This window comes from Rhipicephalus sanguineus, chromosome 5 (genome assembly GCF_013339695.2).
Source record: "Rhipicephalus sanguineus isolate Rsan-2018 chromosome 5, BIME_Rsan_1.4, whole genome shotgun sequence".
Taxonomy (NCBI): Eukaryota; Metazoa; Arthropoda; class Arachnida; order Ixodida; family Ixodidae; genus Rhipicephalus; species Rhipicephalus sanguineus.
This window is the reverse complement of record NC_051180.1, coordinates 78,213,466-78,492,101: the sequence shown is the minus strand read 5'-3', so window position 1 is coordinate 78,492,101 and position 278,636 is coordinate 78,213,466. Positions and strand designations below refer to the sequence as shown.

The 278,636-nt window shown below is 46.3% G+C and overlaps 4 protein-coding genes across 4 annotated transcripts; all 4 read right to left on the bottom strand.

Moving 5' to 3' along the window:
- Window positions 1–1,595: 1,595 nt before the first annotated feature.
- On the bottom strand, window positions 1,596–4,604 carry LOC125758612 (aminopeptidase N-like). Its single transcript, XM_049415970.1, has 3 exons — window positions 3,756–4,604; window positions 2,834–3,069; window positions 1,596–1,815 (listed from the first exon to the last, which is right to left on the bottom strand). The coding sequence occupies exons 1-3, from the start codon at window positions 4,602–4,604 to the stop codon at window positions 1,596–1,598; spliced, it is 1,305 nt and encodes a 434-aa protein (XP_049271927.1).
- Window positions 4,605–12,063: 7,459 nt separating this feature from the next.
- On the bottom strand, window positions 12,064–37,999 carry LOC119393818 (major facilitator superfamily domain-containing protein 6-like). The gene is given in 9 exon segments (XM_037660997.2): window positions 12,064–13,237; window positions 14,622–14,794; window positions 16,031–16,381; window positions 17,120–17,221; window positions 17,224–17,280; window positions 30,231–30,327; window positions 33,276–33,545; window positions 34,468–35,932; window positions 37,833–37,999. Coding segments are annotated over 8 exon segments (2,514 nt in total). The 5' UTR covers window positions 35,788–35,932; window positions 37,833–37,999; the 3' UTR covers window positions 12,064–13,093.
- Window positions 38,000–45,724: 7,725 nt separating this feature from the next.
- On the bottom strand, window positions 45,725–235,851 carry LOC119393817 (unconventional myosin-Ia). Its single transcript, XM_037660996.2, has 32 exons — window positions 235,479–235,851; window positions 152,724–152,968; window positions 105,415–105,564; window positions 102,352–102,467; window positions 100,533–100,627; window positions 99,643–99,747; window positions 97,603–97,649; window positions 97,455–97,518; window positions 96,970–96,983; window positions 96,633–96,717; window positions 95,253–95,359; window positions 92,842–92,989; window positions 90,624–90,742; window positions 89,956–90,042; window positions 89,811–89,876; window positions 87,545–87,649; window positions 87,383–87,445; window positions 82,874–83,074; window positions 82,662–82,776; window positions 81,990–82,111; window positions 81,472–81,539; window positions 80,163–80,379; window positions 68,664–68,813; window positions 68,386–68,454; window positions 67,707–67,742; window positions 63,937–64,023; window positions 61,395–61,526; window positions 58,149–58,255; window positions 56,875–57,010; window positions 55,490–55,642; window positions 54,523–54,650; window positions 45,725–52,600 (listed from the first exon to the last, which is right to left on the bottom strand). The coding sequence occupies exons 2-32, from the start codon at window positions 152,913–152,915 to the stop codon at window positions 52,477–52,479; spliced, it is 3,408 nt and encodes a 1,135-aa protein (XP_037516924.1). The 5' UTR covers window positions 152,916–152,968; window positions 235,479–235,851; the 3' UTR covers window positions 45,725–52,476.
- Window positions 158,090–159,439, bottom strand: LOC125758611 (uncharacterized). Its single transcript, XM_049415969.1, has one exon. The coding sequence runs from the start codon at window positions 159,437–159,439 to the stop codon at window positions 158,090–158,092; it is 1,350 nt and encodes a 449-aa protein (XP_049271926.1).
- Window positions 235,852–278,636: the final 42,785 nt, after the last annotated feature.

Genomic DNA, 278,636 nt, shown 5'->3' with positions numbered 1-278,636 from the left:
CGATCAGCGCTGGCTAACACTCCTAGCTAGGTTTAAATGCACATATGTACACCCTAAAAATGTGGTCGGGAGGATGACCGCCGCCGTAGCTCAGTGGTAGAGCATCGGACGCGTTATTCGAAGGTCGCAGGTTCGGTTCCTGCCGGCGGCAAGTTACCTTTTTGTCCACTTTACTTTCTTCACATTTGTATCCTAATTACTACAAATAACATCCCCTACACTTTTCTTGGCATTATTGTCTGTTAGTTCTCACAAATAAAGGTGGTATGTTTCGTTTGCTGGTACAAAATGAGGCTGCTTGCTTGCGCCACTGTAGTTTCCGTACCTAGTTTAGGAAGTGGATAGCGCATCCGAAAATACTTCTCGTAAAGCTGGAGGCATGTGTTGGCCGTCTGAAGGACAACCTCCGCGCGAGTGTGAGAAGATGGCTCGGACCACACTTTCACCTAAAAAGAAAAAAAAGAGTGCACCCGTTAGCATCTATATAGGACCTGTAACGTACGCTGTCGTGACGTCCGGCATCATCACAAACAAAAACATATCAAGAGATGACAGACTGTAAAGTAGTGAAATTCTTGATAGTAACATTTTTGTGTAACATGTTAGAGGTTTTGCGGGACGTACGGTGCGGTCCACTGCTAAAGGGAACACTCCAATGAGCACCTTTCATTTTGCTGGCCTTCTAACAGCAAGTGGACAGGGAAACATTAATAATGCACTGCACGAGTCGTTCAAAAGGAGGCAGAACTGTCAATCACCAGTAGTTTTAGGCAATTCTAAGCCACTGTGTTTTGCAAGAGAGCGAAATCCAAACATGCTCTGCACGCAAGTGTTGCCTTTAACAGTGGACCCGTCTGTACTAGAACGTTTCGTAAGTAACGCAGCATGCAGTAGCAGCGACAGAAACTGCAAATACGACACGTTCGAGAAAAAGGCAAGTGGCTGTGACATTTCGTCATGAAACAGCGAAATTTATATATCAGCTCCATTTGCATAAGAAACAACTCTAACCTCTCAGATTAAACGTCTCGCTCGAGACTGGCAAAGAATACAAACTAGTATACAATTCTACGCGAACACTCACTTCTCAGATATAGCAAGAAAATCCTCCTTAACGACTGTATTGAATAAAAACTAAGTCTAAAGAAAGAGTTGGGCTCACGGTGAGTGTTGTGTTTGCACGATTTCGCAATCACTAACATTTATTTCAGTATTAGCAATTGTACCGCAATGCGACGTTCACCTGCATGCAGAAATTTACAACTCGCCCAGCTGAGCAAACTGCGGTGTTCTTGCCGCAGCCGCTTCCTCCGAACTCTTTGCGATGCTGACTGGGACATCTCCTAACCTTTACTTCCCTCACGTTTGCACAGGGCATATAGGAAGCGGCTTACGATTCCGGTTCCGATGTGCGTGAAGTCGGTGACGGCGAACCCCAGCATATATGTCGGAATCGGAGGCGTGCGAACAAAGACGTCGTTCACGTAGTCGTTGTGGTTGGTACTGCAGTGAGAGAGAAACAGTGCTCAACAAGCTGACGCATTCAGGGGTATCGGCGCTCTCGCGTGCGCGCGTGGGTGGCCGTCGGAGCGTACTCACATGCGAATGATGTAGCGAAGCAAATAAGCAAGATCGATAATACTATATTCATTGACGTACCTCATTTCAATCTTCAATATGGGCATGCTGGAGATGGAGTTGAAGTCCTTACGCCTCAAGACCTCCACATCGAAGGTCGCTCGGTAAGAAGGTTCGTCGAAGCACGGGAACACGCGGCGGGCGTACCTCGGCCTCATGCGGGTGAAAGCCATCCACCTAAACGAAAGTGATGAAAAGGAGAGAGCGAAATAGGTAACAGGTTAAGGTCTCGCCAGATGCGAGAGAAAGATCGCGTTTTATCAGAATAAAAAAGCGCCATGATGAAGGCGATGAATACGACCGCTACGATACCACTTTTTTATGGCGAAATAAGGAAGTTCTCGCATTGCTGATATTATTTTCAGACGATGAACATTTAATATAATATAATCAGTGCCCTGATACACATTAACGCTGCAATTTTAGCCACAGAAAACTGACATACGACCGGCAAGCTTCTGTTCATGCCAGAAACACAGATAAACTTACGAATGTTTTGGGTGTACTATGCTGCGTTATATATTGTTTTATATTAGTCCTCACGGTAAAGTGAAGTTATTCAAAAGGCTATAAATGAATAGTGAAGTCTTTAAAGGCTTGTAAAGTCTAACTTGTTGCTGGGCGCGTTGGTACATCTTGATAACAGGTAAAAGGCTGAAATCAGATGCATATAAAGTGAAAAAAACAACACACGAATGAAGAAATTAGGAAAAGTGGCAATCTAAATTTCTTTTTAACTTATCTCACTGCACGTACATGTGTTCGCACCCTTTTACCCGTTATTGACTTGCGTAGTCAACGTTTCCAACCCATTTTGTTGTATCGATAGCTTGCACGCGACGTCGTTGACGTGGGCTCTTAACGAATTGGTACTCCAACATGGCGGCTTTGATGACGTGAAGGTAGCATAACCACGTGGCACCTGCTTCAACGTGATAACAACGCCACTGGAATGTTTTTTGGCATCTGTGCATGAATAACAATGAACCTGCATGCGATGTACTGATGAAATTAACGTGGCATCACAAACTTCGCGTCCCACTGTGTTGTTGCTCCAACATGGAGGTTTCAGTGACGTCACTGGAAGCCATTTATACAGTGTTTTGTTAAGTTGCTACCGTATTATACAAAACAATGTGATGCAGCTTGAGGAAAAAAAATAACAATCAAACAACGCATGATCATGCAAACGCACCCTTCCGAACCGTTCTTGAGCTTGTAGGAAGCCTTGTAGAGCCCTTTAGGCCAGCGGCTCACAGCTCCAACGTAACTGATGGATACGTCGTAGGTGACTTGTGCGTGCAGAAAACTCGCCAGATCGAGCGTCACCTGCTGCGTGCTGTTGTTGATGTCGACGCGCCGCACTAGTATTTCGTGAACGGCGCTCCTGTTAGCTGCCGCGGCGATGAACGACACCTTCGCGTTGTTCACCTGCGCAGACCATTTACCAAGGAGCTTCGCTACGTGCCACAGCCACCTGACTCACCAATGGCGGGCTGAATCGCGTTTAGCGTAAGCTAAATGCACTAGATCAGTGAGACATTATCTCGGGATAGTTGGTCGGGTCTGTTAAGCGCTGTTTATGGGCTCAGACTAAGACGTACAAAAGAAGAAAAACACATACACGACGTATGTATGTGCGTTGTCCTTCGTGTGAAAGGCTGTGTTTCTTTCGTACGTATTAGCTTGTGCGTATTAGCTTGTATTAGGGTTGCCTCTCGAGCAGCAACTGTGAACTTTGATTCTAAAGGCGCGGTCGCGATCGCTGGTGCGCGCACTATCTCGGCAGGCATCAGCGGACAGCTCGTATACCGTTCTGCGTGCCGCGTTCTCAACACGAAGAGGCTGTGCGAAAAGCGCATCTCTCCCTGAAGTGGCCAGTATTCTCTAACACCAGTGTTTTATAGAGTTAGGCGAGATCGGATCCAAAGGAGTTAGCTGCCAACCTTACTTGGTATAACATTACAATTTGTTGCTATCGCATTCATTGCTTCGCCCTTGCGGTGAAACTGATTTTTTTTTCATGGATGTAACATGTAAAAACTGGCCCTTCAAGATATCCTCGTAGCAACTATAAAGCCGCGAGAAGCTGCACGAATCGTCCGAGCAGCCCTCACCTGAATTCCAGCAGCATGCAGCACAACCTGGCGGGTGCTCTCGACGCACTTGACGTTGATCTTGACCACGCCAGTGAAGACGAATCGCGAGCCGTCGTTGTGCGGATGGAGCAGCACGCTGTAGTGTCGCGGGACCAGGTGCTTAGGTAGGGGCGTCGACGCCGCGACCTTGTCTTCCGCTTCCGTATCGTCCTCGTCTTCAGCAAGGCGAGGCGGCGACCGCGTTTGCTGTTGCAGCCGTTGCTGCTGCTTCGTTCGCTGTTCCTCCGTGCTCGCGGTTACCGTTTCTTCTTGCTCCGTGACAGTGGTCCTCGTCGCGCGTCCGGCTCCCGCCATCGTGACCCTCTGGCGCCTTCGAGGATGTGCGGTGCCAGGAGCGGCGATGCCTCGCCCTCTTAGCTGTTTCTTCGGAGCCCGTCTCGGCGAGCGTCGGTCCGCACGGGCAACTGGGCGGTGCCGCCGCGTCGAAGGCTTCTTGGTGACCAGGAAGGGCGCCGCGGCCGGCTCGGTTGGAGAAGGCGACGTCCGCCGGCGTACCGGGACGTCGCGCACAACGGCGATCAAGGCGGACGTCTGGGCGGTGGTGGTGGCGTCGTAGTCGTTCACGAGAGGCTCGTAGGCTCCGTGACCCGCACCGTGCACGTAAGCTAACGCGCAGGTGACAGCCAAGATGGCACCGACGAAGCCGACGAGCGCGATGGTGACGTTACGGTTCCCGACGCAGGGGTTGTTGCGAAAGGCGCTAAAGCGGCTCTTTTGCTCCCAGCTCGACGTGTCGATGGTGTAGCTGCACTGGGGGCGACCGCGCCGCAGCAGCAGTACCCTATCCGTCGAGGAGGACTGCCGCATGCTTTTCTTTGTTTCTTGGGGTTACGGGAGCGAAGCTATGCCTGCGGATGAGCAGGCTGGGTATTCACGAGCGTACGTTAAGGGCACGCTTGTGTGGCGATGTCGCGATGACCACGTTAACCTTAAAGACGTGGTCCATGCCCACGCTGGAGGAGTGACCATGAGTGTAAAGTATTTGGTAAATGTATTAAGGGTGTCAATTTCGGTATGTGTAGTTGTTATAGATAAATGAAAGACAGAGAAGAAAGATGTTCTCTTCCGCACAGTCCTTCTGAATTAGCAATATAAATATCTCCAAGGAGAGGCGAGCGAAGTAGCAGATGACTTTTGAGATTAAGTTAAGCGAAGCACTGGGTCTTGCTGGTTTTCGTTCCGTGTGCAGCGCGGAGTAAAACTGGGTACGAATTTGGGACACGGAGAATCGCATATTTGCAAACATGCGTTCGTGATAGTAGCAATTTTCATTTAGGTCACGTGACCTATATCGACGCTCTTTCTCACCAACTATGAGTACTATAAGCGGTGCGGCTACAGCATAGCTTGGCCGAGTATTTTTTTTCTTTATTCTTCTGTTCGTGAATATGTCACCTATACGCAACTATGTTGCTGCCATGCATTAAGACATCCTAAGCACAGTCTGCCACCTCCCCATCCCCTTGCACGACAAAAGTTAACACAAAAAACAAGAAAGCAGATGACAGTATGAGATTGGCAGTAATACTGAATGAAGAGGGGCGATATGTAAGGAACGCTTATGTACAGTCAACCACACAAGTTTACGGACCACTCTAGCGCATTCCAAACTAGAGGCACTGGAAAATCAGAGTACCGCAAAGGTAGGCTGCACGCGGGCAAATTGGGTGGCGGCGGCCATGCCTTCCAGACCGTCCGGCGCGTGCTAGCGTGTGTTGAGAAGTGGCAATCTTTTAGCTAGTGCCGTGTTACGCCAGAACGGCATTATGTGTGTGTGTTTCCTCAAGAGGATATTAGAAGTGATTTCGAGTCATCGACAGGTATGGATCGACTGCGCAGTTAGCAGTGGAACTAATGAAACGTACGGCGAATGTTGCCATGTGCTCGCGAACTCTCTTCATGGCTTCATCGGTCTCTCTTCGTGTCACGCCTGGGCGTGTTCGCTAGGACCGGATCTGTAAACATAGTTGCATTAGCGCAGTGACATCGTGCAAGATGCCATTTACTTCGACATTTGGTGAATCTTGACTGTTTGCGCTAGCTTTGCAGTCGGTGTTCAGGTTCACTGCTCTCGAGAACGTCATCGAACGACATCGAGAACATTCAACATTGCGTCCTTCGACTGATCGCTGATGCATAGCTTGCTTGCGCACCGTGCTTGTTGTTCAACTGTTGATATGTGTAATAGAAATTGTGTGTGTACGGTAATTGGATGTTCGCGATGTCTTGATTCGGAACGCCAGAAGCCGAACGCACGAGCAAATCGGCGTGCGGTAGGTAAGGTGCATCTTATCTTACGAAACGTAGTAAAGAGGCCATCAAAAATTCTGCGCCACCTAGTGGTGCGCCATCTACCGCTGACCGCAGCGCTGGGCCGGAAACAGGTACGCGTAGCATATTGTTAGATCGTTTTTTTTTTCTCGCGCAAAGCGTGTATCTGCGGTATATGCGCCCCACTTACATTTTGATAGCAGAATCGAAGCTATCACGGCCTGCTTCGAAGTTCGAACGGTGTGCCATTGGGTAGGTATCACTTTGTGAGCAAGATTGCGACGGATAACATTTATGCTGATAGACGGCTCTCGACACAGAAGCACGCAGCCAAAGCTGCCGATGAGCGCATCGCGTTAAAAAGCGGAAAGTGGAAAATATATGTGCCCAGTGGGAAAATAGTCAGGCCATCGATTTAGGGATGGATGCGTGTTTGGCGTAGCGCTGTTGTCGATCGCCGCTGACGTAGCGGGAATCTCGCGAAGAGGCTCTTGTGCGCGTGCTCGCGTGGTCCGTAAAGTTTTGTGGTTGACTGTACTTAGACTTAAGTGCACGCTAAAGAGCCCCGGGTAAATAAATTATTCCGGACGTTTACGAGCTTATTCTGCAGACCACGCTGCTGCTGTAAGCTTATTACGCCGTGCGTTTTGTGACGGTCTCTAAAATAGGCATTATGGTTAGAAACGTTTCCGTTTTCGAGAAGCTCGGACGGATTCTCTCCACCATTCGAAGCTTAAAAAGTGTTCGTGAGTCTGAATTTGGACGGATGCATAACAACAACGCTAGACAAGAAATCACGGGCTGTTTCACTCCATGCCCGGGCACCGCTCGAAGCGATTGAAAAGAAAAACAACATAAATACAGGCCGTTTGGCGTAATGCGAAGGACATTCTACATCAGTTTAGTGCAATCCCGTGTACCACTGAGTCTACAAAAAGGAAATAATGAAAAAAATGATATAATTTATACTTACGGTTCGCGATGGCCGCCTCGCTCTGCAACCTTCTTTTCTTCTTCTGCTGCCTAACGTGCACGCTTGCACGCAGTAAAAAAAAAATGATTTGGGCTTAGCTGCCTTGCTATGGCGCGGTGCGAAATTGTATCAAAAACGCAATATACTTTCTTGTTTCGTATCTTATTTCGTAACAGTAGCGTTTAATCTAATTTTGCGAGGAAAGTGCTGCTTGTGTCCGTACGTGTGTGCATTGTTCCAACACCAAACTTATCGAAGAAACTAGACACTCTAGTTGTCACCGTCACAGCATGTCTCGCGGTGTCAAACCAGTCATCACGTTTGTTTGCGTTTGGAGTACTTGGTTGTCAATTTGTTGCCGACTGTTCAACAGGGTTAGCTAAACGCGCAGCCTGAAGCTCTAATGTATTCTTTCGGTTTAAAGATTTTCTAAGTGCAAGCTTTGCGCTTCAAAGTGACAGTCCACACTGGCTTGTTCAACTTTAACAAAAAAGCGGTAGAAGAGGGGACAGCTGCGAGTGCGGCCCAGAAGGCATGTTGAAAGCCACATTGACAACGAACAGCGACTCCGCCAACTACCACTAAAGGAGACGAAGATGAAATGATCCTAGCGTGCAATCGAAAACGTTGTTTGCAAAACAAAGAAAAAGGAGGTCGAATGAAATTTAAAAAAAAAAGACTGAAAGCAGTCTTAAACTGCTGCACTTGCAGACGTACCGATTAAGAAGAGTCCATGCTGATCAGAGTTCAATTTGTCCGGCTCTTTTTCACCATCATCATCAGCGTCACCACCACCAAACGCTCTTAGATGTTTTCTTTTTTTTGCTAAGAGCGCTTTAAGGAACAGGAAACTCACACAGAGGTACTGCTTTCGCGGTTAATTTATTTCTATGACACACCAAAAAATATACAGCATACTTTAACGAAGCAAGAGCGGCAGTACCATCGCTCAAGGTTGAGGAGCGCGTTGAACATACGGCCAAGACGAGCATAGTACAGCGGCGAGGAAATACCGAGCGTTGAAGGACATTCCGCTTATCTTTTAGAGACAGCCTAACTGCATCTCTCACTACGCGTTATCTCGTTTCCGCAGGGTACGATTGATTGTCATCGCAGGGGTTAGGGTAACCGAGCTCACTCCAGGCTCCAAAGGCATCGTGTCGGGAGTACACACTTCAGACGCTTGGCAACTCACGGCACAGACTGCCCAGCGGCAAAGCATGAAACCATTCACAGAGATAAAGCTCTTCAATGCATTGCAAACAGAACAAGTTCACGCGTTTGTATGGCACAAGTCACAAAACGTCACACGCAGAGCATAATGACCTTCACACAAGCGCTTATTTTGAAGAAAAATATCTGCAACCACTAAAAAGTATAAAATGAATGCATGCATTCATGCGTGTCCGTATGTTTTACAGAACTTTATGGCTCACGCCTCAAGCGTTGCTTCATACGCGAGATCAGCGATACCAACAAGAGTTCGCATGCTTTGATAGACTTTCAAAGCGGTACCTCAGGGTCAAAAGCTAAGCAGAAAAAAATTATAAATGTTTAAAATAAATCTTTAGGAAACGGCTGTGCACATAGAATTCTATAGGCGCATTACATTGGTAGAACAAGCAGACGGAAGCTGTTTCACTATGCTTTCGGGTTCATCTACCCGGGCTCCGGTTTCTAGGTTTCCGCTAGCAACTGCATACATCTTCCGCAAGCAACGGTGATAGACGCAAGAAACATATTTCATAAAAATGAAGCAAGAGAAGCTCTTCGTTCAGTCAACTTCGAAGCACAGGCATCTTTCGAGTGCAAGTTTCACGTGGTTCTGTGCGAAGGAATAACACAACATACGACACATGACAGTTATTCACGATAGCTCGTATATATAACAGTGAGACGTCCTGTCAGAGAATGCACAGTCAAGTGTTTAATCATGTGTCCACTATTCAAATAACGGGAACGCAGACCACGATACTTCATATTTAGATTACTTTCGCACAGCCCGAGTGAAAACGGTAGCTTGTAGCATTCGTTTGGTAACAGGTCTACATAAAGATCTTTTTTTTCCGATATGTGAAACAAGCCTGGATGAATTTTCTTGGGTCGCAAGGAACACTGGTGTGGCAGAAATATCGTCTCCGTAACAAAGTTGGGCTTATAACTAGGGGTAAGGTTTACTAACACTATGTTCACGTCCACTCGATATTGTTCAGTTCTCTCAGTTCCAGACAAAGAAACAAGTCACTGAACGGCACACTACAAACTGTCACCCGCACAACGTTAGATAGGAGACACCAACGCATCGTATACTGAATACGCTATAACAAAAAGTGACAACAATAAAAATGTATTCTCTTAATGACAGTGCTTATGTAACAAAGTCGATAATAATATCAACACGCACGCACTTTTTTTTGGGGGGGGGGGAGGGGAGCTCTTGTTTGCGAGAGCACTATTCATAACATTTATTTTCTTATTGCAAACAGCTGAGCGGTCGTCGTCGCGTTATACCCGAAGACACTTGCTGCGCCCCCACACACAATAGAACGAGTCTTCACCGGCTGGGATAAGCATTCAGTACACAATGAACTCACTCACATATATATAGTACTCATAACTACAGGTAATACCTACGAATAGCGTTTTTTTTAACAGCACAGTAACGAGTATATTGCGCGTGCTTTAGCACAAAACAAGAACCTCAAACGGCAGTAGTATAATCACCCACGCTGTTCTCACTGCAGAGAGGTAACAACGCTACGGAAAATAACAAGGTACTGTGCTTGATGTCTTGAGCTATCTATGGAAACCAACATTCACACGATGAGCTACGCGTGCTCTCTCAGACGCAAGCACAATTTACACGCGCACTGCTCTAGCCGTGTTGGGGCCGGAGCTACAAGCACTACCTGCCGTAACGACCGGCAGGACCTGTGCTAGCTTCTTGAACAAGCTAGGGAAGGGCGTGTGATACTTCGTAACGCCACGAGGCGTTCGTATCAGTCATGTTTCGGTATAGCGTAGCTTTTCGTCGATTCTATTACGTCAGCACGGCCTTTTCTGATGCAACAAAAGTAACGTAAATGCATGAAAAGCAAGAAGGCGACGTCGGCTGCTAATAAAGGTATCCGAGGGCCCTTAACAAGACTCTGCACGACAAAAATAGCTTTCGAGCGCTATTGAACGTCGTCGGAAAAAAAATCACAGTTTTGCTCGACGTGTTTTACCACCTGAACTGCAAAATGAACTAGGACCGGTAACAGTCATACCACGTACCTAATCTCTGATATGCCTAGCTTGTTCGAGAGAGGCAACCTTGTGTCGTGACTAGAACCATTTCAGGTACAACAGACGCCTTGTGACAAAGAGCCGAAGAAAAAAAAAACGATATGCACAGATGAACTGTTGATATGTGAAGCCTACTTGATGATCTATACTGACAGGTCGGGGATATGTCGGCAAGATAAAATCGCCCATTACACCAACAGCGTAGTTCTAGTCAAGTGTTTCGCAAAGCAAACATACAACATTGCTTCGGATACACTGACCTCACAGAAACCATACTAACGAAGCAGGTAACATGACCATGAAAGAAATGATGCAAACCACGACTTATATCTAATATTCTTCGAATATATATTTTTTTCTGCGAATATGTCACCTGGAAGGCTGTAGAATATTGTGAATTAAGTCATTTCAGATTACGCAAGCTCTCTTACTAATGGACGCATGTCATTTAAGATATGCTGTATCGAACAAATGCTATCGCAAGGATATGTGTTTGAAAAGGCGCTTCGATGTGATATTTAAAATGTAATATATAGTATATTTCATAAAGTGTCCGAACAATGTAACACGCAGAGCACTCATGCTTTTAAGTTCGTCAGCGTGAACACTGTTGCCTTCCGTACAATGTGTGCAAGCACAGTAAACTTCATTTAGCGTAACGCACGCACGGGCATGTCTAAATAGATGTTAGTACTGTATTTTCATCGAAGTCGCTTTAACTCTTTCTGAGGAGTAAACCGGTAAGTATGACTGAGGCGGTTAGCGAACTTAACTTTTCCAAGCAGTATTAGCGTCTTTCAGAAAATCCACTGTATGAAGACACAATTACAACCGTAACACATGACAGCTTAATGCCACTCTTTCGAGCTATGTCTACGTTGAAATTGTTCAACTGTCGACCAGGAAAGAACAAAGAAATACCTACGTGAACCATACAAAACATCTGGTCACTAATAAACAGGGCACACCGATATGTTTACACCATATAAAACAACATCTTGGCCGCTGTGCAACTTTCATTTCTACCATTTTTATCATTTGGACTTTTGGACAGCTAATGCGCAAGATAACTTCAGGAACATGTGATAATTTAGATGAATCATACTGTTTACGGGCTCAGTGGCAGACCTAATCAAAATTTATAGTTTATCGGGAAGAACACGGCAGTCAGTGCCACGTTGTCAACAATGAATAGTGACTCCGGCTGCTTCGAAATATTTGCCCGTTGCCTAATCTGTCCCAGATACCTCCAATGAGCTCAATAATAAGTACGAGGCAAGAAATGCGATACAGTAGTCTTCAAGTTCCTAAACGTGGGGGCGTCAGTTCAAGCAGCTCGTCATTTAAGGGCCTGTCACTGAAAATCGCCTCAGACCGATCCGCGTAAGCTCAACTACTTTATATGAAGCTGGCTGCGTGGCTCACGAACAAAAAGAATGTATGTGGTGTATCATGGAAGATACTCGACATGGGCGTTGAAAAAATAATGCATTCATTCAGAAAAAAAAAAGGCAAAGCTTGCGCTAAGCCGCACAAGGCTTGAAACAGCGAAACTGGACGATTCTGAAGACTAATCTTGTTCCTTCTTCTAGGTTGTTTTCCTTTTTTGTTTAATCTAGTTCCTTCTAGGTTCTAGGTTCTAGGCTTTAGCTATAGGTGATGAGGGTTCTTTTTAGGCTGCTTCTCGGTCGTTGCTAGGCTTTAGCGAGGCGACGCTAGGTTGTTTGTATACGTTGATTCTCAACGCAGAGAGGTTCGAGTTAAAACACAGACAGTCAGAGACACGACACGGATGCCCAAACTCCAGAGACAGAAACTCGCGCTGAAATCGAGCCTTCGCACCTCTCAGACAGTCACAGTCACGACTCGGACGTACAAACTCCAGAGCCATTAACTCGCGCTGAAAACCAGCGTTCGCAGCTCTCATAGGTCGACCGGCATGTCGTCGTTGGTGTAGGCCTTCCATCGCTTCGGGGTCTTCTCGCAGCCGCCGTTGCCTTTCCCGTTCCCTCGAGTTGTGCTAACTGTTGCCTTCTTCCTCTTTAGTGTACCAGTGGTGAGTAGTGGAATTTAGCCAGTTCCTGTGGCACATATCTGATAGGCCACACAGGGCAGGCCACGCAGGATAGGTCGCACAAATTACGGCTGTCTTAAACAGCTTAGCTGTTAAAATGTTAAGCGGTTGTGTCAGTAAATGGGCTTCTTTTGTAAAATAGTCCTTCAATATTTCATCTTATGTGCGTGCTTCCAACACCGTGATAATAAACTAATTAGAATGAATGAATAAACTTTATTTAGGCTTAGTCTGGCAGTTTCCTCGGGCGGGGCGGGGGGAAGAGGGGATTAACCCCTGTCCCGCCCCACCCTTCGTCGAGGAAGATGGCGGTGCCTCAGGAGCATTGAAACCACACACTCGCGGCCTCTTAGCCGCTGCATGTGAATGCTCTGTCGAAGCGTCCAAATAACATAAGTGTAGGATTAAAACTTGCGTAGCGGCCGTGTTGTTTTACTAAGCTTGCGAGGGATATTACACGAAATAAAGCACCCTGTACGCTGTAGTACATTGTCTTCAAGTGCGAAATACGCACCTCTTTGCGGTCTTGCAGAGTTCCCCAATCCTCACGTTTTCTATTTCGCACTTAAAGACTCGGTAGACTAAGTGCAAAACTAAAGCCCGACAACTTGTACAGTAAAGAACAAGTAAAAAACAGCAAAGAACATTTTCTTTCAATGACGTCACTATTGCCGATGCCTGGCGTGGCCTCTACCATGCGTAGGCGTCGGCGACATGTCTCCTACTCGGCTGCGGTGCGAACGAAGATGTCTTCACCAGAGATGACGCGAACGGGTTAGTTTCTTTTATCGAATCCAGGTCGTATTCCCTCAGCGCCGTGACGTCCTTGTAGGCCTTGAAGAAAAGGCGAAACAAATAATGGATCATTGCACTGGCGTCGCCAGAGGGGGATGGTGTTGGGGTGTTCAACTCGCCCCCCCCCCCTCTGAAAATTTTCAATTTTGCATACATATATATATATATATATATTATATATATATATATATATATATATATATATATATATATATATATATATATATATATATATATATATATATATATATACATATATATATCGGTATAATACAACGGAGGCGTTGTCAACAGTGATATAAATATTTAATTCCCAACAGTTTCGGGAGGGGTCCTCCCTTCTTCGGGGGATGAGAAAACTCATCCCCCGAAGAAGGGAGGACCACTCCCGAAACTGTTGGGAATTAAATATTTATATCACTGTTGACAACGCCTCCGTTGTATTATACCCATTACCCGAGAAGAACTGGCCCATTGAACCATATCTACACTTATATATATATATATATATATATATATATATATATATATATATATATAGATATATATATATATATATATATATATATATATATATATGCCCACATACAAACACACGCACGGGCATAAAAAAGTGAACACCCCCTTCCCCCGCACCCCCCCCTCCCACGATGAAAATATTTGTGGCTACGCTACTGGATCATTGCACCTTCCGGTTTAATACCTGAACTGTCATATTAGTGCATATTGCTTAACAGCTATAGGGAAACTCTAAGCGTAATGTTGCCGTCGCCGTTATGTTCTTCTAAAAGTACGCTGCGATGGGATACTATCGCCTCCCGCGTATGGTACGCTGTGTGATGAAAGAAAAGCGTGCCTGGCAATTAGGTGAATGCGCCATTAGAGGTGAGGGAGAAGGTAAGCATTGCAGATGAAGGGATGGGAAGGTGGGGGGGGGGGGGCAGGTGTAGGTTGATCAGAGGTGTGCGCTCCATAGAAGAGGGGTACTCAAGCGCGCCCGATAGGAGGGGAAATGCAGGTGAAGCCTCCAGTCGGTTCGGTCCGATTGGGAGCGGCGGCGCGGCGACGGCCGTAAAAGGCGGCACGAGCCCTATCTTGCGATCGGCGGTGGTTCTAAATGCTGAACGAGCCGTTATGGCTGGTTCCGTGATAGCGAGCCGCGATAGCAATGAGTTGAAGTATTATTTTTCCTCTGTTTTCGGCAAGATGCCTGCCTGAACATATTGTCGCTTTCAAATTTTCTTTCGATTGTCACCTCTGGAATTGTTGCTGAGCCGTACTGCCCGCGTGTTACAAGAATAAAAATCACTTAGTGTTCGGCACCAGTCGTCTTCTCGTGTTTTAGTCTTTTCAGCGCTGTAATTCTGTTGAATTTGTAGAAGGTGATATTAGGAGACAAAGATTGAATATAGAATCGACTCACCTCGAAGTCCTTTCTGATGTGATCAAACTGATATGTGCTGTCGGGACTGACTGCCTGGGCCATGATTCCTTTAGGATTAAAGGCAGCCGCCAGAGAAGCCCGGCCGTAGCTTCTTCCCAGTTCCTCAGGTGAGTGCGCTTGGTTTAGAACATTCGTCCTGTATCCCCACTGATCTGAAAAGCAAGTAACATTGTTGAAAGGATCCTACCCTCAGTGTTCCGCGCAGCGTCGTAGAAGGGAGTGCGCCGTCTTGCGCGGCCTCTCCGAACACCCCCCACCCCTTCTTTTTTCTTTTTTTCACGTTGTTTCATAGATGAGCAAAATCCAACTGCTGCAGTGAGGGAAGCCCCAAGTTTAACGAGGAGGTCGGCTTTTCAGCAGCTCCTATTATCCAATTCAAGAAAGCCATTTATTCAAGCTATACCAAGCATAGGGTAAATCATGGCATCAGAAATTATTGCTTGGGTTGATCTTCAGGACCCGAATAAAGTTCATCATACCATACCCAGCCAGTTTTGAACGATAGATCTGAAGCTGCTTTCTAAACAGCTGCTCGGCTCCATTCAGGCCGGTCTTTTTCAATGCTGCTGAGTCCTTATTCAATCATTGGCTGTATCTTACGCTATGCTAAGCTCAGAACACTAGCGTGTCTGAAGCAGGCTGAAGAATGCTGTTCTCGCAGTCTAAAGTTTCATTTTCCTGTTTGCTTATTTCTAACCATTAAGATGCTTGGAAAATAGGAGGAGGAGGAGGAGGAGGAAATAGATAGATAGATAGATAGATAGATAGATAGATAGATAGATAGATAGATAGATAGATAGATAGATAGATAGATAGATAGATAGATAGATAGATAGATAGATAGATAGATAGATAGATAGATAGATAGATAGATAGATAGATAGATAGATAGATAGATAGATAGATAGGTGAACCTGACGGTCCGCGCAAATGATCGGCTCGCATTACAAACTACAAATTTGGAATGTCGTCCTGGAATGTCGGGTTAAAGCGACGAAAGCAGTGCTCAAGTTCTTGAAGACATCAGACTTGCACCGGCTGTTAAAGACCGATGGCGTTATCACGACTGCGAGGTGTGTGACTTTGTGCATGCTCGCTCTCCCTCTCTCCCTCTTTCTCTCTATCTTTAAAACTCCCGCATCGTTTTCCCCAGTGTAGTGTAGCATACTAGTCCTTCTAGACTGGTTAACATCACCTGCCTTTCCTTTGTGTGCTGTTCCTTCCTTCCTGTCTTGCGAACACACGTATCGCACACTGACAGCTGGGCCCCCCAAGTTATGAACTTTGATAACACTCCTAGTGTCCTCAAATCAGAGAGAGATCCACGCTATGTCGGAGTAAAAGTCAAGGATAAACATTATTTGAGTGCGCATGGAGTGCCTGCTTACCTGGTTGACTGCTATTTCGGGATCCCTGGTTTCCTCCTCCACTTCCGGGTACGCCGAGGAAGCCACCAGGACCTTGTGCTACGCTGGCATCCGGCTGTTGTGGTTGCTGCTGGCCACCACCCTGCTGCTGGCCGTCGCCGAGGTTTTGCTTGGACAGCGATCGCGCCATTGGGTTGGCCGGAACGCCGTGGGGCGCCAGGTGCGAGGTCTCCTCGACCACGAGGTGCGGCTCGTCTTCGTCCTCCCGGAAGGCAACGAAGCCCTTGTCCTTGCGGTAGTAGTTGACGAACACGAACCCGACGAGCACTAGCAGGCATGCGAACCCGTAGCCACGGAACGTGATCTGCGTGCCTGCAATATTCAGAGGTGGTACTGCACTCAATATAGCTTTAGCATTCCAATTTATTTCTCCTATAGCTCATGGTCTCATATATTATTACGACGATATATGATTCGCTGCTGCGGTGTACGAAGCTGCATCGTGGCTGAGGAAAGGGCTTACATCTCCAGGGGTCTACCGAGGCCCAGCGACACAGGAACGGATTTTCGTTTTTGGTTTTAAGCGCAATACAAAAGCATCGCAGCTTTTGCTATGCACCAAATGATGCCGCTGATTCACTGCATACGCAATGTACATTTTTTTTATTAGTACCATGCCGCATACACATAAATGCGAGAACCACAGTTACGTGCAGTAAACCACAATTGGTTGCAGAAATAATTGCACGTTGAGGTGGAGGAGACGTTGAGGTGAGAAGCATTGTGCAATCTAGCGCCGTTGCACACCCGTGCGAACGCAGCTGCTCCTCCTGTCCCGTGCCTCTCTGCGTCACATCGCTCCTTTGCGTCTGCAGTCACATACCCAAATTCCACGGGTATGACAGCGGCGCCAAGCGCTCTCGAGATGACATAACTCCCTACATCACAACAAATTTCTTGATTCTAATTCAAAATCACCAAAAACACTTGCAAAGAGCATTTAAGTGGACATAAACTTAGTGCGTCGCCTTTAAGGTTTCCACATAAAGAAAAAAAAGAGGTTTCCACAAGGCTTTAATGCTTCCACAAGATAATAAAAGAATTGCGCACCGAAGTAGTTAACGAATATTCCTCCGATAACGGCTCCGCAGCCGCGGCCGAGTCCGTGATGGAGACCCTGAAGGACACCCTGTGCCGATGACCTGAGGTTCGAGGGGTCGCTTGTGTGATGTAGGAGCAGCAGGCAGCCCACACAGCCGCATGCGTTACTCCTGAAAGTAGAGAGACGACACACGGGGCTGGTCACTAATCAAAAGTAAAAGCAGTCCACCATGAATGCATGACGAGACAAGCGTAAAGCGCGCACGCACGCACGCACGCACGCACGCACGCACGCACACACACACACACACACACACACACAACACACACACACACACGCAACACACACACACACACACACACACACACACACACACACACACACACACACACACACACACTTCTATTTCTAAGTCTAATTAAGAAACATTACACAAATATGTTGGTAGCGAGCAAACAGCTACATCATAGATGCACTGGTTTATAAATACTGGAGATCGTTTTCCGGTTAGGACATGTCAAGCGATAACACAAAACGTAGAAAGACAGGCATACACACACAGCCGCCATATATATCACTTCGGTGTAACTACAATGAGCCTGAGTAAAAAGCAGAATGGTTCAAATATGAAATCAAAAAGTTATCTCGTGGTATGGTGAATGAAGTGTTTCTACAGCATCGGTATAATTATTTTTTCCGCGATTGCTTTATTAATAGTAATTGCTGGAGTTTCACGTCCCAAAGCCACGATATGATTAAGAGGCATACCGAGGGCTCCGGAAATTTTGACGATCTGGTGTTCTTTAACGTGCACCTAAATCTAAGTATACGGCGCTCTAGCAGTCCTCCTCCATCGAAACGGGGCCGCCGGGACCTGGATTCGATCCCGCGACCTTCCAGCCAGCAGTCGAGCACCATAACCACTAGGCCACCGTGGCGGGTGCTACTGCTTTATTCAGACTAAATGAAGGAATAAGGAGGAAAACTGGTTTATGCGCAATTTTTCATGTACGCTTGTCAGGCGTGCACGCATCGGCACAAAACAATAATACATCTACGAAAGGCGCCACCGACCACCAGAGTATGCAGTGGACCAACCTTTTTTTTTTTCCCTTAGCTCTTGAGGTCCTAGATTATCCGGTGCTGGCAAGGTTATTGCCTTTCAAATCCGCGATAATCTGCGGCACTTTCAAATCTGCTGTCGGTAATCACCGCACTATATAAAGGCCCGTCTCGGTCTCTGTCCCAGACGGTTGCCTGTATCCCTGGTGTCGTAAACCATAAAGAGCGACGGCCATACAAACATCTCTTCCGGTGCCATCGCTTGGAGTGCCGCTCGGCTTTCTCGTTTCACTTTCTTTCTTTTTTCTTTCGGAAAGCACTAAAAGCAGGCATCAGAAAAATCAGGAACCAAGGGGAGAATCCCGGACCTCCGGCACGCAGCCAGACATCTACCTTTATTCCTGCGCATCAAGCACCTTTACCCACCTTCCCTACCTTCCCAGTCTTTCCCTCAGCCGCTCATTTCCTTCCTTCTTCCCCTCTCCTCTGAGAGTGCACTTAGGTCGCTTTGCTTGGTTCGGACCTGTTCTTCAGGAATCCCAATTTCCCCGCAAAGCAGTAAAGTTAAATGCATGTTAGAAAAAAAGAAAAGGGGGAAGGGGGTACATACGGAGAAAAAGAAGCCTTGTAAACGGTACCAAGTGCATTTAATCGCTTTGTGTGTGTGTGTTTTTTTAATTCTCTCACCGAAGGTCGGGCGGTTTTCGCAGGAGTGCCATCGCCGTTGCCTAGCAACCAAAGCGCATGAGAAGGAAAAGAAAATATGAGAAAGACCGGCGATCCTGCAATCCAGAACATCACCTCCTCTATATGCCATGTTTAATTTTTTAATTTTTACAGCGAAAGCTGTTATGAGATCATTTCAACGGCCGTTTTTGGCGTCGCAGTTGTCCGCCACCGCCGCCGCCGGTGTCCGTAACCACTATCGCTCGAAATAAGAAAAAATGCCCAGGATGGAACGGGGTTCGAACCTGGGCCCTCTGCGTGGGAGCCCAGTGTTGTACCTCAGAGCCATGCCGGATTTTTTTTTTCCTTTATTTCCGGTTGTACATCACATAAATGGTGCTTGAAACTGCGTTGCAAAAAGACGCTATACAGGCTTCATGTCCTGAAGGAACCACATTAACATATGTAATTTAGTGTGGTAGAAGAGTGAAATAACAACCACGCACACACAACGCGAATTCTGTAACCAGGCGTCACACAATGCGAATTGCGCAACGAGTGGGCTGTTGGATGCTTCTAACCCATTACAAGGGGCTCTACAATAATTCTTCATCGTCATCAGGCACAACACCAACAAAGTGCGCATAATGCCTTACATGTTTTTAGCGGGTACCACAGTTCTCCGTTGAATGACGAAAAGGGCATAGTGGCTATTTCCTCACTTCACAGAAATTATGATGAGTTATAGCGTAGTGGGTTCCTCGCAAGTGCACTTGCATTGGTTGCCACGGAAGCCCATAAGCCCATCATCCATTTCCTCAGGGTCTCAATAAAGTTATTCCCCCCTCTCTCTGTCTCTCTTCCTCACGTCAACGTATGTTATATTGCATGGTGGGAGAGTGAAATAGCGACCGGCGTCACACAATGCGAACTACGTAACTGGTGAGCCGTTAAAAAGCTTTCAACTCATCACAAAGGGCTAAGCCACAATTCTTCATCGTCATCAGTCGTCACGTAAACAAAGTGCGCATAATGCCTTACATATGTATAGCTGTAACCTCGCTTCTGCACACAATGACGAATAATTGCGTTGTAGGTGCTTCCCAACCTCACAAATATTGTGATTTATGGCGTAGTGGGTACCTTGCTAGTGTACTTGTATTAGTAGACCTCCTTGTAGTAGCCCCAAGAGAGTTTACAACGGGCTCTAGAAGTGCCGCTCTTCCAGCTTTCGCTGTGACTGCGCTGCGCTCTCCGTGCAGGCCTGGCGTTTTCTTCGTCTTTATATATATATATATATATATATATATATATATATATATATATATATATATATATATATATATATATATATATATATATATATATATATATATAGTAGTGGGAAAAGAATCACGCGGACCCGATAGAATAAGGAATGAAGAAAGAAACTACGACTTTCGTTGGTTTGGCACTGTATATGTTCACTAACGTTTCGTCTGGTGGACCAGACTTTGTCAAAGTCGTATATATATATATATATATATATATATATATATATATATATATATATATATATATATATATATATATATATATATATATATATATATATATATATATATATATATATATATATATATATATATCTGTCCTTCACGGTGAGCATCAGGGGCCCAAGAAACCTTTTCATCAGGCCACCCGTCAGTGTCATTCATGCTCCTATTTGTCAAAGCCTCCAAGCTCGCTTTGAGAGATAAAAAAAAAGCAATACGGTGGGGATATGAACGAAACGGAGGGATGATGACAACAAAAAAATTTTAAAAAAAGGGAAGATGGAAGTAAAACTGGCGACTTGCAAAGCAGCTCCGAGGCTCGGCAGATGGCAGTTGGTGTGCCACTGTTTTGCTCGTGCCCCCACTATATATATAAGAGATCCTCGAGCCACTTTCTGGGCAGTTCGCGGTTCCCAGGCACGCGGCTCGTTATGAAAGCTTTCAGCGAAGTTTTATTTCGACCGTGCTCGCTTCGGTTACTCGCGGGGGCGTTCTACTCGACCGAGTGACGCTCCCTTTTTATGGAGACAGAAGCCAGTTTCGCTTGGCGCAACTACGCAGGAAGCTAACTTCAGTTTTTTAAGTAGCACCTTTTTCGCGCATTTTTGTCGCCGTTATTGGTATTCTTGCGTTTTCTTTCGGCATTATGATTGCACTGTGTACAGCTACGTGCAAGTTGATAAAGGCACGCTAGGCATAATATGTTTTAGATGCGTTGGAAATGCCCATCATTCCTTTTTTTCTTTGTGAAGGAGGAGGGGTGTGAGCGGGCGGGGGCACGGGCTGCCTTACATACAAATGCTTATGGCTTCAAGTTTTTTTGGGGGGTAATTGTTGCAGACGTATGAATAAAATAAGATATTGAATATTATTTAACAGAAGTGTGCACTAAACAAATCCAGGTAGCCCTACGTGGCTTAGATGCTACAACGAATAGTTATGATTTTTTTATTTTTGTAAAGAGATTAGTATAGCAATTATAGTCTTTTGGAACATTACACTCCAGCTTGGTCGCTCTTTGCATTTTATGTTTCGCATTGCCAACTGACAGGACAGTACCACAACGGGTAATTGTTAACAACCGTTGACGCGGAAGCAGGGCTCTTTGGGTGCGCGTTGTGGTTATCAGCAGAACACGTGAAAAACCCTGGTGATAGCAGTAATTATGGTTACCTCAGCCCGATACCTCTGAAGACATTCAGGATAGTTACTTACGTGTAGAAATCAGCGCGGCCTGCATATACTCAATACATTTTTGTCAGGCTATCTGCATTTTCGTATACTTCTTCTTAGGCTATGCTAAATCTACGTCATATCCAAAGAAAGACTTCCTTAACCCTACTCTCTATGGTCCACTGCGGTGCATAAGCATTCGAGAGGGTTAATAGCAAAGTATTCGTAGACATTTGTACGTCTCTATTCAGGTCACTGATTGTCTCCATGAAATGTAGTTCGTGGAACAGCGTCAGTACACTTCCTGTATAAACAAGTCAATCAAAAAGAGAGAAAAGAAACAGGAAAGGTATGCTGAGCAGCCATCTTCCTCAATGAATGGCTAATTATGTTTACTAGCGAGTACTTCATTTCAAAGTTTATTTGCCGATGGAGGCGAAAATGCTTGAGGCCCATGTACTTAGACGTAGGTGCACGTTAAAGAACCCCAGTTGGTATAAATTTCCGGAGACCTCCACTACGGCGTGCCTCATAATCATATCATGGTTTTGGGACGTTAAACCCCAATAATAGTTAATATAAAGTTTAGTTGCCTTGTAGCCATACGCGCCTTCCGAAGGGTTTTCTTTTTTTCCTCTGCAAGGACTCTTGCATATTGAAATGCATGTGGTGTTTGCGTCAGGAATGACAACGGCGAAAACGAACAGAAAGAAACAAAAGCTGCCGTCGGGGCGAGAGTTTTTATATTTACATGCGAAAACATTACGCTCCAACATATAGGCCTTGGGATGAAACCAGAATCGCGAAGGCCTGCCTGAGTCGTGCGCTTAAGAAGCGTAATTCGACGCCTTGCACACAAGCGAGCGGCGAACTAACGAAGTAGAGCTGCCACTGCTGTCACGTATGAATGAAAGTAACAAATTTATATAAAATATACTAAAAATTCTGGCTCAATATGAATTTTGAGCAAATCACGACTCGAGCTTACTCTGGTTTCACATAATTTGTAAGCGTCTACAAAGGGGCGGGTGTACGGTAGTTCGAAAGTAGTAATTCACGATGCACCAAAAAAAAAAAAGTAAGTGATCTAAAATGGCAGAGTTGAGCACACTGGCTACGGATGCTTTCGCTTGTTCAGCAAGAAATATGAGTATAGAGGTCTGTGATACGAGTTTTTATTGAATAAACACAAAAACTAAGCTACGATGTATTAGCCCCCGTATTTAAAAAGAAAAGAAAACACATTTGGATGCAATTCCAAGACACCAACGCGGTGTATACGATGTCCGAACCGTCGGAGAGACAACACTACATCAATTTGAAACAGCACTACGCCCACAGGTGCAGACATTAAACTGCGCTATAGGGTGCCCAGATAACGTTTGCCAAGCCGTTTTTTGTTCGTTTTATAAATATTTTTCTTGAATTAAGAAAGTACTTCGTACATACACATTATGTTGTGGGCGGAATAGGTCAGATGATCGAACACTGTGTAGGTCTAATGACCACATATTTGATCGTTTAGTGTTCATCTTTTTTTTAATGCGAAACATTTCTTAGCGAACCTCAGGCACTTCGAGCGTTTCTATCTATCTATCTATCTATCTATCTATCTATCTATCTATCTATCTATCTATCTATCTATCTATCTATCTATCTATCTATCTATCTATCTATCTATCTATCTATCTATCTAGCCGCCTACGTCTGAGTGCTCTCGTGGTCGCATCCTTAGCTGGGCGTAGACCAAAATTGGCATGGGAGGGTAAGAGGGTTTGACGAATATGACTGTCTGGTCATGACATGATTAACGTGTAAATCCAGTCGCGTACGTCGTCATATCCTCTCCTCCAGACACATGTGGCGCATACCCCTATACCACCGGCCACGGTAAGCGGGTATGCACCACAGGTGATTGACGGTTTATATCTTCGCAGGAATAGCGAGAACATAGGAGGTTGGCAGGGATCCCTTGGTATACCGCAGCCTCTGCTGCGCGCTCTAAGCCAGTGCAACCAGCCTCCGCCATCGCGCAACCAGTACACCACCAGCGCACACATCGGAAATTTAAATGCGAGAGCGTTACGAAAAATAGGCATCGGCAGTGCTGACCCGACGAATACAAAGAATAAAGATCAGGATTCCAGCAGGAATCGAACCCACGTATTGTGAGTGGCAGTCAGGTATTCTACCACAGAGCCACGCCGTGCCTTGAAACTGCTTTAAAAAAAGACCCTATGCAGGTCCAATGGTGCAACGTCAATTGTGGTTGCTGTGCTGCTATTTAATTTTATAACAAAGGAATAAACATTACATATCCTATATTAACGCGATCGCGTTAAAGAGCTCGTATCGCAGAAATTCCGCCGTCGGCGTCGGCGCCGTTGGTTGTGAGCGAAAAATCATCATCTTGTCCGTGACCGAAAAATCGAAAAAGCTGCAAATAAAATAAATAATAAAAATGTTGGGTCCGAGTGAGAATCGAACCCACGCCGTCTGCGTGGCAAGCAACCACACAGCCACGCCTCTGCTTGGAGCTGCACTGAAAGTAAGTTTCATGCTTCCCAAAAATACGCGTCCTGTATACAGGTGTCACAGTACGAGATGTAATATCGCAGTAATATTGCGTGGTACAAGCGTACATTGCCATCGGGCGTCACACCATGTCAATATCATAAAGACTTGGTGGTTTAAAGACATCCACCCATTACAAAAGGCACAGACATTACTGCGCGTATTCCCTTAAGGCCACGTAGTGGATGCATCGCAACTTCGAAAAAGTTTCTGGTTTAAAGCATGCTACCCATTACATAAATCACACACCTTAGTGCGCGCTTTCTGTTAAACACTCTTAGTCTTCGAAGTGCGCACTAGGGGCAGGATATCGCTATCGCGTTCAACTCTTAAAGGCGAAGCTTAAGCGTCCCCCAATTTTTGATACAGGCGTCATGCCGGGTTAACGTCAGTTGTGGTTCCATTGTTGGATCCGCTTTTATAGAAGTCTAATAAACGTAACATTTGTATTTCTATGGTTCAGCAAGCTATTTTCAATCGTTGATCGACTCCTGAGGAATACGCTAACGAAAGTTGCCTATGATATTCACATCATCGCACCGTAATGTGCACTTCGTTTCGATAGTATCATAAGTTACTTTTTAAACGCCAGTGTATTGGACGTGCCTGGTAAAGCCACGATTGGCACACAACTACGCTTAGAAAAGCACGTCGATCCACCTCGTAACGTTTCCGCTCAAAGACAAAAAAAAATGCAGCATAAAGAACTACTCACTGATTGCTTCGCATGAAACCGATTCCCACAAGGCATGGGATCTGCCGAATTTTTTTTTTTTTTTCGTTAGCATTGGCTGGGGGCAAACGACCAAAGCATCTGGCCGAGTGTGCAGTGCAGTCTCTTAAAAATGCGGCAGGGCAGCGACGATGCTGGTTTCTGTGCGATAACGCATCGGTCGCTTGCAGGTCGCACAAGCAATAACTATCGCTGTGATGAACCGCCGCGAGTGAAGCATATTGTTTGTATATATGTATACATGGTACGTGAGGGAAAACTACAACCACGGTGCGCAAAAGGGCATGTCATGTAGTACTTTCTTTTTGTACTACGGGGGCATCTGTAGTAAGCAGAAAAACACTAATACTTAACAGACAGAATGTTAGAAACAGTCTAATCGGAGGCTTTGCAAACCGATCTACAACTTTCTCATTGTAATCTTCGTCCCAGCTTTGTTGCCTTCAAACGTTGGTTAATTAATCTTGCCTAATTAAGCAACTAAGCGAAACACACAAAAAAAACGGCTTACTCCATGCAACATGCATTTGGTCGCGTCGTCATTGAGTGCGTTGACATATTATTAAGCTAAAGTTAGCCGGAGCACCCTGTATAAAACTGTGCCAGAAGCATTAAAAAAACAAACCTGTAGTCTTGTTTGAGCCTTCGCACACGTTCTACACCTGTCATTCATTCATTTGTTGGTTTAATCGTTCTTCAAACACTTTCAATGCATGCGAAGATTTTATAGTTTAGGTGAACTGGTCGCGTCACACGACAGAGAAACAACACTTATAAATCGACACGTCATCGTTTCTCAAAATTTCTCAGTTTTCAGCGCACAGCTTGCCATACTATCATATTATCTGTCGAACAAAACAAAAAGAAAAAAAATTACAAGAAATATCAAAAGAAGTTCATGCGGCGACCACCAGAATACGATGCCGCCCCTTTGAAGAAGCTGCACTTCTAGATTCTGCGCGAAACCCAAGGTACAAACGACCAGAAAAACACAACGCACTGTGAACAAAAGCAAAAACACCCAGTCGTCTCCATTTCCCAAAACGCTTTAGTCTACTTCGAACACAAAAGAGAGCGCCTGAAAAGAGGCGAAGTGGAGAGCCCCTGATGGATCTCTCCCTATAGATGGTCGGATTTCGGTGCCGCCGACCGCAAACACCGAATAAATACATGGTCCAAACGTGATCGCCATAAAAGGGCCCAGCTGGTCTCTCTTCAAAAGACATTATCATCCTCGGCGTGCAATAAAATTACTATGAATCACGCGGTATTGATAAGCCGCGGGTGGTCTTCTCACGATAGCGCGCTTCTCCTTCGAAATTCTTGCGAAATGCCGAGATTCAAATGAACGAGAAGGCGATATCAAAGTTGTACTTTGAGACTAATCGAACGCTCCGCAAACGCACGGCAGCTTTCTTTCCTTTTTTATATATACCAGTGCACTTTCAATCCTGTCGTTGAGCAGTGGTACAATGTGACAGAATCCAGAAAGAAGAACAATCAATAGACAACACCCTTGTCCAGGCATCAGAGGGCTTCCTTGGTCCCAGTAGCTTCCTTTTCTCTAACAATGTGTTATGTCAAAGAAATATCGATCCTAAATCGTCTGCGTGCTTCAGGCTTCCTTCTAAGACGTCTAAAAATAACTTGCGTTGTATCTGCTCTTCCATAACGAACTCTGAATACAAAGGATCAAGGACAAAAAGAAGGAGAAAGCTGCGTGTTCATCCTTTAAGGAAAATTGAAATTGAAAGCAGGAGCACAAGCGAAAAAGCAATAAAAAGGATGAACTCCGATTGCGATGTGGCCGAGTTCGTTGCCTTGGTTACGGTGCAGGAAGTCTTACCGCTGGGTACTGGAGTCTTTCTTTGCCAGCGCGTTCCTTTCTTTTAAATTTGTCTTTTATTTTCTTGCACAGAAAAAAGGAAAATGGGTAGTAGGATGAGAAGAACGTCAAGCGTTTCTATATTTCGCGAAGGGACCGAATGAGCAAGTGTCAAGATTTTTATGAAGAAATCTGCGACTAGCATCAGCGAAATCTCATTACCCGCGCTTGTCGAAGAGAACGCAAAGGGCAGGAGGTAAAAAAGTAGCGAGGTGGGCAAAGTATGTGTAACTTCTGGGAACGGAATTATCGCAAAATCAATTCGTGCGGGAAGAACGAGTTCATTTCCACGCAATGATTGCCCAATATGCTCCCAAGCCCGTTAGCACGGTAAGAAGCAATGGTGCTCAAGAAATTTTCAAGTAAAGATCAGACACATTTCCTACTTAAAAAAAAAAAAAACACTGTCCTTATTTCGCTTTTCCACCCGCATTCTGAAAAGGACAGCCCGAAAAAGCGTCGTCCTGACTGTTTGTGTGTACACTCTAATGACTACAGTACTCTCGCACAACATATATTTTTAAAGAATTAACAAAACAGCATAAAGAAACCAATTGAACGACAATGTTATGCTTCATGGCCGGGGAACTGAGGCGGCCGTCTCAGCAATAGACATCCTGTACAGGCAATCCTTATGGTAGCAATGGCTCTTGACTTGGGCGAGTTGGTTCATAATTAGTTGCATGCAGCGCGAGTGAGACGATGGTGAAAGACACGTAGACATAACCGAGCTCTCGTGTGACTATGTGTTTTTTCTCTTAGTCATCAGTGGCACTGCATGTAGCCAAACTACTGTCGGCTTCCCTGGGAATGTGCTATTGCACTGGGACATCCAATATCTTGGCCTTGAACGTTTTATTGCTTTTATTCCTTTAACCAAACAGGCTATTGAGAAACGTACTGCGCACTTAAGCAAGCCTAGCGATCAACCGTTGCTTGAAAATGGCGTAATTTAAAGTGGAACGATTGGGCGACATAGCTCTTTACCTAGGCGCCGAGAAGTTCACCTGTGTAGAACCATTCGATTACATGCTGAGATGCAATAGATAAAAAGAAAAGAAATGTTTTGATTGCGGGATATACGCATATTTGTAAGTTGACTGAATTATCTGGCTTTAAATCTCAAAATGCACGATATATTTTTTAATCATTTCCAGTTTTCTCTGGGAAACACTCTGTGCGCTACTCTTTCCAGCGAGATGTCTGCTGCTTAAAAAAATACAGAACAACAAAACCGCGAACACTTGAGTAAGACGCATTCATAGTTTGGAAGGCTAAGCGCACAAAATACGGTCAAAAGAGCGACAAGGTTCATTCTGTTGTAATTTTCTTTTCCCTAGTGCTTCGAGCACCTGGTCTTTAGAATCAACTTAATTCTAGGGATGGGCGAATATTCGGGCGTTTCGAATATTCGAACGAATATTACAGTATTCCAATTCGCTTCGAATTTAGATTATTCAAAATTTCGAAGTATTCGGAATGAACGAATATATGTGTACATTTGACCGCACATAACCTTTGTAAAGGTAATTTCACTGCAGCGTCTGATTGTTGTGCAGTGAAACAACCCAGTCAAGGGAAATCTGGACTGTCGCGAAGCCACACTTTAAGGCTAAATGTATATATCAGTAAACACACTTGTACGAACGTCGATTTAACGAATATTTCAGAATAACGTACTTTTAGAAAATCCCCGGCGATTTTCTTATGCATTCTATGCAAAAATCTTTCAGTTAAACGAATTTCAGAATAGCGAATTTTTCAGTTGAACGAACTTGATCCGCGGACCCAGGCTCATTTTTTAATTTAATTCAACGAAGTTTTGTGCACTGCAGCACTGGCATAGCCGATGCGAGCCGCCACTAAATCGCCCATCCAACGGCGGCAGGTTCAAATCCTGTAACTCTAGCCAAGGCGGTAGAGTATGTTAGAAAGTTGCGAGACTTCGTGTCTCAGCAACAAGCTGTGCCAGAGGCAGTGCACAGAAACGTAGACTCTCTGGAAAGCTTTGTCTTTTCTTGCGCTTTAAGGGCACCAGTCCAAATGAAAAATTACAGATTTCTTTTCAAAATAAATTGCATTTCACACTTTTGACTCTAATGTCTGCTGTGCCCAATGCTGTTCCATATTTTAGTGAATATTCAGTTTAGTGAACTTTCAGTTAAGTAAACTATTTCCTTGGGTCCCTTGAAGTTCACTCAATTGAGAGTTCACTGTATATATATATATATATATATATATATATATTTAAGTTTAAAAGCGTGTTATATGGGCTTATATGCGCTAAGTATAGTAATTTTTTAAAATGTAACGTCCACTTATAACTTGCACCCTATTCAAATCTTGATACTATACAAGGCTGCCTTCATTTCAAACCAAAAAAGTGACATTCACTCATATCTAGTTCCAATCCATTAAAAATATTGTGCAAGGTTCATGACAAAAATGCTTATTTTTCTTAATAATATGTGGTAAATACTATTCGAACTATTCGATTCGAAATTATTCGACCAAACCACTATTCGCTTCGGATTCGCTTCGAACCTCAAATTCACTATTCGCCCATCCCTACTTAATACAAGAGCTTCACATTTTCTGCTACTAGTGGCCCGAGCAGTGAGAGACACTTTTGTTTCTTTTCGAAGCACTTCCGGTCTAGTATACTTGCGGCTTTCCGAACATTCAGAAAATGTGTTTTAAAAAATAAAGCTGGCACGAAATCGAAGGTTGGGGTCCAATTTAAGAGCTATATTGGATACATGCAATATGGGAGCACAAGTTTACTTAGAATAACGGCCAATTAACTGTCAGGATAATTAATGAAAAATAATTGAACGATTTCACTGAAAGTGCAGACGCTATTCTTGTGAGCAGCTGCGATCACTGCGGCACCTGGCGGAGCACATCTCAACCACGCGCTTCTTTCTACGTGGCCTCGGAGATCTGCTTCGGCAGTGCGCGAATCACGAGGTTAACCCACGGAATACACCAGGGCACACGAGCGCCGGCGTGCGAGTGCTACTAACGGACACCTAAGTCAAGGATTGGGGTTCCCTTCAGATTTTTTTCCTCAGAACTTACTTCAGCAACAACAACAACAACAACAACAACAACAACAGCAGCAGCAGCAGCAGCAGCAGCAGCAGCAGCAGCAGCAGCAGCAGCAGCAGCAGCAGCAGCAGCAGCAACAACAACCACAACAACAACGACGACGACGACGACGACGTCAACGACGACAACAACAGGAATACATCATTGCGACTAAAAGAATATTTTGCTAAATTCCATGACCATTAAAATTTTTCATTACTCATAATTGGCACTTTAATTCAAAACAAATAGCGTAATAAGGAGTCAAAACATACGGAAAATATAGGACGAATTCACCATCTACTCGGCCGATCCCCTCCATTGGGTATGTGCCATGATGAGAGGTCAACAACAACAACAACAACAACAACAGCAGCTGCAAAATGACCTACTACACTGACCTTGAATGAATTCGAAGGGCAGCACCCACCAGGGGTTCTTCAACCAGGAGATGTAGAGGAATCGACATACGTTGCCGACGAGGCCGACACAAAGCACCTGTCGGAAATTGGTAATGCGATATGCAGGTTCATATTTTGTACTTGTAAAAACTGATGCACAGACACATATATATGCAGACACACGAAACCCCGCCCAAGATTACTGAAACATCTCTGCAACGCATTCCTCAATGTCTTCTTATGGTGTGGTGAATATCCTGACAGTGCACAAAATATCGCATTGACCATTTGACAGTTATTAAATAATGCTACTTTTAAATGCACACGCAGTACCCAGTTTGTCAGGTCATCATTCAAGTGACCTAAACTATCTGCGAGCAATTACTGTGTTAATAAAAATCACGAGTGGACAATAGTGGCAGCGAATAGTGCATATCTCGACGGACACAGCGCCGAAAGAACACTAAGTATACGAAGACCCTCGTCTTCAGGGACATTGACACAAAACTAGAAGTGCTACATACACAACCACATACAACAGCGACGGAGTTCGAGAGCTCAAAAGTTCAGCTTGCAAGATTGTATCTGAACACAAGAAAACTGAAGAAAATGTCCCTGAAAAAATGGCAGCAGGGACTAGATAAAATAAAAATTTAGTTAATCAAACAACTTTGTCTCAAGAGCAAAGCGCAGGTAACCAGTGCCACAGAGAAAGTTATTAAAACAGCTAGAATTCCGAGAGAATGGCGTGAAAGCAAGATGAACCTTATTAAAATGGTAAAGGAGATAACGATAAGGCAAACTCAATGTAAGGACACTAGTTACAGTAACGTCATTGATAAATGGAATGACATTGCAGGCCATAAAGTTAGAGCTGTTGAAGTGCGTGCAAAAGACACACGATATACTGGGAAAAGTACAAAATAGTTTAAGGCCAGGCCGCTGTTTAGAGGATAATACTCACTGCACAGGAAATTTAGTAACTCGGAATAGATGTTGGTGGATAGCACTCCTAGACATTAAGAAAGCTTACGACAATGTAGACAGATAAATACCGTAATATGTTATCTATCACGGGCGCCTAACTGCTGTGGGAGATATACAGGGTTAACAGAGTACAGATTGTTTTAGAAGGTCGTAAATGCAAATAGTTTAAACGATTCGTCGAGGTCACGAGAATCAATGTCCAGTAACTCCGTTATTGTTGATGCCCTATGTGGAGGACGTGGAGCGACGACTGAAGGATTTGGCTTATCTTCAATAAGTAATGGTCAAATAGTTAAATAAGGGACCTCGGGGCTGATGTATGTGGGCGACATAGCTTTACTAGTGGACAGTACAAGTCTTACAGGAACAGGCAAATCAGTGTGACAATGAAGCGACTCATCTGGACCTTAATTCTAGCCGAGGGAAGCCAGCAATTATCATTTTTAATAAAGAAATGCGTAATGATGTCATACGGATTAATCAACAGGTCATGCCTATAGTAAAGAGTTACTTATAGTTATTGTGGTGCACACATAAATTAAGTAAATACTTATGTAAGCAACAACCAAGATTATGGGAGAATATATACGAAGCAAAATTCACTGCTAACGAGACACAACACTTTGGGCTTATGATATATATGAAGTGGTGCGCGGAAATTTCAAAGGAGAAGTGACACCCGCTATCGCTAATATTCGGGAATGCTGATATGTGTTTGAAATTTGAGATTTGTTCAGTGTCGAAAGTTAGTCAAAAGTCACTGGACTGATTAGCATTGAATTTCCACAGAAAAGCCGCAAATTAGACAATACCATGTGATAGGGGCTGGGCTTTTTCGTTTGGATTGGGAGCAACGGCGATCCACGTTAATTTTTTTTTTGTTTTGATGAAAGACTTGGGAATAGGGCTTATAAGAAATGGGCAGCTAAAGAGCACAAATACCTGCAAGTAAAAAGCATGAACGCGCAGTTGACGAGAAGGTCAAGTCGGTAACAACGTACATGGTCATTGAAAGCGTAAATGTACAACTAGAAGTCATCACAAAGAAAGTGAGAGAAACGGAGGCTGCGTGTTGATGCGATGGATATAAAGACAAAAACAAAAACTACAATGGAGATTAGTCATCATGGGTGGCGGCCGACCTGCAGACAGCTTCGCCTTTTTAAAATGCCCACATCTTTGCTAAACCACTCGCTGCTTGCGTCCTTCCAAATCCTTACATTACATTTCATTCTATGAAGAACTCATATAGGAGCCGTTCTTCCGTCATAACGCGGCCCGGAGTGTTTTATTTCTTCGTGGAAAGCCAAGTAAAAATTTAATCTCCAGAACCGTATCGCACGCAGTTTACCCCCAGATTAGGCATCGGTGGAAAACAGGCCCGCGAGAATGCAATTTTTTTCCCCAGTTGCTATGATTAAAAGCCGCTTTCAGCGTTTCATATCAGGACTTACAGCTATAAATACAGAACGTGTCACAAAGCTGTTTTCCCCGAGAACATTTGTTTTTTTGTTTTCTTCTTGGGTTCATACTGAAGCGCTGATAGGATAAATATAGCTTTTTCCAAGGGCTATCAAACTACAACAAGAAGAAAGAATGGCAACTGCATATGAAAACGAATAAAACCTAAGTCGGGTTTTAAAAAAGGCCTAAAGAGTAGGCCCAGGTGAGAAGAATTTATAAAGAAAGGACAACTTCAACCTTTTTCTTCCAACTGTTCCATGAGGATGAAATGAAAGCCCTAGCTGACAAGCACGGACGTGCAGAACGTATATTCACACGGGCGACCTGTGTGAAACGCTTGCAATGACATGTACCGTACTTACTGACATATCACCAGCACCGGTAGACTGACTGTTGGCTAGTCTTGGCTGGCGAATATTGGCTAGCGAATATTGGCTGGCGAATATTGGCTGGCGAATATTGGCTAGCGTAGTTTAACCACTGGCGAATATTGGCTAGCGTAGTTTAACCTTACTTATTCGATAGTTTCCCATCAGGATGAAGTTTAAGCACCGAAAAGCAGAGACGTACACAGTGTATGTGTACCCTGCTTACCTTGACGTGTCCAATCTGGCGGATGAATCGGAAGCTGAAGAAGTAGGCGAATATCTCCGACACGTGGTTGATCACTGACGCCACACCGAAGAGCGTGGGCGTGCCGCCCAGGTCTTGCAGGTGCCAGAAGAGGAAGGTGAACACGAGGCCGATGCCAAAGCCCATGAACCACGTGACCACGAGGAAGGCGCCGTATCGCACCGTCGCGAACGATCGGAGCACGGCGAACCACTCCGGGAGCTTGCGTGTGGTCTGAGCAAACACCGTGCTCTGGAAGGAGACACGAAACAGATGGAAAAGATGTTTGTTATTGATTCGTTGTAGTTCAGTGTTGGACAGTGCTGCGAAATTTCGCGCACAATATTGACCCACTCAAAATTTTCAAAGATGGAAATGCAGCGGTGCCTTGTCACATGCAGAACGTACATGTGCAACAAATTATCTCGTTCACTGTAATTATATTGTTGTCACTCGTGCTGATGGTACAAACATAATTATCGAGGCTTATTGGGGCATCAGGCGATCGCGTGGCCATAGGACGCGTAAGCATTTATTTAAGAAATCAAAGAACAAAAAAAAGTGCAAAAAAGCAGAAGACCTCACAAACTGAAAACGCAGAGTAGACGCCTTGCTTACGCGCAATAAAACTTAAAACTAGTTGCGCGTTTTTTCTCGTACGCATAGTCAATAGCAACCGAATCATGACCATTGCGGGACAAAGACTGCTTATTTTTTTGCACAGAGGTGGTGTCGTTCAGATTGAAATAATAATAATAATAATAATAATAATAATAATAATAATAATAATAATAATAATAATAATAATAATAATAATAATAATAATAATAATAATAATAATAAATAGTCTTTGTTCAGGTTTAGCTGCCGTTATACGGATAATTTTTCTGACAAAGTGATTTGGTTCAGCCTGTCGCCAAACACCTTTTACACATTCGGTATGAATTTCTTTAGAACACTTAAAAAAAAGACGAAAGGAAGAAAACAGCTGTTCCAGTGATCGCATACTCCGCAAAAACCCCATTTTAGGAACAAGAATAATTAACAGAGTGAAATAAAGTGTATAATTTGCCACTCTCAATCGCCAATCGCCAGCCGACACCCTCCTGTTACTACAACCCGTCGCTAACACCGACACTATACCTCAGTGGAATCGACGTAAGCGATGACTCACCTTAGTCGTCTCCGGCTGTTTTTCTTCCTGCTTGGGCCTCGCCTGTGGTATGCCCGGCGCAATGTCCTCGATGGTGATGGGCTTGCTCGCGTCGCTGTTCATCACCACCTGCTTCATGACGATGTTGTCGTCCGGCCCGGGCAGGTCGGGCTCGTAGTCGAACTTGAGCTGCGTGGCCGATATGAAGGCGCAGCCCATGAGCACCGAGAAGGTGGCGAAGCAGATGGTGTAGTTGCGCTCCTTCTCGTACGGACCGCACGGGTGGTTCGGAAACGAGGTCGAGTGGTCGAGCGCGATGCCCACGAAGAACATGGCCACGCCCCAACCGAGCGATCCGAACATGCGTTGGCGACCGTAGTTGTCAGTGTTTTCCCCGAGGTGTGAGAGGGTCGCCGCGTCGGCGAGCGTGATGGCCGGGGCGCTGAAGTACTCGCCGAGCACAATTAGCAGCAGGAGGAGGAAGAAGACCTCCTGCACGTCTTCGTACTTGTACACGATCGAGCTGAAGGGAGGCGAGATGTAGGACGTGTGCCGCTCCTGGTTATAGTTAAGCGTGTACTCGACCGTATTGGGCGACTTGCCGACGACGTAGTTCGGAGGAAGCTGCTTGGCTTTGCTCCGCCCCCTCTCCACCTGAGGCAGAGAGGGTGCCTCGGTACTCGAGTGGACCCTCTTGTCCCGTGTCTCCGGTAAGGAATCGGGAGGCTGCGGCAGTAGTTCTTCTTCGGCCGCGACGTCCATCCAGAGGTTCTCCTGGACCGCAGACACGCTGCGGCGGTAGCGGTCGTTGCCGCCTGTGTCGGGAGAGTACAGGACGTGGTGCGTGTCGTTGTAGTCGATGCACGACGCGGCGGGAGGCTGCACGAAGGCCAGCGAGAGCGTGAACACGATCCAGCAGGCAAGCGAGCCGAGAAGGATCGCCTTGCCCTTCTTGAAGCGGTCGGCCACTCCTCCCCACATTGGGGCGCTGATGAATTCGACCAAGGGCCGAATGCCGATGAGCAAACCACTCTGCGTGGCGTTCATGCCCATCTGCTTGAAATAGACGGCTAACAGCGGAAAGAGCGAGCCGAACGCTGAGAAGAAAAAGAAGTAGAACGTCTTGGAAACGAGGAGGTCCTGGTTTATGCTTGTGAGAAAGCCCTCGACGAAGTTCTGTGGTGGGTGGAACGGCGGCACGGGTTGTTCTGACGGTGGCTGTTGGCGTTGGTAACTTTGGGTGTTCGACACAGTTCTTTCAGAATTCCCGGGTGCCCCCGATGGTGGGCCTCTGTTGGCACCACCGCCGTCTTCATCGTCGAAGCTTTTCATTCGAACCATTGTGGCACGCACTGTTAAAACGTAACTCGCAGCTGAGTTTCTATTGCTTGAACAACACAGTAGAGCGCTAGTGTTAGACACGTACCAACATAGTTGCGCTATGAGCACGGAAGACAGTTGACATTTTGGTCGAAGGTAGAGTTTCCTGGAGAAGAAAAGTGTGAAAAAGCAGCATTATTACAGAAACGCCAAATTCCTGTCGTAAAATGTCGACAACGCACTCTGTAATCAGCGTCTACAAACGTGCTGTATATAGTATTAGGTGTGTGGTGTATTGCTCGACAAACCCACGCAGTTCGGCACATTTCAAGGTCGTCCTGCACTTTGCCGGATTTTGATAACCAGGCTGCTGCATCTTGATTCCTTAAAACGGCGATGTGCAGAATGGAAGCGCTACAGACGGACTTTCGATTGAACGGTTCAACACATATCGCTTTAAAGACACACAATTACCACTAACGGTAATTGTGTGACCCCCCCCCCCTTGCCCTACACACACATCCCTCATTAATCTCAACCGACTTGTCCCTCTCGCTGCTCTTATTTTCTTCACTGGGGCTCGATTCGGTGTTTCCTTCTATGTTACACATACATCGGCTCGCGCATTTAACTACGGCTCTATGAGCGTCAGGTTGTTACCACCTTTCGCGCATAGTGCCCAAATCACGCGACCTATAATGGCTCTCTCTCGCGCCTCTGCTGCCGCGAAAAATGTGTTTTCCGGACCTAGACGCAGCAACGCGCGAACAAGCGTGCTCACACGGCGTCATTGGCTGTTCGGAGAGGGGGGCGTGGAGACGGCAATGGCGCTCGCCTGAGCGCTGCCGAGGGAAGGGAAGACAGGCGCCCTCGCAGAGAGCTCACGATCGAACCTCGGGTTGTCAATTATTTATCGAGAAATGAAAGTATGCCAGACGGAGTGGCCGCCGTCAGCTGATCGGACTTCTTTCTATCACTTCCAACTGGCACATGCCATGACGTGAGTGTCCATGCCAGTAATAAAGGGAGATCGAGATGCAGCGACATGCGGGGGGAAAAATATAAAAAGAGGAGGAGGGGAAGATGAGCGCCCGGCAATGGCGCGCGCGAGGCGGGTTTTCAGATCAAGGCATGTGGCTGCAATTTCAGATTCTTTTGAAACACTTCTATTCCGACGCATGGATACTGTACACTAGTTGAGGAAAAGCAAAGGAAATCGCTGATACTAATACAAAGTTGTTGTGTTCCTGTACTAAGTAACGTAGGTTGGACCAGGATAATCTTGCGTAGCTGTTAATTACGACAGTGACCACTTTGTCTACTACCTCTGGTTCTATCCATACGTGGTTATCAACTTATCATACCGAGAAATTAGCAAAAAAATATTGTGTATGTTTCCAAATGCTGTGGTATGTTGCACGTTAACGAATAGTTACTGCCAGACGCGAGAATGAATTTATCGCGCATTACTCCACGTACGGCCGATCGCTTTCAAGCAGATTGCTCGCATTCGCCGTCATAGCTGAACTTCGCACCTAGCTTTTTGCCCACTCGCCTTTGTTTCCCCACTTCTTGTTAAAAAAAAAGGAAAACACATTTTCCCAATCCAAGGTCGCGCGCACACCATGCAGTTTGTGTTGTTGCGTGTTCGCGCAATGCCTCAGACTCGGGCTGCGCGATAATCAACAACTTCTTGTTGCGAGCGCTCGGATCAAGGACGTTACTTTAATTCTCCTACACTATAGGTAATGAAGTGCGATGGCAAGTAGTATAAGTGTTTCAACCACCGGCGAGGCGTCCTCGAAACCTGAAATGTCCCTAACGTGGAACGAAGTAATCGTTTAGTCCGAGATGATAGGAGTGTTTCGGCCATCATTGAAGAATATTAAGACGTTATCTCTTACACTATAGGAGCACAATGTCGGCGACAATTAAAGAGAAAAAACAAAGGGGGGAAAATTAGTGGAGAGGAGAACCGAAAGAGAGCGGGAGGACAGGTAGCCGTACTTGCGCCCTTTCGAGAGAAGCCCATTACCGGCCGGACAAACGACGAAGCGAAACCTTACCAGCGCAGCGGGCGGCGGGCCCGTCCGTGCGACTCGCCGCAATATCCTCTCGATCTCGAAAGAAGACGTACCCCAGGAGAGATTGGTCGAGGCCAGCAGCAGCACCGGGGGGTGCCTGAGAGGAAACGGCGGCGGCTGGGGCTCGCGGTGCGCTCGGACCGCAAACCCTGGGAACGAGAATCGCGCTCTGCGCATGCGTCGGCTCTACTTTTTCCGCGGTGGGGCATCGCGTTCGACTGCGTGGCGCGGTCGAAGACGAGCGCCCGTGCGAGCACCGCCCGACGAGAGCCGATATAGGGCGATTTTACCTTGCCTCGTGTGAGTCGGGACGGCTGTCAGTTTCGGCGTTTGGCATATGCGAAATGGGTCTGCGTGGCTGACGCGTCGGATATCACGCGGGAAGCCACTGATGACGGAAGTACTAATGATTTGTGGGGTTTTACGTCCCGAAATCACGTTCTGATTATGAGAGACGTCGTAGTGGAGAGCTCCGGAAAATTTTGAACATCTAGTGTTCCTTAACGTGCACCTAAACCTAAGTACAGGGGCCTCTTGCATTTCGCCTCCATCGAAATGCAGCCGCCAGGGCCGGGATTCGATACCAAAACCTTCAGGTCAGCAGTAGAGCGCCATAACCACTAGACCACCGTGGCGGGTACATCCAGGAAAAGTCGATGTGTGGTACTACGTAGACAAGATGGCGATTTTTTTTTTATCATTACCGCGGAGATGTCAGCCTGGTTTATCACTTGGTTTGCTACTCCAGGTGTAAGGTGTTTGCTATGGTATATACGATAAATTACACACCCAGTCACGCACACATATATACAGAAAAGGGACTTTTAACTTGTACGTATACTTTTTAACGTTACTGTGTTACCGAAATACCGGATCGCGTTTACCGTGTTACCGCAACGCATGTTTTAAAAAATTTAGCTCCCCGCACGTAAGCGTATACCTTCACTTTCGCGCAAACCACTAAATGGTGATGATCACTGCGTTTACACTATATTTAATTTAGATAATATTGAATTACCGCTGCGGCAAAAACATGAGAGGTTTTTAGCGCGTGCAGTATTTCGGTATACGCAAAGGAGTGTAGGAATACCGGTTTACCGGACGATGGTGTCGACATCTTGTGACGCTTCGTGCAAGCACAGTCGTTTGTTTTCGCCTAGTGTTTTTGAGGGGGAAAATGATTAAAAAGGCAACTCATTCGTCATTATGCCACTGCAAGGCATTTACAGTGGAAGTAGAATGCACGATGCTTCTGCAATAACAATTTTGTGCTTGCCTGGTTCATCTTGGTCCCCCTAGATGGCGCCACCTATGCAGCCTGTCAGGTGCCTTAGGCCTCTGACGTTTACGGATTCCGTATTCTAGGTCGCTTAAACTTCGGTAATCAGGTGAAACAAGGGGATCGCAATTGGCGCTCGCACTTCAGCTTATTTTGACTTGGCGGCTGGAGTCTCCGCAAAGCGGATATCGTGAGTGGCCACGAACTAAGGTGGATTTGCGAGATAGGGCCGTAAACGTAAAGCCTATCGGACGAGTAGTTTACGTTCCGTAAAGGCCCGCGCATGAGCAGTTTATTTCCGGTATCTGGTAACACGGTAACGTAAAGAAGTATACGTACAAGCCAAAATCCCCTAGTTATTCATAAAATTTCATTAAGGCGTGTAGCCCATGGGAAAGCAGCGCCTGTGCGATGCTCCATACGAAAGCGCTGTAGGTCTTTTTGAGGTATGGATACCGAGCATACTTACTGTTTGGGACCCGAGCTTAGCTTCTAAGGTGTTGCGCTTCGATTCCTCACCGTGGTGGCCGCAGTTTCATCATCGCTAAATGTAATACACACGTACAGGGTCGACCACATCTAGCTGAACACCTCATTAGTATTCAAACCGGTAAAACTGGAACGTTTCTTATACTTCACAGGTGCAATGCCCGTTATAGAACGTTTACTCATGGTGTTGACAAACACAGTAATGATTTTCCGAATTATGTATTAAACAACAGCTTCAATGAGGTCTTGAATACTAATGAGGTGTTCAGCTTAAATGTGGACGACTCTGTACATTTAGGTGCCCGTTAAAGAACCCGGGCTGGTCAAACTCAATCTGGGGTACCCCGCTACGACTTGCTTCGTGTCGTATCGCGGTTTCGCACATAAAACACCAGAATGTTTGTTTGTTTGTTTGCTTTTTTGTTTGTTTGCCTATGTTGAGCCCTAGGGGAATAATGCTCTAACTAGCAACTGGACTGGTCTGACAGGCTTGACTATTACAAATCCGAGGCTTTGTGGGTTAAGAAAATTGACAGTCAGCCGTACCCGAAGCAGTATATAATGATATTTGGATTGTATACGTGCCAAAACCACGATATGATTATGAGGCACGCCGGAGTGGAGGGCTCCGGAAATTTCTACCATCTGGTGTTCATTAACGTGCACTGACATCGCACAGTACACGGGGCTCTAAAATTTCGCTTCCATGAAACCGAAGCGCAACACCCCGCGCAACGACAACAAAAACAACAAGCGCATAACAGGCACAGGTCGGCAAACTCACTCATGAGTCGACTCACTCACACTCAGATCGAGCCGTGAATGTGAGCCTGTGTCAGTCCGGATGAGTAATACCTTGGTGAGTCTTAGTCGGAGGGAGTCGGGTTGAGGAAACGTTTGGCGAGACCGAGTGAGCCCTAAGCGCAAAATGGCTTTCTTGAGTGAATCTTAGTGTGCTCCAGTTTCTTCTCTTTTTCTTTCCTAGCTATGATCACAGTGAATCTTAGTGTGCTCCAGTTTTCTTTCTTTTTTTTCCTAGCTATGATCACAGGAGTCGTGAACTAAAAAAAAACAACAACTATAGCGCTATTTTCATGTGGAAACTGCGCAGAAACGATAGAAAGACGTCGCGCACTTACAAAACGCGATTCTCTTGGCCTGCGAGGTCGCAAGAGTACGCTGGACTCATTCGTGAGAGTCTGTGCGGCTGTCAGTTGGGGTTGGCATTCGCGAAATGGGCTTTGCGTGCTGAGGTATCGGGTATCACGCGGGAGGCCATTCGGGATGAAATGGAAGCGGCGTGGGAAGCTCCCTTCCTTCCGGAAAGGTCGGCGCGTGGTATAGCGAACGTCCAGTCTATCTGGCACGCGAGGATTCGTTATCCGAGTGGGAGGCGCGTGGTCATCTTCGGAAGAAGGGATGCGCAGCGGAAGTAATGGGCGGAAATGGGCAGCTGCAAGAAAGAACGAAGCGGTCCGAATGCACCTGCGTGTTTATTCTTCTTGTTTTTCCGCTTGCTTTTAATCTCCATTACTTTTTTTTATTCGACAGACTGCCCTTCGGCAGTATTTACATGTGTCACAAGAGCCGCGTCACACGTAAACAAGCAAGTTGTATTGATGCATGAAGTCGAATAAGAAACGGTGGAAGGGTCCTTGTACCCAACCTTGCAAGTCCGGAGGGTGACCGGGAGGGTGACCAGTTACTCTGAGGTAACGAAGACGCGCTTGCTCTAGGCCTGGGCGTGACCGCAGCAAGTGTGTTCCTATGCGCATCATTTCACCTATCTTTCTTTCTTTCTTTGCTATGCTAAGTTACAATAATATCTGTTATGCTTATATTTATGTCCAGCATTTCCGTTCGTGTGTTCTGCTTTGATGCCCTTTCGGAGGTACACGTGCTGATCCAGCATGAAAGGAAACACCGCGTTTGCGTTTAGAGCCTATATTTTCTCTCACTGCTGCGCTAAAAGTGGAAAAATTTCAACAAGAAACGTTCGACCTGTCGAGAATGGCGTAGCAGGTAGCATAATGTCCTGCGCAAATTTAAATGTCAGTATAGAGTTACTGCTAGTTCAACAAATATTGAGCCATGATAAACTGTGGCGGCTGCATGATTGGTTGTGTCACAAATTATTTCTTTTGTAGTGAAAAGAGGACGACGAAGAAACACACGAGCAAGCTGGCAAGCAAGCAAGCCGCAGTGTCAAGAGTAGCAGGGGACTCCAGCTCGCGTTTGCCCGGATTTTGGCTGCTTGACGCCCGCCGCTCTCCGACGCCCTACTCTAGACGTTTGTTGATATTCCCTGAAGACGCGTCAATAAACCACGTCACACTTTTTTTTAAATGTCGACAGGTTAAAAATTTTCGCCGAGATATGGATTCCGAACACATATAGGGCGCTCTTGCAATGCTGGGTATCTTATTTCACGTTTAACAAGTGCTGACAATTATTTAAAACATTCGGTTTAAGCCCGAAGATCGAGAATATCGTCACATCGGAGCAACCGCTTTCGTGCATCGCTTTGTATCAGCATTTTATTAAAATATATTCGGCGCGGTGCGCGGTCCTATGTCGGCCTAATAATTCTTAGACAAGAGCGGTAACTACGTAGATTGTCTCGCACTAACTCAAGAACGCGCAGATGAGATGATAAGCAAGCAATACTTAATTGTGAGAACTCGCATAGGGTGGTTCGTATTTCCTGTAAATTCGTTATATATTATGACTTAAGGTGCGGCGCGCATTGAAGTATCCCGATATCAGTATCTCTGAACAGAATTTTCGGCTAACCTACATAAATGGAGGCACATTTTTTTGCTTCTTTTACTTTTTATTTTGTTGTCTGTTTTATTATTATTATTATTATTATTATTATTATTATTATTATTATTATTATTATTATTATTATTATTACTTGGCGGCAATATAGTTTGCTTATCAACCATCTCTTGCAGGTTTCTCGCACGAACACGGCCAATAATAATAATAATTGTTGGGGTTTTACGTCACAAAACCAGGATATCATTATGAGAGACGCTGTAGTGGAGGGCTCCGGAAAATCTGACCACCAGGTGCTCTCTAACGTGCACCTAAATCTAAGCACACGGGTCTCTCGCATTTCGCCTCCGTCGAAATGCGGCCGCCGCGGCCGGGATTCGATCCCGCGTCCTTCGGGTCGGTGGTTGAGCACCATACCGACTAGACCACAGTGGCGGGTTAACACGGCCAATAGACAGCTTGTAACATAGTTAGCGCCCTCTTCCGGTAAGCGGCCGTACTGCAACATTTGTTTGAAATGTTGAACCAGCAGACAGGAAGTAGCCACGAAAATAAAAAAAAAAAGATATAGGACAGATACAAAGACAGGAAGAGTTCTGGAAAAGTGCTGCCTCATTGCTGTTTTGTGGTTTACCGTCTGAAGTGCCATGTTGCAAGCTCGTCCAATATTACACCCTTAAAAAATTTGGTTGGAAAAAAAGAGGTAGCCTGCTACCAGTACCCATATCTGACCACTTCGCGAACCCTCCTTCCCCGAAATTTTGCATGTGTACATATATACGCACACATACAATCACAGAAACGAACGTACACAAAGGGTGGGTGAACCCCCACACTCCTCTGAAAAAAAAATTCCGGATATGCCACTGGTTGCCTACAGAATTTTTCTTTTGTACTTCGTGTCATGCTGGGAGTTATAGGAGTTATTTCAGCCAAAGAGGAGGAATGAGATTAAGGTTTTGCGGTATGTGCCCGTGTCGCCTCTTCCCCATCGTGAGAGCGTTCAAAACGCGTCGGCTATTCATTTTAACGAACATTTCCTCCCTGATAATTCTACCCTCCGCTACGGGAAATGGGATGTGTTATATTTCTCAAATGAACTGCTTCGGACTGTCAATCAACGCTGAGACGCGCTGACGACTAAGGCTGCAGAGGTAGCGTCTTTTCCTCTCCTCCTCAGAGCGTCATTACAATTCAATTATTGCAACTGTTACACAAAATTTGCGACATCCTCGTTTATGTTCGAAGGGCTTCCGGTTTGTAGCTTTTACGACTCTAGCTTCACAAGTGACACGTCCTCAACGAGAGCCTGAGGTTAATAAACAAAGACCAAACTTTAGCACGAACGTCTCCGTATTTTCTATAGTAATGTCCTTGCAATCTCGCCTCAGTTTAACGAAAGCTTTGACACTACGTCTGCACAATTCACTTACCCTTAGTCATGGCACTCCTCGGCTTTTCCGATGTTGAGCACAGTGCTTGCCGGCATCAGAAGATATCAACAATTCGCGTACTTCCTATATACAGTTTGCATATTTGGTCAACCTCTGACCACCCGACATCAAGTTAGTAGTGTCTGCTCGCAACTGTGCACTCATTTCAACTTCAGAGGGAGGGTGGCGATCATGTTGCGACAGGCGAAGTTAGCTTGGCAGATCTAGCCGGCAGTTGTTCCACCTGAGCGTATCTATGTGTGTAGCAGAATTTCACCGCGTGTCACTTAATCCACTCTCTCACAGAGAATTCGGAAGAATGCGAGATGCTTACGTGAGCACTAATCGCCGTCCTTATGGAAGGACGCGCTCTTGGTAAAACCCCCATTTAGAGCGAAAGCTCTACTATTCCTTGTCTCCCAAGGTCGTTCATCGCGTCGGTATCACCTTGAGCCGCCGGGCCACAGGAGAACAAGTGTGGCAGACGTGTCGTCACGCTACGTGATCCGCTGCGGAGAGGCGTCGCAGCTGCTTCATTGTTTTTCTAGGTGGCGTCGGCTGCGCTCGCTCGGAGCCTCGCCGCTGCAGTATACCACGTGACCGAGCGACGGTTTAAAGGCCCCGTAAACCATCCAGAGGTCCGAATTTAGTTGTGGTGTTGCAGTTGTGCGTGAGTCTACAGCGAACGTTAGCGGAGGAACATGCGTTGGATAATCGAAACGCGACCCTTGCTCGTTTCGCTCTTTCCTTCGCTACGCTGCGTTCGTCGGACTCTCTCTCCACATCTCTGAGTGCCCCTCCTCGCCGTGCGAGTAGAAGGAGCAGATAGCGCACGCACTTTTCGCGCTTTACAAGAGTTAAATCTCAGCCAATTTTTTCTCAAGCTTTCCAGTTAGCGGCTTCGTTCCGTTTCTTTTCGATTTCTTATCGATTGTTCTCTTGCTTGACCTTATTTATCAAACCTCGAAGTGTGCATTCATAAAATGTGTGATAGTTCGTCGATTTACTATTATTAAGCAAGAAATGGCGACAGCTGCTGTGTTGCCGGTTTCTCCACATACCAAAAGATTCTTATTCAAATTTTGTGATGGCATTCGTCCGAACTTTGTAAATTGAGGGTAAGTGGGGCACGAATGGATGGATGGATGGATGAATGCTATGAGCGTCCCCTTAAAAACGGGGCGGTGACAAGTGTGCCACCAGGCTCGACAAAAAAATTCCTTTTACTCTTCTTTTTCTTAGTGTTGGCTTAGTATCTCTACTTCAATTAAATCTGTCTTACTACAGAAAAAAAAAACTTAAATTCTAAGCCCAGTTCTCTGCCCTTTCCGGCAGAATGTCCTTATTTTCTTTCAATATTTTTGTCCTTTCTTTCTAATTTTCTGCCACCAATTACTCTAACCATCTCTTACTTATTTCAGTCGCGGGCATGTTCAGCTTTCCATTGTCGTCTCTAAAACCCAAGGCTTCATGTAGGCTCGTGCCCAAACGTACACCTGGGTGGATATCTCCACATTCAATCAGAACATGCTCCGCCGTTTCCTTATCACTTACGCGATGATTATCCTTATGCGATGGTTGAACAGCGCCCCCCAGCGAGTGCTTTGTCAACGTGAAAGTGACATGCGGAAATTAACAAGGACGCTTTTAAATCACACCGAAAGTGCAATCATTCGTTGAGCGAGAACGCATTGTTCGTTTTCATTAGACATTTGATTAGCAGAGTATGGCGGTGTTTTAGGATAGTTTTAGTACATGAATGAAAGACGTCGCTGTACATCTTCTAATAGTACGTTCCAATGCCTCAGCCATGTTTCCAAATACGAAAGTAGTTTGTTTTACGCAACACTCGTATCCTAATAACCGGTCAACTTAATAAGAAACACACTTCGTCAACGTTTCGTATTTCGTTTTATTATAAAAATCAGTATGAAAAACAGTTCAGCATATATAAACGTTCAGTGCCATATATCGTGATGAGTTGTTTATCTTCTTCTTCCTTCTTATTACTTTCTATGGCTCAACGAACGCAGGCAGCATTGTCTGTAGTATGTCAACTACACCTGTACAGAACACCTTGCGCCACTGCGCTGACTGTAGTGCGTAATGTACACGTCTTATTGTAGCACACAGATTTATTCCGCGCACTAAGCAAAGGGCGTCGGTACCGCCCTGTGTGCGTCTTGCTTCCTCTAACAGAAACCTATTTGAGACATGAAAACAGACAAAGTTGATCACTTTTTTTTTTATCTTCTAAACGCACTCTCAATCATACAAAGCAAACACACAGAGGCTGCGAACGATCAGTGCTAGCACTGTAACAAAACAAGAAAGGAAAGTGGTCATTTTTGACACAAAGTACTGAACATACCGTACGTAACCGGCACAGTGCTCAGATTTCACCACTATACGGTGGCAGCTGTGAAATGAACAAAAAAAAAAACACTCACGTGTGGGAACGAACGTAAAAGCACGTAACTCAACAGCCTTAATGTAAGGCTGTTTTCCGCGAAAACTCGTGGAGTCTACTTTACTGTACAGTTTGAAAGACTAATTACACATGAACGAAGTTTCGGGTGCCGTAGTTTTCTCTTTTAATTTGTAGAGAACACCTAAACTGTTAAAGGAAACAAAAACAAAAAACATGACGACGAGCATTCCAGTGTTTCTTTTTTTTTCTTCGCTGGACGACCGAAAATCCATTCATTCAAGTACACATGCCTAAGACTTGAGACGAAGTGAGAGGTGCGTTTATGCGTATATATATATAAATATTTATAGAGGCTTCTCAGAGACTATTTCGCTGTACAAATCACTATTTATCGTATAATATCTAACCTCCAACAACTGCCCTGTCACGAGAAGAAACAACAACTAGAAGACTGCCTGTATCCTAGCCAAACTCACGAAGCAATTCCTCTTAAAAGGCGCCTGGTGTATTTACCTAGAGCTCCTACGACAAACAAGGACTACCTCGCACTTGTGACGATGAAATCTCCGCCTCGGTAACGAATCAAGGGCACCTAATAAACCGAGTTGTAGTTACAGGCTTGTTCATTGCCTCTTATGTAATAACGCGCGTGGTTTCGATTTCCGGCGAGTTTCTAATGAGGCCTTCATGATGCGGATACCGCCAAGCCCGTAACGCTGATAGCTATTCTCTCGAAAATTTGTTCCTTAACAAATAGTGTCCTCAGTCTCTGACATAGGCGTGCGCACGGGGGCAGATGGGGGGGAGGGGAGGGCGCCATGTCTGCCCCATACCTTTATTCAGTCGGACACGTCCTGTAGTTGTTTAAAGGTGGGGGTTATGGCCATGCAGGTTTTTGACGATAATGATGGCCGAACACCCCTGATGGTGCATTCTAAGAACTCACCACTTTCTCTCTTTACCCCCGGAGAGCCGGTGACCAAAGGCAGGCCGTTGCGAGAAGGGCGTCATTGTTACGTTTTAATTTTTGCATTCATTGCGTAGCAAGTAATCTTTAGAATGGTTTGGTTTCTTTCAGACTTTACCAACGGGTAAGGAAGGGAGTGGGGGGGGGGGGAGGGGACGTGGAGAACTCTCCCCCACCCACAGCGCCCTCCAATGGCGAAGCCTGCGCACGCCTATGATCTCTGACGTAATAAATTGTCGCAGTAATGCAAAAGGCGTCATAGAACTAAGGCACGCAAAGTATATCGTATTCTGGTACACATTCAGAGTTCGACAGTCTGATGAAAACGTACCTTTCAATGAAAACGCTTTAGTCACAGAAATAAGCAATCAGTTTCGCATCGTATACAACAGTGCATCTGGCAGTGAAAGTTGGCACCATTTAACACCTGCGTTAGATAAGATTGTCAACACACAGTATCCGTTGGATGTTGACTAATCTGAGAAAACGAACACCGATGTGCGTGAGAGCTTGCACCACAAAAAAAAAAAAAAACTAAGACAGAAGACCTATTAGTTCCAAGAAAGCATCCACATTCAGGCCATGAGAACAGAATAAGTGTTTCTAGAGTTCCGTCGCATCTGAATGCGAGTTCCGAATGAACTGCCAAATGATGTACATATCTAAAAAATGCAGTTAATATTGTATTTGCATTAACCTATGTGTCACACCAAATACGACCATCCTTCTTTTAGAGTTGGGATGTACTCATTTAATGCAGCACTTGTGTCATCGATGAGCGTGAAGCGTTAAAAAAAAAACATAAAAATTTAGACATATATAATGTAAAACCGCTGATTACAAAACCGTGCATATCATTTTGCACCTGTGCGCTTGTCTTATTTATGATAAAGTCACGCATATGCACAAAAAAGTGTCATGGTAATACTCTTATCCCGCTACACATTTCATGGCCAATCACCACTGAAAAGCAAATGTCGTTAAAGTTTGCAACTGCGACACATCGTTATCAAATGCTGCTAAGTCAACACTTTGTCATGACCTGTGCGAACCAACGAGGTAGTGGAGAAGAAAAACGTGTTTTAATACCATTTGCAAAAAAAAGCGAATTCTTTTGCTCTTTCATTTTGTTCAGGCTAGGCCTCGTAGAACTGTCCTCGGCTGAAAATGTAGGGTCATTTCCCTTACTGCTTATGAACAAACAACTCATACGACGAGAACTAATCGAAATGACACCACACGCCAACATGGCTGCCTAAAACGTCTAAATATTTGAACGCGCCACAAAAAAAAAACTTCTCAACTACTACTTGCGGGTATACGATTATTTTTTTTTTCCTCTCTCACTTCATGAAACGAATGACCGTCTAGTTTAATATGTTCAACATTTTTATTGACTCTCACTGTTATGTTTGTGTGAAATATTTACAATGGTTTAGTGAAAAACGCACTTTTATTTATGACGATTGTTTTTTTTTTTAAGAAAAGAATACTCGCAACAGAGTTGCTGCGAGCACGGCGATGTGTTTGAGAAAGAAACTTTCTTTTTCTATCTCTTTTCCTCTCACAAATTCGAGCACACATGAATGTTTATAAATGGCGCAAGGTCTACCTAAAGTGAAATGCTGTATTTACAGATAAAGTGGAAAAATTGTTAAATACACGCTTTGTTAGGCTACGCACATGTTATTTATTTTCTCCATTTTGAGCAATGAATGCGTTTTCTAGTACATCTCTTTACATTCCCACTTTTCCGCAATACACGCGGTATGCGTGAAACGTCCTGTCAAAATGAGGCAGGCAACACTGCCCGGGTCGCGACCGCCCTCGCAAATTACAGCAGTGTTTCTCAAACACTGAGCCGCGGATACGAAGGGGTTTCTGGAAAACACTGTCAAATAATCAGAAACCGGTCTAAAGAAAGACGTCTTCAAGATGTGTTCAATACTTTCTAGGCAAGAAAACGCATCGAAAAGAGCTGCAGTAAGTAAACTGCGTACTTCTTCATCACTAGCCCCAGTAAAGCTTAAAACGTGGCAAAGGAGTGTCATTTACCAGGATTTGCGACTATGCCTCCATTAAATTGAGCATGACGGCTGCATCGTTATTACAATAATCTTTTTTTCGGAAGTTATTGGCACGCTGCACTCGTATTTGGTATTATCTCCAAAAATCCACGTAAACGCTGGTTTGTAAATTCCCGGTTCATTCTTGCGTGTTTACCTGTTTATAAAACTGCAATTCAATGCAAGTTTCTTGACTTCAGTACTAGACAGCGCCGCGGCACTTCTACATTGACGCTATTTTTAGGGTGCCAATTTGGGGTCTCTGCTGCAATCTCTTGTTCCTAGGCAACTGCACTCTCGGTAACGCTGCTCGGATGGTACACTTTGCCTGGTCAATGTAGCAAAAAAAAAAAAAAGAGGTTACAACTACAAGTCTACAGCATCGCAGGACCGAACAGTAAGTTTTACTATATGAATAGTACTGTGCCACCTCTTGAGCACTATTGAAACACAGAGCAACCGCGCTGTGCTTATGTTCAAGAACTGTCACCAACTGTTCCAGCCTTTCAGTTCTTCTACAGTACTGTGGCACCTTCTGTAGAAGGCGAAATGCATGCCACAAAGAATATGGTGTTCATCGCTGTTTCCACCTCCGACAACACCCGGCTGCTTTTCGCCTGCATATATCTCCTTTTTCTTTATAAAAAAATGGCTTCTTGCGCATTCCGCCCACATTTTGTAGTGCTGTATGGTGATATCTTTAATATCGCCGACGTTAATTTTAGACCGAATTCAACTTGGTTCTGGCAGAGGCTCTCCTCAGCTAGGCTCTAACCTGATGTGAAATGTAAACCTGAAGCACACCAAGTAAACACCGGAAGTGAGAAATGTATGATCGAAAGCTGTCAACGAGAGGTGCTTAAAAGCGTACATGGAAACTTTAAGGAAATGTAATGCTGGAAATTTGTACCCGGAAGTCACGTGATCGAAGCTGGAAGTGACGTCAATGAGGAGTGGGAGGATTGACGTAAATGCAACATTGTTTTCGTTCGATTTCAGTCCAATGACTGATTTGCGTAGCTATTTTTTCTCCTCCGCAGCCTCACGATGCCGGGTGTGTGCTTTTTAATTGACAATTTTAAGAAACCAGTTCTGAACTGCAGCATTGTAGTAAATGAAATGCATTGTGAAAGGAAGAGTGTGAGTGATATCCGAGGGCAAGCAAGCCAGAGGGTTAGGAGGAAGGACACTTCACGCCAGGACTATGCGCCTTATTGATATTACATTCTGCACATTTACTTTACAGATCCTGGTTCTCACTTTACATGCATTCTTGAGCGTGTTTGCGCGTCGAAAAATAAAAATAAAACGTTTTCCAGAAGGTGCGGACGCGAGTTGTCAGCAGGCCTAACCATCCGCGATGTTCATAAATGTTTGAGAATCACTGCAATAGACTGTTCGCTTAACGCCGCTCGATTTTTTTTTTCACTCCTGAGTACGAGCTTGCTGTACTTTGTATCCATGTGTTAAAAAAAAAAATCAAGCGCGCCTTCCCAACTTATGTAATGTGCCTTGGAAAGCATTTGCTATGATGCATAGAGTAAGTTGGCGACTAGAAGCAAGGTGAATCTTCTACAAAAAAAAGAAAACGAAAATAAAATATAATTGGTGTGTCCAGAACCTTACGCTCGAAAGATGTCGACGTAAATCTGCACTACACCCGTTCCTCATGCAAGAAATTAGATGCCCTAGTAGCTATGGCCTATGAAATAAGCAATGTACCGTGGAAGGAAATATGGGGATGAATAAAAGCATACACAGATCAATAGTTCAGAAGAAATGGTCGTCAAGGAAGCGAAATGGTTTTAAAAGGCGTTGCCCGAGACACCACTCGTATTTCAGACACCGAAACTTTGGCACCGCTTGCAAATTGCACATACGTTCATGACAATAACCGTTGCTATCCAATGAGTCAAAGACACAACACCAAAGGGTCTCAGGAATGGCAACTCTTTGCAAGCTGACGTATCTTACAACCGGGCTTGCTAAAGCTGCGTGAATGCTTCAATTAAACGCTCAAGAAAGAGCGCATCTATGTTATCGTCATCAACCCCCCCTCGGTTTATGTGAGACTCCTTCGGCACCACCGCCACAACTTTCGGCGTCACGTGACTTTGACGACACCGAAGCTACTTTGACGTCACTGCCGACCAGTGTTGAAGCCCGTGCACACATAGTGCTGCCGTTGAGAACAAACGTCGTTGTTTACGAGTGGCACGGTATCATGTATTAATTTGGAAGATGCCGAATACTTAAGTTAAGCGCGCTTATTTAGGCGCAAGCACCAATGTACACGATGAGATGAATATTTTTGAACGGGGCGGGTCGCTGAAGCCAACGTTGCGACAAGTGGTCTTGTCTGCTGCAAGGCCTCCACCTCTTCAAACCTCCACCTTCTACTAAACAACTCTCTTGTTTGAATGCACAGGATGGCCCCTTCACGCTTACTTAGGCGTACGCACCAATGACCACAGGGTGGTCATTTATGACTGGAAAAACGCCAATTCATGGCCTGTGCCCTTTAAGTTCAGACAAAATCCTTCTTTAAGTACAGACATCCATCTTGAGATCCAGAAAAATGCCTCTAAGTTCAGTCAACTTCAGCAAGCCTGATTATAAGAAACATCGTATCTAGTGCCAGCGTTCTAGAGTATTCACCCATTCTTCATGAATGTGTCACGGTCTCACTTAAAACGGCGCTTTCGAAACCATTATCCCGAAGGTACCAACCACCATAGTTACACCTCTTCCATCTCTCGCTCTCATTTCATAAACAAACAAAAAATGCGTGTCTCGTTCACTCAACTTCTTCGATGACACGACAAACTCAAGTCCCACCACCGACGGCCAAAGGACGCACCTATGTACACATCTCGAATCCCGTTAAAAGGGAGTAAAACTGCGTGTGGCAGCCGTATAGGAATATTTGGCAGCTCTCGAAAGGCAGTAGTTCATCTTCTTCCGTGGCCGCGCGCACGTGGAACGGCGGAGCCGCGCCGGAACGAAAGGCATCGACCCTCTGCTTACGAACGCGCAGGCAGATAAGCAGAACAGCGGCGTTCTTTCTGTGCATGGCGAGTTCTACGCATCCTCCGCCCTCCCTCTCCGATACTTGTCGAGAGAACCCTCGTCCTCCGCCTCGAAGTGCAATTGGAAAAAAGTGCCCTAAGAAAGTCATCCTCATAACAACACTTCCATCCGGTTTCCCTTGCGGTAGATCCTGATCTGCCCCGGGTGGTGATCGCCCATCGAAGTGCACCGGAAAGCGAGCACCCCTGTGTCCTTGCCGAAGTTCACCTCGAACCTGCAAGAAGCGGTAAAACGAATATACGCGCGGCAGTTATTAAGGCGAGAGCCTTAGATGGCCTCACCAAACGCGAAAAAGTGACCATCGGCGTCGGCTTCAACAAGAAGTGATGCAGAGAATCATCACGTGATGACGTCATCGTGACGTCACAGACGACCGAAACTTGTGACGTCACTATCATATATTAATGGCGTCATATAACGTGACGTCACATAATGACGACAACTCCTTCTGTTGTCGTGTTGCTTTTTGCGCTTGTCCTTGGAATAATGTGGAGCTTAAATGCAAAAATAGTCATCACGTGATGATGTCATCATGACATCACAGATCGCCAGCACTTGTAACGTCATGAAGTCATAATTCATCGTCGCTGGTATCGTCGCTTGGTCAAAGGTGTGCCGATCCCGGTGGCAGCGCGAAACCGCGTTAGGTGCAGAAAGCTTTCAGGGGAAAGGGGGAGGAGGGACGTAGAAGGATCAGTACAATCTACGAAGAAGAAGAAGATGGCTTTCACCTTCGAGTCGTCTTAGGCGAATGCATGAGGAGCCGTATGACTTTTCACGCATTACATAAAAACAAAAATGAACTACGTTAACCCCGGATTAAGGTAACGATTCTAGGTACTCTGGTGCTACTCTTTTATCGCACTTCAACTATCGTATCAACAGAATCGGCTGATCGAGAAGCGCAGATGATAAGGAAGAAATCATCGCGTCATGCCGGCTCGTACTTCTTTGCAATCAATGTGACAGCACATGTGAGCGGGAATGTGGAACTTCAATTTGAACTGGGCAAATTGCTCCAAACTGTAATGTGGCCATGTGCGGTCACGAACTTTTGAAGTTAGGCACACAGTACGCAGTACACGTTGACTATAACACAAACGACAAATACATATTGTTATATCCGGCGTATTCGTTGCAGATATGAGCGCTCGATACTGCTGGACGGAAATTTTCTCCTCATACTCCGTTCTTGTTGCAGTGAAAAAAAAAATAAACAAAGACTTGTAAATATTTACTTAGCAGGTATAAGCGCTTTTCATTGCGGTATGGTGCACTGAAATAGGGTCCATAATCTAATTTCACCGAAACATTCCCCTTTGCACTTGCGAAAGGAAAGCTCGTGCGAAGCTGTTAACTACCTAAAAAAAGGGAGCTTAATCCTCAATAGACATGGCTCATAGACCTTGTCACGTTTATAACTGGCTGCGGCTCCTATGGTTGTATAAGGGCAATCTTTAGTAGAGAATATACTTAGTGATAGCGGATATAGCAGAGAAAGGTGCAGAGAATAATGGTACTGTACTCGGTTACAATCTAAGAAAAAAAAGTCTCAGTTCCTCCAACAGTTGATTTCTGCCCGAACCACAAATACTTTTTCTCGGCTAATGTAAATACTACTGCATATTAAGAGTTAAATGTTCGTTTTTACTACCTAAAAGCATTATGTTTGAGTGAGGAGCGATGGTCAGAATTCCTGCCAAAATTCACGAGGACATTCAAGTTTCCTAAAATAAAGCCCGCGAAACAAACGCGTGCCTCTATGGGAAAGTCGACTATCTGAAACTCTGGAGAAGTGCTTGAAATCACGAAAACAAGTAAGCGATATTGGAATAGAGCGTTTATGCAAATTCTCTCTGGAAGAGACAGCAATCGCTGTGGGTGGAGTAGACATTTTTTCATGGGTTGTAACTGACTAAATTGCAGAGAAAGGCATTCCTGATTTGTGCATGCATAATGAAAGAAGCACGGCCGATAACAGCGCCTTTGCAAGGGCGTATGCTATAATTCCTTACAATGCTAATGACATCACTAGCTGCGGCGGTGGCAATGCCTGCGGAGGTGTAGATAAGTTGTAAAAGCTCAAAAAATGCTTAGTCATGAATGATGTTCGTGGTGTATGTTGACGGCACTTACTCTGTCGAGAAGTTGACTTCCGGCGTCTTCCCAGTGGCGTTTTGAATGACTAGAAAGAGCTTGGTCACGATCTCGATGACGTGGCCAGTTTCGAAGATGAAATCTCCTTTCTTTCTTGTCGCTTCAGTCTGTTCAAACAAAGAACATAAATGTCATATAAACAGTCGTGTATATTGAGCTCCTGAAACGTCAAATGTTTAAATGTCATGTTATGGAGCAACGTTGTAGAGTTAAGAAATTCGTTTTCCTATTTTATTTTATTTTTCTGCAGAAGCCGGTACAGGGTAGTGACCTGCAAGTGGTTTGCGTGTGACGGCAAAACAGCTGGATGTAACCTTTTTTGGGGAAAAAGTCTTTCCTCGGAGTAGTGGTCTTGTTCTTTTTTTTTTACATCCCAATATATTGTAAACTTCAACAAAAATACTAAATGATAACATAGTGCAATGCTATAAATGTGATTTCCCTGCAGGCCCCAAGCTATTCAAACGATATACCGAACATCTTTGCCCCATTATGTTCCCGATGTGTAGTCGGATGCTGAACCTAAGACGTCGAAGTCAACGACGAAGCGCCTTAGATGACGATCCTGTGCTGGCTATAGATAGGTGCGACGGACCACTTCAGTAATAATAAATTAGTGGGCGTGACATTTCCAAAATTTGAACAGCGTTTATCTTCATATGAACATGAAGTATTGTGCTTGGTGAGCATAAAAAATTTCACATTCTATATCTTCGCTATGTTCTGCCACTCGTACAGCCATGACAAAAGACAGTTTGTCAAGACCCTGTCGATTGCTATCTCGCGCACTTTCGTCGAAAAACACTAATGATTCACATGCTCACATTTAATACGAACAAACACAAGTAGTCGTGGATTGCATTCCAGGCGGTGAAGGACATCTCAACAGAAACGCACAAAAAGCAATGAAGGTACGAAACGAGAGGCCTCGCTCGTACTGAATTACCGTGCGTATGTGAAAGACAGCGATGTCGTCCAGGAAAGGACTGAGCGATATCCTGTAGATGTCGGTCACTGGAATGCGGTACTTGATCTGCAAGGTCCGCTGGTCCATGATCAGCATCGCGTTGGTGCTCACCACGAACAGAGTCTGTACGCACTGCACGCACGGGTAACAGGTCAACGAAGAACGCCAGGAAGTAGCAGTAAATAAAAGCGTCAACGAATTTTACACGAAGGCAACCTCACTGCGATGCTGTTCAAGAACAGTGACACAAGTTTGTCCGTGTCTAGCACATAACATCTGTACACCAGTGGCACTAAAATGCTGTGTGCGCAGCTGTTAGGATATCGATACCGTCGTGAAGAGGAGTGAGTGCCTCTGAGATTGGGCTGCGCGCAAGGGAGGCAACAGCGAGTCACCGGATTTCGGAGGTCACACACCGTAGCTGTTAACGAGCGAGTCAACAGGGACAAGGCGCTCGTGCGCATCGTTTAAAGGAGTACTGACACGATTTTGAAGTGCAGCAAAACGGACGTTTTTGGTTTCCTTGGCATGTAGTGTTAACGCTCTCCCCACACCGCATCCGGGAAACACGCATAAATATTTAAGTTTGATTTTAAAGTTTTCATCTCCCAGCATCTGCAAGGCAGCTTCACCGCATGGAAAGCCCTATGACGTTTCAAGTCAGCTCACTTGGTTTGCGAAATCTGGGTTCTGCATGCAGCCTAAATCACAGAAATCGCTGTCGGAGGCACTGGACGACAGTTCACTCATCATGAACCACGTTCGACTGACAGCAAAGGACAGCAGGTGCATATTTCGTGGGTTGCAGTCTGCCCGTGACGTCTTCATAGTGACGTGTCAAGTCTGCCCGTGACGTCACGGGCAGACTTGACACGTCACTATGAAGCCGCCCTCTCGAAACCAAAACCGAAACTGCTGGTTGAAAGAAGCGGTATTAAAAATATATGCAATGCATCCCCAGGCACCACGACACTCTTTTTAGGGTTCTCGACACCAGTGCTTTCATTTAGAGCAACAACCCGAAAAATTTTAAAATTCATGTCAGTACTCCTTTAACAGCGGCTACCGAAACGTTTTCCGTAGTAACACCGCGGAAAATGCCCAACGTTCTTATGCAATCTACAAATGCCCTCGTTTTCATCGCGGCTTCTGTATTAGAAAGAACTTGGCAAGCAACTGTAAGAAGTACTTATACATTATTAACTGAATTACGTAAAAGGCGGAGAAATCGACGCAAAATGTGTGCGTGTGTAATTATTTTCAGTCGTGTTCATCTTATCAATGTCTGCTGCTGACGTGAGACAGCGACAGTAAGGAGGGCAGGGCCGAGTATGTTTTTCTCGCGTGGTCGCTGCGTAACTCACCTTGCCGCTAGACCTCGTTATCTTGCTGATGATGTCCGCGAAGACGATGTACTGGTCCCCCGTTTCGTCCGATAGCCGTTTCCACTTCACGTTCTGGCGCAGCCGTACATAGTCACCCCGGAACGGATGGGACACGCTGCAACGAACAACAAAAACGACCACTCTTGCTTATGTGCGTAGTGTTCGATAAGCGTAGTGTTCCTATATGACGCCCCACATGCATTCCTTGGCTTCATAATCTGTTGGTTTCATAACCTTTTGTGTCTAACAAAAAAACTGGCTTCTCGATCGAGCTATTCCCTTTTTTTTTTCGTTCAATATATTTGTAGGGCGTTCGCGTGTACACTCTTCTGGCACGACGACCATGAAACTTTTTGTAATTTTGACATGCAAAAAAAAAAAAGACGGGAGGTGTTATGCAATAAATAACACAAGAATAATACTACTCAAAATCAGAATGCAAAAATGTCTCAAAAGCAGGGTGAGTTCATGATTCTAAAAGATTTACTCCCACTTAACATATCGCTACAGTATTAACAAAATTACGTAGACGTTTGGCCACCTATGCGGGTGGCATCCTCAGTATACACTGGCACAGTAAATCTATTACTTTACGTAAAGATTTACTTTGCCAGTATACACTGGCAAAGTAAATCTTTTAGAATCACAAAATCAGAATTAGCTAATCGGGTTTACAGAGATACAACGACCAGTATTACCATCCACGAATGTATTTATTAAGCAGCTGTATCAAGGTTTACGCTTATGAAATAGTTGTTGCCGAGCGCTTCATGGAAATTTTCACCAATTAATGATGAAAATTGTTTTGCTCACTAGCAAAACGTAGGTACTGGGGTGGTCAAAAGTTGCCAGGCCACGCTGCCTTATGAATACATAGCACAGTGTTCTGGGAACTTTCGAACACCCCTGTAGATGTTTTCGTCAGCGACCGACCTACACCAATTACTTTCCAACATGCAAAGCGTAAAGCTGGCGTTCGCTGAAGCGATGCTCAGACTATGACTGGAAGCCTATATACACTTCCAGAAGACAAGTTCATGGAAATAATGAACAGAGAGATGTGGCTATTCACTACTCCTAATGCACCGCACTGAGCTGTCGATTCATCACATTATCTCGTTGTACCATGCTGTTTTACCACTGGCGCCCTCGTATTGGAGTTCGCTTCATTCGGGGTCATATGCAACGACGTCAGACTCAAGGACATGGAGTGTGAGAGGAGTTGGAAGTGAAACGCACAAAGCACCGCTTACCTTTTCGGATAGGAGGCCTTGTTGTCTTTGAAGATGATGCTGGCAGTCATTTTCTCGCGCATGCGGTTTCGAGCAGTTTGATCGAGTTTCTGCTTGTACCGCGTACACTGAAACAAAGCGTGGAAACACCAACAGCTGTACTTTAATGATGTCAGGAATGAACAGCCGTGCTGCAATTATGGAACTCACAAGCCACGAGCATGCACGAGCCACGAGCAGAGCACGCATAAATGCAAACAACACAATCCTAATACGGGAAAGAAACAGGAGACGTGAAAATAGCTTGAGTAGTCACTCAAGACAGTTGTTATATATGTGGTTACAAAAAAACTCACAGGGTCCCTTATGCATTCACCTAAGATGGCTCGAAGGCTAAAGCCATCTTCTTTTTCTTCTCACTTGATGTATTGATCCTGCCCCGCCGCCCTCCGAAAGCTTTCTGTACCTAAAGGTTTTGCACTGGCTCCAAGATCGGAGGCACCTCATCTAGTTTTGCACTGCCTCCGTGATCGCTCCCCCTTTGACCAAGGTACGATGTTATGCGATGACGTCATCACGTGACGTTACGTCACATGACGTCAGTGGCGTCATGATGACGTCATAATGACTTCACACATTTCGGCGGTCTGTGATGTCACGATGACGTCGTATGGTGACGTCATCACGTTAGGATAGATGTTTTGCATCACTCGAACCTGACGCCGCTGGACGCCGACGATCAATTTTCGCGTTTGATGAGCGATCTGAGGCTTTCGCCTTAATAATTCAGAGCCCCTACATTGGTGTCAAGAGGCACGGCCACTGGATGGAAAAGCGGCTGAGGAAGAGGGATGCCACTGAAGCCAGTCGCTGCGGCTGCACGTTCTGCGGCAGCGGATTTTCGCTCAAGTTCGCGCTTCTGTGCGCGTTGGCGCTCCTTCAACTCCCGCTATTCTTTCTCCGAACGAGCGGCACGCGTCCGTACCATAGCGAGTCCATAGGGCAACTGCTGATAACAGCACTAGCGCGATCTGGACGTCACGAGACAAAGGGGCACAACGATTGGCGGGAAGTGCCGCCGCCGAGTATCACGACACTTGTGAAAGAGGCATTGGCGGTTGCAAGGGGGCGAGGGGCGCCGAAATTTGTTGTTCTACACTTCGTTTCGTCCGCGGACGCGATCCGCCAGAACCTACTCACATACAGCTTCGCTGTAATAAATTCGCAATTTTTTTTACTAGCATTTGACTTCGTGAAGTTTAGTAACGCTGGCCTTCGTGTCTATAGCTGATTTCAAGCTATCTTAATGCTTTGTATTGAGTTCGCTATTAGAAGATGTTATTTAAGGATTAGCACAAAATGATTCAGTACCTCACTGCGTTATTGCTATTTACACCTTCGTTACTGTGAATATCTTTCATATTGTAGCCAAGAGTCAATCAATTAATTCGAACGACTGTTACATTATGCGCCAGTTACCGATCGCCTTGTGCGTCTTAGGGAAACTCTGCATACGCACCACAACTGTACAGGCCGGATACCCCTCGCAATTGGAGTACAGTAAATGGTTATTAAGGCGAAAGTCTTCAATGCCTCATCAAACGCGAAAATTGACCGGCGTACCGCGTCGGCGGCTCAACACGAGTGATGCAAAAGATCATCACATAATGACGTCACCTTAGGTGTCACCATGACGTCACAGGTCGCCAACATTTGCGAAGTCATTATGACGTCACATAACGTGACGTTATCCCATGACATCATTGCTTGGTCAAAGGTGAGCCGATGCCGGAGGCAGTGCAACACAATGTGAGGTGCAAAAAGCTTACCATGCCTCCGATCCCGGAGGCAATGCGAAGTTGCGTTAGATGCTGAAAGCTTTCGGAGGGGGGCGCGGGAGCTTCATCACATCGACATAGAAAAAAAAGATAAAAAGATGACGGCTTTCGCCTTCGAGTCGGCTGATGCGGATGCATTAGGGACCCTGTGGCTTATTCGTATTTTTTATGATTAACTAACTTTGTTCACGGAGCATGTTGGTGTAACTGTGTAGGGAAATTCCGACGCCTTGGAACTATGGAACTAGAACACTGCTCTCTTTTATTAACGCGATAGCGTTAGAGAGCTCGTGTCGCAGAAATTGCGTTGTCGGTGTCGGCACCGTTGGTTGTGAGCGAAAAATCGACCGTGAGCGAAAAATCGAGAAAGCAGCAAATAAAATAAAGAATAACAATTTCGGTTTCATTGAGGATCGAACCCGGGCCGTTCGCGTGGCAAGCAGGTGTCCTACCACGAAGCCACGAGGTTACTTGCAGCTACTTCGGAAAAAAACACTACATAAATGCTATGTAGTGGAAGGAGTCTCGTTAACGCATTTTGTTCGACAGGTGTCACGACGAAAACGAGCCCATTCGGCGATTTGTAGGCGCATTTGGGAGACCATCAAACTACGTCGAAAAAGGCCGGGATAGTGCAGCCATCGCCGCTAAAAACACACACGAACTTTCAAACAGCTCTAAAAATGGACAACTATGTCCATCTAGCGGAAAACATATCAACAAGCAGACAGCAAACGCTAGATAATGTGCTGCCATCTGTGAGGCATTGTGAGACTCTTCATGGCCTCCGAGATGGCAAGCGCGCGGCGTGTATCTTAGAGGCCATGCTACTCTTGCTTTAGATCGAAAACATGTGCCATTCGCGCGCGCGCGCGCGCGCGCGCGCGCGTGTGTGTGTGTGTGTGTGTGTGTGTGTGTGTGTGTGTGTGTGTGTGTGTGTGTGTGTGTGTGTGTGTGTGTGTGTGTGTGTGCGCGCGCGTGTGTGTAACAAAACACATTAATAAGTATGCACTTAGTGGTTGAAGTGCGCACTAGGGGCCGGATTTCGCTATTGCGTTCAACTCTTAAAGGCGAAGCTTTTATTGATTTAAACATATAAAGCACCAGAATTTGAAATAAGGAATCAGGGTAGTTATTGTCTCTTATAAGATGCAGCACGGGCACCTGCTTCAAAATGAGAGAGAGGCAAAACGATCCACCGTTTAACGAGAATGTAGGCAAGGACGCTTGTATTTTGTGGACTGCTTCAGCACATAATCTTTTTTTGTGTTAAACTTTGGAACTTCTCTCTCTGTATATTTTTATAATCCTTACTTGTATCTTTCGAATTTTTATTGCAGAGTAACGCTGAAGGAAAGAAGACAGTGGGTGTATACAGATGCCGACACCTCCATAAAAAAGTCAATAAAAAAAGTCGCGCGTAGCGTACCCTCCATTTGTGGTGCAACTTCCTCAGCAGGTGGCTGGTCTGCAACAGGAACCGAGGCGCCGGAGGCCACGAGCGATCCGCCGGCGAGTCCGATGGCAAGTTGCGCGCCAGCCACAGCAGGTACCGCCGGCGCTGCGAACGCCAAAGGGGGGACGAGCAACATCGCCAGCGGGAGCCGCCAGTAAGAGCTCGGTCGGTAAGCCTCACACGGGCACCGCGCGCGTGCGCTGTCAACACCCTCTTGCTAGTTTCGTTTACCCCAACTTCGTTGCAAAAGGGAAGGTCGGGCCAGTTGGTTTGGGTTCATTTTTATACAGGGCAAAATACAGAGACACACATCAGAGGGCTGAACAACACGAGCGCTGAATGACAACTGTTGTCAGTCAACTGTGATTGTCAGTCAACGGTGAGTGCCAACTGTTCCCTGTTGTCCCTCACCAGAGTCACCCCCTCCCCTCCCCAAGAAAAAATATGTATACTCCAATTTTAATAGCCCACACTCACTGATTGATATCACATAAGAGTTTCTAGAAAGCGCTGCATAAACAGACGTCATCTGGACGTGTTTCCTCCAATGTGTATGCATTTCTTTTTTCTGAAGACAAAACAAAAAATTATTTCTTTTTCGTGCTTTACAGCTTCGCAAGTATTTCTTTTTATCGCGAAAGCACGGGTACTTAACGTTCTAAAAGGGGCACTATGTAAATCTCTACATTGATCAACTTTCGGTGCCACTGGAGGGGAAACCAATAAAAGAAACTCAAAATGGAGGGAGAATACCTTAAGACAGCATGAAACGCATGCAAAACGTCATACATAAAAACACATTTAACATTTCGCGGACGGGCGTAATTACCACAGCTAGCAGCTAGTGATAGAAAAAAAAAGCGAAGCAAGTACTCCACAATAATAACTGCGGGAAACTATTTCACCGGCTCACATATAAATCAAGGCTCCTGCTTATGTTGAACTTGTCTTATTGCATCGAGCGCTGTGAATGTATTGTTCGAAAATGCCAATCTCGTGACACTGAAAGTAATCCCTGCAGTAACACCGATAAATAATTGGAAGGAGCAATGCAAATGGTTCTGACGTGTGCGCCGACGCCATCATTGTCACGACACCTCTAGCTCCTGCTTTTAGTAGACAGCATGTTTGTTTCGTTCTTTTTGCGTCTAAAGCTGCGATACGTAAGTTGCATGCGTCTTAACATCAGCAAGTGTATAGGCCTGAACATGTCCAAAGCAATATAACCACCTATAAATACGGAATTTGCTTTCGAAGAAGTACTAGAAGATGTGGAGCTTGTTATTGCATGCTGTTTACGAAAGCCATGCGGCCGAGAATAATGGGGGAAAAAAATGGAACCTTCACGCAGAGTGGAGGCATCGTTTAAAACACGAATGGCCGTTTCTCTAGCAGGTTAGCGAACACATCTGAATAAAGTCACTTCGGTTCACTCTTAATTCATAGCTATGATGCTTATGTGTAATAAAAACATAAGAAAAAACTGAGGGCGGCGTGTTAACGTTGTTCTACACATGGACGAATAGTTAAGAGGTAGCAATGTAACTGGTTGCGTTAGACATCCGCTCGTAAAACAGGCTGATGTTACAATGCAAACCGCATGCACTCGATGTAATTTTATGGTTATATCCAACACTATACCTCTGATTATTCAGTCAGAAGAAATTTTGAAGGCACTGTTGCTGCATTATAAGCGTGTTATTTCATTCCTACAGTTGGATCATTGATGTTTGTTTCGGGGCTGTCGCATGAAAGCGTGGCTACAAGGAAGTCTCAACAGCGTGGAGGCGTTGCTATAAGAAAATTACAACAGCGAAAACGATGTTCCGGCTCGGAGCTTTCAGTCAAGGGTTTGTATAAATGCGAGTTCGCAATCCCGAAGTTTGCAGGGATCTACAAAGGTTGAACGAGCACGAGTGCTCACTGAGGAGCACACAACATGACACGTCTACAAAGGCAGTAGTTCACATGCGCTACGCACGTGAGCAGTTTGGGTGACAGCTTGCCGCTGCTGGCGCTAGCAAGGCGAACCACAACACTCGACTTCCGAGTCTCTCCAAAAATATCAAACAAATGCTCTGAACATCCTTACCGAAGTAAGGATGAATGAAGCTGTCAGAGCTATGGTTGCGCATAGCCTCAAACACTTCGCTGACGTTTTTTTTCTTTTCCTCTTACTATTGATGAACGAGCCCACAAGCTATGTTTTCGAATACACATATTAGACAGCACTCGCAATATACTGCTTGTACTCCTTCACGTTCAAACGCGAAAAAAAATTACTTTTACGGTTGCACGCATGGCGGCTACGGGATGCATCGAAGCAATGGCAGGCAAGCGATAATCATCTAGATCTAGTCAGCCAGTAGCGAGCGAGTAATCATGCAAAGCGACATGCCGGGCCCAGCCTTCGTGGCTTTTGGAGGACAGCACGATTGGAAAAAGCGGACTCTACAGGGAGGTTTCACAGTCGCGCAGGTGGCGGTTTTTTTTTCTTTCTTTTGTGGCCGCTCACCTTATAGAGGCGGTAGGATCTGCCCAGGACACGCGCCGCACACTCCCGCTTCCTCGCCTGCCTGACGCCGTGGAACTCCTCCCTCGTCTTCAAACGTCCATCATGCACACACATACACACAGAACAGAACCCCACCTCACTGCTGATTCACGACGATATACACTTACGCGGCAGTCGCGACCACGCGCACAAAACCAAGCAATAACGAAACCATGCACCCACTATTCCTTTCTCGCTTTCCTCGTGATCCCGCTGCCACTCGTGCAAATCAGCTGCTGCAAGCAGGCGCGTGCTACAGCGGCTCCGGAAAGTATGAGAGATATGTGTATTATACATTTAAGTGCGGCCGTCAAGAGTGCAGTGTGCTTCGAAGCAGGGCAAGTGCGTCAGAAAACAAAAAAGTTCGAGCAGCAAGGCAAAGCAGAACGCAAGGACCAAGGTGACTGAGCGCGAAGTGAGCAGTGTCGCACGGTGCACACTGAAACCTGTGCATTACGTCGCCGTCGATTGCGCGGTAGACATTAAAGAAAAGTTATGCGTAACGATTATGCTGAAAATGTGCAATAGAACAAGTCATACTTCGACGTGTATGTGATGACGTTTAGTATCCGTATGGTGGCTAGAGGGGGAAGTGTGACGGGCGAGAGCGGAGGGCTGTACGAATTCCCAGTGAAAGATGGCGGTAACACCAGGTGGCGCTACCTGCGCCGTAGGTGCTTGCGGCGGCATTTGCCTGCTTTGCGTATGGCCGCTAGACGTTAGTTTCACTTGTTTATACTAATCGCTTATACCCCGCGCCAGTGCTGTTAAAGGCACTACGTGTTTGTTTCGCTAAGAAGCATGTGTTCAGGTTCATAGCGGTGTTAAGCAAGAGGAAAAAAAAAAAGAAAACCAAGAATGCTTCTAAATCAGACCGAAGTGGCGTGCCTCCAGGTTTTCATATTTAAATGTTCTTAATATCGGTTTGCTTTGACATGCTTAATCTGCAACAGTGTGGAAAAACTGGACTAGTTGGTTGATTTTCATGGTAAAAGCAGCGCAAAACGACGGCAACACGAGAAGAAGAACGACACAGGACAGGCGCTGAACTGTTCAGCGCTGGTCCTGTGTCGTTCCTATTATCGTGTTCCTTTTGCACTGCTTTTACCATATTTATAGGCTGCTTCAGTTGAACTAAACCCCTTGCTCAGCTACATAGCTCAGCTGACTTTAAAGTGTTTTTTCCTCTTGGTGAAATGTAAACTGTTTACAATCGTTCATAGCGAGTATATTGGCTGCAGTGCAGTGCGTTTTTTTTTTTCTCTCTTAGTCCGCACCCGCCTCTCCCCTTCATTTCCTCTGCATTGTGGGGGGTTCTCTTGAGCGCGAAATGTTCAAAGCATCTACATTTTCCGGCTCCTTTCCTTGAGAAAACTGAAGTGGGGATCGGAATGCTGCAGCTGGAGGCTCTTTGATACTGAACATTTTATCTTAATATTTTAGCGATAGTTCTGTCTATACAAGGACCAATGATTTCTGTTAACTTACGGCTTTAGATGCATACTAAGTACACGCAAGGGAAATGGTAAAACATGTATATTTATCACACATTTGTCATCCCATACTTATGTCAGACATTTGTTATCACATACTTCCCCATCACGTCAAGAGGTCAAATTACTTGACCCTCCTCAACTTCAAGTGGTTTCGGCGCTGCGTTTAGACACTCCTGTCTGCTTTTCTTTTTTCTTTTTTTGGTAAAGTACTTCGGTGCGTCCCGGAACACTGTAGGCACAGCGTCTTCTGACAAACGCGGGGTATCTCAACAACATCATCGTTTATAATGTGTTGGTATATCCTTTCGATGAAACTCACGTTGAAGTGCCGCTCGCAAACAACGCTGTCCCTCGTCAGCTCTTTGTCAGTCCGCTTAATATTTCGAGCTCATTGCTCTCGCCTTGAGAGATCCTACGGGGCTTTAAAGACCGAAAGCTTTTCCGAGCACGATCTACACCCGCCTTTACAGCCGCCAGGGACGAAGCATGTACTTGCGCGATTTGACGGCATGGTTCGCAGAACACGTGGGTAAACAAACGGCGAAGGCGAGGCATCCGAACAAGGTAACGGCACAGCACAGAGATAACGGACGAGTCTAAGCAAGCGCGGCGAGCACCTACTACTACACCAGCGCCCCTTGCGGCGGCCAGAACTTTCATTGCATTCCGCGCATCCCTCTCCCACGGCGGGGATGCAGCGCCCGTCACACTTCCCCCTCTAGCCACCATAGTATCCGCAATATGCTGCTGTCACACGAAACAGCACAGTGTCGAAGAGCAACTGCACACTTGTAATAACACACAGCTGCCTCGTTACCGTCCTTATTAAAGTTGCCATCATCGGTACACTGCAGGACGAACTCGCCTCGCAGCTGTGCGCGTGGCCAGGGAATACCGCATTATATATCGTATAAGCGTCGATAAGACAAACAAAGCTTGAAGCGAACGTTCTAATAAGCTAAGTTTCGTCATGATTTGTTCGAATTGGTTCGTCATGCAGTCTTACCGAAAAAAAAATAACAACTACAAATAGCTTATACTACATGAAATGGCTCAGAATCGACTTTGTGTTCTTTGAGTGAGTAGGTTAATACAGTGCGCGCAAGATATCAACCAGTGCGCATTTTTAGTAACACATAAAATTGACCACATCAGCCAAAGCACACAACGCAGCGTCAATCAACACTTTGAAAATTCGTTTTGCAAAAGCAAATGCGTCAAAATTTACATTGACTATAGTTTAGAACGAGAATAAAGTAGCCTTGAACAACCAATGAACGTCGTCATAGTAAGACAAAATCGTAATAAGTTATGTTGAGTGTTACAAACATCGCAATAAGCGTAGATAAGCTCTGAAGGACATTCTGTTAGTCACAACGAAAATATCACGGCTATACTCGTTAGCTAAATTAATTTCATATTATCTGATCAACTTGAACAGTACGCCCATTAATATCACAATCTCAAATTCACAGCTTGGAAAATAAAGTGTCCAGATTTTAGCCATTTCTTATCGTAATATAACAAATGATGTTTATTATGCGTACGGAATATAGGAAAGATATATCAGTTTTATGATGACGAGAAGAAAGGACATGACCATAACTGCGCAGTAAAGAAATACCTTTTAATAAGAGACTTTAAAGCTATTCTGCGATTTCTTAGCGTTTTTCTTTATAGAACGGTCTTTTGAGAAGCACCAATCAAAAAAAGGCTAGCGCCAAGAAAACAAAACTTATCAAGCTTTATGCTGTGTATTGTACAACCACGTGACGTATCTGTCAATCGATTACAACATTTTAACACAAGGCATTGTCAAGTTAGACTACGCAAAAGTGTATGAGTTGTAATTCTTGTAGCAATTCATTTTTTTCCATGAATTTATAGCACTTCGAGTCAAAAGCTAGTTTTGCATTTCTTCGAGTGACCAACCTGACACGAGCACAGAGCGCGGGCCACTTTATTGCAGTTTTCTTATGCTGTGAACATATGCCGCTCTTTTGAAAAGAGTGAATTTAAGGGCATAGGCGTGCGCACGGAGGGCCCCCCCCCCCCCATGATGTGGAACCCGGTGCACGCCTATGCTTAAGGGCTTATAAGGTTAGCCTATTCTGAAGCAAAGTAGTGTTACTATGACAAAATAGTATTACTGCTTAATAACGAAAACCAAACAACCAAAGTACTGCAAACCAGCAAAACTGAGAACGAAGAAGAAGCAAAAAATTAAAAAATTACCACAAGATTTTTCCGGCGCTCGAACTCTTGTCTTGCCTAGAACAAAATAAGCGTCAAAAGAATTGAAGAAATTCGAAAATAAACAGGCGTCATATGATTGCAAGCATGTGCAAAGCAAGACAACAATCATGCACTAGTTTTAGCAGAAAGACTCACGAGCATTGCACCGAGCTGTACATTACTCAGGCTAAATTTTATTTACACTTCGACTAGGTTTTGCTACCTATAATTGTGCTTAGACAACTAGACTTCAGATGTTGTAAAATGACTATGCGCATTGCATCTTATAGTGCCTATTATACGAAAAGTAATGACAACATAAGTTTAAAAAAACATGAACAGCAATGTTTAAGCGTTTTCAGTGACAGCTATGTAACCAAAAAAGCTGATAAGATCAAGTCGAAACTTTATTTTACCTTGTCCAGTGCTAGGAAATTTACAAGAAGAGTGAACTACGAAATTACGTAGCAAAAAAATTACGCAGTTTAAGGAATTTATAGCGAAATATTTCGATAATCATGACAAAGATATGCAAATTGTAGCATCAGTTCTTGCACGTGAATTTCCCGTCATTTGCAAGTGAACAAATTATTGCGTGATTACGCAATAAGTGCACACACAACAACAAAAGTGGCACGACATAAAGCGAACAAGGTGAAACTGGTCATTAGCATACAACCTTCCATCCTCTATAATAGGCAGCAATGGTGGTCGCCGCTTGCCGCTTACGCAAGAACTCACGACGAGCCTATCGACAGAGAGGAAACAAAACAAAACAAGGAAATAAATCAGAAATAACATAAAGCGTAAGAACACAAAAACAAAACGTAAGGCCTTGTGCCTCTGTGTTTCTGCTTTTTGCTTTGCAGCAGAGTTAAGTCTCGCCCGTTCATGTCGCAAAGCACAGTGCCGTGCTGCAGAGTGCGTGCCTGGGGATGGAGTGACTCAAAAACTCACCTTCCAGCACTTGTAGTTGCTTGACAGAATGACTTGACTTTCGCGCATGCGCAGGAACCTCTCCCTCATGACGTATCCTCTCCAGGTCTTCTGGATGAGGACAGCCAGTTCGTTCAACCGTTCGCGCCGAAATTCCTCCAGTTCACAAACCTGGAAAAGCGAACACGTGTTGTTCTAGAATTCTCGCCAAGTGGTTAATGTGGGCAACGAGTAAGATTGTGCGGGTTCTAAGTTGATGCGTGTGTTACGAAAGAGCCCGATTATTAAATGTAACGCTACGCGTTGCTTACAGGATGAAGATAGGACCAATTAAACGCTTACTACAACAGGAGAAGTACCCGAAAAGGAAGCTCAAGAAGCAAGGCTCAAAAAATTGTCCGCCGATTGACGTTTCTCTCTCCTCAGCTTTAAGATTTCTTCGCGCATCGCACTTGTCCAAGAACATTTAAGAATTATTACTTTATTATCAGTATTCACTCCTATAGGATGTAAAATGTTATATAAGACGTACATAAAATGATGCCAGATCTCCGCGAAAGCGCATCGTCCTGTAAATCGGGCTTTCTCTCACAATGTTAAAAGGTGCGGCAAAGCACGCTTTACAGGCAATGCTGCAGTTGAAGGATGAGGCGATGGAGAGAGAGAAGAGGAACAGAAGAGGTTACGAGGTCAACCAAGACGTCCGTCCGATTTGCTACCCTACAGAGGGTTAAGGAATAAAAAGATGGAAAGAAGATGATACGATGAGCGCCGCTTTATCCGAAAGCGCATATTGACACCACAATGCTGTGGTAGATCTCTGAGCTTCAAATATTGCATTCGTGGCAAGAGGCATGACATCGCATAGGGGATGCACGATAAGCACGCGAAGACATGTTAACACTTTTGCAGATGTAACTAAATACTTTTCGGTGGTCGCCGCTCCCTAAACGAATGATTTCTTTTAAGGGTGGATACCTGTTATGTGGATCGGTTGCTGCAAAATAGATGTTCTAGATGTTCTAGTGGTAGTCTGAATAAGCATGATAGGCTAGGATGGGTAACCAGTTTGCCAAAACGTAATAAGGTGAAAGAAGGAAAGGGATATACAGGCAGAAACATAACACCTGTTGCTGTCCGCATCACAGAATAGTTTAATCTCAAGTCTACAGCGCAGATTCTGGAAATATGCCAACCCAACAGCAAAACTGAGGTTTCGGTGATAAAAATCGCAGTATCTAAATATCTAATCTTTTAAACTAAAGGCATTCTAGGCTGAGACGTGCATGGCAACAGCAAAGAGGGGGCAAGACGAAGCACAACTGTCTCAATAACTCTCATCCGAGGTTCCGGAATAAAACTGGGTTACCACTGCCAGTGGCATATGCCGTCAGTTCTCTTACGCGCGACGTCAACATTCGTGATGGTCAGTAGTCTCCCCCCAAATGGAACATCCGATGCGACACTTTCTTGAAATGTAACTCTATTAATATAGACTATTATAACGCTCTTATTATTATTATTATTATTATTATTATTATTATTATTATATTATTATTATTATTATTATTATTATTATTATTATTATTATTATTATTATTATTATTATTATTATTATTATATAGACTATATATAACGCTATTAATATAGACTAATTCGCTAGCGAGATAGCGCATAGTACACACCATGCTCCACAGGACACTCCCTTTCCACTGCACTCCGAAACATATATGCTTAACAATAAAGTACCTTATCAACATATGGGAGCACATTTAGCTAAGTGAAGACGGTCGGAATTTGACAGAAATGCGATGCTGGGATTAAACAGAAAAGATCCCAACATTGTCTTTGCTCTATTTCATATTGTACCTATTTGAGCTCGGTCTTGTTTTAGCTCGTAGCAACAAGTAGGGCGCCACGAGAACAACATAAAAAAGAGAGAGAGAGACGGAAGAAATGTCTTCCGGGTCATGGCTTAGCTGGTCATGGCCAAGCACGTTGCGATAGTTTACAGAAAGCACCGTCCCCAAAACAAGCACTCACCATCGCGCAGTCGGACGAAGCGACCCGTGGTGGCGAGTAAACCATCACGGCCGAGAGGTTCTGTTTCGCAACAACGCGTTTGGAGTTTACCCTTTTTATCTCGCGCTACCTTGAGCCTCGCGTTCCGTGGAGCTACATGCGGAGATCCCCGTTCTCGCCAGCCACCCTTCCGCTCCAAACGGCGTTCGCGCCACCTCTCTACAATCGAAGAAAGAGCCGCTAGCACGATCTACATTCGCGAGATGGCGCCAGGGGTTCTTCGCAGCTTGCAAGTTTTGCCGACCGTGGATCTCCTGTGCCTGAAAGCTACGATGAGCCCGCTACGGTCGCGAGATGGCGCCAAGGGCTCGAGCACACTGCTGCATTCTGGAATGTTACTTCGGAGGTACTTTTTTTTTATTCATTTATTTAAATGTGCAATGATAACGGAGCGAAACGTGTCAGTTAAGGGCTAATTAATGTGACATGCTTTCGTCTGCAATTAGTGTCACATCTATGTATTATTGGCTCATACACTTCCATCATAGCCAACATCGACTTTAATGACCAGATCAGCAGCGCCGCGGTTTGCTTATACTGATATGTTTTCATGTCGCATTTTATTACATCATCACTGTACCTGGCATGGCCCCTGTATTGGACATTGAGGAAGGGGGACTTAATGTAGGTTACACAGACAAACGTACGAACATTACATAGAACAATAAGATAAAATGAACACCATGAAGAAAAACCAGAAGCAACACCAGCGAAATTGGAACTAAGGAGCTGTATAACTACATCAGTGACAAGAAAAAAAGAAACGATATATAACGCGAAAAAGCGCATATAAGAAAGTGATGTTTTAAACAGTAGAAACAAGATACAGGTTACACCAGTGAAAATTACCACATGAACGTCATATGCATACATAACTGCCACACAACCTAGGACAAGCAAACGAAACAAAAAAAAGAACATAATTTATTACATATGAGATGGAGAAAAATGCCACGCAAGAACCGTACCATATTGCCGAGTGCTACATCTAAGATAATAATTATTATTATCAGTACCAAGCAGATAATTAAAACTTCTATTGCTAGTCTTAATTGCTAGTGATGGACGACGACGAAGTGTGCGTCTTGCACAGCGCTTTGTTTATGCCAAAGCTAAATTTAAGAGAATTGTTTCCGAAGCTAAAGCTAAACATGACGATAATCGTTATACTTTTCTATCTAAAAGCAAGAATAAACAAGCTCTTTTTAGATTTCTTAGATCTCGTAAGGCTATTCCTTCTCCTATTAACGTAGAATCAGTTGTTCCAACTTCAAAAGAATTGGCTGATTTATTAGATGAAATTGCATTGGGACTAAAACAGCGATTTGCCTCTCAATTACAAACAAAATTCCAAAAACCTTTATATGTGAATGATTTCGTTGACGTAACCATAGAAGAACTGGCGCATGCTGTTCAGTTACTCCCGAATTCAACCCCCGGTCCTGACGGTATTACGTCAGGCATGTTAAAAATATTATTTGATGTGTCTCCTCAGAACCTTCTTAATCTTGTAAATCACTCACTCGGAAATGATTGGATCCCTCCAGACTGGAGACTTGCAAAAATAATTCTCTTGCTTAAGAAACAAGGAGCAGGTATGCATATTGATAATATAAGACCTATAGAATTAACGTCGCATGCCATTAAATTAATTGAAAGAGTGTTATACATTAGAATTATTAAATTTATTGCAGATAACTCGTTATTGAGCCCATGTCAGATAGGATATAGACCTGGATACTCCATATGGCATGCACATGTAGATTTAGAGGGACGTATTAAGCTTGCTCGTCACAAGTGGCAATTGGCAGCATTAGTCACTCTAGATTTGGCTAAGGCGTACGACAGTGTCGAACATGTCATCTTGCTCAATGCCTTAAAAAACTTGAATTTTCCGGGATACATTATCAATTGGTTGTATGAGTTCCTAAAGGATAGGAAATTTTACTGTTCCCAACGTGGCTTATCATCCTCGAAATATGATCAATCTAGAGGGGTCCCTCAAGGTTCAGTTCTTTCTCCTGTTTTATTCAATATTCTATTAAGCTCAATTCCGTTGAACAATAACGTTACAGTTTATGTATATGCAGACGACATTGCATTCTTCGCTTCGGCAGGTAATATTCATTCACTGTATGCAGTATTACAATCATACTTGGGAAGTTTAGAATTCTGGTTTGAACATATTCGAATGACTCTAAACGTTAGCAAAAGTTCCTTTATTGTTTTTCCATTGAATGCTCCAGTTAGCTTTCCCTTCAGTATCGTCAAGAAGTAATCCCCCAAAATGACTGTGTCAAATATTTAGGAGTTTTTTATGATGAAAAACTCAGCTGGCGCAAACACATTGAGCACGTCAAATATAAGGCAACACGCGCTGTTGGGATGTTACGTAAGCTTGGTCACCATCCTTCTGGGCTACGCAGAGACAAGCTACTTATGATTTATCGGATGTATGTTCGACCAATTTTAGAGTTTGGTTGCATACTATACTCAGGGGGGCCTGCATACAAGTTTCATCCCCTGGTTCTCATAGAGCGAGAGGCCCTTCGAAGTTGTCTAGGGGTACCAAAATTTACAGCAAGGAGTATTCTATACTTAGAAGCCCGAATCCCCACTCTAGTTTGCAGATTCCGCATTCTCACCGTCAAAACATATTTAAAAATTTTTGCGTCCTCACAAAGTAGAGTGCAGTTCGTATTCGTCGCTGAATTGTCCACGTTTTTTAATGAGCCTTGGTCTCGAATATATAAACCACAAGTTTTGTTCGTACAGGACCAACTAGAATCATTAAATGTTAACATACGCGACATCGTAGCAACTGATAAATCATCGGCCATAGCAAAAATTGAATTTGATAATATCTTCCCATCTAATGTCAAACTCTTGCCTTCTAGATATTAAGAGGATTGTTAGAGGATCATTTACTTCGATTGGGCATAGATAACATAATTGCCACTGATGCATAAATGTGCGAAGAGAAAGCGGGAGTGGGCATATTTTGAGAGGCTTTATCATGGTCGTACTCCTTGCGCCTCCCAGATTACACTCCCATATTCGAAGCTGAGCTTCTCGCAATTATATTAGCCCTTCGAAAACTACCAGTAAATGAGTCATCAGTTGTTATAGTTACTGATTCGCTGACAGTATGTACATCTTTATCTTCTACTGCTTCTGAATCTCCCGTTCTGAATGCATTCACTTCCTTAATCCCAAAAAATTTGAGTACCGTGCGGTTGGTATGGGTCCCAGGTCATTGTGGCATACTAATAAACGAGATGGCAAACACTCTCGCGCGGTGGTCTCTCGGTGGTCCTATTTTGTCCATTGTACGTGACACAGCTTTTGTTACTGATTCGAGATTTCGGAAGTATTCTTTAATTCAAGATGCCAAGAGTATGAAATTACCAGTTCCCGATTATGGTCATCTTTCATTCGGCTGAAATAATAAATGGTGTCCCACTCGAAGACTGGAAGTGGCTATTAAGAAATTGCGATGCCGTATACCCCCACTTATGTTTTATTTATACAGGTCTGGTCTGGTGCCATCTCCTATGTGCTATTTTTGTCAGGAATCTGAAAACATTGATCATTTCTTGCTTACCTGCCGTCGATTCATTAGGCATAGAAAAAAGCATTTCGAAATGTTATTCAAAAACTTAAGAATTAATCTGGATTCTCAAAATATTCTTTCCCTTGGGGCGTCTTCTCTTGGCTTCAGCAACAGGAACGTCTGCTCAGCCCTATGCGAATTTCTCGGTGAGACACGAAGAATTCCCTGTCAACTTATTCCTTAACAAAATTTGGTACTCCAGACTTCCTTTCATTCATTCGTTCATTGTTTCTCATATTGTGGTACTATCCTGCTCCTTATTCCACATCGACTAGTCATTCTTAAAATTTCATTTATTCCTTCGGCAATTGATTTACTCCTCATTCTTTATATATATAAAAAAATATTAAATTAACCGCCGGTTTCATGGCCGATCGCCCGTAGTGGGTAAGAGCCAACAAACGGGAACAAGCAAGCAAGCAAGCGCACTTTGTTTACCGGGTGACAGTTTTTCATGTTTACCGGGTGGTGTTTTTTCATGTTCCTCGCCTAGCCATCGGTATTTTATTTGGCTACACTGGAAGTAAACTGGCCTTCCCACCCTCCAGGCATGCCTCCGCCGTCGGCGGGCCCCTCGAGGAAACGGAACAGCGAACTCAGCGACGCCGACAGTGAGTCCACTGAACTGCATTCGGCGAGCAGTGACGATTCCAACGATGAATTCACGCCTGTTTACAGTCGTAAACCAAAACGAAGATCTATGGGTGCTTCACCAGCTTCAACCGCATCTACTGTGAAGCCGAAGGAGGCTTCAATGAACTACACCGTCTTATTTGTGCCTGTTACGTCATCGGATAATCTGAGACACCTGAATCGGCAGACCATCTCGAGGAAACTCGAGTCTCTCTGGCTCCAAACGAAATCAAGGATGTTCGAGTCAACCCCCGCAAGAATGTCTTGGCTATCGACGTTATACACCAGGCATCTCTGCTTGCTCTGACCAGGGTCACAGACTTCGACGGTATCAAGGTTCGAGCTCACCTTCCACTTAACAAGGACATGGTGGTAGGTGTAATATGCGATGTCGACATCTCCATTCCTTGTGGCGACCTTGCAATGCTCATCAAGGAAGTTAGTGACCATAGCAAGATCGCCCAAGTCTCACGTCTGGGCAACTCGCTTTGCGTAAAGATTGTCCTCAAGGGTGCCATATTGCCATCCCACGTGAAGGTGGGACACTTTCGTCACGTGGTCCGTCCGTTTACACCACGACCACTCCAGTGCCGTAAATGTCAAAAAATGGGCCATGTCAGCGGAGTTTGCAGGAACGTGGCGATTTGCCCCCGCTGTGCAGAGCCACACAATGCGGAATCCTGCCGAGCAACTGCCCTGAAGTGTACCAACTGCCATGGATCACACGAAGCCTCATCAAGGGACTGCCCATTAGTGAAAAAAGAATGGAGTGTCATGAAACAGATGGTGCGGGACGGCTCGACGCACAAAGAGGCTGCTGATGTAGTGAGAAATAGACAACGACGCTCGCGTCGGCGACGAAGGTCTAAAACTACTGCTACCCAATCTGGACGGACAACGCGATCTCCTACTCCGACAGATCGTCAGACTTCCCTTAAGCGACAGCTACCACCACTGCCGCCACCACCACCGCCCAATGCATCACAATTGGAGAGCCGGAAAGAAGCAGAAGCTTTGAAAGCGGCGGCGGATGTCGCGTGGCCCTCGCTGCCACCACTGCGCACTCATAAAGAGCCGATGCAGAATGCCCCGCAGTATGCTTCATCGTCCACAGATGACTGCCACGACAAGAACCTACAAGTCCTCGCTGTGTTGAGGTCTCTCATGACCACGATGCGCACTCTCCTCAACGGAATGACAACTCCGTCAGCTCAATGCGCTCTGCAAGTTCTCGATTCCTTGGAGCCAGTCCTTGCAAGCCTTTTTTAACATCTCGCAGAGGAACCGATGTCAAATATTTCTCCATTGTGTCTGTCTGTGTGTGCGGTGAACACTGATGTGTGTGCGCGTATTACTTGCTCCCTCTTTCCCCCTCGCTCTCCCTATTCTTTTTTCTCCCCTTCCCCCTCCCCCGCGTACGGTAGCAAACCGGGTACAACCTGGTTAACCTCCCTGCCTTTCCTTCGCTTGTATCTCTCTCTCTCTATCGTTAGTCAAATAGCCCGTGAATTCAGATTCTTATTCAATTTAAATTTTAAATTTCAATTTATCAAATACTGTTGCCGGTCGAATACTATAAAAAACGACAAATCTTGTTGCAGTATTCACGGAGAAAAAAACTAGATATATTGGAAACTTTCGCCAATGAACTTGCTGCTTAAGACTGGTGCCTTTCCCCCTCCCACTCTCCACTTCCCCTCTCCCCGTTCCCTCTCTCCCTCTCCCCTTTTCCTCTCTCTCCTCCCCCTCTCCGCTCCCCCTCTGAAACGCGGGCTCTACATGCCGAAACGCTGCTTCGCATCGCCTCATCGTCCCCTTTAGCGGGAGATTGCGTGATTTTGTAATAAAATACGTTGTTCTGGAAGTTTCGGACCAGAACTACGGCGCAGAGATAAACGCACTGTCAGTAAAAACGAAATGTGCTTGTTGACGAAATGCGCAGCAGCCTGGGATCAGGTGCTGTCCAGGCTGCTTTAGAGACACGAACAAAGGTGGAAGCTTGGGTGATAATTTCTTTACTTTTGCTTGCTGAAACCACGATATGATTATGAAAAACTCCGCAATGAATGACTACGGAATAATTTTGACTACCTGGGGTTCTGTAATATGCACCTACGTCTAAGTACACGAGCGCTTTCACATTTAGCCCCATTGAAATGCGGCCACCATGGCCGAGATTCGAACCCGCCACCTCGAGCTCAGCAGCGCGACACCTTACCTGTTAGGCTACCACGGCGGGGGTAAGCTTGAGTGAGTATGTAGTGGTTCATATCGGTGTTCTGCGCTGCGCACATTTTTTTTTTCAAGCGAAAAAGGTGAAGAGCAGAAAGCACTGACATCTATCTAATTTTTGTTATGACGTTGCAAATAATTTCAGCTGCCTAGCATTGACCGTTTACGTATGGCTATTCCGGTTAGGGTATACACACGCACCTGCTGCCTCCGTAAAAGAGAAGCACGATGCACAACATTAGCTTATTTCCTTCAGACAAGGCTAAGCACTGTTCACGGTACGTGACAGTGGCGTAGCCAGGGGGTGGCACACCGAGCACGTGCCCCCCCTCCCTCCCTCTGATATTTTAGATGCAAGCAGCTTTGTTCGGGGCTGTCCGCTTTCTACCCCCTAGCATAGCCATCTGTAACATACTGAGCGCGCGCTCGCGCCAAGGAGAAGTGTTCTTCATCTTGTTCTTCGACCACCTTGATGATGATACGTGCTGAGCACTTTAGGGACCCGGGCTACCGTATGCTGTCCTAGCTTGGCGTAATGCAGGCAAAACCATGTGTGCTGGGCCTGTGTAAGGGGCTGGGTAAGACGCTGTGGCCTCTCCCCATTACACTCTCTCAGCAATCATTTGATGGCATCGGGGAACGAGATTCTGCAGACGCGCGATAAACCAACGCGTTGTATCTTCGTCAGAACGCGCTGGCACGCGCTAGTGCGTTCGGGCCTGTGTAAGAGGCTGAGTAAAGCGCTGTGGCCTCTCTCCCTTACACTCTCTCAGCAATCACGTGATGGCCTAGGGGAACGAGATTCTGCAGACGCGCGATGAACCAGCGTGGCATGCTCCAATAAGAGTTCGGGACGAGTAAAGGCAACAGCAACTACAGTGAATTCATGGTGTGCTCCACTTGCAAGGGCGCATTAACATCGGGCAAGGTGCCCGTGATGAACGGAACTTTAAGTCGACCCATGCGCTGCTTCGCATCCCCATATGGTTTCCTTTAGTGGGAGATGGTGTAATTTTTTTTACCATGGCATACAAAGCCGAAAATGACACTCGACCACATCTGCCTGCCCGGTCCCCACTTCAGATCAAGGAGGTGCCCCCCCCCCCCCCCACGGAAAAAAATTTCTGCCTACGCCCCTGGTACGTGATAGGCTAAGACCACAAATGCCAATGACACAGTGTTATTCGCAGAACATATCAGACAAAGAAGCAAGGCCCTTTTTCTTTTAGCAACCAACGCGAAGGACCAGCGAAGCCGCAGACAGCCTTGGATGTAACGGCCGGTGCCTCTAATTCCACCGAGGATTATCTGCGCTCCGAACCCTACGTCCGCCGCCCTGTCTGCCGCGTCGTTCCTAATCGCTGATCTCTCGGATGGTACCACGGCGCGTCAGATATATCCCGATAAATCCACGTCAGCTCGTGATTCCAGCTTCGGTGGTCTCTCCTCTCTTCAGCTTCTCACCACGGCCTCCCTAATATCCACGCCAACGAACACTAGACACTTCTCACATTGTGACAACTAAGCTAGTATACACTGTAAGGGGTGAAGACACTATTTCACCTCCGACTGCTTGGTGGAAGAAGCTTCCTTCCGTTAGTTGTATATGTTCGGGAATGTTATGCGAAAAAAACGAAGATATGATTGACGGATGTGGCAGTAGACGGCTTCGAATTAATCCTAACCTGCAGATCCTTAACCTGCTCCTAAATCTAAGTACACAGATGTTTTTCGCATTTCGCCCCCATTGAAACGCTGCCGCCATGGCCGTGCTTTGAACGTGCGTCCCTATATTTTGCCGCGCAATGCTCTAGCCGCTAAGCATATTAAGCATGTTGGGCATATTAAGGGCGGAACACTTTAGACGCCCGGGCTGTCGCCTCATGTCTCATGTCACCTGTCATCCCTTGTCACCTCATGTCGTCGCTTGGCGTCACGCAAGCAGAACGATGTATAGCATAGCAATGCATAGCATATCCATGTGTAGTTTATCAAGGGGGCGAGAAAGGGAAGTGATGTTGAGGAGGAGTGATGTGAAAGTGAGGAGGAGAGAAAACAGAAAGGGAGAGGGTAAAACATAGCATAGTCATGTGTAGTATAACACAGACCTGTGTAGTATAGTAGAGCAAGGGGTGGGAAAGGGACGTGAGGCTGAGGATTGATGTGATGGTCATGAGGATGGAAAGGAGGAGGGTAAAGCAAAGTATGGCCGTGTATAGTATAGTGCAGCCATGTGTAGTATAGTATAGTAATGGGTGTCAGAGGAAAGTGAGGGTAAGGGGAGGGAAAGAAGGAGGAGGGTAAATGATACCATAGCCGTGCGTAGCAAGGGGTAGCCAAGGGAAGTGACTGTGAGGACGAGTGATGTGAGGGTGAGGGGGAGTGAAAGGAGGAGGGGATAGGGGGCCACTGCATCACAAAGGAAGGTTCTTTTTTTTAGCCATCCTTCATCGCATATTCTCCTGGAATGTTCTTGTTCTCCATCCCATTTCCTGTAGAGTAGAATGCAAGCAACTAAATTCTCTCACATAAGTTACATTGTTTGTCTATAAATAATTTTCTCGCTCTCTCTTCTCGCTGTTTTCGTCTCCTTTTTCCCTTTCTTAGAGCAGGGCAGCCAATGGGCGAGCCTGGTTGATTAATTTGTGGCGTTTCACGTGCCAAAACCACGATATGATTATGAGGCATGCCGTAGTGGGGGGCTCCGAAAATTTCGACCATCTGGTGTTCTTTAACGTGCATTGACATCGCACAGCACACGGGTCTCTAGCATTTCGCCTCCATCGAAATGCGGCCGACGGGGCCAAGATCAAACCCCCGACTTTCGGGGTTAGCAGACGAGCACCGTAACAACTATACTAACACGGAGGACAATGGCGGATCTGCTTAACCTCCTCGTCTTTTCTCTTTCGTTCCCTCTCCCCCATTCTCTAAAAAGTAAAATTCGCAACTGCACGTACCGTCCGGTGGCTCTTGATGAATATCTTTGTCCTACCGAAGACGTACTCCGACGGGTGGATTGGCAGATCTCGGAGCAGGAGCGTGACTCCTTCGATGGGCAAGCCCGTCCACTGAGGCCAGGTGCGAACGCTGAGCAGCTTGTAGCGCTCCAGAAATTCCACGTAGTCCTGCCTGAAGGCGAACCCCGCGCGACGCACCCTCAGGTTCTCCAACAGTCTGCATGAGGGGCAAAGAAAAGGCGCGCAAGAAGCGTGAAGCGTGAGCTTAGAAGGTGCCACACTACGAGACTTTGCTTGCACATGTTAAGTGTACCGCGGGTCCTCTGTCGATGCCCTCGCTACAGTTACCAGAGGCAGTTCGTCTCGGCAGTGTTAGCATGCATCGACCACCGACCAGCTGCTTTCAGCACTGGCGTAGCCAGGGGGGAAAGGGGGGGGGGGTGTTACACCACCCCGAAATTTTTCACTTGTGCATCACATGCAAACACACGCACGAACATGCATAAGGGGTGACTGAACCCTTCCCCCGCCCCTCCCGAGAAACATTTCTGGCTACGCTACTGGCTTTCAGGGCAATCAATCTTTGAGCTCCGGAAAATGCTATCTTTACATAAGAAAGCGAAGACGCTACTGAACTTCTCGCGTTGAAACAGCCTCGTTCAACAACAGTGGCATTCCCGAAATTTTTTTTAAGTGCGGGTATTTTAAACCTCTCTTTCATTATCATTTTTACTTTTCTTCCCATTTTTTTTTTTCTTTTAATTGAGTAGCCTGCAATACTTTGGTGCAGCAGGCAGGGCATGTTTATTTATTCACTTATGATTAATGTTCTGCCCACACAACTCTTCCCGCCTTTCATTACCCCTTCCTCAGTGCAGTATGGAGAACGGCGTATATATCCTTCAGTTGAGCTCCCAGCCTTTAGCATCTTCCCATTTTATCTCTCGCTGTCTCTCTCGTCCTCTCTCCGTTTTGCAACGCAAGATAAGGGTGGAGAAATAGTCGTGTTGATTACATTGGTCGGTCAATGTCTTTATTTAGCAATGATTTAAGCTGCGTCTAAGAACTCGCCGAGGGAGCAACGGCAACCCTTTCCCAAGGTTATCACAACTAAATACACAACGGAATGTTGTTAGGTGACAAGGCGAAGATAAGTTTGACGTAAACCCCTTCAGCCCACTAATTATGTTTCTCCTTCACGTGAAAGAGAATATCTGCGAATTCAGTTTCTCTGCTCCTCAAGTCTCTATTGCGTCGCATAAATAAGCGCATTAAATACGCCGCAGGATCACAGGAAATGAAACTTTACCCGAGATACCGGACTTGATGCTGAACCAGTGCCATCTCGAAGATCATCGGCTGCTTGAGTTCATTTGGCTGAAAGAGATATTCAAGAAATAGAGCCAATTGCAACAAAATGCGTTTTAACGCTTTGCTGTCCGCGGGAAAATACGTAGCCCAATTTTGGTTACATGTTCCTCACTGGAGCCGTGCTTTAAGCAAACATTTTAAAAATAGCGCTATTATTGCTCTCCCTTCCGAAGGAAATTTGCCCGAAATGGCAAACGTGGCACGTGGTGTAAACTCAGGATACCTGTCAAAACAACCACATGATTATGAGGCACGCCATATTATTCTGACCGCCTGGGTTTCCTGAGTGTGCATCTAAATCTAAGCACGCGGGCGTTTTTACATATCGCCGCCATCTAAATGCGGCTGCCGTGGCCTGAAAGCGATTCCGCGCTGTCTTGCTTAGCAGAGCAATGCAATAGCCACTGAACAAGCACGGCTGGTTCGGTTGGCGAGCGAAATCGCGTGGGCACTTGCCTTGATGCAGCGTACGTAGTTTGGCGTTTTCGCTTGCAAATTTTTTACAAGTGCTCCAATGGAAATCTTGAACTGTGTGGCAGTCGTTGTTGGACGCTTTAGCGTCGTGCGCTTTGGGTTCCCTGCAAGTGCGAAGGCGAAAGCAAAATCACGTCAAATGCAAATGCTGCACGACGACACGCTGTTCGTCAAGAGTAAGAGTTCACGAGAAGAAACTTTAGCCGTTGCGTTTATAGAGGCGTCACCTTGAGACACCTAAAAATGTCAGATATTTCAATTACGTGTCTGTATTTACATGCGGCTACTCGACGTTAGACATTTCTTAGCCAACTCTAGCCAGAATTAGTCAGTGCTAAATAATGCTTGTAGCAGGCCCAGAGACAGGGGGGGGGGGGGGGTCTAGGCCCCGCCCCTCTTCTCTGAAATATCGGTCAAGTAGGTGTTTTTACCAAAAATAAATAATGAACATAGGTGTTTTTCTCAAATAGACAAGGTTTTCAGCAAGTGCCCCCCCCCCCCCCCGAAAAAAATTCCTGCCTATGGGCCTGGTTTGTAGTCTGCAAGTAAATACAGTAACCGAACCGATAGCGCAGGTTACCGTCCATCGTTTCAAGCTACCCGAGGTCAAGCAAACCATGCGGGAAATCTCGTGTGGCTACAGATAAAGCTTACCTTCAGGAAACAGAACCTTCGTCAGGGGATGATCGCAGCTGTACATGGCTTGAGACAGGTCACGGTAGAGATGATCATTGTTTTTATCAATAAAACCAACAACAGAATAGGTAACCTGCAGCACGGTGGAACAAAAAAAGAAAGGATGCACCGTGTAAGCGCTGCCTTTCAGCTACGCGGATGTATTAGTAAGCTAAAACAGATGAACTCACAGCACCGGCGTAATGCCTAAGACGGAAGCACTGTGGCGGCAGCGAGACGTCGGCGGCCCCCGTGAGGTTCTTGCATCCCTTGCTCTCGAAGTAGGGGCTGTCCTGGCACACCTTGGTCAGCTTGTACAGAAAGCTCTCGTCAGTGGCGGGCCCCGGTCGAAGGCACTCTTCATCCAGCATCGCCAGGATGCCGTGGTTATTCTGAACAAGAAAAAAAGAAACTAAATGAATCCCACGGACAATAAAGCAAAGGAAAGCGTAGGAGACGCTAATCGTTGTCCTTAACTGTAGTGCACTGATTATGACGCAAGTTGAAAGAAATTAAAGTCGACGAAAAATCGCCCTTTACGTCGGCAGGATCCGAACCCACAACTTTCGAATGGCTGTGGGACATTTGGTTGTATCTAGCAAAGATATGAGCCCCCTCGAAAAATTAAAGCACCTTCGCACTAGTGGTGCTAAGCCTCAAGGAAGTGCGGAGTTGGGCAGGCTTCTTTCTTTATCTCCTGCTTTCTCTTTCTTTCCTCCTCTCTTTGTTGCTTTTTCTGTTTTTCCGGTTTTTCCCGTATTTTTTCTCTCTTTATTTCTATTTACTTCTTTTTTTTCTCTTTCTTTCTCTCTCTTTCTATTTCTCGCTTGCTTCCTCTTTTCTTCTATTTTTATACGTGGATTTTGCCTGCGTTACGCCAAGCGACGACAGCGTACGACAGCATACGACAGCATAGGCCACTAATGTGTCGACACCTAATATGCTCATCAAGCCGCTCGAAGAACAAGGGGACGAATACTTCTCCCTGGCGCAAGCGCCCGCTCAAAATATGCTACAGGTGGCTACGCTATACGTGGTTTTTCCTGCGTGACGCCAAGCGACGACAGCGTACGACAGCATACGACGACATACGACAGCCCGGGCCCCTAAAGTGCCCCGCACTTAAAAATTCCCCTTCTTTCGTTAAAACAAAAAAGCTTGCAATAGTTATCAATGATGAATTACTAACTGCTGAATCAATGAAAGCAACAAACGCTTAAGCATTGGAAAGCATAAGGAATATTATTTGTTGCTTCTTTTTAACTGTAGTGTAATGATTGTGACCCTTGTTGAAAGGAATGAAAGTGGACTAAAAGGCGCCATTCCGTCGGTAGGATCCGAACCTACAACTTTCTAATAGAGAGTTTTAGTTTAGCGCGCGCAACGGCCTTGCGCACGCAACGGGTGAGAGAGAGCAAGACTGCGCATGCGCTGAACCTAAGAGAGATGCGTGCGTTTGCGCGCGCAAGAGATGCGCACGCTAGATCTCGGCGCTTGCGTTGCGCCCGCTACGGCCGTTGCGTACCTTACGGGTTCTCTCGCGAGATCTCGACCGGTCGAGACAAGCAAAATGGCTGCGTCCGACAGCAGCACAAGCGGCACGGCGGTCATGGCAGCGAATAAATCCCGCGTCCATTTCGGAATTGCCCTCGATTTGGAGCTCTTTGTCTACGTGAGTAGCTTGAATCCGTTCGCGGAGCCAGTGCAGTGGACAGTGATCGCTGCAAAGATGCAGGAGATATTCCATGTCGTCGAGACTGCAGTCGCCCTTCAAAAGCCACCGCTCTCGGTTTGTGAGCATCAAATCGTCTATCTCTTCCAATGAAAGAGTGGCCAAAAGGCGCTGATTCGAAAGGATGCTGGAAGGCATTTTTCCTCCCTCGCTGCTGCTCGCCTCGTAGAAGTCGTACCAACCGTCACCGTTCACCACAGATCACCTCAACAAAATTTGTGCCATCGTAAAATCTTGGCTTGTCTGGTGCCTTGACTTGTGTCAGCTATGATCGGCTATTGTAGTTTATTTCTTAGCCGCTAGATGGCGCAGAAAAACACGCCGAGACGAAGGTGCTGACGCTTAGACGCTGTTTACGTTTCGGTTGTTGCGTACGGTAAACTAAAAATGTAGGAGACAGCCTCAACTCTAACGTACGCAGCGCGCAGGCCGTTGCGTACGTACAGGTTTGCGCGCGCTAAACTAAAACTCTTTAATAACTAACTGCTTGTGACATGCGCTAAAACAACTTTAGTAACTGCCGTTACTGACGGTAGCGCAAGCAACAGTTGGTAATTGTAAATGTTAATAATAATATCTGTGGTTTAACGTCCCAAAAGTTGTAAATGTTAGTAACATTTACGAAACTGTGCCGCCTTTAAGACCTTGCAAGCAGAATGAATGTACTTGAATTCGCTTCATAGAAAAGTGAATGGTGTCAGTCTCTGGGCCCCAATTAAGCGGATTCCGCTTAAGAGCATGACGAGGCAAAAAAATACGCGCTTATTTCCATGTTCGCTTTTCATTGTATTCATTAATTAATGACTCATAAACTTCGTACAAGGCACCAAAGGGCTCAGTGAATAACTGGTTATGCATTATACACAAGGGGCACAATATACATGATGTATCATACAATACAGTTAACGGCTAACTATAGTTTGACGGCGGAATTAACGGCGGAACCATAGTTTGTGCTTATGTATACTTACGTATTTTTAATAATAACTAAATACATAGTTGTAAATTTGTGTAACCTAATGCATCCATGCGGGTGCGCAACAAGTTCGCACAAAAATGTTTACTCAAAACAGTGACAGCAGGGACAGCTCACTTAATGTTGCACAGAAATTTTCGCCGACTCGTATTGCCATCATGAGGCAAAAGCCATTAATAACTTGCCTCGATTTAACTGTAAGGCTCCAGCGTTACTGAGAACATCGTAAAAAGTTATTGACCATCCGTGAGGCGTAGTGACTGCTGCCGTTACTAATTTTCTGCATGCGGTTGCGAGCCTTTTACTTAGTTTATTTGTTTTTATTGGAGAGCAGTTTAGGGGCATGAGCTGTCGTATGCTGTCGTCACTTGGCGTAACGTAGGCAAGACCACGTATAAATATAGAAAAAAAAAAGAAAGGCTAGCAAGAGAAAAAATTAAAGAGAGAAAGAAAGGGAAAAAAAAGTATGAATGAAAAATAGAAAGCGCAAGAAATAGATAAAGAGTGACGAAGAAATAAATAGAAATAGAGAGAGACAGAAAAAAAGACACAGAAGAACGGGAAAAGAGAAAAAGAAAGAAAGAGGGGAGGAGAGAAAGAAAGAGGGCTGTCCAGCTCCGCATTTGCTTCAGGCTTCGCACTCTAGTGCCAAGTTGCCTTAATTTTTTTTTTTTAAGATTGTACTTCCAAATACTGCTCCCACGCCTTCCGGTGGAACTTTTATGATTTGAAGATCGATACTTCCTGTCTTTTCTTACTTCATGAAAGCCGGAAAGTTCGAACACAACTGCTTCCGGAGCCAGAATCCGTACTCGAACTATCAATGTATTAGCGGCGTCCTTTCATGCGCGGGGAAGAACGGGTCAACAACACCGCCCACATGCGTTCGGAGCCCGAAATCTTATTATTCTGAAGTAACAACATCCGGTCCATTACAGTTTGGTAAGGGGAGAGAGTTAAGTACACAAGAGGCCAGAATTGAAAGGAGTCGCAGGTTCTCGTACGGAACCACTCCTAATTTAGCAGCAGTCCTTCCCGCAGAAAATGGACGGGTCAGTGACACCGGCCGCATGTTTGTGTGGAAACCCATTAAAAAAACAACCATTAACACAGTCTTTTTGTTTTGTCTCGGAGCGGAAACCTGGTGCGCAGTCAATATTTAAAGCAGTAGCTATTCCAGCTTCATATGGTAGAGCTACTACCACCGTCACATTGATCGAGAAGCGCTCATTCGTTTTTGCACAATTCCACGTGTATACGCCCGGTGTACTTAATTGCAGTGTTTGTCTGCGAAATATTTGAGCATCTTATATTATTAGTGTACCTCGCATTCATTACGCACGGGACACTGCTGATCAAGGAATATAGACTGAGCGGATGCAAGCGTGCGACCGTTTGCGATTACATCTTTCCGATGGGGCGTGCTGCTCGACGTGACCAGACATATCAAGCTCTGCTGACTTTTCCGAACCAAACGGATCTGGCCACCCGTTTATAGGCGTTTTTTTTTTCGTGTTTTACTTATTTCGTCCAAGTATTCGTCATTTCTTTTTGCTTTACTTTCCTATCTCTTCCCTCCTGCCGAAACAGTAAGAAGGCGTTGTGCGTCTCTAGGTGGCAGTTGTCAGCCCGCTCTTTCCCTATTTCCTCTGTGTACTTTTGTATTAATGTATGCAATGAAACAACAACACCAACAACAACAACGACAACAACAACAACAACAACAACAACAACAACAACAACAACAATAATAATAATAATAATAATAATAATAATAATAATAATAATAATAATAATAATAATAATAATAATAATAATAATAATGTGATTGTCTGTGCTAATATAGTGTAGAGCTCAAGCTATTGTCTAATGTCACTCTTGCTCCGGGAATCGTGATAATCATGCATAGTTAAGCGGAAAAAAAGCAAATAGAAATAAATACATGAATATAAGTAATAAAATGCGGCTGCGAGGTAGCGCTTGCTGACGTACCTTTTCAATGAGGTCACAAATTATTGCATTGTTAAAGTAGTCTATGTGCTCCCATTGAATACCCTGGAACGAAAGAAAGGATACATTACTATGACGTGGCGCTCCACAGCATTATGGATGTATGGCAGAGAGTGGGGATGAGGCACCGATAGACCTACTTACCTCACGTATGTACTCCTCCTGCTCTTGTTTCAGCGTAAGAACTATGAAGAGTTGCTCAAGCTTCTCGTTGCAATAATTTATAACGAACTGTTCAAAGCAGTTTTTCTGCGTAAGAGAGGTATAAAGTATTAGACTCTAATTAAAACTGGACACGTTTGCTTGGCGCCAGGCCTATATAGCGAGCCAGCTACTCCGTGTGATTGGTATGACAGATGAAATTACACACGCAGGGCATGCAAAATACACGTGACACATGCAAAATGGTCCACACACAAGATACAGAAACTGGAGTACAGCCGAGCCTCATTAACACGGAGTCGCGCCTAGCACGAGAATACTTTCAATATTTGAAGTACTTGTTGCATGTATCTGTTACAAGCTGGTATTGGCAAGACACATTTTACATTAAACAAAACGCTTACGCAAAGAGCGCAAGCCACAAATTTGGTGGCACCACCCCTTTAAAAAATCAGGAAATGCGATATTTCATTGCTGCCTTCAGAATTGGTTTTTCAGTGGGAGGGATTTTAAGATGGTTAAAAATATTATTTGAGTCGAATTAAAAAAGAATACTTTTTAATTAGTTGAGTTAGGTGGTTGTGTCAATATTTGAAGTCTTCACCAGAAACCCAACCCAACTTGTTGAAAAAGTGGCATGTATAATTACTTAATTAAATTCAACCAAATCAATGGCGAAACCTAAACAGAAACATAAGAACAAGCTGGTATTGGCAATCTTAAGATGGTTAGAGACACAGACAGTTTTAGAAAGTTAAATTGATTAACTTTTTATTAGTGGAAGGTGACTGTGTCAATGGGGAATTGAAGTTCTGCCAGAAACCCATCCCAACATTGAGATTTCGAAAAAGCAGCCTCTGTAATAATTACGAAGTAATGAAATTCAACCGAATTCGATGGCTTTCGCTGTTGAAAGCCGTTGCATTTGTTGAATTTCATTACGCTACAACAATTACTAGAGGACGCTTTTTCGAATTCTCAAAGCTCGGATGGGTTCCTCGCATGAAGAACTTCAATTCTCCCATTTGACACAATCACCTAACTCCACTAATTAAAAAGTTAATTAATGTAACTTTCTTAATTACTATCCTAAATGATGTCCTTACCTACCTTAAGATTCCTGCCACTACAGAAAAAGCAAATATCGCATTTTCCTAATTTTTTGGGAAGGTTGGACACATTTCTTGAAACACCCTGTATAGCGTGCCAGCTACTCCGTGTGAATGGTATGACAGATGAAATGACACACGCAGGGCATGCGGCATACACGTAACACATGCAAAATGGTCCACACAGAAGATACAGAAACTGGAGTACAGCCGAGCCTCATTAACACGGAGTCGCGCCTAGCACGAGAATACTTTCAATATTTGAAGTACTTGTTGCATGTATCTGTTACACGCTGGTATTGGCAAGACACATTTTACATTAAACAATGCTGCTTCTCTGGCGAGTTGGTAATTCACACTGTGTTGTCTCTTAAAGGGGTACTGACCCGAATATTTTCAGTTGTCGTTTTTTTTTTTTTCTTGCGTCAAACGAAAGGTCAAGCCCTCAAAAGCCTAGAAAAGGTAGTGCTACGCACGAGTGCGTGCTGAAAAAAGTAATTACAGTCAGTTTTTAAAAGCTAGTTTCGGTTCCTACTGTACCCTGACAGTCAGAGCACGGTATGAGCTTCTCGTCACGTGCTCGCACAATATATAGTGACGTTTCCACGGCCGCTCCTCACCGTAGGCTTCGTTGGTGACGCACAAGCGGCTATTTTGCAAGTTTTGATGACGCACAAGCGGCCATTTTGCAAGTTTTGGTACCTAACGTGCATCACAACTAGCCAGACTGATGCGTGAAGTCACCGAGAATTTGTACTGTAGCCTGACGTCAAGCTAGTGTCGATGTCAGTAGGTGCGCATGGAAAAATTGACTTTAATATCAAAATAAAATATCTTATCAGCATTTGCGGAGCTTCACACCTCCTAAGAGCCGTCTCTGCATACAGGAGATTTGCATGGCAGAGTAAAATCGCCTTCGAAAAAAGGTGTCAGTACCCCTTTAAGCGCAGCCCAGCACACTATTTCACGCTTGCTTCGTTATATCAGAGAATACGGTATGACCGTGTTCGTTATGTCGAGATTCGGCTGTATCTTTAGTTTACGGACACGGATGGAAGAAAATGCAGGCAAGATAGCGTGTAAAGCGGAAACGAAAACACGGCTTTAGGCAAAGATGTCAAGGAAGTGACGCGTGTTACCTCTAGAACTTCAAATCCATAAATGTCCAGGATCCCCAGACATTTTCTTTTTCCGAGGCGCTTCGCCTGGTGAACGAATGGAAAGGCGAGATGTTTGGCTTGCTCTACAGGCGATTACAAGGAACATCAAAAGTCTGCTACTTACCCGTATGCTATCATTTATTCGGCTTACTAACCACGTGAATAGGCGGCTGTACAAAGCTTTGCATAAGGCATTCTTGGAATATGTGGCCTGAAAGAAGATGGAAAAATAAACGCGCAGAATTAATGATTCCTGTTCGAGGCAGCGTGGATGCTTTTCCTTCTTACGATTATTCCAAATGCGTTGCAAAGTAAATACGTGCCTTAACTAGTCCAGAAATGAGTTGGTGTTGCACTGTGCCGGTATACTTCTTTCATTAAATTTATCAGAAGGAAAGTTTAAGGCTGCGAGCATCACACTCGCGCGTCAGTTATCGATAAGAAACTACGCACACCGGTGTAGCCAGGCTTTAAAATGTATACTGCAGCGTACTTAAGCAAGATCCGATATGAAGTTCAAGCAACATCACAGCACAAGGCATATAATACACGCCATCGCGAGGTTTAACTAGTCATAACTGCTTCTCTTCTAGTTGCCGAGCAGGTAAAACAAGTGACGATAAAGAAAACTAAGATAACGCCTAAGGTCGTACGAGACAAACTAGGCTTACGTGCTTATCGAGCTTATTATGGTCACGTTTCGCACAATTATAAATGGACCTTGTTCGTCGCAGGACAAGAACGTGAAGGCTAGCAAAAGGCAACAAGAATAGAAGCTAGGTTAGCGCTCACTTCATTGGCTGAGAGGTCGGTGACGGCCACGTCGTGCCTCGTCTCCACCATCTTCTGGGTCAAGGCAGAATGGAGGAATGCAAAGTCCACTCGGAGCAACTCGCAAATTTCATATAACTCTGCAACAGAGAACATCGAAAGAGCGAGCTATACGCGTTACGGGATACTTCTAGCTTGTTTCTAAACGCGCAACAGCAACCGTTCTGTTTGTCCACGTTCAAGGTCAAGATATGAAGCAGCCATGTTGTGAGGACATGGAGCATTTCGTCATGTGTCGACTAGGTGTTAACGCGATAGCGTTAGAGAGCTCGTGTCGCAGAAATTCCGCCGTCGGCGTCGGTGTCGGCACCGTTGGTTGTGAGCGAAAAATCGTCCGTTAGCGAAAAATCGAGAAAGAAGCAAATAAAATAAAGAATAAAACTTTCGGTCCCATTGAGGATCTAACCCGGGCCGTTCGGCGTGGCAAGCAGGTGTCCTACCACAAAGCCACGATGTTACTTGCAGCTGCTTCGAAAAAAAAAACACTTCATAAATGCCATGTAGTGGAAGGAGTCTCCTTAACGCATTTTGTTCGACAGGTGTCACGACGAAAACGAGCCCATTCGGCGATTTGTAGGCGCATTTGGGAGGCCATCAAACTACGTCGAAAAAGGCCGGGGATAGTGCAGCCATCGCCACTAAAAACACACACGAACTTTCAAACAGCTCTAAAAATAGACAACTATGTCCATCTAGCGGAAAACATATCAAGCCAACGCCGGCTTTCCAGGGGCGTTGATCAAGCAAACAGCAAACGCTAGATAATGTGCTGCCATCTGTGAGGCATTGTGAGACTCTTTATGGCCTCCGAGATGGCGAGCGCGCGGCGTCTATCTTGGCGGCCATGCGACTCTTGCTTTAGATCAAAAACCTGTATGTACCACTTGCGCGCGCGCGCGTGTGTGTGTGTTTTGTCTGTGTGCGTGTGTGTGTAGCAATACACATTAATAAGTATGCACTTAGTGGTTGAAGTGCGCATATAGGGGCCGGATTTCGCTATTGCGTTCAACTCTTAAAGGCGAAGCTTAAAGGTCCCCCAAATTTTGTTTCGCTTGGCACCGCTACATAATTCATCCTTTGTTAAGGCGAATGCCTTAGGTGGCTCATCAAACGCGAAAAGTGATCACCGGCGTCAAGGCGAGTGGTGCCGGAAAATCATCATAATCTGATGACGTCACCCTATAACGCCATCATGACGTCGCAGGTCGCAAAAATTTTGTGACGTCCTCGTGGCGTCGCTACGGCGACACATAACGTCATCACATGATCGCTTGGTCAAATTTGAGCCGATCCCGGAGGCACTGCAATACCACGTGAGGTGCAGAAAGCTTCCAATGCCTCCGATCCCGGAGGCAATGCAAAACCACGTTGGGTGCTCGGAAGAAAGTGGGGAGGCGGCTCAGTACAATCGACTGAGAAAAAAAAAAGAAGACAGCTTTCGCCTTCGAGTCGTCTCAAGTCAAACGCATAAGGGCCCATGTGGGTTTTTAAATCAAGTTAGTCTGTTGTTCGACGCTTGCAACGTTAGCTTCACGCTTTATCTTCGTCAGCTTCACGGAGTTTGCTCTGTTTACTGCCTTAGTCCACCTTAAAATGTTACTCTAGGTATATTCTCAATTGGCTTTAGGAAGGAACCGGTTGTGTCACATCATTATTATCAAGCACTTTCGACAACTACCGCATAGAACCCGCTAATATGATTATTGTCCTCTAGTACAATGCTGGCTTGCATCGACGCGACTTGAATCTACGCGCAGTGTTACCCGAAGAAAAAAAAACTTTACGTGCATGTAGATTCATGATTAAGGAAGGAAAACAACAGTGAGGGGAATGGCAACGAGGTTAACAATTTTATGAAACCTGGTGTGGTAATCACCAGGGACGTAGCCAGAAGTCTATTTCAGGGGGGAGTTGGTGATTCAATCAACCTGTATGTATGTTCATGCCTGCGTTTGTATGTATGCGTGTATATACACACATGCAGAATTGAAAGTTTTCGGAGGGGAAGGCGGGTTGAACTTCCAGTACTGCCTCCCCCCACCCCACCCTCTGGTTATGCCGATGGAACAAGCACGCAACATCACAGTCCATCAGCATCACTATCAGTCTACAGCCGCTCAAGGATAACTTACTTAATGATTAAGATGACGTAAAAAAAAGTAAGGACGCCATCGCTCACCATACTCGTTGAGGAGGGCGCAGCTTTCCGTGTCGTCGATGTTCGCCCGCGGTTGAAACTCTACGTTTCCCAACTTGAGCACGACGGCAACCACTTGGAACACGGCGTGCACTTCAGACTGGCTCAATCCCAGCGCCTCCATCGACCTCTGGAACGATCGAATCGCGTGCGAGCGGGCAATGAAAGAAGAAAAAAGCAATTACAGTCACGACAGTCGTATCGACTCCATGTTGAACAAACCACGCTTGATAAACGTGTAGTAACACCCGCTGAAATATGAACAATTTAACGCGTTTCACGCGTTAGATTGAACGTTTAAATGAACCTTTAGAGGAACCTTTAAATGAACGTTAACTTTAACTTAACGTTAAAATATGAAGATTTTAAACCGATTCTAATTAACTTTGCCCTAAGCTCAAGTGAGTGTGTACACTGAAAAACATCACGTAGGTTTTTTGGTGGTAGTAGATTAAGTAGGCAACGCTCTAAGTCGTCCATTTTTTTTTTTCCTGAACATAGCCTAAGACAAGATTCTGAATACGGTGTGCGTCGGGCCAGCTGTATACAGCTCTTCTACGGTAGGGCCCATACTACTATAAATAGTTTTTTTTTTTTTAACAGAGGTGGGTGCCTATTAGTGGGCCTGAAAAGATTTAGCGCACTCTACCTAGGCAACACTGCAGCTCTAACGTTATGTTATGGTTACTTTTTTTCGGCTAAATTTTCTCGTAAATTTTATCACGCTTAGTGCTAGTACAGTGCAGTCAACGTTTTAACGCGATAGCGTTAGAGAGCTCGTGTCGCAGAAATTCCGTCGTCGGTGTCGGGACCGCGGGGACCGTTGGTTGTGAGCGAAAAATCATCCGTGAGCGAAAAATCGAGAAAGGAAATGGACAACTATGTCCATCTAGCGGAAAACATATCAAGCCAATGCCGCCTTTTCCGGAGGAGGCGTTGATTAAGCAAACAGCGAACGCTAGATAATGTGCTGCCATCTGTGAGGCATTGTGAGACTCTTCATGGCCTCCGAGATGGCAAGCGCGCGGCGTACATCTTGGAGGCCATGCGACTCTTGCTTTAGATCAAAAACCTGTATGTACCATTGTCGCGCGCGCGCGCGTGTGTGTCTGTGTGCGTGTGTGTGTAACAATACACATTAATAAGTATGCACTTAGTGGTTGAAGTGCGCACCAGGGGCCGGATTTCGCTATTGCGTTCAACTCTTAAAGGGGCCCTGCAACACTTTTCGAGCATGCTCAAAAAGCGCTGCCGATCGGTAGTCGAGGCTCCCGAGAACACGCGAGCCAAATATTACAGCAATGCGCACGGCCTGGAATTTACAATAAATTCTCAAAGTCAGCTGAAAATCGCTCCTTCTTCTCTCGACAAATGATGTATTAGTCCGCAAAATATGACGCGATTGTCGGCAGTTCCACCATTGGCTGATGTTATAATCACGATAACACCCTCATTATTACTTTCGTTGTTAATTTTGAGTTCAATAAGTAGATAATATGTATGTGTATATTCTGTTATCGCGTTAAAAACACCGAACAAACATTAATATTAGCACTTTCGGTCTCACCGACAGCTCGTCTGCTCGTAGTTGCGTGGTTCCGTTTTCTTCGCCATGCGCAGTGCCGAAAACGTGAATATTTCTGTGCTTTTGACCATCGCCGGTTGCCGTTGAGAGTGGCAGCCGTTCGAGTGTTGCCTCGTCAGCTGAGAACTGCATCGTCGGCACGTTCTCACGACCGACCGAGGCACGGGCACAGCGTGTCTCCGATAACAATGCTGGCGTCCGGTAATGGCGGCGCTTCGGGGTCTTCTGCCAGTGCCGTCTTACGAGGCGGTGTATCGGAGTATGGGCCGAAACCGATCTCAGCTGTCATTCGTTCCAAACGAGCGCGCAGGTTTGCTTCCATGGTTGGCAGAGCGATGAAAACACTACGGCGTTCGAGGTGCACACCCAACATTACCAAACCGACGCGCAGTTTTCAAGCACGCGCGATATCGGCTCCGCTCGACGAGAACGACGCAAGCCGACCGGAAGTGGCGGCACAGACCACGTGGTTGCGCCCAGACGTCAGAGAGAAAAAAATGAAGAAAAAATTTCCGCCGGCGCTCTTGGGCGGAGCCTCGCTCGTCTGCGCTCCCTCCCTCGACTCGCTGCCTAGCTCTCCGCGCGCTCGCGGCGTTGAGTTGAGGGAGAAAGCTGCGGAACGTGATCTCTATAATTTGGTAACACCACTTAGACTTGACGGATTCGAAAAATTTTTGCGGCATATGACTCGTGAAGAGTCATACGTCAATAGTGAGACTATTCCAATATAACTAAGAAAGGTGTTGCAGGGCCCCTTTAAAGGCGAAGCTTAAGGGTCCCCCAATTTTTATTTACGCATCATGCTCACCTTTGTCAACACAAAATAACTTCTGTCATCCATGCTTTCCAATTGAGAACATCTGCTGTGCTTGAGAATGGAATAGTTTTCGGTGTTCCTTTGCAGCTTTAGGCTTTCTATAAGAAAGTGCAGGAAAGAGTGTGTGAGACAGCTGAACTGTTACGTAATGGGTACTTATATCCGAAGCTTACGAATGACAATAATGAATTTGTTTCCTTCTGTACAGCCTGTAAATTATTACGACATCACTGGCAGCTTGACGGACGTAATAGGTACGTATACGCGTGTTTTGGATCACCACTCACCACCACAACATGACGGCGAGTCATTTCGAAAGAATGCGATTTCGAACGTTACATTCTCTGAAGGAATTCTATTCATCGGTGTTGTGGTTATCGCGTTTCATTTTTTCTCAGTTTTCATCATTAGTCGGCGATCAATGCTGTTGACTCTCAGCCCCGTTGCTTGCTACTTAGACAAAGACAACGTGAGAATGTAGGAGCTATAACAAGCGGCTAGACCATGCGCTCCCCCATGTTAAGTATGCTACAGCGGTTACACACCACACAGAAATGTAATGCCAACTGTAACTCGCTGCGTTCACTTTTTGGCAATCTGTGCAACTTGCTGAATATAGTAGCGCTCAGAAAACTGCACACGGAGAGGAAGGCAAGAAAGGGAAACGGACAGCCACCCGTTCGTCGATAAAATGTTGTGGACGAGTTGTCGATGAATTCGCACTTGCCCTCGCAATTGCCAGCTTCCTGGTTAGCTGAATTGGTAGAGCGGCCGCCGCGGCAAGGCGTTGGTCCCGGGTTCGATCCCCTGACCAGGACGAATTTTTCAGCAACTGAGAAGCACTTCCTCCTCAAAAATCCGAATGGCTTTCCTTGTGACTTCGCGCTACAAACGGGCGGTTGTCAATTATTTCTCCTCCTTAAACTCTGTCACCACTTTGCCGGATATCGCAGAACTCATTGGCAAGAGAAGAAGACACGGCACAGGCGTTGCGTTCAGCGCCTTTCCCATGTGTACTCTGGGTCCAGTTTTCTTAGCGGGACGTATCGCCACGAAATTTTGCCAGCTGGTCCAGTACAGCACTTTACTTCAATTTGCTGAATACGGTGTCGGGAACCGTACGATAGCCGAACACGGTCAGAAAGACGACACATTGACGTGTTTCCTAATTTTGATGCCGTGTGCGCCGTCGGAAATCTCATATTTTGTTAGACACACCGGCTGGATTTGTTAATATTGCCGATGCCATTGGTACATGATCGCTGTGGAAGGTTGCCGTCGTGCGGCCTAGTTCTTCAACGTTCAGCATTACTGCATCGCTCTATACAGTTTATCGCGGGGTTATTTTCGGGGGCAAAATGTTATACTTACTTAAGAGGTGAACTTCGGCTCCACTCAATAACTGATAGAAAAAATGGAAGTTGCGCTCTCCCTGCGTGTGGCTGATTACCCTGGACTGTCGTTAAGGAAGAGATGGACAACCAGAGTGACACTGATTAATAACAGTTCATTTTGTTTTTAAGAACAAACATCCAAGAGAAAGCGCGATATAGTTACACAAAAGCAAAAACACGAGATCCGAATGATGTTTCCTGAGAGCCGTGCAATATGGGGCTCGTATATTTTGTTGTAGATTTACTACATATTTAGTGTGTAACAATACATAGTCATTTTATGATTTTAACGAAGAAATAACAGCATATCTCACCTTTTCAAGAAGATCTGCAAAATATATAACAAAAGAACAGAGTGTTAGTTGCTTAAGCACGTGCATCAATCATTCCGAGCTTTCCGAAGGCTACGTCTACATCTCATGCATAAGCTCTAACGAACGCACAGAGGTACTGCAGTAATGTTCCTTGAAAAAAAAAAATGTATATGAAAGTTCAAAGGCCGACAGAGAGAAAATGCTGAATCATAGATCAAGTCCTGCAGCTTTTCCTCTTTACTTTTTTAGAACTCACAATGTTCTAATTGTCTCAAGTAGTCGTATTTATTTATTTATTTATTTATTTATTTATTTATTTATTTATTTATTTATTTATTTATTTATTTATTTATTTATTTATTTATTTATTTATTTATTTATTTAACAGCACCAAATATTTCTCTCAGTGTGCCAAAAGAAAACAAAAGTCAATAAGCACAAGCGCATTTTAACTTATCGGTAAAGACGTGCACACGTTTACCCACAATTTGTAATCACTCCGCCGACCGGATCCCCTTTGAAGTCGAATTCTATATCAATGTATTTGCCCTGTAAAGAATAAGAACGTGAACAGTTACTGCATTCATAAAAAAGAGAGTCGAGCTAGCCAAGTAGAAATTAACGGCCGCTTACAAATCTTGAGGAGTTGTCGTTCCGGTGCGTCTTGGCATTCCCGAAGGCTGCACCAACAAAAGTACGGTGAAAAGTCGATTATCCATCATTGCTTTCAGTAAGTTGCTGAAGTCACACAGAGAGCACCATTCAAGCGGGCTGATAAAGCGTACGCGAGGGGCTACGTTAATAATAATAATAATAATAATAATAATAATAATAATAATAATAATAATAATAATAATATAATAATAATAATAATAATAATAATAATTGCTGGGGTTTAACGTCCCAAAACCACGATATGATTATGAGAGACGCCGTAGTGGAGGGCTACGTTTATTTTCGGCTCATCGAGCATAGACCCATTGGCGTACACAGGGTTTTCCATCAGAGGGGGCGACGTTTCGCGGTATAGCACCCCCGCCTAATAATATTATCTGGGGTATTACGTCCCCAAACTAAGATATGATTATGAGGGCCGACGTAGCGGAGGGCTCCGGAAATTTCGACCACTTGGTGTTCTTTAACGTGCACTGACATCGCACAGTGCACGGGCCTCTACCATTTCGCCACCGCCGAAGTGCCACTGCCGCGGCGGGTATCACACCCGCGACCTTCGGGTCAGCAGCCGAGCACCGTAACCGCTACATCACCGCGGCGGAATACTAAGAGCACCCTTCCACCCCCCCCCCCCCCCGGTAGAGTCCGAAAGAAAACAAGCTTCGCAACGGGTGCGCAAATGAAAATTAAGCGATGATGTGCTTCTAACAACAGCCTGGCATTGGTCCCTGACTTTCCGGGAGCAAACGTTTAAAGTAAACAGTTCTTGGTATGCAACGTCAGGAGCCCGTGGCCGCCATTATAGTCAAACATATACGAGACATGACGGCGACGGCAAAAACCAGCCGAGAGTGTCCATATAATTGCTATCGCAATAAAAAACCTGCATGGTCATGAACCTGCACTTCAAACAATGAAGGAAAGGTCTGAATGAGTTGTACAAGGGAAAGGTCTGAATGAATGAGGGAATGAATGAATGAACGAGGGAAAGGTCTGAATGAATTGTATGGGGCAGTCTTGGTGGCCACCGCTAGATTCGCAGGCTTAGGTTGGCCTTCTTCTGCCCCCCATGGGCGCACGCCTATGCGCAGAACTAACGCCCGTATTTTAGAACGTTCCTCCATATCGCGTCGACTCGAAAAAGTGATTGGTAGCGCCGCTTCTCGACAGAATTCGTCACTGCAGTGCACTGACAATTTCAGTCAGTTTCTGAGAAGTGTAAGCTCTTGCTCAGCCATGAGGCGGCGCTGTGCTTAATTTGGCGGTGTGAAGAAATATCTCCCAGTCGTGGATCGTTCTAGAGTACGGAGGTAATACAGTGTGTTGAACAGATTGAAAAAGGCGCTATTATTTTCAAGTGCTGCGCTGCACTGACACGTGTTGATATCAGTTTAGTTTAAACCAGCAAGGTGGTCAGCCGGCAAGTTGGTTTCGATAAATATTCATTGCAGCGCCCACCATTCCATCGGCGCAAGGAAAGTTTCTTTCTCGGTGAACGAAAAGTTGGTGTTATCCATGACACAAGATATACCCTTCCTAGACTATTCAAGTTCTGCGTACCAGAATTGAGCTGGGTTTTACAGCGAATGTGTATCACCCAAGTGAAACCTAATGTACCGTTTCGCACAGTCCGCGAGCAAAAGTATTAGCTATTATATTACGTGGAAGTCAGTTAAATGCGCTCGATCTCGAAGCCATCACATCTAATATGTGTTCACCTTAATGAAGGACAGCTTTGTCCCCGTCTTTTTAAGACGACCGTAGAATAACGCGTACAGGGGTGTTCAAAAGTCCCCAGGCCGCCATCTCATGTTGCTATGGCAGCGCGGCCTGGGAGCTTTTGACCACCTCTGTACAGACCGAGGAAGCAAACACAATCTGTGCAAGCAGTCGATGCAAAGAAATGACGCCCATAGAATTTGCATGTTTCACGAACACTTTCTGTCATCGTGACACTTCAGGTGGAATGCCGATCGTATAAGCAAACGTATTACTCACCTTCGAGGACGGGCGTGCTTCTCAAGATGTGCTCTTTGATGGCGCCCACCTCTTCGTCCCGGCCAGACACGGCCGCCACGTACTGCATCACCAGCTTGCTTGCCTCTGCACAGCGACAGCATTTGCTATACAGCAGGACAAACACCACTCTATAAATATGTACTTATTTATACTACGCATATAAGAAATTATACAAAACCTTCGGTTGTGTCTATCGCCCCTCCCCCTCCCTTTCTTTTTGGCTGGGGAAAAGGCGTGCAAGGGGAGTGGACCGCCATTTTTACTCGCCGATCATCTCTATCGCGAAGTATACATGGCTGCGAAACGCTACATTGTACACGGGGTTAACAAAATGTTAATAAAACTATCTAAATGGGCGTAGTTACTATTCATTAGGCCTTGAATGAAGCACCACTGTACATCATAACTAGTCTCAGTTCTTATTTTGACATTCAATAAGACGTAGCGAGCCTTCGGAATGCCGGCATGTATCAGCAACGTAGCTCAAGCAAATAACTTTGTCGGGTAGGATATTATTTTCTAGGGCCCGAAATCAAAATACTTGCTGTACTACGCAACCAACTGTGATATTGATGAACTCTGCTTTACTGTGAACAAATCCCTTTCGGTTTCGTCGTTTATTCAAGGTCCGTTGTAGTAAATTAGTATATTGAACGAGATGTGTAAGGATTGCATGGTCGGAAGCTTCAATCGCAGACAAAACAGGGCGAACTTTCTCAAAGCCGTTTCAACAGCTAGTATTTAGAAGCGTGACGATCTGCCCGGTGAACTTCTATTAAACGAAAATGCTTAGTCATACGATAATGTGTTAACGCAGCAAAAAAACAACACGAATTCATTGTTCGTGAAAAGGTAAAGGGCACGCTTGCCTGTTTTTCCTGCGCCACTCTCCCCGGTGATGATGACGCACTGGTCTTGATTCCGATCTTTTAAGGACGTGTATGCGTTGTCCGCTAGTGCATAGCTGCGAAGAAAAATATAATGCATTAGAATAACAGAGACCTGCGCTAGTTTGCACATATTCATGTTAAAAGACTGGGCTCTAAACAAGGGCACAAGAGAGAAGTCAAGGCGCTACAAACTTTCTCGAGCTGTCTGGACTTCTCTCTTTCGTCCGTGTTTGCACACCCAGGCTTTTAGGAATGCATATTGTCTGTACATGCAAGTCAAAAACATTGACAAAATATAGACCTATTTATTCACTGTTGCTTTACCGTGTAGGCACTGACCTGCGATTAGGAGAACGCGGTAATCGCCTGAAGATTGTGCTATACCTTCTATTATTTTTTTTTCTTACTTTACATTTCTAAACTATTCATTTCAGTGCCCCGTTACCAAGCGTTCCACAAAATTGTGGCTTATGTTAACAGTATGTATGATGGTCACTCAGCATGGCAACGTGCCCTTTCGAGTTTCTATAGTTAGATTTATCGCTTTAGGAGACACTGAGAGGCTATTGTAATACGTTAACCGATTGTGGCAATACTCCGATATCAAGTCACTTATTTTAATTCCTGTTGAAGTGACTTAACCTTGTATTATGTGTTATTTATTTCTTTTTTTGGCACATTTATTGTATACTGCTTTGAATAACTTATGTTGTCAATCTGCTGTGGCTATTGTTTTGTTGTTACCGTTTTCCACGCTTTATGTATGACAAATACTGAACTGTTCAGACTGATTGTAAACCCCTTCCCCACGCCTCTGGCGCTGTGGGTACCGAATAAATAAATAAATAAATAAATAAATAAATAAATAAATAAATAAATAAATAAATAAATAAATAAATAAATAAATAAATAAATAAATAAATAAATAAATAAATAAATAAATTGCAAACATTTGGCGGCAGTTTTCTGCAAGGACGTTCACTTAATTACCGCGCACCGCGGTTAATTATTCTATATTATTCTATGCGTTGACCGGGTAAAGAATACCAAGAAGAAACAAAAGAATCGTCTACAATCAGGCGCTGAAGCAAGAATACAGATAACGACGTAAGAATAACCATGCACATTGGGTTCAAGAAATTTTACCACGTGGATATTCGCTATTCACTGAACTCTGATCGAGACACATCTCCATACGAATAAAACAATACAATTTTTACTAATAATCGTATAGTTCACGGCCAACATGGAAAAACACGGCACAAACATTCATTTGCGAATCAAGCGGAAAGATACTTCAAACGTCAAGCATCTCGCACAAAACGTCAAATGTTTTGTGCGATGTGCTAGAGTTAGCCGAACAGAATAGCGCCCTTTTTGACACCTGCAAGTGCGCCTGACGTTGTATTTATATTGTTATGCTTTCTATTAGTTTTTTTTTCTGTGTCATACTGAACATGGGAGCCGAGGCCTTCGTCAGGCATTTCAGCCTTAAGGCCCGTCCTCCTCTTTTGTAAAAGAAAGGAAAATGAAGCTTCAATTCCCTTTCAAGCTTCAGGCGATAGTTACTACATAAACCAGTATCAAAGGCCGCTTGACATTGCAGCGTAGCAGCTATGTCGCGCCTCGCCGGAATACCTTCATGACCTTCCTTGAAACAAGAGCCCTTTGTAAATTGTTTGGTTGTTATGGCAATAGAAGAAAAATTACAAGCAAATGAAAGAGCGTATATGGTAGATGTACAAATATTAGCTACGTCGGGACCACTGGACTGCGTCACTCAATAACCTGCCCTCACATGTGCGGAGGCAGCTCGAACATGCTGCACTTCTCGTAGGCCTGAATCACGTCCGGGCAGTAGAGGGCCAGCTTCTTGTACGGGTTCACAGAGACCACCACGGTGCCGATGTAGGTCTGCAAGGGGCAAAAATCACGCAACAATGAATACCGTCTCTAAGATTAAGCAATGGTAAAAGAGGTTAAATCGTGATAACAGACCAGTTAGGTCAACTTTCTGTCGTTCCAAGGTTAAATCAGCACGCCTTTGGACGTCCATGTGAAATTCTTGCTGGTCAGGCGCAACTCCGCAGATGAGGGAAGCAATAAAGCTGTTCACTCGCTATATTTATTTTGTTTATTTATTCGATATCTGTGTCGCCCTTGCAGGCATTACAGCATTACGCAAATTTCTATTCAATTCTAACATACAAAGCGTGGTAAAATTCACCATTTCACTATAAACATATACTGTCTGACGGAAGAGCATTGCGATCCATTGTGGTTCGACAAACAAATGAATATCACAAGACATGCCCTCTAAAACGAAGTTTGAAGGTATGGCCCTTTCCGAGTGAGATACACGATTGGTGGCTTCATATACCTTTCTATGTCAATGTCCATTTTAGGATAATCTATAGTATGGAAAAATGTTAGCCTGAGACTCTTTCTTCTGTCCCTTCAGTTCTGCCTTTGAAGTTTATAAGAGCTTTCAGTGACGCTTTCGTGCTTTCAATGAGCCCATCAACGAGCTCTCATAACGAAAGAGAAGATATATTATCCTGTCACTATTTCCTTCTGAATGCTCATGCGGAACTGACTGATCATTAAGGTTGAGGAAGGGCTAACGATTAAGCCTGTGAGGGATAAGGCTCGTGGTCATTAGCGGAAAAAAAAAAAGAATCGTTACGTATTGTGGGAAGTTCGGAAAACTAAATACGGGCGCTAGGGAAAAAGCAGCGAAAACGGGCGATGAGAGAGTCGATTCAGAGAGAGCGCAACAAAGACGTCCTAAAAGGAGCATGCACTTCGTTGTTGTTAGGTCAAGCGGAAGGAAGCGCGGTTGCCCAGTGCGGAAGTGGCAAGAAACGTATCCGGTCTCTGCAGCTACAGTTACTGCACCGTACATCCAGCTTCCTCGGGCAGAGGAAGACCAAAAGCGAACGTGAAGGCAGCCGCGTCATAAACCAGCCTGACATCGCATACGCTGCGATAAGCGCCGCTGCAAGATGCGAGCAAGCACTGGGCGAGGAGAGAAACAACGACCTTGTATGCACGCTTTTTTCGCGCGGCATTATTCTCTCACCGAGCATTCCCTTGGCCGTTTCGGAAGGATTCCGGGTAAGTTCGGTGCACTACGCGTATAGGTCATTACATCCAAAATTTGGATCTACGTCCTGTCCGTAGAAAAAACGCGAAGTGCTGAATTCGAATAGTATAGCGCCGTACAGCACTGATTCGGTGTTTGTGCATATCTACGATATCTCCTTGATGCGAACGGTTACGCAGTTGTGTCCGACGCATTGCGTGACGCTTTTAATTCTAGCACAACATAATTGTTGTAGGCGATGTCCGTACACAGACCTAAGCAAACTCCTATAGTCGCACTGCCGCCACACAAAGAATACGTACTATTGTGAAGTACTCGGGGGAGTATAAGGTGAAGGCCTGCACGGATCGTAGGAACCAGCAAGCACCACTTCCAAGGTGATGTCTTCTTCCGCGTCTTTCATCTACATTATGTTACTTCTTAACAAATACAGCTACCGCATTTCCTCGCGTACAATCACGATTGCTCAGCACTTGCTAATGCCGGCTAATGTTGGCAGATTTCCTTTCAAGATGACTAAACGATTGCTAATTTTGACTAACTGTAGGCATTTGTCGACCAATGTTGCTAACTAATGATTAGTATATGCAAAAGAATGGCACGTGTTAGCTAGTGTCCCTAATGTTGGCTATTCACTGTCATAACAACATCTTTTTTTCATTCGATCTCATCCAAAATCCCGACTCGTCTCCCCGTTTTCTTTCTCTATTTACGTGTGTTCCAATACTCGCCGCAGACGGCAAAATAGACAGCTAAGAGGACAGCGGCCACCTTAAAGGAGTACTGACACGATTTTGAAGTGCAGCAAAACGGACGTTTTTGGTTTCCTTGGCGTGTAGTGTTAACGCTCTCCCCACACCACATCCGGGAAACACGTATAAATATTTAAGTTTGATTTTAAAGTTTTCATCTCCCAGCATCTGCGAGGCGGCTTCACCGCATGGAGAGCCCTATGACGTTTCAAGTCAGCTCACCTGGTTTGCGAAGTCTGGGTTCTGCATGTAGCCTAAATCACAGAAATCGCTGTCGTAGGCACTAGACGACAGTTCACTCATCATGAACCACGTTCGACTGACAGCAAAGGACAGCAGGTGCATATTTCGTGGGTTGCAGTCTGCCCGTGACGTCACGGGCAGACTTGACACGTCACTATGAAGCCGCCCTCTCGAAACCGAAACCGAAACTTCTGGTTGAAAGAGGCGGTATTAAAAATATATGCAATGCATCCCCAGGCACCACGACACTCTTTTTAGGGTTCTCGACACCCGAGCTTTCATTTAGAGCAACAACCCGAAAAATTTTAAAATTCATGTCAGTACTCCTTTAAGTCCCATTCAAATTCTTACGTAGCCGGCAGAGTGGACAGCTTCGCGAACACAGCGTCGTAGACAAATGCGATGCAGGCTACATTGCTGTCCAAACAAGATGGCGGCTGGGCGGAATGCTCTGATAGCGCGGATCTCGCCGGTATGGTCGTCTGCCCACAGGCACGCGACGCGCTTAATTAAGTCACGTTAAGTTTTGCATATATTAGAACAGGAATGGAGTTCAAAAAAATAACCTTTTTGTTTGTTTCTCTCCGCTTTCTTTTGTCAATGAGAGGTGGTGTCTCGTCGCACAGACGCTATCGCAACGCGCTCCATTACTCGGCCAACTGGGAGTCTGCGCTGTCTTCGAAGTTGTCAGCGTAGACTGCCTACGATACCGTCTAGGACTGGAACACAGCCTCTGTCGTCACTGTGCTTATCGACTTACGTATATGAGGTCCCTCTTGAATCGCTGGTGCAGGTTGGCAATGAAGGCCTCTTCGGTGGGCGGCTCGAGGAGCAGCGCGTCGCTCAAGCCAACCTCCTGGTCCAGGCTCAGCACGCCACGGGCGCTGGCCGACGACGAAGGCCGCTGCTGCTGCTCCACAACGAAAGAGAGATAGAGAGCGGAGGGGGGGGGGGGGGGATCACAGTTAAGCCTCACATTCGCCTCCTCCCCTAAACGTGAACTGAGACAGTAGGCTATTTACAGATCTCCCGTAGATTACTATGGCCTTGCAGGTTATAGCATTGTTCCATTTCATCTGTATTACACGTATCTTACTGGCACCATAGAAAAACGTTGAATGAAGCTGTAAGACTGCAAGCTTGTGGAAACTTCATTAATGTCATTAATGTCTTCATTAGTGTCTATAATTCTGCTGGTTGCGACGATGCCTCAAAATAGGAATAATGAAGCAATATAAATACTTTTGAAAAGGCATAAGGAACGGCTCATTAGACATGGACTGCGAAGAAGAGGCAGTGTGCTGAAAATGGGGCACCTTCACCATTGCTGAAGAATTCAGTACGTGCTTACACAGCCGGTCCTCATTTTTGTTTGATCTTGACAGTACAATACATCAAATTAATTTTGTTATGGCGAAGTATTTCAGAGTACGTTGCACCCTCAAGATTCTCTACCACAGAGCTTAATACTTTTTTGAGTTCAGGTGTCACACGTTTTTAGACGTAGAGCGAATCATTTGACCATTTATAACGTAACTTCCTGAAGAACATAAGCAATGGACATAATTGAAGTGATGAATGCTTTCTCAGTTCCAGCGGGACAAAGTCGTAATTTACAGGAAGGAGTTCCTGAAAGCAGCGTTTCCGAGAAGCTTGCATCGACCTGTATTCCGGCGACAAACACAAGGTGGCTAAGGGAGCCTGTCCACGCCAGCGCGGTATTGACAAACCACACGGGAATGATTGATCACCCGTATTGATTCCAGGCGTAGAAAAGCTTGTGCTCAGTGAGCAGATGGAAACTTGATGTCATTCGGTACACTCTAACATGACAAAGAACAAACGCAGTGCAATAAAATACAGCAAGTCTTACGTCAATTCTGCGGTATGAGGAAATATTTCTTTGCAGATAAAGAAACGAGAAGTAAAAAAAAAGAACCTTTGTAGTAAAATAGAAGAACTATACCACACACACACACACACACACACACACACACACACACACACACACACACACACACACACACACACACACACACACCACACACACACACACACACACACACACACACACACACACACCACACACACACACCACACACACACACACACACACACACACACACACACACACACACACAAAGAATCATAACAGAAAGCGTAGTCGAAATCTGTTGCTTCTCAAAGTCCCAACATAAACGACCGGCAAAAACATCTTATACAAACAATCAGTGATGTCATGCTGACGTCACTAACTTTAAGGTACTACTTATCATATCTGAGCCGTTGTGGCTTCGTAAGTATTGTTAGAACTTTTTGCCTTCAGTCATTGGTACTATTAGCAAATGATGCAATTTTTGTCGATAAAAGTATAGACAAACCCGAGCAGACGCTGTCAAAATCTGTCCAGTCACTGCACCTTGGTGCGGGAAATTCAAGATGGCGTCGCCACCTCCAGGATGCCTGTATCTTTTATTTCCTTTTGTTTTTTCTTTGGTTAATCAAGCGTCTTATCAAGATAAGGAAAGAAAACAAGAGTTAGAGCAGTGCTGGGCAGTATCGAAGATACATGTATCTTAGATACTAGCTTAGATACTCGTTGGTTATCTTGTATCTGTATCGCGATACGTCTCACAAAACGAGTATCTGTATCTGTATTTCCGATACATTCGATAATGTATCGTGTATCTAAAGATACAAGATACTGCTATGGAAACACCACCGTGCGAAACAATAAACGTTGGCTGAGCTCCGCTTCTGAAGATGATACTGCTGCCACTATGCCACCTGAATAAAACTAACGACAGTGACATCCTTTTGTCTTTCTGCCAGAGTGCTCCAGCGAGCACAGCCGATTAGGCATACGCGTCGCTATTCGTGGAGCAGACTCACGTGATGGCACCCGAGCCACCTCGACAAGAAAAGGCGCGAGAACGTCTACGCGCAGCCGACGTTTTTTGCACAATGCTTTCTTTCTTTTTAATTGTGTCGGTGCCATGACACTTGTTCGTAGCCACTGTACTGTGCTGAGTACTCCAATGCGTGCGGCGTCTTTCGCTCAAATTCATCGAAGTTCGTCTTGCGTGGGTGCTTTATTGCAAAGTCTCAATAATGCAATATTGGGGTTGATTTACGTCTCGCGGCTATCACACATCAGCGATTAGAATAATCTCGTGCATGTCACCTTGATGATGAGATTGATTGGCAAATGAGATTCTAACAACCGTGACACCACCGATGCCGATGCTAGATGCAGTAGAACAAGCATTTGCGTAACAGAAGATATTTTGGCGTACTGTATCGTTGTTCTTCCTGCTAAATTATTCAAGGAGTTATTTAATGATAATTTGATTTATAGCACAATTGCTCTCTTTGCTGTACCCCCTTAGCATTACATGCATTACGTAGGCCTCGGTATAGTCCTTGCCCGTCTGTTTACTGTTATACGTCTTTTGTAACCAGCCGCTAAAATACGTTCTTTGCTATAGTCGTATTTTTTTAGGTGTCTGCCTGAAAGGATGTAAAATAATGTGAGCCTGCGTAGAGTAGGCTGTAACAAAAATTCTGCTTACGATTTAGTAAAATAGCGAAATTGAGTTTGCATTATAATAATGCAAAATATAAAAAAATCTTAAAAATAATAGGAAGGGGGATTGAGAAGTATAGTGCAAAGTACTCCGTTTTTCTCATGAGCGTCCCCACGAGCCCCTTTATACTATTTTCCATCGGTACTGTTTTTTTTTTTCAATTTTCTGTCCTTAACATCTAAATTGAGGCAATCAGTTTTCTATTGTCTGACCGTAACATCTAAGTGGACGGTACGTCATGCTCTATTGTCATAGCTTCTAGAGGTGCCACCTGTATCGTATTTATACAGGGTGTTTCGCGGAACTGGAACCGAATATTTACAAAGAAGTGGTTGACCTCTAGCGAATAAAACCAACTACATGGTTTAGCGTCATGTGGCTCTCGTTGGTGTATTTTTATATTGCGCTTTATTCCTTAATTAACTACGATGAAATATACAACACTTCAGATATTCAACTTAGGGCCAAGGGCACTTTGTTAGGTTGTAGAGGGCATTCAAAAATGACCAAACCGGCGCGTGGACCATGGTGAAATGAGCGGCCGCTGCTTTAGGTATCGGCTCCACAGTGCGTCATTAAGGCACACGGCATAGCAAACGCCAGCGTCCCTGAGAAGCGACAGCTTGGCGGTCCGCGCGCCGGTTGTTTCGCTCGAAGCACGTTTTTGAGCGCTGCAGTACGGTAGCGCATGAGCACAGTCACGTGATTTCATTTCACATTTCGAGGGTTTCCTTTAAAAAGCCGGAACATATTCACCACGCACCGTGTACGACGGAAAAAAATGTATCGGTCGTTTTTAAATGCGCTCTATTCGTGACGAAACGCAATCGGCCTAAAAATGAATATTTAAAATGTTCCATGATTGAGCTTATTTAATTAACTATTTAGGCGCAATATAAAAAATGCCATAACGAGTGCCATGTGACGGCAAACCATATGCCATTGGTTTCATTCAGTCGCAGTTAACCACTTGTCTTTTAAATATTTGGTTCTACTTACGTGAAACACACTGCATACTTAATGACTGTGATTGTTCAATACGGAACCATCTTGCTATTGACTCGGGTATGTTCGTTTTCCTTTGTAGGTCTCCTTAATGCTTTTTTTTTCACTTTTTTAAATCAGCAGGGAAGAACAGCTTGAAGTGGCAATAGTGCGAATAGCAGTGATATCGTGCGACGCTTTGTACTGATAGAATACGTCCGAGACGTTTCTGTGCGCCACAAGATCTCTTGGAGGAGAAATGGTAAAAACAGAGTCCATCAACAATTCCAGTGTGATCAAAGCACTCTGGTAAAAGATAGCCCGTTAGTGAATATGTTGCTAGCGAATCCTTTACGCCAGAAGATAAGTAGGATATGAAAAATTATTGCACTTTTATGTCTTCAATGGACTGTGAGTGCTGACTCTAGCTATCGTCTTCGCACCATGGGTCGCAAAAAATATCCCTACCAGTGTTTTTGCTGCTCTACACCTGTAGGGTTATGCAGGGGCGTAGCCAGAAATTTTTTTCGGCGGAGGGGGGGGGGGGGGTTCAACCATACTTTATGTATGTTCGTGCGTGCGTTTGTAAAAGTACGTGTATGTATATATACGCAAGCAAAAGTGAAAAATCTCGGCGGGGGGGGGGGGGTTCAACCCCCCCCCCCCCTTGGCTACGCCCCTGGGGTGATGCGCTATTACGAAAACGGTAATACGCTTACGGACAAGGTAAGACTGTACAGCGGTATTTGCGCCATCATGCGGAGGCTTCTTAATGACGCTATTGCAAGTAGATGGCAACCAGCTAGCTGGTCGCCAAGAAGAGCAGCGATACGCATCAATTGCGAAAGTGTCAAGCAAAAGCAGCTGACCTCGCCGCATATAAAGAGCTGTCATGTTAAGCAGCCAAACAAATCCCAGTAAGTTCTTTCGGAATGAAACTGGTATGCTTTGAGCACGGTGTGAGAAGTGGCTTTGAGGAAGAATGACAGAAATTTCGGGATGCAATCAGATATTTTATTACAATTAAGCAAAGTTGGTGGCAGTTGCGAAATATTCAAGTAAATGCTTTTGTACATACGCCTTTACCGCTTTGATCTCATTGTAGAGATCTATAGTAGCAAATTTGCAAATGTATCGAAGTATCTTAAGATACAATTGGGAGGTATCGTATCGGATACATTTTTTCGGGGAGTATCTTGTATCTGTATCTCAAATACTTCTTGCCAGAGTATCTTGTATCGTATCGCGATACAATTTCAAAGTATCTTTGCCCAGCCCTGAGTTAGAGTAATGGTAGGAATGTCAACCGGTTTATAATAACTGGTATGCTGATCCACGCTGTGGAAAGGGATGGGTGAGTTCTAAAGTTAAAAGAGTAGCGAAAGTGAGAAGGAGACAGAGAGAGAGAAAGAGAACGCACACACAACTTCACAGTCCGTCAGTCTTGTGGGGTATACTGCATCGCTATTAGTCTACAGCCGCTTGTTCAAGTCCGTTGTCCCGAAAAACTCCAGTAATGCCTTTATCGCCTTCATCCTCGATGACTTTTCAGGATGACATTCCAGGTAGAAGGGCAATTTACTAATGCAGCTTTAATATGCATTGCGCTTACCTGCTTGCCGCTAAGCGCTGAAAGAAAAGTGACTCTGAGAAAGATTTTAGCGATGCGCGTAGAGGTTGGGGTTGGGAGAGGGGCGCGTTAGATTGATGCTTCCCGTCACAAGCTGCCTTCGATAACTTGCATTCCTCCCCGCTTCGATAAGTAAGATACCTTTTTTCCCCTTTTACTTCTTTTTACCAAGCACTGGCGTGTAAATACTGCGGGAAACGCCCCGTCGGCATCACGCCACAAGTACAGACTGATGCGACCGCTTTCGATGCTGTACGCCGATATCACGCGAGTAAAGGCAAGCTTCGGGGCTTTCCACCCTGTGATAGCGTATCTAAACAAATGGCCCGTCAATAGGGACGACCAGCGTTCACTCTTCCTTGCCCTAGCTAAGCCCGACCTGCCTGTGAGCACTGCAATGCATCGAGTGGGTGTATATATTTAAAAAGAAGTTACTTGTAATTTCTGGCCTTTACAACCAAGCTATGCTTGCTTGCTTGCTTGCTTGCTTGCTAGCTTGTTTGATCCTTAATTCTTGGCTCTTACCCAGTTCGGGGGATTGGCCATGAAACCGGCTGTTAATATAAGTGGGGAAATTTAGAACTTAGACGAACGAAAAGGAACTAATCGGCCGTCTACGGTATATAAAAAAATTGAAAAATTATTAGTTTATGTACCAATAAAAATAGGAATAGACCAATCATATGGAATACAATGAATTAGCGCGAGGAAGTCCGATGTAGCAAATTTTGATTGGGTCTAGTCTACCCTGTGCTATTGTCGTCGTATACTAGTAGTGGTAGTGGTAGTAGTAGTAGTAGTAGTAGTAGTAGTAGTAGTAGTAGTAGTAGGTGGCACGCAGGTCACGTGACTAGAGCGGGGGGGAGAGTCAATAACGAAATAAATGAAACGAAATGATGACGATGGTGATGCTTTTCTTCAAACAAATAACACGAAATTATGACAATGACTTTTTTTGTACCGAAAGTCATCGTCATGATTGCAGTTTCGCCGTCCGACGGCTTGCATGGCGTGCAACTGGCTGAGTTTTCTTTAAAATAAAGATTTGCCATCAGGACTCTAGTACGTTTCAAATAGTGTTCCCAATTAAGACACGCTTATAAAGAACACTCGTGCCGTATGCTCTTTCTAAGTTTCTTCCACAACACCGAACTTTGTTTACGTTCCAACTACGTGACTTTATCGGTGGCTAACTGGTAGATAACGTTACGATCCTATTTCACGCTGTTGATCATTAGCCCGACTCGCTTGTTTGCGAGTGAGTGAGTGAGTGAGTGAGTGAGTGAGTGAGTGAGTGAGTGAGTGAGTGAGTGAGTGAGTGAGTGAGTGAGTGAGTGAGTGAGTGAGTGAGTGAGTGAGTGAGTGAGTGAGTGAGTGAGTGAGTGAGTGAGTGAGTGAGTGAGTGAGTGAGTGAGTGAGTGAGTGAGTGAGTGAGTGAGTGAGTGAGTGAGTGAGTGAGTGAGTGAGTGAGTGAGTGAGTGAGTGAGCGAGTGAGCGAGTGAGCGAGTGAGTGAGTGAGTGAGTGAGTGAGTGAGTGAGTGAGTGAGTGAGTGAGTGAGTGAGTGAGTGAGTGAGTGAGTGAGTGAGTGAGTGAGTGAGTGAGCGAGCGAGTTGAAAACTTTACTGAATTCCTGTAGGATAATGTGCACAGGTGTACAAAGAAAGTTCCAATTCCGAAAGATTATGCTGCGGTTGACGGAGAGTACGAACATCTCAGGGTCATCAGATGCCGGTCCGAACAACGTTTATAAGTATCTATAAACGTTGGGTCCGAAAGGGCATATCGACGGAGCGGAAGTTTAGAAGCATACAAAAATGCTCAGAACATGCACTACGCAGTGCGCAGACGACTAGAAAATTTACGTAAACTGCACTGGCCTGGATTCTGCGGCACGCTCTCTTCCCACACACTCGTTCCGAGAATTTGGCTAGTAACACGTGCGTTTAGCGGCCCATTAACAAAGAGCTTCCCATTTCGTGCTCTTGCTGTAGCCTTGGACATACGGGAGATGGTGGCTGCAGATAAATTTTGTGAACTTATCACTAGGCCCGGTTCTCCATCAAAATGTGCACTTATTTGATGATTCTGTTGCGTTAGCCAACCAGAAAATTAACGCTTGCTACTGGGCACAACGTCCTCAACTAGATCCTGCATTCACATTAAGTTAGCTGTAATGTGCACTAGCGTGATGCCGTCAAAAATCGGCTTCTGGACCGGACGGCATTACGTATGATATGCTAAAAAAACCTCGGACCAACTGGCATAACTATTCTCACAATATTTATAACACACAAGAAATTGTGCCCGAGTCTTGGAAAGTCGATCGAATCATCCCGATCTTAGACCGGGTAAGACGCCCTCGAGCCTTGAATCTTTCCGCCCAGTTAGTCTGACAAGTTTTTTATGTATACATAAAAAACTTGTCAGACTAATTGGGCGGAAAGATTTCTGTTTCATGCAAGAAAACAACTCTTGAAGTTTCCCATTGACGGCAATGGGGAACGTCGACGAGGGAGCTGCCGTATGACCAAATGGGAAGATAGCCGTCAATGGGAAACTTCAAAAATTAGTTTCTTCCTTAAAACTAATATTGTAGCGATAAAACTTGCCATATAAGAAGAACCTTTTATTTCCTTTCGATTAAGATATAACGCTGATTTTTAATTGGAGCACCACGTGGTGTAAACAGCGTCTCAATGTACACTAAAACGATCATTTTCTCAAATTTGTGATTTTTTATCGTAAAATTAAGAAACGTCACTGGTCTGAAAATATTCTGACTGAAATTACACCTTCTGTAAAGTAAGTATTCATTACTCAGGTATTCGTACATCGAGCAACATTATAAGGGGAAAAAATGCAGGCATGGAACATCTTGGAAAATTTTCTGGAGGTGTGTATGACTGAAAAATTGCAGTAATGTTGTTCAGCTTCGAACAGCTTACACAAATGCATTTGCTTAAAATCTAGGCCAAATTTGGTATTGAAGCAAGAAACGGTACTCTAAGAATAAATTTTCTGATAAACATCGCTCAGACGACACTCTGCGAAATTCAAAATGCTACAACGTAAAAAAAAAATATTTTTCTCTCTGAAATATTCTAGTAATTCGCTGTTTTCAATGCAATGAATCAGCACGATTTTTTTCTCAAATACATTTGAAATGGTCCCCAAAACGGCTGGGACTTTTGGAGTGGAATGGCCCTGCTTTCAGTGAGTTGCAGTTTAACAACGCTTTTCGGATATGCCAAATCTCAAACCGGAACCGAAAATTTCGGTAGGTATTCTGAGCTTTTTCTGGTTTTTCTTTTATCCTATTAAACAGGCGGCGATGCCATCGTTTCCTTCTTGCAACAATTCCGGCATTTCAGACTACTTTTCATTATGTGAAGAAAACCAAACAGTTTCTTCATGTGAAAAAAAAAAGAGTTTATTGCTCTGTCTATAGCCATGGTATATATGAGGTTGCATCAATAAACAATTGGAATAAAATATAAAATAAACTAAAATACGCTAGACACTTCACGTTCCCGCCCCGACTCGGGCGTCGCCTACGGTAGCGGCTGCTAGGGTGTCCCCCCTGGATCCCCCGGCGGCCTGAACTCCTCAGGACCGATGAATAAAGTTCTTGACTGACTGACTGACTCCACATCCCACTTGGATAGAGCTAGTCTTTTTTTTTTTTTCAAATGTAAGCGGCATTGATGAAATGAAGTAGTTATATCGAGGAATCTATTGCTTAACCTTGGTTACATTCTTTTAATTCACACACAATGGGTGACACATCTCGAAAATACACATAAAAACTTACGCTTTACAATCACATGTTTTTTTTTTTTTTCGGGAACAAGTTCTGTTTGAATGAACAGACGAAGGTCTCGGTTCAAACTCGCCGTCGCATCTACTGCTCAAAAGGTTGTACCGTTGAATGCCATGGTTAATCTTGTTTATCGGTTTAAATTCAGCGTGCCCAATGTCATCGAACCTCAACACTTCAGAGCTAATATGACTGTCACATCGCTAGCAGAAATATCGTTCATTACCCTCACACTGTTATTTCACATGAGTTACGGGTTGTTTCCACAATAAAACTATAGAAAAACAAGTTATTGAAAAATTCTGCGACCACGCTTCATTATAGGCGCTTGAATGTCGGCGGGACGGCTTCCATTTACCGGCGTTCCACGAAATTTTCGCGATCAGCGCCAGCTATTCGAACATATTGCACCAGCCCCGGGGTGCTCTTCGGGACAGTCTCAAACTCCCAGTGTCAAATTTTGTAATGGCGGCCTTTTAAGCCAATCAGAGAGGCCGTAGCAACCCTCTAGGCCAATCAGAATTGACCAATGGCGAAATTTGACAACATTGCGGAATCTGACGAAGTCCAATATAGCACCTCCGTAGTCGCATTGGTGATACGTGCCGCCCCCGACAGACACCAACTATGCAAACAAACAACACTGACGAGCGCAGCAAACTGTTAAACCACACTGTCGAATTAAGGTCCGATGCTATTCCCTGCAAACGGAGCAAGGCGCCGCACGCCGCAACAAAGGTCACGACTATAAGCCGCGCGATCGGTCGGTCGTCAGACTCCGTTCCCGTACTTCGTCGCCCACACTCAGAGGCGGGACACCTTTTCGTGTTTCCGCGCACCGTCGCGGACGTATACGATCCCGCTAAAGCGGAGCACAACACCGCCTCCTTGCTCGCTCTTCCCCTACAGGAACCCGCCGAGCATGGAAGCGATCTCCCTCACACACATACACAACACAAACGAAGCACCCACGCAGCATTTTCTCTTTCCCGAACAACATCTCGCGCCTAATGAAACGCGGCGCCGCTATTCGGCAGCGAGCACGCCCACGTAGTGCGTGTGCGATACATTGCCGTCGGCGCGTCGTTCGAAAGGGAACGGGCAGTTACGAGTCCATAGCTGCGTCGCCGCATCGTTGGCCAGACCGGACGGCGGTGGCTGGACCGGGCGTGCAAGAGTAATGCGCCCGCAGAACAAAGGCCGGCGACAAAGGACGCCTCCGCAAACGCACGCCAGAGGAAACGGGTTGACATTGGCTCCGGGCATCCCTTATATGCCGTACTAGAGGGCAAGAGGGGAGAAGGAGTGGTTCTTCGACGTCTTCGCTTCATCGAGCCACGCCGACGGCCGAATTCTGTTTCTTCCGCGCTCTGCCGCCCACCCTGCTCCCGCCCCGGCAGTAGTGGTGCCCGATAAATGCTTATCGGTTGCTGACCAGAGCGCGGGTCTAGCTCTGATAAATGGCGCTCCGTCACACCGGCTGCTGCACGCACCCCGAGACGCCCCTTTGGGTCGCTCGAGGCAGCTCGAAAAGGCGCGTCGCCTCTGCCGCCTCAACCGGCCCGCCTTTTGGCTCTTTTGTTCGTCTCGCCGTCACGACGGCCATTCATCTATTCGTCTCGGCTCTGAATAAGACGCCGGCGCGAGTGTTGCTTGTTTCTGTATTCGTTTACGTTTTTTACTTGCATTTTTGTTCGATTCTTTTATCTATTCGCCTCAGTAATGAGGCCAAGGGCGCTCAATGAACTGACGGATTCTTTCTTACTCGGTGCCAGCCGTGGTTCCCCTGTTCTTGTTTGATTCCCTTCTGCACTGCCTGCCATCGGCAGGGTACGCAGTGACCAATACGTTGACCACTTTGTTAGGTTGCGGTATGGTTATAGATGCGCTCCTGGACGCGTAGTCACAAAAACCTTCTTTCACAAAGTCACAAATCCGACATGAAGGACTGCACACCCCATCAAAGTTTAGACTTTACGAAAATTTAATGCCAAACTCGTATTTCGGTGGCCGTGACATGCGCCTTTTGGAGCAAGCCGTTCCAGACGCTGATGAACGCTAGAAAGATGAAAGACGGCATGCCGATGCCACCAGAGAGCAGAGTCTAGTGACGGCCGCAACCTACAATGTACTCTGCGCTTAAGCGCATTTTTTTTACTGCGATATAGACTTGCTATTAAGGCCATATTGATATGTGTGTATATTTGTATTAGATGAGTGCCGTAAGACCGGTGTTGCGTATGAAGTGAAGAAGCGTCCTGTGGAATGTGTGATCATGTATCCAGTGGCAACTCCTAAAGGAGATTTTTTTTCTCTTGCATATCGTTAGTATTACCCTGGAAAAGCATGCAGGGTGAAGTGCGTGAGAATCCTCCCTAGATTTCAAGGAGTTATAGGACAAGCGTCGTGATAAGTGTTATGGCAGTACTTGTCGGGTAACAAAGTACATTCGCGTCACATGCGAGTGTATTTGAATAGTCCACATTGTCTACTGTTCCTGTACTTCTTCGTGCGCGTAGGCGTATGGTGATGCATAGTGTGGTCGGAGTCAGCACCGATAGGAGTGCGCCATTGTCCGTAGCGTCTTCTTTGAACCTAAAATAGGCTCTCCTAAGGCGTATGCCTGGCAGGAAGATACAAGAAAGTAAGAACAAAGCCCCTTGTTTTCCCCAGTTACCACGTGGGAGCTGTTATCGCCGATCGATTTGTACAGGGGACCGCGTTCTTCTGTAAAATATTTTCTTTTGTGGGGAAGAGGTGTGCGTGAACGACAGAAAAAAACATACGAGGGAAGGAGAGAGAGCAGCGAGATAACAACGAACGGTGAAGCGTTCGGTCTACTGACACCACTAGAGGGTCAGTGCTTCGATCCTTGCGACGCGCATGTTAAAGAACCGCTACAGTCCGTTGACTACGAATAACGAGGGGATTGTGACGCATTCACCGTAAGTTCCACGGACGATGCGCACAAAAGGGCGGTTTCCTGTAGAGCTTCTATCTCGTTTCAACACTCATGCACTTATAGAGCCCGTCCGAAAAAATAAGGGTCCGAGAGTCTCTTCGAAGCGCGCGTCGTTTCTGACTGTCACGAGCGAAAACTTGATTTAAAAGAAAAGAGAAAATCGTAGTCAAAGGGCGCGAAACAAAATCGAAACTCGGGCCAGCAAAAGGAGAAGGACAAGGAAACAGCGTGTATTGTGCACCTCCCCTTCGCCGAAGCGAACGGAGCATCGAAGGCAGAACGCGTGCAACCGACGCGGGGCATGAGGGGCGACGGCGATGCGACATCAACCGCGAGCGCAAGGATGACGGTATGAACAGCAGGATGAGAAGGGATGCAAAGACGGCGGCGGCGGAGGCGGCATCGTTGCGGCAGCGGGGCGGGTGCTTTTATTGGGCCAAATAACGGGCCTTGAGGCTTCCGCTCACGTCATCGAGGCATCACTCGCGAAGTGCGGAGAGAAAGAGGGGGAGAGAAAGCCGGCCCGCTGGCTGCCTCTGCGTGCCCGCCCGCCGCGGCCACGCATCTATTGTCGGCGTGCCTGCACTTCAGATTACGTGCGTCAAATATTTATAAGCACCGCCGCAAGCGCTGCTGCCTTCGAGAAACCGCTACCACACCCCTTCGCCTCCATCCTTTCACCGCGAGCTTGATGCGGCCCTTCCGACCCGCCGCAGCTCCTGCCGCAATGGCGTTCGCATCATCTCACCCTCACCCTCTCCCCCCCCCCCCCCCCCGCCCCTCGTCCAGCGCTCCAATTCGTGTAGCGCCCTCACATTCTCCACCGCCCCCCCCCCCTACTTTTATATTGCTGGTGGAGGCGTGTTTTTAGCTCGCAGCGCTCTTTCCAAATGTGCGGCCTTTACACACGCCTCCCGTACCACCAGGACCTTTTGAGGCCTGGCATATATATCCGCCAAGAACAAGAAGGCTTCGGCACAACCCTTTCCTTTTATCTGCGTTCCTATTTCGCGGTCATCTTTCTCTCTCTTTCAATGTGCGCCTCAGTTTCACGGTGGCAAAACAAAGAGAACAATGTGTTTGCCTCAGTACCCGCTGGCTGACTCAGCACTGTTACTAGCTTATTCAAACCAAGGCTACGTGCGATCCGTGTCCTTCTCAGCTTCGACTCCATGCATCTGCGTTTCGACCATGAACGCGTCTGTTCTAATCCCTATTAGGGCGCATTCGCACCGGTGATTGACAGAGCTAGGTCGCACGAACAAGTTTAGGAAGCCTACATGATCGCGCGGACATGAAGGCACACTAACAAGTTGGTTGGTCTCAAAGCGAGATTCGCGTAGGGTCGCCTTGGTCGAAAAGTGGCCGTTTCGGCAGATTTCCTGACTGGCCGATTCTTCTGCTCCGTGCCCGCAAAGCCATAATGAGCCGATACAATTATCTTCCTACAGTACAATTACCCTCTTCTTTACTGAATCTCGCTTCATGACTACACGTTCTAAGGCAACCCAAACTCGCCCTAAACAGTGAAGCACTTCCCTTTGGTTTCACAATGCAGTCGACTGAGATCATCGAAGCAATTATATGAGCGTCTCGCGACAGCGTAGGCTTTCGCCCGTGCTCTCATTGGAGTTCCCTAAAAAGACTTACGTTTTCTTAATAAGGGTGCAGTGTATCGTACTGTGACTCATTATTCACTCACTCGTAATCCAGTTTTCTGTTGACGTCTTGAGTCTTTGAAGCGCAGTAAAATTCACTAAATTAAGAGAGAACATTTATGTCAGGACGCTTGGATTTTCATCCATGTGATACTCGTCACCGGCATTGTCTCAACAACCGATATTTTCCTTGATCGTCCAAGCAATGCAGCATAAATTTCCCGTTATGTAAATATGTTTCTATTTAATATATTTAATAAAGATGTTTCTATTTAAACAAGATTATGTGCTGCACTGCGAAATAAAGAACATGTCGTAATCCTTATGATTCGCTACAAATTGCTGCTTTTCTTACAAGGCCTTCTGGGCTTTCATAATAATAATAATATCTGGGGTTTAACGTCCCAAAACCACGATATGATTATGAGAGACGTCGTAGTGGAGGGCTCCGGAAATTTCGACCACCTGGGGTTCTTTAACGTGCACCTAAATCTAAGTGCACGGGGCTCAAACATTTTCGCCTCCATCGAAAATGCAGCCGCCACGGCCGGGATTCGATCCCGCGACCTTCGGGTCAGCAGTCGAGCGCCATAACCACTAGACCACCGTGGCGGGGCGGCCTTCTGGGATTTTCCCGTTCAGTTCAAACGCGCGCACACACACACACACACACACACACACACACACACACACACACACACACACACACACACACACACACACACACACACACACACACACACACATGCGCGCACGCACGAAAAGCCAAAAAATTAAATGAAACCGCTCTTGCGCTATACGAATGCCATTTACACTTCCTTTGCGGCCTCTTATGTCGCGGTAACAGCGGCGAATTGCTTGCATAACCGACAGAAAGGCTCCCCACAATACGTCCAACGCGCGAAAACAGGGCCGAATAATACATATTACAAAAAAAAAAACAGTCCCGTCTGCCGTTCTTTACTACATCAGCCGGCTTCATTCATCGCGGCTATACGATGTGTTAAAATAAGGAGAGGGCCACACGCAAACGCCCTTCCCAGAAAACGTGCATTCAAGCCGATGGCGCTGTAATTCCCGTGCCGAAATATTGTTATCCATCTCCTTGAAGCCGGGCTGTTGCAAGGAAAGAGCTTGCGAATCAACCGCGCCAGAGCTCAAGAACGGGAACAAGAAAGAATTCCACACTCTTAGGAAACGAGAGTAAAAAGAAAAAGGAAACGGAGAAAAAAAAATGAAAGAATCCACGAGAGGCCAAGCGTTTTGAATGAATGCCGCCATCCCATAAAAGACGTGTCGTTGGTGGAGAGAGGAGGTAGCGGGAGGAAACGGAGGAGTGGGTAAGGGTGCTGGTTTTTCCTGCTCCTTGCCTTTCTTGATCTGTTTTTTTTTGTTTTTTTCTGGGTTCTCTTCCGTTCCACAAACAACAATCGGAGCATAAACTCAAAAAGACACAGTCGAATAAGAAGGCCCGAGAAAAGGAATGCACTGGGGAGCAGGACAATCGTCTCAGAAAGTCGAGATAGAAAGAGAGAGAGAGAGAACTACTTGGCACGGCACGATGTAAGAGAAGGAGAATGAGTCGCGCACGGAGAGAGAGAAAAGTGAAGGATCATGCCTCATGTACAGTAGGGCACAGCCGAAGGCACTGAGACTTTCGCCTCCGCACCCCTTCGAAACCCTTCCAGTCGTCGAGACAATCGAGCGCACAACAGCCGACGACTGCCACACACAAACACACACACACACACACTAGGAGCCTATGATGTTTTCTTATGTTTCGGGAGGTCGGCAGCTGAGTAGTAGTAAACGAAAATGACGACATAAAAAGGAGAAAGAAATACGGATGAAGCGGAGGAGTTGAGAGAAAAGAGGAACTTGAGGAAGAGATGATCCGAGAGAAAGGGAACAGAGGCGAAGTTGCTTTATTATCTAACGAACAGGGCAGGGAAGGAGGGAGAAGGAAAGAAGGGGGGGGGGAGTGTCTCCATTTCCAGGCGCCATCTATTAGCCCTGTTCTTTATACACATCTGCGGCGGCGGCGGCCGTCCGCTACTGCACCACACGGCGCTGTCGTTGCTCGCGCACGCTAGTGCTGCCGGAGGTCGTCTCGCGAATGAGCCGCGCGATGAGGAAGCCGCGGGCTTCATAGAAAAACGAGAAAAAAGTGTAGTAGGTAAGATAGGAAGGCGCACCCGGCGCAACAAATAATGTTCACAGGAAACAAAGAATGTGAGGAGTGAGTGAATGGGCGTAAGATACGGACTCAGTCTTGAGCCGAAGTTCTCGCTCCGTTCCTTTCTTTTTCTCATTCTTTTCTTCTACTTCTTCTTCGGAGAAATGTGCTATTTTTGTATGTCCAAGAAAAGAAGCGGGGCTATAGGCAATAAGCACGGACCTCAAGAAGTCATGACTCATTTCGTACGTTATGCTCGGCACTGCGTGTGAGTGTGTGTTCATTTTCTGTCGGGCTTTCTTTTTCTTTGTCACGTTTTCCCCTTTAACCCCTCTCCACGTGTCTTGGCAAAAAAAAAAGAAAAACAAAGAAAAGGATATGCGGACACATTTGAGTGTGTGACTTGAAGTAAGTACACACTGAGGGCAGGGAGTAGCTTGTGAGCGACTATGGAGAGCTACAAAAAAAAAACAAAAAAACGTGGAGGCTTTAAAAAAATAGTACGCTAAGACAGAGAGAGAGAGAAAAAAAAGAGCATGTTCTAGGGAGCTAAACTCATCAATGGAAAATATGAAATCATAACGCCCGCCTTACAAGGGGTGCCAAGATGCGCGCAGCCGCAAATGAGGAAGAATTTTTCGCAGGCACTAACGGTGAATTTCACAAAGAGACGGCAACCATATAAACGCGCAAACGAAGTTAAAGAGTGATAGAATGTCTATAGAAAAGGCAACACGAGGCGCCACGGCCCTTGCAGTCACAATGATAGCGCACTCCTCCGCTTACTGTTCTAATGACTTAGCCCAGATGTAAATTGGATACCACTCTCATATTACTGAGGAAAAGGATTGCAGATAGCGAAGGGGCTGAAAAGTCCATCACTTCGTCGGTAGTTAAAATTGGTCATTTCGAAGCGCATATCAGCACAATCTTTAAGAAAAGATTATGCTTGCCAGCCAAGTAGAATGACGAAGCGATTGAACGTTACTCTATAATATCGTGTCTCATGCGTTAACTGGCCGCGGTGTCCTATCTCAAAAAAGCGACAAAAATGGAAGTGAAGTGAAGTGAAGTGAAGTGAGTGAGTGAGTGAGTGAGTGAGTGAGTGAGTGAGTGAGTGAGTGAGTGAGTGAGTGAGTGAGTGAGTGAGTGAGTGAGTGAGTGAGTGAGTGAGTGAGTGAGTGAGTGAGTGAGTGAGTGAGTGAGTGAGTGAGTGAGTGAGTGAGAGGAGTGTTCGCGGACGCGAAAGAAATGAAATGCACGAACAGATGCTTCCATCGTCCATACCTCGGCATTACTCTGCATAAGCCGTGCGTGCGAGTTTCTACAAAAGGAAACACAAGGAGGAGGAGGAAGAAGAAACAGGAAAGCGCAGTATAAAACTGAAATTCGCTAAAAAAAAAGTACAGAATCGGGAATTCGTGGCACTCGCACGCGCGGCTGTTTACGGGGAGGGATGCGAGCGATTAGAAACACGCGACCGAAGCGCGCATGACGTCGACGGAGCATGGTCTTCCCCTCTACTTCCTCCCGGTCTTGTTTCGCAGCAGTGTGGGGGGAGAGGGGGGGGGGGGGGCGGGTAGCGCAGAGCGACAGAGCTCGCCGCTTGTTACAGGCTTCCCCGAACTCCGAGACTATCGTGCACAGCGGGCGAGAGGAGAAGCAAAGGGCACACACAGTATGCAGTGGAGGGAGAGCGTACGCGAGAACTGTGTGTCGTGGACTCCTCCGGGCGGCCAGCGCAAGAATTGAGAAACCGTGCGCGCCCTGGCTTCCTCGTTAGTGAGACTCGGCGGAGCAAGACAAAACAGATTCGCACACCCTGATACAAAAGAAAGAATGCACCGCTCGCTGTTGTTGATCGCGCGACGGGACCTCTCGTTCGGCGCACAAGACGCGGGTGCCTGGCTTATTTCTTTCTTTCTCTGGGCCTCCTTGCCTGCTTACACGTGCGTTAACGCGGGCTTCTGCTGTATGCGCTGTTTCCTCGAATATGATAAGGACCACGGTGCAAGTTGTATCGTTGACAAGCAGTCGTTTTCCATTCCAGCAAATTTTGGTCTAACATTTCTCCGGTGGAAAAGATATCCCTGTCACTCTTCCTCGTCTATTAGATGCAACGCGCCTGTTCGTATTTACTCGGCGGAGCATTTTCGACAAAACAGTTTGCCTGCCGATTCTGCGAAATGCACCGCTAAGAAAATGCATGTTTCGATCCTACAAGGACTGTGCAAGTGTGAAGCTAACTGTGCTGCAGGACACACAAAAGATTCAGTGCGTATGTTCTGTGTGCGCGTGTCCGAAATATTTGTTATGTGTAAGTGTGTGACAATGTGCAGAAATATGTGGTAACACAGAAATGTGTGTGACGTGTGTGTGTGTGTGTGTGGTGTGTGCGTGGTGTGTGTGTGTGTGTGTGTGTGTGTGTGTGTGTGTGTGTGTGTGTGTGTGCGTGTGTGTGTGTGTGTGTGTGTGTGTGTGTGTGTGCGTGTGTGTGTGTGTGTGTGTGTGTGGAGCGAGTAAGGAGAACTCGCGGAGTGGTCCACGCAACCAAACGGGGGGGGGGGCATAGTTTTGTTTGGCATCGTTGGCGTGGTGCCAGCACTTTAACAGCGCTTCTAAAGAGTGCTTTACGTGACGATGTCGATCTTCATTCTCGGGCGTTACACTTGCTTTCAAGAAATGACGACGTAATTGCTTACACTACTCTGAAGGCCGGCACCGTACGCGGCGCCACAGCGCTTTCCCGGCCGCAGTTCATGGTGTATATCAAAGATGTTTTAACGTTACCCGCTCAATTACGCAACTGCAGGCAAAAGCAGCCATATAAAACATGCTCGGGGGTTAGGGGGAGGGGGGATGAATCGGCAACATGAGGGAGGCATAGCAGTAGTCCATCAGGACGTAACGAGGCGCAATATCTATGCAGTTACGTGTGCAGGAGAGAGCGGGTAGGGCCGAGCATGTAAAGCTCCATTGCTACAGTTGCCAGTGTTTTGCTTATCGGGCGAGACAAAGCTAACATTTCAGAAAAACTCTTTGCTTACGTACCCTGTAAGGGAACGCTCTTCCGCATGAATTTATCTTCCTCGGTGTTATAATAGCTGCACTTCAGTTAAAAAGTACAGATAATAGGGAGTTTTAGCTTGAACTTATACTTCTTGACGCTACCGTTACCGGATTACGTTTACCGTTTTACCGGAACTCGAGTTTTAGTAAAGTTTTTTCTAGCTGCCCAAACGTAAACCTTTACGTTTGCGCAAACCACTAAATGGTGATGATAACTGCATTTAACCTACATTTAATTTAGATAATATTCAATTACGCTGCGGCAAAATCATAAGAGAGGTTTTTAGCGTGTGCAGTATCCCGTTATAAGCGAAGGGGTGTAGCAATACCGGGTTACCGGGTGATGGTGTCGACATCTTGTGACGCTTCGCGCAAGCACAATCATGGACACGTTTGTTTTCGCTTAGTGTTCTTGAGGAGAAATAAAAAGGCAACTCATTCGTAATTATGCCACTGCAAGGCATTTACATTGGAAGTAGAAAGCCCGATGTTTCTGCAATAACAATTTTGTGCTTTCCTCGTACACCTTGGCCCCGCTAGATGGCGCCACCTATCTAGCCTGTCGGCGTCTTTAGGCCTCTCACGTTTGCGCATTCGGTATTCTAGGTCTCTCTAGCCTCGGTAATCCGGCTGAAACAAGGTGATCGTAAGTGGCGCTCGCACTTCGGCTTATTTTGACTCGGCGGCTGGAGTCTCCGCGAAGCGGATATCGCGAGTAGCCACGAACGAAGGTGGATTTGCGAGATAGGGCCGTAAACGTAAAGCCTATCCGGCGAGTAGTTTATGTTCCGCAAAAGTTTACGTTCTGTAAAGGTTCGCGCATGCGCAGGTTCCATCCGGTATCCGGTAACACGGTAACGTAAAGAAGTATACGTTCAAGCTAAAACTCCCTAATGGCTATGGTTTCCTCGGCTTTGTTATCGGTTGGTTTCATTTAGGTATATATGTATACTATTGAAGTACCCGCATTAACGTCATCCGCAAGGAGCGCTAGCGTCGTTCCAGGATGCCGCCATTTTGGCGGTCTCGGTGGTTCGAGGCGCTCACGGTGGTACTGTGGAACTATCTGTTTTTTTTTGGCTTTTCTTGGTGCATCTGTGGACTGCAATTGACTTAAGCGCATACGCACGTGGGTTAGATAAACCTGCGCGATTGCCCTACCTGGAGAAAGTGCGTCTGTGCGGCGGCGCAGACCCACTCGAACTCGAAGATGCTGAACTTCAACCGGATGTCGCACTGCATGCTGCCGCGGGTCGACTTCACCGACATAAAGGACTACCTTGTTCACGAGACAGGTTTTGTGTCGCGTGAGCAACTGAAAGCTTATAAATCAATGCGCCGTCACAACTATCTCACGAGCGGATGGGTGCAGCAGCCGGGTGTCAAGGTTCTCCAAGACAGCACGATAGTTGTAGTTGGAAAGGTAAACAGACTTCCCTCGTCCACTTGTAATCGCGTTTATTGTGCTGTGCGAGCGCTCTGACGATACTGTAAACCCAGTAACGGGATGTAGGCAGGGAAGAGATCACAGCGATTGCTGCAGTGCTGTTTTCAAATGGTTTTTGCTTCTCAACAACCGCTGCGTGCGGTGCTAATGTGTAGCCGATTTATCGCAGCTTTTTAGGGCAGGCGTCGCAGTTCTGCTGTACAGCACAATCGCTGTTGTCAGAAAAGTAAGCCGACTTCCCCGTTTATTTCTAATCGCGTTTGTTCTATCGTGCTAGCGCCGTGTGAAACCCGTAAACATGGTAACGGGACGTCAGGGCAGGAAGGGATTACAGCACTTGCCAGTGGCTGTTTCTAAATGGATTTCGCATTTCAACAACCGCTGATTGCCTTGCTCGTGTGTAGCTGAGTTATCGCAAGCGTTAAGCGACAGTTCTAGCTAAGGCGACGCGCAGCTTCCTGAAGGATTAAGTATGATCTAACTCCATTCCGCGTTAAACGCGATCGCCAGAATTTAAGAATCCGCGTTGCGTCGATCACTTACGTCGTGCAAATCAGCGTTGACGTCGCTTTATTCAGACATAACTTTGCAGCTACGATAGCTTTCTAATTTATTTCAAATGTTTAGGTCACATCACTGAGGTTGTCTGTACTCCCAGGTTCGTCATTCACAGTCATTTAATGAAAAGCTCCTTACGCCGTGGCTTCTCATCAAAGAAGACTGTGAGGCACAAGCTGCTCACTGCACCTGCAAAGCTGGCCTTTGGTATGAAAAAGAAACCAAAAGAGGCAGCATTCTGATCCACAGGCTTCTTTTTCGCGTGGTTGTTACAACCAAACACGGCGCAGTTCACCATTGTCGCAGCTGGCTGACGTGCAACCACGGCACGTACCGTCTCTCCGCGCACGCAAATAAATTCGTTCAAAGATTTTCACGTAATAAATACGCACCGCGCACGAGATACTGCTGTGCGTGGGCTAAGCAGAACGCATACAGAACGTAGCCCATACTGCCGGTACTGCTACCTGCTACTGCGCTCACGAACGGCCGGACCGCCAAAATGGCGTCGCTGCCCGGCGATGCTATCGCCACCTCGCGGATCAAGGTACAGTGCATACCCCCTATACGTTCCCTGTGATTAGGCAGAACTTAAGTTTGTTTTGCTCCTCAAGTTAGCAGAGGAGGAGTTACAAAGCAGGCGCCCATGATCCCACACGCAAGAAAGAATTACGCTGCAATTCTTCTTCAGAGAAAAAAAATATATATATATATATATATATATATATATATATATATATATATATATATATATATATATATATATATATATATATATATATATATATATATATATATATATATTGATGGTATGCGTTTAACGTTGAGGCAGTAACGCGTTTATTAGAAGATTGCAGCAGCTGAAGCGATCAGCGGTCCAAGCCGAGCAAGCGCGAGCACCAACAACAACCGTCTTCGTCTTCTTCTTTCGCTGGCGTTCTTGTCTGCGCCCTACCATGTTACAAACCACTCCCCCGCGGAAAAGGAGCCATCCTGGCGACCTAAGGAACAGGTACAACTGGTGGGTCATAGTGCGGCTTCAGTCGATCGACGTGAACAGTCTCGCGGCCGTGACGACGGCGGTCCGTAGATGATTGAACAGGCTCAATAATATAGTTGACTGGGGATGTTTGACGTAGGACGCGGTAGGGGCCTTCGTACTTAGGCAGTAGCTTTGTGGAAAGGCCAGGAGCAGAGGAGGGAACGCGAAGCCACACCAACGTTCCAGGCGAATATGACGGAGTAGGCAGGTTTAGGTCGTGACGGTCCTTCTGGCGCGCTTGGTCTTGGGCGGTTAAAGAACGCGCGAGTTGTCTGCATTCCTCGGCATAATTTGCGACTTCAGATAAAGTCGTGGATTCTGAAGCGTCCGGGCGGTACAGAAGAATGGTATCTATAAACGAGGAAGGTTCACGGCCGTAAAGAAGGAAGAATGGAGAGAATCCTAATCCTGTCGTAGACTGAGTGGCGCTATTGTAGGCGTACGTAACAAAGGGTAGTATGCGGTCCCAGTTGGTGTGGTCAGCGGACACGTACATGGACAGCATGTCACCCAGTGTGCGGTTAAAGCGCTCAGTCATTCCGTTGGTTTGGGGATGCGCTGGTTGTCCGATGCACAACGTTGCAATATATATATATATATATATATATATATATATATATATATATATATATATATATATATATATATATATATATATTATATATATATATATATATATATATATAGGGTGTTTCAAGAAATGTGTCCAACCTTGTCAAAAAATCAGGAAAATGCAAATGCGATATTTGCACAGAGCTTTCAGAATTGCTTTTTCTGTAGCGCAGGAATCTTAAGGTAGTTAAGGAGATCATTTAGGACAGTAATTAAGAAAGTTATATTAATTAACTTTTTAATTAGTGGAATTAGGTGACTGTGTCGAATGGGAGAATCGAAGTTCTTCATGCGAGGAACCCATCTGAGCTTAGAGATTTCGAAAAAAGCGTCCTCTAGTAATTGTTGTGGCATAATGAAATTCAACGAAATGCAACGGCTTTCAACAGCGAAAGCCATCGAATTCGGTTGAATTTCATTATTTCGTAATTATTACTAGAGGCCGCTTTTTCGAAATCTCAATGTTGTGATGAGTTTCTGGCACGAAGAACTTCAATTCCCCAATTTGACACAGTCACCTAACTCCACTAATTAAAAAAGCTTATTAATTTTACTTTCTTAATTACTGTCTCAAGTCATGTCTGTAACCATCTTAAGATGCCTAGCGCTACAAAAAAACTCATTCACTCATTTTGGACGTCTCAGAAGAATATGGAAATTGCATTCTCCCATGTTTCTGTTTAGGTTTTGCCATTGAATTTGGTTGAATTTCATTACTTCGTAATTATTACTAGATGCCACTTTTTCGAAATCTCAAAGTTGGGTTGGGTTTCTGGCATGAAGAACTTCAATTCTCCCGTTTGACACAACCACCTAACTCCACTAATTAAAAAGTTAATTAATTTAACCTTTTTAATTACAGTCCCAAATAATTTCTTTAGCTTAAAATCTCTGCCACCACAGAAAAACCAATTCTGAAGGCAGCAATGAAACATCGCATTTTCCTGATTTTTTGAGAAGGTTGGACACATTTCTTCAAACACCTTGTATGTATATATATATATATATATATATATATATATATATATATATATATATATATATATATATATATATATATATATATATATATTAAAAATGCCGATCTCAGAGGCCATTATGTAGTTATAGCTAAAATTACACGGCCCCCGAGACCACTTTTGTTCGTGTGATTGTCTCGGAGGTCATATATATATATATATATATATATATATATATATATATATATATATATATATATATATATATATATATATATATATATATGGGTCGTCATTCCACGACAAGTGTCCCAGACGTGGCGCTCGCACATCGCAGATATTGCTGATAAAATTTGTGCCTTTTTCCTGTGCCACATGGAGTACTGTGGCGAAAAATTTTTGCTGGGAAATAATTTTGACGATCATGGCGTCCCCTCGAAGATCGCTTGTATTTGTTAAACTGTGCCTAATAGAAAAATGTGTATAAACTCTATTTTTGTGTGTTGAGCTTCGAAACCGCGTTTGCGCTATCGCAGAGGTTCTGTTTAGTTGTCCTATTCACTAATTCCGAAATTTTTTTGTTTCACTACCAGCTACGTATCTTCGAAAACTGCAAGAAACTTCAAAGTTCGTGATTTTTCTTAAGCTATCTGGAACTCTCCCTAACTAATCTTAATAATAGTATGATTTTCAGGAATGTGTATATTAGTACAAAAATGTTTAGGGGTAAAACCGACTTCAAAACTTCCCAAAAGAAATTGTGAAATTAGAAAAAATATGCGATTTGTCGCATGTTTGACCGTATTTTTCATACTGATGCGCTCCAAGTAAAAATCCTCGTCATGCGGCATTTGATAGAAATCTTCATCGTTAAGTAATGAAGAAAGTCTAATCAAATCATTTTTTGTTTCAAGGAAGAAAATAACCTTTTAATTTGAGCTCCGAACGCGCCCTGCATTTCATTTTGTTGCCACTTCGTCGCAAAGCACGTGGTCGCCCTTACAGCTGACGCTCGTCACAGGCAGCGACAAGAAGCGAGATGTATGTCAGTGGCTCGTCAGTGGTCGAAACTCTTGTCGCGTTGACGTCAGGGCGACGAGTAATGAATTCACGTTACAATGTGAGCTTGCTTCTCGGGTCCAATGGGAAGTATGGGCACCCGAGAGCAGCCTATGATGTCGTTGGCACAAGGCGCTTGAAGGCCGTCTGCACAACTAGCATGCACATACTGAAAGAAATAATGCACATTGTATACACTTGTTTCTCTGGGTATACGTGTTGCACAGACGGCCCTCTGGCACAGCTACAGTGTGACGCTGTTGATTACGAGAACGTGGGTTCGAATCCTAGCAGCGAAGGCCCTGTTCCGCGCTTGGGTATCACGCCACGACACACCAGCCGCACTGGTTGCACGTTTGTGTCATCTGTACGCGCCTGAACGCGAGAGGGGCTGCGCGCGCATTTCTGAGGCAACTGCACAAAGGCTACTTCGTGCGCATTGCGAATTAGCCATCGTTCCTGCAGCAGAAGCCGGTGCCGCTGTAGACGAATGCGGAGCGGAATCACCCGCTAGAATCTGCGGATTTCTTTGAAGCGACGTGTCGCTACGTCAATGAACTTCGTGAGCATGTGATAACTTTTATGACGACTTACAGGAGCTCTCCCTAGGTGTTCTTTTATATAATTTCTGTGATTTTCACGAATTCTGTTATCTGTAAAATAGAGTAGCCGGTGCTATATAAAATCGCTCACATCTCCTAAACAACATACATTTGAAAAAAAAACTTGCCCTCAAATGAAGCAACAAGTCCCGTGAGTATACCGTTTTCAAGCTCTTACGCAACGTGGACACAAGCCTTTCTCGTATATTCGATTATAAAAGCAGGCAGCCAATCATAATACAACTGTGCACGTCCTCTATCTCTCTCTCTCTCTTGCATTTTTCTGTTTACATCTGAACGTCAAATCAAAAGGCGTATTTCTGCGTTCAATGAACGCTCTGTTCAAACCAGTAGCGCGACCTCTATCCCACGACATTTCGCTCCCTGCCCGCGGGGCAAATGCCGGCTGGCGAAATTCATCTGCAAGAGACGAAGGAAACAAAGGTACCGGCAATCTGTTACGATGCACTGAAATAAAACACCGTAAAAAATTGCCAAAACAAAGGCGAGTACACCGATGCACGCATTCTTTCCAAGCTCGTCATTTTCCCGCCGAGAACGAAGCTCCGCGAGTGTCCTTTTTTTTTTCGCTAATGCATCCAGCGATAACGACAGCGACGCAGCTTTAAGGTCGATGAAAGCAAAGGAGGAAAAGCTCACAAGCAAGAAATTCGGGATTCCTTGCCCTATCGGAAAAATGGGAGCAAGCGAAGCATGGCGTGTGCGTGCCTTACCTACTACTTTTCTTTCTTTCTTTCTTTCTTTCTTTCTTTCTTTCTTTCTTTCTTTCTTTCTTTCTTTCTTTCTTTCTTTCTTTCTTTCTTTCTTTCTTTCTTTCTTCTTTCTTTCTCTCTTTCTTTCTTTTTTTTCTTTCTTTCTTTTTTATCTTTCTTTCTTTCTCTTTCTTTCTTTCTTTCTTTCTTTCTTTCTTCCTTTCTTTCTTTCTTCCTTTCTTTCTTTCTTCCTTTCTTTCTTCCTTTCTTTCTTTTCCGTCATTCTTTCTTTTCTTTTTCTGTTTCTTTGCATTGCGCAATTCTCCCGCCTAGCTGTTCGTCGATGCCGGGAATCGGACCTTCATCCACGTGCTTACCAGCGCAACACTTCAGTTTCTACAGGCAGCAACGACGCTCACGCGTTCGTATCCAGGCAACAATGAAATGTGACAACGTGAACTGACAAGTGACCTCGATAAAGTATGAGATTGCCGTATCAGGGACGGCTGATCGCCAACAAGCCCACGATCTAGAGAGGATCAGTTATTGGCAAACGGTGCATACAAATACGCATCTCAAGCGCCGGGTTTTTTCGTGTACAACACCGCCCAGCGCACAGCGCGCGCGTCCCGCTGCGCACAGATAAAGCACCCAAATAAAGTTTTTCGACTAACCAACCAACCAACACCGCCGCCGCTACAAACATCTGCAACTCATAACAACTTTCGCTTGAAAAACTCTGAAGAAAGTCGAATATCACGGAAATTTTTACAGTTCAAGATTAAAGCCACTTCCTTTTTTGAAAGCTTGCTTTGTCTGTTAAAGATTACAGTAACACGGTGAAACAAACTACTGTTGATCATTGGTTTCATATATGTACTTCTTTTCCTGCAGAGCGTGTTTTGCCTGTTAAGCAGCACAGCATGATTGTGAAACAAACTACTACTTCAAGCACGTCAAGACGGACATGTGTGAAAAGTGAAAATTGGTTTTTCGTTTACGACGACGCCGCCGCCGCCACCACCGCCGAAATCTGTAACCCATAACAAGCTTCACTCGAATAAACAACAGCAGACCCAAGGAGCGCCAGGCTAGAAGCTCTGCAGTGACTGTCGCGACCATTCGGTATCGATCGTACGGCGCTGCTGCCCCTTTCGATGCTTTTATTATTATCCACAGCCACCACCTGCAATGCCTCCGCTCAAGGTACCCCGAGCGCCTGGGCGTGTATTTTTGGACGCCGGAGCGGCTGTTACTTCGGGAAAGAGTCGTGTCCCTTTCTTCTTAAATTTTCTTAATATAGACCCCGCCTTTGTTCGCGTAACTGAAACATGACCGAGGAGCTCTTTACAAATAGCTCTACTGTTATTGGATGAAACGAAGGCTCCATAAACTGGCAAGAACACAAGAATACGCAGTGTCGAATCCAATAATAGTAATAGTAGAACAACTGACATTTGGGCGAGTTTGATTCTGTTAAACATATTGAGTGGATTCAGCGCGATAGAACGAGGACAGAGGTGAAGAAGGGACATGGACACCAGCGTTGTTCTCACAACTAACTTCATTAGCGCAGAAACACATATTTTAAAGCACAACCTATAACCACGTGACCACACACCGATGACGCCAAACAGAGAATAAATGCGAAAGATTGTTTTTTTTTTTTTTTTGCTCCTTGTGATACATTACACCTGTGCTTCAAGTTTCTAAACACGCTTTGAAAAAATACGCGATTTTGAACACTATGGATACAATGCAAGACAATCCGTATTTGTCTTCGGAGCGTGCCTTTGATTCTTTACACATAGTATACATTCACTGGAACAGAGTCACTTTTTTCGTGCTTCGATTAAAGTACAACGCTTATACTCACTGATATTGAACTTTTTTTTCCTTGTTTCTCATTGCCTGAACAAAAAAGGCGTATCACAAAAACTGCAGTTGTCCTCAGTTCAGAATTGCCCGAGGGCTTCGTACGCGGATCGACGAACGCGCACTCTTATAATGATCTGCCGGCTTTCACTTGGGCAACGCTAAAAATAGGGTGTCTAGCGCAGTGCAGCCATCCGGACCTTGAGCCAACGATGCAAGTCTCAATAACAAAGCAAGTGATTGTTTCGCCACTGTTGCCTTCAACTTGTACCGTTTGAAGCCTATACTGCTCACGGCAAGCAGAACGAGATAGAAATGAAGGAACAAACATGGCGACGGAGGTCGAGCACACGCGCGTGCTGTTTGCTACCCTACACAAAGCAAATGTGAATGGACGAAAGGATGAGCATTGCGCGCATAAGATAGGTTTCGCAAGGCGACAATGTCAATAAGCCAGTCAAGCCGAAGCAATTCGAAACCTGAAGTAGAATGCGTGAACAGGTTTCTTTTTTCTTTTTTTTTTAAGCAGGTACCTTTGCTTAAGTTGGTTGGTTACGCACACTTGTACGACTGTCATGTTGACAAAAACAGAAAAAGAGCGCACACTCTCAGTTTAACGTGTGCCAACCACAAACTTCTACTAAAAGCTGGTTTTGATTCAGGAGAGGACGACCACTTATATTATAATCATTATCAATACAACACAGCAGCACAGCAGCTGTAGCGAAATTAGTTTTATTGATTGAATTGGCCCTGTATTTGTTTAATTATTGTGATTGATTGATTGATTGATTGATTGATTGATTGATTGATTGATTGATTGATTGATTGATTGATTGATTGATTGATTGATTGATTGATTGATTGATTGATCGATTGAAAATATGTGGTACCGTATCAGCTGACAAGCACAGAAATTTTAGATTTGTTATTCCTGAAAGTTCTGTATGGCTTTATGTTCTCTTCGACAAGCTTCAATGATCTATAATGACTGTGGTTTTAACTAAATATTGCTCTTGTAGACAACTGCCGGTGTTTAATGACTTCGTTGGTAGATGACAGCGTTCTTTATGTATGCCAACGAAGAGTTTGTGTATATCTCCCAGAAGTAAATTCCTATTCCGGTCTTACTAAAGTGCACCCGCCACTGCCTGGACTCGAACCGGTGACCCTGTGCTCAGGGCAACACAGCGCCACGATTAATGATCTGCCGCCGATGCGAGTAAAGAATAACAGGGACGTGGACAATAAATACAGAAAACGGATCGGCCAAAGGGCCGGTGTTGTTCTTCGGCGTTTGTAGGATATCAGGGATTCCGCCCTCCCCCTTCTTTTGCCCGTACAAGGGTGCACCGCCCACCAACAACTGCGGGCCAGACGCATCGGCCTCCTCGGTGGTTCGGTGTCGCGAGTCCAAGAAAATAATGGCGACCCACGGGAACCCGCGCGGAAGAGACTGCCGGTGTGTGTCGCTCCGGTGGAGGGACCCGAGTGTTGCGACACGACACCGTTTCATCAAGGTCTTCGTTACACGCGTGAGAGCATGAAGCGGCAGCGAAAGCAAGGCCAAAGGAAAAGAGAAAGACAAAAAAAAGCGTAACAAAATGGCGGGAGTTCGAATCTCTCGCTGTATTCGGTGAGATTAAATAGAAAGCCAAATTGGGAAGGCTAAGGTATAATTGATAGCGGGAAAGATTTAACGTTGTCTAGCGGAAACAGAACACGGGGGACAATATTTTACTGCGAGCAGCCTTTGGGGTGTCTAATTTATACGGGTTAGTTATTCCAGTAGGAAAAAAAAACAACAGTACGCGAAGGTTCTGGAATAGACCTTCACGTATTTTCTATGCACATAGGGGAGCCAGTGGTTTTCAGCGGCAAGAGACCAGACGTGCACCTGTTTGTGAGGGTCTTCACGGGGTGGCGTAAACACGGAAGTCCATAAAACTGTCCTATGAACGACAATAACTGCGAAAGGCTGCGTGGAAAATAATTACATAGGGCTACTCGCTTTCATTAACATCATGGATTGCAGTTTACTTCATGGTACACAAGTCGCAGTCGAACCGTACTCTGTGAGAGTTCGCACTTTGACAACTTCTGAGTGTGAGCGTATTATTTGTCCTCTCTTTTTTTTCCTTTCTTTATTCTTTTTTTCCTCTCCTTCCCACTCTCCCGAGTGGGGCAGCAAAGCGAGTGCAACCTGGTTAACCTCCCTGCCTTTTGCCTTTGCCTTTATCTTAAAGACAGTGAATTGCCTGACTATGTTTTCTTAACATGCGTTGCTGCGACGCTTGTATGGACAAAGAAAACAACTCAGTAATGTGCTTAATGTCTCAAAGAAAGATAATGGCTATGAGAGACACCGTATAGCAGGGCGTTCCGAGGTAACTTTGACCACCTGGAGTTTTTCAACCGCGCAGAGCCATAACTCGTACAGGATCATCGCCTTAGTAATAGAGTTGTAACCAGAATACTGCCACCCGACATACCACCGAATTCACGCTAGGCTGAACCAAGCCACGCCTGCAGAGATGCCACCAGGGGTTCGAAGAATATACTCCACAGAGAGTATCTGCATATCACGAATTTAAAGGGAACTACGTATGATGAACCTGAATGATTTTAGGATTGGTTGTAGCGCCGAGTAACATAGGAAACTTATACGACAGGAAAGAGGCACTTAGCGATGACGGTAAACATATCGATGAGGTACCAACTAGCCTGCATCCATAGGCGTGCGCACAGGGGGGGGGGGCGCCACCCCCCCCTAATCACCTAAGAGGGAGGGGGCGCAAAATCTGCCCCGTACATTGACCCTTATAGTCACCTAAGAGGGGGGGCGCAAAATCTGCCCTATACATTGACTTATTAGGGTGGATGGCGCTGTGATGAACCTTTGCCCCCCCCCCCCCCCTGATGGGGAACCCTGCGCACGCCTACGCCTGCATCGACACCATTGTTCTGAATGACGTATCCACTGCATGCTGTTACGTCACATTCAGCCTGTTCAATCCGTACGTCTTCGCGTGACACTGCGAACATTAATACCGTCAAGTTTGTAACTGCTGCGAACATTATTGACGATTCTACGTCTTCGGTGGCAACCCGTAGAACATTTCACGGATCGTGAGTTGTTCTCAACTCGCAGCTCGTATATGAGCTGCGAACGTGTCTAGAAACTGAACTTACGAGGAAGCTTTCTATTTTATAGGCTATTTTACGGATGAGTTTCGGTGCCGCCATATTAAGCTGTCGTCTTACCATTTTGTATGTTTAACTAAACGAACAGTGCTACGGTAAACGCATAAACATGAAAATGGATGGGCTGGCGCATTTGACGTTTCACGACCTTATTCATTCACGTCGCGATATACAAAAATTGTGAAATTAATCGTTTAACAGCCAAGATGGCGACACCCATGTACCTTATGCAAAATCGTCTACATAGCTTTCGCTTTGAAAAACTACGAATCCTAGCTTCCACAAAAGGAAAAGCCAACACAAAGGCCGCGAAGTCAGGACAACGACACTCACGAGACAAGCTGTAACAACGAAGAAAGCTATACTAATGTCAGCATGCAGCATTGGTGGTGCGCCTCCGCGAGTGCAGGGTCATGCACACAACCAAGCCAGCGCCTGAAGGTACTCAAGGCTGACGCAGCTGATAACCGCTTCATCCTACAGTGTACGACGCGCAAAAACGCTCTCCAGAGTTATTCGCCCCGCCTGCCACCGCTTCTCGTTTTCATTTCCAAAAACCGTTTTCTTTCCCCCCGCTGTCATTTCTTATTTGGTTTCGCGGGCCTTTATTAACGGTCCAGTGTCCACACAGCCCTGAACACGCGTCAGGCAGCACCGCGAACAGCGCTAGCCAAGCCTGCAGGCGCCGCATCGTGGCCCCGCAGTTTGGCGTCCGCGTACCGCACCCGCGCTTCCTTCTCGGTCGAGACTGAATACGAGCGCAATAAAAGAGCGCCCCTCTTTCGGCCGCTCACCTTCCAGTCGCTGCAGCTCGCTACGTAAACGCGCCGCGTGCGTGTGTGCGCGGTAATTAAAAGGCTCGTGATTAATTATTCGGAGCGAAACTTATGAGTGGTGTCGTCGGCGTCGTCGGGCACAGAGACTCATCGAGAGCGAGATATAGAGGGAAAATGAAAGCGGGTGGCGAACGGAGGGAAGGAGGGAAGTCGTGACCTCTGCACCCTGGGAAATAAAAAGGGGGGGTGGTGAAAAGAAAGCATTATTATTAGACCTCCGGGGCCTCCGCAGGGAGGACGTTGTGGACTGTGCAGAAAACACCCGGTTGGAGCGCGCGCGCTCGAAGGCGGTATAATCGCGTTTTTGGGCCCCAGCACAGAAGTGACTGGATGCCACGCGAAACATCGCCAGCAAACCAACGGGGGGAGGGGGGGGGGTCGAATCGACCAGGAAGGGCTACGGGAGGCAGTGAACGGGCGGCGGCAGCGGCCGCTGCTGGCGCGAGGTTTATGGTGCGTGACCGCGGCTCGAACGAGGCTGTTCGCGATGCAATGTCTTTCCCTGTACACACCATCCTCCGCATGAAAAAGTACAATTGCCACGCGTATGCACTACGCGTGCGCACGCGCTGAAATTCGATGTCGTACTGCGCAGATTGTTAGAGTACGCACATACATAAAAGAACGAAACGAAATGGCGACTTCCAAGAGAGAGGGACAGCGGAAAGGGGGCATTTGAAGCGAATTACGGAGGCAGTCATGGCCGAACGGCGTTATCCCGCCCTCGAAATGCACGCGCCGAGCCCGGCCGGCGTGCGACACTCGTTGCAAACAAATTGTCTCGCCTTATAATTCATTAAACGCCGCGCTGCTGCCGCGCCAATTCAGGCCCCGCTTACTGGGAAGGGTGACCGAGTGTGCTCTTGAAGCTGTGGATTTCTCCTGCGTTTCTGTGCTCCGTTTCGGTTTGAGCTTTAATTTTAAAGCGAAGCCCTCTTTACGGGCAAACCTTCCCGAACTTAGTTGGTGGTGGCTGCTGCTGTCCTGCCTAATATATCCGCAAGGAGGATGGCAATGAGAGCAGCATTTCGGACTAGTTGGTGATCCGTGACGTCAAAGAAATTGCGCGACGAAAACACGGACAGAAGACAAGTACAAACACAGTGCTGTGTTTGTACCTGTCTTCTGTCCGTGTTTTCGTCGCGCAATTTCTTTGACGTCAAAGATGGTAATCCTAGTGATCACGGCTGTTGGTTTTTCTCTCTTTCATCGATAGAAAATCCGGATTATCTAACTTTCTATTCACGTTTATATCACCGTATAACATGTTTAATGCTACTTATTCATTATTATACCCCCTTGCGCAGTGAGACTTCTACATAGTGCGCGCGGCTGTGCAATGAGCGGCAAGCGCTATATCGCATGAATTGGGGTAATCGCGGGGTATAGAAGTTACGGTCGGTGGCTGCTAACCCGAAAGACGCGGGTGCGATCCCGGCCGCGGCGGTCACGTTTCGATCGAGGCGAAATGCCAGAAGTTGCACAGAATTGCACAGAATTGCACAGCTGCACAGAATTAGTAATACGTTAAAGATGCCCGGGTGGTCGAAATTTCTCGAGCCTTCCACTAAGGCGTGCCTCATAATCATATTCTGGTTTGGTCACTTAAAACGCGAGAAATTATTACTATCATAAATCGCATCCACTGATTCGTTCTTACGACTCAAATCGTAACGCAGTATTATCATTCAAGTGCGTCGTCACTTAAACAGACAAACACCAGGAAAACTATAGCGGCAGCCGGTTTAAACCACTGCTTCAGTCATCAAGAACACTAAGAAATTCCGGCTGAAATGATAAAAAAATTAAAATGCAAAGAAAAAGACACATCCCATCGATTTAAATCTTAAGCACTTAATGAGGGCAAGCCGTCTCGTGCACTCTGCGTCTACGGCAACATCCTGATCATTTCCCGTTGGCTTAAGGGCCAAACGTGTCTTTTTTTTTTTCTCCTCCAATACTGAATGCGCGAGCGATTCGCCGCAGACGTTCTTATTGCGGTTTGAAACAAAAATGAATAAATAAATTTAAATGGACCTACTTATGCCGCCTACGCTTGATTGCTCTTGCTCTTTTCAGAATGACCTCAAACCACGCAGCAGCCCTCGTGTGTTCGGACTTTTATCGATTCCAGAATGCACGCTGCATCAATATGTAAAGCAGGTTATATGCATTAATAGTACACCACTTCTGCCTTCGCGTGCGTGCAAGCGAACTCGTAAAACAAAAGAAAGAGAAAAAACGAAAGTTGAACACTAAACAGAACGTTAAAGGAAGGCAGGGAAAGGCGTAATTTAAGATTCTTTTTTTGTTCTGGAGCAGAAATCGCTCGCTTCGATTAGCTCAAGTTAGCGCCAAGTTCATTGTTTCTATAAAAAAAAATTTTATTCATTGCGTGTTCGGTTCCGTCAATTCGCGTGTGCTCGAAAAATCACATGGTCCCTTATGCAATCTCCTGAGACGACTCGAAGGCTAAAGCCGTCTTCTTTTTTCTTTTAAGTCGATGTATTTATCCTCCCCCGGCCACTCCTGAAAGCTTCCGGCGCCTAACGTGGTTTTGCACTGCCTCCGTGATCGGCCCACCTTTGACCAATCGACGATGCCATGCGATGACGGCATCATGTGACGGAATGTTGACGTCACAACGGCGTCACAAATTTCGGCGATAAATGACGTCATGATGACATCATATGGTGACGTCATCGTGTGATGATCATTTTTCGCATCACTCGTGTTGACGCCGACGGTCAATTTTCACGTTTGATGATGGATGAAAGAACTTTATTGTTTGTCCGGCAGATTAACGGCCCGGGCTCAGGTCTCCCATGTCGGGACGTCAAGGCCTTGCCTCTCCGCCGCTTCACGGGCCTGCCAGAGTTGGTCGGCGAGCTTGGAGCTGCGCAGAGCGGCTTCCCACCTCGCCGAGAGAGCATCGGGATTAATATGTTTGGCTTTAGCCTCGCATTCCCAGAGCACAGGCACGTAGGCAAGGGGGGGGGGGGCGCCCCCCCCGAAATTCGTCAAGCCTTTTATAATCCCGGGCAACTTTTTTTTTTCTTTTTCCATGAGAAGACTTTCTTTCGAATAATTAGGCCTTGCCCCCCCCCCCCCCCCCCCCCCCCCAAAAAAAAAAAATTCTGGCTACGTGCCTGCCAGAGCATATGCTTAAGCGTAGCTGTGTCTGTCTGGCAGACCTTACAGATGCTGGTGTTATAGATCTCGGGGTATATGATGAGGCATCCAATACTTTCGCCTTAGTAGATGCTGCATATTATACCGAGTCAACTGGCGCATGAAAAGGGCGTGTGGAGATCGGTGGACGAGATCTTCGCGCTGAATTTCGCACCAGTATGATTATGACAGTGACGATGGTCACCACCGCCATGACGATAATTTTGACAAAGATGGCGGTGATGGCGCTGACGATGATAATGAATTACACCAAGCGTAGCTTTCTAACCAGAGAGAAGTAGTTATCAATCTTAAGCGCTAATCAGAACTGAAGCTTCACTGCGCCACTGCCAGGTGATCACAGAAGGAGGAAAACAACAAGTTGCTGCCGCTATTAAGTTTATATACAACGGCTTAAGTGCGGGTTGAGTACAACGGCGAGTGCCACTGCGTAGGAGCACTAATTATGCCACATGTCCATAGATTGTGAAATGGCTTATGTGTCACATTCTCCACGTTCTTGATAGCTAGACATGTATTTCTCTCCCAAACGGAAACGTGTATGAGTGAAACACCGAGACAAATTCACTAATGAAAAGGTAGGTGTCGTGTACGCGCACATCAACCGACGCACGGCCACTCCAGAGGTTGTGCCTCGCTTGCCGGTGCTGCCCGACGCGCTCACGCGCATGGCGCCTTCCTCAGACTCTCGTCCCCAGCTCCTGCATATCGTGTTACGTCTTCTGCCCGCGCTGTAACTTCCTCTGCCTCCTCTCGTCCGCTTCTAAAAGAAAGCAATAAAACAGTCTCCTGCTAGCCGCTGTCTCGTGTGGTTCCTGTGCTGCGGGGCTCCGAACCCCCAACATAACACTGGCGACGAGAAGTGGAATTTTATAAGTGCGCAGCTCTCTAGGTTACGCCCATGGCTACTGGAGGAATGCAGGCCGCCATCGAGCCGTTTAGCGGCAAGAACTGGTCATCCTGGATCCAGCGCCTGAACTTCTACTTCGTGGCGAACGACGTCTGCGACGAAGAAAAGAAGCGCGCGCTCCTCCTGACGCTATGCGGAGCCGACACCTTTGAAACTGCCTGCGCTCTGGTCGCGCCGAAGACTCCTGGAGAGGTGGGCTATGCCGACATAGTTGCCCTTCTGCAGAAGCACTTCGATCCGCGACCGTCTGAGTTGTACAGCCGGTACGTGTTCCAGCGACGCGACCAGCGGCCGGAGGAGTCGATCAGCAACTACGTTGCAGCCCTCAGAAGCTTGTCAGCTGACTGCAACTTCGGAGTGCCAGCGACAACGTCTGCTACATCGACGCCACCGGCAGAAGGCCACGCAGCCGTTCTGGCGAACCCCACCATGCTGCCCCAAGATGTGATGCTTCGCGACAGGTTCGTGTGCGGCATCCGCGACGAGCACCTCCAGCAGCGACTGTTCGCGGAGGAAGACTTGACTTTTCAACGCGCGTTGGACTTGGCACTGTCGTCCGAAAGTGCGTCGAAGCAGCAACGAGGACTTAAGGGAGCGACGAGCTCCGCGGAGGTGCACAAGACTTCACAGCCTAAAAAGGAAAGCAAACATTCGGCTCAGCAACGGCGCTGCTACCGATGCGACGGCTGGCACGGGGCTGACACCTGCAAATTCAGTACAGCGCAATGCCGTTTTTGTTCCAAAAAGGGCCACATCGAGAACGCCTGCATCTCCAAAAAGAAGAAAAACAAAGAAGGCAACCTCAACGCCCGGCAAGGAACTCACATGGTTAACGCCCAACCTGTGTGCTACGACTTCGAAGACACCGATAGGTGCTACGACCTACATGCCGTGAGTGGGCGACAACCCTGCCCTAAATTCCTCGTTGACGTGAAAGTCGAGGGAAGGCCCCTGAAATTCGAAGTGGACACGGGCGCCGCATGTTCTCTCATCAGTGAGGCTACCTACCACCAAACGTGGCCATCGAACGCCCCAAAGCTTTCGAGAGAACCCCTAGACTTACGCACCTGGTCAGGGGAAGGACTTGACACCGTCGGTTCGGCACAAGTTCGTGTGCGTTTCAAATCAAAGGACTACGTGCTGCCCCTGCTGATAATCAAAGGGACTGGGTGCAACCTGCTAGGACGTGACTGGTTCTCAGCACTGAACATCCGTGTTCACGGAATAAACCAGGTCACCGAACCAAGTCAAGAGATCCAGGAAGTTCTCGCACGCCATCCTGATGTATTTAAGGAAGGTATCGACGGCTACGTGGGTCCATTGGTTCACTTGGACTTGGAAGAAGGTGCCACACCCAAGTTTTGCAAAGCACGTCCAGTACCCCTAGCTTACCAAGAGCCTATGGAGGAAGAGCTCGACCGCCTGCAAAAACAAGGCATCCTGGAGCCGACGCAACACGCCGAAATGGCCACACCCTTGGTGTGGGTGCGCAAAAAGGATGGAACATTTCGCGTTTGTGGAGATTACAGGAGCACAGTTAACGCGGTGGTCAAAAAGACGGCATACCCACTGCCGACAACTGCGGAGGTGTTCGCAAAGTTGCGCGGTGGAACGACATTTTCGACGTTAGACCTGTACCAGGCCTATCAGCAGCTAAGAGTGGACGACGAGACAGCCGCATTGCTCACCGTCAACACCACCAAAGGACTGTTCAAGGTGAATCGCCTCCCTTTTGGAGTATCCGCTGCACCAGCAATCTTCCAGCGGATGATGGAGACGACACTGGCCGGAATTCAGGGGGTGAGTGTCTACCTTGACGACATTATTGTCAGCGGGAAGGACGTTAAAGAGCATGCGCAACGTCTAGAGGAAGTCCTGTCGAGGCTAAGCGACAAAGGTCTGCGACTCAAGCGAGAGAAATGCCGCTTCGGCATCAGCTCAGTCCAGTTTCTCGGTCATAAAATCGATGCTCAGGGTGTCCACACGACCGAAGAAAAGGTAAAGGCAATTCTCGAGGCGCCAAAACCGACGGACAAGACCTCTCTGCAGGCTTTCTTGGGGCTTCTCGCCTTTTACGATCGTTTTTTGGAGAACAGAGCGACGGTAGCTGCAGAGTTGTATGTGCTTCTCGAGAAGAACACGCCCTGGAAGTGGGAGAAAAAACATCAGGATGCGTTCGAGATGCTTAAGAAGATGATTCGGTCTTCGACAGTCCTTGCGCATTATGACGAAAAAAGGCCTCTTATTCTGTCTGTGGATGCGTCACCATACGGCATCGGCGCAATTCTCGCTCAAAAGGATGCGTTCGGCCGAGAGGCTCCCATTGCATTCGCGTCACGAACTTTGGGAACCGCTGAGAAAAACTACTCGCAGCTCGATAAAGAGGGCCTTGCGGTAGTTTATGGCGTCAGCCACTTTCACCAATATGTCGCTGGCCGGCACGTGACCGTATTAACGGATCACCAACCGCTCCTAGGCATCATGGGGGAAAAGAAGCAAATTCCTCAGATATTGTCACCGAGGATGACTCGATGGTGTCTGAAATTGGCCACATACGACTACGACTTGGTGTACAGGCCTGGACGCCTGCACCAAAATGCTGACGCACTCAGCAGGCTGCCACTGCCCGCGCAGGTAGATGAGCCATGCTCCCCGGGAGATGTGCTTATGCTTGCGTCCGCGCCACGTTTCGAGCTGTCACCGCGTCAACTGGCTGAGCTGACCCGGAATGACCCACTGTTATCCCGCGTGATGACAGCCGTCTCAAACGGAGAGCTACGCCGGTTGCCCAAGCAGGAATTTTCGGCGTTCACAAAGCTTGGACACGAGCTTTCGCTACAGGAAGGCTGCGTTATCCGTGGTGCCAGACTGGTCGTTCCAGAGAAAGCAAGGAAAGACGTGCTCGACTTAGCACATGCAGGTCACAGGGGCGTGGTAGCTATGAAGGCGTGCGCTCGAGGCTATTTTTGGTGGCCCGGTGTCGACAACGACATAGAGCGGGTGGTCAAAAGTTGTGCAACTTGCTGCCAGCACCAGAAAACTCCAACTAAAGCACCAGCTCCCGAGTGGAAACGTGCGACAACACCATGGCACACAATCCACGCTGACTTCGCTGGGCCTGTGGAGGGAAGGATGCTCCTAATTGTAGTCGACGCATACAGCAAGTGGCTCGAAGTGCGCACCATGCGGAACATACAGTCGCCGACACTGATCGAGGAACTGCGAAACCTGTTCGCAACTTTCGGCATTCCCGAAAGGGTGGTCACGGATAACGGCCCGTCCTTTGTTTCTGCGGAAATGGAAGAATTTCTGAAGAAGAATCGGGTGACGCACATCACAAGTGCACCCTATCATCCGGCCACGAATGGGCAAGCCGAAAGAATGGTGTATGAAACGAAACAGGCACTTGCAAAGGATCAGTCAGGTACATTTGCGTGCAGGCTGGCTCGTTTTCAGCTGAAACAGCACACCACCGTTTCAGTAACGACGGGCAAAACGCCAGCTGCACTCATGTTCGGCCGCGAGCTCTCAACGGCACTGACACGCATTCAGCCGCGACCAGCTGAGAGGGTGACCACTGACCACAGCGTTGCTGAGTTGCCAAGAAAGATAGAAATCGGGCAATCGGTCTTTTTCCGCAACTTTGCAGGGAGTCCTGCTTGGGTTGGCGGAACCGTGTTAAAGAGACTCGGACATCGATCTTGGCTAATCAAGTCAAGAAGCGGAACGGTTCGTCGGCACCTTGATCACATAAAGCCAGGTGCAGAGGCCTACCCGACAGAAGATTCGCCGCGGAACGATCAAACGAACGGACCAGTAACAAGTGATCAACAAGACACAGTGCCGGCTCCGTACGTGATCTCGCTCCCAGCGGAAGCGCCGCCGCCGCATGATCTGCCCGCAACGCCCGACTCCGAACATAGCGAAGCTGAGGCCAGGCTGGACACTTGTGCGACGCAAGCTTGCGATGACGAACCCAGCGGGTCCGCGCAGCACCAAACTGCACCGAGGCCCCAACGGGATCGGCGTCCACCTGACCGATACGGTGACCCCGTCTAAGGGGTAAGGGATGTCGTGTACGCGCACATCAACCGACGCACGGTAAGGAGCGAGAACTTCAGTAACTAAAATTTCATTGCTAGCGGCGCCAGCCGTTAATGTTTACGTAAGTCACATGCAACAGGTACAAAATGTGTGTACACAGATTAAAGCACACTGCGCACCTTATCAGCAAAACTAGGTGATGTACACGAGTATACAAGGTATGTGTACACTGCGGAGACTGTTCACATGTCTATCGCTAGTATTCCGCTCCGTTACTGCCGTGCTCCTCGATCTACGGTCATCAAAGTACACGCCATCTGCGGTGCACCAGTGTTATTTGACTTGTATATATTAAGTTGTATGTATCCTATATATTAGTGCCCTGATATTACTCTGATAACTTTGTTTGACATGTCATTGAGAACCCTGTATGTTATATCTGCGACATATTCAAGAGCTGAGCAGTAACAGGCGCCAATACCTCCCGCTATCATATCAATAAAAAAAATAATATAGCGTACCTCAATTTGGAGATTGTGTCGGATGCGACGATTGGTTTTCGCAAAGTTCCATGTAGTCGGTTTGGCCACGGCGTAGCGCGAGAGAGATCTCTTAACTTCACTGTTTTGCATCGCATGTGAAATTTTGATCAACGCATTGAGTTGGTTGAAGAGTTGAAAATACTTGGAGTATATTTTTCCTCTAGTTTACGTTGCGATACCCACATCAATTATCTTTGCGGTAAGCTATCTGCGGTTACCGGTGCTATGGCGCGCTGCTGCGCATTTTTGCCTACGGGGGCAAAGCTGCAAATTTATTGCGGTCTGTTCCTGTCATATGTACACTACTGTTACTTTGTCTGGGCAACAACTTCAAAATGCAACATGCAAAAACTAGTAATAATTCAAAAGAAAATTGTCCGCTATATCGAAAACGTTGATCGACTTTCAACCACAGATGGTATATTTCTCAAACACAAATTGCACCGCGTTGACAGGCTATATGAATATAGATTATTAGAAAAAATTATGTACTTCTCATCCAAAAATGTTCAAAAGTACTTTACGTCACTCGCTAAGCAAGAACCCCACACCAAGACGAAGCACACACGAAACCCTGAGGTATGGAAGGTACCTTGGTCCCGGAACAACTACAGCCTGCAATCACTAACTCCGGTACAAACACACAGCCGCCATAAATAAAAAACATCTGCGCGACTACTTTTTATCTTTATAATAACTCATTACCCTGCATTCTTGTACGAAGTGTCAATGTTACATTTTATGTATATGTGTGATGTATGCAAATCTGTATATATAAAACCTTTCGATGCGAATGCTATGTAAAATCACTTGGTGAAATGTGTCATGTGTGTGCTATTGCCATGTAAGGGACCCTGGGCCTTCGTCAAGCTGCTGCGACAGCTTTTTGCCCAGGTGTCCCTCCAGATTGTTTTTCTGGTAAATAAAATTGAATTGAATTGAACAAAACTTAGTTTAAACTTGCTGACTTTGACTTAGTATACATACAAAGCATTTGTATGTGCACCAAATACCGAGTAAACTTAAAACTTTAAAACTTCATACCATCATGGCGAGTAGAGTCAAGTACTGCGCGGGAAACAAACTTCTTCAAACGGGCCTCGGCTTAACACTTTTAAAATATGTTCTCTCTCCGCACGCGAAGAAAAACAAGAGTTGTTTGACTCTTTTTGTGAGTCTTCACATGCCACCCATATGACTTTCTTTAAAGAAGCACATGAGCTCTAATTGTACATCTCATCAGAGAGTCATGAGATCCAAAAGATAGTTAACGTGTCTCTTTAAGGAGACTCATATGTGTGGCAAGTCATGACTATCCGAAAATAGTAACACACACTCTTTCCTTTCACAGAGTGTATGCTACATTTTATAACGGCTGCTGAACTGCACGCGTTTGTCACGACATCTTTCTTTCCACGCTTTCTTCGGTCACACTACTTACGTCAGAGCAGGACAATTTGTCAGGTAACTAACTCTACAAACATGGTTGCACGCGCTTTCCTTACAGATCCGACTGCTTTCCCTACAAGTTTCGTTTCAACACGACTAGCTAAATTGTCATCACAAAACTGGTAAATGTAAATAGTAGAGAACAGCAGCCGCCGCGACTTATTTCTCCGCTCGATGTCGAGCTGCGCGTGACTTCTTAAGCATATTTGAGGATTACGAAAAACTTGCGCAGGAAAATGCATACATTGCCAAGCAGACGTCCGTGGCTTCGCTAAGCCTCAAACTTCAAGATCCTTGCCTTATATGGCTGTATAGACAAGTAGTGCTGCCGGAAATGTTTATGGCTCGGTCGGTCGCCCATCTCTTCTCTCTCAGATTTTTTTTTTTACTCCGTCCGTCTAGTAGCTGATCTTTCTCACCTCACAAATGAGCGAAAACGACAGCAAGCATGAAAGAAAGGAAGTGATTCTCCGAAAAAAAATTCGTGCTCTTCGGGCCGGATGTTCGCGGCCGCATTGCGAACGACGCGAGCGGCGGACCAGAACTGAGGCCATCCAATGTTCAAGAGCCGAGAAATCTTTTCATGAAGTGCTGCTGCTTCATCCGCCGACACTGCTACCAAAGCCGCCGACGTCGCTAAAGGAACTGCGACGCGAAACGCGCGCATCACTGATTTCCGGGACGGCCTCTCCACGATGCCTAAATCCGATGCGACGTCTTGGACCTCCGCGTTCCTTTCTCGCTTTACTTCGACCTCCACTCTTAAGACTTTCTTTCGTAGAGTTCGTACGGGCTTAGAGGCACCGTCGAAGCGAGTCCTATAACTGTAAAGATAAAAGAAAAAAGCGGATCGCTGTCTTCAAAAGCATATTACGCTTCACTTCCCTTTCCCCTCATCTCTCCACTCCCTTCCTGTCTTTCCGCTATTTTTTTTTAAGTGCAGATTTGTTCTACTTCTCTGCCTTTATGTTCAGACGTCGAGCATTCTTCGGAGGGAAGATCGCGGGGGCCTCTTTCGGCAATGACGATTAGTGGCTATTTTCTCTCCTCGAGGGCAGCTTAAGTGAAGCTTACAAGAATCTTCAAATTAGACTCGTTGGTCATTAAGGTCGTTAAGCCCAACGTATCCCCCTCCGCGTTCGCGGAATAAATTGGAAAAGCAGCGATATCGGTTTTTGCGGAGAGCTCAATTGACGATCTCGGAGCAATGAATCGGGTAATTGGAGCTTGCGCAGCAATGCCATGTTGCGAGCGAGGCAATAAAAAATAAAAGGAAAGAAAAAAGCAACGAGCCGCCGCAGCCTGTTTGCTATCTTTCGCTGCGTAGTTTCCGCTGCGTAATGAATCGTGCGCGCAGGAAATTTTGTGAGGGCACGCCGTGTTTTTTTTTATGCTATTACTTGCGCATTGAAGTATGCGTAAAAAAAGATTCTTGTGTAGCGACGCGATTGATTTTCATTGACATTACGTTAGATAAAAAAGCAACATTAGGCACGCTTTAACGAGTGCTTAAGGTGTCTGCCCGGTCATGTGAATAGCTTGCTACCGTAAATATTAATTAAAATATGCTTAGTTAGTTGGTACGGGTCCTTCAATATTACTCAACGGACTTTACACACAAACACGAACAAAGAAGTACGCGCTAATGCTTTCACATGAAATGATTTAACTATTATAAACAATTACTATTGACGAGCAACGTGTAACATTTAACTGTTTTTGTCATAATTACAATGCGCCAATGTCGTGTCAATAAGTTCAAATCGTTATTTTCCTAGACCACTGTATCGCCCGACTTATGGCCGATCTCCTGTGTGGGTCTCATCAGATCATCGAGAAACCAATCAACAACAACAAAAAAAGAATGTCTCTCCCTTGTCCCTCCTCCCTAAGCTGCGCTGAATTTTCATGATGAGTCCAGATCAGGAGAGTGTATAGCGTGAATTCATTCACCTATCCCTAATAGGCAATCACGTAAAATGCAGCAGCTCAAAATGGCAGCAAGTATTTATACAGCGTTTGTTGCAGTTTAGCGTCCCAGAGGAAGATTAAAAGTGTCTGAAAGGAAAAAAAAAAGAAAGAAGCAACAGCAACTGATAAGGTTTCGTGCCGAGGGCAAATCGTACATCCGGGCTACGTCATACGCCAATTAAAGTAAGGAGTCACGCATTATATTTCTGATTCCTTGGGTTTTTTACACAACCACAAATGAGAAAGTAAAGCTGAGATACATAATTAGAATTCACAAAGTAGCGGCATTCAGAAGAAGAAAGAAAAGTCACTAGTACCATGGCTTTTGAAAACACGCTACAGCAAAACAGCGGTGGCGACACACTTTGGAGCTGAGATACAAACTCGCTGCGAGGTGATAAATTTCTGCAGCTACCGTTTGTTCATACTATTATTAGGCTTTTATTATATCTATGAAACATTTCAAGTAACTTATCAATCCAAATTAATGTGTCTTTCTTTCCCGAGTCGCTTAACCAGGCGCCGTTTGTTGCTACTCCTGAAATGTGCGCGAGATAAACGCTCTCTTTCTTCCACTCGATCTCTATTTTCAGCCCTTTATCCATTTCTACAAGTGCAAGGCAGCAAACCCCAGATATCATCAGCATGACTACGCCCAATGCAGGGCAAAGGCCCATGTTTCTACAGTTAACCCGGTGCCAAAAGCACGGTATGACTATGAACTTTTTTTCGGGGGGGGGGGGGGTTCAACCATACTTTATGTATCTTCGTGCGTGCATTGGTATGTGTGCGTGTATACATACGCACGCAAAATTGAAACATTTCGGGGGGGGTTGAACCCCCCCCCCCCGGCTACGCACCTGGAGGCACGCCATTGTGGGATACTGCGGAGTAATTTCGACTACCTGGGGTTCTTTACCGTCCACTTAAATCAAAATGAGGAATGAAACGGCGCTTAGAAAGTGCAAGTGAAGATGACAGGCACAGCACCGCGTCAGTGGTCTTCCCTTGTCCTGTGTAAGTCCTGTTTCATTCCTGTTTTATATTGCACCAAACAGCCCAGTCAAGCCCACCTAAACCTAAGCAGACGGGTGTGCTTTGCATTTCGCCCCCATCGAATTTCGAACGCCGTGATCGGGAATCGAACCCGCGCCCTCGAGCTTAGCAGCGCCACGCCTTACGTGCTAAGTTAGTATACCACGGCGTGTACACAAAGAAGGGACGCATTTCTTTCATTGCGTTGTGTTAGTAGTGTTGTTTTTTGAGTAATATAAAAAACCACAAACTAGGCCAGTTAGCCTTTCTTCCGATCACTTTACTCTCAGAAACGTAACTCCCCTGCTTTTTCCCTGCAACTGTGCCAGAAACGCGTGTACGTTGCACGTTTTATAAAAGTATGAGCGCAATACAGTAGGAACGGAAAGTAAATGACAGGACAGACGCTTAACGTACGACTGATGTTCATCAGAAATTTTGCACAAGAGCGCAGAATCGCGCATGTGCAGCCATACTTATTAAAAGGTGTTACCACGCCGGACCAAAATACTGTGGGATACTGAACTAACACCCTGTGATAAGTTTGGTTGCCCATGCGCAGTTCTGTGCTCTTGCGAAACATTTCAGCGAAAGTTTCAATAAACATCAGTTGTAAGCTGAGCGTCTGTCCTGTCACTTCCTTTCTGTTTCTGCTGTTTTCAGCTCATACTTTTATGATATGCTGCACCAAATGGCCCAGCACACTGCCATATTGAGGCTACTTCAAAGCAAGACCTACGGTGTTCACGTATATATGAATGATACCGCATCGGTTTAACAGAGGGAAAGACAAAAATTAAACGAAAACTCCAGGCAGCTCACGGCTCCGGCGACGTGGTCATTATTTGGTGTAAAATGCTACACAGCGGGAGGTGTTCCTTTTTTCCCTCCGTAAAAAAGAGAAGGGAGAACGGGTCTGAATACGAAAGGACGGGAAAGCGAGCATGTCTCCGAATAAAGAGCACCGCAAAGTCCTTTTTGAGAGCTAATGCAATTTCGTGTGAGCCGGCATTCATGTAGTCGCTTTTCCCATTCTCTAACTTTCTTTCGCTGAGTCCACTCTTTCTATTGGTCTCTCGTTCGCTCTTGCTGATGTAGTGTCGTTACATTGGCGGGAGAAACACTGGCACGCTGTGTAAGAGACATAATGCCGTCGTCGTCACCGCCGCTAGGCGTTGAAAGAATTCAGGCTTGGGCCGGAAAAGCTCATATGGTATATGGCCCCGGGGCAATTTTCTCGCGCTTCAGCTGGCTCATTCACTCCCTCGCATTGCGCGAATGGGCCGGACAATAACAGGGAAAGCGCGAACTCACCGAGTCCTCTTTCTTTCTTCTTTTTTATCCCTCTTTCTTCCCGCAGTGCCGAAAAGGAAGAGCGGTACACTTCAGGCCGGACTATACCTAAATGCCTACGGGAGTTCTTTTTTTCCTTTGTTCCAGCTGTTCAATTTTTTATCTTCTTTTTTTTCTTTTGCGTCCATCTATGTAGTGTTTTGCATTCACATGCCAATTTGTTTCTCGAGTGACTCAGCTGAACTGTGAGTTGTGATATTCTACGAGACACAATGGCGACCACTACGCTTTTGTAAACTTCCACACCTCCTACCTCCTTTTTTTCACCATGGCTCCTCGCCTAACCGTTTGTAAATCAACAAAATATATCATTGTCTTTACGCAAACCTAAAGTTTCCAGTGCATTGATGTATGTATGTATGTATGTATGTATGTATGTATGTATGTATGTATGTATGTATGTATGTATGTATGTATGTATGTATGTATGTATGTATGTATGTATGTATGTATGTATGTATGTATGTATGTATGTATGTATGTATGTATGTATGTATGTATGTATGTGTGTGAAATAGGTTCGTACTTTATCGCGCACTGTTCCATCAATAATACGCAGCGCCCCTTAGGGGCCATCGGGGCTGCCTAGTTGCAACAACTTCGCCTTTCAAGCATAAGGTTTCCGCTTACATGTCATCCGCGTCTTGATAGGAAAATAAGCAAAGCCGCAAGGCTGCGTCGGCATTTGCCACGCACACAAGTACAGTAACCGAATACTACAACGCCGCGCCGTCTACAGCTACCTCAAACCTTTGCAGGCTCACAGTTTTGTGAAATCGTACCTGGGACTCCGGTGAGCGGGACTTGGAGCGGGACTTGGAGCGTGACTTTGAGCGTGACTTGGAGCGATCTCTGCAGCAGAGCGGCGGGCTGGGCCCGTCGTCGTCGTCCCTGCGCGGCGGACCACCTGGACCGGGGTCCCCGCGCAGCGCGCTCAGCCGGGACCCCGGGTAGGGGCTCCGGTGCCGACGCATCGCCGCCAACGGCCGCTAGCTGCGGCGCCACGTCGCCCGCAGGCCGGGCGCTCCTGCGAGGAGAAAGGTCGAGGTGAAGCACCCTGTTCGGCTGATGAATTAACACAGGAACTCTCACATACTGCACGGAATAAGCACATACACTATGATGGTAATGACTATGATTAAATTGTCACAGATGATGTTATAATAATAATATCTGGGGTTTAACGTCCCAAAACCACGATATGATTATGAGAGACGCAGTAGTGGAGGGCTACGGAAATTTCGACCACCTGGGGTTCTTAACGCGCACCTAAAATTAAGTACACGGGCCTCGAACATTTTCGCCTCCATCGAAAACGCAGCCGCCGCGGCCGGGATTCGATTCCGCGACCTTCGGGTCAGCAGTCGAGCGCCATAACCACTAGACCACCGTGGCGGGGCTGTCACAGATGATGATGACGACTAGAGCTGTGCACGGGCCGTATTTCCGAGCCCGAGCCCGGCCCGGGCCCGCTGACTTTGTCGAAGGCCCGCCCGAGCCCGACGGCAAAGGGCTGCGAGCCCGCCCGGCCCGGCCCGACGTACGAAAACACAATGCCGGGTCCGGGCCGGCCCGGCCCGGCTTTCTGAAGGTTCGCTGCGAAAACAAAACATCGTTTTCCGGTAATTTGGCATTTTATTGAGCATATCGAATATGATCAAACGACACACGACGAACAGTCTCTATTACACAGATTACAAACTGTCGTGCAAAAACAGGAAGCAGTCCAACGATTCCGGCTTCAACGAAATGCGGCGCTTTTGCATTATGTAGCCCGCCGAACTGAAGTTGCGTTCGCTGCTTGCACTCGTCGCCGAAATTGCTAATATCTTTTTTGCCAGCCAGGCAAGCTTGGGATATCTCTGCTGCTTGTTTTTCCAGAAGACAAACTTCAGAAGGACAGGCGGACGATTCCATAGAGAGATAATCGGAGAGCTCCCCTTTTGTTTAAAGTAGCGAATGGGGAAAGGAAAAGCGGTAAAGGGCGGTCGCGGAAGAGGCGCGGTATACGTGCTGGAAAACAATTCCCGCTATTTATTTCGGGCTTGAGTCGGGCTTTGCCCCGGGCCCGAGCGCGGCCCGATAAAACTCCAAGTAGCCCGAGCCCGGCCCGGGCCCGACGTGAAAATGCCTCGGCCCGCCCGAGCCCGGCCCGCGGGCCGGGTCGGGCTCGGGCTTTCGGGCTACCCGGAGCCCGTGCACACCTCTAATGACGAAATATAGGCAAGCAGCTTTCTATATGCATATAGAGTGGCTAACACGACAAACTTTATTAGACTTAAGATCACAGTAAACAGTGCGAAAAGATTAACCAACTAGCCCAATCAGTCACATTACTGGGTCATTTGCATCACTGGGCATTTCTTTCTTTCTTTCTTTATTTTTTAACACGAAAGTGTTTTATGCCGGAGTCCACCAAGTACATCCGTCACGGATATGACGTTGATAAAATGGACGCCAATAGGTGAGAAAGAAAAAAAAGCTACTCCGCTGGGAATCGAGCCCACGACGTTGCGGCCGCGACGGCAACCGCCCGACGCCCTACCGACTAGGCTAACTCGGGATTTTTTTTTTCATGGTATTTATCATACTGAGTATTACAGTGCACAATAATAGCACAAATAAAGCAAGAAAAAGTACAATCACATAGCGACAATATGCGCTCAAGCGTTACTAAGTGCACACTCGATGGCTAACACAACGTGCAGTAGAATGGTGAGAGTTCTTCACATCGTGGTATACTGGAAAGGTGGTGAGGCCGAGCACCTCACCAAGAGGGGGTACCAGTCCGGTCTAAAGTCCAGGTCGTCATAAATGTCCTTTAGCTGAATAGTCATGCGGATGATGTGCATGCTTGAAGAAATGGTGGGTTCTGCGTTACGGTCCTGCATACGTGTCTTCCATAAGCTATGCATACCCATGAGGAAAAACATATCATATGGCACTTCATCAAGCGATGTTGGTATAAGATAACGTATGGTGTGAGAATTGACGACAAAACTTTTCTTCAGTGCTCTCTGAAGGACATCCCAGAACAGAATAGCGTCTTTGCAGCTAATAAAGCAATGCTCTATTGTTTCCGGCACATCACATAGACGGCAGTTAACAGAAGAGACAAAAATGCCTTTTCTTTTCAACCATGTGCTTACCGGAAGCGTTTCAGAATGGAGTTTATAGAAAAATGTTTTTGAATTAGGAGGAATATACATTTTGCGCACACGTTTCAACACATCGTGGCCTGAAAGATCGGAGAACAATGAACGGTACAACGGAGGCGCGAAGAGCATAGTTAGTAAATCCTTATATAGTACCTTGCGCGAGACTGTGTACAGGTATTCCATGGAAAAGCGAGCTTTAAGGAACCGAACTGCGAGGTAAACTTCCTGCATGAATCCCCACAAACACGGGCGCTCGGAGAAGTTTGATGAAACAACTAAGTCTGGCAAGCAATCAACAAGTGTAACCTGCAAGAATGAACGGATTACGGGGTGGGAATTGTCTCGAAAAAAGAAGAACCGTGAAACTGTTTGCCATAGATAAAGATGTACCAATCCCAACCCACCCTCACTAACTGGCCTGAAAATGTTGTCACGACGCATGGGCTCAAAAGTCGAAGACCATATGAAAGTAGCAAAAAGTCGATGAAAGCGTTGTATATAAAATCTTGCGCAATGGATAGGTTGCAATACGTAGTAAAGCTTTGTTGCTAGGAAAGTATTGCAAGCTTCAGCTCTCCCGAATATTGAAAGTCGATGGGGAACAAATGTCTGGGCCTGTCGTTCAAGCTTAGGAACGCGCTCCTTCCAGTAATGCGCACTGAATCTATACGCGTCCAGTGGTACTCCGAGGTATTTTGGCGGGATTCGTGTCCAATTAATCCCTGCGAACTGATTCGTCGTGGTATCCCACGAGCCAAACCATAGTCCTAAACTCTTAGAGGCATTTAAACGCGCTCCTGATACAACGCCAAACTTTTCAGTTGTAGATACCACATTTTCTACACTTGGTTTATCTGTGCAAAAGAAAGCGACATCGTCTGCATAAGCTAATACTTTAACTTCACTGCCTAATATACTAAAGCCGCGAATACAACTGGACTGTATTATGCTTAAGCACAGCGGTTCTAGATAAAGTGCAAACAGAAGTGGTGACATCGGGCGTCCCTGTTTCACCGAAGAGCAAATAGAAACAGGTTTCGAGAGTTGACCATTAACAACGAGACGAGTTGAGCATCCATTATAACAAAGTTTAACACCGTTAAGCACGACTGTGCCAACATTGGCATGCTTAAGAAGAGAAAAAAGGAACGAATGACTAACACGATCAAAGGCTTTTGCAAGGTCTACCTGTAGCATTGCAAGCTGTTTTTGATAACCATAGCAAAACTGAAGAACTGTTCGAGCAACGTGTATATTGTTTTGTATAGATCGGCTCCTAATTCCGCATGTGTGATGAGACCCAATGAGAATCGACATCGCAAATTGCGATCTATTTGATAATACTTTCGCAAAAATTTTGTAGTCCACATTTGACAGCGATATTGGCCCGTAACCTTCGACGGAGCGAGGCTTCTCCTTGTCAGAGGTTTTCGGTATTAAAACAGTGTGGATTTTGCAAAAAGATTGCGGGAGTGTCTCCATGTCATAACTTATTTCAAAAATATCCAGCAATATGGGAGATAGCGTTTTTTAAAAGCTTTGTAAAATTCAGCTGAGATGCCATCAGGGCCAGGTGTTTTCGATAAAGGTAAGTTGTCAATTGCCTGCTCAATTTCCTTTATTGTAATGGGTCCATCGATGGCTGCACAGTCATCGTCTTTCAAGGGGCTAAAGAGGGAAACAAAACTAGCCTTCAGGTGAACGTCAGGATCATCAGAGAGAGAACTAAATAAACTTTCATGGTACTTTTCGAACTTCAAAGTGATGTCTCTTGTATCTGTTATAAGGACACCGTAAGAGTATAAGTCTGGAATTAGTTTAGAAATTGCATGGCGTTGTTCATCCAGTAAAGCTTGACGCGTCGGTTGCTCGGAATTCAAGGTGCGTTGGTTTCTAGATCGAATACGCGCTCCTTTGTAGCGGGCTGCATCATATCTTTGAAGTTGACATTTAATATTTTCGATTTCATTAATGTACGTTCCCGGCATTTCGCATTCCATTTCATAAAGATTGCACAGACTTTTAAGGAGTGCCTTTTCTTCTTACTTTTTATAGTAAGACTTAACGGCTCCAGTTTCTATAGCTATAACACGGACTTCTTGTTTAAAAAGCTCCCAAGCAGCAAATATGTGCAAACCAATTGAAAAAGATTGCCTCATTGTCGTCTGGACGCGATTCACGAATTCCTGATCGCAGAGAAGCTTTGAGTTCATCTTCCAAAGGGCCCACTGTGGGCGGAATTGTTTATGACGGTTTTCACCAATTTGCGCAATAACAATACAGTGATCTGAGAACGACACTGTTTCAGTGCTACAGGATATTTTACGAGAGAGGAGCGATGAGGACACGTAAATCCGATCAAGGCGAGCATAAGAACATCCCTGAACTCTTGTATATGCCGTTACACGGTTCGAGACACCAATGTCAACTAGCCCCGCGTTATCTACAATACCGGATAAAAGCTCGCCACTCCTGTCTCGTCTGCCATTAGGATTGTTACGATCATTAGCGTCACATACACAGTTGAAGTCACCCATTAGTACAGTGCATCTGTCGGAGTCAATTAAATTAGACATATTTTTGAATAAATCAAGTCGTTTCGAAACCTCATTAAACGCATATAGATTGATAATTCGCCACGGCGCTCCTTGCAACAAAAAATCACAGCATATATATCTGCCCTCGTTATCAACACTAGTACTGATTGCTGAACAGGGTAGGCTCTTTCTCAGGAACAGCCAGCAGCCCGCAGATAAACCTTTTGCATGTGAAACACACACGTTGTACTCAGACAGAAAAGGCCGCAGGGCCCTCTCAGTCTCTTCGTCACTCTCGATCTTTGTCTCCTGGATGGCGACAAAGTCGAGACGCTTTCGTTTAAAAAGTCTACGGAGCTGCGCCTGTTTCTGCGAAGACCTAAGGCCACGTACGTTCAAGGTTGCAAAGATAAGTCGCTCAGATTGCGCCATGGTGACTACCTTCTATTGCGCTTATTGTCCCATGTGATCAGTCCTGAGGGTTGATGGTGAGGCTTCCTTTGAACCCCCCTCAGGCCTCCTAGATCGGGATCGCCGACACTTCCCATGGTGCGGGGACGTTCGGCGACGGCGTGACTTCCTACTGACTGTCGCTGGGTCACTCTCCTTGCTTGAACCCGAGCTGTAAGTCCCGCGGCGCATGGGTATTGTTGCATCCACAGAAGCCTGCATATCTTCATCTAACGCCACACCATGATGAAAAAGCTGCTGCGGAGCTGCAGCGCAAGCAGGTGAAGCAACTTCAGCAGGATCCTTCCTAAGGTCTCTTTCTTGTGCTAGAGGCTCTTCGGTGCCATTTTGGGTCAGCGCAGCGTCATTCTTCGTGGGGACTTTTCCTTGTGCTTGAGGCTGTTCGGAGCTATTTTGGATCAGCTGCTTGCCAGATGCACCTGGTTCTTTGCACTCAGAAGTTGCAACTGTGTCAACAGCAGCTGATTTTCTTGTCACTTCTGGATCCTTCTTGGAGGAGCCAGCAGAATCTGAAGTTGACGGTGTGTCTCCTGTTGCATCCAGAACCTCGGTGGCATCCACGATATGCTCTTGTAGGCTATCATCTGGCTGTTGCGTACGCTGCCTCAGTTTGTTAGCGTATGTCACAACACAGTCCTCGGCAGAATGGCCGAAGCGTCGACAGTCGTCGCAGCGAGGAGTCCTGCAATTTCGACGGATGTGTCCAACCTTACTACACCGAAGACAAAGTGGTGGGCGGCCAGGGATCAGGACGAGGCTTTGCACTCCACAGACATAAAGAATGTGGGGAACGTCGCCGACACGGACTCCATCGGCAAGGGACAAAACAACATCACGGTTTAGCGTCTGCATTTGCTCCATGTCCGCTACTTTCCAGCTTTCTTTTGATATTGTCTTGACCTTCCCAAACACTTGCAGTGCCTCGCGAATATAGGCGTCTTCCAAGTGCTCAGGAAGCCACAGAAGTTTCATCTTTACTTCCGTAGGCTCCGGGTCAATCACGAGGCATCGACGATTTTTTACGAAAAGTTCACCTCTTGTGACCAACTTTGTTTTCGTTAGCGTTGACTTGCACGTGACCATCCAAACATGTGACATTTGGAATTGACCTATCGAGCTTATTTCCTTCAAGTCGATAATCTCCCGAAGAGCATCTCTTAAGTCTTGAACCCGGTAAGGGCGACCAGCTAAGTCCGCATGCAGAAAAACCGAATCCACAACCAGCTTACCGGTGGGAAGGCGAGGCAGTACAACACGGTATTCATTGTTGCTGGCTGAAACCTTAGCAACACCTCGGCCCATGGCCGATAAATCCTTGGTAGCGGAGAACATGAAAAACGCGACCGTTCGGCCTAGGCTAACTCGGGAGATGTTAGACACGGCGCGAACGCGCCTTATATCTTTCACACATTCTCTTTCGCGGAGGGCGGAGCGGGGCAGTGCCGCCGTCTGTGAGATGTGAAAAGAAGTAATGCTTCGCGATCGACACTTACTAGCGCTTACTCCGAGATTGCACGCGATATCGGAGGTCATGGTTAAAGCGTCTCGATACCAGAGAGGTAGACTGGCCGCACTGGCGTCGCCGAGGCACCCTTGATGCAGTTACGTTCTTTGCCTTTGGCTTCGTGTTAGCGTGCGTCGGCTCATCGGAGTAGTGCAGCTTCCACGTGCACCAACGGGATTTCTCCGCCGCCGACTGCTTCAATTGCGAGAGCACCGACTATCAAAACTGCTGCAATATGCGTTGCAGAAAGGACGCGATTTCGACGGGCGAATGTCGTGCCTTGGTGGAGCGAGAGCAGCGCCTGCGAGGCCAGCGGGACGCACGCGTTTGCGGCTCAGGCTACGAACCTCTACCTCCCGTGTTGCTGAAGTGCGGTGTGTGTTATGTATGCATGAGCACAGGCGTCGGCTACCCATTACTAGAAAGCGCACACCGTGCCGTTTCTCTCCTTAATTGACGACGCTTTGAAGAAGTGCATACCGGGTACCAGTGTTGATTATGAGCTTGTTGATATCATCCTTACGCGGGATTCACGATTCACTGTGTCCAAATATATGTTCACAACGTCAGCTACCACAACTGTTTATTCATGATCATGGGCGTTTGTCGTCGCGACAGAGACATGCTGTCAACATGGGTGCATCCACGTCAAACGGTGCTATAGCTGCCAAACACGAATATACATTGTACAAGCTCCCATATATCACTACACAATAAGCACTACTTCTGTGAAGACACGTTTCACTTTCGTGTTATACCGATTCCTATGACGAAGGGATCAGCCATGTTTTTGTTTCTTTTTTTCTTTTTTTTCTTTATCTCTTTCTTTAATTCTGATAGATAGATAGATAGATAGATAGATAGATAGATAGATAGATAGATAGATAGATAGATAGATAGATAGATAGATAGATAGATAGATAGATAGATAGATAGATAGATAGATAGATAGATAGATATATAGATAGATAGATAGATAGATAGATAGATAGATAGATAGATAGATAGATAGATAGATAGATAGATAGATAGATAGATAGATAGATAGATAGATAGATAGATAGATAGATAGATAGATAGATAGATAGATAGATAGATAGATAGATAGATAGATAGATAGATAGATAGATAGATAGATAGATAGATAGATAGAATTTCATTTTGCCAAAATGAAAAGAGAAGGTAGAAAGCTTTCCCAAACTGTAAATTGCTAAAGTTATTCATGACCGCTCAACATCCCGTGTGTTTCCAAATGCACAATCTCTCTGTCTCTTTCTCTCATTCTCTCTTTCCACTTTATTTATCAAAGGGCACTGCAAGAAGCAGATGCCGTGACATGAGCCTACACGGTGTGGTTCTGAAGCGCTGGGAGAGCAATTAGCAGCCTTCCGCCCTCTTTCGTATACATTTTTCTAACTTTGCACTTGCTTTCCGCTAGCCGCGACTCGACGATTACAAAAAATCTCTGCGTTAATTACTTGGCCTCATTGATTTCCGGTTATTTTTATTCTCCCTCTTTTTGGTGAGGCCGGCGTTCTAGGGTGCAAAACTTATTTTTCAACCTCTCAACAAACTACACCTGCTCTTGCTAAATACGCCCCTAACACCCTTATAAAAGCACACCTGCAAATTTGTGAATTCACAAGGCTTCTTGCTCAGTGATGCTTTTTGACGATGACTGGCCAGCCTGTTCAATAATGCGTCCATCACCAGGTGAGCTTGAAATTTGCTTTTCGCAAGTGAGTGTGGCGTGAGTTTATTTTTATGCGTGTGAAACTAGGTCCATAACTGCACCAATAAAAACCATGATCTGAGAGCCCTGTTGCCCGCATACCGCATTGCTGCTGGTGCTTTCAATGAAGCAGTATTCACAATGCGCATAAATTTTAGGGGAGAAGCACCTTAGGGTATCGGCGTTTCGGCGTGCGTTGTCGTCGTTGTCAGGATGGTCCATTTGCTTGAGCGCAAGAGAGGGCGCCACCGCCTCAGCGCTCGCCGTGTGGCGAGAGAGTTGTCTATGGAAACGCTCTTTCTGCGATGAACGCTTAACCAGCAGCTCGCAAGGAACGAGAACGCGCCATCGCCCGCGAGAGACAACGCCGACGCAGGCAGCGTCTGCTAGCGAGTTTCTTGATTGAAAAAAATAAACCAACTGCTCGCTCTGCACATCCGTTCACCGGCCACCCCGTATATCAGGGCTGGGCAAAGATACTTTGAAATTGTATCGCGATACGATACAAGATACTCAGGCAAGAAGTATTGGAGATATAGATACAAGATACTACCGCAATAACTGTATTCGATACGATACTTGCCAATTGTATCTTAAGATACTTCGATACATTCGCAAATTTGTTATTATAGACCCCCTAATGTAGTAGCGAACGCCTACGCACGAAAAGGTTTGCTTGAAAATTTCTTTAATGTGACCAATTTTGTTTAATTTTAATGAAATGTGCGTTAGTATTTCAAAAGTATTGTCCTTCTTGCTCCAAGTGCATTAGTTTACTTCCGACAGAACTTATTGGGGATTTGTTTTGGCTGCTTAATTAACAGGACATCTCTTCATTGATAGCGGCTCTTGCTTGTCATTTTTGTAATTGATGGGAGTCGCTGCTCAGCTTGCCGACCAGCTAGCGGGTTGCGATCTAATCACGAGAACTTCAATACGAAGCCTTCGCACGATGGCGCAAATACCGGTGTGGAGTTTTACCTTGTCTGTAAAAGACCGTTCACGCAATGCCGAACCACCGGTGTACAGTAGCAACAACGTTGCTGGCGATATTTTTCGTGACACACTGTGTATGCGTAGAGCTCATAAAACTGCAATGACTTTTCATGTTCTACTTATCTGCTGGCGTAAAGGGTTCGTTATCAATATATTCACTAACGTGCAATCTTTTAACAATTTTTCTTCGACGAGAGAATATGTTCACTCCAGAAATGCCTAATACCTATTGTATTGTCACGTGGTGGTAAGGATAAAGAAGGCGGCAGTCACTCTGGTAGAGACTAAACTGCTCACTGGGCAAACTTGTGCCCAGAAAACTCATAATACAAGCAAAGCACTCTGTACACTGATAGCGGCAATAAATGTCGTTGGCCTTCGGTATTCTGATCACAGACGGAACGCGTGGTCACATCTGCGATCGAACCTTCCAACGTTACCGATGGTGCTCGCGTAAGCTCCCGAATGAACTACAGTGCTCGCGTCCTGCGCATAATTTTAATAATAATTCTTGCAGTTTTACATCCCAAAACAACGACATGATTATGATGGACGCCGTAGTGGAGGGCTCCAGAAATTTCGACCACCTGGGGTTCTTTAACGTGCTCCTCAATCTAAGTACACGAGCTCGAGCATTTCGCCTCCATCGAAATGTGGCCGCCGCGGCTGGGATTCGCGCGTAATCTTAACAGAACAATCTGAAACAACTGCGAAGCTTCCGAAACATCGGGACGTGTCTTGAGCTGAGCGCTGCTAATAATGTTTTTGCAGTTTAAACCCGATCCCACCAAAATAAAAAAATGAGAGCGCGTGGCAAGTTGCACAAATCGTCGCAGCACAGCGCTGCTATTCACGGTATTGCCACCTATATGTCCAATTAACTGGCGATTAGTAATAGTAAAAAAATTAGGGAGGCCTAAAAAAGGAAAACAAATCAAATATATCTAAATAAAATAGAAAAGTCGTTCTGTATCAAACATTCATCGTTAATAAGTATTGAAACACAATACAGGCGGCACCCTTAATAGCTATGACAATTATTCATGAAGCATTTTGAAATTACTTGTTAATGTAAAACAGTAAAAATATTTGGTGCCTATCAAAAATTGACTGAAACGGCTCGTTGAGACGCTCATGAGAAAAACAGATCATTTGGTATAGCAATGTTTCGCGAATCCCCTTCCTAACAACTTTAAGATGGCTCATAATTATTTCCATCATTATAATGCAAACTCAATTTCGCTCTTTTACTAAGCAGTAAGCAGGATGTTTGGTACTGCATACTCAGTGCGCGCCCACATGATTACATATTTGTTTCCAAAATCACCTCGCAGAACAGTAAGCTAAAGCGAAATATAAATGTGCGAACAGTAGCAGAAATAAAGCAGACAGTTCAATGCAAGACTGAAGCAGAGAACTTATTTTGGCAGCACGTTACAAGAGGCATATTTGTGCGACCAGACCGTAAAAAAAGTTCAGAGCACTAGGTAATGCACGGGATGCAAAAGAAGGACAACTAAGAATTATGATTTCAAAAGCTCTTTGAATAAAGATAGCAGGAAGATAATAATAATAATTGTTACTGTTTAGCACCCCAAAGCCACGATGCGATTATGAGAGACGCCGCAGTGAACGGCTCCGGAAAGTTTGACCACCTGGAGTTCTTTCACGTGCACCTAAATGGAAGTACACGGGCCTCAAGTATTTTCGCCTCCATCGAAAATGCGACCGCCGCGGCCGGAATTGGATTGACAGCAGGAAGAAAAAGATACGGTACACGAACATATATTCTGTTAGAAAAGCGCTTCATCTATTTGATCTAGCATCCGTACTAGTGGTGCTACAGTTCGGATCTTATTTGCATATAAGTCAATCGCATGTAAGTCGAACTTACATAAGCCACGACAAGCAAAGCAACCCTATGCTTCAGATTTCGTAACGAAGCACTGCGCGGGGGAGCGGCATCAGAATTTGCGCGATAGTCGCCGCACGCATTGTGGTACGCGGCGCTGGACATTGCATAAGTGTCATGGCACTGGCACACGAAAAAAGAAAAACAAATCGAGAAAACGAAAGGCACGTGAGCTAAGCTGGACTACGCGAGCGCTGTCAAGTTGCTCTGCTCTACCAAAACGGACGCGCACACTTCATTGCCTGCCTTCACTGGTGGACTTTGCCGGAAAAATAAAATTATGTCACTGCGCTGAGTTTTACTGAGGCGCTTTAGTAGCACCAGTACCAGCTTGAGAAGCGGAGTTGAGCCAGCGATTAGTTTTGTACGCTGGTGTTCCTATAGGAGTATCTTGTATCTTAAGATACACGATACATTATTGAATGTATCGGAAATACAGATACAGATACTCGTCTTGCGAGACGTATCACGATACAGATACAAGATACCCAAAGAGTATCTGAGATAGTATCTAAGATACATGTATCTTCGATACTGCCCAGCACTGCCGTATATATAAGCACTTGATCGTGACCTGCAATATAGTGTCGGTGGGAGATTTATCTTGTGCGTAGTTGAACAATAAAGATTTGCTGCGTGCACGTTAACTAAACGCGAACTGCGGGTCTGTGTGTCTAATCTTTCTTCTGTCTCTCATTGCCCATTAGCAGTGATTTTGCTGTGGGAAACACCGGTGCACATTGCATGCTTCGCACCTCCATAGGTTTCACGTTAGTGGAGCTAAAACACCCTTCCCTACATGCTTCACTCCTCCCCACATTTTTTTTTTCGTCAGGAAACATCACCTTTAGCAAAGTAAATGCACTGAATAAATAATGACCAGTACAATAATAAAAGGCAAATATCGGTTCCGATTACGACGAGACCGTGATAATAAACGCGTTTTGTGGCGCATCTTTACTCGGTGCACAAAAGGAAAAAAATTTACTAAAAAGGCTTTGTCAGTAAGTTTCTTTATTCGCATTTATGCAGCTTAAACTTAACTTGAACGCTTCTATCTTTTAGGCTCCTAGGCGCCCGTTCTTGCGTTGAGCGGCGTCGCCGCCACCGCAGCCGTCGGTGGCGTAACCGATAGACATGAAAAAATAAAATGAGAGCAAAAATAGCCAGGATCGAGTGGGATTTGTACCCGAGCCCTCTGCGTGGCGGTCGAATGTTCTACCACTAAGCCACGCTGGTTTTCTAAAGACGATAGTCTTTCTTGGGGAACTTAAACGCAGAAATTTTGGTCTGTCTTTCTGTCTGTCTTTCTGTTTGTCGGCACGTCACTCGATTCAGCCACCCGGCCAAAGTTGAACCACTTGCCCAAGGGCCAGCCATCTTGAACGGTTGACTAGGTTCATACTTGTGTACACTGTTGATCAAAAAGCAAACATTACGCATATCTGAGGCGCAACATCACTAGGTAAGTATTAGGTGGTGTGTTCCTTTAATAGAAAATACTTAGATACGTATTTCTAGAGACCCTAGTTTCTTAAGCTGCGCTGAAAATACGACTGCGCTGAAACTTGCCTTCCTCCGTGCCCTCTGCACGAGCTCATTGTTGTGTTTCGGTTTCGGTTCAGTATTGCACTGTACGAATGCCATGGGGCGCCGCTCTGGCATTCCTGCTTTACCCAGGCGACGTGTAAATAAAGGAGTGTGTGGAGAGTACTCGTTGAGTGCGGACGTTTCTTCTGCTTCGGCGCTTCGCGCCAAACCGCGTGTTCGGGCTGGTTGGCGTCCCCGCCGGTCGCGTTGGTCACCACCGGTATTCGCCTGCTGCTGCGCCGGGACTACCAGCCCGCAACACAGCACTCATGTTTGCCGACGTATCGCCAGATGGCGTCCTTATCTCACGCAGCGCCTCCTCTATCGTCTTTAGACGACATTTGCAGCGAAGCACGCAGATACGCGGCCAATTTTTTTGTTTATCACTGGTTTCTTAACACGGCACAAGCGTCGACAGAGCCACACTGGTGCTTGAAACTTATTTAAACCACACACTCGTTGCGCAATTAGCAATGTGTGATGACTGATTGTTATGTCACTCTTCTGCGACGCTATATACCATGGGTTAACGCGATTACTTGCTCGAAATGACGCCTGTATAGGGTGTTTTTGCAAGTGAGTTTCAGGCACTAGCGTAGCTGTTGAATGAGTTTCAAAAGCCACGCTGGTGCTTGAAACTCATTTGCAAAAAGACCCTATACAAGCGTCATGATGGGCAAGTAATCGCGTTAACCTATGGTATATAGCGCGGCGGAAGAGTGAAATAACCAGTCATCATACAATGCTAACTGCGCAACGAGTGTGTGGTTTAATGCTTCCCACCCACTGCAATGTGTTCAGCCATAATTCTTCATCGTCATCAGTCACATGCAGCATCAAGAAAATACACCTAATACCTTATAGATGTGTAGCGTTTACCTCGCTTATCCACAAAAAGACGAATAATAGCGTACTGGGTGCTGTCCTACTTCACAAAAATTATGATTTATGGCGTAGTGGATACCTTGCATGTGTACTTGCATTAGTTGCTCCAAGAGACTTTAGAACGGGCTCTAGAAAAACCGCTCTTCCAGCTTTCGATGGGACTGTGCTGCGCGTTCCGCGCAGGCCTGGCATTTTAGAGCACAGCTCTTAGGCGCCCGTTCCTACGTTCAGCGGCGTCGCCGTTGGCGTTGGCGTAACCGATCGAGCGAACCAGGACGGAAGAGAGCGAACGCGTAGTACTCGAGCGCTGGCAGTTTCCGTGGTAATATGTAACGAATGTTATACGCTGATACGACTGCAGAACGCCAAAACTTCAAACACAGTTGGCGTTGCCTCAACACGAAGCTGCGCTCAGAATTCGCATTAGGCAGTTTCGTAATCGTCGGTGAATTTTAGTTTTTTTTCACACAATATTACACTCGTCATGCTGTGAAGAAGGAAACATCAAAATCGCGCACTCAAATCAAGAGGAAAATACGTCCAAGATTTTTTTTTGCTACATCACGCCTGACTCGTAGATTGGAACGTAACGCAAACCGACATTCGTCTTATTCGTACTCAAACCTGGCCGTACAGCCTCTCCCTCTAAATCGTAAGCGCTAAACCGCTGCCGCATAACGCTTATAAAACAAAGTACATTGCTTCCTTCAGACAGAGGACCACTGGCGCGAGGTGTATACAGCGAGGTCCAGTCTTGAGAGGGTGACAGACTACGGTCACGAATTGACTGCGCCGACAGTTCACCATGGTTCACTGAACATAGCATGGAAGAACTCCGGTCTGCAGCAAGATTAGAAAAAAAAATTTGCTATTTCGTTTCTTTTCATTTCCGCTTCGACGCGAAATAACGAAGCCAGAACCACCTCGGGCGCCTTGGATTCCGTGTGCGCGTGTTAGAAAGAGCCGCTAGAGAACGAGACCAACCGAGAAAATGAAAGGAGCACCTTGCGAAGCGCAGAAAAGCCTCTCAAAGCTGAAAGGCAAGCGGATTGGCGAAAAGGGTTTAAGTGCCCAGCCATCCCTTTTTTCAAATGCACACCTCGACTCACAGCCTTCGATCACTTCTGCCGTTTCTGTGAACTATATCTTTGTACCGTTCGAGCATTAACAGACCTCTGAAAAGCCGTCCACTTTCTGCCCATTTTTGCGAAAGAAAGTCAGGTCAGGGTGTTGAACGGAATACGCGAAAGTTTGGCACCGAGCTCGCGAACCATTTTGTCGAGCGAAAAAAAAGAAACGATCGAAAAGGACTGAATAAATTGGACGCTAATATGCCACTAGTTTTGGTTATTTATTTATTTTATACTTAACAAATCCTTTGCGGATCGAGTGTGACACTTCGTCTGCTTTCGTTTGACCCCTTCAACGGCGTTGCATTAAGCTCGAATGAAGAACGAAATCGCACCGTTAGAGCCTTCATCTTATATTGAGCCTCCCCCCTCCCCCCACTTTTGAAAGCCGAAGTCGGCATTTAGAATTTTCCCTGAGGTGATAAGATTGTAAGATTTAAACTCGGGCTTACAGCTGATTCATTTCCTACCGGCCAAAGAGTTTCACACTTACGCAAAACCGGCAAGATTACCTAAATTCGCTCGCCTTTGAAAGTCCCCGAATAGAATCGTAAAGATGACTGATTGGATCAAAGAAGAATATGTAAACACTAGAGCATTCCCTATTTCTGGGTCCATCGAATGCACATATCCGTCGAGGGAAAGCAGGTCATTCTGATGCTAAACGCAAACATAAACCCTGATCTTAAAAGCAAAAAAGAACTCTCGGGGTCCCCTATGCACTCGCCTAAAACGACGCGAAGGCGAAAGCCACCTTCCTCTTCTTTTTGTTCTCAATGGATGTGTTCGCCCTCCCCCGCCCCCCTGCGCAAGCTTTCTGCACCTGACGCGGTTTTGCATTGCCTCCAGGATCGGAGGCATTGCTTCTGCGCCTCACCTGGCTTTGACCTGCCTCCGTGATCAGACCAACTTCGACCAAGCGACGATGTCATGTGATGACGTCATCATGTGACGTGACAAATATTGCAGATCTGTGACGTCATGATGACGTCATCGCGTGACGATGATTTTTTTGCATTTCTCGTGCTGACGACACAGACGCGGGATGCCGACTCTGACAGTCAGTTTTCGCGTTTGACGAGGCATCTAAGGTTTCCGCCTTAAAAAAATGAGTTCACCTACGACAGAAACAAACGCGTTATATAACCAGAATGGCCCGCTTTTAACTAAGTGGAATTTTACATTAAGTCCGTAAGTTTTGCGGGCTGTAAACGATGATATGATTACGAGGCAAGCCGTACTTAGGGACTCCGAAAAAATTTTGACCACATGGAATGCTTTGACATGTGCCTAAACCTACGTAGATGGGTGCACCTTTTTTTTATTGCGATAGCAATTATATGGACAGTCTCGACAGGTTTTTGCCGTCGCCGTCATGTCCTTCCGGTATCAAGTCCAAATTGATAAGATCCCTCCGCGCATTGTATGTTCTACCGCGGGTAAATGCACGCGAGCGGGGGCGACGAACGCGGCCGAAGCAGAGATCAAACGAGCCGGCCCATTTCTGTCGCTCGGAGGGTGCATGCGATAACATCACCCTGCTCGGGAGGCCTGCCGTCGAAGCAGACAGGAAACGCCCCGCCCGTCTTTAACGACCATGAAAAGACGCAAGATGGGGGGGGGGGGCGGGGGGAGGGGTTACCGCGCGAGCAGCCACTTTGAACTTTGAGTCTAAGAGCGCGGTCGCGATCGCTGGCGCGCGCTATCTCGAAAGCCATCACAGCGGGCGGCTCGTATACCCTTCTACGTGCTGCGCTCTCAACGCGAAGTGACTATGCGGAGAGCATCTCTCCCTGGAGTGGCCGTATTCTCTTACACCAGCGTTTTGTAGTTACGTGAGATCGGACATAAAACAGTTAGCTTCCGGCCTCACTTCGTGTAACACTGCAATTTGTTGCTATCGCATTCATTACTTCGCCCTTGCGGTGAAACTGAGACTTTTTTTGTTCGTTTTGCCTCCTCCAAGACGCAGCTGCCATGACTGGGCGTCGAACGCACGTCCTTTAGTGACCATGTAAAGCGTTTCAGAGGACGAATGAGCGAATTATCAGTAATTATCATTGCAGTCACACATTGTTCAACCAGTTTTCAACTTCCATGGCTCTCTTGACGCACTTGGAGTAGTAGTTCGTTTCACAGCGCTGCGGTGTCGCTTAACAGACAAAGCACGCTTTACAGGGAAAAAATGACTCCAAGGATGAACAGTGGTTTGTTTCACAGCGTTACTCTACTGCTTAACAGAAAAAGCACGCTTTATAAAAATGACGACATTGGCTCCATGATAAACAGTCATTTGTTCCACAGTTGCTCTACTGCTTAACAGACAAAGCACGCTTTACAGGACAGGAAATGGCTCTAATGATGGATACTGAACAAAATGGAGTATTATGAAAATTTGCAGATTTTTAACACGAAAGTGTTTTTATGCCGTGGTGACGCGTCGAAAAAAATTCACACGATGAGATGACAAAAGAAACAGTTTCATTAACATGAGTCGAACCAGAACCCACCACCTCTCGGTATGCGACAACAGATACTGGGCACGCTAACCACTGCGCCCGACTCCTGACGCCCAACTCCTGCGCCCTGCAACCACTGCGCCGAACTCCTACAGAGTCTCCTCAACATGCGTCCCACGTTGAGGAGACTCTGCAAATACGCCTTTTATATCTCACACTTTCCTCTCGGAGTGCTCTTGGTCGGCGGGGTGGTGTCGCCCTCTGGGAGCGGTAAAGTAACGCAATAACATCGAAGTCTGGGTCAGTTGGTACATAACGCTGAGGCAAAAACCAGTCAAAAAAGACGCCGGACAAGGGGAAGGAGTGACACACACAACGACTGGGCTATCATGACAATATGGCAGTATGATAGTGAGGCACGCCGTAGTGGAGGGCTCTGGAAATTTCGACCATATGCGGTTGTTGAACGTGCATCTAAATCTAAGTACCCTGGCCTCTAGCATTTTCGCCTTGATCGAAAACGCGACCGCCGAGGCCGGGATCAAACCCGCGACCTTCGGGTCAGCAGCCAGCATCGTAATCACTGTACCACCACAAGAAGCGTACGGTGGGAGGCTAGTTGGTTTATGTTTTCCATGTACCACCACGACGGCATAATAAAGAGAGAAAGAGTATAATTGTTACTATGAAAGTTATGCTAGCGACAGCAATGACAGGCTGCTCCATGTGACATTATGAGGGAGAAAAAAGACGCCAGGCCTGCGCCGAAACCGCAGCACAGTCACAGCGAAAGCTGGAAGAGCGGCGTTTCTAGAGCCCGTTAAGCTCTCTTGGGGCCACAATACAAGTACACTAGAAAGGTACCCACTACGCCTTAAATCATAATTTTTGTGAAGTTAGGAAGCACCTACTAAGCCATTATTCGTCATTCTGCGGAGGAGCGAGGCACCAGCTACACGTCAGTAAGGCATTATGTGCACTTTGTTGACGCGACGACTGATGACGATGAAGAATTATGGCTCAGCCCTTTGTAATGGGTTGGAATCTTTAAACGGCCCACCAGTTATGTAATTTGCATTGGGTGACGCCCGGTCGCTATTTCCCTCTCCCGTCATGCTGTATAACATACGATGACGTGGGAGAGAGACGGGGGGGGGGGGGGGGGGCGAAGAACTTTACTGAGACTCCGAGGAAATGGATCATGCGCTTATGGGCTCCCTTGGCAACCAATACAAGCGCACTCTCGAGGAACCCACTACGCTATAAATCATTGTAATTTTACTGAGACCCCGAGGAAGTGGATCATGCGCTTATGGGCTTCCTTGGCAACCAATACAAGTGCGCTTGCGAGGAATCCACTACGCTTTAAATCATTGTAATTTTTGAGAAGTAGGGCAGCAGGCACTGTGCCATTTTTCGTCATTCTACGGAAAGAGTTGGTACCTACTAAACCCATGTAAGGCATTATGCGCGCTTTGTTGATTCTGTGCCTGATGACGACGAAGAATTATGGCAGAGTCCTTTGTAATGGGTTGGAAGCATTCGACAACCTACTCGTTGCGCAATTCGCATTGTGTGACGCCTGTTTACAGCATTCGCGTTGTGCGACGCATGGTGCTTATTTTACTCTTCTACCACGCTACATTGCATATGCTAATGTGGTTCCTTCCCGACATGAAGCCTGTATAGGACCTTTTTGCAAAGCAGTTTCAAGCACCGGCATGGCTCAGAGGTTGAATACTGGGCTCCCACGCAGAGGGCCCAGGTTCGAACCTCGTTCCATCCTGGAATTTTTTCTTATTTCGTTTTTTTTCTTATTTCGAGCGATACTGGTTACGGACACCGGCGGCGGCGGCGGCGGCGGCGGCGGCGGCGGCGGACAACTACGGCGCCAAAAACGGCCGGTGAAATGATCTCATAACAGCTTTCGCTGTAAAAAATGAGAGGAAAGAAAGAACATGCCTTCCTACGTACACTCGAACGGAATGCAATAACACAAAAATTTATACGAGGGTTAAAGGAAGGTGAAGGCTTGCAGCGATTACATGTCGCCGAACACTGGCGAATGAAAAATGGCTCGATCGAAGAGACGGCCGTAAGTCGGCACTTTCGTGAGTCACGTGATGGGGTAAGTTCCTGTATCCATTCAACAGATTCCAATAGTTAGTCAGCCGATTTCTTGTCTCCTTTCACTCTAATGTTGCGTTGACCGAGCCAGACGATATTCACCGCCTGCCCACCGATGCACTCGGGGAAGGGGAAAACTAAAATTTTAATGTTCGTAGGGCTTCGGGTTTGTGTGCTGTTCCTTCACGTTGCACGCGTTGCTTTGTTCACCAGTCTGCGTTTTACGGAGAAGCTGTATACGCCGAAGCGAAACGAATGTCCGTAGATAAGCTGCCCCTAGCTCTGATATGTACCACAGAAATTGGACGAGCCCCACTAGCCACCCATTCTCCACTGTAATTGAAATCGTGTCCATGGGCAAAAGCGTACGAGCCAGAAAAATTGGGCGAACCCCACTAAAGTGTCGCGAAACGGAGAATGCGATGAAAAGACGCGTGCTGCTCAAATGTAAAGCCTTTGAGGAGAAAACGCTGCATTCAAAAGAGACTTTGTGAATATTCTTTTTTTAGGAATATTCTGTGCCTCTCAGCACCTTTCATGAAAAACTTGTAGGACGCTTGAGCTTCGGCGTCAAGAGCAGAACGCGATAGCGTAATCGAGCCAGTGCGCATCGAGTTCTCAGTTGCTAGACTGGCTTCGATTCTCGGTGCATGCCTCAACCTGCCGCAAGGAAAAGAACGCCTGTGTGCGTAACATTGGACGTTTCAAACTACCCTAGCATGCATACTGCAAGTACAATTGTGCAGTGCCCACTACGCCATGATTATTCCTTTTGCGAGTCAGCGAAGGGCCCACTACGCTTTTGTAAGGCAACACGCGAACCTACCAAGCTGCTCACTTTGTTGATGCTTATGCAGCTGATGATAATTAAATATGTCTGAGCGCTTTGTAATGGGTGGGCCTTTAAAACACACACTCGATGCGCAATTCACATGTACTGACGCCTGACGCGATTCTACGCTTCTGCCACGCAATATTACATGCGTTAAGGAGACTCCTTCTACTACATGACATTCATATAGTGCTTTTTTTTTTCGAAGCAGTTTCAAGCAATGGCGTGGCTCTGTGGCAGAACACTTGCTTGCCACGCAGAGGGTCTAAATTCGATTCTCACTCGACCCAAAGATTTTTAGTATTTATTTTATTTGCATCTTTGTCGATTTTTCGGTCCCGAACAACGCTGATTTTTCGCTCACAACCAGCGACGCCGACACCAGAATTTCTGCGAAACGAGCTCTTTAATGCTATCGCGTTAAAATTCACTGTCACTTCTGTGCCGTGTGCTACACAGCTTCACTGATCATGCACCTTCACAGAGTGGATTGACTCAGTGGTAAATCCAGTGATAAGCAACGAAGCCGCCCACTTCAGCTTCGCCGGTCAAACAGCGGCCCCGCAGGGCGGTGACTGTTTGAAACATGTTCATGGTTCACGAATTTCCTGAAAAAAGACGCCCGGTTGTATAAACTGCCGATAAATCTTGCGAGGTTAAACCTCCGTGTCACCAACAACATTCTCTCCTCTACTCCTTGCGAATCGTCCTCATGAAAATCTCGAGAGCATGCTGGGGAAGAAACACGTCGTCGCCAGCAGCCCGCACCAACCGGTAACGCGAGCAGGTCGAAACGCGGCGACAGCGAAGGGCGCTCGAGGAGGTGGCGCCATTCGCAGCCGTCGTCGCGAGGGAGGGTGTCCCATCTAGCAACCGTGCCGATAATTGGGAGCGATGGAGGAGCGCGCGGGACACTTTGGGCACGGCAAGTGCCGCCTAGGCAACGGCGACAGCGACGACTGCGAGCCGGCCCGATGCCTCTCGGCGGCTCTCTTCTTCGATCGATTGCTGCCCGGAGAGAAGAAAGGGGGGGGGGGGGGGCAGGTCCGCAACATCCTTGCCAAGCCTTCCTCACTTTTTTGTCTCTTTCTTTCACTCGATTGCACGAAATCGCTAAACGAACTGCAAGGTCACACGACAATAACGGAAACAAAAGAAATGCGAAGAGATAGCAGATAGAGAGAGAGAGAGAAAGGAATGACAAGCAGGTTAACCAGATGAAGTCTCCGGTTTTCTACCCAGTACTTGGGAAAGAGATAAGGGGAGTGTAAAAGAATGAATGAGAAGAAGAATATAATAATAATTCTTTGAGTTTTACGTGCCAGAACCACGATATGGTTATGAGGGACGCCGTAGTGGAGAACCCCGGAAATTTCGGCCCCCTAGGGCTTTTTAACGTGCACCTAAATCTAAGTACTACCCTGTACTTGAGAAGGGGACAGGGGGCTGTAAATGAATGAAAGAGAAGAAGAAGAGTCTGCGACGACACTACACACCAGCACTAAAACTTTAGCGCAAAACGAGCACGGCGGACATATAAACGACGAAGACAGGCGCTGAGGCGGCAGCGATTGCTAATGGAAGCTGCATCAGCAAGCCATCCATCGCACTAACAAAAAAGGAACTAGATTACTTAAATTCACCCGCACGTGTAGGTCCTGCGTAGTTTTGCTGCTTTTATTTATAGAAGTGTCCCCTTTTGCGTTGACTGATATCTGTGTAATCCCATGTGACAGGTATATATGTGTGTGTTGCTTTAATAAACGATAGTTGGAAGTTAGCGCCTGTGTTCGTCGTTTCTTTGTCCGCCGTGCTCGTTTTGCGCTAAAGTTTTAGTATTATGGAATACCAACTAGCCCGCTCTCACACCTTACACCAGCACTGTCTGGGGACAGTCACAATTCGTCATTCAGTCCGGTTTCTCGAAGAAACCGCAACAAAATGCCAGAGAAGTTAGCGATCGTCATGTACGTAAGGTTTTGCGAAGAAAGTAAACGCTTAGAATAGAGGCTATAGTTGTACTGTAGCTTGCTAATTTCTTGTCACATTTGTTACAACCCTGTTAGTAATTGTAAATAATTGCGATAGATTTAGCAACAGTTACTAAAAATGCTTTGTAGTGACCGCTACTAAAGACTAACGGTGCTCCTGTAGTGGCTGGAAAATCTTGTGACGGTTATCGGAGACCTCCACCTCCGATGAAGTTTAGAAGGGGAAAGAGGGTGTACAAAAGGTACAAGGGATCACTAGGGGTGCATCTAAATCGAACGGAACAAGCAATCTTTTTCATACGCCCCCATTAAAATGCGACCGTCGTGGCCAGGAATCCAAAACTGCGACCTCATGTCTCGCAGGGCAACACCATAACGGCTAAAACACAAGGATGGCCAGAGAAGTTGTCCAAACGCACACCCAGTTTCCTACCCTGAGGAGAAGGGGCGAAGTTTACAGACACGACATGACGTGCATCTGCGCCCGACCCAATAAACGAGGCATCCTATCGTTTTTCTATACATACAACGTTCCGGCAAGCAAAAACATTCAGTTGGAAGTTGGCGCTTGCGTATACGCCTTGCCACGTGCCACTGTCCCCTAGCTTCTGCGCAAAAGCTGCCTTCCATAAATAAGCCCAACAACTCGCTTAAACCAACTCCCTTTTCAGTTAACCAAGGTGCTGCGGGTGGCTATCCTGAACTTAAAGAACGAGGAAGTGATGAACAGTTTTAATAAAGAAAAGAAGACAGGCAATCAGGTGTGAACACACTGAGCAGAAGAGTGCTCAACGATAGTCAGACGATTATGGGTATATATGACACATATGACTTTAATGGGTTCAAGTAAGCGTAGCTACGGGTGGTTGTGCCCGCCAATAACTTTTGAAATTATGGCCTTCGCAGTCTTCTACATGCTTGTAAATGTGCTTCAGAGAATATACCGTGACCTTTTCGTCTTTTCGAGGTATCTATGGCCGCAGCTGAAACTAGACCTCAAAGCACATAGTTTAGTGTCGAGTTGGCAGCGGCACGGAAGGTGCTTTTACGTAGCTTCGTCGCGCCCGCAAGAATGACGCATAGGGGGCGCGACCGGGAAGAAGTACGAGACTCAAATAGCGCGTTGTTTTAAACAATTTTACTGTGAGAACTCTATCTGACAGTTTATGATCGCCGTGTTATGTTGCTTCTCGTGTTATACTGTAAGAAGTTCGCGTGTTGTATGTTCGATCCGTTCAAGAGAGAAGGAGTAGATGGCGCCTTATTTGTGCACCGTCACCGCATTTCTTGTCAATAAAAAATTAGGCCCCGGAAGTTCGAAGACTGCGGGAGCGAAGATAAGGTTAAGTATTCTCACAACTACGGCTCTGTGTGGTATTCATATAATCAGCTGGCCCGTACCGCAGCGCACGCCACCAACCTAGTGTCGGTACTTGTACAAGCTGCAATCATGAAGTGTTCAACATTTTAATGATATTGCGATGAAAATTCACACTACAAGTGTCCACACTACTATCCATGCAAGAGGGTATCAACTGTCGTGCTGTTCGCTCATAAAAGGACTTTGTCGCTGCCACTTCGTTAGTAAAAGCAGTGAGAAAATAAACGAGAACCGTGGTACCCACCTGCAGGTCCTGCTCGTCGCTCGCAAGTTCAGATTTCCCCACTGGCGCGCACACAGCGTGAAGGCGTTTCGTCTATACTCCTCCGGACGAGAACGCATCAATGAAATGAGACGGACACACCTAAGGCGATCAATGTCCACGTGTGGCTCACCCGAGACAACCTTGCTCGACACGGTTGCAGGAAACAAGACGCAGCGTAGGAAAACAGAAAACGCAGCGTAGGAAACCGTGTCAATCTTAATTGGACACAAGAGAGAGAAAGCGAGGACGGACAACGACAAGAGGTAGCGGGTGTGTTTCTCGTCGTGGAACGATCAAGCGACATCGCCCCGTCTCTCCGGATGACGGCCGCACGACTGGTGAACGGAGTTGATGGTAAGGGGCAACGGCGTTGAAGACCGAAGGTCGCGATTGGAGTTCCGTTTTTTGTTGCTGTTGCTGTTGCTGTTAAGGAAGATGCTGCCTCGGGGCGATCCGCGATACGGAATGGCTTGGCGCAATTCCACGGAGTGCTCATGTGCGCTCATCGAAGGAGTCAAGAGTGCAGCACACTGAAGGTGAAGCCAGCAAAATAGCGATGGAAGGTAAACAAATATTAAAAAGAAAAAGAAACGAAAGAGACACGAGAAAGAAAGAAAGAAAGAAAGAAAGAAAGAAAGAAAGAAAGAAAGAAAGAAAGAAAGAAAGAAAGAAAGAAAGAAAGAAAGAAAGAAAGAAAGAAAGAAAGAAAGAAAGAAAGAAAGAAAGAAAGAAAGAAAAACGAAGGCACGGAATTCACTTCTGCGTCCATCTTCAGTGCTGCGACATCGTAGTTTGTTCCGAAATGGTCTTGGGTACATGAGGTCGGCTATGCGCGAGAGAAAAATTTAAATCCTATAAGGCGGCTGGATGCGCGCAAGAAACGACGCATTGACTTACGAATGTGATGAGCGCCGCTGCACCGTGCCGCTCATTGACTGCGGCTCGATTGCCTCCTTTCCTTTCGCAGTCAAGTAAAGTAAATTCGCTTTAACCTCATAGAATTTGAAAACAGAGCAATAGTGCGGGAGGGAGGGTGAAAAAAAAGGAACGCCCATTCGGTGCCCGTCTTCCGCACAAACCTCGCCACCCCCCCCCCCCCTCAACGCACAGATGTAGCGACCCGGCCATTGAAAAACGCATCCGCCTCGTCTGTTCAGTGCACAGACTTAAACTCCGCTTCTCCATTCCGTTTTTCTTTTCTTTTTTTTTCTCAATGCTCCCTTCTATTCCCTTCCGGCCTTTCTTTTTCTTTTTGCGATACGACATCAGCGTAATGGAAGGCGTACTCAGCCTCCAGAATTCCGTGCATTGCTGTGAAAGTGTACGTATCGCTTTAGCCAATACGAAAGGATAACCAAGCTGCGTCTATCGGAACAAAACGAAAGCCTGTCGATTGTGCGTCTCTAATCCTTCCTATCACCCGGCGCCACTCAAAAGGAGATTAGCGGCGGCAAATGAACGAGACTCGTTTTTGTTTTCTTTGTTTGCTCGTTCGCGGTTACTGACGCGCAGCTACAGAGTTGCTTCACAAAGTTTGCGCGACCAAGTTAAAGTCAACGTAGAAAAGAAAGGAACGGACCGTGTCTCGCGTCTTCAGACGACTTCGTAACATACCAACTGGCAACCTTATTCCTCCATTCTCCTTCGCATTTTCTTTTCTTTTCCGTTTATTTTTCGTTTCTACCGGGAGTTGTCTCAAGTCCCTAAAATTTATCTTTCACCCATTCATTTCAACGCGCTTGCTAAGCGAGTAGCTCGAGAAATGAGAGCTTTAGAATGAGACGACTTTTTTTATCACTTCGCTCAGATGTAATCGTGAATAATATGGCAAAGTTCGCTGACACCATCGCGAAAACGTTAAGGGAAGAATAGCGCGGTGCTCTAACGGAGAACTTTTGAAAGGTCTTTTTTTCTTGGCTTCTTAAGCCCTCAGCGGATGGAAAACGAACTATTACGCTTTTTTTTTCTTTCTCTTGCTTGCCAACACAAGAAGCACAAAACGAATGCCAGTGCCAAAATTTGTGGAACGCGGTTCTAAGCAATTAAAGTTCGCAAAAGTTGTTGTGCTCTATAAAACCGTGAATACATTTTAAATAGAGCGAAACGCACTCTCAATTTCAACTTAACTCAATTGACTAGTCGCGAGTCAGAAAAACTATTCGATACTGCCTCTCAAAGCAACCAGTCTGTGTAACCAACATGCGATCACCACACAACAGCCACGAAGCGCCGCAGCGGCGTACGAAATTTTACAAACGCCTATGCAACATTCAATACAGTGACTAAAGTAGTACGACTGAAATAAAAAAGAAATGTGAGAAACCACGCGAGGCTGTGTGCCTGCGCTTCGATGCTCATTTTTGTACCCCGGTTTTTCTCAATTTGAGAAGCGGATAAAATTTTTCTCCTACCAATTTTGAATTTGTGTGCAGCCGTAAAGCTCTAGATATATTTGAGACTAACCACATCGAACAAAAGATATGAGTTCAATACGGTGACTAAAGTAGTACGACTGAAATAAAAAAGAAATGTGAGAAACCACGCGAGGCTGTGTGCCTGCGCTTCGATGCTCATTTTTGTACCCCGGTTTTTCTCAATTTGAGAAGCGGATAAAATTTTTCTCCTACCAATTTTGAATTTGTGTGCAGCCGTAAAGCTCTAGATATATTTGAGACTAACCACATCGAACAAAAGATATGAGTTCCGTAGTTAAAATACAAGGTTCGATTCTTTGTTTATATATTTTCTTTTTTCCTTTTTTTGTGCCTTGTATGTGTGAGCAAGGTGGTTTTTGAACTATATGGAGAGGCATGAATAACCGCACATCCTCACGTATATCAGAACAAAAAAAGGAAGATGAGTAGTCTTAGGTCACGAAACGCCATTCGTCATTTCTTAATTATATTGAATTAAACCTTGCCACAGTGTACTTTCGCTACGTAATAACACCGCAGCACAAGCCCGTATATAGACAGTTCGTATTCACGGCACGTACAACTATCGGCGATCCGTAGCGCCGGCCTCGTCGCCAAAGCGGCCACTTCATTCCCGCCATTTTGCATTTCACGCACGCCCGACGCCATAATGCACCGTGCGTGTGATGAAAAACGGCAGAAAAGAAAGAAAAAAACTCATTTTTATGCTTTTCCTGACGACATTATCGCTATATGTGACGCGATCCTTGTTCAATATTCAAACATACCAGCTACGGTCACACAGCGCGTGCCCTTAAGTTATCTCTCCTGAGAGAGAGCTCTGTCCAGAAGAGGATACGGCTTACTTACGTTGCTTACTTACGATGCGGGCCTAAAGACTATCAGTAAGAACTCACGGGGTTCCTTATGCCCTCGCCTAAGACGACTCGAAGGTGAAAGCCATTAGAGAGTTTTAGTGCTGGGGACCCCAAGCCGCCTGCGTACGCACGCTCTTGCGTTCATTTGTACTCCCAGCCGCATCCACGGAGAATACAAAGGAACGCAAGGGCTTACGTACCCAAGCCGATTTGAGGCCCCAGCACTAAAACTCTCTATTTTATTTTTCTTCTCAGTCGACGTATTGATCCTCCACCGCCCCCCTCCGAAAGCTTTCTGCACCTAACGTGGTTTTCCATTGCCTCCGGGATCGGAGGCATTGTAAGCTTTCTGCACCTAACCTGAGGTTGCACAGCCTCCGTGATCGGCTCACTTTTGAGCCAGCGACGATGTCGTGTGATGACGTCATCATGTGATGTCACGATATGTGACGTCATGATAACGTCATATTTTGAAGTCACCACGTGGTGATTTGTTTTTCATCACTGGCGTTGACGCCGCCGACGGTCAATTTTTGCGTTTGATTAGACATCTAAGGCTTTCGCCTTAATAACGTGATAGCTTGTCGTTTTTAGCAAGTGATATCCCCCTGTGGACTGACAGTACGCGCATCGTTTGTCGCATGTCTGCAAGGCTGTAGCCAAAAGGGGTACAACAACAAATACCAGCGCGCTGTTAATCAAAACACGCTAACTTATGTAATGTACGATAATGTATCGCATACGTAAAATACGAGCTACAAAATTATCGCCAAGTTTGGCGATCTGTTTTTCCACCCTTTCAAGTGAAAAAACACGTCTACACTATAACATGTTACGCAGCTGCTTATATGTAGCATGTGCTGCTAATAGTGGATATGTGAGGGCGTGCATTTGTTTAAAACCCGCTGTTATGGCATACTCAAGTTGCTTTGTTTATAATAAACGTTTTCACTTTAACGAAGTACACCAGAACTCGGTTACGATAACGTAGTTTAGTATTCTAACTTGAATAACTAGCAATTAATAACAAAAACATCACATTACACCCTTAGTTATGCGCAAGATACTGCACTCTTCGTATTTTGTCTTCCTCGACAGCCCTCGTGGGATGGCTTCTGCGGGATATCTTCTTATACTATATTTGCGTTAGTTTTCGAGCTTGCTAGCGCGTTCCTTTTATCATCATTGCTTTCTCTCAATTAATTCACTGATATACAAAAATATTACTTATTTCTATGAAGTGTAAGATCAGATAGCCCAAACAAATAAAGTTAAACATCGGGGCAATTCCCGATGCTTTTTTGTCCATAACTGCTGCTTGACATTGACTGCTCGCCTTCACTAATAACATGTTCATTGATCAGGTTATCTGCCATCTCCAGAGGCATTTGCTTAAAGACATTTTTAGATAGGCGCGAATCACAAGAGCACCTGTGTACTTAGATTTAGACGAAAGTTAAAAGAACGCCAAGTAATCAAAATTTATTCATAGTCCCTCGCTGCGGCTCGTCTCATAATCACATCGTGGTTTTGGCACGTAAAACACCCCACATTTTCAAAGAAGTATTGAAAACATGGGTCAATTTTCATCTGTTGAGCGCAAAATATTTCGCAATTTAGTATATTATAAATTTGGGTCATAATTTCATTCAGTTGCTTTTCCCCAGTCGGTACCGGGCATACACAGTGAGGCGTTTTTGGTCATTTCCTATATCCCGCGCGAAATGATCGCAATCGCAGTAATACGGATCTGCGCACGGTATTTCCCCACGTGTAATGTCCGGAACTATGTTCGCAAGCGGGTCACGGTGTGTGTCTCGCGCTAGAAAAAAATAAATACGGGAACAATCATAAATAAAAATGTAACACGATGGGACCGGCGTTCACGAGGCGCGCGCAGCGGACGTATTGGCATGCAAAGGAAGCGCTACCGAGTCTACAAGGTCTGCGCAAACTTATTAAATCGTTCCCTCCTTTTCGGCGCTCCGCTCTGAAAATGGGCGTTCGGCTGCCGTTGCTGCGAAGTGACGTTAGCGCGCCGCCGTGACAGGGTCGTCTAAGCTACATGCTGCAGAAAAGAAGCGGCCTCTCCCCCGCTCCCTCCTCCACTCCTACCGCTCTCCTTCTTTTCTTTTTCTTTTATTCGCACTCTTTTCTTACGGCATCCTTTCGGGCAAGCAGGTTCACTTGGTAATGGTTGCCTTAACTTTGGTTATCCCCTCAAGATCCGCTGCTCGCCTCTTCTGGAGATCGTGCGTTTCGTTATGCAAATGAGCGGACATAAAGCCCGCCCCATTGCCCATTTTTTGTTGAATCATCGTTTCATCCTATTTGAAATTCTCTTTCTTTTTATTGTCTTTGCCGCCGCTCCTTAGCCCACTGTTATCGGAAGGAGAGAGGAAAGAAAAAAAAAACATCTCGAAGAGTCAATTCTGTTATAGCGCGAACAAAATATGCATTGTTCTATAAAGTGCGTGTCGTGTTGGAAACAGAGGGGGATGGGGTGCAATGAGGGAGAAGGGTTATCCAGGGTGGCATTATATCTAGAAGTGCGAGAAAAAAAACACGACTGAATGAAACTAATGAAAGCAGCAAAACGTGCCATCAAGGAGCGTTAGAAGATAGTAATGGCCACGCAGGATAATGCAAAGCTTTCTGAAAACACGCAGTCGTTGACGATCGGCGCTGCGCGGAAACTTTATACATACTTAATTATTTTCTCATCTCTATTTTTTACGCGTTTCTCCGTCTCCCTTTTTCTATATCTACACATAAAATTTTGCGGTTCTATAGCGCAAGCTTCGCCACTCACTTCAAACGCACGCAGAAAGAAATATTCACGAGATGAAGTCCTCCAGCGAGAAAAGGTGCGTTAATATTGCGGCCAAAATGAAGCAAAGCAGGCGTATTTTGAAAGGTAACAATGAGCCACATAGAGTTTAGAAAGCGCTCATTCTCCGTAAGTCATCGGTATAGCTCAACCATAGACGCCGTATTTAAGAAGACTTATGCCATTATAGCCACATCGGCTGCGAAACAAATAGCACATCTTATAGTGATACTCTGAAACTCATTGGGTGGAACAATTTCGCAGCTCAAGGATCCTGTGTGTCGTTTCTTAGTCCTGTGTCGTGGACACAGGACTAAAGAAAACAGAAATACATACAAAATAAGCGAGAGGTTCCGCGATGTTTACTTTCTTTATTTACTTCGACCTGCTTTTTTATTGTAATTTTTCTCGTTTTCTTTCTTTTTTTCTTTTTTGGTATTGTCTCCACCAATCATTCTAATTACTGTTACTTTCTTTTTCCCATTCAGGACGGCAAGACGGTCTAAACAGTGGCTAACCTCCCTGCCCTTCTCTCCTCCTCCTCATCCTGCTCCTCGTTCTCACCATGATCACCATCATGTGTGGCGGCTAAGTAAAGTGAATAAATTTCACCACATGGGTACATCCAAGGCGCACCCAAGTCTGAGTACGCAAGTGCTCTAGCGTTTCGCCCTGATCGAAACGCGACTGCCGCGTCCGATGAATCGAACCCACGCCCTCGAGCTTAAAACAGAGCGACGCCTTAGCCCTTAAACTACTATTCTGGGTCCTACGTAAGGTGACTGCGGTCGCGTAGCGACAGAGAAAGACGTTTAGTCACCATCATGATCGTGAGTAGTTGAGTACCCGACCAAATTGGTGACATATAAGGTGGGGACGTCGCTAAGGAGGTTCGACGCCAAATATTTTTAAAGGTTCTTTATTCCCGGGCGTAGATAACTCTTGCAGATCCACGGTGCGTTGACTAAAACAAAAACAAGTACAACAACGACGACAACAGAAAAAAAATTTGGAGGGGACCCCGATCCTTGACTTATGAGCCTGGTAGTGGCACTCGCACGTCGGCTGATCTCGGAGGCCACGCAGAAAGAAGCTCGTGATTGACATCTGCTCCGCCGGCTGCCGCAACGATCCCAGCTGCTCACAAAAAAACTTTCAATTACCACATTCAAATAATTTTCATTAATTATCCGAACAGCTGATTGGCCCTGAAGTGAACTTATGCTCAGCTATCATATGTGTCCAATATAACTGAACTTGAACCTTAACGGTCGATTTCGTACCATGCCTATTTTTAAAACACATTTCCGAGTATTAGGAAAGCCGGAAGAAAGTGCTCGACCGGAAGTGCTCGAAGGAGGAACAAGAGCGTCACTCAATGCCCGTGGCTTTAAAAAAAAGCGTCGCTTAAACAAAGTATGGGCACTTTTCCGGTAAGAACGTAACATCCTTGCTGGTTCTGCGCAAGGATAAGGCAAGAGACCCGTCTTATGGATTCAGAAAAGAAAAAGAAAATAAAGGCTTTCGATCCACGCCCGGGCTACCGAAAAATAAAAATCTTCAAGCGCGACCAATTTCCCCGTCTTCTTCGCCTTAATCCAGCCGGACACAAGTCACACAAAAGCCCTTCCACCAACTCACATTTATCGCTTAAAACGCATATCGCGATGTATCGCTTTGAAACTTAAGGACCGGTTTTCGACTACCATCACAGAAAAAAAAAACAAGCGCAGGGAAAAGCTAAACATCCTGCCTATATTAAAGGATCTCGCCATCCCGCTCATGTATGCGAGTAAAACAAAAAAAAACGAAAAAAATGGGACGACACTGCTTTCTAATACTGAAGCTTCGTCGTCTCTATACATAGCCTTTTTTTTTTTTCATTCCCTCAGACGGGAGGCACGTGAGACGAGAAGTAGGAGGGGTAAGGAGGAGGAGGGAGGGTACAGGGGAGAGGAGTGTACGTTGTAAGAGGTCCCATTTCGAAGCGAGGAATCGGCAGCTCTAACGGAAAACCTAATCCATACAGATGACACGCTTCGGTAATTAAAACGGGGAAGATATAAGGAAACAAAATAAAAACGTGAGAGAGTACGGGGTGGGGAGACACGGCGGGTCGGACACGGAATTCTATCTCGTCCCGCTACAGCCAGATAACGGCTTGCATATCCGCTTAGTAATTTTTAACATGGAGCTGCCGCGCCACGGCGATCGATGGCTTCGACCCAGGGCGGGTCACCCGGACGAGGTGCAAGGGCGCGTCGAAGGGGCGGCCGGCTGCCCGGCACCGATAAAGCGGCAGCACCCGGTGTGCCTCCGCACTTAACCTCCACTACATTTATTTATTCGAAAGCTGTCGGGCGTTCGGAGGATCTCCGGCTCGGTTGGCGAAGGCCGCCGTAGAAACGACGGAGGCGTACACATTTAGTTACCGTGTTGCGTAGGACATCGCGCAGAACATCGGACGCGTAATTCGGAGGTTGTGGGTTCAGATCCCACCGACGGAAAGGCTGATGTTTTTGTACACTTCGATTCATTTCAATTCACGTAGCAATTAGCACGCTACAGTTAATTAATCCCCTCTATGCTTTCCCTGGCCTAACTGTCTTTTCGATTCATGTGGTTGTGTTTTACGTTATGCCGCCCCGCCATGGTGTTCTAGTGGTTATGGCGCTCGATTGCTGACCCGAAGGTCGCGGGATCGAATCCCGGCCGCGGCTGCTGCATTTTCGACGGAGGCGAAAACGTTTGAGGCCCGTGTACTTAGATTTAGGTGCACGTTAAAGAACCCCAGGTGGTCAAAATTTCCGGAGCCATCCGCCGCGGCGTCGCTCATAATCATATCGTGGTTTCGAGACGTTAAATTTACGTACTGCCACGCGCATTTTGATGTATTTAATTGGGTTTCACCCACAGGAACTGTTAGCAACGCTCGGCGCAGACCGTGTGACAATGTTTGGGAAGCTTTGCGATTGTTTGAGATCGTTCTGTTAATATATGCGCAGGGCGCGGATAGTCAAGATTACTTGAGAGCTTGCGCGAGCCCCAAGGTAACGCTGCAAGGTTCGATGACCGATGTATAAAAGACGACGCGTTCCACCGATGATCCTATTACCCGACGACCGACGACAGTGCTTGCCGCTATCTGTGTACACCGTGTATTTCTTGTACTTTTCATTTACTGGGCACAAGTTCGCCCGAATGAAGAGTTTCGTCTTGAACACGCCGACTGCTGCCTTCCTCAATATCACGACCATGTGACACAGCCCATCGGAAGAAATTCCCCTTCTTTCGTTCATTCTTGCGTATATAGGTGTCGCGTGCCAGCGTGCCGACGCAGCGAGGACGTTGAAGTCTGCGGAGGCACGAAAAAATCAATAAAAAGAAGACGTTCGGTACCACATTAATTTCATTATTCTAATTTCTAGTTAGGATGAGAAGTCTGGGCTGAATGTACAAATAATTATTGCACTCGTTCTTTTTTATGTTTGCTTGTCTTTTGTGTTAACTCAGTAGTTAGAACTTTAAATCTCCATATCTACAATTCTTGGCCAATCCCCCAGTGTGGGTACGAGCCGAGTGTAGCGGTACATGATCATCATCATCACGAGAGGCGAGAGCATGGGCCATCGAATAAATCAGTCTGGTTTCGGTAACGCATGTAGCAGCACCCTTCTTCCTTTGCCTCTCCGCCAGTGGTGACGCCGCACCTTGGAATGACCTTCCAGAAGATTCCACCGGACGTTCACACCGAGTCAACCGACCACTGACACGCCTATCACGATGGCGCTGCGACCAGATGAAACCACGGCGCACTGCATCTTGTTGCCGCACCGGAGTTTCCCGAATTCTGGCCGCGATGTCCAGCCATTTGGCTCATCAAGATGGAGGCTGGTTTTTAAAGACGGTTGTCTTTCTTGGGGAACTTAAACGCAGAAATTTTGGTCTGTCTTTCTGTCTGTCCTTCTATCTGTCTTTCTGTTTGTCGGCACGTCCCTCGATTCAGCCACTCGGCCAAAGTTGAACCACTTGCACAAGGGCCAGCCATCATGAACGGCTCACTAGGTTCATACTTGTGTACATGGTTGATCAAACAGCAAACATTACGCATATCTGAGGCGCAACATCACTAGGTAAGTATTAGGTGGTGTGTTCCTTTAATAGAAAATACATAGATACGTAATTCTAGAGACCCTTCTTAAGCTGCGCTGAAAATGCGACTGCGCCGAAACTTGGCTTCCTCCGTGCCCTCTGCGCGAGCTCATTGTTGTGTTTCGGTTTCAGTTCAGTATTGCACTGTACGAGTGCCATGGGGCGCCGCTCTGGCATTCCTGTTTTACCCAGGCGACGTGTAAATAAAAGAGTGTGTGGAGAGTACTCGTTGAGTGCGGACGTTTCTTCTGCTTCGGCGCTTCGCGCCAAACCGCGTGTTCGGGCTGGCTGGCGTCCCCGCCGGTCGCGTTGGTCACCGCCGGTCTTGCCTGCTGCTGCGCCGCGACTACCAGCCCGCAACACAGCATTCACGTTTCCCGACGTATTGCCAGATGGCGTTCATATCTCACGCAGCGCCTCTTCTATCGTCTTTAGACGACATTTGCAGCGAAGCATGCAGATACGCGGCCAATTTTTTACCTCCGTAACATGGTGTCGCAGTACGACAAATACGCTATCACGGTAGCCATGCATGCTTCCTCCTGCTCTGCGATGCGGTGTGCCTCATCCTGGGCCGCAGGCATACAACCGACTTCGAGGGTTCGCACTAGCCCTACCAGAACAGGCAGTGCCACGTCACTTACTCCCTGCCGCGTTAACCGTTGGTTTCGAACCTCGGGCCAACACACCAAGTCAGGTTGTCTGATTCCTCTGCCTCTCCGCTACATAGGCATTAACGTTTGGGAGAATATTTTTTTCAAGCGAAGGTTTTATAACTAACATATTTCAGTGGCGGCGTCGTACGCGAAAAGACCCGGTGCCCGCGAGCGTACAGAAGGGCGTCAATCGAAAGCGCGCCGGTCACATTCGGATTTCCACGCGCCGTTGTCGAATAATTGATGCTCTCTCGATCGTGGGCTTCGCGGTGATCAGCCGCTTCTCATGCGGCAACCTGATCTTTTATCGACTTGTCAAGTTTCGCGTTGCCACATTTCATTGTTGTCTAGTTATGAACGCATGACCGTCATCGTTGCCTGTAGCAACCGAAGTGTTCCGCTGCTAAGCACGTGAATGAAGGCCCAATGCCAGGCTTGGAGGAAGGGTGGATTGTTTTATTATTGATATATTTTGAAAGAAATGTTGGCCTACAAATTGAGCTGCGATAATATCGCGACGGTACAATATTCGTATCTTTAAAAAAAAAAACATGGCTGATCCCTCCGTCATACGAATTGGTATAATACGAAAGCGAAACGTGTCTTCACCACAGAAGTAGAGAGTAGAGTGTAGTGGTACATGAGAGCTTGTACAATGTCTGTTGGTGTTTGGCAGCTATAGCACCGTTTGACGTGGGTGCACCCCCGTTGACACCTACTGGCACATCTCCATCGCGACGACTAACGCCCATGTTCATGGATTTAAAAGATGTGGTTGCCGAAGTTGTTAACATATACTTGGACACAGCGTATCGTGACTCCCGCGCAATGATGACATCAACAAGCACATAATAAACATTGGTACTCGATATGCGCTTCTTCAAAGCGTCGTCAATTGTGCTCCTAAGCTATAGGGTAACCTACGCCTACGCCTGGGTAACGCATACACTACCACACTGAGCTTCAGCAACACTGGAGGCAGAGTCTCGTAGCTTGAGCCGCGAACGCGCGCAGGCGTTCCACGTCCCGCTCGCTGGCTTCTGTCTCGCTACACCAAGGCACGACATTCGCACGTCGACATCTTTGCCTCTACAGCGCTTATTGCAGCAGTTTTATCAGCCAGTGCTATCGCACTGGAAGCAGTAGGCGGCGGAGCAACACCGTTGGTGCATGTGGAAGCTGCACTACTCCGACAACGAGCCGTCAGACGCTAAAACGAAGCTAAAGGCAAACAACGTAACTGCGTCTAGGGCGACTACCCGATGCTAGCGCGACCAGTGTCTTTCGCTGGTATCGAGACGCTTTCACCACGGCCTCCGAGAGTGCGCGCCGGCGGAAACCAGCCGGCGCGCAATCTCGGAGGCCACGCTATAACTTCGTCGTCGCGGAATCGTTCTCTATCGGCTCTAGTAAGTGTCATGCCGCATTGCTTTGCTTCACGCTCACAGACGGCGGCATCCCCCGTCCCGGCATCCCCCACATGGTAGACTAAGGCAGCTTCGGTGTGAAATAACACGTGTAGGTAATTGTAAGAAATTGTTCTAGGCATCTGCATAATGTAAGAAAATGTGTAAGAAAATGCCCCGTGGGTAATTGTAAGATAATGTCTAAGGCCTGAAGGCTGTAACCCTCCACGCGTCTGTCGCGCATACGCCGTCAGTTGCTAGAACACGCGATTAACGACAAAGGCGCCTCGAGCATCCGTTAAGTTGCTGTCGCAACAACGTGTTCTCTAAAGGTGCCTCACTGCCGGCGCCCCAGTAAGGATAATAGTTGAAACCCGCAATAACGAAATCGGCGGGGAAAGCACAAAATTTCGCTACTGCGGGAATTTCGTTGGCGCGACAATGCGGCAGAAAAGACATGGAATTTACAAAAAACACATTTTATTTCCAAAAGTCAGTAAGTTTGCTTTGGCGGGTCTTACCATGCAGCAGTTTCATGCCTCTCGATCGGGAATCTTGCTTGCCACGGCACAAAGTTCGCCCCATGCACAGGTCAAAGACGGCGGCACTGCGCTGTCACCAGTACCGTCATCAAGAACCTTCTTCCGGCTCCGCTGGATCAGCGCGGATCAGCACAGAATCGTGGACAGCGAGCTGCACGCAACGCCGAATTCTTCGGCAATGTCCATTTTTTTCCTGCCCTTTTTCACCTCACTTATGATTGCAGCCTTATCTTCCAGCGTGATGAACTTCCGCTTTTTTGTTGGAGGCGGCATCTTCGCAGGCAGCGAAATCGGAAGAAGCAGTCGCAACACACAATTCACGTTGCACCAAGCGACCAAGCAAACGCTCCACAAATGGCTCCACACACGCGACCATGTCAGCGCAAAGCCGACAAAGCCAAGCACAGAGCCAAGCCAACGAACGAAACTCCATGAGGAATGTGGATCTGGCTACGTAGTCCGCGATAACGAGCAGGTGTTTCGGCAAGCCATCATCATCATCATCATTGTCGCCAGCTTTATGTCTGTTTGTAAACAATGATGGCGGCTGCTTCTGAAGTGCGCTGTAGCGATAGTTTTGCACAATTTAAGTTTAGCATGAATGCATTTCAGCAGTTTTCGAATGAAGTTATTGTTGCGAGAGTAGACTATTTGCGCACTCGTGTTTCAAAAATTTCGTTAATGAGGGACTGCGGTATGAATATCTTTCGTAGTCACGAGTTACGAAATGCAGTGACTCCTATGGGCGTTCGCCGGTGCTCCAAAAATATTTCTTTGTGGTGAGAATTTCGTTCCCTCGGGATTTCGTTATCGCGGGTTCCGACTGTAGTGCTTTCTGAACAAACCAGCGAAACATAGCCATGCTCAAGGAAGGACACCCAAAAGAGTAACGACACAAAAAATAAGCGGCGAGGAAGACAAGAAAGAAAATGATCGAGAACCCTATCGGCCCCAGAGGGCGCGCGAAAAAACAAACGCCAACTCAAGCGAGGCGCCTCAGACGCCGCAGACGCACCACACGTTTGCTGCGCTTCACGGTCTGAAGCGATGGCGACCAGCGGCCGACGTTCAGCAAATAAACCCAGCCTTCGACAACAGCCGGCCGACTTGGCACAACTCAAGCTGAAGGCAAATATTCCCGCTCGCCTAGCGCCCGTCGACCGACAAAGAAACATCACTAAATACAAAACACAACGCGAGATGGAGGAGTAAAGAAAACTCGCCGAAGAGGTACGGCAAGGCTTCAATACGGTTGTCGACTCGTCTTGTCAAAACAAGAGGCTTCCGCGAAACGCCTGCAACAGCTTAAACGACGCCTCCCTCCCGGAGCAGGGCAGGGCACATTAGCGAGGTTTATTTGAACGAGCGCCCCTGTGTACAGTTCGTTCCTTTTTTTTCTTCCTGTTTTCAAGGCGAATGCCTTAGGTGCCTCATCAGACAAAAAAAATCGACCGTCGGCGGCGCCGGCGTCCCGCGGCATTGGCGTCAACACGAGTGATGCAAGAAACCTTCTCACGCGATGACGGCACGATCTGTGACGGCATGATGACGTCACCATATGACGTCATCATGCCGCCACAGATAGTCAGAATGAGTCTTCAACACGGTCTTCGAGGCGTCACTTGACCTCACAACGGGACGTCACATGATGACGACATCACATGACATCGCTGCTTAGTCAAAGGTGGGCCGATCGCGGAGGCAGTGCAAAATCAGGTGAGGTGCAGAAAGCTTGCAATACCTCCGATCCTGGAGGCAGTGCAAAACCGCGTTAGGTGCAGAAAGCTTTCGGACGGGGTCGAGGGAGGATCCATACATCGACTGATAAGGAAAATAAGAAGATGGCTTTCGCCTTCGAGTCGTCTTAGGCGAATGCATAAGGGACCGTGTGAGAGAGAGAGAAACGAAAAGGAAAGACAGGGACGTTAACCAAGCTTTGGCTCGGTTGGTTACCCTACACATGGCGTGGGGGAAAGGAGGAGTTTTTAACAGCATCTCTAGACGTATGACAATAATTATTACTACGGCCAAGCGCTGTGGGACAAATATACTGTGTTCAGCACTGGCGCAATTTCATGAAGGATTCGACTGAGATGTTGCATTAGGTTACGATAAACTCATCGAACGTGACGTAACCAAGGCAAATCTGGCGTCTGCGGCCTAAAGACATTTGCAATAGCCTTCGACTGTCACGCTTTTGCAAACTCGTGAAGAAAATCCTGCTCTAGCTAGATGGATGGTGCGAGTACATAAATCACATCTTCCATAGGCAGCAGCTAAAATACACTCAAACCGTCGTTTCTGTGCTCGTGCCTTAGCGACTTCGCCACACAGCATTCAATACTGCAGTTGAGAGATCGCTCGAGTGTGCCTCTGAAACGCACTTGGCTATGTCGAAGTAACGTTAAAAACAACGGCGCTATCGAGCAATTTGCCACATCTGCAGCTGACGTTCGCCACGAATGTCACCGCCCCTCCCCCTTGGAACAACGTGTTCCCAAGCCACATTATATTAGACGGCAAGAAAACCCACGAGCGAAATGAGTTGGCTTGCTTCGCTCTTATTCGTTTGCATCGCTACATTTCTCCATCCTCCGCTGAACGAAACGCGGCGTGCGCATTGCGTCCTCTAAAACAGCGACAACGCATAAAAGCGAAGCGCCAGCTGTTTCAAGGAAAAGGAGTTTCTACTGGTGCTCGTACTACGACTTTTGTTTTAACGCGACAGCGTTAAGGAGCTCGTTTCGCAGAAATTCCGGTGTAGGCGCCGTTGGTTGCGAGCGAAAAATCGGCGTTGTCCATGAGCGAAAGTTCGAGATAGATGCAAATAAAGAAATAATAAAAAAAGTCACAGTTTCGCCGCAATGGCGAAGCAATGAATGCGATAGCAATAAATTGGAATGTAACGCGAAGAACGGAAAGCAGCTCGAAAATGCCAGCGCGTCGCTCGAGCCCAAGAGACGCACGAAAAGAACGCACACAGGACGAGCGCGAACTAATGCGTCACAGCTCGACACTTTAAGTGCACTGGTCAAACATAAAGCAGGACGCACGAAACGAACGAACAGGTACACGCAGGACGAGCGCGAACTAAGTGTCGTTTGCGAACTAATTCGCAAACGCGGCCACTGCAGCGAGCGAAGTGACCTTCGTACACTCTGTGACTTCAGCGCGGACATCGCTGGGAAAGCACAAGACATACAACCTCCACCCCACCGGCCGCCCCCTTCTTTCCTGGAAATAAGCGCACGAAGCCGACAACGCCCTGTAGGGCGAAGAGCAACGGCGTTCGCAGGAGCGGGGCGACGATCTTTAAAGCGCGCCACGCGCGTACATCGCGCCATCTATGTGGTGACTAAGAAAGCATGCTGAAGTAAATGGTGTATATAAATAGCTTGCCGTTAGCAGGCTGAAAGATGGTACTGTTCGTGGCCTAACCGTCTAACGCCGCGCGCTGCGAAGCGAGAGGTCGCCCGTTCGATTCCGGGCGTCGAAAAGTTTTCCTGAATTATTTTTCTTTGTGGCTTTTATATATATATATATATATATATATATATATATATATATATATATATACAGTGCATGACGGTTGCGACGGCGACGGCAAAAATCACCCGAGACTGTCAAAAAAATCTTCGCTTCGAGTGGGAATCGAAACCAGGATTCCTGCGTGGCGAGCAGGTGTTCTACCACAGAGCCACGCCCGTGCTCGAAATTTCATCAGAAAAAACACTGTATAATTGTTATGTAGTGCGAGGAGAGTCATTAACACATGTAATAATAATATCTGGGGTTTAACGTCCCACAACCGCGATACGATTATGAGAGACGCCGTAGTGGAGAGCTCCGGAAATTTCGACCACCTGGGGGTTCTTTAACGCGCACCTAAATCCAAGTACACGGGCCTCAAATTTTTTCGCCTCCATCGAAAATGCAGCCGCCGCGGCCGGGATTCGATCCCGTGACCTTCGGGTCAGCAGTGGAGCGCCGTAACCACTAGACCAGCGTGGCGGGGCATTAACACATGTAATACATTGCGTGGCAGAAGCATATAATCACACCAGGCGTCGAAACATGTGAATTGCGCAACGAGTGGTTGGTTTAACGCCGCACCAATTACAAGTCCACGGGCCTAATCAATTATCATTATCAACGACAGCATCAACAACGTGTGCGGCTGCGAATGTTGCCTTACGGACGCGTATTGGGTACCTCGCCAACTCGCAAGAGGAAAAATTATGTCGTAGCGGAGGCACTTCGCAACTGTACTTGCAGTAGACATTCCAGGATCGATTGGAAGGGCCCGTTTACAGGCGCACCAACGTTCCTTTCATTTCGGCACAGATTAGGTGTCCACCGAAAAAGAAAGCCAAGCTAGCGATTGAGAAGGCGATGTGAACAGGGTCCCATTGCGCTATCGCTTTCTACTCTTGAAGGCGAAGCTCAAGCGTCCTCCAAATATTGTTCATTGAAAAAGGGCTGGCTTAAAACATGGTTTGCTGGTTGGTTGTTGCGTGTTGGTTGGTTGATTTACTTATATTTCGCGTTCAGACTGTGGGATTTATACGAAAGGTAAGGAAGTTAAGCACAGAAACAAATGTGTTATGCTAACTCACACTGGAAGGCAAGAATTATTATTTGACCGGGTTTTACGTCCGAAAACCGCGATATGATTATGAGAGAGGCCGTAGTGGAGGGCTCCGGAAATTTCGACCGCCTAAGGTTCTCTAACGTGCACCTAAATCTAAGCACGCGGGCCTTGAGCATTCTGCCTCCATAGAAATGCAGCCGCCGCGGCCGGGATTCCATCCCGCGACCTTCGGGTCAGCAGTGAAGCACCGTAAGCACTAGTCCACCGCGGCGGCAGGAAGGCAAGGAAAGAGAAGCTTGAAAGGCAAGAGAGTAAAGGGGAAGGGAAAGAGTAAGCACAGGCCTCACAATCTGTCACCATTCAATCCAATTGTCGCTGCGCATCAACACTTACAAATCAAAAACCAACACGAATGCAGGCTATCGCCGCTTGCGCAGGTCTGCTTTCTTTAATAGAACGCCCAAAACTGCTCTGTTGGTTACGAAGAACGCTTCCGGCTGGAAGCTCCCGACCGCAATCACTAATGCAAGGCCTTTAGGACGGCGTGAACGAGGCAAGGTATACGGTTGTGCTGCGTTTAACAACCGCTACTGCAAAAAATCAAGCGGAGGTGAATGTCTCATCGTTTTACTTCTTTCCAGGCATATCCGCTTTCACGAAGTAGCAGGGAAGGAAATACAAAGGATAAAGTATAACAGCAAACACTTTTTTTAGCTCTCACAGCTTCGTACATGCTGGACGCTGTGCGACCACATAAAAGCTCAGCAAATAAATAAATAAGAATAAAAGGGTGGAGAAGAAAGACCGGGCTTACATATGTTCTATAACAAGAATAAAGTGTTTCTTCATCTGTTTAGACAGCACGTCGAGCGAAACATAGCCATTTACACCATTGTATAAACGGTTACAAAGTGGAACCAGTAAAGACAATACAAAAGCTCGCCCGGTTACAACATCGCTAGCACCGGGAAAAAAAAGAAATCAGCATTTTCTCGTTCGTAGTCAACGTCCTTTTTTTCTGCTTCTTTTTATGGTTTCATAACAGCCCTCCGTGTTCGTACTTACTCGACAGAGAAAGGAAGGCGGTGACTATAGGAAGGAAGCCCGCTGTCGTTCCATGGCCGTGCGCCACGGGAAACAAGACAAAAGGGCTTGACTGGTGAAGGAGCAAGGCCGCCCCGCTATTTTGAGGTGAGGGGAGTGGAACGTAGAAGTGGGGCGAGGGGGGATGCCGGAGGAGTGGGGGGGGGGGGCTGCATGCAGGAGGCCTGCAGGAGGACGGCGACGGCGTCGAGCTGGGGTTTGAGCCCTGCTTTAAAGGCTCTCTCTCTCTCTCTGCTTCGCCGGCACGCTCTGCCCTGACGATGTGCGTGAGCAGGACGCGCTCAAAGCGAGCGGGCCAAAAAGCCTAGCGCGCCACGCAGCTTTTCTAGCGGTGCGAAACCCCGTCCGTCCCCACGCTGCTCACTTTTTGTCGTCGCCTTATTGCCGCGCCTTATTCTTTTCCTCCTTAAGACCGTGCGTGCTTTCTTCTGCGAACCGATGCAGAAGTTCGGTGCAGCACCGTCAATGCTACAGACTATTTAACGAGTGCGTTTACGTGCCGCCAAGCTCACCGTGGAGCTCATTAATAATTTCAAGGAATCTGTCCGACCTCCTGTAGACTTCATGTGCTCCCCCAAGTGTGGTTGTCGTTGTTGTTTTTTTTTTTTCATCGCTATCTTATCCTGTCTCTCAACCTACCACAGTGTTCTAGTGGTTAAGGTGCTCGACTACTCCCCCGCAGGTCGCGGGATTGAATCCTGGCCGCGGCGGCCACATTTTCGATGGAGGCGAAAATGGTAGAGGCCCATGTACTTAGATTTAGGTGCACTTTAAAGAACCCCAGGTGGTCTAAATTTCCGGAGCCCTCCACTACGGCGTCTCTCATAATCATATCGTGGTTTTGGGACGCTAAACCCCAACAATTATTATCAATATTATTTATAATGTATCTCTTTTCGCCTCTTTATCTCTTCCACGAGTGACGGGTAGTAAACCGGACGTGCGTCTGGTCAACCTACCTATCTTTCCTTGCTTCTTTCTCGCTCTCTCTCTTTCTCTCTCTCTCTCTCTCTCTCTGGCGTTTTAACGTACCAAAACCACTATACGATCATGGGGCATGCTTCAGTGGATGGCTCCGGAAATTTCGACTACCTGGGATTCTTTAACGTGCACCTCAATCTAAATACACGGGCCCCTACCGTTCCGCCTCCATTTAAACGAGACCACCGCGGCCGGTATTGAACCTGGGACTTTCGGACCAGCAGGCGAGCACCGTAGCCACTGTACCATCGCGGCGGCATGATGGCTTAGTGGCTAACATCTTGATTTTTGCGCTAAGAAAGACGAACACATCAGAAAAGACAGGACAGGCGCGCTGCTAGGCTTGAGGACGTGGGCCCGATTCCCGACCATGGCGGCCGCATTTCAGTGAGAGTGAAATGCAAAAAAAGAAAGACAATTAAGCGTGGATGCATGTTAAAGAACCGTAGGTGGTTAAAATTATTCCGGAGTTTCCCACCACAGCGTGCGTCATAATCATATCGCAGTTTTTTCTAATAAAACCCCAGAAATTCATCTTAAGCTGCCCCATATTGGGCTGTTCATATCGTCCATTTGTGCCCGTAAAACATGCTGAACGGTATTACAGGTTACAGCAGCCTGATATGCAGAGAACGGCTTTACAGATGGATTGGTTGATTCATGGCCTTATTAATTTGACATCACGGCATAAAAAATAGAAAAAAAATCGGCAGATCCCACGCACTGTGGGAATCGATGTAATGCGAAACTGCCAGCAAAGAGCTGCATACATCGCCTTGTTTGTCTTTGAGTCAAATGAAATCATTCATGCCATGGCATCTAGTCCACCATATATCGCATATTTGCCATGCACGCATCCATGCACAATCCAGTGTACACCATGCCAATGAAACGCATATTCTGGTATATAAATGCATGACCTGTCGTTTATGTTCATCACGCACTCGTGTCATGCCATGCCAATTTTGGTATATATCACGTTAACAAAACGGCCGGAAGCACACCATGAAAGTGGCATGTAAATCATACCGTACATGACATGCATAACATGATTCGCATGTTAACACCTCTCATTTATGTTCGTCATACAGTCACATCGCGCAATACCAATTTTGGTGTATATCAAAGGAGCAAAATGGCCGCGAGTGCCCCATGAGTAGAGCATGTAAATCATGCCACACATGACATGAATATTATGGTTTTTCATGTTACCACCTGTCACTAATGTTCATACAGTCACATCGCGCAATACCAGTTTTGGTGTATATCAAGCTATCGAAACGGCCGCGAATGCAGCATGAGCGTGGCATGTAAGTCATGAGATACATGGCATGCATATCATAGTTTGCATGTTACCACCTGTTATTAATGCTCTTCATACAGTCACATCGCGCAATACCAATTTTGGTGCATATCAATCTAGCGAAACGGCCACGAGTGCGCCATGAGCATGGCATGTAAATCATGACGTACATTTCATGCATGTCATGATTATCATCATGACATGCATGATGATAATGCATGTCATGATGCATGTCATGATAATGCATGTCATGATTACCACCTTTCATTTACGTTCGTCATACAGTGGCGTCGCGCAATACCAATTTTGGTGTATACCAAGCTAGCGAAACGGCCGGGAATGCACAATGAGCGCGGCATGTAAATCATGACATACATAACCTGCATGTCATGATTTCCATGTAACCTCCTCTCATTTACGTTCGTCATGCAGTCGCGTCACGCAATACTAATTTTGGTGTGTCAAGCAAGCGAAACGGCACTAGTGCGTCATGAGCATGACATGTAAATCATGTGCATGTCATGCATGTCATGACTTTCATGTTACCACGTCTCATTTACCGTCGTCGTACAGTCGCTTCGCGCAATAGCAATTTGGTGTACATCGAGCTAGCGAAGCGGCCGCGAATGCATCATGAGCGTGGCAATTAAATGACATACATGACATGCATGTCATGGTTTTCATCTTACCAACTGTCATTCATGTTCTTCATACAGTGACATCGCGCAATACCAGTTTTGGTGTATATCAATCTACTGAAACTGCCGCTAGCGCATCATGAGCGTGGCATGTAAATCAGGTCGTACATGACTTGCATGTCGTGATTTTCATGTTACCACGTCTCACTTACTTTCGTCATACAGTCGTGTCGCGTAACACCCATTTTGGTGTATATCACGCAAGCGAAACGGACGCGAATGCACCATGAGCGTGGCATGTAAATCATGACATACATGACATGTATGTCATGGTTTTCATCTTACCAGCTCTCATTCATATTCTTCATACAGTCACATCGCCCAATACCAATTTTGGTGTATATCAATCGACTGAAACGGCCGCTAGCGCATCATGAGCGTGGCATGTAAATCAGGTCGTACATGACTTGCATGTCATGATTTTCATGTTACCACGTCTCACTTTCGTCATAGAGTCGTGTCGCGTAACACCAATTTCGGTGTATATCACGCAAGCGAAACGGACGCGAATGCACCATGAGCGTGGCATGTAAATCATGACATACATGTCATGGATGTCAGGGTTTTCGTGCTACCACCTGATATTCATGTTCTTCATAAAGTCACATCGCACAATATCAATTTTGGTATATATCAATGCAGCGAAACGGCCGCGAGTGCGCCATGAGCGTGGCATGTAAATCATGCCATACATGACATGCATATCATGATTTTCATGTTACCACGTTTCAGTTCTGTTCGTCATACCGAAATGTCTCGTCATACCAGTTTTCGTATGTATCCCTTCATTTAAACGGTCGCGAGTGCCCCGGGACCATGTCATGTAAATCATGCTGCACATGACATGCGCGTCATGATTTGCATGTTAGGATCTGTGATTATGTTCGTCATGAACTCTTGTCACGCCGTACCAATTTTGGTATATATGAAATTAACGGAACGGCCGCGAGAGCCCAAAGGCCGTGGAATGTAAATCATGCTGTTCATGACATGCGTGTCATGATTTTCATGATATGACCTGTCATTTATGTTTGTGATAAGGCTATGTTATGACACACCAATTTTGGTATACATCCGATTAACGGAACGGCCAGGGAGCCCAAAGGCCGTGGAATGTAAATCATGCTGTTCATGACATGCGTGTCATGTTTTCCATGATATGACCTGGTATTTATGTTCGTAATAAGGCCATGTTATGACAAACCAATTTTGGTATACATCCGATTAACGAAACGGCCAGGAGAGCACAAAGTCGTAGGCGGCTAGATAGATAGATAGATAGATAGATAGATAGATAGATAGATAGATAGATAGATAGATAGATAGATAGATAGATAGATAGATAGATAGATAGATAGATAGATAGATAGATAGATAGATAGATAGATAGATAGATAGATAGATAGATAGATAGATAGATAGATAGATAGATAGATAGATACGCTCAAAGTCGCAGAAGTTCGCTAAGAAATGCTTCGCATTTAAAAAAGAAGAAGGCTGCGCAATCGTCGTGTTAGATTGCGAAATGACGGAGCACGAAAAGCGAAAATAAAATCGCCCCCCCCCCCCACCTCACTACAGCCTATACTGTTAGCAAATACGCCAAAACTGATCGAGTTCTGTACAGCTAGCTGCCCGTTCGGTCTTCGACACTCCCAAAATGCGTCACATTGTCAATATCCACAATTTCGAGCGTCTTCAACGTAGTCAGGCGTGTCGTACAGCAGCTTTGCGAACCAATCGTAGAATACAAGAGACTGCGAATTTGTCAAACTCTGGAATAGCGAGTCCGGTAATTAGAAAGTCTAGATTAGCAACGCCGTAATGAGAAAGCCCCCGGATTGGCGCGGCGCGCGCTTCGACAAAGCGTTATTGTTGGCCGTTCAATGATTGGCCAGGGCGCTTGATATATGACGCGCCTTCCATTACCCGTGGAAATTGCCGTGAGATACGGACCTCTCTCTCGATTGCCCCAAGACAACCTTTGAAAAATCAATTTCGTTTCAGGGTGGGAAGTCCAATACAGACGTACGCCCGTACACGCAGACTATAGTCGGTATATCGAACCTAAACAGTCGTCGTAGTCAGGGGCGTAGCCAGCAATTTTCTTCGTGGGGGGGGGGGGGGGGGGGGGGGTTCAACCATACTTTATGTATGTTCGTGCGTGCGTTTGTATGTGTGCGTGTATATATGCGCAAGCAAAATTGAAAAATTTTGGGAGGGGAGGGGGTGAACCCCCCCCCCCCAATCCCCCCTTGTCTACGCTCCTGGTCGTAGTGGGAGTCGGTCAGGCATCATTAAAGTCTTGAAGCGTCAGTGGTCTGTCAGAGAGACTACAGTTCTCTAATTCATCACTTTTATATTTCACAGCTCGTGCTCTTTGCCTTCGCTCTTCTTTCCGTCTTTATCGATCCCTTCACCTTAGTGTAGGGTAGCAAACCTAAAGTTTTAAACCGGTCAGCCTCCTTTACTCGCCCTCATTTGTCTCCTCTCTCTCTAGTCGGCATATACTTCCCACACAAGATGGGAATAGTTTGATATCATATTTTCTTTTAAACAAAATATGCACTATATAAGCTGAGGTATGAAGGTAGAGGCTGAGGTAGAGCCTTATGAAAGCGCCGAACCCACGGGCGCAACTATATTAGTCTATCCTATCTAGTATATCAACTATAGCCACCACACTTTATAAGCTGATATGTGAAGTAAAGAGCACTTTCATAGCGCCGGACACACGGGCGCAACTATATTAGTCTATCGTATCTTGTACATAAACAACAGCCACCGCACATAGCGACGGACACTCGGGCGCAACTATATTAGTCTATCGTTCGAGCAAATCAAATAGTACCACCGTAGCACTTATGGGTGACATACATAAAACAAATTCGGCAGATCCCACGCACTGTGGGAATCGATGTAATGCGAAGCAGCCAGCAAAGAGCTGCATACAACCCCTTGTTTGTCTTTGAGCCAAATGAAATCATTCATGCCATAGCATCTAGTTCACCATATATGGCATATTTGCCATGCACGTATGTATGCACAATCTGGTATATACCATGCTTATGAAACTTATCTTCTGGTATATACAATGCATGACCTGTCATTTATGTTCATCAAGCACTCGTGTCATGCCATACACTTTTTTGATATATATCCAGCTAAGAAAACGGCCGGAAGCGCATCATGACAGTGTCATGTAAATCATACCGTACATGATATGCATATAACATGATTCGCATGTTAGGACCGGTCACTTATGTTCGTCATACAGTCACATCGAGCAATACCAACTTTGGTGTGTATCAAACGAGCGAAATAGCCGCGAGTGCACCATGAGTGTGGCATGTAAATCATGCCATACATGACATGCATGTCATGGTTTTCATGTTACCACCTGTAACTTATGTTCGTCATAGAGTCGAGTCCCGCAAAACCAATTTTGGCGTATATCAAGCTAGCCAAACGGCCGTGAATGCACCATGAGCGTGGCATGTAAATCATGACATACATGACATGCATGTCATGGTTTTCATGTTACCACCTGTAATTCATGTTCTTCACACAGTCAAAGCGCGCAAGACCAATTTTGGTGTATATCAATCTAGCGAAACGGCCACAAGTGCGCCATGAGCGTGGCATGTAAATCATGTCATACATGTCATGATTTTCATGTTACCACCTCTCATTTACGTTCGTCGTACAGTCGCGTCGCGCAATGCGAGTTTCGGCGTATATCAAGCTAGCGAAACGGCCGTGAATGCACCATGACCGTGGCATGTAAATCATGACATACATGACATGCATGTCACGGTTTTCATGTTACCACCTGTTGTTAATGTTGTTCATACAGTGACATCGCGCAATACCAATTTTGGTATATATCAATCTAGCGAATCGACCGCGAGCGCACCGTGAGCATGGCATGTAAATCATGCCGTAAATGATATGCATATCATGATTTTCAAGTTACCACCTGTCATTTATATTTGTCATACAGTGTCGTCACGCAACAACAATTTTGGTGTATATTAAGCGAGCGAAACGGCCGCGAATGCACCATGAGCGTGGCATGTAAATCATGACATACATGACATACATGTCATGGTTTTCATGTTACCACCTGTTATTCATGCTCTTCATACTGTTACATCGCGCAATACCAATTTTCGTGTATATCAAGCTAGCGAAACGGCCGCGAGCGCACCATGAGCGTGGCTTGTAAATCATGTCTTACATGGCTTGCATATCATGGTTTTCATGTCGCCACTCTCTTTTACGTTCGTCATACAGTCGCGTCGCGCCATACCAATTTTAACGCGATAGCGTTAAAGAGCTCGTATCGCAGAAATTCCGCCGTCGGCGTCGGGGCCGTTGGTTGTGAGCGAAAAATCATCATCTTGTCCGTGACCGAAAAATCGAAAAAGCTGCAAATAAAATAAATAATAAAAATGTTGAGTCTGAGTGAGAATCGAACCCAGGTCGTCTGCGTGGCAAGCAGGTGTTCTACCACACAGCCATGCCTCTGCTTGGAGCTGCACTGAAAGTAACTTTGATGCTTCCCAAAAATACGCGTCCTGTATACAGGTGTCACAGTACGAGATGTAATATCGCAGTAATATTGCGTGGTACAAGCGTACATTGCCATCGGGCGTTACCCCATGTCGATGTCATAACGACTTCGTGGTTTAAAGACAGCCACCCATTAGAAAAGGCACACACATTACTGCGCGTATTCCCTTAAGACCACGTAGTGGGTGCATCGCAGCTTCGAAAAAGTTTCTCGCGCATAATTGCTCCTGGTTTAAAGCATGCTACCCATTACATAAGGCACGCACCTTAGTGCGCGCATTCTGTTTAACACTCGTAGTGTTCGAAGTGCGCACTAGGGGCATGATATCGCTATCGCGTTCAACACTTAAAGGCGAAGCTTAAGCGTCCCCCAATTTTTTGGTTTATATCAAGCTAGCGAAACGGAGGCGAATGCACCATGAGCGTGGCATGTAAATTATGACATACATGACGTGCATATCATGTTTTTCATGTTACCAACTGTTATTCATGTTCTTCATACAGTCACATCGCTCAACGACAATTTTGGTGTATATCAATCAAGCGAAACGGCCGCGAGTGCGCCATGAGTGTAGCATGTAAATCATGTCGTACATAACATGAATGTCATGATTTTCAAGTTACCACGTGTCAGTTGTGTTCGTCATACAAAAATGTCTCGTCACACCAGTTTTAGTATATATCCATTCATTTAAACGGCAGCTAGTGCCCCGAGACTATGTAATGTAAATCATGCTGTACATGACATGCGTGTCATGATTTGCATGTTAGGACATGTCATTATGTTCGCCTGAACTCTTGTCACGCCATACCAATTTTGGTATATATGAAATTGACGGAACGGCCGCAAGAGCCCCAAGGCCGTGGAATGTAAATCATGCTGTTCATGACAAGCGTGTCATGATTTTCATTATATGACTTGTCATTTATGTTCGTAATACGGTCATGTTATGCCATACCAATTTTGGTATACATCCGTTTAACGAAATGGCCAGGAGAGCACAAAGTCGTAGGCGGCTAGACAGACAGACAGACAGACAGACAGACAGACAGACAGACAGACAGACAGACAGACAGACAGACAGACAGATAGATAGATAGATAGATAGATAGATAGATAGATAGATAGATAGATAGATAGATAGATAGATAGATAGATAGATAGATAGATAGATAGATAGATAGATAGATAGATAGATAGACAGACAGACAGACAGACAGACAGACAGACAGACAGACAGATAGATAGATAGATAGATAGATAGATAGATAGATAGATAGATAGATAGATAGATAGATAGATAGATAGATAGATAGATAGATAGATAGATAGATAGATAGATAGATAGATAGATAGATAGATAGATAGATAGATACGCTCAAAGTCGCAGAAGTTTGGCTAAGAAATGCGTCGCATTTAAAAACAAGATACATACCAAGGCGAGAAAGTCGTGAACATTTCGACGAACGTCCGCGTAAGCCTATCTAAACGGGAGTGGAGGCCTCCGCATGCTGCACACTTTTATATAGCCCTCGCAGAGCGTAAACTACGCCGTGCCGGAGGCGCGTGGGCGGATAGGCGCTGCCGGCGCCGGCGGCACTGTTCGCGTGCCGAGCATTCTTGAGGGCGTGATGCAAGCGCGTCCGGGACGTTAAACGCATAGACTCGAGAAACACGGCGGCCGCGCGACGCTGTGTATCGAGAGACGCGCGGGTTGAGCAGCCCTTGGCCTCGGACGAGCACGATGAGAGGTGCGACTGAGATGCGAGGTGCGACTCGAAGTGCAACTGAGGTCATCATGACCAAGATTTAGCCTCGCATTTTGCTGAAACTAACGCTTTTCAGATTTCCTTTTTCCCGCCGATATTAAAGTGGAACCGTCTAACTTAGCTTCGCCAATTTTCTGTAACTCAGAGCCTCGATATGTACTGTTAATTGATGTTACGTTAACACGAAAGTGTTTTATGCTGGAGTCCAACAAGACTTTCATGACGTATTTCCGTCACGGAAATACATCAGCAAATGCACACAATCAGATGGTAAAAAAAGAACTGGAAGAAAAAAGCTCCGTAAACTAGAGTCGAGCCCACGACCTCTCGAGCCGCGACGATAAGTGACGGACGGTCCACCTGCTGCGCCGCAATCGCTTTTTTTTTTCTTTATTGCCACAGTCGCACATGCAGGTGACTTCACCAACGCGCCTGTTATCTCACATTTTCCTCTCGCAGTGCTCTTGGTTCGGGGAGTGGTGTCGCCGTCTGGACGCAGTAGAGTGAAGTATTGCCTGGTCTCCGCGGCTAGCTCCGGCAACGCGCCGTTGCACCGTTGCTACGGCCGTCCCATTCGGCGCGTTTCCAAAAGAAGTGTAACTCTGTCAACTCCTTACACCGCGAGGTGGCGGCTTTAGCCCAAGCATCGCTCATAGCATCTATCCATATTATAAAAATAGCTCGTCGACGCTCGCCTGGCAAGCCTGGCTGTAACACCGCGTTCCCCGCTCGAACCGTGAGAAATCACGGCCAGACGCGCGTCGCGTTTCCCATCCCGTTTCTCGTCCGGCCGTGGTGTGATCTTCATGTTTACTCTTTAATATTCCGCGGGATGGCCACCTTAGCCCAAGCTCAGTGAAGAAGGTCAGCGTCCAATAACCGACGCTCTTCTAGCTGCCACATCGCTTTCTCTGATTACGCTCTCCCCGTTCGAATGGAACGGCCTGAACAACACTAGCTCTGCGAACTGTAACGCATACCAGAAAGGTACTGGGGACCACACGCAGAACATCCGCATGCTTTTTTTTATAAAGCAGTAGCGGAGCTCAAGAGAACAGTCGACGGCGACGCTGTATAGGATTTCGCAAAAGCTTTCGCCTGCGCGAATTAGCGAAATGCTGGTCGGTCGCACCATCACCGATGAGAAAGAACAGTGATGGATGCCCAATAAGTGGAAATAAAAAAGTGGCGCAATATCCACATGCCAATAGAAGTGAAAGAATTTGAGTGGTTACGGCGACGGGACACACTGCCCTCTCGCCAGAGATTGTCGCGATGGGGAGTGGCTGTACTAACTGTAGCAAACAAAAAACAATTCGTGACACAATGTTTGAAAATGTGGCGGCCAAAGTCGTGTGGCCCGTTGTGTGTCGCGAATTCGGGCTTGGTGTTTCTTTCTTCCAGTGAACGGTGCGAGAGGAGTCTCTTTGCACATCTCGTATCTTCTGTGACTACGTTCGTGTTGTGGCGTCAGCGCTGTTCAGTGGAACCGCGCCGTCAACCACGGCGAGCCACCTATCCGGCGCTACAGAAACTCCGACTGATCATGCTTCGATACTTGCCAGAACAGATAGCAATCCACGGTAAAGAAAGCTTCCTGAAAAGGTGGCACAGACAATTTATTTTCTCTTGCGAAAAGGAAATATTGAGTTCCCTATGCTGCCTTTTTAAAGGCACCTTGCTGGCACATGTGGGGAAAAATCGAGTTAATTGCAAGCCGCATATAAGTCAACCTGAGGTGGCACCACACGTGACCGCCACATGCTTCACTATACATGCAGCCGCAGTTGACAAGTTATGTGAGTGTAGGTGTGTACTTTTGCCTGTATGTTTTTTTGTTCATGAACTACAGGTAGCCTGCTATAATGACATATAGTGCAATCAGACGGATGACAACTAGGTCTTGGTGTATGTACGTACTACATATACGTGTCTTTTGTACAATTTTTGTTACCTCATACGGTTACGGTCATGTGAACCATTGTTATCAGCACCCAGTAATATTCCCTGTGTTTGCCATAGAAATGAATACTGGGACAGCTTACTACTCTCCCACATTAGTGCTCCAAATAGTCCTTTTTTTTTCTAAACGCAAGTTGGTTCCAGCCTTTGTGAATAGTATAACGTTTTATGGAGGCGTTAGCATCAGCCCTTCACAAGCATTTGTAGGGCCAGCTTGCCACTCTCACATGGTATGGTACTCAGTATACTAAATTACTGACTCGGCTGCTGACGCGAAAGTCGCGGGTTCGACACCAACCGCGGTGGTCGCGTTTCGATGGACGCGCGCGCGCGCGCGCGCGCGCGCGCGTGTGTGTGTGTGTGTGTGTGTGTGTGTGTGTGTGTGTGTGTGTGTGTGTGTGTGTGTGTGTGTGTGTGTGTGTGTGTGTGTGTGTGTGTGTGTGTGTGTGTGTGTGTGTGTGTGTGTGTGTGTGTGTGTGTGTGTGTGTGTGTGTGTGTGTGTGTGTGTGTGTGTGTGTGTGTGTGTGTGTGTGTGTGTGTGTGTGTGTGTGTGTGTGTGTGTGGTATTTAACGTCCTAAAACCACGATATGACTATGAGGGACGCCAAAGTGGAGTGCTCCGGAAATTTCGACCACCTGGAGTCCAGGTTCTTGAACGTGCACCAAAATCTAAGATCACATGAAGCTAGCATGTCGCCTCCAAAGAAATGCGACCGCCGCGGCCGTAGTCGAACTCGCGTCTTTTAGGTCGGCAGCCGCAAGCATGACTCACCGGCAGGGAAAGACGATGCGGCGGAGAATACATGTGTGGCTTTATCGCGAACTCGCCGAGACCAATGAAAAAAATTAAACAAAGATGTAGTTAAGGTATAACTAGAAACAAAATAATAGTGTGCACTAAAATATTCAAACGATGATTGCTGTTTTCTTCTTCCTTGACATCATCTTCTCTGTCCTATTCTCAAATTGGTCGCGTGCCAGACCACGAAACGACAGGGGCTCTAACAAGCAGTTAACGCTTACCAAGAAAGACGTTGATAAACGATGTTTTGCCGTTAAATCGAATTCGCTCCCCGTGAAATGCTAACTTCCATCCTCTCGAACTGAGTCGGGTCTTTTGTTACGCCGAAGCACGTGAGTGTGGAGGAGTTAGTTTTAAATTAAAACAACTGGCGAGGAGGAGGAAAAAGGAAGGAAGCTTCGATCTTTCTCTCCCTCCTCCCGCCTCTCTCTCTCTCTCTCTCTCTCCCCTCTTCTTTCCTTATTTTTTATTTGTCCTTCTCTCCTCGCATGAAAAAAGAACAGGGCCTTTCAGCAATTTATCGTAATCTTCACATCGCCCGGTGTTCTTGTTCTTCTTTTTTTCTGAAAAAAAAACATCGATTTCGTATAGTAAACCGGGATACCACACACCTCTGCGATAACCCCACCCGCGCACGCCAAAGCAAGTGTGAGTCACTTCGCGAGTTTTTTTTTTTTCTTTTAACTTTGGCCGATTTAATCGGTTTTTATTACATGTATTACATGTATTTAGGATTGCGACAACCCGCTCAGTGACTCATTCAGGTCGTCGAATGAATGAAACGTTCAGGTACGCTGCTTACAGACATTTATCAAGCAAGAACTATATACACGCTCGTTGTTCAACCACGCTCGTTTCGCGGGATTTTTAACTCCCTGAAATCATCATGTCAAATGCGGCCACTGAAGTTGAGATTGGATCTCGCAACATTTGATTCAGCAACACAATAGGGACTGATGTACCACGTGTGGAGGGAGGCGTGTACAATGTTTAAGTAAGCTGACACGCCGCGGTGGTGTAGTGGTTTTGGTACGTGACTGCAGAGCCGATGGTAGCGGGATCGAATCGCGGCCGCAGCGGTCGCACTTCGATGGAGGCGAAATGCTAGACGCCCGTGTGCTTAGATTTAAGAGCACATTAAAGAACCACAGTTGGACATAATTTCCGGAGCCCCCCACTACGGCGTCTCTTATAACCACATTGCGGTTTTGGGACGTAAAACCACAACAATTATCAGTATTAATTAATATGTCTATTGAGGTACGTGCCAAATGAGCTATGTGCCAAACCCCGATGTCAATTTTAGAAGTTAGCTCAATTAATAATACATCGGACGCCTAATAGAAAGGTTGTGGGTTCGCTCCCACCGACGGTGAAGTGTTCATTCATTCATTTCCATGAGTGCCATAATTACTACACCTCAATTAATTGTTTAGAAGGAAAGATACTCTTCATGATTCAGACACAGCGATCTGTACTCTGGTAAGGGAGAGTGGTAAGCCATCCCTAAGCAAGAAAAAAAAAGTACGAGATTGAAACATCACGCAGTTGTACGCTAAAACTACAAATAATGCCCCCATGCCTTTCCTTGGCTTTATTAGGTCGTCTCTAACAAACCAACGAGCCTCTCGGTCTAATCTCTTCCTTTCGTTCAAAGCCACGTCTAAAAGGCACAGACCCAACTGCTCGAACGTCGGCCAACTCTTGTGACGTGCCTCATTACTCTCGTGTACGTTTCTTTACGCGCATCGGGTCAAATAGAAGCGCTAGCTGATGCAATGGAAACGCAAACACTATCGCTCGTGTCGCGGGGCTTAAATGAGTCTATAGCGCAAAAGCATCAAATTCACGCTGTCGGCTAGCTAGCACGAGCCCTAATATATGCGCTACGGCGTGCGGGAGAAGCAGAAATATTAAACGGAAGGGACGGCGCAAGCGAGCGCTTGTATGCTTGTGTAAATAGCCGTGTCCATGAACGCATCGGTTGGTGATCAATTATTCGTGTTATCGCTCACACGGCGTCGCTTTTGCCTGCGTCCGCTATACGGCGCTCCACTCGCAGCGGGAATAATAGATCGCCATCTCTCCCGATCTTGCACGCTGTTGTACACGTCAAGGGACCGTACGTGGCAAGCTAAGCTACAATACCACAGCGTGTAGGATAGGGTGAAAGCTAAAAAAAAAAAGCTCGTTCCTTTATACCTTTAGAATGCTCTTTAACGTATATATCCGCGCGTTTCAGCGGCAATATGATTTATTATTTAAGGAGAAAATCACGGACTCACGTCCTCTCTTTAAGTTATTGCTCCCGAACGGCTTCACTGACGGCGTGTTTGCGACTTCACAGTTTTCGCACCGTTATGGAGCTCTTGTCTTAATAACTGTTGAGGTTTTACGTCCCAAACACACGATACGATTATGAGATACGCCGTAGTGGAGACCTTCGGTAATTTCGACCACCTGGGATTCTTTAACGTGCACCTAAATCTAAGCAAACGGGCCTCTGCCATTTCGCCTCAATCGAACTGCGGCCGCGGCCAGTATTCGAGCCCGCGACCTTCGAGTCAGCAGCCGAGCATCATAACCACTAGACTACCGCGGCGGGTTGGGCACTTGTCCTACGGAGTCAAAGTGTCCACAAGTGTTGCCAGGTGGAATCATGTTCGTTTTATTCTAGCGCAGCGAAATGCCATTTGCTTAATTTCCTTCATGAGTAACACACCGTAGCTGCCCCAGCCAGCACCAGTGATGGTGTCTCGTGCAGCCTGCACGAAACATTAAAGAGCCGCTGCCGTTAGGGCTGCCCTTCATTGAACAAGCGGTGAAAGTTGGGCTAGTTGGTACACGTCTAATGTTGAAAGACCAGACAAATGAAAGAGAAAGCGAGGAATGGCACTGATTGCCGACTGGTTATTGCCTTTCCTTCACGCTGTTATGACTGGCAGTCGGTGGCGACGCGCTGACCATGAGAATGGGCGGGCGATGCGTTCTCACACTGCTAGAACACCTGCATCCATCCTAGAAACGGAATTCCCGGGACGGCAAGCGACCGACAATGGGAAGAATCTCGACCTAATATAGGGACGGCCAAGTTGGAGGCCTTTCCACAATGGGCCACCTGAACTTGGTTTGGTGTGCTGCCGAGACGACCTGACCTGTATGTTTTGACAGGAGTCGCCGCAGACCCTTTTCCGCCCTTCGGGGAAGAGTCCTAGGAACAAGCCCAAGGAACCTGTTGCCTTGCTTCCCCCACAAGCGTGCCGTCGACCACCTGACCCTTGCTGTTTCAAGAGTGCAACGACCCCTCAGCGACAGTGAAATGGACTGTGATTGGTGGTCATCAAGAAGGAGGAGCCAGCCTGAAGGGTTAAAACGACGGTGCTAAGTGAGAAATGGGGCTCTGAGCCCTCGGTAACAGGCTCATCCAATTCGCTCGTCACTGAACTCTGACCTTGTCTCGATGTAATTGAGTGTACGAAAAGTGCCAGTAAACTTGTTATTGTTTTCCCATCTTGCTAGCATCAGTTCCTCAACCCGGAGACTCGACTACGCTACCAAACGGAGTCCGGGTACGACGCTGCCCTATCGTAGCAACAACATGGTTGCCGAGGAGGGATGGATCCAAATATACCGGTCGCAACAACTGGTTGCAGCGGTGGGATGGATCCACATACCCAGACACAACAACGCATCATTCATACCACGCAATACCTTAGGGATATCGCTGTGCTACGTGGCAATTGTGCATACCCATCACCTCTTCCTGTCCCCATCATCGTAATTCATCACTCTTTTTTCCCCGTTTCCTTTCTGCCCTGTGCAGGGTAGCAGGCCAGTGCGTACTAGCTCAGGCCGATAAATTCTTCATTGTTGTTTCAAAGGCAAAACTAGCCTTCTACAGTTTTCTCTCATCCCTCCGCGTGGATGGGACCATACCGGCGGCTTAACCTGCCAGGGCAGGCTGCACTCAGTAGGATCAGCGTGGGCGCCGTCTTTAGCCCTGCAATCCGGACTACGTAGAAGTCCGGTACACAACATCTCTCGCTGACATGCCCCTTCCGCCCTGCCCGAGTCATACAAGCAACTCTGGGCCACCTCCTAAAGACGTGTGAAGGCCTTCACGAAGCCCTTAGACCATCATGTAGGCTCTACGAATGCAGCGAAACAACTGCGCACCTTCTCTGCGAGTGCACCCGCTTTAACTACTAAAGAGTAGCCCTCAGATGTACTGGGCCAGTTGGACAACCGCCCACTCACAGAAAGCGAAATTCCAGGGCAGTGACCTAGATAAACTTAGCGCCAGTCGTTATAAAGGCGTTGCTGCGATTTCTCAGAGGAACTGGACTGATCGCAACATTGTTCACTCCAGGTAGCGACAACTACTCTGCTACGGTATACTTATCATAGCAGAGTACTTAGTATTCTAAATGCCCCCCCCCTTTTTTTTAAACACGAAATTGTTTTATGCCGGGGCCCCCAAGACTTCAGTGACGTATTTCAGTGACGGATATGACGTTGATAAAATAGACTCTAACGGATGAGAAAGAAAAAACTAAGAAAAAGTTCCGCTGCCGGGAATCGAGCCTGCTACGTCTCGGTCGGCGACGTTAAGAGCCCGGTGCGCTACCCACTAAGTTACCGAGGGACACGCACGACACCCCACAAACGCGCCTTATATCTCTCACACATTCTCTATCGCAAGTTGGCAGGGCATGGCGGGGTGGGGCGGTGCCGCCGTCTGGGAGCGGTGGAGTGAAGTAATGCGTCATGACACTTACTAGCGCCGATAAGGAACGATTCGGCGACGACACAATTAAAGCATGGCTTCCGAGATTGCGCGCAATCTCAGAGGCCATGCTTTAAATGCGTCGTTAACGATGACCTCCGAGATTGCGTGCAATCTCGGTTTCGTCGCAATACCAACGAAAAACACTGGCCGCGCTGACATCCGGAAGTCGCCCTAGACGCAGTTACGTTCTTTGCCTTTCGATTCGTGTTAAAGTGTGATGGCTCGTTGACGGAGTAGTGCGGCTTCCACATGCACCAACAGTGTTTCTCCGCCGCCTACTGCTTCGAGTGCGATAGCACCGACTAATGAAACTGCTGCAATAAGCGCTGCAGAAAAGCAAGCATGTCGACAGGCGAATGTCGTGCCTTGGTGGAGCGAGACAGAGGGCAGCGGACGTGGAACGCCTGCGCGCGTTCGCGGCTCAAGCTACGAACCTCTGTCTCCCGTTCTGCTGAAGCGCAGTGTGGCAGCGTCGCGATACCAACGATGAACACTGGCCGCGCTGGCACCGGGAAGTCGCCCTGGACGCGGTTACATTATTTGCCTTTCGATTCGTGTTAGCGTGTAACAGCTCGTTGACGGAGTAGTGCAGCTTCCACATGCACTAACGGTGCATGAGCACAGGCGTAGGTCACCCTAATACTCGGGAGCGCAAACCGCGCCGTTTCTCTTGTTAATTAACAGCGCTTTGAAGAAGTGCACTTCGAGCACCATCGTTTATTATACGCTAGTTGATGTCATCTTTTCACGGGATTCATGATACGCTGTGTCCAGGTACATGTTAACTTCAGCTACCACAACGGTTAAATCATGATCATGGGCGTTAGTCGTCGCGATGGAGATGTGCCACTAGGCGTCAACGTGGGTGCATCCACGTCAAACGGTGCCAAACACCAACAGACATTGTACAAGCTCTCATATATGACTACACAACAATCACTACTTCTGTGAAGACACGCTTCACTTTCGTGTTATACCATTCCTATGACGGAGGGATCAGCCATGTTTTTTTTTTTCTAAGACGAGGATTTCATTTCTCATCGTTCTCACCTGCAGCAGCATGCCGTAGGCCTGTCGCTAAGCGAATTATGATTCTTATTAAAGGCTTCCTCACTCACTCACTCACTCACTCACTCACTCACTCACTCACTCACTCACTCACTCACTCACTCACTCACTCACTCACTCACTCACTCACTCACTCACTCACTCACTCACTCACTCACTCACTCACTCACTCACTCAATCACTCATCATATGCAGTGCAGTAAGCTGTCGTCTGGCAACCAGAAAATAAATACTTCAGAAAGCACTTCTAACCCTCAGTGCTCGGACAGCACGGGACGTACAGTGCGTAAAAGAAAACGCACCGGAAATCATTACTTAAAAATCTAAAAAATAAGTACCTATTCTACGGGTGTTTCTACAACAGCTACATATATTTACGTTGTCAACTTCAGAATTCGTTCTTCAAACAGAAGAAGTCAAACTGCAAGCTCTTACGCACTCATACTGCACCTAACGAAAACAAATGCGCAAAAACACCATTAAGCCCTTGACGTCAACAACATGTCACAGACTTCGCGGTTTGTGAGCTGCACTAAAGTAGAAAGAAAAATAAACCGTGCGAGTTTGGTTTTTCGTGAGAATTCTTTTGTTTGTGTTCCGTTCTTACTGTTCTTTCTTATTGGTTGGCGCACAGCCGCAACCCGCTATCGCCCTGATCAGCCACTCGGTGAGACAGATTATGATAAATGGATGAGAGTCGAGAGCGGAAAAGAAGTCTCGCAAAATATAGTATCGCCTGGTGTTCACTTTTTGTATATAGAGAAGCAATGTTCTTACTCTTCTTTATTTTCAAAAAAAAAAAAAGAACATGTGTCGGAGAGAACAATCTACGTACATACTAACTCGGCTCTTCGTTTTATTGCTCCTTTGAAACATTGCGAAGAACAAACAGCCCCGTACATATTCGCGTATCGCACAACCCTTCTTGCTCGGTCGAGCAACAGCAGCAGCGCCGGGGTTTGCAAAACGCGGTGCGCACTTTGTTTTTCTGCTCAATTGCGCGGCGCTCTAACGACCGGGATACAGCTCGCGACCGGCGCCAGGGGGCGCGAGAGACAAAGACTCCCCCCCCCCCCCCACCCCCGCGTTCCGTTCAATCATGGCGTGGAGCAGTGCCTTCGGCAGTCGCAGCGAAGGCGTGATGCCGCGTAACGCATCGTTTGCGCACCACCCCCCGTTCGTATCCGTTCAGCCTAAACCCCTTCCATCAAACTCAGAGCCATGCGCCCAGCCGGCCGGAGTGCCGATCCATCCCGCCTTCATGTCGTCGACGAAAGTTGCCTCGCTTATGTTTCTCAGTGAATGCCCTCCGCCACCGCAGGGGCTCATGTATGGATGGCGCTGCCTCTATAACGTCTACATCGTCCGCTTTGTCCTGCCGTTATTGATGCAGTGTTAATATGTATCCGAGGTTATTACTTGTACTGAACGCTTATGGAGTGTAGCGCCTCACGCTTCATCCTAACCACATAAAAGAAAAAAAAAGTAAAACAATTAGGCAGAAACGATTGATAATTATTGTCGACGACAGCTTTAGTTTATCGGAAATCAGGTGAAATTTCTCTGAGTAGCATTTGATATGAACCATCAATAGTGTAAAGCAATGGTACGTCCGCGACATATATGTACTCCAGTAACGTAGGCAGAAATTTTTTCTGGAGGAAGGGGGAGAAGGGTTCAAACATAGTTTATGTATGCTCGTGCGTGCGTTTGTACGTGTATGTATACACATGCAAAATTGAAAATTATCGGAGGGGGGAGGGGGGTCGAACACCCGCCCCTGGCTACGCCCCTCTTGTACTTGAATTATTTTGTGAAATCGTGAGGTTTGTAAAATTGAGAAGAGGATGTTTCGCTGCCTCGATATCTAAAATTGTGAAGTCGCGATACCCGAAAGCTACTGCGGCATTGTTTTTGCCTTCAATCTACGCCTGCGCAAGTAAAAGCCCGCGAGGGCGGCCCAGACATGGACAGGCTTGTGAAGCTATGGCAGGCTACCGATATGCAAAGACGCGGCGAACCATTTTAGTGATTGTGCGAGCAGGCCGAGCGATAAGAGGGGGGGCCCCCCTGGGCCCAGGAAGCCCCCCCCCCCGAAATTTTGATGACACATGGTGTTCTATCGAAAATAAATAATGGAAATAGGCGTTTTTTTCAAATATTCAAGGTTTTCAGCAAGTCAACATCAACGAGTGCAACGATCCATCGGTGACAGCGTGTTATTGGCTGGTGCCATGGTGGGTAGTGTCATGTGTGTGATCGGCTACAACCAAGAAGGACGAGCCAACCTGAAGGTCCTGAAGGGTTATAAGTTATAACGACGGTGCTACGTGGGAGAAGACGCTCTGAGCCTTGGGTTAATGGCTCATGCAGTTCGCTCGCCGTTGAACTCTTACCTTTTAGGGGCGTAGCTCCTCTTAGTCTAACCTTGTCACGCGTCCGGCGTAACCGGCAGTATCTCCCGAACAGTATAATAGATGGCGCTGTCTCATAGAAGTACATACAAACTGCAGTTCAGGAACGATATTCTAGATGGCGCTGTACACAATCTGTGTCGTCATCACCATTTCTCGTCTCATTTCCTAGATGGCGTTGGTCCAATAGAATTGTGTGCAATATGGCGCTTGTGTGAATCTACACTAGATGGCGCTGGAAGTGCCGCTGCTCTCCGATTGGCTGCTGCGCGGGATGCGAGGTGATGCGCGGGGAGCGAGCGCCTCTCTCATTCTCCTGGATCGTCGCCGTACGTGTCGGATCGTTGGTGGAGCATGGACGATGCGCATCGGCGGGCGCTCGCTTGGCGGCAGCCAGGCGGATCCCGAGACGGTGCGCGCCAAGGACGCCGCTGCGAAACGGGCTCAACGAGGAGCGGATCCCGAGGCCATGATTGCTTCAGGAGCTTCGTCCAAGCTCTTCATCATTCACCCGTGGATATGCTGTAATGTTTTCAATATGTAAATAAGTGTATAAAATGTGCCAGTAAGCATGTTTTTTTTTTCGTTTTCCCAACTTGCGAGCATCAGTTCCTCATCCCGGAGACTCAGTCACGCTACCAAACGGAGTCCGGGCACGACGCAACCATAACGTCGCAACAGTACTATGACGATTGCACATTTATGACGTAGCAGCAAACTTCAACTTCAAACAATTGGGATGACAATGGTGTAATACACAACGAATCTGCCATATGGTACGGGAATGCGCACACAAGACGTTGCCCCTGATCCCCCAACACTCTGCAATGGAGCAGCGGGACGGTCTATTTCCCAGTTCGTGCCTTGGGGATCAGCTCCGACTCGTGGACAGAGCGCGAGACGGCGTGGAACCACGACTTCCTAGACTGTGTATTAGTGATGCAGAACTATCGGTAAATAGACTATCGATAGCCACAATAGATTTTTTGAAGCTATCGATAGTGTGAACAAACTATCGATAGTACAATCGGCAGTGCCATCGTTAATATTACTAGCGATATTACTGCCACGCGTGTTTATTGCCTTGTTTTGATGTATTCTGGGCCCCGCCACGGTAGTCTGGTGGTTATGGCGATCGACTGCTGACCCGAAGGTCGCGGGATCAAATCCCAGTCGTGGCGGCTGCATTTTCGATGGAGGCGAAAATGTTTGAGGCCCGTGTACTTAGATTTAGGTGCACGTTAAAGAACCCCAGGTGGTCAAAATTTCCGGAGCCCTTCACTACGGCGTCTCGCATAATCATATCGTGGTTTGGGGACGTTAAACCCCAGATATTATTATTATTATAGATGTATTCGGGTTTCACGTACAAAGACTGTTACCAACGTTTGACGCAGACCACGCGCATTATTCCAGAAGCTTCAAGATTGTTTGAGATCACTCTGTTAAGATTACGCGCCGGACTCAAATAGTCAAGTTTATTCGATAGCTTACGCGAGCACCAGCGATAACGCTGGAACGTTCGATGACTGATGTATAAAAGACGACGCGTTCTACGGACGATCAGATTACTCGACGGCCGACGACTGTTCTCGCCGCTATCAGTGCGCAGCGTGTATCGCTTGTATTCTGAGTATTGATACTCTGGGCACAAGTTCACCCAAATAAAGAGCTCCAGATTTCCCAGTCTTGCTGCAGCATTCCTCATAGTCACAACCACGTGACTATACTATCGATAGTGGTGTGAATAATGATGCTGTTGCTGACCGGCATATTCCCAAAATATTTGGGATAGCCTACTATCAGCTTCGCTTAATTTATGAGCAATTTTTGGTGAGAGAAATAAATTATTTTTGCAGTGAAAATGGCGGAATATGTCCATCAATAAGTCCATATTCAAAAGCAACCAGTAACACCTTACAGCTAACAAACTTCGTTCTCGATATTTTTTTTTTTGAAATCACGAAATGAAATATAAACTCTAAGCCGCGCAGTTTCACCACATGCAACGGCTTCCATTCCGCTACAGCTGAACAGTTTGACTTTATGATCATCTGTCAGCAAAGCACTCTGGTGAAGAACACAAGTATGTCAACTTTCTTGCCCTTGAACCTGCTCCTCCGGCTCCATTATGTACCGCGCGCGCGGGGAATCAAGTTTCTGCTGCAATGAGGTCGCGCTGTTGACTTTATACTATCGATAGTACTATCGAATTCACTACCGACAGCGCTATCGATAGCGCCTTCGATAGTATTTTTTACCATCGACAGTTCGATAGTGACTCAGCTATCGATAGTACTATCGATAGTTCTGCATCACTACTGTGTATGCAACCCGTCTGGGCACGACCATAATCATTTACTGCTTCAATAAAGCTTAGTTCACGCTCTCTCTCTCTCTCTCCCTGAATTAAAACCGCAACGTAAGTTCACCTGTTTAGCTTCACACACGCTAACGATGTTGGGATGGAGCAATTTCAGACATGCCTTTGTAAGGTCAAACATGTCATTGTTACATAGGCCAGACCGGAAGATGCATTAATGACCGGTTGAGGGAACACCGAAATAAAGTAAAAGGTGTGCAGGTGACGGTTTTTTAGCACATCACTGCAAAACGTGTGCATGCCACCCGGTACTAGAGAATACTGCCATTCTTTCAAAAAGTAAATCGGAGCCTGTAAGACTGATAATAGAGACAGATCGCATCCTTTCTGCCGGCGACCACTGTATCAGCAAGGTGTCACTGTCATTATCCACCAAAGAAATTGAGTATTTGCGCATGCCCGGTAGTTAAGGTTGGTTGCCATTTTTAAACTGCTGTATGACGGATAAGATTGAACGCCATTGTCCATGCACTATCAGTTGCAAACGGAAATATCTCACTACTGTCGCGTGATTTCATGTGTGTATATATGACCGATCCTGAAAATAATATTTTCGTTGTTGAAAGTTAGCGCTTGTGATCGTCTCGTACTTCTTCTTTGTCCGTTTGTCTTCCCGCGCTATGCTACTAGCCAGTGTACACTGGCGCCGATTATGGCATATTTTCGGGTTATCGGGAGAGAGTTCGGCTGTCCCTGCGAGCGCGCATCACCTCCACTTGCTTTCACCCTCGCCCTCGTTTTGCCCTGCAGTGGGTGAGAGCAAGCAAGTGGGGGCGATGCGCGCTCGCAGGGACAGCCAAACTCTCTCCCGCTAACTCGAAAATATGTCATAATCGGCGCCATTGTACAACCTTGCAGAGAGCTCATACTCAGCACGATAGTACGCCTATGAGGCATCAGACAACAGAGTTGAGGGACACGTGTAAAAGCTTACTTCGCGTAATGATACGGAGATTAACGGAGACAGCGGACTTGGAATTTGGAATTGCAGGGCTGTATGCGAAGCTATATAGATTGCACGCGGATGGCGTGGAGAAGGAGTGTGAAAATTAAGAAGCCGTGCTGAGGAGGATTTTCTCTTATACACTCCCCACCCCACTGTAGCAGTGTGCAGTAAGACCGCGTGCTGCGTCACTTAAGGTAATAACGCTTCGCGCGTTATTACTGTCAATTATCGGCACTAACACTGCTTTCCAGTCTTTCGCACCTCGCACATTGTCCTTTTTTTTTCGCCGGCTGCGTTTCGGAACGAACGGAGCGAGCGATAATCACGCGATTTCATTAGCGAGAGAAAGTAAAAGAAAGTCATAAAGAAGATAAAGACAGATAACCAAACAGGGCCTGAGAGCTCAAACAAACGCGTCCACGCACACCTCGTTTTCTCGTACTGTTTTGTTTTCGCGAGTTGCAACAGAAGCAGCAGACAAGAAAGAACAAAGAAATGAGGCGGTAATGATGGAGACAGAGGATGGGGGTGGGCAAATAACGAAGTTAAGGAAGCGTGTCTTGCTTCTTTCTTCCTTATTTTTTGTTTTCTTGTCCTTTTAGTTTCTTTCACATTCGCGTTTCCTTCACTCTTTCCATCCTTCCAGACGAAACAAAAGAAGTGACGTGGCGAAGTCGATGCCGATATTCTCCTGCGTACGAGAAAGGGAGGATACGGTAAGGGTGGGGAGGGGCTCGCGTACGCGACGGCCCGTGAGTCCCGAAGTTGTCAGGGCCGCGTGATCGACTTCGCGTTATCGCTAAACCAGTTGCTTGCACTGTACCTCGCGCGGGTGTGCCGAGCACGGGAGGAAAACGAGAGAGAAGCATCGATCGGTGCAGCGCACCGACGAGTCGACGAGCTAGCGGCAGCGGTACGTGGTACGGTCGCCCGTGGGCCTCAACCGTTCTCGAGACTCTGGACGCCGGTCCCTCCATGAGAGGGAGAACAAAAGCGCACGAAGAGAGGAACGAAAAACACGAAGAAAGAAAAAGGCTGTACTTCACGCAGGGACCCATTTGTGATTCAAAATGTCTGTGAGCCGAGTTAAGTGGCGTTCCCGTTCGTGTAAGTGTACGGTCTCTCATTGGCCTCCGAGAGTAATATAATAATCCGGGTTTCACGTCCTAAAAACCACGGTATGATTATGAGAGACGCCGTAGTGGAGGGCTCCGGAAACTTCGATCACCTGGGGTTCTTTAACGTGCACCCAAAGCTAAGCACACGGGCCTCTAGCATTTCGCCTCCATCGAAATGCGACCGCCGCGGACAGCATTCGATCCCGCGACCATCGGGTCAGCAGTAAAGCATCCTAACCACAAGACCGCCGAAGCGGGTGGCCTTCAAGGAGTCAACTAACCTGACAGAACCAACTAAGCTTGTGGTCTGTGTAAATGCGACAGCAACAACTAAATCAACGAATCATTGAAGTGATTTTGAATGAAGACATTGTTGCTGTTATAAGAGCGTATAGATAACATTACCCAATACTATATTTAGCCAATATTTAGGCAATATATGGTAGCACTAGCTAACATTTTTCAATGGTAAGCAAACAGCCTTAACAACAGAGTGTGTCTGACAATGGTGGAGGCTTGAAGAGATCAACAGTGTACAGGACCGAGGAAGAACGAGGATATGCTGAATCCGACGTCCCGACATGTGGAATAGCTTTTTTTTTTTCCAGCAGCGCAGCTTTGATACAAGCGCCATTGTCTTAAATGGGGAAGACAAAAAAAAAAAACAATCCGTTTAAAACACATCATAAATAAAGATGATAACGATGGTTTCGAAAACCAATACGTCTTTAACTAAATACCGGCCGCACCCGATCACATCATTCGTACGAAAAGCAAACCTGAGCAATGAATTCTCTTATTATATCCTGGATATTGCGGTATGTATGCGAACGAAGATGTTTGAGTGTCGATAATGACACCGCGTTCATCGAAAAGCATCTCGTTGCTCGCGGGGGCAGGGTTCTAGCAGCGCCCACGTACTTGGTTGTCAAACCCGTTCCTTCGCGTACCGCTCGGATCGTTGAATCGCTACCGTGCGTAAAAGAGAAAGAAAGCGTGTGAAAAAACGAACTCCTCGATTGCGAGCGTCGACCGAAGTTGGATATAGGCTTCCGCTCGGATTGCGCGTTCCCGAGCCTGCTCTGTCAGCGATGAGCGCGCCAACTTTAGCTGCTTTGCTCGAAAACAGCATCCACCCGGCCTTAGAGAAGTCGATACCTTTTTTCTATGCAACTTCAGGCTTGCGCAGGAGTCGATCGCAGCCGGCTCGAACTTTGGGACGAGAGGGCATCCTCCGCAAACGACGAATGACGTCACCACTGCAAATCTCTCTCGCGCGTGCTTTTCTTTCTTTTTTAGTAAGTTTCCTGGGCCTCTTTTGCTCACCGTCTATAACAGGGTGCGATGAATATTTCTAACAGAATCCAGATACTGTATTTACTGACATACAATCAGCACTGGTTACTGCTGGCTAGTGGTGGTTAAATGAATGCTAACATTAGGTACCGCTGTTATAACAGCAGCATTTCCTTCATTCGCTCTCAATCCAGTTATTTAGTCGGCTGCCTGCTTTCTTGCATTATTAAGGCAATAGCCTTAGATGCCTCATCAAACGCGAAAATTGACCGTCGGTGTCGACACGAGTGATGAAAAAATGATCACGTGGTTAGTTCACCATATGACGTCATCATGACGTCACAGATCGCCAAATTCTGCGACGTCACATGATGCCGTCATCACATGACATCGTCGCTTGGTGAAAAGGTGGGCCGATCACGGAGGCAGTGCAAAACCGCGTTAGGTGCAGAAAGCTTTCAGAGAGAGGCGGGGGAGGATTAATACATCGACTGAAAAGAAAGAGATGGGAAATCCCATCTCTTTCTGGGAAAGAGATAGGAGAGAGATAGGAGAGAGATGGGAAAGAGATAGGAATCGGTATAAGACGAAAGCGAAACGTGTCGTCACAGAAGTAGTTCATTATAGTGCATTGGTATATGAGAGCTTGTACAATATCTACTGTTTGACAGATATAGCACCACTTGATGTGGACGCACTCACGTTGACGCCTTGTGGCACATCTCCGTACCGACGATTAACGCCCACGATCACGATTTAACCCTTGCGGTAGCTGAAGTTCTTAACATATACGTGGACACCGCATACGGTGAATCCCGCGCAAAGATGGCATCAAGAAGCACATAGTAAACACTGATCCTCTATATGCACTCCTTCAAAGCGTCGTGAAACGCGAAGAGAAATGCAACGAGCGTGGAGTCTTCCCTCCAGCCTGGCCGTTAATTCTCACAGGGCGAGCGGAGAACGCGGTGCGACAGCCAGGCGAGCGTCGAAGAGCCATTTTTCGATAAGAATGGCTGCTATGAGCGAGGCTTGGGCTAAAGCCACCACCTGGCGATGTGTTAAAGCGTTGACGAAATTACGCTTCTCCTATTGGAAATGCGCCGAATGGGACGGTCGTAGCAACGGCGCGTTGGCGGAGCTAATTGCGGAGGCAACGAAGATTTTTGGGTTTTTTGTTTGTTCGTTTGTTTTTTGTAGAGCCTGGTGGCACAAATCTCACCACCCCGTTATAAAGGGGATGCTCATAGCATCTATCCATCCAAGAGCACCGTGACAGGAAAGTGTGAAAGATAAAAGGCGCGTTCATGTTGGCTCCGTTATGTGTTTCGCGGTAGCTCAGTGGGCTAAACGACCGCCGGCCATCGTCGTGGCTAGAGGTCGTAGGTTCGACTCCGGACAGCGGGACTTTTTCTTATTGCTTTTTTCTTTGCCATCTGATGGCGGTCATTTTGCTGATGTATTTCCGTGACGGAAATACGTCATGAAAATCTTGGAGGACCCCGGCATGAAGCACTTTCATGTTAAAAGGATGGATTTCGCCTTCGAGTCATCTTAGGCGAATGCGTGAGGGACGACGAAAAATAGCGCTGAATGAACGCGGACACTAGAAGAGGACACACAACACAGGCGCTTTGTTGTGTGTCCTCTTATAGTCTCCCCGTTCGTTCAGAGCTATTTTTCGTCGTCAGTATGTATCAACAAACCCAAATTTCAACAGCGTAAGGGACCCTGTGAGTGTTTGCATTAAGGAGAGTTCTGCATCAGTTTTCGTGCGCCGAAAGCTATCGGTGAGAGGCATTGGTGAAGACCTAGCTGCACGCGACAACATGGCCTATATCAAGCGCCAGCCAAAACACAGCCAGCATGAACATACGCCGAAGTCTCGAATTTCCGCTTCGAAACGTAAGTATCAGCGATTACGGAATGAAGGCGACGTTGAGTATACCTCCGCTAAAATTGAGAAAACAGAGAACCGACATTTTTTTTTTTCACGTCGCGTTTTACTCGCTCAAGTTGGATTATGAGTCTTGCTCGCTTGAAACTTGGTAAAGTTTTGCACGGCTTCGGCGGTGAAGGTTGACAGTGTGGGACTCTGACATGGTGTCCCGCAACGCGGCCGTACTATACCGGTGAAGAATGGTGAAGTATCACTAAAGCAAACAAGTCCCAAGTATTGCCGATGCACTTGAGAGAAGCTTCACAGTCTTCTTTACGACGGACCATCTGAGATTCATTTACGTGCAACAAACGCCGGGCATAACATCGCCTCCGCTGCAAGACAATGACTTGCATTATTCTTTGACGATGACCCCGGAGCTGCTTCTTGCAACAGCACATAGCTTGCAAACGTGAAGCTTACGGGAACCGAGAACTTCTGACAATGCGGCCTGTACAAAATACTTGGTGCACTTTATGCAACATACAATAAGCACGCAGTCGTATGGGCACGATGTCGGATATTCGCAATACGCAGCTGCATAAATCATGAAAAATACATGTATAGTGTATTTGATACGACAAGGACAAGGACAACACGAGCAATGCGTGCATTCTTGCGAATCCTTCTTGCCTATATACCATGCATCGCATAGCGTAGGATCGCAGCGCTATGTGTGTGTGTCCTTCCTAAATGTCCTGTCTTTTTTTGCGCTGGTAAATCTATCTTAATACGTAATGCCTTGTCCTGCCTTCAGGTACCCCGGAAAGCGCTATAAAAAAATACGATGTAGGTGCTTGTGCGACAAACTTCAGTTTCGGCGCCTCGGCCCATACAGCCTTGGAGTAGACTTCTCCCGTTAATTATCGCGTCGAACATGTTATTGCTCCAACTGTTCGCCGCCGTCGCGGTAGCGAGATTGTCCACGTCTCTCGTTTGAAGCCCTTCACAAGGCGTTCTTCGTACCTTTAATTTGTGGCCATATGGTCGCTCTCACGCGGGAGAAATTAGTGTGGGCATTTATAAGGCACTTCATCACCTGTACATGATCACCACCACATGGGGTTGGTCGTCATCGTCGCTTGTGTGGACACATCTTGAGATTGTTCTGAGCCTCTGATGTATAATCGATTCGCCACGACTTATGGGCGTATTAAAGGCGTGTCAACTGCTCTGTCACAATATTAAGAACGGAACCTCACCGTACAGACATCATTTTGGCAAAGAAAACCCCAAACTGCGTATAGCAGATAAGAGGAAACTCTTGCCAATGACGTTACAGCGACACATAGAAATGGGAACAAGTTAACTCGGCGAACGCCCGTATAAGACGGTGGATTTCGACAAGGGCAGCCAGCAACACAAAAGCACACGCGACGAAGGGCAAGTATTAGAGTGATGCCGTGACGTGGCTCGCTGCAGTGGCCGAAAGCCCGTGTCGATACACCGCTCGTACCTCACTCCCCCTAGCGGGTGGGCGGGCAAGCAGGCTAGCGCAAGCTGGCAGAATGGCAGGCAGGGAGCTTGCGAGCCATCTTCGAGGCCACTGCCGAAAGACAAAATGTTCTTTCGCGGTTCGCTGGCCCCGCCAAAACTGAGCTGCCGTACGCGGGCTTGGCGTCACGAATCCTCCTGATCCATGACACGGCCCGAAAGCTATCCCCTTCCCCCACGTTTCCCTTCTTCCCGCATTGGCGTAGACAGCGCGCTGACGGTAATAATAAGGAAGTGCCAGATAGCGTTCGCAACACAGGCAGAAAGAAAAGGAATGCACCGTCACGCGAGGTAGAAAATACTCTTAAGGAAGCTCTAAGGGGCGTTGCCACGCTCCAGAGGTGCCGACCGATGAGAAAGACCCATTTCCCTTATGAAAGAAATTTCCCTTATGAGAGCACGGAGTCCCGAAGCTCTCGTCAGATGCAGGTGAGGAAAGGATTGAAACAAAAGCGCGCGGGGTCAGTTGTGCGCGCCTTGTGAATGTTACGCACCGCCTGCTATTGGCACAGAGATAACGTCCAGTCTCTGTGACATGCGTTCCGGTGCTGGGGACGCGCGTCAGTTCTTTATGGCTGCGGGCGTGCGTATTCCTCCAAGACATCGTTTGAAGACAATGGGGAAAAAAAGTTGCCATGATCTAGCCGCAAGAATCACTGGAGCAAATAAACAATAATTTATTAATTACTAACTGAGATATTGCATTTGGGGGTTTTACGTGCGAAGACTAAAACATGACTCTGGACTAATTCTGACCACCTGGTTCTTTGACGTGCACCTAAATCAAAGTACACGGGTGTCCCTCGTATTTCGTCCCCATCGAAATGCGGCCGCCGTGGCCGTAATCTGAAACCACGCCCTCAAGCTTAGCACCTGCAAAGCTACCGTGGCGGATTATTACTTAAGCTAAGTAGTATAACATTCTAACAAACATGGCACATTTAGGCGAAAGCGTATTGGTGACAGACCCTTACTCTGCAGTGCTTCCAATACCGGTCTTAACTTCTGTCCTGTCACGCGCCGCGAAGGTCTAGTGGTTATTGTGCTCGACTGCTGACCAGCAGGCCGCGGGAACGAATCGCGGCGGCCGCATTTTCGGTGGAGGCGAAAATGTTTGAGGCTCGTGTACTTAAGTTTAGGTGCCCGTCAAAGAACCCCAGGTGGCTGAAATTTTCTGAATCCTCCACCACGGCGTCTCTCATAATCATACCGTGGTTTTGGGACGTTAAACACCAACAATTATTACTAACTTCTGCCCTGTCGGCGGAAGCAAATAGCATCGGAATCCTAAAAGTACCTCTAGTAGAGCTAGCTGGTGAAACGTGACTCTAAATTGAGGGACGCTAATTGAGACACTTCCAAAAAAAAATCGCATCAGTGAGTATGCCTTTGGTATTGCATGATAATTCCATATTTGCTAACTTTCTACCAAATCGACTACTCACATTTTAATATATTTGCTAACTTTCTACCAAAATGACTACTCACTTAAGAATGACGTGGAAAAACGGTGAAGACAAAACACATATGACTCTACTTTAAATAGCTTTTCGAAAATCCGGTTTCGAAATTTCGGGATATACAATGACGCAGCTGTCGAGGTTTCTCTGAAGCTAGTGGCAACCGGGAAGGGTGTCTTCCCCTTCGGTCCACGTATTTTACATACATTCCCACCTTCTCTGTTATTAATATTATTATTAGATGTGTGTAAGGGGATGTAGGCGCCTCGAAGAGGCGCCGGCTACTCCTCTGCCGCTACGTGCAATATAAGAAGGAACACTCTGTGAATAACAAAACATTGAAACACACAAGAGTTCACTTGAGTAGCTCATGGGTCGCGAGGCAAGCTATAGGTGCACCATCCAAATTCGCGGGTCAGAACACCGAAGTCCGAGATAATCAAAGAAAAAAAAAAGACACGAGAAATAAACGGAAAGATCATCACGATACGCAATACACTAAAATAAAAAAAAAACACGCAATAGGCATGCACGAACAGGTCTTAAAGATCTGTGAGATCATAGGCCCTGTATTCGAAAAAAAAATTGCCATACGGGAGCTGATGTTTGTCTGAACATGTATACTTCTGAGGAACATAATAATTCAATATTTTGGTAGTAAATGCAGGATCTCTAACAATGTTCTGTCATATTTGTTTCTACGTAAAGATCTTCTTTGTCTTGTTAAACCAAATCTAAGCAAACTAAGTGTATTGGCCTAACTTATTTTCTCGTCACTGCACAATAACCGGTTATGTCTTTTGCTTTTTTTTGTTTTGTTTTTATTCCGGCGCAATCGGCAAGCCGCTGGACGAGAACAAAAATTGGACGCCGAGAATCTAAAGCGCAGTCGAATCGCCGATAGAAATTCTAACCAAGACAAACGTGCGCTCATATTCAGCAAGCGACAAAAAAAATAATAATAATAAAATCTGAGAGGCTGCCCTCTGTTCTGGCCATCAAATGCCTGCAGCTGACGCGGTGCTTCCGGGAACACGCCGTAAGCGAATCGAACGCCTTTGCCCTCGCATCGATGGACCGCAGAGCCAGTTCACTCGGCAGCTGTCAGCTGCTCCGGGCAGCCCGATGTGCTCTGGCTCGAAGAACGTGCGCGACCACTTTGAAGCCATCGGGAACCACGTCTCGCTTCGCGTGACTAACTTCTGCCGTAATAGGGCGTAAATAAGTCACTCCCGGTCGTTGATAAATTCTTGACCCGGGGGGCTGCGTTTTATGGCTGTCCGTGGCATTCACGATTCGAAGCTGTCGCCGTGACCTGTCGGTGGCTATTACGGCTATACGAAGAGATCACGTATCAAGTTGGGCGTGCAAACCATCGCATTATTGTAACCAGTATTGGAAAAAGAAAAGGAGATGCAAAGAAATAAAGAAGGGGGGGGGGGGGGGCAGGTGTGCTACCAAGAAGTGTAGTTTCCCTCTGTTGTACATACATTTACAAACATAGAACACATCAGAGTGCGCAATCGCTTTACGGTATTATTTTTGCACAGAGGTCAATGGGTTATGCACGAAATTTAAAGACTGAAGTCATTTTCACCTATTCTCTCATATTTCCTCCTTTTTTTCTTTAACTGTTTCTCTTTTTCTTTCTCGTTTCTTTCTCGCGTTCACACTATCATGCCGGTTTCACTTTGACTTCTAAGATGAGCCCGACGGGTGCCAGAGATTACATGCATTCAAATATCGTTTTATCCACTGTTGTAGCCGGTACCTACCGCGGTATCTGTGAAAGTGTGCTGCTGAGCGTCACATTCAATCCCTTTGCTGAGGTCGCACTGACAACGAAGTCAAATGATATCCACACCTTTAAATTTCATCATCAGACTAGTTTAATTATACACTGACTGCACGACGAGGCGCCAAGCCCCTTCATCGGTCTCCAATTACTCTTGCCTTGCGATAGATAACTTTATCTTACGCCTGCAAACCTCCACATTTCAATGTACGACGCGATTCTCTGCCGTCCTCAACTGCATATAATAATATTATCTGGGGTTTAACGTCCCAAAACCACGGTATGATTATGAGGGACGCCGTAGTGAAGGGTTCTGAAAATTTCGACCACCTGGGTTTCTTTAATGTGCACCTAAATATAAGTACACGGGCCTCAAACAATTTCGCCTCCATCGCCCTCAACTGCACTTTCCTTCTTTCTTGGGACCACCACGGTGGCGATGTAGTTACGGTGCTCGGCCCCTGAACCGAAAGAAGCGGTTTCGACCCCGGCCGCGGCGGTCGCATTTCGGTGGAGGCGAAATGCAAGATGCCCATGTACTCTGTGACGTAAGTGCACGCTACAGAACCCCGTGTGGTCTAGCCGTCCAATGTCCAAACAGAGTTCCGCTCGAAGAATAGAATAAAATAGATGTTTATTTCATGAGCAATACAGATCATGAGGAGTGAGAGAAAAAGCTGCTTTTAGGCAGCTTGACAAAGCTCTCACCCCGTGTATCTTGGACTTCGGTCAGCGTTTGGCCACAGACACACTATTAATACATCAATAGAATGTGTGTATATATATATATATATATATATATATATATATATATATATATATATATATATATATATATATATATATATATATATATATATATATATATATATATATATATATATATATCACTCAAATAACAAGTTTGCACACTATTATCATCGTGAAAAGAACAATTGAAACACCTTGTTCCCTTTTGTTTCTGGCCATGGAAAGCACATTTACTGAAAATAAACAGTGAAATATTATGTGAGCTTCAACTTAACTATTGCAATAATTGATTAAATAATGCATTACAAGTAACTGGTTCGCTGAATTATCCGCAGACTCTCTCTCCGGCTCATCAAGAGTGCCGCTTTACAGGTTATGCTTACGTTTACGATGCATAAGCGAGAATATAGAAGTATCAGAATAGCTGAGTAGATATACTATAGGACACATTGGGCATTACAGGGTTTTTAAAAAATTGGGGAACGCTTAAGCTTCGCCTTTAAGAGTTGAACGCGATAGCAATATCTTGGCCCTAGTGCGCACTTCCAACACTACGAGTGTTTAACAGAATGCGCGCAATAAGGTGTGTGCCTTATGTAATAGGTAGCATGCTTTAAACCAGGAGCAATTATGCGCGACATGATGCGCGAGAACCTTTTTCGAAGCTGCGATGCACCCACTACGTGGTCTTAAGGGAATACGCTCAATAATGTGTGTGCCTTTTGTGATGCGTGGCTGTCTTTAAACCACCAAGTCGTTATGATATTGACATGGTGTGACGCCCGATGACAATGTACGCTTGAACCACGCAATACTACTGCGATATTACATCTCGTACTGTGACGCCTGATGCGTATTTTTGTGAAGCATGAAAGTTACTTTCAGTGCAGCTCCAAGTAGAGGCGTGGCTGTGTGGTAGAACACCTGCTTGACACGCAGGCGGCCTGGGTTCGATTCTCACTCGGACCCAACATTTTTATTATTTATTTTATTTGCAGCTTTTTCGATTTTTCGGTCACGGACAAGATGATGATTTTTCGCTCACAACCAACGGTGCCGACGCCGACGGCGGAATTTCTGCTATACGAGCTCTTTAACGCTATCGCGTTAAAACTCAAGAGCCCTCCAATAAGGTGCATTGCAGAGCCCGAGTCGCTTTGGGACGTCAAATCCCATAAACGAGAACCTTTTCTTTGCACTCGATTTGCAGCAATAATAAACCGCCTGTTACCTGGCTCACGAATCACGTGACCTTCCCAGCTACATTTTTGCCACGGTTACAAACTATAACACTGCCTACCTTTGTTTGCTTTCCAATCGACATCACTTACTTGTCGCCCCCTAACGTTACGCCTAATATTTTTTGTTGCATCGCTAAATGTACACTCCTTCTCACATCTTTGCGTTAACCTCCAACTTTCTTCCGCGGGTTAAAACCCACCTCAATTCACACTTGCAAAAGCGTTAAGTCCATGCTTATCGAAATTCCAAAATCACAGAGAAGTAGAGAGTGCCGCCATAAAGGCACCAACCTCTCTTATACATCATTTCAATAAAAAAGAGCGGTAAAAGCACTTCAACGTATCGTTTAATGCACTGGCGTTGGCGATGAGTTGGTTAAAAGACTACATCGTCCGTGTGCGCCTCGTACTTGTGTGCCCCTGACATTAGCAGACTTTGTTAAGGGAACTGTCGGAGATACGACTTTTATTCACCGAACACTGGATTACCGTTTTAAGTAATTTTTATTTCTATGCCAGTAACCGAGTGAAAACGGGTAGTCGTCCCGAGCAAACGGCAACAACCCCTCCGTTTATTTTCATTTCGATAAAAAATGTTGTGGTAGAACGCAGTAATTATATACTTTTTCTTCAACTTAAATTACATACAAGGCGAAGAACTCTGTGTAATCAAAACCTACCGGAGTCCCCTACTGAAGCGCGCCTCATAATATATAGTAGTAGTTTTGCGTCATAAGACTCCATATTTTAAAGAAGCTTATTTCATAAGTCAGAAACGACATCCCATGACTTCAACCAACTTTTCGCTCCGTGACAGAGCATTCCAATTGTTGCTAAAACAATAACATGTACAACGGAATGACTCACCAAAAGATGGATGCAGGGGGGTGATAACTATTATCTCGGTCGTTTCCTGACAGTGCATCAACTGTGACGCGGACGAAAGTGATGGCAGTTCTGGCCAGAGGCCTATGACCTGTAAATCTGGTCCATGGGCGAGGTACGGTGCCTTATATGGTAGTTATGTAGTGAGCAAAAGTAATTCCACGTCGTATGTATCGCATACAAACTTAATCATAGTCACCCGACCTTTACCCTGCGCCATTTATTTGATATCTTCGGGCACTAAATTGCTCAAAAGGTATTATCCTGTATTAGGGCAACGTTACGTACACAACGAATGGAACCACTACAGAAATGTTTCAAGACAGAACGGTTTGCAAGCGCCGGTTGCGTTCAATCGTGATACCGCGGAGAGAAAGAATAAAAAAGAGGGTGATGGAAACACTGGCGGGAGTTCAACAAGACATTTGTATTATTTGCCGTCGACGCAGGAGAAAACAAAATTACGCAATTAAAAAGAAGGAAGAAATGAGATAAGACACTGACGCGTCGCTTCGTGTATATCGAGGCACACATCACATCACCGGTGAGACGCACAGTTCCTCATCGAGATCCGCAGTCTACAAGAACGTCACCTTGCTAATGACAAAGCACGTGATCACGGTCCGACTACTTTCGTCCCCGCCAGCGATGTTGAATCTATAGACGAGCCTTAGCCAGCCACACCCTCGAAGACCAGCGCCAGCTGGTAGAGAGGGCTGTCGACGCGTCGAAAGCCTATATTTTCATGGAATGGGGAAGACCACCACAAAGACGATGCCTAAATGAGACCCAAATAAAGATGTTTATTCTCTCTCTATAGGTGATATAACCTGGTGCTGAGTAAAAAGCGCTCTATGTCACAGCAGATTAATGCAGAATATAGTTTCGACAGAGCACGACATTTGCACCCGCAACCACAACCCGCCCCCTCGCACTTCTTATTTGCAAAGGCGACCGGTCAACGTCAAACAGTTCTCGCGAAGAAAAACCTTCGTGAATACGGCCTTTAGGTCAGAATGGTGGCCGCAATAGCTAGGAATCGAACCCGCGACCTCACTCTAAGCAAGAGATTTGTGGCAGCCACTGAGCCACCTTGTTATGCCTACAATACTTATTCTTTGTGTTCTAAGCGCCAAAAACGTGCACCGTATTGGGAGACGCCTAATCCCCTTTGGAAAAGCTAGGGTTCATTAACATCCATCACATGCGTAATACACAGACGTTTTAGCATTCTTACTTTGTTCTGGAGTCTGTGAAAGAAAAGTAGTCCAAACTTTTTTTTTCACAAACCCTTCTGTCTGAATTTCGTATAAACGAAAAATAAAGATTTGTTTAGATTGTGTCCTTGTGACCTGTCATATATTTCTTTTTTCTTTATTTACTTCCCTTCTTACTATCTTCAACTTCCATATCTATTCCCTCCTCCCTGAAGATAAGGCAGCCGTTGTGCCCCCCTCAATGGCCATTGTCAGCCTGTTCTCTTCCTATTTATTCTTTGTATAAGTTTTCATACCACATAATGAAGACTGCCTCCCCCCCCCCCCCTACCATAGTGCGGTCGTCGTGGCCAAGTCTGAACCGCGGCGAGTAAAGACACCCTTCTGAATTAAACTGAAATAACACCACAGACAGTGTGCCTGCTAAATATTTCAGGGATGTTTCTAGAAGGTTTGCCCACTAATAACATTCGGGGGACGTTCAAATCCTCAATGTTCTTGCCAGATTTCCCATACTCATCGACATAACGTTGTTTATTATCATTATATATATATATGCATAGTAAAAACTTCAGATGTAATGACATTAACGGACGTAACGTTCCTGAACACTTATTGGCACGTGTGATCTGGATATACGGAATCATACAATTCTCACGTCAGCCGCGCATGATTCGGATCAGACCACGTAGTGCGACCTGGTTAAATTCCTTACTGTGCGACAAAGCATTGGCCCCTGTTCAACACACTGTCGTGTTAGAAATGTGTTGGGCCGTACACTTACGCATTCTACCGTTTTAACACGTTTCAGCACATATTGTGTTCCATCGTAGGCTGCTTGTAGCGGCAGCATATCGACATGTATCCTTGTGATTGCACTTCGTGCTATTTTCTGGTGTTACTTAAACTCCGAAAGCCCATCCTTTCGACTCGGATGGAATAATTAGAATGAAAAACATTCTTTCTCGCATCTAAACAGCTCACGCATTGGCGATACAGTGCGTTCTGGAATAGAGATAACTCCTTCTAAAAAGACAGGGCGTGCAAACACGGACACAAGAAAGAAGTCACACCCCCACAAACGTGTTTGTGGTGTCGTGTCTTCTTTCTTGTGTCCGTGTTTGTACGCCCTGTCTTTTTAGAATGAATACTTACCAACTAGCTCAGCTCTTCGTTGTTCTAAGAGATTACTCCGTTCACCCGCCTCGTAACGTGCAAATATAACTTGATGCCATCTACTGGCCAAACTCTCAAAACATGTATACTATACACAATAACAACGAGACGGCACTTTCTTTATGTACAGTCAGCGCCAAAACTTCATGGACCACGACATAAAGGAAACAGCTGAATACGCCCACTGCTTCGGTAGAAGCCTTGAATTTAGATTTGTGGCCTATTCTAAAGCGCGCTAACAACATGTACTCTGTAGTTCGACCGAATATAGTCACGAATTGCTGAAAAATTCAAAGTTTTCTAAGAACTAGTGGTCCCTGAACTTTTGACGATGACTGTCTTTCTGTAATGTACAGTGTGCGTTCAAGGAACAGATACAAGCTTTACGTTCCCAAGTCGCAAACTGCGATTCCGCTGCCAAGAAGCTGACAAACCAGAAGCAAACTTCCTTTTGTCTTTCTTACATCATCGCTGAAAACGCGCACCGTAGCTGTGATGCGACGGTAGCCGGTTGCCTTGACCCCATTCCTTCGTAACCTGGCAGCGTGCCGCAACTCAGGCAACTGCGCTACGTTTCCTGCTATATTTTCTTTTTTTTTTCATTCGCCTTAAGGGGCCCCTAAACAACCTCTGAAAACACAAAGAACGAGAGCATTATTCTCTCCTGGAGTTTTCCGTGATTTCGGTACACAAGTTCGTGACGCCAGCAGTCTGTTCCCGTAACGTCAGGAGGAAATAAGCTCTCGATTGGTCCGTATACGAGGGATGTTAGTCATGAATAGTATCCTACCCTGCTTTTTCATGCAGTCGCACACCCGTTCTACCTTGTGTCGCGTGACCATCATGGGCGATCAACGGATTTCACTCCGTTTTGCGCGTTTTAGACTGCGCAAGCGGAGATAACAGCGTGTAGCCGAAAAACGCGAAATCCCGATAGGCTCAACGCACAGTACTGACATTGTCCACGTGTTTTATGAAGAAATAAGTGGCGAGAAGAAGACGGCGCCTGTAAGAGAGGTAGTGAAAGCGAAAAAGAAACCACTTTCTCGTCTTTCAAGTCGGTGTGGTTCAGGGGCCCTTTAAGATGAGTTCAAATCGAAGGCTAACACAAATATAGGCGGCACGGAATGAAGGAAGACATGACGTATTCAACCAGCTAAAGACATGCGATAGCATCGCCTGAAAGCCTGGTTCATGAATGAGGGAAGAAAAGGTAACTTTAAGAAACTGGCGGGTAGGCTGACCTGGGGTATGTTTCTCCAGTCTGCCGATGAGGCTACGACATCGTAACATCATTATTTAAGCGAGAACGCTAATTGTCGCAGGTTCAAGGAAAACAGTATGTCTGTTACGCTGAGATGACCCTCGAGTGCTTCAGGCATTCGGTTAGTAGACAGTTGGGCCAAAAAAGTGACAAAAAGTGTCGTCTGGTTACGCAAGAAGCAGGCGCCGGATCTGAGAGACAATCACAAAGCGCTCATTGATTTCTTTTTGAAGCTTTTCCGCATGTCACTGAAGCGTAACAGTGTAGACCTGCGCTCGGACTAGCCGATCGCTGCACGTAGAAAAACAGATCGGCTTACTATGAGCCGAACATGATGTGCGCACCCGTTAAAAAGTATTACAAGTGTCTTTGTTTGGAATTTAGTGATACCGATCGACTTTAGCGTGACCAAAAAGTGAGCCGTATCATCTTAGCTCTGATTAAGACGGTGCCAAGCACTTCGCTTTATGTAAAATCAATAGACCGAGATAACTGATTCGGCGAATTCACTGTGTAATACTCGCAGCTTTTTTTTTTACAATTTGAATAGCTTTGGTCTTCCTTTTAGGCACAAGGTCAGGTCAGTGTTATCTCCTATGATCGCTCCGATGTCTCAGAAATGAAGGAGAAAATGAAAGAGAGAAGCTGAACGAGCTGCCTTTACGTACCCGATACTTCACACTGTGGAGGCATGGGAGAGCGCCGTCAGCCCCGCATAATCCAGCCTCGAGGAAGCACACAGTAGTGACCGTGGTGGCCCGGGTGTCGTGGTCGTCGCCGCCGCCGATGGGGGCGGCCCACGCAGTGCGGCGGACACAGCACCGGTTCGTCGCCTGCTCCACACACGCGCCGACCGCCGTCGTAGTCGCTAGGCGCCGATCTCACGCCGACGAGCAACGGACGACCGGCCGCGGCGCCCCTTCTATGCACGACGCGGCCACCAACATATACGACGACGACGATACTCCGAGAGAAAAAAAACGCGCGCGTGCGCGCGCGGATTCACCGCTGCTCACGACGTCGAGGGCGAAAAGCCGAACGGCCGTTGCTGCTGCTGCCGCCGCGATCTCCAACGCCGCCCCCCTCCGCCGCTATATCCCGGGGGCGCTCACTCCCTCACTGCTTCGCACTTGCGCCGAGCGCCCTGCCGTGTGTGTGTGTCTGCTGCGGCAACAGCACGGGTTCGGCTTTGCTGCTGCGCCTCCTTCGGAGGGCTGCACTGCACTGCACCCAATGCGGCTGAGCCGAGCTCCCCTCAGCAGCTGCGGCAACGACCGAGCCGGCGGTGTTTCCTCGGAACCAAGCGGCGGTAGTAAGCCACGACGGTGCTCAACACGCGCCCGGCGGCGGCAGCTCGCCTCGCTGCTGCGACGACGACGGCGGTGGCGCCTGCTGCCATCGCCGCCGCCATTTTGGCCAGACTCCAAAAAATTTGAGGCAAACCGACGAATGGAGTGAAGCCCGAGCGAGGGGACGCTGCAGTGCCGTCCGTGACGTGGCGCGGTCACGTGGGAGCCCGGCGCAACCGACCCAGGGCGCGTGCGCGAGAGCCGCGGAGGAGGTTCGAGCCCCTGGCACGGAGAGGCTGCTCCCCGGCTCGAGCTGCGAAGCTAGGCCACTAGGTCAGACGGCCGACGCGCTGGTCACGCATGGAAAGCCCAGAGGGCATCGGCAAGATTTCGGTCGGGCCGCGTGTCTCGACTAGTTGAAGAATCTCGCAGGAAGTAAGATCTCCGCCGTTTGAGCCCCGAAAGTAATTCAAATGCCAAAGGCTTTTCGCGGGAAATGCGAAGACGTGAACGTTCAAAACTTCCGGTTGAAGAATTATGGCGATCACGTGATCTCAACTTTTCGCGGGCCTCTCCTCTCTCAAGCAGCTCTTACTAGGTCATTGAGGCTCAAACGCACGTTCGTCAGCGGCCATTCGGTTGCTTAACGAAGTATGCTGGTCGGAGAAGTTTTGTTGCGTGCACTGGGCGCAGACGCTTCGGAATATCTTATACCTCTTATCTGCTACACAGTCACCAGTTGACATCGCATCACCAAACCAATGTTTGACGATAATTGCTAAGCACGCACCAACCGCTTTGCCTTGTTCTCTATATAATCTTGCTTGTGCACGCGCAATGCGCAGCAAGAGGCAGGAAGACATCACAATTCTCCACTGTGTACGGATAGTGACAAACTCTATAGTTGTACAGTTCCCTCATTCAGCGCCCAGCGTATCAAATACGATACGCTGGGCGCTGTGACTTCCCTTTTCGCATTGACTTTCCGTCATTTCACGTTTGCGCAAAACCACTTGTTAAACGCGCAAACAATTTAACTTCTGATCTGCACGATGCTGACAGCCACGTGACCAGGACAAAGCGTGCTTTTTCATTTTTTGGGTGTTTTGCTTTTTCGCTCTTATCGTTCCTGTGTGTACCATCGCTTGTAGGGAGCAGCAACGTTTGGCTGGGGGCTGCAGGTCAGGTGTAACGAAGGGCCGCGATAGCATCCACTCTGACCTTAACGCGTGCTTACCGCCCGTGTTCGCTCGCCATTGGTTGTGACATAACTAGACCCGCATTTTCTGTACTGGGATTGCCGACGGGTGATTACTGGGTTAAAAATTATATATTCCTACTCTAAATGTGGTACCCTGTCACCTTTCACATGCCGCAAGTCCAAGGCTGCTGTGCAAGTGTTGCATATAGGCGGCGTAGTTTCTCTGTTTGTCCTAATATTCGTATTATCCGTAAGCTCCCGTGTCGCAGAAAATCCTGTGTCGGCGTCGTTGGTTGTGAGCGATAAGTCGGAGTTGATTGGTTGCGAAACTTTATTTAGGCCTTGCAAGGTGCGCGTTAGCGCGCAGCGGGTGACTCTCACGTCGGGACCGTCAGGCCAAGCCTGTCCGCCGCTCCGCGGGCCTGCTGAACGGCCCAGAGTTGGTCGGCCAGGAGGGAGCTGGCCGAAGCAGTATCGGGGTTAGTGTACGTTTCCTTGCACTCCCAGAGCATGTGTGTTAGAGTGGCTATGTCCCCGCATGCGGGGCAAGCATCATTGGGGAACACCTCGGGATAAATAGCGTGTAGGGAGCTCATATTAGGGTACGTCTCCATCTGCAGTAGTCTGAGCATAAGGGCCTGAGGCCTATTAAATAAATTTGGGGTGAAAGGGTGGGTACACTCGGAGTTGTCCGTAGGAAAATATCGCGATGGATGTCTTAACAATAAAGATCGGGGGTTAAAAGAATAAAGGTCAGAGCAGCCTTGGTGGTACACTGGCTACCGTGGCTTGATCCCTGCCGCGGCGGTCGCTTTTCGATAGAAGCGAAATGCTAGAGGCCCATGTACTCATAGATATACGAGCACATTGAGGAACCTCAGGTGGGCAAAATTTATGAAGCCCTCCACTACGGCGTGTCTCAAAATCACGTCGTGGTTTTCGGCACGTTGAACCCCAAGGATTATTATCTTGACTAAGAGACAGTAGTTAGCGTATGCCAACAACCCCTCCTTATCCAGAGGCCCTCTTTTCCCCAATGTGTCCGAAGCTCTACATGAATTTTGTCCGTCTTGTATATATTGATGACCAACCCACTGAACTCTGTACTAACGTTTGTCCTTTCGCGGATGACTACGCCGTATATCAACTCACCGTTGCCAGTTCTGTTAACCACACATTACAAGATAATCTTGAAAGTGTCACCACATGTGGATAATATCGCTAAACACTGAAGAGACTCTAGTACTGCGTTTTCACCGGCGCAAGCATAACCATACTTCGAAGTACGCTCTCTGCAGCTCAGAAATATCGTGCGTGGTATAGTGCAATTGATTGATTGATTGATTGATTGATTGATTGATTGATTGATTGATTGATTGATTGATTGATTGATTGATTGATTGATTGATTGATTGATTGATTGATTGATTGATTGATTGATTGATTGATTGATTGAAACTTCATTACACCCAGGAGAGGGGTCCGAAGGTGGATTACGCTACTTAGAGGATGCAACTACTTTGGCTTACCATTTTAAAATAATCTTTCTTGGTGTTTTCATTACGAACGTTACTAACAAAGCCAATCGCGCGCATTGGTTCCGCTGCAACTCGCACTTTGCTACACCGCGCCTAAAATTGATAACTTATCTCATTTTTGTCCAGCCTAAGATAGAATCCGAGTGCTCTGTTTGGTACCCACGCCAAGGAACTACCCACGTAAGGAAAACAAAGAGAGGATACGTTTTGATTCTCAAAAATTTGTATCTATGGTGCAATCAACAGACTGGGCCGTCGTAATAAGTGAATCCTGCGCTGAAAAGGCTTATCAGCTATTTTTAACTATACAGTTACAAAATGCATCAACGAATGCACGACTACACATATCATAGCTCGTCATTTTAGTAATCCCAGAAAACCTTGGGTTACAAGGGCGCTACTTCGATGTATCTTGAAGGAAAACCAGCTTCACAAAAGAGAGACTTGTGAGCCATTTAACTCTGAACCTAATATTAATATCTGGGGTTTTACGTCCCCAAAACCACGATATGATTATGAGAGACGCCGTAGTGGAGGGCTCCGGAAATTTCGACCATCTGGTGTTCTTTAACGTGCCCCTAAAGCTCAGTAGACTGGCCTCTACCATTTCGCCTCCATCGAAATGCGACCACCACGGCCGGGATCGAACCCGCGACCTTCGGGTCAGCAGCCGAGCACCGTAACCGCTATACCACCGCGGCGGACTTTACTCTGAACCTAGAGTTCGTTTCAAGAAATATTCCAACACGCTTGCAGCCGCATTTAAATGTGCAAAACGAGAATACTTTCAGAAAAAAAATTTGGATAATGGTAATGATACGAGGCGCAACTCGGAGGTCATAAACGAATTCTTAAATAATAAATGTCGTGAGCAGATAACGAAAATTAAAACTGAAGCACAAACATACAGCCATCCAACTGATATCGCCAATGCGTTCAGTGAATATTTTAGCAGTACCTGTGAATCTCTGACAAATCCCCCATTACCAATAACATTACCTCGCCAGCCTTATTGTTTCTTCTTGCGACCTACGAGTGCAGAGGAAGTTCATGTCGTAACTTCACTCAGGTCAACAGGACCGGGTCTTTTCAACCATCTCACATCAAGTTAGTTTCTAGTGAGCTATCTCCTATCATTGCAGATACTGTTAACAAGATGTTTAAAGCATGCATATTTCCCTATTCCCTAAAAGTTGGTAGAATAACACCTATTCACAAAAAAGGCGATTGTGAACTTCTCGGTAATTTGTATTCTTCCATTCTTCAGCAAAATAATCGAGCGTCTTATGCATACAAGATTAATATCCTACCTGACGAATCTGTTGACATCTCAACAGTATGGCTTTCAGCCTGGCTATTCCATCGAGCTAGAACCCTCAGCGATAAAATAAAAAGGGCAATTGACCAAGGCTTTATTGTTGGTGGCGTATTCATAGATTTAACGAAAGCTTTTGACACAATTATTCACAACATTCTTACACATAAACTTGAATCGTATAGCATAACTGGCCCTCCACTTCAATTTATATCTAGTTATCTATGGAATCACACTCAAGTTGTTCAAATTGACGGAAAAGCTTCAGCAGCTAAGAAAGTACTTACATCACGGTGTTCCTCAGGGCTCGATCCTTGGCCCGCTGCTATTTTTGCTCTTTATTAACGATATGCCAAATGTTTTGACCGCTACAGACTGTATCTTATATGCAGATGACACGACCGTTTTTACTTACGCTAATAATGTCGATGAGCTACAACGAAACATTAAGGTTGATCTACATAATATAAGCTCCTGGTGTCGAAAGGACATGTTAAGATTTATTTCATCATAACCGTTTTTATAGTCTTTCATTCCTTCCCGATTGTACTTTCAAAATCTATATCTGTGCGCCTGGACGATAATTTAATTCCAATGTCTGATAGTACAAAGTTTCTCGGTGTAGTTCTCGACAGGCATACGAAATTCAATCTTCATGCGCAATCACTCCTTCGCAAGATAACCTTTGGAATACGCGCCATAATCAAAACTCGTTCATATTTTCGGCCACACATAGTCCACTCCCTTTATCACGCACATATTCACAGCCATCTACCTTATTGCATATCAGCCTGGGTTAACACGTGTTTAACCCCCTCAACCAACTTCAACGCCTGCAAAATCAAACACTTCGACTCATGACTTTCAGCCATCTCTTAACCAGTGCAACGCCACTTTATCACATTTAAATATACATCCTCTTTATCACCTCTTTCAGCTGAAGTTATCAGTTGTGATGTATAGACTTTTTCGCGGTAAGAAGAAGAAGATGCTTTTAATGAAAAGAAGGAGGAGAGGTCGGCCTGGAAAGCGGGTTCTAGCCTGCTACTCCTCACGGGGGTAAGGGGAAAGGGGAAAGAAAGAGAAAGAGGGAGGTGTGATGATAGGCGACGATGGTATGGCAAATGAGTCACTTTACACACTGTTTTGCACGGGGACAGGGCACGTGCAAAAGTCTTTATGCCGCACATGCTCTAAAGACGAGCATCTAAACCTGTATCACTTAGAAATCTCAATAGGCACTTTAAACTTCGTTGGGCCTGGTCTGCATGCTCCCAAGCACCCAAAAGCTTCTCCTCCGAAAAAGGTCGGGAGTCCAGACGATCTACGACGCACTTAAGTGACTGTCTTTCGGTCGCGTACTGAGGGCACACGCACAGGATGTGGTGAATAGTCTCAGACGTGTGACACACACTGCAGTTAGGGTTTCGCTCCTGCCCAATCTTGCAAAGGTATCTTCGCGGTAATGTACATATAGATGGCAATGTCGTGGAAAGCCTTGTAAATAATAACATCACTAGGTTTTCTGAGCTTGATAAACGTTTTTTGCCTAAAGTTCGCACAAACTACGGTAAGTTCACTACCACATTTAAGGGAATCAAGCTGTGGAATTCCCTTCCTTACATAATAAAATCATCAACCACGGAACATGCATTCAAAAACCAAGTAAAGAAATATTTTTGCAACAACTGTCTTCATCTTAATAACTCCTTTTTGATTGTAGCGATAACAAATCGTACATGTTATATTACCTTTATGTTTTGTACTGTAACTTACGATTGTTTGTCCTTCAGAGTTTCCTTTTTTTCTTTTTGCCTTGTTAAACATACATGTATTTTTTGCTTTTGTTTTTTTTTTCGAACTGTACACTTTTTCTTTTTCTTACCGAAGATACCGTAACCACTGAATGATGTATATTTTGTTTTTTATCCCGTTACCATCATGTATGGGAGCCCCCCTGACAGTTTCTAACTTAGGGGCTCCTTGTGTATTACCAATCTTGTACACACTTTTCTCTAACATCGTTGCTGAATAAACTTGAAACTTGAAACAGCTCTCTCTGTTACACGAGAAGCACTTCGAAATCACGCAGTTCGTTGTATTTTATTTATTCTGATTATTCATATCATACTAGTGTGTCTGAGCTAAATCTCGCCCCGCCACGGTGGTCTAGTGGTTATGGCGCTCGACTGCTGACCCGAAGGTCGCGGGATCGAATCCCGGCCGCGGCGGCTGCATTTTCGATGGAGGCGAAAATGTCTGAGGCCCGTGTACTTAGCTTTAGGTGCACGTTAAAGAACCCCAGGTGGTCGAAATTTCCGGAGCCCTCCACTACGGCGTCTCTCATAATCATATGGTGGTTTTGGGACGTTAAACCCCAGATATTATTATTATTATTGAGCTAAATCTAAGAGCAAGAATCTCTTACCTAGATGCAAGCCGTCAGGTTTCTAAATCGTAGCTTTATCACAATCTTAGCAACGTTTTCCCTAGGCCTTCAACCGTTTTTTCAGCGCACGGCTTATCTTGTCGTATAGACTATTTTACGGACGGGTTTCGGTACCGCCATGCTGGACTGTTAACCTTGCCGTGTTTTATCTTGGACAACTAAGCGAACAGCGCTACGGTGGGCGTATACCCATGGAAACTGTTGGGTTGGTGAATTCGGCGTTTCCTGGCTTTATCAGTTCGCGTCACGGAATACAAAAATAAGAAAACATTCGTTTAGCAGCCCATGATGGCGGCCTTACGTAACATAGTCTATAAATCCCGAAAAAATTGTATACACGCCATCTGCTCAGATTACCGATCAGATTGCTCTTTTTTGTGAAAAAATAATAAACAATGTCTGCGGTTTTACGAGCCAAAATAACGATATGATTATGGTGCACGCCGTGGTGGGTTCCAGAAGTTTTAACCATCTGGTTTTCTTTAACGTGCATTGACATCGCACAGTACAAGGGATTCTAACATTTAGCCTGTATCAAAATGCGACCACCGCGGCCGGAATCGAACCCGAGACTTTCAGGTCAGCACACGAGCACCGTAACCACTGCACCACCCCTCGAGGCATACGTCTCTTGATGTGAAGACAGCCTGGGACTGGCATCACCTGTGCGCCGACGCTGTGTACCGCTCCAACTCAAACCATTTCAATACTGCCATTGCACCAACAATGCAATGACGTGACTACCTATCCCTCATGTAACACCCCACACCGATCCATGTTAGTCATTAAACTGCGCTGGTCCTCGTCATTTCTATTTGTGCTGTGTCTAAACTATTGCGCTGGGCACTTTAATAATGGAATACCATCTAGCCCAATACCACATTCTACCATGGTGGTTAGTTAGTCAGTCAGTCAGTCAGTCAGTCAGTCAGTCAGTCAGTCAGTCAGTCAGTCAGTCAGTCAGTTAGTTAGTTAGTTAGTTAGTTAGTTAGTTAGTTAGTTAGTTAGTTAGTTAGTTAGTTAGTTAGTTAGTTAGTTAGTTAGTTAGTTAGTTAGTTAGTTAGTTAAATTACTTGTGATATGAACAAAAGTACAACCGTCTTCGCTCCGAACGTGAAAGCCATCGTCTTTTTCTTCTCACTCGATGTGTTCATCCTGCCCAACGTTACTAGAACAAAACGTTGCATCCTGCCCTGTCACCTCTGAAAGCTTTCTGCACTTAAGGTGGTTCTGCACTGCCTCCAGGATCGGAGGCACCTCGGCTGGTTGTTGCACAGCCTTCATGATCGGCCCACCTTTGATCAAGCAAGGATGTCATGTGATGACGTCACGTTAAGTGACGTCATGGTTGCCGATCTGTGACGTCATGATGACGTCACCACTTGATGACTTTTTGCATCACTTGTGTGGACGCCGCCGACGGGGGACGCCGGTAAATTTTCGCTTTTGATGAGGCATTTCAGCTTTCGCCTTAATATAGGTAAATATTAAAGAAGACTTATCCCGTCGTCGGTTCACACATGCCTGGGAACTGCCTTTTTTCCCTTTTTTTTAAGCCTAGGTCGGCTCTAACTGGCGACAGACCTCCTGCACCTCACTCTCCTGAAATTTCGGCGTCCCAATAAATTAAGAAACTCGCTTGGGGTCTCCAGCTTCCATCCTCTGTGCGCCCCTTTTGGGAACTGCAAAGAAAAATTTACTTAAGATTCCTTTGATGATAAGTTGCACAAGCCAGCGGCACTTTACGGCGCGTCAACAAAGAGGCAGCGACGCCGCGGACGTCTCAGATGAAGCGGGGACCAAAATAGCGACCCTTTGAGTATGACGGTCGCTGGCAGCGCTTACCCAACGGCTGCTGGGAATTGCTTTCAAACGCCGCATTCGTCTCTCCTCTTTCATTTAGCAGCCCCGTTTAGCCCCACTAAATTTCGGACATTTATCTAGCGCTTTCGGCATCGCCCGCCTGATACTAACTTGATACAACAATCAATTTTTGATCCCGCAGTTGTCGCCGTTATAGGCTATTCACCGACTCTTAAAGAGAGAGAGAGAGAGAGAGAGAGAGATTTTGTTACTCTTTTTGGTGGGTCCTGACTTATTGCCTCATATTTGCCCCGCCACGGTGGTCTAGTGGTTATGGCGCTCGGCAGCCGACCCGATGGTCGCGGGATCGAATGCCGGCCTCGGCGGCTGCATTTTCGATGGAGGCGGAAATGTTTGAGGCCCGTGTACTTAGATTGAGGTGCACGTTAAAGAACCCCAGGTGGTCGAAATTTCCGGAGCCCTCCACTACGGGGTCTCTCATAATCATATCGCGGTTTTGGGACGTTAAACCCCAGATATTATTATTATTCTCTCATACTTCACTCTTGTTAGGGATACACGTTAACTCTCTTTTGAAGACTCGTGGGAGCCGCGAACTCTTTAAAAGAGAGTGCACGAGTAACATTGATAAGAGTTAACTTTAAAGAGAGTTATGTATGCCAAGTCAGGAGTCACCAAAAATGAGTAACAGGTAATATTCTTTTCACGTCGAATAGCTGCAACTGTAGCCGCCGTCAAGCTGAAAATGAAGAAACTACTTGGGCATTCAATAAGGAAATCTCCACAACACCCAGAAAAAACAAAAAACTCACGGGGTCTCTCATGCATCCGCCGCATTGGACTAAAAGGCGAAAGTCTTCTTCTTCGTTTTCTTTTAAGTCGATGCATTAAACCTTCCGCGCGCATCTCCGAAAGCTTTCTGCAACTAACGTGGTTTTGAGGTGCCTCCAGGATCGGAGACATTGTAAGCTTTTTGCACCTCGGCTTGTTTTGCACTGCCTGCGGGATAGGGACACCTTTGACCAAGCAATAATGTCGTGTAATGACGTCACCATGTCGCGTCAAGTTATGCGACGCCACAGTGACTTCATGACGATGTCACAAATTTTTGAGCTCTGTGGCGTCATGACGTCACCATATGACGTCATCACGTGATGGTGATCTTTTGCATCGCTCGTGTTGACGCCGCCGACGCGGAACGCCGGTCAATTTTCGAGTTTGATGATGCGTCTAAGGCTTTTGCCTTAATTCCACATTCACACCTCAATGACCACGAGGAGCGGCGCTGGCAACACTCCGAGAGTTGCGCATCCCCCCCCCTCCTATTTTTTTTTTTTTTTGCCATGTCATACAAAGCACGAAATGACACTCGACGACGTCTACCTGCCCAGCCCCCACTTCAGATCAAGCAGGTGCCCCCCTCCACCCTCGAAAAAAGATTTCTTCCTACGCCGATGGCAGCGGCGAGTTGATGTTTTTATTCATGTTGTTTTCCTTCTACGTGGTAACTAATGCGAATAAATTGGGAACTCTCAATAACACACCCTAAGCTTCATATAGCCCCATTATTTGTTGGCTTGATATGCTCGTGCGGAAAAGAGGTCACCGGTATTCTTAGCGAGGAGGTCTTCAGAGGAATGAATTCTTTTCTATAAGACCCCTCAAACCCGGAACTTCAGCATGATGGTCACCCAGTCCGTCAACGACAATCAAACTTGTCCGTTCTTGGCAGCGGGATTAATTATGCCGCTCGAGACCCAGAGAGGAGAAAATAGAGAGAGAAGAAAGAGGAAGGAAAGGCAGGAAGATTAACCAGACGCGCGTCCGGTTTGCTATCCTACGCTGGGGGATGGGGATTAAGGGAGAGAAAGAAGGGAGATAGAAAGAAGGGAGCATACAAAAAAAAGAAACAATGCACGCGAGCTTAAAGAACACGGCTGCGTTCCATGGTACTGGACTCAGGACCTCAGGCATTTACGTTCCGCTTTAGAGAGTCGTGTCATGGTGCCTACTGAAGGCTTGCAAGTACTGGACACAGGACATCCAGTACTTGTTGTACGGACTGAGCGTAGGGGGATTTCAGCTTGCCGACGAACACGCGAAGTGTGTCCAACAATGACTGAAGCACGATGATGGTTGGTTTGTCTTCTTCAGGCAACTGGTCAGTCGGAGATTCAGTACGCACTGTTGCCGATGTGCAGTGTGAATCTGCATGTCGCTGCGACTTCGGCAACGTAGGCCAAGCTGCATCAGTTGTGTCCATGCCTTCCTTGTTGTTCTGCTTTGCACCGGCCGTCGACGATCTCTGTGACTGTGGCTTCGGCAATGGAGGCCAAGTGGAATCTCGAGAAACTGCGCGTTTTTCTGCTGTTCGTTTCATGCCGGCCACGAAGGGTCCGCATGACAAGGGAGTTGGTGAAGCAGGGCGTTCAAGGGGCGCTGCAGATGCACAAGCATTGGTTTTCTTGGATGCACGTCGGCGCCGATTTCGCCGCTTTCTGACTGTTTCGGCAGCCTCGCGATGCGATGTATGGTTCCTTGCCATTTGTTTCAATAAATAGGTCATCTTTTGTGGCTGCGAGGAAGGTCTTCGACGGAGCCGGCTGTCCAGCCTAGCACCGAAAGTGTGCGTTTTAATGGCTCTTGAACCGTCTTTCCAAATAACCATCGAACGACCTCAGTATCGGAGTTTATGCCCTCACGAATCGTTTGCCGCAAACATTTCTCGAATCCTTCTAGAACAAGCGGAGTTACAGGGATTAAGCGGTTTCTCTCTTCTCCCGAATACCGACGAGAAATGGTGGCACGTTGTAAAGAAGTTACGTCAGCGCAAGTAGTGACCTTGAGCACGCGTGATGAAACGCAATCGTTCTCTTCCTTTGTGAATACTGTGCTGGCTAGTGTGGCTACGGTGTAATATTAGCAGACTGCGCCGCCACCTCGTGGTGGCACCCCGTGCCAAGAAGCTCAACTGATCCAAACGCCCCTCTTGATTTATGTCGGCTATTGGCCAATAGCATGCTGTCTGTTGTTTGACGTCAAACAGCAGGCGCCGGCAACTCCGACGAGATTGAGCACAGGCCTCTGTATGAAGAGAGGGCGCCTGATAAAGTGGCAGCTCTGCGCTCCACTCGTAAACTATCTTTGCTGTGCGACAACTGCAATATTTGGCTGAGCTGTTCATACCAGTGTTTGCTTTCCGCAGGATGTGTTTTCTTTTTTTGCACCAAGCCCGAGCGTTGGTTCGTTACCCCTTTAAGGTAGGGAGTTACAGGTAGAGAGAGAGAGAGAGAGACCCTTTATTTAAAAAAAAAAACACAGATTTTTACCGGCGTCTATATAACCGCTGGCATGCTAATCCGTATAGGGATGGCAAATGGGATTAAAATATTCCGGAAGAGAGGGACAATTATGATAAAAAGAAAGAATATAAACAAATATGAAATTCGCAGGTGAACCTAATTAAATATTAACAACTAGGATGTCAGGTGAGTTAAGGATTTTCTATACGAACCTATAAGGCGGCATGTGTGGTGCTAACAGAAAGCGTGAGACTTCCCATCCGATAGTGAAGTGAATACCCGAGAGGTGGGGGCGCCTGCCACCGAGCGCGGCCAGTGGCGGCAGGCGCGTCTCCTCCGCTTGCGCTTTTCGCTCCGACGTACGTCCGCGAAGAGCCGTCGCTGGCGAGGAGAAGACGAAGAGGGCAGCAGCTGGGAGTCGAGGCACATCCCCTATCGGGATGAGGAAGATGTTGGAGCAGGAAGATGGGGAGGAGATCGAGGAGCGCGCGGTTTTGTGGAGAGGGCGATTTTTGACGGGTTTCGTCAGCCGGGGTATAAAGGCAGGCGAAGGGTCGCCTTCTCGAGAGAGAAGAAGAAAGAAAAAATGATTCGGAGATATGCAGGAGGGTCTCTTTCTTTTTTTTTTTTTCTCGCATCGAGTCCGCACGCGCTCCGCGCCTCGACCTTGGCGTTCGGCAGGACGAACGCACGGACTCGCAAGGGCGACGACTGCGAGCAATGAGCGGCGCGCGGCATCTGGCGATGGACCACACACCGAACTACTTGCGTAACCCGCTGTGTTCGTGAATGGATTCGAATTCATATGAAAGAACGACATTGGGGACACGTAATGACTAAAGGAAAAAAAAAAACATTTCATGCGTTCATGTTGTACCATCTTAAGTAAAGAACTGTAGAACGCCGAGAAAAAGTGGTAAAAACAAAGGGGATAGACTTAGCAGCTTAGACACGGCAGCACTGTTCACTATAAACTATAAAACGTAAGTTTGTTTCACTATTAAACGGCGCTTAACCGTGTGGAAGCCGAAACGTTTGACTTCTCACACCCCTCCGTCGGTTGTGTATATTGCTTTCTTTAATAAGGGTGTGTCTGATTCCAATCTTCGAGTTGGTACTTTAATTGGATATGGCACTCCATTCGAAAACTCCTTTAGTGACAAACTCTGAACGGCCAAACAAAAACACTTCTTTCTGTCTAGGTGCGCATGAAATGTGTGGCAGCTAGTGCTTAGTTATCAACTAATTGGCCGACCAACTGATTGATTGATTGATTGATTGATTGATTGATTGATTGATTGATTGATTGATTGATTGATTGATTGATTGATTGATTGATTGATTGATTGATTGATTGATTGATTGATTCTCCCGAACGAATTGACGTAACACAGTGTGAGAAACAGGCGTAGAGAAATTCCGAGAAAATAAGGAAAGTGTCACAAAGTGCTTTGAATGTAGGTTCAATACGCTGACAAAGCTGAGATGTTGGTCCATGGACCAGAGGGAGCTGCGTTGCTCGCACTGACCCGTCCGAAGTTCGCTGACATTGGCCGATAGGGGCACGCAAGAAACAGACGCTCGCCCGCGTCCCCCCTGTAGCCCGGCCACAATCCGCCCATTCATGCAGGGAGGGAGACGCGTTCATCGCGTTCCATTTTCGCCGGCCCCGTCTCAATATTGCTTGTTTTATCCGCTAGGCTGTGCGTTCTGGCGCTGCAGTCACACTGGAAAACTCGACTGCACGGTGCCTGTGAGAAACAAAGGCTTGATTTCGCAGTCATGTGCTCATTCTGAGCGACTAGCATACGCTGAGAAGCATCGGGCAGTGGCGTAGCTCTGTTGCTGCAACAAGTACACTACGTTCACTGTTCTTGTCGAAGAAAATTATGTAAAACGAAAGGTGGCATTTGTAGCTAGATTGTAAGCGGTATGATAATTATTGTCGTCATAATTATCATCATCACCAGCACCACAGTCCCCCCTCCACAACAACGAGAAACGTCGAGCACCTATCAGCACTTCGTGATCGCGCCTTTTCTCCCATTGCCACGAATAAATACGTTACAGCCTTTTCCCACCAAGCGAGCCCTGCCAGTATGAGAGAGCAAGAGAAATCGAATTGCGTGGTTATTACATAGTTTCGTGGTTTTACATATTACAGCGTGGTTTTACATATTACATATTACATAGTGAATTCGAAGAGCAAATGTTACAACTTGCACGCGCTATGTGGCAAACCCTACAATAACGCAAGGTGTTCACTTGTCATCGGGCCAACAGCAAATGTAATTAAATTTTGTGCCTGACCACACGCACATGGTTTGTTCCCGCAGGCAGCCCGATCAAGCGTCCCCCTTCCGAGTCCACTATCGAAGGAAAGAAACCGAGCGGAGAAAAGGGAAGTGTGCGAAATGAGCGTCCGGTCTCGTTGGGGTCCATCTACGAAAACTGTAGCGATAAACCTGCCAGAGAAAAAAAAAATGAAGGAAATAACGGAGTGAATGGTCGCATGCTATGAGCGAGGCGGAATAATCGATGCGCTCCACCACCACCGATCGGGGGAGTCGATTAACCACCGGCCCCAACACTCGCACAAAAGTGAGCATGGAGGGCATTCTGCTCAATAAGGGCTAGCGGCCGCCACCAACGCTAGGTGGCGCTCTCAGAGACGTTGCATCTAACGCAGACCAGTAGCAGGCTGCAGCAACAGAGCGGGGCGGTGTGCGCGCGCCTCTGCCGGACCGTATCGGATTGGCGTTGCGGTTTTTCATAAGAGCGGAGCCCAGTTTTCTTTCCACTCCTCTCGCGGAGTACGCGTGTGTCTCCGTTCTGCCGCGCCGCAGCCGTTCACGAGTAAAAGGGGTGGCTGGTGCGCCGGCCCGAAGGCAGCGAGCGATCGGCAGCGGCACAATTTCAAAAATTGCCTCTCCGCCATCCCCCCACCCACCACCGCCACCGAAAGTTGGCGCTGGCAGGCCAAGCGGCGGCGTTGTACGTACATCGTAAAAGGGGAGGCGAGGGGTGGGCGGAATGAAACCGCCGCCAAGACAGCAATGAAATAGAGCGAATGCTCGAGGCGGCACGGGCCGATCGCTTCGTACGGGAGAGCTACTACACGCAGACACCCGCTTCCCATAGGGCTCCTCCGCTGTCGAAGAGATGAGAAGAGGGGGACGCGCTCGGCCCCCGGTCCTATCTTGTTTCCTCGCTTTTCGCCGCTGCCGGCTTTCTTTCCTTCGCTGCAGAAAGAGAACAAGCGCGGCTCAAAACGGGCAGGAGCGAGCGCCCCGCACGAGGCGGAAGGAGAAATGGCCAGCAATCAAATCAATTAGTATCGGCTTCTCCTTCTTCCTTTCTTTTCCTTTTTTCTACGGCTTCTGCAGCGTCGGCTGCTCTTCGGGTTCCGGGTGGTGACGCTGCGCTGCGGTGTACATTGAGGGCACAGGCTCCGGCGTCCCTTCCCTTTTCATTTCTCTATGGCTGGCAGGCAAGGCCGAGCGGAGTTGGCTGTGCAGCGACGATTCTGTGCCACCATCGCGCGCTCTTGCTTCGGTCGGCCCCGCTGTGATGCTCGCTTCACAGCGGCAGCGCAAGCCCGGCACGGAGGTGGTCCGTTACTTTCCCTCTTTCTCGCCTTTCCACTGCGGCGGTCCTCTTATCAGCACCCGGACTGCCGCGCGCTCCGGCCTTCACTCCGAGCAATGCGCGCAGCCGGGCCACTCGTTTATTCAGTTTCTTTCTTTCTTTCTTTCTTTCTTTCTTTCTTTCTTTCTTTCTTTCTTTCTTTCTTTCTTTCTTTCTTTCTTTCTTTCTTTCTTTCTTTCTTTCTTTCTTTCTTTCTTTCTTTCTTTCACGGACGTGCCCCATCTCCATTCCGACTTGTTGAGGCGTCCTCGCAAGGAGAGACAGTTATGAGTCGGCACTTTCCTCTTCATTCTTTCTTAAATAACCACTTAGAAAAAGCAGACAAAAAGAAATCACAATGAATGTCACATTTACCGCGTTGTCCTCCTTGATAATAGCAATTTTTAGTATTGCGCACGTTGCGTACGTAAGAACTCTGCGTTTCACATAGTACGCATGAGCGCGTGTTCTGCGCACGCGCTCTTTACGAAACGTGGCGTCCTTACGCACGCACACTGTTATGGGCGATACGCACGCAGAACTAAAACTCGCTAATAGGCAGTCTCAGAATAGGGTACGCAAAGCTTTGTGTTAGAGTTTGTCATTCATTACTTCGCAAGCGTCATGCGCTAATCTTTTGGGTACCCAGGTTAAGTAAAGAAAATAGCGCATCGTACCCAACGAACGCTATCTCTGCGTACCCTATCCTAAAATTGTCTAATATTTGTTGTTTCTTTTTAGGAATTAATCCGACTGGCAGGGTACCCGCGCGAATGATATGCCAAACGTCACTGCAGCCTTAAAGTAAGATCAATGCATTGTCGAAAAGAAGTCGCCTTACAAAACTCGGCGATGCCCCCTACCTGCTACTACACAGCCCGACGTCACCGCGAAGTGTCGTTTTCGCTGCTAGGCCAATTAACGCTGTCTTTTAGAAGTCATCAGCTTTTCTTTTTAATTGTTACTTTGCTCTTTGCTAGCGAGAGAATATCTGTTACCAACCACCAGCCTTTTTCCGCTCTATTTATGTAGAAAGCCTACGGGAGGGCTGCAACAGAGGCGCTGTCTGCTCCAGCGCTTCATGTTTCTTAAAAAGAAAACAAAAAAAAACATGGTTGGTTCCTTCGTCGTAGGAATCGGTATAACACGAAAGTAAAACGTATCTCTATAGAAGTAGTTGACTGCTTAGTGCACAATGATATAAGAGAGCTTGCACAATGTCTTTTGGTGGTTGGCAGCGATAGCACCATTTAACGTTTGATGCACCCACGTTGACGCTTGGTGGCACATGTCCATCCCTATTACTAACGTCCATGATCAATGATTAAACATACCTTTGCGGTAGCTGTAGTAATTAAAGGTGAGAGCGTAATCAGAGAAAGCGATGCGACAGCCAAAAGAGCGTCGCTGACTGGACGCAGAATTCGGGCTAAGGTGGCCCTCCCGCCACATGTTAAAGAGTTATTGAACACCGCGGCGGGACTACAGAGGGTTGATGGAACTTTTTTCTTCAAGTTTTTTTTTCTTTGCCATCTGATCGTGTCCATTTCTTCGGCGTCATTTCCGTGACGGAAATAGGTCACTGAACTCTTGGTGGACCCCGGCATAAAACACTTTCGTGTTAAAAAAAAAAGAAAAAAAGGGGGAATAAAGTGTTAGCGGCACACATAAAGCAGTCGGGAAGAGTTAACGTTATCATTTCATGAATTCCTAAAATGAGCTCCCTCATAATTGCCGCACTTGTTCGTAAGAGGTGGCTTGTCCGCAATGAGAGATGCTATGGGGAGAAGCGTGCTGCTGCGCTGCTTTTACAGCAAAGCTGTATATGGTTAGGCTCTGCAGGATCGCGTGCGTAGACGAAATGCGCGTAGAACAATCTTAGGCGCCCCTCGCACCTCACCACAAGTTCCTCTCGCCCCCTTGCCACCGCCGATGCCTCTTTCACAAACGTTGCGATACTCGGCGGCGGCACTTCTCACCAATCGTTGTGCCCCTTAGTTTCGTGACGTAAGGATCGCAAAGTTATCAGCATTTGCCCTTTGGACTCGCTATGGGACGTACGCGTGTCGTTCGCTGGGAAGAAGAACAGCGGGAATCGAAAGAGTGCCAACGCGCACAGAAGCGCGAGTGGGCGCGAAAACGGAGTGAAGCCGCAGCCGTGCAGAACGTGCAGCCGCTGGCTTTTCTTTTCTCATTTCCTTTCCTGTTTTACGTAACATTCCATATTTTAAAAAAATTGTTGGGGTTCAACATCCCAAAACCACGATTTGATTATGGGAGACGCCGTAGTGGAGAGCTCCGGAAATTTTGACCATCTGGTGTTCGTTAACGTGAACCTAAATCTAAGAACAGAGGCCTCAAGTATTTTCATCTCCATCTAAAATGCGGCCGCCGAGGCCGGGATTCGATCCTGTGACCTGCGGGTCAGCAGTCGAGCACCATAACCACTAGACCAGCGTGGCGGGTAACATTTCACATTGCGCGAAAGTTAACGTGTGCTACGAAATTGCGTACATTTTCCACGGACATTTCAAACTGAATGTACAGGGTGATGAACGCTTTGCTGAAGAGCAGTTCGTACATTTGGCGGTCATTAGCGAAACACTGGTGTACACATGCAAATTTGTGCGTAAGGTAAACAGCTTTAATAATTATTAAAAGTGCCCCGAAGGTAAATTTTGCTCACTTTCGAAAAAGAGTTCAAGACTGCAAAAGACAGATTAAGAGGACCCGCGGATCCAAGCAGAAAAGGCATGGAGTGGTTGAAGGAGAAGCCTACAGCAGGGCACGCAGTTTCGAACGGCGATTTGTTTACCAGCTTCCTATTCAAACCTTCGGTTGTACAATTAGTTAAATTACTTGCCGCTTTCTTTTTCAACCAGGGAGCGCGTCTGGCAGTTTTAATGACTGTCTTCAATAAAGAGCCGCGAATAAGGCCATTTAGGCGTAGTGTATCACTAAATTTCTGTAATGTTTACACAAAATTTATAAATAACGAGATAACCACGGACATTTTACACTCTAAGAAAAAAAGGGTGTGTTTGGAACATCTTTCTACCGCGCAAAAATAATCGGCGTCCCCAATACTTGTGTTTCCTGCTTCCCAAATCTGCGCGGTCGTTACTTTGAAACCAAGAATGCTATGCCAAGCCCGCAGTACGCGCCCTGTTCATGACCGAAAAGCACCGGACGCACGGCGGTAATGCAAGAAACGCGCGCGAAATAGACGACGATTATTGTTACGTGGCAGAAAGACGGCACAAAGGCGATTTCTTTTTTTTCCTTAGCGAGTAGTCGTTTCCAGTCCGTCATCAAAAAGCTTACTCGAACAGCAAGTTTTAAAACGTGTGTAAACGTCGCGCTTTGACCATTCGAGTGTGTGAACTCGCGGTAGTGCTCGTCATTCCGTCCAGCTGAGTGCTGGAAAGCGAGAGAGATTTTGCACCGGTCACTCGCACTTACTGAGCGACTACAGAAATCAAGTCCGTCCAACAAGCGAACAAGATGTTGAAACCATTCGTTATAGATTACCACATGAGCCAACCGTACATTGCTTTCACACACGTTATCCTTTCGTCCGTTCATATCGTCTGCCCAACCCACATCGTCTGTCTACCTCACATGTGAGATGAAGATACACGCCTAGTATAGTAGGCAGGGTTGCCTTAAAGAGAGCTGCCGACGTCCGAATTTAGCGGCTTGTGGCGCCATTTCGTTAAAGAAAGGTCTAAACGACATGCATTCCTGTTTTTAAACAAACTTGCTGCGTGTTGTGTGATTTTCAATGACTTTCCCGAGTGTATAGGGCAGCGCACCGGGCACACCCTCGGTTGATCTCCTCGCCTTCACCTCTTCGTCAGTTTCTCTCTCTTTCCCTCTCTAGTTCGAGCAGCAATGCGTTATGGGCGGGAAATCACGCGTTATTAGGATGTATTCCCATGTAGGTACTAATTTCGGTTTAGCTCGGCCATTCGTTATATACAGTGAGTTTCCAGAAAATTCTAAAGTTCAGTGTGCGTCGCGAAGCTCCACGCTTCACGGAGACGAAACAGTTACCAGAACTGCAGATCGACATGAATCGTGGTGACAACAGGCACCAGCGGTCCGTGCCACCAAATCGCTGAACGTATATTTTGTTTCACTCTGTTCGCTTCTTGTGTATCCGTCTAGGCGTCAGCTTAGGAGGGGCGGAAAATATCGGTAGTTGCGAAAACACCGTACTTAAAGAAAAAGCATCGACGTAGTGACTTTTTCACTTTGGTTTGGCTGAAGAACCCAGAAGAGTCCCACTTTCACCTTCTTATCTCCGCGTCTCTCCGTAATAGCGAAATGGCAACTCCCCCGTAAGTCGTACGGAAAAACAACAACAACAGTGACGAGAAGCCCAACGGCTAGCACGAAATAGAGCCAGCGCGAAAGGGTTGTGAAGCGAACGCGAGGAAGAAAAGGAAGCAGAGAGTAGGACACTGAAGCGGTGAGGCCTCGAGTGTTGTGCTGCAGACCGCCTTTTCCGGCCTTCATCGGCGCCTCGCCGACCGCACGCCGCCGCCAACCGCGGTGGGAAGTTTTTTTGTTTTTTTTTCGGTAACTCGTGGAGCAAAAACGATGGTGGAAAAAAAAAAGGAGGGGGAGGGGCAACACCGGAGATGCATCGAGAAAATTGGAGGCTATTTTTCTCCTGTCCACCCCTTCTCTCAACGCTATATCGTCTCCCGCATGGTCACCGTTCCTTCTTTTCCACTCCCTTTTTTTTTTGTCCCTCTTCTGATGCTTCGATTGCTTCGTACAGATATCTCCTCTGAACCCACATCCTCTCCCTAACCCCCACGCCTGCCTAGGCTGCGGCGGCTGGTTGCTGCTCCTCCGAGCGTCTGAAAGTCTTCCCTTATTTCACTTTGTTCTCGAACCTGCGCTCTTTTCCTAACGTGTTTTTTTTTCTTCTTCTTCTTCTACTGTGTCTTCTTTTGTTACACACCGCAAGCATTCTCCTTCGCTCATCTAACCGCCTTCCGTTAGAGCTTTCCTTCAGGCCTCGTTTTGCCGCTGCCTTCTCCCGCTGCTGCCGTGTGTGGTTCCAAATTCCACCCCCTCCTCATCCCATCTCACTCCCCCATCTCCCTCTTTTGATTTATTTTTGTTCTCGTGCTACACACTGTCCTCGACGATCGCGGCAAGAGTGGCGGTCGCTTTACCATCTCAATATTCATAGGGGAAGGAAATGGTCGGTAAAGGAAAGAAAAAAAGAACAAAAAATAACGACGCGGAACGAGAGAAGGATGAACGAGGTCGTGTTCGATTGAGAGGTTATGATGGCGTGGGCGCCTAGCAAATGGACCAAGCGATGATTTCGTGGGTCACCTTCAAGCGCGTGCGTGTATGTGTATGTGTGAATGAAGTGATTTCTCTCCCTCTCTCTCTCTCTCTCTCTCTGCCTATCTCTCGTGCACTTATTTTTCTCCCTACCCCCTCGTCCATTCGTTCGCACGAATTCCTTTTTTTTTTTTCGTCACCTCTTCTTCTGCCAGTTTCAGCTTCTTCCTTTTTCTCTTATTTTCCCTTTTACGTGCATGTGATTGCGATGCCATTTTTACAGTGTCATGCTTACAGGATATGCACTGACACAGTGTAACTGGCATTGACGAATCTGTAACAATTGTAAGAGAGGAATGAGCAGGCTTCCCAGCCACTATGTCTGCTTTCTTTCGCAGATGCATCTGCACTAGGCGGCGTTCATCACTATATTTTTGGACAGGTACAGCCGTACTTATAATTACCACAATCTCTAAACGTGACGCAATAGGCTTCACATATCAATCTGTTATTTTCTTTTACTGGTCCTCTTCTTTTTTCTGTCCGTGTAACACCTTCCACTGCTTCGAAAGCAGCAGCGAAACCTATAGCAGGAAGCAAGGGGTAACTAAGCTCAAATGACGCTGCTAATAGAAGACCAAGGATAGAAGCGGTGGGGCGGGCCAATTGAAAACGAAGCGTGAAAACCAGCTGACCGCACAGTAATTGTCCAACGCACGGCTGGCAACTGAACATCGATAAGCAGTTGCTAGAGGGAAGGAAGGAAGACGAAGAAGAAGATGAAACAACCATGATCGTAGTCAGAAAATATCTTATACTTGTTTCGTTTCTGCCACTTTACTCAGAAGGTAAGCGAGTCCCGTGTTTTGTTTATTCTTGATCATGTTAAAGCTTTATTATGTTATAGTGAATGCGGCTTATTTCTAAAGCTGCGCAATGCTCTTGAGGACGACGTAAACATGAAAAGCCTAATGCTATCAGTGAAAGGTAAGAATATTTTACTGAGAAAAAAACGATGAATTGAGTAAAACGGTGCGTACGTAAAATTACCGAGATTCATTTTTTTTTCTTAAATCGACGACAAACACGTACCGCTATCTAAATATCCGTTGCCGTACGTTTGACGATTGTTTAAGCGTTCTGGTTTAGACAGCAGACCGTAAACGAACACGCGTAGTTGTCCTTCACGGATGCCTCGTCAACGCTTCTCGTTCCAGCGCGCAATCACAGCTTTTCCACGAGGTTTGTTGGTTACGAAGAACACCACTTCACATCTGCACCTCTGTTTGAAGAAGAAAGCGGGGAAGGTAAGACACAGATTACGTGTGCGAGATGTACGCAGATTTATGTGCGCGTGCGTGTACACGCATGATGTCCGTTCACGAGCGTGTACTACGTAAGTGCATGGAATGATGCGTGGGTGTGCGTGCCTGCGCGCGTCTGATGTATGCGTATGCGCGTGTGTATGTACACGGTGTGTGTACGTGTGTATATGCGCGTATGTACGTGATGTGTGTACGTACATTGTTAGCTACATGGGTGTGTGCGTCAGTGTGTATATGTGCATGGTGCGGTTATGCGCGCACGTGTGCATGTGCACAGTTTGTGTGCGCGCTTTTACTGATTTGACTATTTTCGTCCGGCTTCTCCAGCGTTGCCTAACGACCTCCATATTGTCAAATGGTGCAAATAAATTCATGTGCAGCCAGAGACGAGCTCGCATCTGTCAACGAGGCGCCGCTGATGGCAGTACCTGCGCTTCCTCTTGCAAAGCCGCGGAGGCGCCGCATGGCCTTGTGGGAATTCAAGGAGAACTTGTTCGACTCCCAGAACCCCGACACGCCGACGAGCAGAAAGTTCACGAACAGCGTAATTGTGGTAAGCGTGCTTCCATGATGAAACGCGAGCACTAAAACTAATATCGATAACGGCGGCAATAACAGCTGCGACACTAATTTTTGTTTTCACAAGCAAACTGAAGGATTAACCTAATAAGCTTTGTAGTTCCTCCTGAACGCGAAAGTAGATAAACGCTTCGTCCACTTATAACAGAAAGAAAATGAATAAAAAATAAAGGAGACCGTGTTTCACAAGAAGAAAATGTTCCAGACAATTACTCATCAATTGTAAAAATCTTTTTTTCCGGGAATGACAATTTTACACGCAAAAGCATATCTTAGTATACAGTTGTTTGCTTCTTGCCAGCAATTTGGCAGTCGAGGCGCGACGCATTGCCGATAGCGTTAATTATTGCGCTTGTTGCTTTCGTAAAAACGAAGAGGTGCGCTTGCCTAATTACTCTTTCAGTAATTCCGCTCTAACTATTTCACATGTACCTCGTCACGTGGTGTCACGCAAAGAGGAGCGAAAAAACAACAGCTCTTGCTTCACGACAACAATGCATTTACGTCAACTGAAGTCATCGAGAAGCCAGGTTCATTAAAACTCGCACTTTCGTTATTGATTTTAAGCGTCGACCTATCATTTTACTTGGCGGTTGTCAAGCACCTCTGGTGTCGGCGTAATTTATATCACAATAAAAGATGGAAGCATGTTACACTCCCTGTAACACTCGAAGGCTAATGCCTCCTCCACACTTGGTGATGCATTAATTTATACAGTCGTAGACCAGACTTCTCGCAAAACATAACGAGCGACACTGTGAAAGACAAGCATTAATATACGTTGCCATTCTCAGTCGAATCAATCAATCAATCAATCAATCAATCAAATATTTAATAAGTAAATCAATGAGTCAGTCAATGTGTTTTTAGTGTGTTATACATGTATTGACCGGTTATCATTATACAGGTAGGACCCCAAAGCCCTTTCAAGGGTCGCATTGCACAATTCACTCCCCACCCCCCCTCTAGCTTTCAGCACCTCACATGGTGTCGCACTTCCACCGATCGGCCCACTTTCTATCATGCGATGACAACATATTATGACGGCATCACGTGACGTCATGCTATATGACGTCATATTGCCGTCTTGATGACGCCACAACAAGCCGTTCCCTCCACACGCCGCTCGCTCGGAAAATGGTCACGTGGGTTTCCTCGACGGTTCTCGCGAAGCCTCGCAAAGCCTCACAATTTCTCGCGGAGGGTAGCACCAACGTAGCCACTCAAGCAGTGGCGTAAATACATAAAAACAGCAAGACAGGACACTCTCCTGGCCATGGCGACCATTTTGTCTTTATAAATATAGGTTTTGTATTTAATTACATAAAATTTAAGATCATGCTTCGAAATACTTTTTTAAAGTAAGAAACCAGCATGGGTTCTTACCTGACGTAACTGCATTGTGCTATTGAGTGTTCTTGAAAACCGATCGAATGGTAGTTGCCATTTCAGTACAGCTTTACACAGCTGAAGAGCATTGAAGGTACACACGTACTAAGAAATAAACCGGCGTTAAAAATGTTAAGCGCGCTATACTTCACTGTCAAGCAATATAAATATGATGTTTGAAAAATAAATCTCAAGAGGGGGACACTTGCAAGCGGCGTCCCCCCCCCAGCCCGTACACAAGGGGGGTCACGACCCCCCTGACTCCCCCCCCCCCCCCCCATGATTTACGCCAGTGCACTCAAGGCTTTCCCCTTTATAACAATTAAAAGGACCGAATTTTCGAAGCGTACGCACGACACAGCTTCGCTGGCTGTAAAGCGTGCTTTGCCTGTAGAACACTCGTGCATTGCGCAAAAGCATACTCAATTTTTTAAGTGAATGGGCAAGAAGTGATGCTATGTTTAAAAAGTCGGGTTTAAAAACATGCGTCTTTACGCTAGGAATACAGTCCAGCACCACATAATTACTAGCATTCTATCGCGACTCCAAGTGATAGAATAATTGCAATGCTCTTGCACCCTGTGACACCTCTCATGGTAAATAAATGGCTGTGGCGTTTCGTTCCTGAGCTCGAGGTCGAGGGTTCGATGCGGGCAGGCTACCGCACTTTTATGGAGGCTAAATGCAAAAACCTCCTGTACTTAGATTAAGGCACACGTTAAATAATCCCAGACTGTCTAAATGAATATAGGGGTGTCATGCGAAGATGCGAAGACCACCACGACGCAGAGCTAAGTCACTGCGATCACGAAACAGTCATGCTTAAATAATCCGTCTAATACAAATTCAACCTTTTAGGTGCACTGTTTATTTTCGGTAGTGCTTCTTGTGCATGCTTTTATGCGAATAGTTTTTAATAATAATAATAATAATAATAATAATAATAATAATATAATAATAATAATAATAATAATAATAATAATAATAATAATAATAATAATAATAATAATAATAATAATAATAATAATAATAAAAATTGGGGGACGCTTAAGCTTCGCCTTTAAGAGTTGAACGCGATAGCGATATTCTGTTCCTAGTGCGCAGTTCGAACACCACGAGTGTTTAACAGAATGCGCGCACTAAGGTGTGTGCCTTATGTAATGGGTAGCATGCTTTAAACCAGGAGCAATTATGCGCGAGAAACTTTTTCGAAGTTGCGATGCACCCACTACGTGGTCTTAAGGGAATACGCGCAGTAATGTGTGTGCCTTTTGTAATGGGTGGCTGTCTGTAAACCACGAAGTCGTTATGATATTGACATGGTGTGACGCCCGATGACAATGTACGCTTGTACCACGCAATATTACTGCGATATTACATCTCGTATTGTGACACCTGTACACAGGACCCGTATTTTTGGGAAGCATCAAAGTTACTTTCAGCGCAGCTCCAAGCAGAGGCGTGGCTGTGTGGTAGAACACCTGCTTGCCACGTGGTGGGCCTGGGTTCGATTCCCACTCGGACCCAACATTTTTATTATTTATTTTATTTGCAGCTTTTTCGATTTTTCGGTCACGGACAAGATGATGATTTTTCGCTCACAACCAACGGCCCCGACGCCGACGGCGGAATTTCTGCGATACGAGCTCTTTAACGCTATTGCGTTAATAATAATAATAATAATAATAATAATAATAATAATAATAATAATAATAATAATAATAATAATAATAATAATAATAGTAATAATAATAATAATAATAATAATCAATCAATCAATCATTCAATGATTTATTTAACGTGCCCAGGAACAACCGTAAGGTCTTTGTGCTGGCGCACGCAAAAAAAAACAATAAAAATAAACAATACAATACAGACAGTTTTCAGAAATAAAAAGAGCAAAAACACGTAGACAAAGAGAAATGAACACAAAAGGGGAGGAGTAAAATAAGACAATATGAGAAATATTGAAGGGGAATAAAAAATTAGATTGCACATATACAACTATGCGGAAAGACGGAGAAGGGAAGACTTTGTACATTGTGCCATACTATGTCAAAACAGTGCAAAGCTCGGATAAAAACAATGATTGTGGACTATGAAAAACGTCAAGATCAAGAAAATTAATATTATGAAGACTTTGTATTCTGTGAACGGTAGAGTGTTGGAAGAAGCAGGCGGGTACATGAAACGGTCTGTTCTCTCTGGTTAACTTACGCGGAATTAGAAAATTAACACAATTGAGAAGTACAGGCCAGGATATGATACCGTGGACTAGCTTGTAGAGAAATAAGAGATCAGAACGATTTCGTCGGCAGTGAAGTGATGGCAGTGATAATGATTCAGCAGTACTTGAAAGAGATCCAGAGTCATTTTTAGCAAAGCGATGGTTATATATGCTGAGGAATTTTTTCTCGACTCGTTCAATGGTGTTACCGCTGGATTGAGCAATGCCATTCCATATCACGGACGCATACTCAAGTTGCGGAAGACATATTGCAGTGTACAATTTGTGTAGGTCCATGGGAGACCTGAATTCTCGAGATATTCTACAAACACATCCGAGAGAACGAAGGCCCCGCATAGCAGCACGCTTAACGTGAGAAGAAAAGTTTAACGCGCTGTCAACAACAACACCAAGATCACTGATTTCATAAACCTTGCATAACGGCGCAGAATTGACAGAGTATTGAAATGACACGCTAGATGTTTTGCGAGTGATAGACATGAATTTTGTCTTCGAGGTATTCAGAGAAAGGTTATTACCGCCGCACCATTCGGAAAAAGAGCGCAAGTCTGACTGCAGCAAGCGACAGTCGTTAACTGAATGAATTTCCTTAAAAATCTTGATGTCATCGGCATACAAGAGGAAAGAAGAATTACGAATGGCAAAAGAAACATCATTAACGTAAATTAAAAATAGGAGTGGGCCTAATACCGACCCTTGAGGGACCCCACTAGTCACTTTATACAAAGAAGACGTTTGGCCATTTACGGCAACATAACAATATCTATTGAGCAGATAGCTCTGCAGGAGATTCACAACCGACAAGTCAACGTCAAAGTTCGCAAGTTTAACCATAATCAGTGTGTGGCTGAATACGTCAAAAGCCTTGCTCAGGTCACAGTAAATTACGTCAACCTGTCCTCTCTGAGAAATAGGTGTGGAGATCTGCGTCATGAAACTAGCAAGATTTGCGGTAGTTGAGCGGCCAGCGAGAAAACCATGTTGATTAGGAATCAATGAGTTTTTCACACTAAAAGACAATATGTCGTGAAGAGCCAGCTCGAAGATCTTTGATGTGGCACATAGTAGAGAAATCGGGCGATAATTAGAAGCATCTGTTTTAGAGCCCGACTTAAATACTGGAAATACACGAGCAGTTTTCCACATGCTTGGAAATGTGGAAGTGTCCAGGCAGTTATTAAATATCGTAGTTAGTACTGGGACAAATATACTACCATAAGCTTTTAGTATGGCGGAGGGGATGCCATCTGGCCCACATGATAAGGATGGTTTTAAGCGCTTAATGCATTCGCAGATAAGATTTTCATCCAGCGACAAAGCACTGGATGAGGTAACCGCCTTGGGCTGTTGTCTGATATCAGTGCTAGAGTCTGAGGCCTTATAAACGGATGAGAAATGCGTGGCAAAACAGTCAGCGACGGCATGCACTTCTACCCCATTTGAGTCCAGTAGTCTGAAGGACTCTCCGCTTTTGCTGGACCGTTTACGTACATACTTCCAAAACTCAGCCTGCCTGTCAGAGGCGCTTTTTTCTAGGAATTCAATATACGAACTATGATCCCGTTTATATAGGCGTTTAGAGAGAGTTCGAAGGAAGCTGAACTCTTCCTTCCACTCGCTGGATGGAGAACATTTAGATTTCCTGTGTGCGTGATCTTTATGCTTCAGTGCACTGATAAGTTCAGATGAGAACCAGTGGGGATATTTACGTTGTTTAGGTGTATACTGGGGAATAAAATTAAGCATGCTGCTCAGTACAAGCTCCGTAAACCGATCAACCTGGTCATCAACATTAGGTTTGTCAGTAACCTGTGACCACTCAACGGTGGACAAGTGATGATAGAGGCCCGTGTAATCACCTCGCTTGAACGCAAATCTTCGAGATTTGTTTGCGTAACTGCTGTAGCTCGTTGTTTCGGCTGATGCAGATAATCTTACGTTAAGTGGTGGGTGGAATTTGTCCGGACGTACAAGAGAGATGTTAGAGCGGGAAACTTCAAGGGGTTGATCGTTTGACACACACAGGTCTAAGACGTTGCCACTGGAATTGACGACTGAATTATGTTGCACTAGGGAATTAAACGCCAGAAAGTCCAAGAGCAGGCTGCACTTTTTCTCTGTGAAATGATTGTAATGAGAAAAGGTAAGCGTGCTCCAGTCAATTCCAGGTGCATTGAAATCCCCAAGAACAATAATTCTGTGCCCACTATGAGAAGATATCACAAGTTCAATAGAAGACATGACATCGTGAAACGAGGCAGGGGAAATGCTGGGCGGTAAATAGAAGCATCCAATCAACAATTTTTCACGGCGCTCAAGGTTGATTTCTAGCCAGGTCGATTCTTCGATAGTTTCTAGGTCTTTCCGTCTAACGGATTTCAGTGAACTGTCAATGGCAATCAGCACGCCACCGCCTTTCTGTTTGGTTTCACTGAAATCTCGGTCACGGCGGAAGGTGGTGTAGGTCGGGGGAAAAAAGTCCGGTGAGGGAATTTCAGTGCCGAGCCAGGTTTCAGAAATAGCGATAATAGGAAAAGAAGACGAAAGAACATTAGAGAAAAACTCGAGTGTCTTGGTACGCAGACCCCGAGCATTTTGGTAGAATATGTCTACGTTACACGGCACTTTCGATTCCAGGCACTAGCTCAGAGGGATGAAGCATGTCATTCCGCAGCTCCCCACGAAATGGCTTGAAGGGGCATCCGAGGGGCCACATCGAAGGGTCATTCAGGCGTTGTAGCGTGTCCTCGTCAACTTCGATATAGAATGAAGAATATGACTGGAATCTTGTTTGGAGTCGCCGGTAGGAAATGGGAGACATATCGAATGAAGCAATATGTTTTTTTGATGTCAGCAGCAGTGGTGTCCGGGCTCAGCTTCGTAACAAAAATGGCCTTTGGCCGTTGTGGCCGTTGTGGCCGCTGAGCTACAGATATAGTGGATGTCTTCAATGCTCCAAACGAGGCGGGTTTCTTCTTTCTTACACCCTCAGTTACCGCTGCAGAAGAGGCTGTCGCAGGCATCACACTGACACGCTCGGACGTGTCTACGTCACCTGGCGGCGAATTTGAAGATGAAAGAATTTTGGACAGAGGTTGTTCAGAGTACGCAGCTTGCTTGGAGGTCACAGATCGGCCAACGGTCACCTGCTCTGGAGGGATCACAGGTGCCTTCACTGACACGGCGGCCGTGCGGCGCGTCAGCTCCTCACGCAGGAAGCGGACCTCTGCACGAAGGGAGGCGACCACACGGGCTTGTTGTTCAACACCGTGGGAATGATCCTTACGGAGGCACTCGTTTTCTTCGCGTAGTTGGGATACCTCATCGCTGAGGAACGAGATTCCCTCCAACGCGTCGAGGAGGAGGCGGCGCAGCCCGGCGAGGTCATCACCAACACCCTCACCACCCGGAGGGGCACACGTGGAGAGGGAACCGGTTTGAGAGCTGCAGTGCTCATCGCTGCACGCCGCCGAGTTGTCTTCGTTAGGCTTACCAGAAGAACTGCTTAGATCACATAAATTGCAGCAAAATGAGCGCGATCCAGACTTCAGAAGTTGCAGCTCTTCATCAGGCCAGGTTACACACTTCGCATGAACACGTTTAGAACAACAACAACAACAACAATAATAATAATAATAATAATAATAATAATGATAATAATAATAATAATAATAATAATAATAATAATAATAACAATAATAATAATAATAATAATAATAATAATAATAATAATAATAACAACAACACAACAAACGTATGCCATGAGCCAAGGTCCACACACACACTCCTCAACGCAGCCCATCGCGCTTAACATGTTTGTTTCGTTCAGCAACAGTTAACCTGAGTTGCACTTCCATATCAGCGCGGCAGGACATTACTTGCTTGTTTTATTTATTTATTTATTATTTAATTATTTATTTATTTATTTATTTATTTATTTATTCATTCATTCATTCATTTATTTATTTATGTGCTCCTTGCAGAGAGTCGGCGTCAAGAAATGGAAGGGTCTCACGGAACACTGGACTTTCTGGCAGAAGGTCAAGTACTACCCGCTCATCTTCCTTCTCGGGTTATTCGTCATCGCTCTCGCAATTCAGCATCTCACAACAGTGTTCTGCTTTTTCTTAGGTGAGTCGCTGACTGGAGGGTGTATCAACGAGTCGCTTTTTTTTAAGTTTAGGAATGCTACCTGACGTCACACGGCCGAAAGCAAAGTTTAGTGAAACAAAGGTCGACTACCGGAGTAGGCAGTCCTAAGAGCCTATGCAGTTATGACCGAGACAATTTCGTCTGAGGTGGTCGTTTCCTCATTACTGAAGCGTGCAGCCTCACCTTGCGACCACTACACAAAGGAGACAAGACGGGCTGATTGGCAATTGGCGAGTGACGATAGTCAAACAACATGCAGTACCTATATAATCAGCTGTGTGTAATATTGTCTCCTTTACGCATGTTTTGTCTGAAGACTTAGGCTTTACGGCTTCGGTAAGTACAAAGTTAATTGCAAGATTCGTGAGACAAGTCCGACTCTCTCTCTCTCTCTCTCTCTCTCTCTTTCTTTCTTATGTTGCTTGGAGTGTTGTACTGTAAGTCCCCATCCCAGTCTATCCAGAATTTTTGAAGCTCATACGCGCACTGGGCTAATTTTGCTCTGTTGTGGTTTCTACTGCGAGAAAAAAAAATGAGCACATTTCAACGTAATCCTGCAACCCGCTCATGACGGAGTTTCATCTGGCTGCTCTTGTTCCTCCCGACGGCTACGCATTCAAACGAGTGTGTCTCCCTGATTAATCAAAAAAATTTACCGAGAAACAGGACTCGCTAAGCCTAGAATGTGTTAGACATCGCTGGGAATTTTTGTTTTTGCTTATTTAGGAACAGAAGCATGCTTACGAAAACGAGTCCATAAAACCGAGACAAGCGAACGAAGAGACTCGGCGAAAATGGCCCCGGTGCAAATCCTCTTATACAACGAGTGGGCCATGTCATTCCGGCGCACTTTTAAATATGAATTACTATACAGGCTGCGAAGAAATGCGAGTGCTTTATAGAGCCCCGCTTCAACGAACTATATGCATTCCGCTGTATTTCGGCACAACGTCTCAATCCACGCCTCCTCCGGATATTGTACAGCTGCACGTAGATGGCACTAGTCCCGCGTCTGCAAGTCCTCATACCGATACCAGACACTAACACCTCTCATAGCTCAAGCTAAATGGCTCACGTACGTAACCCAGTTGCGTCATGTACTGTCATATCGATGGCTCCAGGCCAGGCGGATGCTTGCATACGTCAGCATTCACACAGGACAGCATTCATGCGACATTGTGTGCGTTTTGCATGTTCTTGTCTTTATCGAAAACTGGCACGCCCGTATTGTGATTAGAGTAACCGAACTACAAGATAGAATTGATTGATTGATTGATTGATTGATTGATTGATTGATTGATTGATTGATTGATTGATTGATTGATTGATTGATTGATTGATTGATTGATTGATTGATTGATTGATTGATTGATTGATATGGCGTTTTACCTCCCAAGGTTGATATCGGCGCTTTGAAAGACACTTAAATAGTGGATTTATACAGCAAAAAATAAAGAAATGATGACCTGCTCTCCCTTAGCTTGAAACCGTTATTCCAGTACATCTTTGCCTTTGCGTTCTGGACACTGAGTACCTGATCGATAAGGCAGTAAGGTCGAAGTCTGGGTCACTTGACACATAGTGCTGAAAGAATAAACCAGTCAAGAAGACAACGGACACAGAGGAGAAGTGGCACACACAACGACTGGACTATCAACTGTGCTTTATTAGCAAACAACCCCTTCCAGGAAAACCAGGAGCACATGCGCTGTTCACTAACAAAAGCGGCCTACTTGGAAGCAGAGATCCTAACGCCAAAGTGACAAGAACCCACATTCCTTCTGCGTCAACGAAATGGATGTAGTGCTTATACAATTGTCACGGTGCATATTGATATGATAAACTTCAAGAAGTTCACGTTCCACCTCGCCCCCACCTCTACCAAGAATCCTAACATTAGATAATAGCGGAACACATCCACAGTTTTGACAATGGCGGGGGAGATTAGCCCCTTCCGAAGACTTCAAAGAGTTGTGGTGTTCGCACCGCCTATCATTTAAACATCGGCGAGTTTGGCCGATGTAAACTTTTTCATCGGTTAGCGGAATTAGATACACCACACGTGTGAAGGCCCCCAACGATGATGATGATAATGATTGATGATGATGATGATGATTTGTGGCTTTGCCCTTTGTAGCGGGTGGACACATATGGTGTGTTCTAGCCTGGGTATGAAGAAAAAAAGGAAAGAAAAAGAACGACAAAAAGAAAGAAAAAAAAGAACGAAGGCACGAAAGAGTTCACTTCTGGCACCACTTCCACCACTGTTGGAGCCTTGTCTTTGTGGTGGCAACGGCTTTTGCATTCCTGTCCGTCAGGGCCAGTGCCTGAGGGAGAGTAATGGCCTCCGGCGGGCGGGGTGAGAGTTTTTGGCATTGCAGTACCAAGTGCTCCACTGTCTCTTGTTCTGCTCCACACGCTCTACATAAAGTTGAATCGATGTTCGGGTCGAAGCGGCTGCGATATGCCAGCGTGCGAAGCGCTCCCGCGCGCGCCTCGATGTTACTTGTCTCGTACTTGACTCGTACTTGACTCAAGACAGCTTTGCCGCTCGCCATAAATCGTTCTCGAACTTGCGGACGACTTGCGGGCGACTTGGCTCGGTCGAAATCAGGACGAGTTTCAAGTCTGCTGCGGGGCTAGCTTGAAACAGTCTTGATGCGTTATTCCAACATGGCCGCCTCTCGAATGGACGTCGCGCGGAGGTTGTCCGCTTTTGAATTTGCTTGCCACGCTATGGACGTAGCATTCTCTGAGGTACATCGCCTGCCGAAGATTCCGCGACCCGCCTTACGTGACCGAGGAAATCCGATGGAGTTGTACGACGAGGAACAATTCCACGCTCGCTACAGGTTCACCAAGAACGCCGTGCGGCAGCTTCGCTCCAAGAAAGCGGGGACAACCGAGGACAACCTGTGCCTCCCATGTTGCAGCAACTGATGGCGCTCAGGTTTTACGGCGCTGGCACATTCCAGACAGTCACGGGGGATCTCGTCCGCATTCCGCAGTCGACAGTGTGCCGCGCAGTCGGAAAAGTGACCCTACTCATCGCAAAGCACTTGTACTCGATGCTGGTGCGCTTCCCGCAGCCGGCGGGATTTCCTAAAGTTATGCGAGACTTTTATGAAGTGGCCGAATTCCCTGGCGTTACAGGATGTGTCGACTGCACACACGTGCGCATTAGAGAGTAATAGCTAAGCGCCTCAGCGGGCCAGCGGGACCAGCGCACGAGCGGAGATGCCAACTGCGCATGCGCGGCACGCTGGGGCCATCAGCGTTTTTACGGAGCGGACCGCTCAGCCATAGAGTTTCCTAAAATTAACTAGAGGGGACTCTGGCGCTGCGATCGTTCAGCTACCATGGGAATGATGGGTAGTACACAAATTTGCCTAGTCTTCGTGCTTGCGGCTTCAAACGTACTTGTGGCTTTGTTTATTGCCGTGTTTTGGCGTTCGTTTCGGATAAAAGAATAGACCGTTGTGAACTTCGTGACCAGGTCTGATTTGGTGAGCCTAAAAAAGTTAAACTGGTGAAGTGGAACTGCTGACTTTTGCTGAATTTAGTTTTGCGACTAAGCGGATGCAGCCGACGCGGAGCCAAACGGAGCCGAAAGAACGAAGTTTAGACAAATTTGTGTACTACCCATCATTCTCATGCTGGCTGAAGCGTCATGCGTTGCAGCTCCCATAGACACTAGCGCCAGAGTTCCCTCTAGTAAGTATTGTAGGAAACTCTATGCGCTCAGCCGCTGGTATCCTCTGCTCAGCGGAGCGTGGCCAGCGGACCAGCGTTTTCGCGAGACAAGAGGGCTACCCCCAACTCAAGCGGCAGCGGCATGTTGTCGGCGATACCCGCCAACATAGCGCTCGCTCTGCTCCAGGCGAAAAAGTCCCGGCGCTGATTTTCAACATAAGAAGACCTCTGAAGACGAGGGCATTTGGAGATGACCTAAAGCTCGTGTTGATCTTTTATTTCGAAATTGGAGACTAGAAGACACAAGAAACTTGAGAAAGTATAGGTGCTACTTTGACATCTTTTTCGTACAGATTACATTTGATCGCGTGTTCACAGACGTGCAGAGAACTGCATACATTTCGCGTTTTTCGCAAGCGCGTCTTGTCGAGACGCGGTCAGCTTGGCTGCAAAACGACGGCGAAACCTAGTGGACGCACCTTCACGCTACGCTCAACTGACTCCACAGCGGAACGCGAGGTGCGTTCTACGTTCAACGAGCGGGGCGACGCTAGGCCGCTTAGCTATTACTCTTCCTTTCTTCTCGCGCTCCGCTGATCTCTCCGCTCTTCCGCTGGGACCGCTGGTCCGCTGAGCCGCTTAGCTATTACTCACTATTAATAGCCCCGGTGTATTTACGCTCACCAATCACTCATCTCCCGAATACAAAACATGTGGAAGCTTGTCACAAGAATAATAGCTCAAGTGAACCGGTCATGCAAAAAAAAAATGTTGTTCTTACCAGTTTTGTGGCGCTCTCGCTTTTCTCTTGCAGCTTCCTCTTTCCATTTCTGCTTGAGGTTATTCCAGCATTTCTGGAGCTGCAGGTGGTGGCGCCTGGTAATCCCGTGGTTGGCGTTGTAGCGCTTGGCTATTTCTTTCCACGTTTCATTTTCTTTCGCCACTGACGCAACATCAGTTTTTTTCCCACTCGATAATGTGCCTGAACTGCCTCACAAGATCGATCAGCACACTTTTTTCGTCCTCGGTGAAGCGTGGGGCCGCCTTGCGCTGAGGTCTCTTGGGACCACAACGTGCCTTGCTGCGACATCTCAGCGAATGGTTCTTTCTCCTTGATTCGACGACTTCGCTTCGAAAAGTGACGTAGGGGACGTAGCATGAGCCGAAAAATGTTTTCATAGTACACAACATTTTGCGTCGTTTTTGTCTCGTTCGGTGCAGCTGTGTGGGATTGAGAAACTTGACAGGCATCAGTGTGCAGCACAACGATACGAAAGATTCCTTGAGCTTTTCTCAGAAAAAAAGAGCTTCCCCTAGTGCGGGTTTAATCCACGGACCAGCACAAATTTTTTGGTGACAAGGCGAAGCTTTTCTTGCGACTTCCTCGTAGCTTTGCATTACAAACAGGTGCTCTCGTACAAATACGTGGATGAGCTCTTCGTTCACCTCGCAGGACGTACACGGCAGGCCTGTGTCTTTTTCGTTGTTCGCGACAAAGCTTCCAGCAGATAACATATCCTGACCATGTGCGTCCCCCCCCTTCCCCCCTCCCCTCACCAACATGCAGCGCGGCATTGCTGCACCCCGCGAGGCAAAATTCCGCCGCGGCCCATGATCCCGACCCCCTCTTCTTGTCTTGTTTACCAAGAATAAGATGTTCAACGAAAGCAGACAAATAATTAGCATTTCCAGTTCTATTCTTTAGCTTCTTTTGTTGGGTGGCGGCACCCACATGGGCCTGAACAAGGGCTTTGTACACTTTGTTTCCAGGACTTGTTGCATTTCTTTATTTATTCATATATAACTGCGACCTAGCTCGCTACAAGCATGTTCATAGGCGAATAGAAAGGCTAGTACCTTGAAAATTCGCGATACCTCGCTTAAAACTTGCGAGCCAGGGCAGCGCATATACACTCCGCGTTCGATAAGAAAAAAAAAAAAACGACGAAAGGACACAACGCAAACCATGCCGTATTTCGCATCTTTATGGGAAATTCTATTAGCGCGCTGGCCAAAACAAGCAAGCTTGGAGTAACGCGCCGCGCTTGGCCGGCCACTGAAACCAGCGGGCAACGGACGCTTTACACAAGCAACACTGCGCATCGCTGCGGCGGCGGGAACCGCGAGGCGGTAAATGCAGAACGATCCTCAGGTCACGTGGGCATAAAGTCACGTGATCAAAGCGATAGCTCATCTAGGTACATCTTCACCTAGGAGCAGAGAGTGTGTCTAGGGACGGTTTAGGTACAACCATCGAACACGCGGAACACGTAGTACAATCGCGTGGTGCGTGATGGGTGTGTGTGAGAGGCATGAACGGGGTGGGCGTGTCTCCACAGCCTCCGAGCTAGTAAAGTTGCGTTAATTCGTTACCACTTAAAACGTGGCAGGCCGTTTCAAGCACGTCTTCATTAGCACTGAAACCGACTCTTGGGAAAAGAAATACAGGCAAGTGAGGTGTGAAAACGCAATGTGAAGTGCTAAATGTTGAGAAAGCGCCTATGAACCAAATGTACTGGCAACAGCTAGGTTGAGGCATTTTCATTGGTGTCATGTGTGCTGACTCTACGTAGTTTCCGTGAATGGTTTGAGAAGTGTTTTGCGTTTTTTTTTTTGCTTCATGTATTGCATGAAGCTGCACACATTTTAAGTGTCCCGGCCCCGCCACGGTGGTCTAGTGGTTATGGCGCTCGACTGCTGACCCGAAGGTCGCGGGATCGAATCCCGGCCGCGGCGGCTGCATTTTCGATGGAGGCGAAAATGTCTGAGGCCCGTGTACTTAGATATAGGTGCACGTTAAAGAACCCCAGGTGGTCGAAATTTCCGGAGCCCTCCACTACGGCGTCTCTCATAATAAATCGTGGTTTTGGGACGTTAAACCCCAGATATTATTATTTAAGTGTCCCGTAGAAATGCTTGTACGCAAGAAGAGTAGCTTGGGCTTGTTCGTGTACATACATAACGCAAGCGGAATAGCTAGGCAGGGACGGTGTAAGCAAGTCGACACGAGAGCATGTGTTGTCTTGCTTGCTCCGTCGCTCTCTCAGTATGTGCTATTCCCCTAGCTCGTGCTAGGTCTAAGAGGTGCTAGCGCGCGCCCCGGCGCTTTCGCTGCCGTCCATCGAGAGCGTCCGACAGGAGAAAAGAATCGCTCTCCGCTAACTCGGGAGACGGGAAGCGAGGCTCACTTGTTGCGGGATCGGCAGGAACTGTAGGTAAACTGGGAAAACTTGGCATCGCCTCATAGGGAATAATCGAGCTCTTGATTTCTCTCGTGGTTGACGCTGCACCGTCCCTAGAATTCCCCAGAAAGCGATGTTGTACGGAGCGGTGACGTCTGCATTGAACTAGCCAATGAGAGCGAGGATCACCCTCCTGGAGTTACCGCTTCGCGCGGGAACCACGTGCCGCTCGTTAACAGTAAAATGACAAAAATATGCTTGTAGCACTTTGATGGGATAGTTCTTTTCAAATATACGAACTTTTCTTGCTCTAACACGTGCCTAGCGGCAACAACTTCATTATTAACCTCGGTACCAGGCGAGCAACTTGTTACTGCATTGAAGCTCGTTCTTGACTTGACCAAGCAAGACAGCTTGAGCGTCTATGAAACGCGAATGCCGACTTGGGGGTTTTCAAGTCCGCTGCTTGCTTCGGGCCGACTTGCTCAAGTCAAGTTGAAGGCACGAGCCAAGTAACATCTCTGCATTCGGGGGAAAGATTCCGGGGCAATGGCCTCTTTGTATGTTCTGTACAGCTGGAGTGTACTCTTTTGCTGCAGCGACATTTGCCATTGTGCGCTCTCCTCTTCGCGTATCCGTTTCCGAACTGCCGCGGTAAACTTGCGCTCCGTGTTCTCGAGTGTTGAGCAGTCCAACATTCCGTACTTGCGTCGGAGAAAGTAGACTCTATTTAACCACTGCGTTCTGAGCCCCACGAAGTGCAGGTAGCGGAACATGCGACGGGCCCACCGGTGATCATTCATGAAGCGTAGGCGTCCTTCATAAGCGATCTTGCTTGTGGCTTCCCTTGCCTCGAACGTTGACCAACCTACGTCCCCCTGAATGGCCTCCACTGCGACCCTTCCATGGCAGCCTAGTGCCAAACGACCCACCTCCCTTTGGCCTCGCTCCAGCCACTCACGGGTCCTGCTTGACAGGCATATAACGCTCAAGTTTGCGCAGCGCCGTCCGCCGCCCCAGCGGAGAGAGCGGAAAGCTACGGTAGCTCGGACGGGTCGCTCTTGCTTGGTTTTCCCATTCGCAAGTTTCGTCGCCTATAGGGGGCGCATAGGGTGATTCAATATGGCGACCACAGAGAGTATCGGTATGGTTAGAGTGTACTAGAACTGTTGAGTGGCGTGAACGCGCCTCGCCGCCTGATGCCTTCCGCGTCGACCGTAGCGGCGGCGCTGCAGTCGCTCGGTACTGAAGGCGCGCGGCGCGGCGCGCTAGAACGGGCTGCTAGAACTGCTGGACGCGTCGGCGGCACCCGGCTAATCGGCACTAATGTGGCTTTCGTTGCGTGTCTATCATTATTAAGCGTAGGAATTGTCGTCGTAAGCCTTGATGGACGAAACTTCAAAGCTTTTAATGGATGCTTGCTTCATATATGCCTTTGAGAGATACTGCAAATCAGTTGTAGCCGAAGTGACTGCTGGAAAGTACGCAAAATATAAAAATGAAAACGGGCTGACACCGACCGTGAATATTCACGATCTCAGTGTAATTGAGCCGAACTTGTTGCTGGGCTATTTAGAACAATTACTCTCAATTAACTAGACGCCGAACGACCGCCAGAAGAAAGAGACAGAGGAAACAAAAAGGGCGTGTCTTATTCTGATTTCTTCTGCCCTAATGCTTTCTTTGGTGCTGATTCGGCGTCTAGCTTATTCAGAGTAACTGAGCTGCTCTAATGGAATTTAACTGTGCTCAGAAAGCTGTGAGCTGATATTGTGCCGAAAGCACACCGATCATTACCGCGCGTTGGTGAAGCTGCATGCGTGTACGGTGCGTATCTTTACAAATGCGCTATAAATATGACTTAGACATTACGAGGTCTCAAAAGTATTGGAACTCAAAGTTAACTCGACCGGTACAAATAACGGTCGTCCTCAGGTGCCTTGCACGGATATTGTTATTAATTGCTAGGCGCCGGTTGGGGAGGGGATACTTCTATCCGTATTTGTGCGTGTAAATATATATATATATATATATATATATATATATATATATATATATATATATATATATATATATATATATATATATATATATATATATATATATATTATATATATATATATATATATAACATAATTATATATATATAACATATATATATATATAATATATATATATAACATAACAATATATATAACATAATCTCGCAAAGCATAGAGCACCACCGCCCCTCCTGGCTTCACTTTTGACACTTTACAGATAAAGCAATGAAATTATAATACAAAACGTTGTCAAAAGAAGTTTTTCTAATGGCATCGATAGAAGATCAGGAAAAGTGCAATATAAGGTGTCCATTGAAAATGAGAACTGGCTGTAATGAATTTAGGCAGAATAACCGACGGGCTATATTTACATTTGCGAATTTGAATACGCTTGAGATAAGCCCTGATGCATGAAGTTTGTTCCTAGGAGGTGAACACGCGCCTTCGGCTCGGCTTCCTGGTATGTTAAGCCCTCAGAGGTCGCATAACCGATGCATCGTAACCGCGGAAGCATGCTGTTAAAACAAGATAGCCTTTCAGCATTTAAGAAACAGTGCAAAACTGGCAGAACTCAGCCGTCACTAATATAAATGTTGCGATAGAGTCCTTTGTACTCCGGTTATACTCATGAAACAGTCGAGCGCATTGGAGCTCATACAGAGATCAATGCTCCAGACTGCCGGCAGAAGAATTGTAGGCTTTAGTCGCTGGTTCGTTAGTTCTTCGTAGTCAGTGTTCGTAGTCACTTATAGTGTAGCGCGGCTCGAAGTGCTGCTTGCAAACCGCACAGCAATCAGTGAGCAGCTAGATGCATGTGCGCAAAATCCGATTGTCACCTTCTTTGGGGGTCGGCAGGCTCCAAGAACAGGAAATATCTCGGCGCAATTTTGGCACGCCTGCATATTCACTCATGCACCATGACGCGTAGCAGGCGTTGAGACACCGATTGAAGCTCAGTAATGCATTAAACGCGCTCAATACGCGCAATTACACGCTTTCGTAGCCTGCGACGAGCGCGCGCCAAATGCAGACGCTCTCCACAGCTTCAGTACAAAGTGACTACAGCGCCGCCGCTACGGTCGCCCGTCGGAGCATCACCCGAGATGCGGCGCGGCCGCTTCGTTCGTTCCACTGCCCCCTTCTAGTACACTGTAGTATGCTAGCCACCATAGTATCGGAGTCGCTGAGCACATGTGCGGCATGCACCTCAGTGTTTTCTTTGGCTCGGTGCAAGACGATGGCTCTACCTTTTTCGCAGTCGCTGTCGCTAAGCGATATTATGCGCCACCTAGACGCTTCAGAAACGCGGATACGATGCCTCATTGAAGGCGAAGAGGTCCTGAATGTCAAACACATCATTTGTTGTGGCGTGGAGGCCTGCAGCGCTTCGTACGTCTGTCGTCGTGCAAGGACTCTGCCTGCAGACATCTCATGTAAGCCAGAAGCCACACGAGGTGAAATTCACATATGGCAAGCAGTGGCGTAGCCAGCGGGGGGGGCACCCCGGGCCCGTCCCCCCCCCCCCCCATCGAATTCCTTTTGCCATGGCATACAGAGCTCAAACTGACACTCGATCACATTTGCCTCTATCACATTTGCTCCCCCCCCCCAAAAAAAAAAAAAAATTCTGGCTACGCCCCTGATGGCAGGGAAGGTTCTATAAAGGTACTTTAGCTCGTCTTTCGTCTTTTTCTTCGCGCTAATCGTGCCGGTCCGCAAGACGTGCCTTTCGTGCACTGTCGTTCGGTGACACAAAGTAATCTTACTGTTCTTTAGTGCTCTCTACTTGTCTGCCGCGGTAGTGTGGCGGTCACGGTGCTCGGCTTCTGACCCGAACGTCACGTGTTCGATCCCGGTCGCGGCGGTTGCATAAGTTGCATTGCGGTAGAGGTGGGATGCGAGAAGCCCGTGTACCGTGCGATGTCATTGCACGTTAACGAACACCTACCCTCCACTACAGTGTGCCTCATGATCATAACCTGGTTTGGCACGTAAAACCGCAGATACCAAGACTCCGAGCGCGTATTTCACAAACTGTTTCGTCTTGCTAGAGCATATGGCATCGCCTAAGCGACTCGTTCTCGCTGTGCTGACCGCAACTGGGCAGCTTGAGCTCGTCCAAGTGATGACATAAGGGGTGCAGCCCAAGATGTAAGCACATGCGTTTCTGACGATGCGAGATGTAGCGGCGACCACAAACTGCGGCCTTACGCAAGTAAAACCTGAACAAATGTTACACAAAAGCCACGCCATTGTTAGTGCCACTGACACACGCTGTCACAAGCTCTGTTATTTTTTTTTTCAACGCCTCAATTCTCTTCAGAAAAATGAACGAGGACATGTGCATAAGTCAGGTGTTGTCGTTTTCTTGCCTACGCTGCTCCAGAAGTCAGCGCTGACAAAGTGCTGACACTTTCATCGGCGGCGTGACCGACTTGTCGATTTTCAACTTGACGATCCATTCCTTTTTCTTCGCTGCATCTCTTGGGAAGGAGTGGAGGCTGACTCTTCCCGATGCTCTATTAGTACACTGCGGCACGCAGCACATGCGATTGCTTTTGTATCCCTTGAATTTGGCCATTTCTGGCCGCGATAACAACTCGAAGAAAAAAAAAAAGCAAGCGCACCCGAGGAGCGCCGCCTCGCCAGTGTTACTCCGATACTCTTTGAAAAAACTACATCGGTGGCCGCGGGGCGGCGTGACAATCTACGGAACTTGCGAATTGCGCGCGCGGAGAACGTGCTCCCTGGGGCTTTTATCTCGCATTTTTCATGCTATGGGTGCCGTTCCATCGTCGTACTCAAAAGCAGGCATGCAGTCCTGCTGCACTGTGAACTGTCACAAAAGTTTTAAAATGACGAAGGGCCGAAAACTGTCCGTCAAGTTCTGCCGTTTTCAATGCAAGCAGTGCGAGGAGCAGAGGCGTCAAGAGTGGATTACGGCAGTTTGCCGCGATGCTTTCGCGGTCTTGTCACCTTGAAGCAATTTTTGTCGTACACAGTATTACGAACTATCAACGGGGAGAAACGCGATGATCGTGCTCATTTGAAAGGGAAGTGCGTTTGTGAACCGAAGCTACAACAAATAGACAGCCGCTGTACGTTTCTAGATTGCGCGCTGGCTTTCCGAGTCAACCATTTGTAATGTGACAGCAGCGGATCATGTGGGCTTATTACACCACAGTTTAAACAACGTACCGTGAGTACTAAGTGTTTAATTCAGCTGAGTGCGGTACATTTCCCGTCGCGGCTCCCTGTAAACAGAATTAAGCTGCATGTTTGCACTGAGCGTTTATATTGGCCTTGCATGCGACACGCCGTGATTGCTTTGCAGGCTGAAGTGTTGCACTGCTAAGATCGT

What these genes read in the sequence shown, in the direction of transcription:
- LOC119393817 (XM_037660996.2), bottom strand. Translation starts at nt 152,915, where the DNA reads ATGCGTCGGCACCGGAGCCCCTACCCGGGGTCCCGGCTGAGCGCGCTG. An exon ending in GAGTGGCGCAGGAAAAACAG is followed by an intron (nt 99,748 to 100,532) that starts GCAAGCGTGCCC and finishes GTCGCTGTGCAG; the next exon opens with AGGCAAGCAAGCTGGTGATG. An exon ending in CGCCCTCCTCAACGAGTATG is followed by an intron (nt 90,743 to 92,841) that starts GTGAGCGATGGC and finishes TCTCTGTTGCAG; the next exon opens with AGTTATATGAAATTTGCGAG.
- LOC125758612 (XM_049415970.1), bottom strand. Translation starts at nt 4,604, where the DNA reads ATGCGGCAGTCCTCCTCGACGGATAGGGTACTGCTGCTGCGGCGCGGT. An exon ending in TGCATGCTGCTGGAATTCAG is followed by an intron (nt 3,070 to 3,755) that starts GTGAGGGCTGCT and finishes TGGTCTGCGCAG; the next exon opens with GTGAACAACGCGAAGGTGTC. An exon ending in CTCAAGAACGGTTCGGAAGG is followed by an intron (nt 1,816 to 2,833) that starts GTGCGTTTGCAT and finishes ACTTTCGTTTAG; the next exon opens with GTGGATGGCTTTCACCCGCA.
- LOC125758611 (XM_049415969.1), bottom strand. Translation starts at nt 159,439, where the DNA reads ATGTTCTCCGCTACCAAGGATTTATCGGCCATGGGCCGAGGTGTTGCT.